The sequence below is a fragment of the Macaca nemestrina genome, chromosome 8, assembly GCF_043159975.1.
Source record: "Macaca nemestrina isolate mMacNem1 chromosome 8, mMacNem.hap1, whole genome shotgun sequence".
Lineage (NCBI taxonomy): Eukaryota > Metazoa > Chordata > Mammalia > Primates > Cercopithecidae > Macaca > Macaca nemestrina.
The window spans coordinates 70,939,069-71,224,410 of NC_092132.1; the positions used below are offsets into that span (position 1 = coordinate 70,939,069).

Consider the following 285,342-nt stretch of genomic DNA (forward strand, 5'->3'; position numbering starts at 1 on the left):
GTCTGACTCCAGAGCCCATGTCTGTAACTCCTACACTGTACTGCCTCTATGAGCATTTGTTAAAACAGAGGAAAGAGCACAAGAGCGTCAGGTACTTAATGTCACAGACAGTGCAGAAAGGAGAAACTAATGGTGATGAAAATCAGACCATTTCACACCAAAGTTCTGTTAAAAGTTGTTTCTACCCAGAATCACAGGCCCAAAGATTTCTGTTTATCTAGTAAGTGTGCCTTTCTCACTTACAATAAGGAAAGGGAGGCTGTCATATGCATGTGTCGCGGAGAAAGAAATCTGGAAATGTTGCTTCCAAATGAGCAACTTCTAAAGGAGGCAAGAAAACAAGCAGTCCAGGTGATACTTTGGGCTGTGTCCATATTTAAGGAATGCCCGATCATCTAAATGTTTTTTGTTTCATTTTTTTCATTTTTTAATCATTTTTATTTATTTATTTTTTTTACCATGCCACATAACACATCTTCTCACACAAGAAGTTGATGCCCTGCCCATCTAGAGACAAAAACATCTAGAATACAATGTGAAAACTAAGTAAATGAAACAAATTCCTAGTAATTCCTCAAGATCAGAAGAGGAAGTAGAGGCGATATACCATATTGGATCCTTGCACAGGGATAATTTGCTGGCATATTCATGGAGGCCAAATACTGAGAAACTATTTTCTTTATCACATGGGACCTTCCACTTTTGCCTGAAGGAATCGTGAACTCCATAAGTTTGATGCTGCCGCTGATAATTACATAAGAATGTAAATGAGGCAAATAGTATCAAATTAAGCTACTTGATTCTGGAAGAAAGATAACCCCACTGCCCACCCCCACCCCCCCGCCCGCTGCCCCAAAAAAACCCTTCAGTTTGGTTTGAGAAGCGTGTGGGAAGTCTAACAGAAAGTCCTTCCACCTTCACCATTGTACTGCTCTTTTGTCCCCATTCCACCTCATTCCACAAAAGGTCTATCTCCATTACACCAGATTTCTCTTTTAGACTCCTCCCGTGCTAAAGACCAACTCCCATGTCTAGATCCCCATTGTTTTATTCCTTTGTCTAGCCTGTTTAAAATAAATGATAGTGAGTTATGTAATCCATTTCCATCATCAACCATAACAAACAAAAAATTGGGTATTTTCCCAGCAGTTTTCAAGCTTTTTACCCCCCTTCTCCTTATTGTGCTCTGGTGTTTTTTATTATTAACAGGAAAATTATTCAAAAGAAGAAAAGCTTATTTTAGTTAATAATACATTGAGGAGCCAATTTTTGGTTTTAGCCTCCAGAGTAATGAGCAAATCTGAACTGGCCTAGCTCCAGTCAGACCAAAACAAAGCCACAGGAGTGAACAACTTATTAGAAAGGGAGTGGTTATTGCCCAAAATGAAGATTTGTTTGGAGAGCAGCAATTCAAAGAAGTGAAATATAAGAAGGTAGAACTTTATTACACTGATGTAGGCAAATAATCCCAGTCTTAATTTTAGTTATAAGAAGAAAAATTTCTACAATAAGGCATGTACTTCACAAAATAAGGCCAACATAGTCAAAGAACAGACTTTAGAACTACAGTGTCAGAAATGATATATTATCTATACACTAGTAACCAGATTTTATAGATGCCAATACTGCAGCTATTCCAAGTGCCATCCTAGAAGGTAAGTAGAACTGACCTGGTTTAGCCCTGCCCTGGCTGAGGGCACTGTTCTGAGAACCATTGCTACTTCTTATTTTTACTAGCATCCAAATGCACTGGGTGTCCCAAAGGCAGCTAGTCTGTGACAGAGCTAAAACCCAAACCCAGGCACTCTGATTTCAATGTTCACTAGCTTGGTAACTTCTCAGTGTTACAGTTTCTTCAACTGTTAAATGAAAATGGTAATATTAGCTCCCTAAATGGATTATTATAAGATTATAAGAATTAAATCATTTAAAATACACAAAGTACTCAGGATACATTGTAAGTACTTGATAAATATCAACTACTAGTTTTTTCCCAAAACAAACTAAGACCCTCCGAAAAATGCTTTATTGCAATCAGGATACAGTCTTAGATTCCCAGGAAGTTCTACTGGATCCAAGATGAATTCCATTACCTGAATGGCTTAAAACAAATGTAGGAGAAAAGGTCTGTTCTGCCAGCTTCCACTCTATTGCCCAAATCTTCTATTCCAAAGTGAAGAATTGGAATAGGTTTAATAAGAAACAGAAGAAAGCTCAAAAGACACAGTGTAATTATCTAGGACAAGATTATTTTTCATAGTTGACATTAAAAGTTGGCCTCTAGAAATGTGACTCAATTTTGTGATTTCAAATTTGACCAACCCATAGATAGAGGAAGACAGTAAGGAAGCTAGGAGCAACAACTTCGTTTTATGACTGACAATGACAATACCATTCACACAGCATCCAAACGAGAAATCAAAGACTAAGGAGTCTTCAATTCCTCATTTCCTCTCACTTGCCAAAAGCAAATGATACTTAATGTTTCTCTGCCTGTGCAACCAATATAGTATCCATTTCCTGAACTTCCGAATAGTCATCCTGGAAGTAATCTCTTTATTCCACAATCCTACTCCTAGAGTGACAGTACAGTTAATGTGTCTGACTGCAAAAATAGCCACAGTACTTTGCAGTGCAGTTCCATCCATCAAGAGACAGAGTCAGCTGGGCGTGGAGGCTCACACCAGTAATCCGCACTTTGGGAGGCTGAGGAGGGCGGATCACAAGGTCAGGAGATCAAGACCATCCTGGCTCACATGGTGAAACCCCATCTCTACCAAAAATACAAAAAATTAGCCGGGTGTGGTGGCATGTGCCTGTAATCCCAGCTACTCGGGAGGCTAAAGCAGGAGAATTGCTTGAACCTGGGAGGCAGAGGTTGCAGTGAGCCAAGATTGCGCCACTGCACTCCAGCCTGGGCAACAGAGCAAGACTCCATCTCAAAAAAAAAAAAAGAGAGAGAGAGAGTCCATTTCTTCACTCACTCAGGGATCACCACGTTGGGAGTAGCCTAGCTAATTCCTCTGGCTACTAGACAGCAACAGAAGTGACATTGTGAGTTCCAAGACTAGGCCTCAAAAAACCCTACAGCCCCTGCTCTTGCTGTTCTTAGAACCTAGTGCCTGCCATATAAAAACCCTAGGCTAGCCTGCTGCATAATGAAGGATTTGTGGCCTAGCAACCCTGACACCCTGACAGGGTCCAGTTATCTTAGAAGCTTCAGCTGCCAACTTAACCTACCAGCTGGCTACACACATAGGAGAGAACCTAGCAGGATTAGCTGAACTGGTCCAGACAAAAAGAATTGGCCAACTGATGCACAGAAAAACTAAATAAATAGTGATTGCTTTAAGCCACTAACTTTTCAAGTAGTTTGCTATTCAGCAAAAAAGATTCCATTTAATACAGATTTCATTAAATCTTTTAAAAATTGCAGGTAAAACTATCATTTAACATAGAAGCAACATTCATAAAAAAGAAATTATAGGAAATAAAGATCAATAGAACACTTTTATAATTAAGAGATTTTAATTTCCACTTCCCAGTCCATGAAAGCTACATGGGAAAAAATATGTGAGGATATAAAATATCTAAATAATATAATTAGAAAGTAGACTTGATTAATATTTATTGAATTCTGCCTTAAAAATAGAGAATACCCTTTTGAAGGCAATAAAAGCAGAAATTAAATACAAAACCAAATAACAGAAAGGTCTTCTACCTGGAAATTTAAAACTAGTAAGCAAAATTTCCAGAAAGTAATAATAACAACACTATTATAAAGTCTGTAAAATGCAGCTGAAACACTGTTTAGAAACAAATGTTGGCATTTAATTTATATCACCAAGATGGCTAACTAGACTCAATCAGGAGGAACATCTTCCACCAAGAGACCAGAACATCAGAAAGACTGGTGCGCTCCTAGCAGATCCTCAGAGGGAAAGCACTGAGGGTGAATGGAGGGAAGACACAGATGCTGGGTTGAAAGGGGAGGAAGCTACCATGCACTGGAATTTGTTCCTGGCCCACAGTGACTCCTGGGGAGGAGGTAAGTTGAACTGGCAAGAGCAACCACTCTCACTGTAGTCCTCTGGCATCCTGGCAGGAGGAAACCCTTGGCCACCACAGACACTTGAGTTGTCAGGGAGAACTGCTTAGACAAGTGGTAGGGGCAGAACTCCAGCTGGTGCAGAGCCCAGAGGGTCTGGTGTGGGAGCGGCTACAGTGGAGCACAGCCAGGGACACCCATTCCCCTAGGCTGGACTTGTGCCCACAGGAGACTTTTAATCTTAGGGGAAAAGTTAAATCTTAACTCTGCAGGATGGTACTGCCTGCAAGATGGGGCCAGTCAGACCTGAGCACCCCTCAGTCTGCTGTCATCTCCCGGGGCCCCAGCTTGGCCATGCCTGCTTGCGGTGCAGCCTTCGGGTACCTCCTGGGGGGCCCACATCATAGCATCTGTGCTGGCAGACCACACCTGACTGGTAGAGTGTACCAGCAAAGAAGCCCCCATAGACGCACATCAGCCCACCCACGCCCTCCGTGTACTGCAGCCTCCCACTTGCCACTTTGCCTGCACACACTCGACCATGGCCAACCCCAACATCACTTGGCCAGCACGGCTGTGAACCGGTGGACCTTACCTTTCCTTCCCCACCAGCGCATGTGTGCACGTGCACCCAACCATGTCACTGCTGCCAGTGTGAGTACACTCTGCCCCTCTCCCCTTGCCACACTGCCATTGTTGTCAGTGTTGGCAGGCAGGGAACCCACCAGCCCCACCCCCACTAGCCGCTCCCTACCCCCGCCGCCCCACCAGCACCCTGCCCCTGTGCTAACACTGCTGCCAGCGCAAAACTAGGCAAAAAGAACAGGAAAGCCGCCCTGGCTCTGAGCAGTCACTGCCACAGACCCGAATGTGCACATAGGACACACACTGTCCTGCTCCCACTAGCGCCCTGCCTCCATCCTAACACCACCATCAGCAAGAACGCACACACAGTTGCTGGCGAAAGGGAGGGCACCACCCCAACCTGCTGCTAATGTGACCACTGTGAACACCCACATGAAAGCCAGTATCCCAGCACATGCTAGAACCTTGCCACAGCTGATGAGTGTGCAGTCCACTGCACTGCCCTTGCCACTGCTGCTGGAATATGTGAATGAGGACAGATGCCACTGCCACTGCCACTGCCCTATGAAGTGCTTTGGCTGGCACCCCACATTGAAGTGTTGTGACCAGCAGTCTGGGAGCATCTGGGCCCCTCCAACACAGCAGGTTTCTAACCTTAAGGAACCATAGAACAAAGCTCGGCTTGATATCAGTCCCCCAGGTTTAAAGAATGCAGCCTAGGAGTCCTGAGCTGAGCCTTGGTCCACCAAAATCTTCCAATAACAGAGCCAGTCGACTGAGTTCACCTTATACCACAAACCCCCAAGGTCATCAAATAGAATTTAAAAAAGAACATCCAAAGGACAGCAACTTCAAAGATTGAAGGAATATTAGCCCACAAAGATGAGAAAGAACCAGCACAAGAACTGTGACAACTCAAAAAACCAGAGTGCCTTCTTTCCTCCAAACAACTTCACTAGTATTCCAGCAAAGATTCTTAACCAGGCTGAGATGGCTGAAACGATAACAATGGAATCAAGAATGTGGAATATGGTTGGGAATGAAGATCATGTGGTTGGGAATGAAGAAAATGTTGAAACCCAATGTAGGGAAGCTAAGAATCCTAATAAAGTGATACAGGAGCTGACAGAAAAAAAACAGCCAGTAGAGAAAAGAATGTAACTGACCTGATAGAGCTGAAAAACATACTATAAGAACTTCATAATGCAATCAGAAGTATTAACAGAATGATAGACCAAGATGAGGAAACAGTCTCAGAGACTAAAGACTGGCTTTCTGAAATAAGGCAGTCAGACAAAAATAAACAGAACAGAATGAAAAGGAATAAACAGAACCTCTGAGAAATATGGGATTATGTAAAGAGACCAAATTTATGACTCATTGGTATCCCTGAAAGAGATGAGGAGAATGGATGCAACTTGAAAAACATATTTCAGGATATTATCCATGAGAATTTCCCCAACATAGCTAGTGTGGCAAATATTCAAGTTCAGAAAATTCAGAGAACTCTCACAAAATACTTCACAAGAAGATCATCATGAAGACATATAATCGTCAGAATCTCCAAGTTTGAAATGAAAGAAAAAATGTTAAAGGCATCAAGAGAGAAAGAACAAGTCACATACAAAGGGAAGCCTATCAGGCTAACAGTAGACCTCTCAGCAGAAACACTACAAGTCAGAAAAGATTGGGGGCCTATATTCAACATTCTTAAAGAAAAGAAATTCCAACCACAAATTTCATATCCTGCCAGACTAAGCTTCATAAGCAAAGGAGAAATAAAATCTATTTCAGATGAGCAAATTCTGAAGGAATTTGTTACCACCAGACCTGCCTTACAAGAGCTCCTGAAAGAAGTGCTAAATATGAAAAGGAAAGACCATTACCAGCCAAAAACACACAAATACACAGATCATTGACACTATAAAACAACCACACAAACAATATGACATAATAACCAGCTAATGACACAATAACAGGATCAAATCCACACGTATCAATACTAACCTTGAAAGTAAATGGCATAAATATCCCGATTAAAAGGCACATAGTGGCAAGCTGGATAAAGAAGCAATGCCCAATTGTATGTTGTCTTCAAGAGACCCATTTCACATAGGCTCAAAATAAAGGGATGGAGAAAAATTACTAATCAAGAGGAAAACAGAAAAATAAAAAAGGGGTGCAATCCTAATTCCAGACAAAACAGACTTTAAATCAACAAATATCAAAAAAGACAAAGAAGGAGATTACAAATGGTAAAGGTTTCAATTCAACAAGAAGACCTAACCATCCTAAATATATATGCACCCAACACAGAAGCACCCAGATTCATGAAGCAAGTTCTTAGAGACCTTCAAAGAGACTTGGACTCTCACACAATAATAGTGAGAGACTTCAACACCCCACTGACAGTATTAGACAGATCATTGAGTCAGAAAATTAACAAAGATATTCAGGACCTGAACTTAACACTGGACCAAATTGATCTAATAGACATCTACAGAGCTCTTCACCCAAAAACAACAGAATATACATTATTCTCATCACAACATGGTACATACCAAAATCAACCACACAATCAGACAAAAAACAATCCTCAGCAAATGCAAAAGAACCAAGATCATAACAACCAGTCTTTCAGACCACAGGGCAATAAAAACAACATTCAAGCCTAAAAAAGTAGCTCAAAACCATACAATTACATGGAAATTTAAAAACCTGTTCCTGAGTGATTTTTGGATAAATAATGAGATTAAGGCAGGAAACAAGAATTCCTTTGAAACTAATGAGAACAAAGATACAACATACCAAAATTTCTGTGACACAGCTAAGGAAGTGTTAAAAGAAAAATTTATGGCATTAAATGGCTACATCAAAAAGAAAGATCTCAAGTTAACAACCTAATATTACAACTAAAAGAACCAGAGAAGCAAGAGCAAACCAACCCCAAAGCCAGCAGAAGACAAGGAATAACCAAAATCAGAATTTAGCCAAAGGACACTGAGACACGAAAAATCCATTCAAAAGAACAACAAAGCCAGGAGTTGGTTTTTGGAAAAAAATTAATAAGATAGATAAACTGCTAGCTATACTAATAAAGAAGGAAAGAGAGAAGATCAAAATAAACACAATTAGAAATGACAAAGGAGATAATACCACTGACCCCACAGAAATACAAACAACCATGAGAGAATATTATGAACACTTCTGTGCACACAAACTACAAAATCTAGAGGAAACAGATAAACTTCTGGACACATAAACTGTCCCAAGACCGAACCAGGAAGACTGAACAGACCAATAATGAACTCCAAAATTGAATCAGTAATAAATAGCCTACCAACCAAAAAAAGCACAGGACCAGATGGATTCACAGCTGAATTTTACCAGATGTACAAAAGAGCTGGTACCATTTCTACTGAAACTATTCCAAAAAATTGAGAAGGGACCCCTCCACAACACATTCTATAAGGCCATCATCATTCTGCTACAAAAGCCTGGCAGAAACACAACCAAAAAAGAAAACTGAAAGGCCAAAATCCTTGATGAACTTTGATGCAAAAATCCTCAGCATAATACTAGCAAACTGAATTCAGCAACACATCAAAAATCTAATCCACTTTGTTGATCTTTTGAATGGATTTTTTGTGTCTCAGTGCCCTTTGGCTAAACTCTGATTTTGGTTATTCCTTGTCTTCTGCTGGCTTTGGGGTTGGTTTGCTCTTGCTTTTCTGGTTCTTTTAGTGGTGATATTAGGTTGTTAACTTGTTAAAAGGAATAAAGCTAATCAAGTAGGCTTTATTCCTGGGATGCAAGGTTGGTGCAACATACACAAATCAATTAATGTGATTTGTCATATAAACAGAACTAACAACAAAAACCACATGATTATCTCAAAAGATGCAGAAAAGGCTTTCAATAAAATTCAATATCCTGTCATGTTAAAAAAAACTCTCAATAAACTAGGTATTGAAAGGACATGCCTCAAAATAATAAGAACCATATATGACAAACCCACAGCCAACATCATACTGAATGAGCAAAACCTGGAAGCATTCCCCTGAAAAATCGGCACAAGACAAAGATGCCCTCTCTCACCACTCCTATTCCTATGGTGTTGGAAGTCCTGGCCAGAACAATCAGACAAGATAAAGAAATAAAGGGCATCCAAATATGAAGGGAGGAAGTCAAGCTATCACTGTTTCCAGATGACATGATTCTATACCTAGAAAACTCCAAAGTCTCAGACCAAAAGCTCCTAAAGCTGATAAACAACTTCAGCAAAGTCTCAGAACACAAAATCAATGTACAAAAATCACTAGCATTCATATACACCAACAACAGTCAAACTGAGAGCCAAGTCAGGAATGCAATCTCATTCACAATTGCTACAGAGAATAAAATATCTAGGAATACAGCTAACTAAGGAGGTGAAAGATCTCTACAATGAGAACTACAAACTCAAGGAAATCAGAGGTGACACAAACAAATGGAAAAACATTCCATGCGCATGGATAGGAACAATCAATATTATTAAAATGTCCATGCTGCCCAAAGCAATTTACATATTCAATACTATTCCTATGAAACTACCAATGACACTCTTCACAGAACCAGAAAAAAAAAACTATTCTAAAATTCATGTAGAACCAAAAAAGGGCCTGAATAGCCAAGGCTATCCTAAAAAAAAAGAACAAAGCAGGAGGCATCATGTTACCTGACTTCAAACTATACTACAGGACTACAGTAACCAAAACAGCATGGCAGTGGTACAAAAATAGACACAGAGGCCAACGGAACACAACAGAGAGCCCAGAAATAAGGCTGTACACCTACAATCATCTGATCTGTAACAAAGCTGAAAAAATCAAGCAATGAGGAAAGGACTCCCTATTCAATAAACAATGCTGGGATAACTGGCTAGCCACATGCAGAAGATTGAAACTGACCCCCTTCCATACAACATATACAAAAATCAACTCAAGATGGGTTAAAGGCTTAAATGTAAAACCCAAAACTGTAAAAACCCTGGAAGACAACCTAGGCAATGCCATTCTAGACATAGGAATGGGCAAAGATTTCACAATGAAGACATCAAAAACATTTGCAACAAAAGCAAAAATTGACAAATGGGATCTAATTAAACTAAAGAGCTTCTGCACGGCAAAAGGAACTATCAACAGAGTAAACAGACCACCTACAGAATTGGAGAAAGTAGGCCGGGCGCGGTGGCTCAAGCCTGTAATCCCAGCACTTTGGGAGGCCGAGACGGGCGGATCACGAGGTCAGGAGATCGAGACCATCCTGGCTAACACGGTGAAACTCCGTCTCTACTAAAAAATACAAAAAACTAGCCGGGCAAAGTGGCGGGCGCCTGTGGTCCCAGCTACTCGGGAGGCTGAGGCAGGAGAATGGCGTGAACCCGGGAGGCGGAGCTTGCAGTGAGCTGAGATCCGGCCACCGCACTCCAGACTGGGCGACAGAGCCAGACTCAGTCTCAAAAAAAAAAAAAAAAAAAAGAATTGGAGAAAGTATTTGCAAACTGTGCATCTGACAAAGGTCTAATATTCAGCATCTATCAAGAACTTACACAAATTTAGATTTTAAAAAATAACTTCATTAAAAAGTGGGCAAAGAACATAAACAGGCACTTTTCAAAAAAAAAAAAAAATACATGCAGCCAATAAGCATAGGAAAAAAGCTCGGCTGGGCACAGTGGCTCATGCCTGTAATCCCAACACTTTGGGAGCCCAAGGCTAGCAGATTTCTTGAGTCCATGAGTTCACTGTCAGCCTGGGCAACATGGTGAAACCTCATCTCCACAAAAATATACAAAAATTAGCTAGGTGCAGTGGCACGCACCTATAGTCCCAGCCACTGGGGAGGCTGAGGAGGGAGGACTGCTTGAGTTTGGGAGGCAGAAGTTACAATCAAGAGATCGCACCGGCTGGGCATGGTGGCTCAAGCCTGTAATCCCAACACTTTGGCAGGCCGAGGCAGGTGGATCATGAGGTCAGGAGATCGAGACCATCCTGGCTAACACAGTGAAATCTCGTCTCTACTAAAAATACAAAAAAAAAAAAAAAAAAAATTAGCCAGGCGTGGTGGCAGGTGCCTGTAGTCCCAACTACTCAGGAAGCTGAGGCAGGAGAATGGCATGAACCTGGGAGGCAGAGCCTGTAGTGAGCTGAGATCGTGCCACTGCACTCCAACCTAGGCAACAGAGCAAGACTCCTTCTCAAAAACAAGAGATCACACCACTGCCCTGTAGCCTGGGCAACAGAACAAAACCATGTCTCTCAAATAAAAAGGAAAGAAAAGAAAGCTCAATATCAATATCACTGGTCATTAAAGAAATGCAAATCAAAACCACAATGAGATACCATCTCACACCAGTCAGAATGGCTATTACTAAAATGTCAAAAAATAACAGATCCTGGTGAGGTTGCAGAGAAAAGAGAACACTTATACACTGTTGATGGGAGTGTAAATTAGTTTAACCATTGTGGAAAGCAGTGTGGCAATTCCTCAAAAACCTAAAAACAGAACTGTCATTTAACCCAGCAATCCCATTACTGGGAATATACCCAAAGAAATAGAAATTATTCTATCATAAAGACACATGCATCCTTATGTTCATTGCAGCACTATTCACAATAGCAAAGACATGGAATCAACCTAAATGCCCATCAAAGGTAGACTGAATAAAGAAAAATGTGGTACATGTACACCATGGAATACTACATAGTCATAAAAACGAAAAAGATCATGTCCTTTGCAAGGACATAGAGGGGACTGGAAACCATTATCCTCAGCAAACTAATGCAGAAACAGAAAACCAAATATAACATAGTCTTACTTATAAGTGGGAGTTAAATGATGAGAACACATGGACACAAAGAGGAACAACAGACACTAAGGACTATCAGAGAGTGGAGTGTGGGAGGAGGGAGAAGATCAGAAAAAATAACTATTGGGTACTAGGCTTAGTAGCTGGTGACAAAGTAATCTGTACAACAAACCCCCATGACATGAGTTTATGATACAACAAACCTGCATATGTACTCCTGAACCTAAAATAAAAGTTTAAAACAATTAATTTAATTAAGCAAATGGATAACCTCTGGTATAGCTATATAATTGCATACTACTCAGCAATATTAAGGAGCAAATAATTGATATCAACAACAAGAATGTATCTCAAAATCCATATGTCAAGTAAAAGAGGCCAGATGAAAAAGAGTACAGACTGTATGATTACAATGATACAGAATTCTAGAAAGTGCAAACTGACTGATAGGGGCAAGAAGTGTATCCGTGGTTATCTGGGGATGGGGATGGAGAAAGGATGGATTTCAACAGGGTGATGAAAATTAAATGTCATCTTGATTTTGGTAATGGTCTCACAAGTATATGTAGATATATGTTAAAACTCATAAGACTATACTTTTAAAAAAGTCAATGAAAAATAATTGAAATATTTAAAATATGACTCAAAAATTGAGAAAAAGAATATCAAAATAAACCAATAGAAAACAAAAGGAATTTTTTTTTAAAAAAAGGAAAATTTATTCTCATTTAGAAAACAGAAAAAATTGTAAAATTAAATAAATAATCTTATAAGTAAAATAAATAAACCACTAGCAAAACTAATCAGGGAAAAAAGATGAAGTGAAAATACTTTAAATAAAATTATTATAAAAGCTGGCAAAGGAGAGAGGAAACAGAGGAAATTTTTAAAGACTCATAATAAATTACTTTCCTTAACAACAACCAAATAAATTTTAAAACTTGGATGAAACAAATAATTTTCTAAGCATTAGCTACCAAAACTGAAGGGAAAAAAAAACCTAAACAGAGTAATATCAATAGAAGAAATGAAGATAAAAGTTAAGTCCCCCAACTCCCAAATAAACCTCCAGGCTGAAATGGTTTCAGAATACTATTTTTCTATTTTTATTTTTATTGTTTTGAGATGGAGTTTTGCTCTTGTTGCCCAGGCTGGAGTGCAGTGGTGTGATCTCGGTTCACCACAACCTCCGCCTACCAGGTTCAAGCAGTTCTCCTGCCTCAGCCTCCCAACTTGCTGGGATTACAGGCATGCACCACCACGCCTGGCTAATTTTGTATTTTTAGTAGAGACGGTTTCTCCATGTTGGTCAGGATGGTCTCAAACTCCCGACCTCAGGTGATCCGCCCACCTCAGCCTCCCAAAGTGCTGTGATTACAGGCGTGAGCCACCACATCCGGCCTTCAGAATACTTTTAACAAATTTTTACATTTAAAATTTGTAAAGATAAATATCTCTAATTGCATCTATACTGTTTCATGGCATTAAAAAGGAAAAAAAAAATCCTTAAAAAATACCTATGTGTTATATTAGCAGTACATTTAAAACAGTACATTAGAAAAAATGATCCACTAAGACCAAGTGGGGTTTATTACAATAATGCAAGAATAATTCAGGATTATTAATGTAATTCACCTACTATAATTCATCATATGCATATATCTGAGGAGAAAAAAATCATATAATCATCTCCCTGGATGCTAAAAAGACAAAATTCAAAATCATTCCTAATTTTAATAATGAATTATGTAAGTATAGATAAGAAATTTGTTTTGCCCAAAGTCAGCATTATGCATAACTGAGGAATTCCCACTAAGGACAAGAGGAGAAGAAAAATGATCACTATGCCTACTATGATTTAACATCGTACTGGAGTTAGCTGCCAAGGCAATTGAATATAAGAACGAAATTTAAAGATAAAAAATTAGGAAAGAAGACAGTAAATTTTCACTCTTTGCAGATGATATGATTTTATACCTTGGAATATAAGAGCATCAACTAAAAAACTATTACAAACAGTAAGAGAATTGAGTAAATTAGCAGGGTAAAAAATTATTATATAGGAATCAGTGGTTTTCACGTACACAAAAGCCAACAAATTAAAAGATATAATGGGATAAAAGACCCCATTAGCAATTAGCAACATATATATGTGTGTGTGTGTGTGTGTGTGTGTATATACACATTCGTGTGTGTGTGTGTGTGGATGGGGTCTTGCTACATTAATAAATGTAGCAAGAAATTTATTAAATCAATGGAATAATGCACCTTTAAGGGGAACAGATGGACAGGTCTTGAAGAGAAAGACTCCAAATCATAAAGATGTTTATTATTTTTAATTTATATATATATATATAATACAACAATGAAAAATACAAATAGTTTTTTATAGATAAGCAGATTCCAAAGTATATGGACAAATATGCACATAGAATCAGTGAGAAACCACTGAAAAAGAAGAGCAATGAGGATGCATTAGCCCAACAAATACTGAAACATATTAAAACACCACCATAATTTAAAGAGTATGGTGCTAGTATACAAATAACAGACCAAAAACAAAATAGAAAAGTAAGTCCACAGGTACACCCAAATAATTATGTAATTTTAATTTATGACAAAATGTTATCATAAACCAGTGGTAAAAAGACAAAGTATTCAACAGATGATTTTAAGACAACTAGGTACGCATCTGAAAAAAAAAAATCAGGTTATATCAATATCTCAAATCATGTTCCAAGAAAAATGTCCAAGAGATGAAATAATTAAATGTAAAAAAAATGAAACTCTCAAAGTAACAGAAGAAAACATAGAAAAATTATTTTACGGTATGGGTGTGCATAGAGCCTAAGAACAACTCAAAATGCCAGAGATCATAAAAGCAAATACTGGTGAATGTAAATGATCAGTCCAGTCCCCGGGTTCCACACTCCCTCGACCTCCCCTCCTCCCAGTATCTTGTCTAACACCCTGCTTTGGCTATTCACTCTATAGGTACCTCCACAATTTGTAATTATTGGAATTATTGTAATTTCCAATAATTGTAATCTCCAAAATAATTGTAATTTCCAATAATTACAACCTCTGCATAATCTCAATTCCAAGAACCTACTCTCTGGGCAGCAGTGAACCTAGCAGCTTTATTATAACCATCCTTAGAACCCTTCAGGCCCTACAGACTACTGATTGTACTGCCTGTTCATTGACCCTTGCTTCTCATAGCTTCACTGAACTTAACCACTTAAAATCTGGGATCAATCATTATACTCTCTCTCTCAAATAAGCCCTCAAACCCCTTGTCCTCTCTTTCTTCATCACACTTTGAACACATGTTACAGTGGTTAAATCTAGCTGCTTGCCTGTTCCACACTTGAACCAGGGAAGCTGAACCTGGCTCAGAAAACCATATAACCATGCTAAATGTTCTCACTTTAATTCATGACTCATGATCACTAAGTTCTAGTAAGCAATGATGCTCGTCAATGATATGATTAACCTATTCCATTTGATCTTCCACTCTCCAAGACAGCTATTCTATTCCTTCTCCTTTCTCCTCAAGCTTCCAACTCCTTCTCTACTACTGTCCCTCTCAGCTGATGCCTTTGCTTCTATTTCACTGAGAAGACAGAAAAAATAAAAAGAGAACTTTGACAATCTTCTTACATAAATACTTACCTTCATTTATCCCCATATCCTCTACTCTTTTCCCTATTCCTATGTATAAGCTGTCTATGCTCCTAATGCCAGCCCTTAACTAGGGCTATGGATTAGAGTCCATGATTCCTTATTCAGTAATTCTTCCTTTTCAGCAGCACCATCTGTTCCCCTCTATCTTAGTCTCTCCCAGCAATGTGTAAATCTGCTGTCATTTGTCCTGAAAGTCTCCTCTCTATAGCCAACTCCCTTGGAGATGTCACTCAGTCTCCTGCCCACAAATACATAGTGATGATTCACAAATGTATGTGTCTCTAGATCAGAACCCTCCCCTGCAAACCAGACCCTGGCTTCCTATTTAACGTTTTTACTTGGATATCTAATCAGCACCTCAAATTTAACATGTACAAAACTGTTCCTATTTTTCCCCTACCCCATTAAGATTGTTAGTCTATCCTTCCAGTTATCAGGCAAATAAATTTAGAGTTATCCTTGATCTGTCCTCCACAACTGGAATCCAATCCATCAGCAAATCTTGTAAGCTCTAACTTCACCATATCTGTGCTGCACTCCTTCTCATTGCCCAACTATTACCACTCCAGTCTAGGCCACCATTAGCTCCCACCGTTGGCTCTCAATTACTGTGGTAGCCTGTTAACTGATCTTCACACATCTACCTTTGTGCCCTTCAGTTTTTTTCTCCACAGAGTAAATCTGTTAAAATCTAAGCCAAATCAGATCACTTTTCCCTAAAACCCTCCAAAGCTATGGTTCCCAAACTGTGTCCCAATGAACCCTGGGGCCCTGCAGTGAACTTTTGAGATGTCTTAAAATTTTCAGAGAGAAATCCAGAGATATTCAATATCCTTTGGATACAAGGTGAGCTACATCACATTACATTTTTTTATGATGTCATATCTTTGCAAAGCATATTTTAAGCATGATTTAAGCATAGTTTGCTCTGATAAAAAGCACGTCCCACTGAAAAAAACAATGTGGAACAGAAAATGAGTATGGCAGTATCCAATCTGATTCCAAAGTTTGAGAGTCTGTGCTATAAGCAAGGGATGCAGACATCATATTAATAAATAATTGTGATTAGTTAAGAATGAAATTAAAATGTTCTACTCTTTCAATTTATGTGTTTTTTAAAAATAGCTACTAAGTTGTTAGGACAAATAAATACCAAGGTCTCTACTCATAACTATTTAATAAATGACACTGTTAGGTCTCTCTTTTGGCCTAGAAGTATGAAAAATTCCAAACTAAGCGGCCCTAAATTGATTTAAAAAAAAAAAAAAAGAACTGAAAATTATCAGTGTGCCTGAGGCAGGGAAGAGTGACTGACAAGCAGTTTGGAGGGGCAGCAGGGGCCAGATCTTGCAGAATAGCAGAGCATCAGAAGCCATAGTGGGGAATTTTAATGCTATGCTAAGAGCAACTGGAGGCTTGAAGTTATTTTAAGCAGATGAGTAACTTGACCAGACTTACAATTTTAAATGATCAAGCTGCTCCATGGAGACAGTGTTGGGGAAAGATGAGAAGCAGAAGTGGAAAACCTATCCGGCTATCATCTAGTCCAAAGAACCTGGTGGCTTGAACTTGGTGGGGCAGTGGAGGTGGAAGTGAAGGGAGACCAGCAGTACTTTGTAGGTAACATTTACAAGGCTTGGTGAGGGATTGAATGAAAGGGGTAAGGGAAGCAGAAGTATCAAGAATGACTCCTAAACTTCTGGCTTGAGCAAGTAGGTACCCCTACCTGGAAATAAAGATAGGGAAGAACTAGTTTCAGGCAGAATAGCATGGCTTAGGGTTTTTTTGTTTGCTTGCTTGTTTTTATTTATTTTTGGAGAGGAGTCTCACTCCAGGCTGGAGTGCAAGTGGTGCTATCTCAGCTCACTGCAACCTCCACCTCCTGGGTTTAAGCAATTCTCCTGCCTCAGCCGCCCAAGTAACTGGGACTACAGGCCACACACTACCACGCCCAGCTAACTTTCTGTATTTTAGTAGAGATGTGGTTTCACTGTGTTGCCCAGACTGGTCTCGAACTCCTGAGCTCAGGCAATCTACCCCCACTCGGCCTCCCAAAGTGCCAGGATTACAGGCATGAGCCACCACACCCGGCTGACAGCTTAGGTTTAGATGTTTTAAATTTAAGATACTTACAATTAAATTTAAAAGATGGTATCTTAAATTGTAAGTATCTTACAATTTAAGATGACAGTAGGCAGGTATTTAGGTTTGAATATGAAATTAATATCCCTTTCCCTAAATATGGTATGATTGTCCATTCCCCCTCAGTCTTTGTCTTACAGAGTTATTCTTATCTCTAGCAATACTCTTAGCATATACAATCTCATCCAGGCCCAACTCAAATGCATCCTGCCAAGACAGACAGCACATTAGGGGCTCCATCTGGAAGTGTGCACAAAATGTAGTTTTGCTATTATAAAACCAGCATTCAGGGTGTCTAGATGGATGCAGGCACAACCATATGTTTTTCAGTTTCCACACTATTCCTTGAAAACAAACTTGCTTCACCGGGCTGTTGACAGCCTTCCTAGCCCCTTCCAATTGCTCCTCCCTTAGGGTTCCACATTTTTCTTATTTCAATTGCTATTGCTTAGGGTCTTACAGAAAACTAAGCAAACCACTAAAATATGACCCTACTCCCCAATGACTTTGAATTTTACTGCAGCCTGGATCCCTCTGCTATAATGCTACAACTTACCAAGTCACCATGAATTGAAGTAGCTTAAATTAAACCGGAATTTGACACTCCCCTATTGGCACTGTATTTTGGACTGTCTGCCACCTATGAGAGAGAGTTTTTTCTACTTTGACTAATCATTCCACACTTTGGGGTTCTAGCATGCCTCACCCAAGCCTGTTTCGTTGATAAAAGTCTCCAGGTCTTTTCTCTTTCCTTCTGGAAACCCAGATTTGTCCTTTAAAATCCCACTCAAGCACCAGCAGCACCTTCATTTATTCTCTCTTGGGATGGTATTGTTAAATATATTAGAACTAAATATTTCCTCCACGTTGCCTTTAGTTGTTCCATAGCATTTCTCCTGATATAGCAGGGTACGTACATATTTACGGATTTTTTTTCCCTTTATGCTAGATATTTCAGTAATTTGGCCTCTACTAAATAAATCCCACCATCATGTAGTCATTTGTATTGATTTGTGCTTATACACAGCCAATTCTATTTGTATAAATGACTACAATACACAGAAATTTTGATTACTATTATAATTACTGAATTGCTTTCTTGTAATTGTGGTAGTAACCATTTTAAGGTTGATGTTCCAATTTCTACATATGTTTAGTTTCTCTGTATATGTCTTATGCTTATTTCTATTAAATTGGACAGTTTCTATTAAATTAGACAGCTTCTCTCTAAAGCTGTCTTTTTACCTATGTTTTACACTTATTTCTATTAAACTAGATGTATGCTTATTAGACAGTTCAATAAAGCAGAGGAACAACCTCTGCTTTATTAAAACTTTCCATAGCAGAATGTACTTTCCTGCAGCAAGAATCCTTTGATCTACTTTGGGTACATTCCAGTATATTGTGTAGCACCTCTGTTAAAATGCTCTTTTTATTTTTGGAGACAGGGTCTCACTCTGTCATCCAAGCTGGAGTGCAGTGGTGTGATCATAGCTCACTGCAGCCTAGAACTCCCAGGCTCAAGCAGCAATCCTCATATATCAGCCTCTGAGTAGCTGGTACCACAAGTGCACAACACCACATCCTGCTAACTTTTTAAAATTTTTTAATAAAGATGGGGTTTTCCTATGTTCCTAAGGCTGGTCTCAAATTCCTAGGCTCAAGCAATCCTTCTACCTTGGCCTCCCAAACTGCTGGGATTATAGGCATGAGCCACCACACCCATCCTAAAATATTCTTGAAGTCATGCTTACTGTGCTACATCAATTTGTTTCAGCCCACAACTGAGGATCAATCTTAGAAATGTTATTAACTCATTTGCCATAACTTATTGCCTTAATTACATATCACTTGCAATTACTAGTCATCCACCCTAAAGATAAGCTTTCATGTATTGTCTGGTTCTTTTAGTTTATCAGAACACATCAATATCTACAAACTTTTCCCTTTGCACTTGATCTTTTAATAATTTGATCTCTTCTGAATGAAACAATTCATCAGGTTTTGTATTTGTATTGATTTCAACTTATGTCATTGTTATTTCATCACTCAAATGCTTTCTAATCTACTAGATTCTTAGAGTTGTGTAAATGTTAGCATATCCTTTGAAATCATTCAAGTATAAAAGAAATTCTATAATTCTCATTCCCTATTTTTGTTTTGCCCTCTTTTCTTCTTAGTGGTTTCTGTGTCAACCAGAAGCAAGAAGGATTAAGTTCTTTAAATGATTCCTAATTTCTATTCATTTTTTCTAAAGAATATGTTAGCAACCCCTATAGGTCTCAGTGTCTTGAGGTATTGACAGTTGATCATTAATGTCTATTTAGTAGGTACCATTTCTTCCCTACAGTGTATTTTTTATAAAATTGCTTGCTTCTGCCCAGTAGTCTCTAACTTACCATCAGCTGGAATCAACGATTTCCCTGTTCAACTCTACATGTCCCAAGGCACTCAGGTAAACAGGCTCTTCAAATGAAAACAGCTCAGACAATATTTGTTGAATTAAGTCATTAGATGTATTGAAGGAAATGCTCACAGGCCCAAGTCTCTTAAATTAATGGGAACAGCTCTTCTGTGGTAGCTCTCTGGTCCCGAAATTGATCTATTTTCCTACTTTTCTATTATAGTTTTACTTAGAACACACAATCAATACAAAATAAGTAGCCCAGCTCAGCCAGGAAGTACGCGACAAAAAATTAACTCTAGGCAAACAGAACTCAAGGAGTCACTACATGTAGTTAAAATCACCTAGCCATATTCCTAACTCTTTTAAATCTTTACGTGTTAAAATAATAAAGTGTGTTTAGATACCATCTAACTGAAAGTTTCTTTTTATAAAATTCCATCTCTTAGTTCCACCTCTTTAAAAAAATTATTCAAGTTTTGATGTTTATTCTCAGACTTAGTGATACCATGATTTCATATACTTTTTATTGTTCATTTGCTGGAATAAAGAGAGGAAAATTTTATTCCTTGGGATGAAATGCTTTCTGCTGGAACAGAATTGTTTTTCTCATTCAAATCTTTTAGTGCTTTATGAGATTTAATGGCAATAAAATAGCTGCACCTGCATTTTTGTGGGAATGAAAAATACGAGTGAAACTGAACTGAGTCCATGGGGGTCAAACAGGAAAAATTCATTTGACACTATTAGCTTTGGGGTCCCAAGTGAGCACGTAAAACACATCGTACTTCCCTGTCTGAGAGCATAATCAGAATCTATCCATACAAGGCCAAACATGTGGAACATGAACAACCCAATCAATTAGTCACCTAACATTTAGTCTGGATGATGCCAAACATCTGGATACTTGGAAATATCCAAATGAATGGGTGAATTTTTTACTTTTCTTCCGAATTTTTTTGGCAGCATATGAACACAGCCAAATGTGGGCACTTTGGATTGTGTTGTTATTTTCAGGCAACAGGTTCCAAAATCTCTTAAAAGACCTAGCCCCTCAATAGCCAAAGAAAATCTATTTAGAGTGCAGTCTTTCATGATTAATTTTGATAAAGAATTTATGTTAAAAGTCACAATAGCAAAAATCAGGGTCATTAAATAATGTGTATGTTTATTTAATAGGTTTTAGAGAGCAGAGCTAATGTTCTGCTTTCCTGGGAAAATATCTGTATGGGGATAATCTGCTTAAGTTTCTTATGTACCCCATTTTTAACTCAGCATGCTCCTGTGCCTATCCTCTAATCCTTTCCTTGCTTTCTCAGAGGTTTTTCCAAGAGAAATGTGGGACAGATTTATGGCTAAGAGCAGAAAAATGAAGAGGGTAAGGGTGCAACGCCCAAAGGCCAAAGTGGGACAAAGCATTGGCAGTGGCCTCAGATGCAGACTGACATCCAAGTGCTGGCAGAAGATGCTCTGTAGGGAAAGCCCAAGAGGATAGAGAATACCCTCTCTCGATACAAGGACAAAGCCTTCAGGAATGTAGACCAACTCCAAAAAAGCAGGAAGAGAAAGCAAAAAGCCCAGGGTCTGTGACTGAACATTTTAAAACTGCGATTCTAATTCTCTTCCTTTTTGTCTTCTCCTCTTTCTCCTCCACCTGTTTATCTTCCTTCTCCTCCTCTCTCTCATTCCCTCTCTCTCTTTCTCTGTACATTCATGTCTTCAAATACAAAACATCAACTCCACAAATAGAACCTTTTCTTAGGACCCCACCACTCTTCATAATGACCATTCCATAGCTCATTTCTTCCTGGATTAACTCCTCAGGCCCCTGCAGGAACTTCACTGCCTATCCACCAGGCCCTCCTTTACTCCCTGCAGGCCAGTTTCTGTTCTTGCTGTTCAGTATTAGATTTTCCATTAAGCTAAGGAAGCTTACGCTTCAGGGCCCTCCCATAAAGGAGTCTACTAGCTGAGGCCCTGTGAGTGGCCCTGGCAATGTGTTCACATAGACATATATTTTAGTAAAATTTACGGAATGACATGCAGTTGCAGGGTTAGAGGTTGTATTGTAATAGAGCACCTGATACCAGAATTGTGTTGAAATGGAGAAGAATCAAGATTTGGAAGGCTCAGAGCCGGAAACTGATCAGTAGAAAGTTACAGATGGAACATTCCCTTCTCAATGATGCTTAGTCAAAATAAATTTCTCTCTTATCAACAAGTCCTTGATGAACATGACACATACAATTTAAGGAACGTTATATATTTCTTCCTTTTAATGGAGATCATGATGAATGAAATTAATCAGAATCCCCATTCGTGGGGCACACATCTATAGCAGTGCAATGAATAGTAATATGTCTGCTTGAATTAACATGTTTTATGCATCCCAAATTATTGCATAGTATTTCAGGATATCTGATGCATTCTATCCTCATTAAAGACTAGATGTTGTACTCAGTGCTGCCCACAAAATTGCCACCAACACAGAGAAATTGCCTGAAGAAACAAGTATTCCAGTGACAAAGCTCCTGCACATATTGCATTAGGAAGTAATCCAGTGGTGGCATAAGAGTGATTTATTCAGAATTATGTAGCTGAATATAATGTGATTGTAATTTTAAGTACATTTTAATAGCTCCTGTGCATGCCTTAATTTCAAATTAATTTTGCACATTTTCAGAATTATTCATATAAAACATCAAATATATTCTAAAGAAATATCCAAGTGGAAGCCAAACCTGTGAGCCAAAAGAAATAAAATCGGTAGAAACTTCAAAATGTCTTAAAAGTTGAAGATAATTGTACTTTTCAATTTATAATTTGTTATTCCTTTTCTCACTCAAAAAATATTCATTTTATTCCTATTCTTTTGCTTAAAGTCCCTAAATAGTATTAGTTTCTGGTTCCATGAACCCTGATTCACCCTGACCTCACCATTGCAGTAGCGTTTCACAAATTGAAGTACAAGAAGCTTCTGCCTCAGAATCACCTGGAGTGCTTGTCAAAATGCGGAGTCCCAGACAAAACACTAGATCTATAGAATTAGTATCCACAGAGGTCGCTCTGGGACTTGCATTTTTAAAAAGGTCCATGTGTCATTCTTATGTACACTGAAGATTGAGAGATGCTGCTCTTTTAAAACGTTTTCTCAAAACTATATAATCTATATACAGTCTGATAATCTATATCCTGCCAGCTCCCTTTCTCTAGGTCTCATCCTCCTCATTATTTCCATTATATATGACACTGATGAAGCTCTCTTTTTCTTGAAAAGTAGAGCTTGTTTGAGTTATTTCTAGTACTTCTCTGCTTTTGTTCTCTTACCTCTTTTGGGCTTCTACCCACCAAGTGTTGGCACAGCACACCAGGGTCTTATTGTACCCCTCCATTTTTATGAATATTTTCTTGTCCCATTAGTGAACCAATTCACTATCAGACCCAGTTATCACCTGTATAGTTTCCAAAGGCTGCCCAAACTAATTACCAGAAACAGGGTGAGTTAAAACCACCAATATTTTTTCTCTCATAGTCTGGAGGCCAAAAATCTGAAATCGAAATATCAGCTGGGTGTCTGGAGGCTCAACAAAGAGCATGCTGCTGGCCTCTTTTCTATCTTCTGTGGCTGCCCCTCAAGTCCCCACCTCTACCATACCTGGTGTGTGTGCATCAATTTCTCTCTTCTTATAAGGACATGAGTCATATTGGATTGGGGGCCACTCTAATCCAATGTGACCTCACTACAATTGATTCATCTGCAAAGACTCTATCTCCAAATAAGGTTAAATTCACAAGGTCCAGGTAGATAAGAATTTTGAGGGGACACTATTTAACCCAGTATATCATCCCTGTGGAAACAGATCCTTACAACTTGAGAACTAGTCTTGAAAAGCTCCCGTAATCCACTAAACTCAAGAAGAAACAAACACAATTCATCAAAGTGTCTTCTTCTTTCCATTTGCTCTACAAAACCATTCTTGAGTTGTGGATGGACCTTGCACTGCTTCCTCACTTGGACCCCGTTTAACCCAGCAGGGGCAGATCAAACCAGGACATACATTCTACACGACTGAAGAAGTGTATCCATGTAAGTAAACAACTGTAAACATTGTCTTCACTTCACAGGTGTCGTTTATAATGACCTCACAAACTTAGAATGAGTGGTGTAGTCTTGGAACAATCTGGTCACAGTCATTTACTCACAGCTTAAAGAAAATTAATATCTCCATGTTATAAAACAGTCTGCGTTGTGGATTAAGCTGCTGAAGTATAGTTATTCATTCGAATTCACCATCTCAGTAAAGTTTGGAGTGAGATAATAAAATTATTTAAGAATAGGAGCACACCATGTCAATATTGTTATTTATTATATCCCCTCAAAACTGTAGGGATGACTTCAACTCTGTGTTTTAGAGGTAATGATAGCAACTCATTTAGGGACAGTGAACAGTTATTCTTAAAAAATACAAATGGATGCTATCATTTGAAGAAAGAATTATCATAAGTCATATAAGTAGTCTACTACTTCCAAGGACTATGATGGACTTTACTGATAATCTCATGGTAATCATAATTACATGTTTGGAAAAATAAATACTAAGAGACTGACAGTTTAAGAGATTTGCCTCTGATCACTGAGTCATAGTGTCTTGTAGCTTAAACACTACTCAAAGTGAATCTGGATGATTGTGGTCATTCTCTAAACATTTTTGCCAATTGCCAAGTAGCCCAAATTTTCTCTGAGTCTTCTTTGGAAAAAGGACAAAATAAAAATCTTCATGAAATTCTTTAAATGTTCTTCATTTAAAAAAAATAGATGTTTAACATGCTAAACAAGCAGAATATTGTAACTACTTCCTTTACATCTGTTGAAATGAATGTTTATTCTGCCTGAACAAATTGTTTAATGTGATAAATTGTTTGAAACAATCTGATAACATTCTGAAATCATTTTTCCTTCTCTCTATATAAACAGGAGGAAATAATTTTAAAGGGAAACTGGAAGTATCCAAGGTTGCATGGCTGAATTTTAGTTCAAAATGCAAAATACTCTGGCCCTTAATTTTGTGGTTGAATAGGTGTCCCTCATAAAGTATTCCATATCTAAGTAGCAATATTCCAAGCAATTACACAGAGTTACAAGGACATCCATTGCTCACAAGATTAGAAACAGGATATTTGCACAGGTAATTAAAATGGATTGTGGACTCATCAAAGGTTATTTTGAAATGATCTGCGGAAAAGGTACAGTTTTCTGTCACTCACTTAGAAATTATTCCCTCAATCTCCTCAAATACTTGCCAGTTAATTTTTTAAAGGCAATTCAAGAGCCAAAAAGGGGTCTTGAATATAATTTTAAGACATAAAAAGAATTACAGAATGAATTTACAATGAATAAATTTTGCTGGGCTTCCAAACTGTGCTTTTTGTAATTTGAACACAGAAGTAGGGGGTAGCCATATGGCATGGGCCACCCTTCTCCAATACAAAAAGTTATTAAATCTCCTGGAGTTGGCTAAAGGAAACCATAATTATTTTCAAATGGAAAAAAGCCACAAATTTCCTTCTCCTCTCCTTACAGATCATTTTCTTATCCCAAGTTACATATTTTCAACTTCATCACACATCAGAATGTTAGGTCAAACCCCCATCTTAAGCATATTAAAATTCTTTCCTACCCTGAACCTGTGGCACAAAAAAGACTGCTATTTCAGTATCATGATTATTTTATAATTGCATAGTGGGTTTCCTATCAGTTGTTTTTCAGTGTCAACATGCACCTCTGAGAGCACATATACTACCTATTATAACTGTCTTCAAGAAACAGCTAAAACTATGTCTCCTGTCCATATCTACTAGCATTTCCACAGAACATTTTTAGCGTTTCCCTACTGTCTCTGAAGTATCAGCACCATTAAATGGAGATATTTAGACATGAATGGGGCCAAAATGAGTTTTTCTAGTAAGGGGTCATGATCTGATTTTCTCAATCCTGATCTTCATTTTATTTACTTTGAACCACACTGTTTTCCCATGGATACTAAGTAGTAGGAAAACATAAAAATTGATAAGTAGTTGTTCTACATTTCTGGTAAAGAAATTGGGCTAATTTAATAAAAGCTCTATATAATAGACTTTTCTAGAGTAAAGCTTTTCAATACAAGACACACTGTTTTTTACAAAAAATTCCAACATTGCCTCTTTATAAGTCCAGCCCCACCAAATCTCCCCCAATGACAGAACTATAATGAACTTCAGGTTAGTTAGTTTCTCTGTATTTTGCAATGCTAAAAATTGCAATTGTACTAACTAGGGAATTTGAGCATCAACAAAAAATTGTCACTGGGGTACTAGTTAAATACTAATGAGAGGAGTTTAATAATTGATTGTAGGGATGAAATTCCTTTATTTTCTACAAAAATATGACAGAGTAAGTTCAGCAATTCTCTTTGAGAAAGACTTGGACAGATATTTAGGATGAGCAGAAACTTAAATTCATCTTTCTCATTTATAATCACTAAATATATTCTCTGTTACTCTTTAGCTTATCAAGAAGAACAGCATCCTTGGGAATGTGTCTAGCAGCTCACAGTGCCCCTGCCTGCCTTATAGAAGCACATCCTATATATCATGGTGATTATTTAGTCTACTATGCATCCACTGAGCTGAATGTTTGAGGATACAGAATGGTTTGCATAGTCAAGTACTTGCCACACCCAAACATATAGTTATCAAGAGAGAAATATCTAAAAACTGTAACTTGGAGGACTTCAAATTTTGAGAAATGTTACACTGAGGAGAAAAAAATGAAAAATGGAGGACATGATCTAATGTTATCACTCAGAAACTCTTCAAAGCCTGAACTCAAATGCATTGTGTTAATGAACAAATAGTAAGAATATTTCTAATAGTTATGTGTTAAATGAATGGAAATTATTTATGCTAATTATACAGCACATTTTGTAGATTCTTTGGGTCACATTCTTTCACATATTAACAATTCTGATATCAGGATACATCTTACCATTGATGGCACAAATAATTCATCTGCGATTTCTTTCTTGGTTACATCTAAAATAATGGATTATCTCATAACGGATAAAGGTTTAGTTTTGATGTACATTCCCTTTTGTTTTTAAAATGTCCTCAGACTGTTTTGAAGAAATCGTACCTTGAATTTGAATGCTATAGACTCATTGTTTAAATGCAGGGATTTCTATCGGGTTATTTATCAACTTTCATTTTGCGAAGAAAAGTGATTACAAATACGTGTACCAGTACTATTTTTTTAAAAAAGGATATTCTAAAACAAAACTATGTGAAGATCTTCATCTCAGAATTATGATGAATCATTTAATAAAATGTTCTCTATGAAACATTCATATTGTCTTTATTCTTCTCGTATGTGGATTTGTATTAGTCAATAGACTGGCATTGTGGAACCACTCTCTTGGATATTGGGGCACAACTCTCTAATATTCATCAACAGCCCCAATCCTGTAGACAAGGAATCTTAAGAACAAAACACTGCAACCATACTATCTAAAGAAGATGAATGTGTTTTCAAAACATTTTTCTCTTGGTTTCAAATATCTCTATCCCAGCTTCTTTTAAAGAGGCAAAATAAATTAATTTGATCTAAGTAGTATCCCTTGAACTAATTTTTATTTGTATCATTATATTTGGCTTTATAATTATTTGGCGTTATGTTATTACATTGTATTTGGCATTTGTAGTATTATTTGGCATTATATTATTTTAGGGCCCAGAGCAATGTCTGAGCAGAAATGTAAATCCATTTTTCTTATTTGTGATCCCTAAAAAATCCCCTGTTACCCTTAAGTTTTTTCGAAAGAACACCATCCTTGTGAATGTATCCAGCAGCACACAGTAGCCTGTCCCCCATCTTTCAACCATTGGTTAAGGTCAGTTTCATATGCAATCCGCTTTCTGTTCAAATGTATTCTGAACTGGCAGGGAAATGAGTTTGGTAATATAATCCTGTGGATCTTTTCCATCTCTAATGTCTGTAATCTAAAATTAGCTTGTCTCTGGCTTTAAATCCACACATTGGGCTTCTTCCCCTTAACCTGGCCCTTGTCTCCCACATCCAATGGAAGCCAAACCCAAGTTATGCATATTTCTGATCCACAAAGTATACTTCCATTTCTGAGCCACTCACCCCAATCTTATTTCTTCTTTCACTTATCTGAACTCCTCCCACATAAGCACTTTTGGAAAGTGTTCAGACTTATTTCTGTAGTTTATAGTTTGGTGAACATTTTTCCTCATCCAACCCTCATAAAAAAGTTTAACCACAGACCCAAAACTCACTAGACATTTGTTAAATAACAAAACAAAAATAGAATTAGCTGATGAGCTGCAATAATTCTATTTATATACAATACTTAATAGTATCTTGATTCCCAGGTTTGGCTCTAAAATGAATTTTTCCTTGGGTCTTTAGAATACGTGTGTGTGTGTGTGTGTGTGTGTGTGTGTGTGTGTGTGTTTTCTTCAGAATAGTAGATAATAAGGTAGAGAGAATAGAGGGATGAATAAATTACTACCTTTTTGATATAACTTCTCAGTTAACATCTTAGTTGAGCTGCAGGGGTAAAGTTGTTACTGGGCACAGGGCTTCTTCAAGTTTTAAAAACAAATCAGGCTCCATTAACCTAGTGGAATACTTTCATTCTATAGATAGGTAACAGAGAGCTAAAGGGAAGAATTGGCTTGCTCTAATTGATATGAGGAAATAGTAGCAAACCTGGAACTAAAACATCTCCTGATTTCAATTTGGCTTGCTAAGAGAGAATAAATACCAGATCTCGCTTACATATAAAAAAGTTAATACAAATGTATAAAAGTTTCAATGCAAAGGCTTTTACAAATATACCTTTAACTATCACCTTTAACAAAACAAATATTTGCATCTCTAGTGAGTAGCACAGCACCTGGTGCATAATCAGTAATTTAAAAATCTTTGGTAATTGAATGAATGGATACAAGATAGCAAATATACATCAGACTCTTCCAATATGCTAGATTCTGTAAGTGCTTATATATGTATTGCCTTTTAACTTCTCATAGCCTGAGTGAATATAATTAATGTCCCCATTTTACTGATAATGATCCATTTATATTTTAAAATATTCTTTTTTAAGTTTTCCCAATAAAATATCCAATAGAGCTGTGTTTCCATTTACATGTGTAAACCATTAATGTTTTTCAAATCTCTCATGTTTGCCCCTGAAATTAACACTATGTTATAGCTGCTGCTCACCAAAGGGAAAACAATGTTTGAAGGATAGTTTGCATCAAGTTTGAGAGGATAGAAACACCTTAAACTTTCCACTGAAACTCCAGAACTCCAGAACCCACTGTTTATGCATACATAGTCTGTTCCAGAACTAAGTGATTTAGCATGACTAACAACAAAACCAAAGCAAATATGCCCTAATAAAGTGTAAACCCAAGCCTCCACTAACCTAACATGATCAATCCACAATTCAAATGCTTACTAGAACAACAACAAAAAAAGCACCTTTCAAGGAAAATAACAGAATCCAAACCTCTATAACATGTAAGTAATGCCCAAGAACACAATAAAAAATTACAAGATATGTAAAGAAGAATAAAACTGTCACATAAGGTCAAAAGAAAAAACAATCAGTAGAAACAAATCCCAAAACGATTCAAATGGTAGAACTAACAGACACAACTATTATAAACATGTGCAAAAACATATATAAAAAGATAATTATAATGAATATAATAAATGGACAAATGAGGACTATTAGAACATACGAAAACTAAAATAAGGAGCCAAATTGAAATTCTAGAGCTGAAAAATATATGTGAAAAAATGTGTATATTCATTTCTTGGGCTTAACAGAAGACTGAAGGTAACAGAAAAGCAGATCAGCGAACTTGAAGACAGTCAAAAGGAATAACTCAATCTGAGCAACAAAGAGTAATGGTAATAAAATAAAATGGAGTCTCAGTAGTCTGCAGGAAAATATCAAATGGCCCAATTTATGTGTAATTAGAAATCCATGCATTGAAGAAAGAGAAACATGGACCAAAAAAACAATGCTTGAGGAAATAATGGCCAAAATGTTCACGAATGTAGTGTAAAATACTGGCTTAAAGAATAAAGTTCATAGAACTTCAAGGAGTATAAAAATAAAGAACAGCAGCCAGGTGCAGTGGCTCACGCCTGTAATCCCAGCACTTTGGGACACCGAGGCGGGCGGATCACAAGGTCAGGAGACCAAGACCATCTTGGCTAACACGGTGAAACCCCGTCTCTACTAAAATATACAAAAAATTAGCCAGGCGTGGTGGCGGGCGCCTGTAGTTCCAGCTACTCAGGAGGCTGAGGCAGGAGAATGGCGTGAACCCGGAAGGCGGAGCTTGCAGTGAGCCAAGAATGCACCACTGCACTCCAGCGTGGGCGACAGAGCAAGACTCCTCTCAAAAAAATAAAATAAAATAAAATAAAATAAAATAAAATAAAATAAGAACACATACCTAGGCACATTTATATCAACTGCTATAAAACAAAAGCAAAAAGGTAATCTTTTAAAAAGTCAGAAGAAAAAAGACACATGCACATATGGTTACATCAGTAGGAAGCCAAAAAAAAAATCTATCTTTTGCCATTACTGGAAGAAAAGGTTGTCAACATAGAATCCCATACCAGTGAAAGCAACCATCAAAAGAGAATGCGAAATAAGGATATGTTAAGATAAACAAAAAACAGAAGACTTTATGCCAATACATCTAAATTTTTTATAAACTCAAAAGAAGATTCTTTAAGTTAAAAGGATATGACACCAAATGGAAACTCAGGTCTTTAAAAAAAAATCTTTTTAGTGGTAAAAGTGTACTTAAATAAAATAACCTTTGTTCTTCTCTTAATTCCTTTTTTTTTTTCCGAGACAGGGTCTCACTCTGTTGCCCAGCTGGAGTGCAAGGGCACAATCTTGGCTCACTGCCACCTCCACCTCCCAGGTTCAAGCAATTCTCCTGCCTCAGTCTCCCAAGTAACTGGGATTACAGGCATGCACCACCATGCCCAGCTAATTTTTGTATTTTTAGTAGAGACAGGGTTTCACCATGTTGGCTAGGTTGGTCTCAAACTCCTGGCCTCAAGTGATCCACCCACCTCAGCCCGGCAAAGTGCTAGGATTACAGGCATGAGCTACCATGCCCAGTCTCTTAATTTCCTTAAAGGAAAATTTGTTGATTTGCATAAACTTACAACATTTAAGATTTGTGTGTAACAGACGTAGATATAAAATATATGACAAAAGGATGGATGTAGATAGAGCTATATCATTAAAAATGTCTTACATTTTAAATGAAGTCAGTAAAATATTAACTCTAAGCAATCATTAAAGAGGCATTGGTAATCTCTAAAGAAAACAATAAAAAAGTAATGCAAATTTGATAGATAGATATTTTTAAATAGATCTAGCTAAAATAAACTGAATAATTAAATAGAATGCTAAAATAATTTGATTATTCCAAAAGATAAAGAGAACATAAAGAGGAAAAAAATACATTATTCAAATAAACAATAGGAAATGGTAGACATAAATCCAAACATATCAGTAATTGTATTAAGTGTAAATAAACTAAAAGCAGCAATTAAAATAGATTGCCAAACCAAATATTTAAAAAGTACAACTACAAAATATATACTTTATAGATAAAATCGCATAAGTAAAACATAAAAAGATGGAAAGAATATTCCACGCTAATGCTAAGCCAAGGAAACTGAAGTGGTTACATCAATATAAACAAGTAGATTTCAAAATACTACCAGAGAAATATGTATGTGTCAAATATGCATTTAATACATCTAATATACAGTCATTCAAATCCATAAAACAAAAATTAACAGAACTCAAGGGACAAAAAATGATCACATTCAGAATTGAATATTTTAATACATCTCTCTCAGTAATTGATAGATCACCTAGAAAAAAATCGGTAGAAATATAAACTACTTGAACAATACTATAAATGATCTTTATCTAACATTTATAGAACATTAAAACTACATCTCCAAAATAGACACATCATTTTTGAGTGCTTATCAGATGCTCACAAAGATGGACTATATCTTAGGTAATAAATGTAATACATCTTAATAAATGCCCAAAGATTAAAATCTTACAGAACACATTCTGAAACAACAGTGGAATTAAATGGGAAGTCAACAATAAAACATATATTTAAAGTAAATATGTGGAATTGAACAAGACACATATAAATAAACCATGAAAAAAAACCCAAAGGAAATATTTCAAACCGAATAATGATAAGACACAACATATCCATTTTCCAGATGTAGCTAAAGTAGTATTTTAATGGGAATGTATCATTTTTTATTTCTACATCTGAAAAGTAGAAATTTCTAAAGTTGTTTTAATTCATTTATTCACAGAATAAAGCAGAAAACCATATGATCATCTAAAAGATGCAGACAAAACCATATAACACTCGTTTATTATTTAAAATTAAACTCTTGGCAAACTAGAAACTCAAAGAAATTTTACATTCTACTTGAAATTTTAACAAAGCAATAAGATAAGAAAACAAAAAAGGCCAAACTAATTAAAATAGGACAAAAACTGCCCTTATTCACAGATGACATGATTCTGCACATAAAAATACAAAATAGTGACTATAATTAATATATGAGTTTCGTAAAGTTGCAGGATACATTTACCAATACTGTGCCACACTGAAAAATAAAATTTGTGAACAATTACATTTATAACATAAAATTTAATCACATAAAAAAACAAAATACTTGCAAATAAATTTAACAAAGATCTGCAAATTCTCTGAACTAAAAACTACAAAACACTGTTTAGAAAAATCTGAGACCTAAATAAATGAAGATATATACCATGTTCATGAATTTGAAGAGTCAGTATTGTTAAGAAGATAGTTCTTCCCAAATTGATCTATAAATTCAATGTAACTCCTATCAAAATCTAAGGAGGTTTTAAAATATAAACTGACAATAAGAATTATATTTAAACACAGAAGAGCTTGTATATCAAAACAATCACAAAAAAGAATAGCAAAGTTGATTCAACTTTGATTTTTAGAGTTACTTTTCAGTTATAGTAATCAATACAGTGAATTAGGATCATAAATATAGGCAAACAGATCAATAAAACAGAATACATCCCAGAAATAGATTTAAATATATATAGTCAATAGATTTTTGACAAAAATGTTAAGATTATTCACTGGGGAGGAAAGGTTTTTTAATAAAAGATACTGGAAGACCCAGATAAATACATAGAAAAAATTAAACCTTGGAGCCTCCTTCACACCATACACAAAATTAACTTGAAGTTGCTAAATGTAAAAATAAAAACTATAAAACTTTTAGAGGAAAACAAATCAATAACAGGGTAAGCAAATTAGCACTGAACACTTTTTAATTGCTAATTTGGGCTTTATAAAATTAAAATATCTAATAATCAAAAGCCATAATTAAATATATGAAAAGTCCCACACACTGAGAGAAAATATTTGTAATGCCTATATCTAACCAAAAAGCTCCTACAATCAAATAACAGACTACGTAATTGTTAAAATAAATCAGGACATGAAAGACCACATCATATGTGATATTCAAGAGGCCAATAAGCACATGAAAAGGTTCTCAAAATCAGGGAAAGTCATCAGGGAAAGGCCAAGTAAAACCACAATTAGATAACATTTTACATCTACTAGATTGGCTAACAACAGTAAAACGAACAACAATAAAATGTTAGTGAGGACATGGAGCAACTAGAACACTCATTCACTACTGGGGAGAGTCTACACTGGTACAACACTTTGCAAAATTACGTTAGTTTTATTGTAAATACCAAAGATAAAGGAAAACACATGTCCACAAAAAGAACATGCATCACAGTTTTCTTTCAAAACTACCAAAACTAATGTCCAAATGTCCATCAACAGGAGACTAGATAGCAAATTGTGGCATATTCATATAACAAAACTCTTCAGCAATAAAAAGGAATGAACTACTAAAACACAAAACAATATGAGTAAATCTTAAAAATATTATGTGGAGCAAACGAAAAGTCATAAAAATGACATACTCTGTATCTGTTTATGTGAAATTCATAAACATGAAAAACAAATCCATATGACGGAAATCAAAATAGTACTTGTCTGTGGAAGGTAATAATTGGGAAATTTCCAAGGTGAAGGAATGGTTCTATCTGCACATTGCACTGAGGTTAATTTCACCTCCTTTATAAAAATTCAAAAAAGAATATAAATCAACTGATTTTAAAAATTAATGTTTTCCTCCACCAGGTAATTTCTTTAATTTGCTGCAGGTTGAATATCCCTTATCCAAAACACAGTATCAGGACTGTTTCAGATTCCAGAATTGTTTTTATTTAGGAATATTTGCATATACATGATGAAATATCTTGGGGATGGGACCCAAGTCCAAGCATGAAATTCATTTCTGTTTCATGTACACTTTATTAACAAAGCCTAAAGGTAATTTTATACAATATTGTTAAGAATTTCTAGCATGAAACAGAGTTTGCGTTCATTGAACCACTAGAAAGTGAAGGAGTCACTAACTCAGCTACCCATGATGTAGGTCTTGGCCCCATGTGGGCATCGTAGGGAACTTGCCACTTGTGCTTCTGTCCTGAAAATGCCCATTTTATTACCCTTTGTGGGTGTGCTTGGGGGAATCTGGGTGTGTATGGAAAAGACACATCACAAATAAAGGGGGTTGAGAGGGTCTTTTTTCCCTTGGGGACACTAAAGAAACTGTGTGTTATGTGCCTATGTTTTGACTGCAAGCCATCACATGAGGCAAGGTATATTTTCCACTTGTGGAGTCACATCAGCACTCAAAAAGTTTCAGATTCTGAAGCACTTCAGATTTCAGTTTTCTGGATTAAGGATGCTCAAACTGTACTACAGAATTTTTCACCAGATATACAGTAGGAACAATAGAAAAATGGACCCCATTTTCTACTTCCCAGCTTTAATAATTACCAACTTCACACCAATTTCATGAAATAATTTTGTTAATGAGAAAGACATAGTGGCATCTGGAAAAAAATTATTGATTGAATTAAAGATATTAATTGGAAGACACAGGGTAAAAAGAGCATTATAGAATTTTGGTGTGTTTCATTCTCATGGTAATTACCTCTTTCTAACTTATATTTCAGCTACTAATTTATACATGAATTCACCTATAAAATAGAATGTTTTTTCATTCTAATTAATCTTTTATTTAGGAAGGTGAAAGAAGGCCCTTGTGGAAAGACTATATTTGATTAAATGTACAATTTAGTGGTTTTTAGTATGTTCACAAGTTTGCGCTACCATCACCACTAACTCCAGAACGTTTCTATAATTTCCCCCAAAAAAATCAGTACCCATAATAGTCACTCCCCACTCTCTCCTCCCCATAGCCACTTGTAATCAATAATCTACTTTCTGTCTCCATGAAGTTGCCTATTCTGTGCATGTCACATAAATGAAATCACGTGTTATATGATCTTTTATGTCTGGCTTCTTTCACTTAGTATAATGCCCTCAAAGTTCATCTTGTTGTAACATGTATCAGTACTTAATTCATTCTTGTGACTGAACAATATTTCATTGTAAGAATTTACCACATTTTATTTATGTAAATGTGGCACCTAGTAATTGCTCAATAAACACTAGCTTTCATCTTCATTTTTCAACTAAAAGTAATTTTTTAAAACTATTACAAAATTACGAGTTGAAAAATGCCAAATTTTCCTTTGATCTATGAAATGGATACTCAATTTCAGGAGGCTTTGTATTACAAGATAAACCACTTTTTAGAGAAAATTCCTCTTTGTAGTTTCTCTCAAGGTGTGCTTTATGGTCTGAGCAAGGGATGCTTCATGCTCCCTGGCCTGGTCTCCAGCACCCATCACACACAGGTCAGCATTCCTACATTACAAACTCCAGATCTCTAGACTTTCTGAGCAGCCAAAAAGTGCATCATAATAGAGAAAGAAAAGGATTTTTTTCTGTTGCTTTATTATGTCTCCACTAGTCACATTGCCCTCAGAAATTCTGATGAGGGCTTTTTCCATGCTATTTACATGGTGAAGTATGAAGGAAAAAGGAATTACTTTCTTAAAAGACTCCAGAATATTGGTGGTGCAATAATCTCCCTTAATCCACAACTTAGATCACAGTCTTCTGATAGCAACCCAGCTCCCCAGAGTAGAAAAGGCAAGAGATTTTTATTTTAATTAGCTGAGACAAGGAGATGTTTGCTATTTTGTTGGGCAGATTTATTTGAAATGTGAAGTTTTATTGAATCTAAAGGCTAGCATATTTCCTGTAAAGGATAACTGGTTGAAAATCCGTTTAAAAATCTTTCCTAACACACTCTGTTTTACTTCATCCCTCTGCTCCAAATGTTGAGATGCCATGTTGACAATAACCTGATAGCTCAAGACCATCTTTGATTCATGATTGTGTCTGATTTGATGTCTTCTCAAACTGTAATCTGCAGTGACTATAAAGTATTTTAATTTATTTGTATAACAGATTTCCAGGAGTTATATCAAATGATATCTTTTCCTAGGACAACTTTTTTCAATCACTCTAGAACAAGTAAATATAAAAAGGCAACTTTCTATTGTCTAGAATGATAACGTTTTTCTAGTCTTTTTTTTAAGTAGTATACAAATTAGCATGTGTGTACTAAAAGAAACTAGAAATGATCTCAAGGAAAACTGATTGCATATACATAAAGATGTATACTATTCAATCACAGCAGTGATAATATATTTTTTAGGATGCCTTTGGGTATCACAATATTAGGATGTTGTAGAATGAACTGCTAAGAAAATACCAGGCTAAATATGTTAAGTCTTAAATAGAATTATACAATTTGTAAAAGAAGAAAAATAAACAGCTTCTGTTTATACTGATAGATCTCTATCCAGTAGAAAAGACAATCTGCAAAAGAAGCAAAGCAAACAACCTTACCTAAATTTATTTATGGATCTCAGTCCAGTTTAGAAGGTTATAAAAGACGCAATAGTTTCTAACCTCATGGTAAGAATTCAGTCCATATATTCTACATTATTCTATTTCCTTCTTCAGATTTTAGAAACAGAATGAAGCATGATACCGATATGTTTCCTGGACGCAAGGGGTAGCATTAGATTACTTTTAGATGCCCTTCCAACTCCATGATTCTATGATTCATTGCAACTTAATGTAGATCCCCAAAAGACTTGCTTGTTGACTAGGACAACTTGACACCCTCAAAATACAAAGGAAAACAAAGAACAATTTGTTATGACACCAAAGACAAATCTGCCAAAGTATTTGAGTTCTCTGGAAAATCCTGAACCCCAGAATCAAACTAATGGATTTATTTTTCTTTCACTAGAAATAGCACATTATGCTTTCTGATAAATGAGTGAGCATAATAGATGCTTTTTTAAAATAGAAGTAATGGAATATATATTTACCCTTTAAGGATATTCCCAAAGTCACCCAGTCCTTAGCACTAATCTAATTTGTAGTCTGATTTAAGTATTTGCCTACTTTGAATCTTAAAGGAGAAATCCAATTCATTTAGAATAAACTGTTTACCACTTCTAATTTCAAAAATATCTGCAAAACCATAACCCAACATATGTTTTGTTTCATGTTCTTTTTTCCTTCCATTTTGGCCGACTTTTCTCACATTATGTAGAACCGGAAATTTTACAGATCTTTAATTGAAACACATGTGACCAAAATTCAAGTCTGAAGTTACTTAGTTGTATAATCATAATTTTCTAATTCTTCTGTTTAATTCTTACTCCATTAACTGACCACAGCTGTTGGTATTGGCTCACTAGTAACTACTTCTGAACTTTTACTACCCTAGAATTCAAAGCAGGAGTTCAATGAGTACTGACAGCCCAGAGTTTTCATATAGACTTCATCCCTAATCTCAAGAAATTTTCTGGCAATTTTATGTGAAAACTGAACTATGCCAAATGCCACATAGTCTCTCTATGTTTAACATATCTTCGCTTCTGGGTAAAAATAGCCATGTATCAGTAGCAGGGAAAAGGGAAGTGTGTGTGTGTATGCGTGCACATTTGCCTGTCACTATTCTCACCACACTCACCAATCACTGTGGACAGTTGGCTGTTTTCATCTTATTTGACTTTAGGGACCATTTGCAACAATTAATTTTTTTCTATCTAAACTGCTTTACCCTATTATATTATATAATATACAATATTATGATTGATAGATAGATAGATAGATAGATAGATAGATAGATAGATAGAAAGAATAAAGGAAACTTGTTACTGAACCCAAAGAAGGAAACAGGTGTGAATGCAAGGAGGCCAGGAAAGAAAAGCAGCTGGAGAGAAACTGTGCAGAGGGCTGAAATTGGGACACATTTAAATGTGGACAGACAGATTGGGGAGATTTCAAGAGCAAACACGAGTGGCAGAATGGTGAGGAATGAGGATCCAGAATGTGGAAAAAAGAATGAATAAGGAAGCCTCCCAGGCTGCAGGTGTGGTCACTCACGTTCTTGAACCAGTCCCATAGCTGGGGTGCTGGATCAGCAGGTCCTGGATCATGACCATCAATTTTAGATGTCTGGATTTTGGAGAGGAGGTCTCGCTAAGTTGTTCATGCTGCCCTCCAACTCCAGAGCTCAAGCAATCCTCCAACCTCAGCTTCTGAGGACTACAGAAAGTAGTCCTCAGTAGCTGCGATTACAGCTGTGCTCCACCACACCTGGACTCATGTTTGGATTTTATAGACCAACTAATTTTAAAATAAATAAATGATCCAGATAGAATGGTCAACTTTTAAATTTATCGAAGATTTTTTTTTTAACTGCCTATCGCCATCATCTTTTAAAGAAACTGGAAAGGAACTGATTTCAAGAAATGAAAGTTTCTTAAATTTGCAAATTTTACCTTACGAAGCTTTTTCGTACTGGACTAACAGAAAGGCTCTTTACAGTCTGCCATTGGCCTAAACCAGCATTTGGGATCCAGATCGGGCTCCCTGCCTTCCCAACAAAATGCACTTACGGTTCTGGGCTTGTTCTTCACTGGTATACCAGTACTCCAGGCTCACTGGGCACTTCCTTCTTACCACACTACCATGCTTCTTTCTCATCCTTCAGTCCACATAGGGAATAACCCAGTTTTTCTATAAATGCATCAACTACTTCTTTCAAATTTTTAAATTCCCATTGCCCAACTAGTTTCTAATCTCTTTGAGAGGCTGACTCAGTTGTGGGTTCCTTTTGTCCCAAGGCTGCCATCCATTTTAGAGTCTAGTAGAGTGTGCAGCTAAAAGGTGGCGCTCCATTTGCTGTAATCGATGAATGCATTAAGAATGAATGAATGAATGAAATCCTAGAATTTTTATGACTTCCTGTTATTTAGAACTCTCTATAACACTTGTTTCGTTTGTGCTTAGACATTCTGGAAATGTCCAAGCATTTTGAACCTTTGACTCTATGTGTTTGCATGCAACCTTCCTTTGCTACTGCCTCTCCAGTAGCATTGGGCCCTTTCTTTATATATTCAGTCTTCACATTTGCTCTCCTGTGCTGACAGCTGTTCTTTTCCCAAACTTGAAGATTTCAGTCATAATCAGTAGAGAACACACTGTTTCAAGGAAGTCTTTTTCAATTTTTTCTCTAAATGAATAATAATCTCCAAGAGTATGTTTTTAATCTGAATTTCCACTTCTTGAAATTGTGTAAAGACATATTGGAGGCTGATAAATCAAATTATGTTTAATTTCAGAAATCAGTTAGTAAAAGATTTGGGACCTTAATAAAATTGTGGCCTCAGGAATGGAGTGGCAACCCAAACTTAACACACAATGCACAAAACAAGTGTGGAAGTTCAGTGTCAGGCTACTGAGTTGAGGAAGTGACAGAATATCTAAACACTAAGTTTTGCATGACAATAAGCTTTTCAGGAGAGTCCTTACTAAAGTAGGGCAGAAGGTACGGGATCCTCAGGGAAGCCTGGAAGTAAACATGGGTTGCTGTAAGGAAGAATTTAGGCCCGAAAAGGCCAAAGTATCTCCCCACATTGCCACCAGCGTATCTGAAATACCACATTCACAGATTCGGTTATTTGAATTAGCATAGTCATCATCAGGTGTTCTCCTGAAATGTGACTACACAGCATTATGAAAACACACATTTAACTTAGCTCAACAGTTTTTATAATCCGTGAAGACAGTTTTAAATGGTTGCAAGAAAGCCCTGGCCATGAATATGAAGAAAATTGAACAGAAATGATAGACTAAGAAAATTTAATAGAAAAGTATACTTTTACCACTTCATATTTCAGTCTGATAAATCAAGATGTGTGGTATGGGCAGAGGTGGATATGCGTGTGTATCTAAACAGCAGTGAAGTCTATGAATGGAAGTGGCACAAATGAAAGACTGCTACTTTCCAAGGTAAGGAATAAAATGTTCACAGCCGGTCTTAAATACTTTAGGAAGAAGACTGATAATTTCCTACCAATAGAGATACTATATTAGATTATAATTTAATGCCAATTCTTAAATTTTAAGTTATAAATACTAAAAACTGTAATATTAAGGATCATTTCAACTTGGAGTTAGAATAACAAAATTTGGAAGTTGTGAGGACTTGGCTAATTCAATGGGAAACACTTAGAGTGAGAACTCTTACAAAGTTTATGCCAATTTTGTTTTACATAGTAAGCCCCATCTCATTAATCCTTTCAAATCACTTCAACACATGAACACATGGCCATAAAAATTCAAATAGCCTTTTTAATTCACTAAGTCTTCACTCAGTCTTTTTATTTTATGTTCCCCTAGGTCAAAGGTTAGGACAAAAGGAACCCAAAACTGAGTCAGCTTGTTTATTAGCTGCTAAATCCATATGTTCTTCATCCATTTGATGTCCATGGTACACCCTTTTTAAATGAAACTCACAGGGGACCTACGAGTCATCAAACTGTATTGTCATAAATCTGTTACTTACATAGTAAAGTAGTCATAAACAAAAGGCACAATGTCCTGAAGGAAAGTGGCCCAAGTCTTTCTTTCTTTTTAAATCACTACAAATCTAAGGGCTCCTTACATCAAGCACCCTATCCACTGAGCGCAAATCTTGGACTTTTCAGAAAATACAAACTGGTTGAGTTGAAACTCTAATAAAATGTAAATCTGAAGTTAGAAAAGTACTATCAGAATACCTGCAGATTACTGATACTTTAAAGACTAGCTAATTATCGTTTCTAAAGGGCAGATGTTAGCAACACAAATATGCAAGTATTTTGAAGCATCTTCTTAAAAAGCATATTAAAACCTACTATTTCATTACAAGGGAAATACTTATGCTTTTGAAAGATTTAATTCAACAACAATTGCTAGTGACATAAGTTTGCAATATATATTTATAAACAGAGCAACTGTCTGTACTGGTTATAAAAAATAAGTCTTAGTAGGCACTTTAAATATTTTAGGAAATAGTTAATGTCCTAGAGACAAAGATGCTGTTTGAGGTCAAAATTTTATTGAACTCTAATTCACATACTAAAGTTTAGTGTTGAATTTTGCTCCTGCAATGTAGCAGGCATGATTAACTCCCACTACAAAATACCTACAGATGTAACAAACATAGTTTTACATGCAAACCCTAACTCATTAAGAAAAAAAAAAAGACAATTCTAAAGTAACAATAATTCAGCAGAAATAGCTCTGGGTACATGCTGACTCAATAATATGAGAGATAGGTTAGATTACTTAAATAAGCACAAGAAACATACACTTAGAAAATGAGGAATTAGGACTGATATCCTTAGTGCAAATCAGGAACCGACGCTGGAAGAGATATACCTTCAGAGAAAATGTGAGCGGGTGAAAGTATGGACACTGGCACAGGAATACAACAGGATGACTTGTCTCTTTTGGTGTAGGTTTGGGCTGGAGGTTAAAAGAGCTTCTATTAAAATTTATGACCATACCCCTGTCTCAATGAGGACTGAGGTTTAAATTTACACTATTCATGTGTGGCTAATCCTCCAGACTCAGTCACTAATGTAAAAATGGCTCCAAACTCATGCTAACTCTGTGGTGCCTACAAGAAGCAAATGCAAAATTTCTCTAGTGGAAAATGGTCTCAGTCTGGCTCTGAAGAATTCCCATGGGAAAAGTTCAGTGAAAAGGAGTTTACAATAAAAATTTTAAATTAATGAAGAAGAGTCACTAGGTATAATTAATAGCAATATTAAATTTTCTAATAATGCCAAATGCTATAACTATTGACTAGACACCCAAAAGTAGATATATAAAAATAAATAATGTCACTTACAAGATATATGAAGATAAATAATGTCACTTACAAAAAAATTGAAAATATAAAAGAATACAAAACTTACTAAAAAGCATTAGAGAGCTTTTTAAATAACCAAATAAGATTTACTAAATTTTTTTAAAGTCTTTATTACAACAGTTTTGATGCAAAATTTAATTTATGGTTTAAAGAGAGTAATAATGGAAAGAATGGGGAAAGGCACAATTTGAAACATAATAGGTAGAATTTTTCATAATTAATAAAAGATAAATTCTCAGCAAAATATAAGATAGCAAAAAATGAGATGGCATTAATGAAAACAATATTAGAAATGAAAAAAAAAAAAAAAAAGAAAAACCACCTATTGGCCCAGGAACCCAAGACAAGTTTAAAAAACTACAATGTTGCAATGATTTTTCCTACCAGATATAAAGACCTATTATAAAATTACAGTAATTATGTTATTGTAGTATGGGCTCAAGATCGAAAATGAACTGATGGAACAGAGTAGAGAGCCCACAAATAGACCTACACACATACGAACATTTGGCAGATGACAGAGATACGATTGAAAATCAGTAGGGAAAAAATGAACTATAAAATACTGCTAAATTAATTGGTCTTCCACAGGTAAAAAGAAATTAATTTATATCCTTTTTCATCTCTACAGATAAGCAAGAAAGCAATAGATATATATGTAATATGTATATATATACATACACATGTATATATATACATACACACATATATATAATATGTGTATATATATGTAGATTAAAGACTTACTGGTAAAAAATAAAATGTTAAACATTTTGGTGGAGAAGGATATTTTAAATCACAAAAAGCGAGAACCACAAATAAAAAGATGAATACATTTGACTACATTAAAATGGGAGACTTCAAACAAAAAAGTTATATATATATACACACACACATATATATACACACACATACACATACACACATATGCCAGCCATATCAAAAGGCAAAAACAAGCCACATGTTTAAAGAACGTATATACTATCTGGATTACATATGAATACTTATAAACCAATAAGAATAAAAAACTAATTCAGGCTGGACCCAGTGGCTCATGCCTGTAATCCTAGCACTTTGGGAAGCTGAGGCAGGAGCATCACATGAGGCCAGGAGTTCAAGACTAGCCTGGGCAACATAGCAAGATCCCCATTCTACAAAAATAAAAATAATTAGCCAGGTGTGATGGTATGCACCTGTAGTTTCAGCCACTTGGGCAGCTGAGGTGGAAGGATCGCTGGAGCCCAGGAGGTCAAGACTGCAGCGAACTATGATCATGCCACTGCACTCCAACCAAGGTGACAGAGATCCTGTCTCTAAAAAGTAATAATAAAATAATTCAATAGATAAATGGGCAATGAATTTAAGCAAACAATTTACATACAGATCAGGAAAGCCTTATGTCCAATATACATATAAAAAGATGCTCAACTTCATTAGTATTCAGAGAACTACTAAATAAAACCACAGTGAAATATCATTTCACACACATTAGATTAGATTGGCAAACATTTTAAAGTCTGACAGGTCTAACTTGGACAAGGCAAATTCTCATACACAGCTGATGGAAACATAATATGGTGCAACTATTTTGACAAAGTCTAGTTAGATTGGAAATGCATGTACTCATTACTCAGCCCTTCTTTTTGTTGTTGTTGTTGTTTTTTGTTTTTTGAGATGGAGTTTCACTCTGCCATCAGGCTAGAGTGCAGTGGTGTGATCTCGGCTCACTGCAACCTCTGCCTCCCAGGTTCAAGCGATTCTCCTGCCTCAGCTTCCCGAGTAGCTGGGCCTATAGGCACGCACCACTATGCCCAGCTAATTTTTGTATTTTTAGTAGAGACAGGGTTTCACCATGTTGGCCAGGGTGGTCTCAATCTCTTGACCTTGTGATCCTCCCATCTCGGCTTCCCAAAGTGCTAGGATTACAGGCGTGAGCCACCACGCCCGGCCTACTCAGCCCTTCTATTCCTACATACCACAGTGAAATTCTCATACATGTGGACAAGTGGGCATGCGCAAGAATGTTTATTGCAGCACTATGTTAAAAGTGAAAGCCTGGAGACAGTCTATATGTCCATCAGAAGGGGAGTAGGTATATTCGAGTATATTAATACAATGAAAATGAATGAACAAGAATTACATGTACCACGTGCTTAAATCTCTAAAATGTAATGTTGACTTATAAGATTATTTAATCTCTAAAATATGTTGACTTATACTATGATTTACATACATTTCAAACATAAAACAGATACTATATATTTTGCCATTTTATATATATATATATGAATGAAAACATACCAGAACTAATAAACAGGAAAACAGCATGGGAAAGAGAGATGTGAATAAAATTGCGAAGGAGCATGTAGGGGTCTCAAGTATATCTGTAAGGATTTATTTCACTTTAAATGTTCTTAAAAGTATAAAAATAAGCAATAAATTAATATGAATTTAAAACAAAGCACAGTGTGAGTCCTAATTAAAACTAATTTAATTTGATAGTGTGAAAAGCATATAATTCAAGATTAAGTAATTAACAGTACTAGATTCCTGGCTTTACTGAGACTGGTAACTGTAGATCTTCAACAAGCAAGTCACTTAAATTTTAGGGGCCTTACTTGCCTAAACTGTATAATGAAAGAGTTGAACCAGGTAATCTCTAAGATCTCATACAGCTATAAAATTCAACTCAAAGCAATTCACAGGACTTGTAGCAACAAAAGTATGAATAATAACTTGAATTTTAAAATGGAATTTGAAACTCGAGGCATGAACGTATAACATGGATGTTATTCCATGACTTCTTAACACTGTTAAGTTGTTCACCTCTGTTTGTAGCCATTATTGTTGTCAGGCCTCTGAGCCCAAGCTAAGCCATCATATCCCCTGTGACCTGCAGGTATACATCCAGATGGCCTGAAGTAACTGAAGAATCACAAAAGAAGTGAAATTTAAATGGCCTGTTCCTGCCTTAACTGATGACATTCCACCACAAAACAAGTGAAAATGGCCGGTCCCTGCCTTAACTGATGATATTACCTTATGAAATTCCTTCTCCTGGCTCATCCTGGCTCAAAACTTCCCCACTGAGCACTTTTGACCCCCACCCCTGCCTGCCAGAGAACAACCTCCTTTGGCTGTAATTTTCCTTTACCTACCCAAATCCTATAAAACGGCCCCACCCCTGTCTCCCTTCGCTGACTCTCTTTTCGGACTCAGCCCGCCTGCACCCAGATGAAATAAACAGCCATGTTGCTCACACAAAGACTGTTTGATGGTCTCTTCACATGGACATGAGTGAAAATTGTGTTAAGTGTCCTATAAGGCCGTCTTTCCAGCCATTTCTACCTTGTATTCTGAATTGGTCGATAGCAGAAAATGACCTCTCCTTCTGCTGTAGTATCAGTTACTCCAAGCCTAGGCATATCCATCTTCTGCTGCATTGTGAGGGATAGCTGGGTAATCTTTTACTTTTTGTAAAATTTTTGAGTCCTAATTTATTCACTATTTAACCTTCAGGGTTTCTTAGTGCAAGAAATTGATTCTGTCTGGCTTATGGGGGTAAAGGGCTGGGAAAAAGACAATTATTGAAAGGATTGTGAGTATCTCTTGGAATTAAAGGAAGAGATGGTGCCCGGGCGCGGTGGCTCACACCTGTAATCCCAGCACTTTGGGAGGCCAAGGCAGGCAGATTGCCTGAGGTCAGGAGTTCAAGACCAGTCTGGCCAACATGGTGAAAACCTGTCTCTACTGAAAACACAAAAATTAGCCAGGTGTGGTGGCGCACACCTGTAATCCCAGCTACTTGGGAGGCTGAGGCAGGGGAATTGCTTGAACCAGGGAGGTGGAGGTTGCAGAAAGCCGAGATCATACCACTGCACTGGAGCCTGGGTGACAGAGTGAGGCTCCATCTCAAAAAAAAAAAAAAAAAAAAAAAGAGGAAGGGATGGTTTAGGAAGGAAAAGTTTCAAGGATTTCTGCATCAATAGTTGATATTGGCCTTCCTCCAAGAGCTCTACCATTTGCAAAACTCAGCCCCAGATATCCTCAGTTTTCTGGTCACTCTTTTCCAATTCTATAATTCCTAGGATACAGCATTGGTCCAACTTGGGTCAAATATATTCTTTTAACTCAGTTGGCTGTGTGGACAGAGCCATGTATTAAAGACAAAGCCATTGGGAATCTATCTCTGAGTCTTAAGTCCAATTTCCAGAAAGCAATAATTGGGAGCAAACAGGCAACCCAAAAGTAGTCTCCCATGAGCAATCTATGCCATGACATGGGTCAGATGAGGAGAGTATGTTGCCTGCTTTTTATTAACAGCTTAAAGTGTTTCACCCTGGAATCAGCACAACAGGATGCATTTTGAAAATATTTCCAAATATTTCTCTTATTCTTGACACGCTTGGAGTGATTTGTACTCATTAATATTTATGTGCCAATATTGAGCTACAAGTTGGAGTACTTTCTCCCATTGCTCTCATAACACACTGGCACCTCTCAAGGTCTAAAAATATTTGCTGACTACAATAAACTTTTTTATATTCTAGACTAACCAACTGAAGAAAAAGTAAAGAGAAATCAAAGAGTTGATTTATGATATTTGGAGGAAGCAAAGTAGAACTGCTTCTAAACATCTCTTTGTGAGACGCAACATGGAAATCATTGACAACCAAACTCAATGTTTACATGCCATTAAACATTCTTACTCTTCGATTTGAAAGCTGATGAACTTGCTGGTTTTTCTAAAAACTCAGAATCCTTCTACTTTAATACAACCTGCTTTAGTTGCATGATTTAAAATTCAGGTGTGTTTCAGGGATTTTTTACAACCATGCAAATTATCCTCTTTATTATTCAAGCTTCTTACTTGAATGGGATGAAGTAAGAAGCAAAGACAAGCACAGAGGCTCCTTGAAATGATTTCAACTGCTTCATCATTCTGCATGTTGACACTGAATTGCCACTAAATGCGCATACTAGTGTGTTTTCCAATAGGATGTTTCTCTAGCTCTCTGAAAATAGCAGGTATGGCTCTTGAGGGTTAGTCTACCTGTATCAGGATTCATATTTACAATATCTTATATAACTCCTATCTCCTGCTTTAAGGTGTAAGCTTCTCAGGACTAAAGATTGTCTTTTTATTACTTACTATCTCTCAGTATCTTAGGTTCCATGTTATAACCTAATGCTTTGAAAGAGAAGATTTCTAAGAAGTAATTTCTAATAAGTGGTCTGCCCATTTATTTTATGTACAAGTAATATCTATTCAAATTACTTTCATGTTAGTAGAATACAAATAATATCACACAAAAAATGTGACTGCCATTCAATATATTTTTACAGCATCCAATTTTAGGATCAGTTACAAATGGTTGAGCTAAAATATAAAAATAGACAAAAAAGTCATTCTCTGCCAAAGAAAAAACAACCATACTGGAAATTTGGAGGCATTATAGAGAAGATAAGAATTTGGAATATCTATGTTTAAACCCAGCTCTGCTGGAAGATGAGCACTTTTTTTGTATAAAGTCTCCTTAAACTTCTTTTTTTTTTTTTGAGACGGAGTCTTGCTCTGTCACCCAGGCTGGAGTGCAGTGGCCGGATCTCAGCTCACTGCAAGCTCCTCCTCTCGGGTTCACGCCATTCTCCTGCCTCAGCCTCCCGAGTAGCTGGGACTACAGGCACCCGCCACTTCGCCCGGCTAGTTTTTTTTTTTTTTTTTTTTTTGTATTTTTTAGTAGAGACAGGGTTTCACCGTGTTAGCCAGGATGGTCTCGATCTCCTGACCTCGTGATCCGCCTGTCTCGGCCTCCCAAAGTGCTGGGATTACAGGCTTGAGCCACTGCGCCCATCCTGTCTCCTTAAACTTCTATGTAAAGTTACTTAAACATCACTTGCTAACTCAACTGCCACCTGAAGGACTATCGTGAGATGACACTAATTCCTTACAGAAATAAGGATAAAAAGAGCAATTTGTGAAATTATGATTACTCTTGAGAAGGCTGAAGAAAGGGGCATGGTATAAGGCCTGACTCTATCCATGAGCAGAGTTGGCTCAAAAAGTTTTGGACATTTTATTCATGTCTGATAAAGATCAAGTAGAATGAGAACTCATGCCATATTTTGTCTGTTTCTAGAGCCATTCCAATTCCCATCTTCTTTGATATTGATCTCACTCTGGGAATAACAGGTCCTAGCACAGAATTTTCTGTATAGTAGATTTGAGCACTTGATTATGTTCAATTCAGTACCTTCATTTTAAATGTTTAATATATAGTGATGGTCTAATTACTTCATGAGAACAGTTCAGTGGCCTACACCAATCAGCATTTGTACTGACAAATGCAGGAAGAAAGTGTCTAGAGTGTAACTGGCTGACAGTGTCATAGACACTGAGGAATAATGAAATCATCATGGTCTTTATTCTTGAGTAAATAACTATTTAAACATGCAAGAATTTACATGAACTTCACAGTCTGAGGGAACAGTCCCCAGAAGACTGCTGTCACTTCAGAGTGTGAACCCCAATGGGTTCCCAGGGCCACCATCACTTCAGACCAACTGGCTACAAATTCAGACCACCCTCAGGTTTAATAATTTGCTAAAATGATTCAGTGAAAGCTATGAGACTCACTGCCATGTTTACTGTAGACAAGTGTACAAATTAGAACCAGCCTAAGGAAAAAATGCATAGGAGGAAGAATCTGGGAAGTTTCCAAATGCAGAACTACTAGTTACCCCTTCCTTCCCCATGGAGCCACAGATTGCACAATTCTCTCAGTATCAATGTCTAACAGTACACACAGAGTATTGCCAACCCAGAAAGCTCACCAGGCCTTCAGTATCCAGAGTTTTTATTGGGATTGATCACATACATCCTGTGTGGCTGACCTTTACCATACCCTCCTGAAGGTCCGCACTAGTGCCTCTACTCTCTTTGGGATGTGGCACATCCCAAAGCCCTCAGGCAAACGAAGACATTTCTATCTGGCAGGACCTTCCAGGCACCTAGAGATCACCTCCCGATAGCCAAAGGCAAATGCGAGAACTCTCTCTAAGTAAGTTTAATTCTTTGAAAAAAACAGTTCAAGATACCAGGTTGAGCCATAGGCAATTCTCAGTATTTAATCATTTTGACTTTTAAAAAAATGACAATTCCCTATGGTTCAACGTAATAGGATGAAATTGTTCACTCATCAAATATTTACTGTGTGCATACACTATGCAAAAAGTAAGATACTTGATAATGAGCTCCTGTGCCTTTGCAGTACAGATAATCTAGTAAACAGATTAGAAAATGTTCATCTAACAAATATTTATGAAATATTGACCATGTGCTAATCCTTATTCTAGGTCATGGAAATGTAGTATTAAATAAGACCAAATGATCCCTGCCCTCATGGAACTTTAATGTTGTGGAATTAGGAAGGGAAGGGGGCAGAAACAGACATTCAAGGAGTAAACCAGTAAATATGGCAATTTAATACAGTTGTAAGTTTTATAAAGAAAATAATATAAGATAATAGGATAGAGATTGCAGAGGGGCAGTAAGGGCTAATTTAGATAGGATGATCAGGAAAGGCTCCTCTGAGAAAATACCTTAGCCCTAGAGCCTAAATAATGAGCAGGCACCAACCATGGAAGGATCTGGAAGCAGAGCCTTGCAGACAAATGGGACAGCTGATCGGAAAGCTGAGTTTACTGAAGAACATGATTACCTATGTGGCTAGAACCTACTGGACAAGGGGACAATCATGTAATATGATGTCAGAAAAGCTGGAAGGAGCCAGATCACGTGAGGCTCTATACATAATAGTAATACGATTTTATTCCAAGTACAAAAGAACGGATGATCTCATTAAAAATGTCATATCACAATTTTTAAACTAACAATAATATTGGTACCAAAATATCAGTGGCAAGTGCTATAGGAGGAGCAAAACAAAGGGCTAGAGAAGGTAAGATAGTCCCTTTCAGCTCCAATAAAGCAAATTTTTAGAAAGTTGACATTTGCACAAGGTCTTGAAGGATGGTGAGTCCATCTATTAAATGGCCAGGGAAGGCGCTGATGGAAATCCCAGTCCAGATGAGAGGCAGCCATTCATGGAAGCACAGGAGCAGCTCAGTCAAGAACCTGGTCAAGGAACACGCCCTCCAGCCCATCCAGAAGATGGGACGATAGGGATACAGGCAGAGTAGAACATTACACTAGAGAAGTGGATTTGGACTATGCCAAAACCAAACACCAAACTGAGGAAGTTGGATTTTATTTATTAAATACTGGGAAGCTTACACAGAGTTTAAGTGACAAATATTATAAGCGTAAGTATGCTTTAGGTAAAGGGTAACAGAATTATTGCATGTTAGAATGAGTGAATGACCAGAAAAAAATTTTACTTGCTAGTGCTAGACATACAACTCAAACTAGCTTAAAGATTATTGACTCAGCAAGTGAGAAATCCAAGGGTAAAATACCTTGAGGAATGGCTGAATCCAAGAGCCTAAGGGATATTGCAACAGAAATGCCCACCAGGGTCCCTGCTTTCCTGTGAGTTATGCACCGTCCAATGGAAAAATGGCTACCAGTAGTTCCAGCTTATTCTCATAGCTCATGATCTCAGAGGAAGAGAGAGAAACCCTCTATCTTCCAGTATTCGTATATTAAACTTTAGAGAAAATAATAATAGGTATGACAATGACTAAAATTTATTGTCGCTTACCATGTGGCAAAATGTGCTCCAAATACTTCACATGAAACATCTCATTTAACTGCCTCAAGAATCCTATGAGGTAATAATACTATCAGCCCCACTTTTCCGATTATAAAACAGAAAGGTGAATTTATTTTCCCACAATCATTATTTACTAATTGGTGGTACAAAATTCAAACCCAGGTGGATAAACTCTAGAACTAGCATGCTTATTTTACCATTTTTATTATAAAGAATTTTGAACATGTTCACACTAGTCAAACTAGTACAATGAATGCCCATAATACTCATTACTTAAGTCCATATAAGCCAATCCACAGACTAAACCCTCCTCCATGTTATTTTAAAGCAAACCAGATATAGCATCATTATCATCTACATTTAATCCATAAATTCTTCAGTATATATCTCATTTTAATAAGACCACAGTATAGTCTCACCCAAAAAAATAAACAATAATTTCTTAATATCATTAAATAACCAGTCTATGTTCACATTTCCAGTTAGCTCATGAACATCATATATCATTTTTATTTCTATATTATGGTGATGCAACAGCAAAATTCAGACTGTAGGAAAAACTACAGGATAACTAGTTTTCTTCAATAAGCAGAAAAATTTATAGATTAAAAAAAGAAAGAAATAGATGTGGAAATATTGATTATAAGAGACTTAAAAGTTACTTCAAACAATCATTGTATGAACCTCATTTGGATCCTGAATAACGGAAATTGTTTAATTCTTTTTTGTGCACTAGGGATGGAGAGTCAAATAATTGGTCTTCTAAAAGCCCCAGACTTCACTATCACACAATTTATCCATGTAACAATCCTGCACTTGTACCCCCTAAATCTATAAAAACAAAAATGTTTTAAAGATGTTTTTAAAAAGAACAACAATAATTATGCCTTAAAGCCATTTGGAGGAGTTCCTCTCTGTGAAGGTGTGCTCCTAACTGAACACACAAGATTTGTAAAAATTGCTTTTTTATTTTTTGTTTTGTAATTACATAAAATATTTATGCAGCTCAGAAGTCAAGTTTACAAGGCAAATTCGCTTCTGTGCCTATTCTCTTTACCCTACTTTCTCTTTCCCTTTTTACATAGTAGCTGTTTTTTATTTTACAGTTTATTCTTCCTTTGTATATATGTGCACCCTACCTTTCTCCAGTAAATAATAAAATACTCTATACACTTTACATTGCTTTATTTCAGTGGGCAATATATCATAAAGATATTCCTCATTCCTTTAACAGTTGCATAGAACCATGTTGTGTGGAGTATCACAGTTTATTCAACTAGCTTCTTACTCTGGGAATTTGGAGTTGGTTCTAGTCTTATGCTACTCCAATAGATATCCAATGAAAGCCATGTCCACACATCTTTCTGTAATTTTGCCAGTGGAATAAATTTCTAGAAGTGGAGTTGTTTTGTCAAAGAATAAATGCATATGGTGTTTTGTAAAACCATTTTGCAATCACATCAACAATGTATAAAAATGCCCTTTAGGCCGGGCGCGGTGGCTCAAGCCTGTAATCCCAGCACTTTGGGAGGCCGAGACGGGCGGATCACGAGGTCAGGAGATCGAGACCATCCTGGCTAACAAGGTGAAACCCCATCTCAACTAAAAAATACAAAAAATAACTAGCCGGGCGAGGTGGCGGGCGCCTGTAGTCCCAGCTACTCGGGAGGCTGAGGCAGGAGAATGGCGTAAACCCGGGAGGCGGAGCTTGCAGTGAGCTGAGATCCGGCCACTGCATCCCAGCCTGGGCGACAGAGCGAGACTCCCTCTCAAAAAAAAAAAAAAAAAAAATGCCCTTTAGCTTCTCCAACTAAGTACATTGTCACACTTGAAACATTTACCCATCTAATAGTTGAGAAATGGTATTTGTTGTATTTTTAATTTGCATTCCTCTTACAATCAAGGAAGTTGTGCATCTTTTTATATGGCTATAAGCCATATGCTTTTCTTTTTGTCTGAACTATGTTCATTTCTCTCAACCACATCTTTCTATGTGGTTGTTCTTCCCGGTTTTGGGAAACTATATATTAGAAAGGGTAACACTGTCTGTGATGCGCAATGGAAATATGTTTTCCTAGTTTGTTATTTTCTTTTTACTTTGCTTATCATGTTCCTTGATATATAAAGTTATACTTTTTCTAAACGTAATTACAAATATTGTATTCTTTCCTTTATTGATTGTACATACATTCTACAGTACCACATGCTATGGGCTGAATTGCATCCCCTCAAAACTCACGTGTTGGAATCCACACCCCCAGTACTTCAAAGTATGACTGTATTTGAAAATAGGGCCATTAAAGAGTAATTAAGTTAAATGAGGCCTTATAGGTGGGTCCTAACCCAATATGACTGGTATCCTTATAAGAACAGAAAATTAGGACACAGACACTTGCAGAAGGAAGACCATGTGAAGACATCTGAAGATGGCCATCACAAACCAAGAAGAGGGACTCTTCGAAGAAACCAATCCTGTTGACACACTGATTTCAGACTTCTCACCTCCAGACCTGTGAGCACGCAAATATCTGCTCTTTAACCCTCCCCATCTGTAGTATTTTGTTATGGAAGCCTTAACAAATTAATACTATTACATATACTATTTTGAAGGGTGAATTTTTTATTCTTGTTTGTATAAGAATAAATTACTGTAATTAGCCATTTATCTCTTAGATTTTTATTTATTTGTAGCTTTCTTAACAAAACAAACTTCTGGGCCAAACTTCTGGGTGGCTCACGTCTGTAATCCCAGCACTTTGGGAGGCCGAGGTGGGCAGATTACATGAGGTCAGGAGTTCAAACCCAGCCTGGCCAACATGGTGAAACCCCATCTCTACTAAAAAATAATACAAAAAAATTAGCCGGGTGTGGTGGCACGCACCTGTAGTCCCAGCTACTCAGGAGGCTGAACCAGGAGAATCACTTGAACCTGGGAGGCAGAGGTTGCAGTGAGCCAAGATCACGACACTCCTCTCCAGCTTGGGCAACAGAGCAAGACTCTGTCTCAAAATTAAAAAACAAAACAAAACAATCAAAACAAAATTCTGAGATGACATTTCACATAAAATGTGGGCATCCTTTCCACCTACACACTTAAGAGTTACTCTGGTTCTCCCGTGATGGTCAGGGACACCACCATTGTAATTCACTGTTGTTTTAGGGCAACATCTCTTCAAAGATCATGATGATTTTTTCTTTCTTCTTCCTAGGTGACTGTACTTTTGTTGTTGTTATTGTTGTTAGCAATGGGGTCTCACTATGTTGCCCAGGCTGGTCTTGAGCTCCTGGCCTCAAGCAATCCTCCTATGTTGGCCTCCTGAAGTGCTGGGATTACAGGTGTGAGCCATTGCTCCCAACTGCTGGGTGACCATTCTTTAGGAAAACTGAAAGACCATACAACTGAAACGGTGACAAATACTGATCTGATCTTTAGGTGCTGTTACCTCTGGGGATTTAGAAGGCAGCTAAAGTTTCAAGAAAACATTCTTAAAAACATTTCTTAAAAATATTCTTGACATTGGATATTGTCAGGGATAGAGCTTTTAAAATTATTTTATAATGTGAACTAAATTTTAAAATTATTTTTAAAAATTAATAGGTAATAGACACAAAAGGTAATATGCACAAGGCACAAAATTCAAGTTACCTTACAAAAGGATCGTGGAGAGAAAAGTAAGTATCTGTTTACCCATGTTCCACCCAGTTTCTTACTATTTTCTTCTTGATGAACACTGAACAGAAAAAGTGAGTACAGATTGCCTGAGTAACAGTCCACATTTTTATCGCATTTCTTAGCAAATGTGTTTGTTTATTGAATTTTTCAGTAATAACCTATAGTTCAAAAAAGGCCTCTCAGGGTACAAAAACAATAAATCATTGATAAATTGGGTTGGAAAGAGTATCAAAGATTGTTTTAGGATAGAACTGGAATGAATAAAGCATTTTTATAACAAAAGAAACGATTGCCTAAGGAAAACTAATACTTCTGAGACTCATGTATCCACCACTGAGCCATGTGCCATAAGCTTTTATAGGTTCTACCAGTTATCAGTTGTGTATCACAAACTATCCCAATAATTGGCAGCTTAATAAAAAGCAGATTTTATTTTATCACAATTCTATGGGTCAGGAACTTGGGCCAGGTTGAGCTGAGCTGAGCAGTTCCTATGCTGGTTTCACCTGGGATCACATATATGGCTACCATGAGATGTAACTCACACAGGACGTACTGGCACCACATGGCCTCGTTTACTCATCTGGAAGTTGATTCTGGCTGTCAGCTGGATCACATATTTTGATCAGGCCAACACAAGCTTCTTCACAAGGCAACAGAATTCCATGAGGAAAAAGCCTTTTGTACAAGCATTTTTCTGGCCTCTCCATCACATTTGCTGAGTCCCATTGGCCAAACCACATCACATGACCAAGTCCACAGTCCATGTAAGAAGAGGCCACATACAGGTAGAGATGCAAAGAAGTGTGATTTATAAGAGGCCATGGTTTTAACAATCTACCACATAGGTCTAAGCTCAAAGTAAGCCAAGTGCCATTAGGATAGAGTTCTATAATTTCTAGACGGAGTGAGTAACGGCAAAACAGAAAAGACTTAAAATAATGGGGCAGTTATTTTGTATGTATTTCCTATGTAACCAACACGAAAAAGTTAACAATAAAAACAAAGCCCTGAGAACATGACAGCATTTTATGGCAAGCAATCAAGAAGATATCTGTTCAAAAAGAGAAAAACAATGTCATAGAAGTAAAAGAAAGACATCTAAGTATTAGAAAAGGCTCTTCTAGCCAGCATTCAATCTAAAAGACAATATCATTTTACAACTACACTCCCATTCCTGAATCTAAAACTTCTTCCAGGAAAAAAGCAATCACTATTCAAGAAAAGTAATTTGGAACAGTTATACAAGAATGTTACATTTCCAGCTATAACTACAATACACAGAATTGCAAATATTGATAGCAAGAGCATTGAAAACATAGTTGTTCTAAATGCAATGTTGTATCCTGGACTGGATCCTAAAACAGAAACTCTTTACTCAAAGATTCAAATGAATCTCCACTTTTAATCAAATAAAATCCAAAATACTCAACTTTCTTGTTTGATTAGTAGAAAAATGGGTAAAAGATTAGTCTGCACTTTAGTTACCAGTACTATATTGTATGAATGATAACTTCTCCATTTTGATAAATGTTTCAAGGTTATATAAGATATTAACATTCGGAGCAGCCAGGTGAAAGGTATAGGGAAACCCTCTGCACTATCTTCGCACTTTTCTGTGAATCTAATATTATTTCAAAATCTGAAAGTTTAAAAAATACGTATAGTCAGTAAACTAAGTTATGTGTGTGTGCATGTGCATGCATGCCTATATGCAATATTCATGTATATCTAAGCTAGCAGAACTAGGAGCAACTGCAGAGTCTAGGATTTCAATAATTAACATATCAAAGTTTAGAGTAAAAAGTCACCAGTGAGGAAGAACAGTGCAGGATGCAAATCAGACTGCGGCCCTGGAAATGGAGGAAATGGGTTAAAGTCTGGAGTCACTTCTCAGAAAGACATATAATTGAGATAATTAAAGAAGAGGAAAAAAAGAGGAGGATATATATATACCAAGGTAGAAGCAATCCTCTAAACATAAAAATGTTCTACCTACAGCCTTCACCATCATCCTAGAGATAGGAATTGTTAGCTAACACTTGACCAATGATAAGCTTATATCTTCCACATAGTAGAGGTTCTCTTATGTCACTCTTCACTCAAAGGTTCAAAAGGATCTCCACTTTTAATCGAAATCCAAAATACTCAACTTTCTTTTCTGATTCAAAGAAACTGCACTTTAGTTTCTGATATTGCAGTTTCTGATATTCCAACTGCTACGGTTTGACCCGCTTCCTCCCAGTCCTTTCATCAGATAAGGGTAATTGCTTTATTCCTGCCATCCATCAAGTCCCACTTTCTGTCTCCTTCCACTTTGTCCCATACAACCACTGTTAACCTTTTAATGTCTGGTTTTAAAAACTGTATTTGGTGAGTTATGACATGTGGCTATAGAATATTTCTGGTTGATTCCCACTCCAGCTAAATGAACCATCATTTGTCTTCATATTCCAATTTAAACAAGGCTAAGGTTAATCATAAGTACTTTCTGGAACAAGTAAAAAAGGAATAATATTATGTGAGACATTGCAAATGGTTCTCATCAACAGCACCATTCAGAGGCCAGGGCCCCAGGGCAAACAAGGGTATAGTGCAAGCAACGTGTTGTTCAATTTGTTTTCGGGAGGTTAATCTGCAGCATTGCCAAGGTCATCCGCAAAGCATAGAATTCCTCCTGAGGACCCAAACCAAATGTGTGTGCCTGTGATGCCTGTTTGACCCGCTGATGAAGATATTGCAGCTGCTGTGAGTAGAATGCAGTTGACCCCTCAAAAGGAGAAGGATCCAAGAAGTCAGCAGATGCTGACTCTCATCTTATGGGATGAAGAATTCTTAGGAGTATAAAACAATATAAGAGGGAAGTTTAAAGATTTTAAGTGCTAATTCAAAAACCTATAATAACCTGCAAACACAGTGTGTGTTAGTGGGAGGTAGGGTCTTGGATGTGTGAAATAGATATTGATCAATATAATCCACAGACATAATTTCTAATACTTAGAGCAGAGGCTGTTAACTATTTTTGCATCATGGATGCCACTGACAGTCTGGCAAAGCCTATGAACACCCTCTCACAATATTCTTTTAAATTCACAAAATGAAATACATTTGGTTACAAAGGAAACTAGTTATATTGCAATACACTTGTCAAAATATTTTTAAAATAAACATATGCTATAGCAATGTACGTACTCCTTTACAAAATATTAAATAACAAGCTCTGAAGGCAGTATGAATAATCACCACAGTGAAGAGCAAAAACAGTATTAGATGTCTGCAACACTTGTCCAGAAGTCATTATTATCATGTTTTTGCATGGTTTGGGCTTTCTGAGTAAATTTTACTGGAATTTACATTAAAGGACAAATCTTGGAGGCTAAATGATGACAGAATGGATCATGAGCAAACTCAGGAAAGTGATTTGTGTCCATTGAGGTATATACAATCAGCCCTTCATATCCATGGGCTCTACATCTGTGGATTCAATCAACGTGGATTGACAATATTTGGGGAAAAACTGTGTGCAATGAACATATATGGACTCTTTTTCTTGTCATTATTCCCTAAACAATACAGTATAACAATTATTTATATATCATTTATATTGTATTAGGTATTATAAATAAACTAGAAATGACTTAAAGTATACAGGAGTATATACATAGGTTAGATGCTAATATTACACTATAATATATAAAGGGCTTGAGCATCTGCAGATTTTGGTATCCACCAGAGGTCCTGGAACCAATCCACCAGAGGTCCTGGAACCAATCCCCCACAAATACTGAGGAACAATTGTATTTACATTTCAAAAGGAGATAAAACCTGGAACCAAGAAAACATTCCAGGGTTGCAGCCCAGAGGGGTTTATCTTCCCTTTGGTGATTAGGTTAATATTTCAAACGATGAGAACCTAGGGAACTTCCCCTTCTCTTCCCAAGAAGGCTTTTTCTACAACAGAGTAATTAAGTTTCTATTCCTCTCTCAGGAGGGGATGGGCAGTGTGTGCATAAGCTCCCAAACTCATAATTTGGGAGTTCCTCTCTTGTGATGCAAGAAATCCCATTTGTGCATCTACAGAGTCCATCTGGCTCTCATCAGTTGACCCCAGAAGGAAGAAGAACTCAACCACAGATAAGCATATTGCTCTAAACAATAATAGTAAATCTGTTTTACTGAGGATATCCCACATTTGCATCCATGATAATATCAATAAGCATAGACACTAAAAATTATTTAGCTTGTATTAGGTTTATGAAAAGGGGAAGGATTGGAAAAATCGAGAATTAGATCTGTCATCACTAATGATAACATCATCAATTCACCTATCACATATTTTTTGAACACCCAATCTGTGTAAAATAGTATATATCTTACATACACTATTATGTATACAATAAATAGTATATATACTATTATATGTAGTATACATAAAATATATAGTATACATATATACTATTTATCTTATATGAATTTAATTTAATTTATAATTTATTATACTATAATAAATAGTATATATACCATTATATATAGTATACATATCACATATAGTATATATATATATCCTATTTATTATATATATAATAGCATATACATAAGACATACTATTTTACAGAGATTGGGTGTTCAAAAAATATTTGATAGATGAATTGATGATGCTATCATTGGCAATGACAAATCTAATTCTCTATTTTATAGTATATACAGCATATATAATGTTTATTACATATAATAGCATATATATAATAGTATTTATAAAATAGATACTATTTTACATAGATTGGGTCTTCAAAAAATATTCATTAGATGAATTGATGGTGTTATCATTAGTGATGACGAATCTCAGTTTATATATATACATGTCTATATTTCTAGACATATATGCCTGAATAAAACAATTCTAGTCCCTGCCTTTTGTGACACTTGCAAGTTTGGTGATCCCAGGAAGTGACAAGTGAGAAGAAAATGGAAAATAAAAAGTAAACTTTTAAAAACATAGTAGGTACCTAAAAGAGAAACAGTGCCAATTTCTTTTAAAATGAAATAAAGAATAAAGGGGTTTTGCAAAATCATGCCCAGATAGCCAGGAAGGCCTCTTTTCTTCAATGTCATGAAGGTGAATGAGTTAATCATATAAAGACCTTGGGAGAAAGTGCTTCAGCAAAATGGTTCAAAGACTCTGACACAGAAAATATTTTGCATGTATTTGAATTAAGCTCACAGCTGTTTGAGAAGGAAGGAAGGAAGGAAGGAAGGAAGGAAGGAAGGAAGGAAGGAAGGAAGGAAGGAAGGAAGGAAGGAAAAAAGGAAAAGAAAAGAGAAAGGGAAAAGGAAAAGGAAAGGAAGGAAAGGAAGAAAGGAAGGAATGAAGGAAGGAATGGAGGGAAAAAGAAAGAATAAAGAAAGAGAGAGAGAAAGAAAGAACAGAAGGAAAGAAAGAAATAGAGAAAGAAAGAAGGAAAGAAAGAAGGAAAGAAAGAAGGAAAGAAAGAAAGAAAGAAAGAAAGAAAGAAAGAAAGAAAGGAAGGAAGGAAGGAAGGAAGGAAGGAAGGAAGGAAGGAAGGAAGGAAGGAAGGAAGGAAGGAAAGAAAGAAAGAAAATGAAGAAGGAAAGAAAGAAAATGATAAAGCAAGAAAGAAAAGGCTAATTATGTTTTGGTAATCATGTGCTACCATTGCATATATGCTTAAATATATCATTTTTTAACCTGTCTCCTTAAGTGGATTCTACTCTTTCCCTCTCAAAGCTAACTAAGCTGTGGCAAGATGTTAGAACTTCACAGATATTAAGACCAGGTTTAGAAATGTAGTTCAAAGGCAATATATTAATAATAAAAAGAAAAATTCTGTGATCTAATGTCACATGAGTCATATGTATCCAAAAAAACCATGTTTAAGGAAAATAAAATAACAGTGCCTTGTCTGGTAAAAAGCAAACAGCTTTTACCAGTTGCCAAACTGCATTCCAGTTGTCGAATCTCACAGCCAGACCTACTGGCAAAGGTAGGACCAACCGCCCTGCTGTAATGTACCAGCAGAGAGCTAAGAGACGACATAATTTCCCCTTGAGGAATGACACCACTCACCAGATTTCACACAGCGCCCTTTTACAAATTACAGTCCTGAAGGCTATGGTTGAACTGTGCAGCTTGCTCTAAGTGAAATTTGTTCAATATGGTTACCATCACTTTCACCTACTCACTCCCAGGCAAGAATCTTAGCTCTTCAGGTTGTAGGCTTTTGTTTTTAGAAACGGGGAAATCAGACATTCTTGTTATTTATGACAATAGTGACAAGTACTCTTCACCCCAAATACTTGTGTGGGAGTCAACACTAAGTTCTCTGATTGTTTCCTTTTTATTTTCCTTCCAGTTTGCTTAATTTCAGTTCAGAAAAAAGCACATGTAATAAACCCTATAAGGAAAAAAAAAGAACCTACAAAAAGAAGAAATGTTTTGTTACATTGAGTATTGACAACCTGGAGCTTTAAGTTATTTCCAATGTTTTTAACTATTTAACCTAGGAAGTAAAACTATATTTTAGGCCAATGTTTATTACTGCCTCCTTGCCTCTGCACAGATCATAAGCTTGGTCAATGTTTCTGTCCTCATGAGAAGAGCAATTGGAGTTGCTTCACCCAATAGAAGAGCAATCCTTTTAAGGCCACAATAGCAATGTCTGTCTGTCTGTCTGTCTGTCTATCTATCTATCTATCTATCTATCTATCTATCTATCTATCTATCATCTATCTCTTCTGATTATCCCAGAGCTTTGACAAAAGTGAAAGCAGTAAAGATGAGGAAAGAGAAGAGTTTCAGGATGGAAAAGAAAAATACTTATAATAAAAAAGATTCAAGCTCCCATCCAAGTACTAACCAGGCCCCACCACCATGGCACATGTACCCCAGAACTTAAAATAAAATAAAAAACGTCAATCACTAGATTGCTGAAACATTAAAAAAAAAAAATACAGGAATCAGTATACCACAGCATAATTTACAATGAACACACTTTGGTCCCATTTCTACTATCTACTACCTGCATAACCTTGAACACAAAAGACAAAGTGATGTTCGTTGTCTTTATCTGTATAATGGTGATAATAATAACTACTTTAGAGAGTCGTGTTAAGGAATAAATGTAGTAAGTAATGCGAAGCACTCTGCACAGCATCTGACACATTCAAGAGACGGTAGCTGCAGGTGTTGTTATTGCTGCTGTTACTGTTTGTGTTGTTATAGGACAGTGAACCATTAGAATCCTTTATCCTCTGAAATTTCTCTCCAACATTTTACTTGGCTTTATTCTATGCTAACCTACTATTATAGTATATAAGAGTTAAAGGAAGCTTAGAGTTCTCTTTGATACATTCATTTCCTAAATGTAGAAAGTAAGGCCTTGAAAATTAAGCAACTGATCCAGAAACATGAATCTGGATCTATAAATTACAAATGCTAGGGTTTTCCTACTTTATTATGTTGATACTCAACCAGGGCCTGAGCATAAAAGATTGACCACTTCCATTTTTTATGACACTCCACTATATTATAAAAAATGAAGTTCCCACCAAAAGTCCAATGGCCTTTTCTTGAAGAAATAAAAAAAACCAATCTTCAAATTTATATGGAATTGCATGAGATCCCAAACGCCAAAACAATCCAGAAAAAGAACAAAGTTGGAGGCCTCATACTTCCGAATCTCACAACCTACCGCAAAACTACAGTAATTAAAACAGTGTGGTATTGTCACAAGGATAAACATATAGGCCAATGGAATAGAATTGAGAGTTCAGAAATAAATCCGTATGTTTATGGTCAATTTTTTGTCATCAAGAGTCCCAAAAACATTTTAATGGGGAAAATGTTCTCTTCAACAAATGGTGCTGAGAAAACTAGATATCCACATGCAAAAGAATGAAGGTGGACCAGCTACACCACACCATACATAAAAATTAACTGAAAATAGATCAATGCCCTAAATGTAGCAGCTAAAGCCAGAGAACCCCTAGAAGAAAACAGAGTTAATTCTTAATAGCCTCGGCTTTGGCAACAGATTCTTGGATACGACACCAAAAGCATCAGCAAGAAAAGAAAAAATAAATATAATGTCATCAAATTTAAAAATGTTTTCTATTAAAGGACATTATCAAGAAAGTGAAAAGGCAACCTACAGAGTGTAGGAAAGTGTTTTCAAATAATAGCTCTGATGGGTCTAGTGTCCAGAATACATAAGAAACTCTTACAACTCAATGACAAGAAAAGCAAGCATCCCAATGTTAAAATAGGCAAATCCCCAACCCTGAATATGTTCTCCACTGCTACAGTTTTTCCTTTTCAAGAATGTAATATTAACAGAATATAACCTGTTGAGACTGGCCTCTCTTACTCTGAATGCCTTTGAGGTTCCTCCAAGTTGTTGCATGTGTCAGTAGGACATTCGTTTTCATTGTTGAGAACTATTCCATTATATGAATACCCCACAGTTTATCATTCACTTATTGGAGGACATTTGGATGGTTTCTACTTGGAGGCAATTATGAAGAAAACCACCATAAACATTTATATAAGTGTTTTGTGTGAACACAAGTTTTTATTTCTCTACAGTAGACACCTAGAAGTGGAATTTTTGAGTTATATGGTAAGTGCAGGTTTAACTATAAGAAACTGCCAAAGAATGTTTCAGAGTGACTATACCATCTTGTTTTCCCAGGAGCAATGTGTAAGACTTTCACTTGATCTGCATTTTTCCACACTTGGTATTGCCAGTATGTTTAATTTAGCCATTCCAATAAATGTTTTGCAGTATTTCACCATGCTTTTAATTTGAATTTCTTAAACAATTAATGATGCTAAATAACTATGATGTGGTTATTTGCTATCTGTATATCCTCTTTGATGAAATGTCTGTTAAAGTCTTTTGTCCATTTTTTAACTGAATAGTTATAACTGTTGCATTTGATAGTTGTTTATATGTTTTAAATACACGACCTTTGCTGAATATGAGATTTGCCAATATGTTCTACCAGTCTGTATTTTGTCTTTTCCTTGTCTTAACACAGCACTGTTAACACAGAGCAAAAGTTTTATTTTAGAGGAAGTCCATTCTATCAAGATTTCCTTTTATGCACCATGCTTTTAGTGTCATGCATAAGATTCCTTTGCTTAATCCAGGGCACAACAGTCCCTTGTCCTCTTGTAAAATTTTTATAGTTACTTGTCGTTGTTCATCTACATATGTGAAGTAATTTAATTTTTCACAGAGCATTAGATTTAGGTTGAGGTTTTTAATATTGATATCCAGTTGTTCCTACACTACTTGCCAAAAACATTATAGTATCTCTGCTAAATTGCCTTTGCTTCTTTGTCAAAAATCAATTGGCCATATTTGTGTGAGTTTATTTCCTAGACTCTCTGTTTTGTTCCATTGACCCATATGCTTATCCCTTCACCAATGCCACATCAATTTGAATACTGCAGCTTTGTAGTAAATCTTAAAATTGGGTAGCATAATTTCCCCAACTTGGTCTTCTCTTTAGCCAATTGTTTTGGCTATTCTAGTTCCTTTGCTTTTCCATGCAAATTTTAGAACAAGCTTATTTATATCTAGTAAAACATCTGCTGGGATTTTGACTGGAATGGCATTAAATGTATAAATCAATTTCGAAGAATTGAAATCTTTGAAACGTTGAGATTCCCAATCCATGAAAACAGTTTGTCTCTCCACTATTTAGGCCTTCGTAGATTTCTTTCATCAGCAATTTGTCATTTTCAATATATAGATCCAGTACTTGTTTTGCTAGATTTATACCTAAGTATTTCAAAGCTATTGAATTGGTGGTTTTCAAAATTTTCTTTGCAATTGTTCATTCCTAGTATATAAAAGTACGATAGATATTCATGTGTTTATCTTACATTCTTTGACCTTGATAAACTCACTTGTTAATTTACAATATTTGTTTATATTCATCTTGGGATTTTCTTTTTTTTTTTTTTTTTGAGATAGAGTTTTGCTCTTGTTGCTCAGGCTGGAGTGCAATGGCACAATCTCAGCTCACTACAACCTCTGCCTCCCGGGTTCAAGTGATTCTCCTGCCTCGGCCTCCCGAGTAGCTGGGATTATAGGTGTGTGCCACCACGCCCAGCTAATTGTTGTATTTTTAGTAGAGATGGGGTTTTACCATGTTAGCTGGGCGTGGTGGCTCAGGCCTGTAATCCTGGCACTTTGGGAGGCCTAGGCAGGTGGATCACCTGAGGTCAAGAGTTCGGGATTTTCTACACTAACAATCATAGCATCTGTGAATTGGGACACTTTTATTTTTTCTCTATCCAATCTATATATCTTTTAGTTCTTTTCTTGCCATATTACACTAATTGGGAAGTAGAGAACAATGTTGAATAGCATTTGTTGCCTTATTCCTAATCTGAGGGGTAAATCATTCAGTCTTTCACTGTCAATTATGATAGTGGCTCTAAAGTTTTTATAGATTCCCTTTATCAAGTCAAGGAAATTTTCTTCTATGTAAGCTGAGAGTTTTTAGCATGAATAAATCAACATTTAGTCAATTTCTTTTCTGCATCAATTCTTTTGGTTATGTGGATTTTCTTCTCTACACTGTTAATATGTTGGTTTACAAGTGCACCCACTGCAAGCTCCCATGGGAGAAGCCCCAGCTGTGTCTGCAGTGGTGAGTGAGGGGGAGAAGAAGTACCCTTCTCCAAGAACCTTCATGAGCACCAGGGCTGCCTGACTACTGGGGTAGAGCTGCCGACTTCCCCTCCTAAGACCAGCACTGCACTGTGCCTCTGCTAAGAAAAGAAAAAAAAAAAAAAAAAAAAACTTTCCATAAGTGGAAAGTGCTGGGATTCGAGGTCTGCTGTCTGAATTCTTTTGTCCCACAGGGTGCTCCCTTGATGCGGTGCACATCCCTTCCCCCTAGGAGCAGGAGTCCCTGAAGGTGAGAATACTGTGAATGCTTCTACTCCTGTGGGTCTAGCTGCCCAGTGGGACTGCCACACTCCAGGCTGGTGCTAAGGAATGTCTTCAAGGGACCCAATGATGTGACCGGTCCTCAAGTCTCCCAGCTCTGATGGGGGTGGCAGGAGAATGATGTAGACTCTGTGAGGTTCCTTGGTTACAAAAAGCCTGTGTTGGCTTTCTGAAATGCCAGTTGTAGTAGTAATGAACTGGTCATGTGGACAGAACAGACTCAGGACCTCCTGGTTAGCCAGGGAGCTGTAGGCAATGATGATAGCTGAGGTCACGCAAAAGTTTTCTCCTTCCTGGGCAGTGTGTTATTCTGTTTGCAGATGCTGTAATGCACTGTATTTGTTGGCCTCCAGCCAAGAGGTGGCACTTGCAAAAGAGTACCAGCTGCAGTAGTAGTGATGAGATTTGTGCTTGCCTCATGTTACCCAGGGGAGGCTCAATGGTGTCTCAGGCAATGAGCAGAGCCACAGAGCTCCCAAAAGTTTCTGTCCTTTGTGTTAAGCTATCAGGGCAGGTGGAGGGGCAAAGCCAGGTTGGGGCTGGGTCAGGCAAGTCCACACTCTGGCTCTCCATGTGAGGTATAATAAGCAGCCCCAGTGGGATCAGAGGGCAGTTCTCTGGCCACTGGGGTAATGATCCAGGGAAGAGCATAGCTGCCTCTGCTCACAGTGCTCTGCTAGCAGCAGCTAGTTAGGTTCTAGGTAGTCTTGAGCTCAGATCTGAAAACTGCCCCAGGGCCATAAGCCTCCCTGCAGAGACAGAAACCACAGCTTTCCAGCCATGACCCTCCTAGTGCATGACCCATTGGTTCTGGCAAAGGGGGATCATCCCCACTCGAGATTATATTGAGAATCTCAAGTAGGGTTGAAATCCCTACTTGGCCAGAACCTCTCTCACAGTTAGAATCCCCCTTGGCCAGAACTTCTCTCATAGTTAGGGGTTTCTCCCAACCTGTGACTGCCACCTGAGTCAGCTGGTAGACTTCTGTGAGGTCTTCTGTGAAGTAGGGTCAGGAATGGCTTCCCTTTATCCCCACTGGAGACTGGGAGTGCATGCAGAGCTCACCCCAGTGCCTCTCCCTCTCATATGCTTCCCATCACTCACCAAATCAGCCCCAGCTCTGGGCAAGGTTAAGGCTTTTTCCAGAGGCCTGGACTGCCAGGTTGTCCAGTAGGTGTGTGTATCCCAGAGGCAGTTTATCCCCCATTCACACTCTGGGGACTTACAGTTTTCTGCCTGGTTCACAGTGTAGGTGGCAGCCCACCACATGTTTCACCACATGTGGTTTCTTTCAGTTGTCCTGTTAAGTTCCTGTGTTGCTTCTTGGAAAAAGTTCAGTGTGAATCTCTACACACTATTAATATTTTGTCTTTCCAAGTGGGAGGGGCATGCTAACAATGCCTCTAATCCGCCATTTTGATGCTTTTCTTCTATGATTTTCAAATAAATTATTTTAAAATGATATTAAAATTTCTGCTTCAATTTTCAAACTTACTTAGAAGAACCCATTGTCTATTATGTTTACCCAGATATATACATTATTGTTGTTCTATAATTCCTAATATATCAAGTTTTCTTCTGGTATCATTTCTCTTCTAACTAACTCCAAGCAATTCTTTTAAAGCAACTTTGCTTCACCTGAGACTCTTTTTATTACTCTTTCACTCTGGAAGGATATCTTTGCTAGACATAAACTTTGGATTGAGAGTTCTTTTCATTGAGCAATCTAGAAGTGTACCACTCCTTTCTGCCCTCCCTGGTTTTGAATTAGAATCGACCATCACTTTAGTTATTTTCCCAACAAGTAACACATTATTTTCTCTATTTGCTTTGAATATTTTTTTGTCTTTGGTTTTCAAGCAGCTTGATTATTATGTGTATGGACTTGTATTCTTTTGTGTTTATTCTGCTTAGGGTTTATTGAGTTTCTTGAACCTATAGGCTTGGTGTTTCACCAAATTTGGGAGGTTTTCAATCATAATGTTTTTCAAATCTTCACTCAGTTTTGCATTCTCTATCCTCTTTCTGAGACTCTGAAGATATGAGTGTTAGATCTTTTGGTATTGTCCTACAAGTACCTGAGGCTCTGTTCTTTTTGTTTCCTTTTAATTCTCCTTCTTCTTTTAACGTGTTACTCTCTTGTTCAAATTGGATAATTTCTATTGATTTATCTTCAAGTTCAGTGACTCTTTCCTCTGTCATCTCCATTCTGCTATGCAGCTCAGTCAATGACTTTGGGGCGGGTTTTATTTTTCCAGTCATTCAGATGAAATTACTTAAATTTCCATTTGGTTGTTCTTCATCTCTTGTATTAGTTCACCATTACTTTCTATCTTTCCATACATTTCAAGAATGCTTGCTGTTATTCGAGTATTGTTATAATAGTTGCTTGAAAGCCCTTGTCACATAATTCCAACATCTTTATTATGTCAACATAGGCATCTGTCAACTGTATTTTCCCACGTGATTTCTTGATCCTTCATATGCCAAGTAATTTGGATTATATTGTAGACATTTTGAATATTGTGTTAAGGGACTCTGGATTTTGTTCAGGTCCAACAGATAATACCCATTTTTTTTTTATTTGGGCAGGCAATTGACCAGATTAAAGCCAGTCCACCTTCTGGGGGTTGTGGTTCTAATGTCATTTCCATTTCCACAGCATTCACAAACCAGTACTATTCTGATCTGCCTGGCGTACACACTTGCCATTGACTAGTATTGGATTTTGGTAGTAGTCTAGCCAATAGTTTGAATCTCAAAGTCTACATACGCTTTTTTAAAGATCCAGGCTTGCACAACTCAAGAGTGAGCCCAGGAATTCAAAAACAACTTGAAGAGTCACTTTCTCAAAGTTCTCCCTCCCTGAAACCGCTCCAGTACTTTCCTGTTCTCTAGTGCTTCCCTTTTCCAGCCCTCTGTGCTTTCCAGTCTCTGGGGGCATTATTGACCCTGCTCTGTTATGCACTTCCTATGGTTGCACAAACTTTGGGGCCAAATGGTGAGAGGACACAGTGAGAAAAAAAAAAAAAAAGCTTAGTAGTTTATTCCACCCACTTAGGACCACTCCTTCTCTAATCAAAAAGGAAGATCCCCTCCTTCAGAGATTTAGACTCCTACACGCCCTTGTTTCTGCTGCTGCCAAAATCTCTACAGGAATGCTGGGGAGATGGGGCATGAGAAAACACAGGGGGAAGAAATGGGTGATTTTCACAGTCTCTGAATGTTTAAAAGATTCCTTTCTAATTCTCAGTAAAAAAATACTTATACATAACTAGGACTAATCCATAACTAGGACTTCTCCTGGTGCTCATTCTCCCTCTCCCTACATCACCACTGATACCCACTTTGGGGCTGGGCTGTTTTGGATCCAGGCTGAGGGAAATACCAGACCAGGAAGGGGGAATGGTAAATTCACTACCACTTCAGCGGTATTTCCAATTTTTGCCTTCTTCCTGAATCTGCCTGCTACTCTACTTTTCAAAGTCCTCAAATAGCTGCTCTGTGCATTCTGTCCAGATTTTATAGCTGCATTAAATGGAAGCAGCAGGGGAAGCATGCTTACTTCATCTTATCCTGAAACAGAACCCCTCTCCATGACTTTTAGCATACACAGTTGAATTTTAAACATCTATGGTTAATGTATACAGAGGTTTCAAAAATCTGTTTTTTTTTTTTTTTTTTTTTTGGTTTTTTTTTTTGGTTTTTTTTTTTTGAGACGGAGTCGCTCTGTTGCCAGGCCGGAGTGCAGTGACGCGATCTCAGTTCTCTGCAACCTCCGCCTCCCGAATTCAAGGGATTCTCCTGCCTCAGCCTCCTGAGTAGCTGGGACTATAGGTGCATGCCACCATGCCCAGGTAATTTTTTATTTTTTATTTTTTATTTTTATTTTTTGTATTTTTACTAGAGACGGGGTTTCACCATGTTAGCCAGGATGGTCTCGATCTCCTCACCTGTGATCCGCCTGCCTCAGCTTCTCAAAGTGCTGGGATTACAGGCATGAGCCACCATGCCCAGCTGAGGTTTCAGAAATCTTTAAATCACCCTCTGGCATGTTACATAAAATGTTTAAGTGTTTATTTCATCTTGTTATTCACCTTGTTGTTTCTTTGCCCTCAGTTATTGTATTTTTGTTAGTAAAATTTTGCTTTGCCTTTATTACTAAATTCTAGATTGAGAGTAATGTTCTCTTAATACTTTGCGTCTATTATTCTACTAATTTATATTTCTTTTTGTCCACAAATCTGCTGTCAAATTGTAATTTTCCTTATAAGTAACATGACTTTTTCCTTTGATGCTTCTAAAATCATATTCTCTCTTTGATTGACACTTGCTGCACTTCCTAAATCTCAGAATTTGCGTCTTTAGCCATTTCTGGAAGTTCCAAGGCATTATCTTTTCAAATATTCTCTCTCTCTCATCCTCTCTTTGCTCTTTCTGGAACTTCAGCTTGACTTTTATATGTTGGACTTCCTTATCCCGTCTTTCATATCTCTTTAATATTTCTCATCTCTATTTATCTTTGTGTTACACTTTCAAAATTCTTCAAATATATTTTCCATTAATCATTTTCTCTTTGTCTAACTATAATCTGATTTTTAATTCATCCAACGAGTCTGACTCTCATATAGTTTATTGTTTTATTATATAATGAGGATTGTGAACTTGTTTTATAGGGCTTTATCTGTAGGAATCTTGAATTACGTGGCTAAGAAAACGTCCCAACTTTTATCTCAAATTTTTAAAGACACTTTCAAAATAAAATATTACCCTTAATGTTTCCAAATTTCTGACAGATATTTATGTTTGGGACTCAGGAATGAAAAATTGGTATTCCCAGGAATTCTCAAGAATTTGCAAAGTTAATTCTCATAAGTTATAATCTCATAAGTTACTTTTTTTTTTTTTTTTTGAGACAAGGTCTTGCTCTGTTGCCCAGACTGGAGGGTAGTGGTGCAATCACAGCTCACCACAGCCTCGACCTCCCAGGCTGAAGTGATCCTCCTACCTCAGTGTCCCAAGTAGCCAGGACTACAGACATGAGCCACCATGCTTAGCAAAATTTTTTTTTTTTTTTGGTGGAAACATGATCTCACTATGTTACCCAGGCTGGTTTCAAACTCTTGGGGCTCCAGCAATCTTCCCACTTTGGCCTCCCAAAGTACTGTGATTGCAAGCATGAGCCACTGCACCCAGCCATATTTTAAAAAAATATTTCCAACATCCTCACTCTTTATGAATTGTTGTGTGTGTGTGTGTGTATACGTGTGTGTGTATATATATATTTGCTTAATAAATAGTAAATACTAATTTAGTAGTATTTACATGTAACTGTAGACTGTAGCAAACATTAAAAACACTGAAAAATTTCAGCAAATACTACTGGATAGTATTCTCATAACATAACATTCAGATTGCCTAGCAAAGTTAATAGCATTACACAGAATCATGAGTCAAAATTGTCAATTTGAGGACTTATTTTGCTTCCAAAACAAAATGAGTGGTATTTCTTAGGATACCACTCATAGGAGTTGTAATAAAGTATGCTGTATTAGTCTGTTTTCACACTGCTATAAAGGTACTACCCAAGACTGGGCAATTTATAAAGGAAAGAGGTTCAATTGACTCACAGTTCGGCATGGCTGGGGAGGCCTCAGGAAACTTACAAACATGGCAGAAGGAGAAGCAGCAGCAAGTACTTTCTTCACAAGGCGGCAAGAAAGACAGAGCAAAGGAGGAACTTCCAAACATTTCTAAAACCATCAGATTTCATAAGAACTCACTATCATGAGAACAGCATGAGGGAAACCTCCCCCATGATCCAATCACCTCCCTCCCTCAACACCTGGGGATTACAGGTCCCTCCCTTGACACGTGGGGATTACAATTTGAGATGAGATTTGGGTGGGACGCAGCCAAACCATATCATATGCTATGTGTAAAAACATATTAACTTTTATTTAATTGCAAACACAAGTCCTCATTACCAATACAGCGCCATAAGAACACACTTCAACATGGCAACAGCCATAAGCCAGAAAAAATGAGCAGATCCTGACCACTGAGCTGCTTCTTTTCACATGCTTCTGTCCAGGTTCCCAGACTTGTCCACCTTAAAATTTGTCCCCATATCTCCTGTTCTTACTTTAGACTTGATATTAGTGGACTCCTTGGAATCAGTAACTATGATGTTGTTAAGCTTTAACTCATACAAAGAACTACTATACTTTTCTCCCATTTGCGTTTTCTCAATATTTAAAAAAAAAAAAAAAAAAAAAAAAAGCCCATTTTAAATATCCCAAGTAATGCTGGGAAGAAAATTCTACATGAAAACACTAATACTGAACTGTATATGACTATTTTTAATTATGTCTTGTTTAGTATTTCATGTTGATCGACTCTGTTTTCTCAGTAACTGACTCGAATTTAGTTCTGAAGCCTGCATTACTGCTAATGGTAAAAAATGTAACATTGCTAATTCCCAATAGTTTCTGGTTGGAAATGCAGATAAACTCAATGAATTTAAGGTTTCTTCTTGCTGCTATTTTTCTTCTCCCCATGAATGCTCTAATTTTCAGCCGACTTCAGGTCTTGGTGGATGAGTTGGCACCAGAATTGGCATCAGAATGTCCTATGGTGACTTCATTTAACTGATTCAAGAGACAGGTGGAACTTAGGTCATATGTCATATTCTTTTGACAATTCTCTTATATCTCTCTCCATTCTCTTCAGTGATGTGCATGCACTTATACAGAGCTGGGGATACTGTTACTGAAACACCAGTTTCCGTCTAGGTCCTGCTGCTCACTGTGCAGAAAGCCAATCACTGAGACAATGAGTACTGCCAGGGAAGAAGGCCTTAATTGGGTGCCACAGCCAAGGAGATGGGAGATGAGTCTCAAGTCCATCTTTCTGACCAACTAAAATCTGGGGTCTATATAGCAGGGAGAAAATGTAACTACATGCAGGAAAATAGGAATTAGGGAAGGGTAAGGAAGAGGATGTAGTCAACAGGAAGCAAGTGGTTGCTTAGGCAATCATGATGGGTGGGGATCTGGTATCTCATTGTCCAGATGCAATAACCTGGTAAATTTCAATTCCTTGATACTCTCTGGGAGGCCTTATGATTGGTTTCCTGAGAAAGGAACTCAGGGCCAGGTGCAGTGGCTCACGCTTATAATCCCAGAACTTTGAGAGGCTGAAGCAGGTGGATCATTTGAAGTCAGGAGTTCAACACCAGCCTGGCCAACATGGTGAAACCCTGTCTCTATAAAAATACAAAAATTAGCAGGGCAGTAGTAGTGCGTGCCTGTAATCACAGCTGTGCAGGAGGCTGAGGCAGAAGAATCGCTTGAGCCTGGGAGGCAGAGGTTGCGGTGAGCCAAGATCGCACCACTGCACTCCAGTCTGGGCAACAGAGTGAGACTCTGTCTCAAAAAAAAAGAAAGGAACTCAGATAAGAAAAAATGTAACTTTCTCAAGTTTCAAGATCAGAAAGGCTGATTTCTATGTTTATTCAAAAGAAACCATAAACATCAGCTTTATGGGACAATTGGATCAGTTTCAATACTGTGAATATATTAGGTACATCTAATCACAGGCCAAAGGGAAAGAGAACATTAAACGAAACTAGCTAATCATATCTGCTTCTAGTTTGGGGCTTCTATAAAAGTTTTGACATTCTGATTGCACATCAGAATCACCTATAGCGCACTTTTATAAACTTATATTTTTGAAGAATGGGGGCCATAAATCTTTATTTTTACACACACCCCAAATGACTCTGATGCAGGTAGTCTGGGACTACATTGCAAGAAATAGCCTTTGAAGCTCTACGAAGACCCATCCCAGTTCACCCGAGAAAGGGAATGGTGACAAAATTTCCAGCCAATAATAAAGGATATCTTTGTTTAGAGCCTGGGCTATGTCTTCCTCAGGATTTCAGTGGGGAATACTCACTGCCACATTAGAAGGATTCAAGGATTGGGGGTCCAGGATGGCCTTCATCTTAAAAACATCATTAACCAGTAAGTCGAGAATTTAATACAGGGGCTCAGGCAGATAATTCAGAGAATGGTGCCACGTTCTACTCTTCCACTCATGTCTTAGGTTCATTTGGGCCGCTACAAAAATATCATAGACTGAGTTGCTTATAAACAATAGAAATGTATTTCTCACAGTTCTGGAGGCTGACAAGTCCGAGATCAAGGTACTGATAAATCTAATATCTGGTGACGATGTGTTTCCTGGCTTATGGATGGTGCCTTCTCACTAAGTCCTGAAAGACTTGTTGGAAAGGGAAAGGCAGCTCTCTGAAGCCTCTTTTATAAGGACATTAATTCCATTAATGAGGGCTTTGTCCTTTTGACCTAATCACCTCCCAAAGGCCCCACTTCCTCATGCCATCACACTGGGGATTAGTTTTCAATAGATGAATTTTAGAGGAACATAAACATTCAGACCATTTCAAGCCACCTCCACTGGTAAATACCCTGGGAGAACTTGACAATCTCCAGTGGAGAATGCATTCAAACCACGATGGAAATACAAAATAGATGCAGGGAAGAATTTTTTTTAAGTCCGTCTCCAGAGAAGACAATAAAACAGACATACTTTCACTCTTCCTCTTTTCTTATTTTGGAACATACAGGCCTCAAGTGTGACATTTTTGCCTGAGAGATTTTGGTTGTTCAGGAGTGTAAAAGAATTGTAAAGCCTAAAGGATACCTATCAGGATGTATCTTGAGTGAAAAATGTAATTTGGGCTACAGTTATTTTCACTGGGGGAAGTTCATTGGATTCTGAAAAGTTGAGGAAAGAGAAAATTTTAGACTTGCGATTTGGTGTTTTAAGAGAGTTTTTTTCTTAAAAAAAATTTAAGAGAAGTAAAGATCTAGGTTCTTTTCCTGTTGTCTAAGTCAGTTTGCCAGTAGAAAAAAAGGAACAGAGAGTAGGGGCAATTGTCAAGGTATTGCCAGAGCACTTGCCCTCTAAACTAATACTGCTCCCTAAGAACCACAATTTCATTCATTAATTCATTTATAAAGACAGTTATATTAGTCAGGGTTTTCTAGAGGGACAGAACTAATAGAATATACAGATACATGAATGGAAGTTTAGTAAGGAGAACTGACTCACACGATGACAAGGCGAAGTCTCACGATAGGCTGTCAGCAAGCTAAGGAGCAAGGAAGCCAGTAGTGACTCAGTCCGAGTCCCAAAACTTGGAGTCTGATGTTCAAGGGCAGGAAGCATCCAGCATGGGAGAAAGGTGGAGGCCAGAAGACTCAGCAAGTCAGTTCATTCCATCTTCTTCCACCTGCTTTTTCTAGCCACGCTGGCAGCCAGTTAGAAGGTACCCACCCAGATTGAGGGTGGGTCTGCCTCTCCCAGTAAACTGACTCAAATGTTTATTTCCTCTGGCAACACTCTCAGAGACATAGCCAGAAACAATACTTTGATTCAATCAAGTTGACACTTAACATTAACCATCACAATAGGGTTCTCATTAAATTGTCCAGGCTGGTTTCAAACTCCTGGTCTCAAGACGTCCTCCTGTCTGAGCCTCCCAAGTCTCTGGGATCACAGAGGTGAGCCACTGCACCCAGATCACAATTTTTCTGATTAATGGAATACATTTACTTTTCTTTTGTACTTCCTCCTGTTAACTGAAGCCTAAACATTATATAACATAAGGGTGATTACAGAATATTTTTTCAAGTATGCCAACTCCAATGAAGAATTATGTCAGCAGACAAAATTATATTCTGGTGATTCTAAGAATAAGCAGCTAAGAAACACTTGGTGGGCCTGATTAACAGCCATTCTAAGTAAACCTTCCCTTGTGAGTTAACTGCACTCAGCTACCAACAGGTATTCTATGGAAGCCCTCCTCTAGCTTTGGAAGATGAATTATTTCATGTTAATTTTTTAAGTTAATTTCTGGGACTTCCCTAGCACCAACCTAAACAATTATTTGTCAAAATCTGCAGTCCACTATGGAAATCCATGGTAGATGTAAAGAATGAAGTGGTGCTGAATTATTAATACTATGCAAACTTCACCATTTATAAATGTCACCAAGTAGAAAAACAAGTAAGAGAGAGAGACAACATGATATCCCTCATCCGTTGGTCTCAAATTAAGCAATAACAATTGCAGGATTTCTTAAGTGACCTTAAAATTGTACCCAGTATAGAAGCCTATTAAATAAGACTGCTGCTGTAAATGCAATTTCTCCACAGTTTCTTGTAATAAGTAAAGGGAGCTGTTCATCCAGGCAGAGCTGATGTTTCAGACCAGATTTTCTTGGTATCACAGAGTTTTATGTTAATGCCGGTCCTGTTAGAAGTGCATGTGTGTTTATAGGGCTCAGTCCAAAGTAAAGTCTCAAGCACAGAAAACAAACAGTGTTGCTGAGTCAATGTTTATTATCATTGCTAGCCTAGAATTCATTAAATGGCACTGAGTGTCTTAAACTTTAATTTGAACCACAAATATTCTCAACGTATTGCCATGCTCTTGAAAAGACATGTGTACCACACATTTTTACCTCATCTGCCTTTCAGCATCTAAGAACTATAACTCAGCAGTGATTAAAAACAGGATTTAAACTAAGACAAGGTCAGGTGAATATCTTAGATGATCCAAGGCATGTGGATCTGGCTGAAGAGTTAGCTTTTGTTTATGCCAAGGCCTTTATATTCCTACATTAAAATGGTTTAAAAGCCTATGCAAGCGACTGACATTTATTGATTCCAATATATTTTTGGTTCCTTGGAAAATCTCCCATGTGGAAACTTTCACAATTCAGAAGGTCTCCTCGGATATCTATTCTCTGCCAGAATACACCATTCCGTACCCCAGTGGCTCCCCTTCATGGTCTCAATGTCATATTAATGACTGGCCTCCAATGCTCAAATATTGAAATTCTACTCCTTTGGACAGATTTTTGCCCTCTAAACATTCACTCATGTTTTAGTTCCTCAATATCTCCCCTTGCTCAATGTCAGGAGTTACTGTGATGCTTCAACTCTGCTATTCAAGATAGGTTTAACAATTTTGAAAATAATAGGACTATCTATTCACTCAAAATATTATTTTTAAATTCAAGAAAAAATTAAGCCCACATACATTCAATAGCAAATTTTCAGTAAGTGCAGTAACGAAGATATGAAGATGACACTAGCAAAGCATGAAAGAGGGTCCTTAGCCCAGCATGGGCAATGGTAAACTTTAGTTTGCTTCAGTTTAACAAACATAGTTGGCCTTCCCTATCTGTGGGTTCTTCACCCACTGATGCAACCACCTTCAGATAAAAAATGTCTGAAAAATGAATTTTGTCTATACTGAACATGGAAAGACTTTTTTTCTTAACATTATTCCCTAAACAATACAGTATAATAACTATTTACATAATGATACTGTTTGATTGTGTGTCCCCACCCAAATCTCACCTTGAATTGTAATAATCCCCATGTGTCAAGGGCCAGACCGGGTGGAAATAACTGAATCACAGGGGTGGTTCCCTATATTGTGTTAGTGATAACTCTCACGACATCTGATGGTTTTATAAATGGGAGATCCCCCTGCACAAGCTCTCTTACCTGCCACCGTGTACAATGTCCCTTTGCTCTTCCTTTCTCTTCTGCCATGATTGTGAGGCCTTCTCAGTGATTTGGAACTGTGAGTCCATTAAACCTCTTTTGCTTTATAAATTACTCAGTCTCAGGTATATCTTTATTAGCAGCATGAGAACAGACTAATATACATAATATAATTTACATTGTATTAGGTATTATAAGTAATCTAGAAGGAATTTAAAGTATACAGGAGGATATACATGGATTTTAAGCAAATACTACACCATTTTATATGAGGAACTTGAGCATCTTTGAATTATGGTATCAGTGGTTGAGGGAGGGTCTTGGAAACAATCCCCCATGGACACTAAGAGATTACTTACTCTGCACCCTCAGTGTCTCAAGAATATCCTCAAAGGGTGAGAGAAGAGGATGGGGAGGAGAGATAACACTGATATAGGTTCAAAAGTCATGGAGGAAAGAGAACGGTCTCCCTAGAGATCAGCTGACAATATTAATAACCATAGACTAGTAAGGAACAGAGCTCTGAGAGGTATTACAGAAGAATGCAATCTGTGAGGCCAGACAGACTTGCTTGTGGAGTCTTCACTCCACACTGAGTAGCCATGTGACCTTAGGTGAGTGACTCAGCTTTTCTTCATCTCAGTATGTTCACTTCTTAAAATGAGAATAACTTAATAACTTATATTAAATATATTTATATAATATAATATATGCCTTGGAGAGTTTTGTCATGATTGATTCTGTTAATTCATGTAAATGGCCCAGCACATAGTAATCATCTAGAAAATGATATTACTATTACTAGTAATGATATTACTAAATACTAACTACTAAAGGTTGGTGAAAAAGTAATTGTGGTTTTGCCATTTAAAAGTAAGAGTCAAAACTGTCATTGCTTTTGCACCGATCTAATACTATTATTACAGTGATGTAATTAATAAGCCTAAGACGGATTTTTTTTAAGTTAATGCACAAACTAAATAATTCTCACTTAGCAATCAAATGAGAGTATGCAGGTAGCACTTAACATATTCCTGGTACATTGTAAATACTCAAGAAATAGCCATTATCATTATTTTTATTAATCACAAATTAATTTGTCTTATGATCTTTTTATTATCATAGAGATTTCTAACATTCTCAATTATTTGTACTGGATAAACTCAAAATACTCACTATCCTATGATATTTCTTGTTTACAAGCTCATATTTAAAGACTGGTTACTCATACATTTTTCTCAATAAAGAGAATAAAACACAAAACTTTGCAGATATAGACTGTCAAAGCCTTATACATAACACCAACTTAGTTTGAGTATTGAGTTTTTAAATCTCAACTGAGTCTTAACAAAAAAAAAGCAGCTCCATCAAGGTTCACGTTTAAACACAGGCAGATAGGCAGTGCGCTTCAAATGATTACAGTTCATCCTCACTGTTCTATCAAGTGATCTGTAAAAGTTACTAATTTATACACTACAGAGACCCCGCAAGGTCAGAAATCTGCCCAAATGTCTTACCCAAATGCTGCTGACCATAATTCGTATACTTTTACTGGAACTTATGGTGAAATTTAGTAGATATGCTTCACCAGCAAAAGCTAAAACGTAAGTGTGTAAAACTTATAAACATTTGGCCAGTTTGTTTAGAAAGGAAAATTCCACCATCTGGGTTCATCTGCAATTCTAGTCATCTCCTATGTGGAATGGGTAAACTGAGATATTCACCCAAATAAAACATGTAAACATGCCCTGTGCTTTTCTCTGAGAGGATAGAAAAAATAATCATAACTAAACTTTTAAATCTGTTTGCAATACCCTCTTCTTCTATTTCTTCCTTTTAGATTTTATTCAAATAAAACAATAAAATGCAGTCAATACTGTAATGAAATTGGTAGGATGGAGCTGGCAATACTAATACACCTTAAACAGTTAAGATAAAGCATCTATATCATTTTTAAAAGCTCAATGTAATCAAACTAAATGAAATAGTTAAATGTTTTTAATAGGCCCAATACACCCAGTGAATGACTCTCCTATCACTGCGAGGTATAAAATTAGCTTATTTTAACATTAGATTGTTTGGGCACTATTATCATGTATGTGTTTGTAAAGAAAATGTCCATTTTCATATTAAAGAAGTATTTCTATCCGGGTACTATAAATTCCTATATATCCATTAATTTTTTTCTCATTAAATTTTGAAAAACATCATACATTGAAACTTGAATTGTCTTTACTTAGAACAACTCAACAACAACAACAAAAACCACAACAAGAGAATAAGAATAATCAATTATATATCTGTTCAGATATGTCTCGACAAATAATTTTATGGAGGAGTAACTTCCATTAAATTGGAAATTTTACAGGTTAACTTTAAGATGTTTTGTATGTGCAAAAAAGTCATTTGTTTATATTTAAAGTAAAAGTATTTTTGCTTTTAGTGCAAAAAATTAAAAGTTTTTTATTTTTATAAAATAAAATGACATTGGAATTGTGGAAACCCAATAAATTTCATGAGTTTTTTAAAACATTTTTCTGATGTTAAAAAAACAATCTTTTTTAGACATTTCAAAACCAACTGTAAAAGAGAGGAGGTGTTTCTAGTTCCCAAAAAATTATTATGTAAATTCCAGTGTTTATATAGTAGAACTCCTTAAAGTAGTGGTTCTCAAACTCTTTTGATTGTGATACACAGTAAGGAATTTGTGCACATATATATGGGAAAAAATGTTTCTGTCCAGTAATACTTCTCCTTACTACACATGTGAGACACTCTGACATTTACTCTCTTATTCTATGGTTTTCCTTTTTAACTTCACCATACATTAATGTGTTGTTACCACTAGCTTGTAAACCCTGCCTTACATCTTGATCTTTTAGTTCTTTTAACCCATTTTTCCATCTTACTGTAAAGTCAAACAATGTGGTACATCTATTAGAGGGTAAAATAAATGTGAGTAGGGGTAGATTCTAATAAACTTCCATTAAGCCTAAAACCAAATGACTAGAGATACAGATACAGGTGTTTTGATGGTTGGCTTTATTTAGATATGACTGAAGATGCAATTAAACTCACTCCCATGTTAGAGGTGTCCACAGCATTGCAGACACAGCCACATACATTAGGACATCAGGACTAAATGGCAATGTGCTAGTGTCATTCATATGAAAGCAGGCTTGTGTGACCCTATGTTTAACCTCAGCATACTGTATTGCACGCATACTCACGGCAACATAGCTTAGGACAGCTATACAGTGAAGCTGTCTTTTATATAAAAGGGATTGATTATTTCTCTTCATCCAATTTACTATTGTTCTTCAAGAAGAGAAAGGACTTGAAATTAAGATTCCTGTATTCTGGGTGTTTAATACCCAGACTGTTTAATATCCCGGTGTTTAATATCCACCCCTGACACATACTGGAGCCTTTACATGTAAGTCAGATACAGTACTTGGACAGGACCAGGTCCCTGAACTTAAAAGTAAGATTGGTAAACACTAAATTACACCACATTTGAAATATGTTATTGAAGTGGTGTCCATACTCATTAACATGCTTAAAAATTCTGATCAAACCCCAGGTTTATCATCTATAAAATAAGATGAACAATATCTTCCACAGTTTGTTCATTCATTTAACATTCATTGTTTTGGCATCAGAAACTGAAATAAGCACTGTGGATTCAAGTGAATAAAATATAGAAAATGCCCATGAGAAGTTTACAGGCTAGCAAAGAAGATCAAAAGACACTCCAAAGGGATGAAACAAGATGAAAAGTCCAGTTAAGGCAGCAATTTCTGGGCCCCTGGCATGCATTTAATTTGCAATTGATGCAACTTCAGGTATTTGCTCCACTTTGGGTTTCACAATTTTACTTCCTGACATGACCTGGTTCCCATGATGGCCCTCTCCAGGTATGAGTCTTCTTTGAGCTGCCATTTCCAGGTCCCTGTTTCTTGGCTCCTGACTCCTTCTGTCACCAGCAGTATCATTCCTAATCCCCAGCTTAGCTTAACTCCACCTACTTAATGCAGTGCCCTCTCTGAGTCAGCACCTCATCATGACTTTATGTTCAGTCCTCTGGTCAATATTGACAGATATAGTGTGAATGGGTGTGAAGAGCCAAGTTACAAATCAAATACTTTAAAAACAGAGGAATGACTAACTCTGCCTGGGGAAGCTAAAGAGTGACCATTAAAGTTAGGAAGAAAAGGAAGGTATTCTAGAGAGAGGATAGCAAGTGAAAAGCACAGAGATGTGAATATGTGTCTCCTTCAGGGGCCTGTCAGATGACTGGAGTGACAACCACTAGAAGGTTCTACCCAAAGTGATTGATTACCTCTCCTATCTTGAGACAAACACTCACCTGAGAATTTTACTAGAGTTTGTGATATGCTTTGGCTGTGTCCCCACCCAAATCTCATCTTGAATTATAACTCCCACAATTTCCACGTGTCATGGGAGGTACCCAGTGGGAGGTAATTGAATCATGGGGGTGGATCTTTCTCCTACTGTTCTCATGATAGTGAATAAGTCTCATGAGATCTGATAGTTTTAAAAAGGGGAGTTTCCCTGCACAAGCTCTCTCTCTTTGCCTGCAACCATCCACGTAAGACATGACTTGCTCCTCCTTGCCTTCCGCCATGATTGTGAAGCCTCCCCAGCCATGTGGAACTTTAAGTCCATTAAACCTCTTTCTTTTGTAAATTGTCCAATCTTGGGTATGTCTTTATTAACAGTGTAAAAAGTGGACTAATACATTTTTCCATAGAAAGTCATATAAGAATGGAGTTATATAAGCACAGTTATGTAAGAATGAGGGGAAAAAGGGCATGAAACAGGGGAAAATAGAAGTCTCAAAAATTATCCAAACAGTGCCTACCACCTTCAGCGTTCTAGTTATCTCTCAGAAGCTAGAGTTATTTAGCTCTTAAAAGTATTCATAGATACATGTGTCCTACTGAAAGGTATTTACCCTCATTTAATTACACTTGATTATTGCAAAACTTATAGGTTTACAGTAGTTTTTTTTCATAATTAGTTATAGCAGTATTCAATGATCTACTTTTTGCTGGAAGGAGTTTAGTTTTTTAATTAAACATCCAATATATTTTGTTATTCTCCCAGGTCAACAAGAAACACGGATAGTCCAAGTCCACAGAAGTTTCTTTTTAAATTTCTGCCCCTATGTTTTCTTTCCTTGGTCACAATAAAAAGACTCCAAATAGTCATTATCATTTTTCTAGCCTGTTCAGAACATTTTGATCCAGGATACCTCACATAGTTTATGCACATTAAACAAAAATTTGGGGCCAAGTTTTTACATCTAAACTTCTCTGAGGGTTTTTATTCATATCTTATACCATCATTCCTTATCCTAAACTTACTGAGCTTACCCAGCAAAAGAAGGGGAAAACAGTGAGACAATTTTAAAGCCAGTAATCTAGAAGGTGAAAAGAGGAAATTGAAAAATAGTTTTTTCTCATTTTTTGTCCATACCAGAAATTATCAGGTTCTTTTTGTGTTTTTGTCAACCACTTTACTAGAAAAAAATAATTATTTAAATTAGATAAACTTAACCAGGAAAATGAAAAGTATGTGTTATAATAAATTCTCATTGTTTTTAAGAATATTACCCCATATGATGCAATTTCCAGACACTGATGAATATATGAAACATGCTCCTTATAAATGTAAAGTTCACTTAATATTTTGGATATTGATAACTCACACAAAATATTAGCATAAAATGCAATCTGTATTAGTAAAGTGTATATTTTATTAGGATTGTGTATAGTGCTAGCTTCTGTAACAAACTCCCAAAAGTCCATGTCTTGACCCTGTATATTTTTCTTGCTAATGTAAACTCAGTATGGGTGTTCTTCATCTGCAGCACGTTCCTTCCATACACAGCTCCTTGTGTCCTTTGGCTCTGCCATTCCCTAAGCCTTGACATCTGTATCTATTCTAGTGAAAGGAAAAAGTGTTTGGGGAAAATTGAGATTTGTGTTGCCCTCTTTATGGCATAAATCATTCTGCTGTCATTGGGTTGGCAAGAACTCATCATAAGAAAATGCCTACTTCCAAAGGATGCTGGGAAATGTAGTTCGTGGCTCCACATCCATTTCCAGGAACTGCTCTGCTTTATCAAAGGGGGAACATGAATGTTAGTGGGTTACTACTTCTCACTACTATATAATATGTGGTAAAAGTAAATACTACAAGCTAAAATGTAAATGATATTACACCACAGATAAAAGCGTGCAACCATAGCAATCAGGAAAACATTTTCCACTGAGATCAGCATAGGCCTTAACCACTGTTATATGGGCCATACAAATTGTCAATTTAGATTTTATATTTTTCTCTCATTTTCTTTGTTTTTGAAATTACTGACATCAAAAATTGTTACAATTCTTGCTAAAATCCCAAAGTAGGATGTGTTTGATGATATGGAATATTTTAAATATCACATTGATAAAACTGCGAAGTACTTTCATGATCATTTAATCTAAATCTTCACTTTATGGGTAGAGTAAGGTTACACAGTGGTAGGAGATAAGTCAAATAAACTAAATAACTGGATCTGATTTTATTATGTCCTGTATCTGAAATCAATATGTATTATTAAATAAAAAATAATTGGCTGGGCATGGTGACTCACGCTTGTAATCCCAGCACTTTGGGAGGCCGAGGCACACAGATCACCTGAGGTCGGGAGTTCGAGACCAGCCAGACCAACACGGAGAAACCCCATCTCTACTAAAAATACAAAAATACACTGGGCATGGTGGTGCATGCCTGTAATCCCAGTTACTTGGGAGGCCAATGCAGGAGAATTGCTTGAACCCAGGAGGCAGAGGTTGTGGTGAGCCAAGATCGGGCCATTGCACTCCAGCCTGGGCAACAAGAGCGAAACTCCATCTCAAAAAAAAAATTGTATATTCTTATATCTGAAGTCAATAATAAATGTGAATGTAACAGATGTACCTTTATATATTTTGCTATATCCTAATATTCTTAAGTCCATATCACAAGTGATGCAAAAATTAACCAGTAATGTCAATTTTGACCATAATTGATTGATATTCTACTCTGTCAGCAAGAAAAGATGTGGGTGTGGCTGGCAAGATAGCCGAATAGGAACATCTCCGGTCTGCAGCTCCCAGCAAGATCAACTCAGAAGGTGGGTGATTTCTGCATTTCCAACTGAGGTAGCCAGGTCATCTCATTGGGACTGGTGAGACAGTGGGTGCAGCCCACAGAGGGCAAGCAGAAGCAGGGTGGGGCATCGCCTCACCCAGAAGCAGAAGGGTTCAAGGAACTCCCTCCCCTAGCCAAGGGAAGCTGTGAGGGACTGTGCCGTGAGGAACAATGCATTCTGGCCCAGATACTATGCTTTTCCCATGGTCTTTGTAACCTGCAGATGAGGAGATTCCCTCGGATGCCTATACCACCAGAGCCCTGGGTCTCAAGCACAAAACTGGGTGGCCGTTTGGGCAGACACCGAGCTAGCTGCAGGAGTTTTTTTTCATACCCCAGTAATGCCTGGAATGCCAGCAAGACTGAACCGCTCACTCTCCTGGAAAGGGGGCTGAAGTCAGGGAGCCAAGTGGTCTCGTTCAGCAGATCCCACCCCCATAGAGCCGAGCAAGCTAAGATTCACTGGCTTGAAATTCTTCCTGCCAGCACAACAGTCTAAAGTCAACCTGAAATGATAGAGCTTGGTGGGACGAGGGGTGTCCACCATTACTGAGGCTTGAGTAGGCAGTTTTCCCCTCACAGTGTAAACAAAGCCACCGGGAAGTTCAAACTGGGCAGACCCCACCACAGTTCAGAAAAGCCACTGTAGCCACACTGCCTCTCTAGATTCCTCCTCTCTAGGTAAGGCATCTCTGAAAGGAAGGCAGCAGCCCCAGTCAGGGGAAAATAGATCAAACTCTCATCCCCCTGGGACAGAGTACCTGGGGAAGAGGCAGCGTTGGGCACAGTCTCAGCAGACTTAAACGTTCCTGCCTGCCGGCTTTCAAGACAGCAGCAGATCTCCCTGCACAGCACTCAAGCTCTGCTAAGAGACAGACTGCCTCCTCAAGTGGGTCCCTGATCCCTATGCCTCCTGACCGGGAGACACCTCCCAGCAAGGGTCGACAGACATCTCATACTGGGGACCTCTGGCTGGCATCTGGAGGGTGCCCCTCTGGCATGAAGCTTCCAGAAAAAGGAACAGGGAGCAATCTTTGCTGTTCTGCAGCCTCTGCTGGTGATACCCAGGCAAACAGGGTGTGGAGAGGACCTCCAGCAAACTCCAGCAGATCTGCAGCAGAGGGTCCTGACTGTTAGAAGGAAAACTAACAGAAAGGAATAGCATCAAAATCAACAAAAAGGACATCCACACAAAAACCCCATACAAAGGTCACCAGCATCAAATACCAAAGGTAAATAAATCCATGAAGATGAGGAAAAACCAGCACAAAAAGGCTGAAAATTCCAAAAACCAGAATGCCTCTACTCCTCCTCCAAAGGATCACAACTCCTCGCCAGCAAGGGAACAAAACTGGACGGAGGATGAGTTTGATGAATTGACAGAAGTAGACTTCAGAAGGTGAGTAATGACAAACTCCTCTGAGCTAAAGGAGTGTGTTCTAACCCAATGCAAGGAAGCTAAGAAGCTTGAAAAAAGGTTAGAGGAATTGCTAACCAGAATAACCAGTTTAGAGAAGAACATAAATGACATGATAGAGCTGAAAAACACAGCAGGAGAACTTCGTGAAGCATACACAAGTATTAGTCAAGCAGAAGAAAAGATATCAGAGATTGAACATATCAGAGATTGAAGATCAACTTAATGAAATAAAGCTTGAAGACAAGATTAGAGAAAAAAGAATAAAAAGGAATGAACAAAGACTCCAAGAAATATGGGACTATGTGAAAAGACCAAACCTACAATTGATTGGTGTACCTGAAAGTGACGGGGAGTATTGAACCAAGTTGGAAAACACACTTCAGGATATTATCCAGGAGAACTTCCCCAATCTAGCAAGGCAGGCCAACATTCAAATTCAGGAAATACAGAGAACACCACAAAGATACTCCTCAAGAAGGGCAACCCCAAGACACCAATCATCAGATTCACCAAGGTTGAAATGAAGGGAAAAATGTTAAGGGCAGCCAGAGAGAAAGGACAGGTTACCTACAAAGGCAAGCCCTAACATCAGACTAACAGCAGATGTCTCTGCAGAAACACTACAAGCCAGGAGAAAGTGGGGGCCAATATTCAACACTCCTAAAGAAAAGAATTTTCACCCCAGAATTTCATATCCAGCCAAATTAAGCTTCATAAGCAAAGGAGAAATAAAATCCTTTACAAACAAGCAAATGCTTAGGGATTTTGACACCACTAGGCCTGCCTTACAAGAGCTCCTGAAGAAAGCATTAAATATGGAAAGGAAAAACTGGTACCAGCCACTGCAAAAACATACCAAAATATAAAGACCAACAATACTACGAAGAAACTGCATCAACTAATGTGCAAAATAACCAGCTGGCATCATGACAGGATCAAATTCACACATAACAATATTATCCTTAAATGTAAAAGGGCTAAATGCCTCAATTAAAAGACATAGACTGGCACATTAGATAAAGAGTCAAGACCCATCAGTGTGCTGTATTCAGGAGACCCATCTCACAAGAAAAGACACAGATAGGCTCAAAATAGAGAGATGGAGGAATATTTGCCAAGCAAATGTAAAGCAAAAAAACAGCAGGGGTTGCAATCCTAATCTCTGATAAAACAGACTTTAAACCAACAAAGATCAAAAAAGACAAAGAAGGGCATTACATAATAATAGAGGGATCAATGCAACAAGAAGAGCTAAATATGCTAAATATATATGTACCCAATACAGGAGCACCCAGATTCATAAAGCAATTTCTTAGAGACCTACAAAGAGACTTAGACTCCCACACAATAATAATGAGAGACTTTAGCACCTCACTGTCAAAGTAGACAGATCAACAAGACAGAAAATTAACAAGGATAGTCAGGACTTGAACTCAACTCTGGACCAAGTGGACTTAACAGACATCAACGGAACTCTCCACCCCACATCAACAGAATATACATTCTTCTCAGCACCACATGGTCCTTATTATAAAATCAACCACGTAATTGGAAGTAAAAAACTCCTCAGCAAAGGCAAAAGAACAGAAGTCATAACAAACAGTCTCTCAGACCACAGTGCAATGAAATTAGAACTCAGGATTAAGAAACTCACTCGAAACCACACCAACTACATGGAAACTGAACAACCTTCTCCTGAATGGATTACTGGGTAAGTAATGAAATTAAGACAGAAATAAATAAGTTCTTTGAAATCACTGAGAACAAAAACACAGCATACTAGAATTTCTGGGACACAGCTAAAGCAGTGTTTAGAGAGAAATGTATAGCACCAAACGCCCATATCAGATAGTGGGAAAGATCTAAAATCAATACCCTAACATCACAATTAAAAGAACTAGAGAAGCAAGAGCAAACAAATTAAAAAGGTAGCAGAAGACAAGAAATAACTAAGATCAGAGCAGAACTGAAGGAGATAGAGACACGAAAAACCCTTCAAAGAATCAATGAATCCAGCAGCTGGTTTTTTGAAGAGATTAACAAAATAGATAGACTTCTAGCCAGAATAATAAACAAGAAAAGAGAGAAGAATCAAACAGACACAATAAAAAATGATAAAGGGGATATCACCACTGATCCCACAGAAATACAAACCACCATCAGAGAATACTATAAACATCTCTACGCAAATAAACTAAAAAACCTAGAAGAAATGGATAAATTCCTGGACACATACACCCTCCCAAGACTAAACCAGGAAGAAGTCTAGTCCCTGAAAAGACCAATAACAAGTTCTGAAATTGAGGCAGTAATTAATAGCCTGCCTACCAACCAAAAAAAGCCCAGGACCAGATGGTTGATTCAAAGCCGAATTCTACCAGAGGTAAAAAGGAGCTGGTACCATTCCTTCTGAAACTATTCCAAACAATCAAAAAAGAGGGACTCCTCCCTAAATAATTTTATGAGGCCAGCATCATCCTGCTACCAAAACCTGGCAGAGACACAACAAGAAAAGAAAATTTCAGGCTAATATCACTGATGAACATTGATGCAAAAATCCTCAATAAACCAGAAAACCAAATCCAGCAGTACATCAAAAAGCTTATCCACCATGATCAAGTCGGTTTCATCCCTGGGATGCAAGACTGATTCAACAAACACATTATCAATAAACATAATCCATCACATAAACAGAACCAATGACAAAAACCACATAATTATCTCAATAGATGCAGAGAAGGCCTTTGATAAAATTCAACACCCTTCATGCTAAAAACACTCAATAAATTATGTATTGATGGAACCTATCTCAAAATAATAAGAGCTATTTATGACAAACCCATGGCCAATATCATACTGAATGGGAAAAAGCTAGAAGCATTCCCTTTGAAAACCGGCACAAGACAAGGATGCCCTCTCTTGTCACTCCTATTCAACACAGTGTTGGAGGTTCTGGCCAGGGCAATTAGGCAAGAGAAAGAAATAAAGCGTATTCGAATAGGAAGAGAGAAAGTCAGGTTGCTTCTTTTTGCAGATGATATGATTGTATATTTAGAAAATCCCATCGTCTCAGCCCAAAATCTCCTTAAGCTGATAAGCAACTTCACCAAAGTCTCAGGATACAAAATCCATGAGCAAAAATCACAAGCATTCCTATACACTAATAAAAGACAGAGAGCCAAATCACGAGTGAACTCCCATTTGCAATTGCTACAAAGAGAATAAAATACCTAGGAATCCAACTTACAAGGGACATGAAGGACCTCTTCAAGGAGAACTACAAACCACTGCCCAAGGAAATAAGAGAGGACACAAACAAATGGAAAAAGATTCCATGTTCATGGATACAAAGAATCAATATTGTGAAAATAGCCATACTGCCCAAAGGAATTTATAGATTCAATGCTATCCCCATCAAGCTACCATTGACTTTCTTCACAGAATTAGAGAAAACTACTTTAAATTTCATATGGAACCAAAAAAGAGCCCGTATAGCCAAGACAATCACAAGCATAAAGAACAAACCTGGAGGCATCATGCTACCTGACTTCAAACTATACTACAAGGCTACAGTAAAAAAAAATAGCATGGTACTGGTACCAAAACAGATATCTAGACCAATGGAACAGAACAAAGGCCTCAGGAATAATGCCACACATCTACAACTGTCTGATTTTTGCAATCTGACGAAAGCAATGAGGAAATGATTCCCTATCTAATAAATGGTGTTGGGAAAACTGGCTAGCCATATGCAGAAAGCTGAAACTGTACCCCTTCCTTACACCTTATACAAAAATTAATACAAGATAGATTAAAGGCTTAAACGTAAGACCTAAAACCACAAAAACCCTGCAGGAAAACCTAGGCAATACTGTTCAGGACATAGGCATGAGCAAAAACTTCATGATGAAAACACCCAAAGCAATGGCATCAAAGGCCAAAATTGACAAATGGAATCTAATTAAATTAAAGAGCTTCTGCACAGCAAAAGAAACTATCATCAGAGTGAACAGGCAACCTACAGAATGGGAGAAAATGTTTGCAGTCTATCTGTTTGACAAAGGGCTAATATCCAGAATCTACAAGAAACTTAAACAAATTTACAAGAAAAACACAAACAACCCCATCAAAAAGTGGGCAAAGGATATGAAACAGACACTTCTCAAAATAAGACATTTACACGGCCAACAAACATGAGAAAAAAAGCTCATCATCACTGTTCATTAGAGAAATGCAAATCAAAACGACAATGAGATACCATCTCATGCCAGTTAGAATGGCGATCATTAAAAAGTCAGGAAACAACAGATGCTGGAGAGGATGTGGAGAAATAGGAATGCTTTTACACTGTTGGTGGGAGTGTAAATTAGTTCAACCATTGTGGAAGACAGTGTGGCGATTCCTCAAGGATCTAGAGCTAGAAATACCATTTGACCCAGCAATCCCATTACTGGGTATATACCCAAAGGATTATATATCATTCTACTATAAAGACACACGCATGCGTGTGTTTATTGCAGCACTGTTCACAATAGCAAAGACTTGGAACCAGTCCACATGTCCATCAATGATAGACTGGGTAAAGAAAATGTGGCACATATACACCATGGAATACTATGTAGCCACAAAAAAGGATGAGTTTGTGTCCTTTGCAGGGCCATGGATAAAGCTGGAAATCATCATTCTCAGCAAACTAATACAGGAACAGAAAGCCAAACACTGCATGTTCTCACTCGTAAGTGGGGGTTGAACAATGAGAACACATGGACACAGGAAGAGGAACATCACACACTGGGGCCTGTTGGTGGGTGGGGGGCTAGGGGAGGGATAGCATTAGGAGAGATACTTAATGCAGATGACAGGTTGATGGGTGCAGCAAACCACCATGGAACTTGTATACCTATGTAACAAACCTGTACGTTCTGCACATGTATCCCAGAACTTAAAGTATAATAATAATTTTAAAAAGATGTATGTACCACCTAATTCTTCATTCATAAAATAAGCAACTTGGGTTTGGTAATATCTAATTCCTACTGCAGAAGATGTACCATGATTTTTAAAAAATTCCTTAAAGTCCCCTTCCAGTTCTGTGATTCTAGGTCTTTTAGTAGAAGTTAATAGATTAGTGTTCAGCTATTTAGCATCCATATTATTTGCTTTGCTAGCAAAGTATTCAACTGTGGTTTGGAATAGATTCATATCCATATAATATTGTTCCTTAGTATACTCTTTAGTGTAATGTCAACATGTAAAGTCAGTATTGCGACTTCAGCTATAAATAAAATGGGCATAGTTGTAGTAAATGCAAAATATAAAGTGGATTTTACTCAAGACATAAAGATGTAAGTCGGTGCAGCTACACAATGATGCACAAGAATGGCATTTCACTGGCGACAGAGACCAACTTCTTCCAGTGTTGCTTAATGCTTTTTTAATGAAGTTATATTGAATTTTTGTAGTGAAACCTGAAACCAAATGAAACCTTCTTGATGTGGGGTTTATTTCTAGAGGTTTGGGGTTTCTCTATAAACTTGAAATCCATGTGTGGCTCATAGAAAATGTTGGTAAGACTCAATCAACTTTTGGAAAACCTGGAAAGAATTTAGAGCAATTAGAAACAAGAGAATGAATGCGTTTTGTTTACTTTAGGCCAAATTTTGTGGGTTTTAAATTTAGAGTTGAACATTTGGGGTTTGAGTTCCATTCACAGGGAAAGCATGACTTCCGAGTGGAAAGAAAAGACCTGGAGAAAACAATTTTTACTTTGAAAAATATAAAAATTGTTCATGCATGGGCTCTGGAAACAAAACAGTGGTTGAAAAGAGGTTGCCTGAGAAGAATTTTTAAAAATTGTATAATACAGTTTGTTACTGCCAGTTGTTATTTCCTCCATTGAAGTGAATTACCAGGAGCTACAAGAGGTGTGAACACACACAATCTTCTCAGAGAAGAAAGTGTTAACTTACATTATATATTAATGGACTAAATTTAACAAATTGTTTTTAAAATAAACAACAGAATGTTTTAAAAAGCAAGCAGTTATCAGTGCATTGTCTGAATTGAGCTGATTGTATTCCAAATAAGAAGTTCCTGTGAGGTAAATAATAAAATCATTATTCTCATCATTTCAGAGGCAGGAAATCTGTACCTTGGAGTTAAGAGTTGAATTCATGTGTGTTATATGACAACATGAGACTTAAACAACCTTACTTCTTAGACACCTACAACCACCATCACAGGTTGGAAAAATATCTGTTATATTTGTGAGTGTATGCATTTCCTTTCTGGCATTTCGTAGATTTTGATTGGAAGGCTTCATGGAAGAAGTGAATCGGCAAGAGGTGCAGCTAAAAACCAAACCTGATAAACTGGCAAGCTAAGAGAAAAATAACTTCTTCCAACCCTATGGAGAGAGTGTGGAAAAGAGTTATAGCTCATTAATGTCAGAGGATGTAGATAAGTGATTAAGCTTCTGACTGGAGGAAGATGAAAAGAAAGATTTGGAAATGAGATTTCTGTCAAAGCTTATATATAGTGTCGGATTCTCTTTTGCTAGAGAAACACATTTTTTAATTAAGGATGGAAATATTTGTAGAAATTGAAAAACAGATTATTAAATCTAAAACTTTTGAAATCAGTTCTACTACTCAAAATGCAGCCAGCTCCTTCTCTCTCAAGAGAAGAAATGGGATTTGTAGAGATGAGCTTTTAACTAACCTGGGATACAATTTCAGTGGAATGCATTTGGAACAAGTCCAGGTCAATTTAAAGCCAATACCATCTGGTTTTTAAACAAACCTGAACTGAGTTAAATGTTGAGCTGAAAGGCATCAGAAACCTGCAAACAGGTGAAATTTTGCAGAGAAGCTAATTTGAATTGAGTTTAAGATTTCTCCCAAACCCAATTTTGGAAGGGCTAACTAAGGTACTGAAAGGTCAATCTGGATTTGGATGTGCTTAAATAAGTTTGTATGCAAACACCCAGGGAAACAAAATGTCATGTTTCGTGGAACTTTGGTTAACTTGAATGTTACATCTTGAAAAGATCCAGACTTAACCCAGGTCTATAAAAAGTGTTGGAAAGTTTTACCAACATTTTATAAGCTGATGGATTTGTAAGCAAATTGAGGAAGAAGTTTGTGTTTGGTACTTAGCTTAAATTGTATTCAAATGCCATGAATTCTAAAATTTTAATTTAACAAATAAGAGTAAAAAGCTTAGAACTCCTGACAGGAAGAGATTCCAAACAGAGAGTAATTGAAATAAAAGATAAGATAGACAAAATTAGTAATCCAAAAATTATCCATCTGAATAGCTCAAAATTCCAAGCTGATACATACTCAGGGGGAAAAAAGTGAAATTCTGTACAGAAAAAAAAGTTGTTATAATCTCATCCGGATTATAGATGAGAACAAAAGCTCTATCCTTCCGTTTGTTTTTCATTAATTATTTGTCTAGGTATTATTTTAAGATCCAAGTCATGTATTCAGTATAATCATTTAACACAGATAAAGAGAATTTAGTAGTAGTATTTGCCAATGAAAAAAAGGATGATAAATTCAGGAATTAATTCAAAGCATGTTACTCAATATTTTTTTGTTATTAGGCAAAATCAGTAAACTATAATTAGTATATGATGATCAGTAACAGTGATCAGTGATAGTATTTTCTATATTCTTTTTTAATACCCATGTTATCTAACAATATGAGAGCTAGAGAATAGAATCCTATTATGACTTCATGCTTGTGAATATTTAGAACATACCAAGTTGGAGCCACTGAAAAGATATAGAAAAAAAAAACCCAATAGCAATGAGGAAACTTCCTATAATTTCCCACTAACAGGAACTAGGGCTCTTTAGAAAAACAGCTGATTCCAAGTCTGGGGCAAAAAATGTAAAACATGAGCTTGAAGTACCTTATCATATCAGAAATCAAGGAAGCTATCAAATTATATTATAAGCACAAGAAAAGAACTCAGGAGCCAACCTGAATAGCTTAGAGTGGCCAAAGATAGGACAATTTGCGCATCCATAAAATAATAAAGGCAACATATTGAAATATGTGAAATAAGTTTAAATCATAATAGTACCAAGAAAACCCTCATTGGCCATCCCATCTTTGAAGGATACTAGGGAATCAACCCACTATTTTGAAAACTAGAAAATAGTAGGAAAAAAACAAAGTTTTAGTTGGTACTCTACCCCAGCATAGTGGCCAATATTAGAGGAAATGAAGGAGAAAGCAGAGGACTGACCTCCCAAAAATTAACCAACTACTGATATAAAACACAGAATACAAAGTAAAAAGTTTAAGACCTCCCTCACACATATCCCTGCACAATTCCAATTGCCTCTCCAGAATCAACCACTATCAGGAGTTTCAGTGTTAAATGTTTTCATATGTACTTACTTTTTTAAAAAAAATTTGAGATGTATTCTCACTCTGTCACCCAGGCTGGAGTGCAGTGGTGTGATCTCAGCTCACTGCAACCTCCACCTCCTGGGTTCAAGCGATTCTCCTGCCTCGGCCTCCCGAGTCGCTGGGACTACAGGCACCTGGCATCACATCCAACTAATTTTTGTATTTTTAGTAGAGGCACAGTTTCAACATGTTGGCCAAGCTGGTCTTGAACTCCTGGCCCCAGATGATCTACCCACCTCGGCCTTCCAAAGTGCTGGGATTACAGGCGTGAGCCACCACGCCTGGCCCTACTTACTTTTTTTTACATAAATAAAATCACACATAATAATATACATATCTATGAATCTTCAGTTTGCTTGTGGTGATCTTTCCACTCACTCTTAATAGCTGCATAATATTATGGATGTACCATAACTTGTTTAATACTTTTCTTATTGATAAACAAGATTGTTTCCAGTTTTTTTGTTACAAAGTCTACTACCATGAATATCTTTGTTCATATATCTCTGTACATGTATGTAATTACTTTAATTAAAAAGTCTTTAAACTCAAATTATTGGGTCAGATAATATAAACAGCTTTATTGAGGTATTATTGACATAAATAAACAATCTGATACATTTTGACTGTGAATACACTTATGTATCATCACTATGCACACACACACTCAAATAACATTCCTCACTCCCACATTTCTTCATCCCCCTTTGTAATCCCTTTCTCCCTCACCTACTCCAATCCCCAGGCAATCACTGATGTGCTTTCTGTCACTCGTCAAGGAAAACCGCACTGGACAGAGTTAAACAGGATTAGGAATACTTTATTTAAGACTACCAATAGGGAAGAGATTGAATTTAACTCCACTGAAATAAAAGGCAGGAGCATTTTTAAATACTGGGGTGAGCTGGTGGAAAAGTCTCAGAGAAAAATCATGGTTCGTATTTTATGTTGATTAGACGAAATTATACACCTGGGCCTTAACTGCAATATTGTCTGTTCCATAGACTTAAACTGAAGATGGTTAAAGAAAAATTATTTTTATCTTTTAAATGGGGCCCAAAGTCTTTAAACTTACATGCCTAAACTACCAGAAAACACTCAGAGAATGATTATTTTATTTTACAAAGCATTCTAAATATTTTATCCTTAGAATTGCTTTTAAATCTCTCTCTAAATATAAATTTATTTTGTATATATAAAAGAATTTTAAAGTGGAGAAATACACTGAACATTTGGTGGGAAAAACAAAAAAAAAGACTCTGGGCCGGGCGCGGTGGCTCAAGCCTGTAATCCCAGCACTTTGGGAGGCCGAGACGGGCGGATCACGAGGTCAGGAGATCGAGACCATCCTGGCGAACACGGTGAAACCCCGTCTCTACTAAAAAGAAAAATACAAAAAACTAGCCGGGCGAGGTGGCGGGCGCCTGTAGTCCCAGCTACACAGGAGGCTGAGGCAGGAGAATGGCGTAAACCCGGGAGGCGGAGCTTGCAGTGAGCTGAGATCCGGCCACCGCGCTCCAGCCCCGGTGACAGAGCGAGACTCCGTCTCAAAAAAAAAAAAAAAAAAAAAAAAAAAAAAAGACTCTGTAGGGTGACCTATGTCTTTAAATGTGCAAGCATAAATTTTTAAAAATCATTCTAGGCAAATTTTGCTGCACAGTGTTATCAAGGATTTAGGAGACTTGAGTTCTAGAATCATCCATCAATTAGAAAAGCCTGTGTTTGGGGGCAAGTTACTTTTCCTATATCTCAGATTACTCATCTGTAAACTAAGAATAGAATATTAGATGAAAGACTAGTCACTAATCATGTCAATGCAATATTTTTATACCGTGAATCTCACACAATATTCATTCTAATTGCTAGTGTATTTGTGGGCTTTGTTTCTGATGACTAAAACTTCTTTGTTAAAGAAGAAAAATATTTTCACCTCACAAGCATCATCAGTTGGCTTCATAAAGCCCATGAAGCAAAGCCATTTATACCACAGCCTGATCCTGTTACAGATCCACCTCTTGTTCTGACCCCACTCAAAACTGTGGTCAATCCACAAGTGAATCAGAGCGCTACTCCAAGTCCAGTATATTCTGCTTTCAAAATTCAAAACTGGCCACCCAAGTGTTGTGCCTCTTTCTCAGGAATAGAGGGTTTAAAGCACAACTGGCTTTTTATGTTGGGGGTGAAGTCCCCGCATGCATATAGATCACTTGACCCCTAAAATCTTTACCATTGAGGCAGGTCTCTGCTCCTATTTAGGATGTTTTTCTCCTCTGACACATGTCATTCTTGGGCAAGTAGAGTACTTCCTACCAACCTCTATTCAAGTCCAATTAACCTGTCACCACAAAAGAGGACCAGCTTGACATTCAACAGAATGTTGAACTGATCCAGATCCCTGCTATGTTAAGATGCAGAGCAAGAACATTAACATAGCCCTGGAGCGAGACAGGAAAGGCATACTTTTGTCTTTCCCACATAAAAGACACTGCTTTCTATCATTTTCACATGTGGGAATTGCAACTTAATAGCTGCATTTCAAATGCCAGAAGAAGTTTTCATATGTCTCAATGAAGATACCACAGCTGGCATAGCTGCTAAAAGTAGGGCTCCTATGTAATAATACAATCATCCACCATGAACCATTCGGTTTGGGAAGGTCAAAACAGGTGATGTGAACAGGGAACCACTATCCTCTAAGTCTTTGATGCCAACACTCATCTCTGGAATTCCTCTGAGGATGTAAGATGGTTTCTAGTTTGCCATTTTGATTTGCAGTGTTGCAGGACACTTTTACAACATTGTCGGCCTCTACTTGGCCCTTCCTACACAGTGGCTCTTACTCCACATGCCAGGAAATTAATATGAGGATTCCATATCCCTTTCCTCATGTACACTATCACCCTGAAAGTCAGACAAACATGACCCTTGCCTTAGATTTCTCTGTGACTCACATTTAATGAAAGACTGCTCCAGCCTCCAACCAAAACCCTCCCTGTAAGAGTCCATAGAGCCAACAGGACACGCCCTCCCAGGCTCACACTCATACTCCAAGGACCAGGGACTATGAAATTCCCTGCCCAATTAGCCCTGAGTCCACTTCTATAACCTACATGCAACTCTTCCCTAAGTCTTTCCTGTCAAGGGTAGATCATGCTGCTAGTATGCATTCCTCTAGACCCAAGAGGTGGCCCAGAGGAAGTGGGTTGTGTGGTTGTACAGTATGAAATGTGCATATTGGAATATATACGTATGTGTGAGTGAGGCCCCCAGGTGGAAAGAGAAATGAGATAGTTATGTATGGGCCAAGGGCTCCCATTTGTATACTTGCCTGAGATCCTCCTCATTTTGGTAATTATGTACAACTTTCCTCTGTTAGTTATGTGCTGCCACCTGGCCTCTGCTGGTTCAGAATCCTTTGGCAGTGATACTAAGTTAAGGATAATTGATGCTAGTTTAATGGCAGTATCATATACTGTTAATCCTTGTCAATCAAGGGTAGCCCTTTGAACCAATCAAACATTCCTCTCTTAGTACTGCCCTTAGACTCAAGCAAGAAGTGTGGGTTCCACACCCCAGGGAGGCCACCACTTTAGAGTGTTTCCCAATATTTTCTCAATCCACCTCTGGTCACGGTGGGACTGGCTGGGGCCAGCAACGTCATCCAGGTAAAGAACGCTGAGCTCAGACCAGGAGTTGCATGGACTCTGGCCCTCTTTCTCCCATTTTGGATGCTCTCCATCTAACCTTCATGTGGGGTTACCAGATGCCCTGAGGAACACTAAAATGTGCTCCTAGGAGAGTGTCTTGGAGTCCCACAGTCAGGTCCAGTTCCAGGAGAGTGGCCTGGTAGGCAAATCACTCCCACTGACCAACACAGTTTTTCTTTCACATAATCACATGAGATTAGTTTGCCAAAATGGCACTGATACACTGATTTTGGGAGACCCTCACTCATGTCAGACATAGGACAAGTTCAGGGCTCTGGGCCACTGATGGTCATCCTTGGGTTTCAGTAAGATGTGTGAGCCCATTACCTCCTCACATAGCATGTTTTTTGAAATTTATCTATATTAGTGTACATATTAATGGTTTGTTCTTTTTATCTATGAATTGTATTCCACTGTATGAATAGAGCGGTTTGTTCATTCATCCACAATGTACCTTTGGAAAAGTTTCCAATTATTGGCTACTAGTAATAAAGCAGCTATAAACAGTGAAGTGAAAGCCTGCATAAACATGTGGATATTGGTTGTCATTTCTTTGGGATAAATACCTAACAGGGAGATTGTTAGGTCATATATTAACTGAATTTTTAATTTGTAAGAAACTGCCAAACTGTTTTCCAAAGCAGATGTGAATTTTATCTTCTTTGAGTAATTTATAAAAGTTCCAGTTGCTCTATATCCTTGTCAACAAATAGTATTGTCAGCCTTTTTAATTTTGCCCAGTCTAGTAGATATAAAGTAGTATCTTATTGTGATTTTAATTTGGATTTGGTTTAGACTGTATATTAATAGTTTCTATGTTAGTATAATGATTGGCATATTTGATTTTCAACAGAATTCAATTGTTACATGAGATCTGATAACAATGTTCAGCATCTTTGTGTATGCTTACTGACCATTCACATATCTTCTTTGTGAAGCATCTATTCAAGCATTTACCCATTTTTATTGAGTTGTTTGTTGTGTTATTATTGAATTGGAGGTACACTTTATATATTTTGACTATACATCTTTTGTTAGGCATGTATATTGTGAATATTCTCATAGATTCTGTGGTTTGGCTTTTCATTTTCTTAATGGTGTCTTTTAGAAAACAGGCAGTTGTAACTTCGATAACATCTAATTTATCATTTTTTATGGTGAATACTTTTCTGTGTCCTTTCTAGTAATTTTTTCAGTCTCAAAATGGAAAAGCTTTTTTTATTTTCTTGTAGAAGTTTTATAGTTTTAGCTTTTCTGTTTAGGTCCATTACAGATTTCAAAGTAATTTTGTGTACAGTTTAAGATTAATATTGAGGTATATGTTTTTAATGTGGATATCTACTTATTCCAGTGTCATTTTTTGAAAAGACTCTCTTTTCCCAATAAAACAGAATTGACTTCTATGCTTTAAAAAGAAAAAAAGTTGACCACACATGGAAGGTCTACTCTGAATTCTCTATTCTGTGCGATTGATCTGTATGTCAACTTTTATGCCAATACCATACTAGGTTGAATGCTATAGATTTCTTGTCTTTTTTTTTTTTTTTAAGACTAGTCAAGTGAAGCAGTGGAAGTGGAGAAGAAACAAATTAAAAAATCTGTAACTGGTTGTGATCAATTAGTTGTAAACACCACTGCACTCAGAGCCAGCCTATTGTGAGTCTTAAGATGATGAAAGTCCCTCTGGCCTGGTGCGGTGGCTCACGCCTGTAATCCCAGCACTTTGGGAGGCTGAGGTGGGCAGATCACGAGGTCAGGAGATCGAGACCATGCTGGCTAATACAGTGAAACCCCGTCTCTACTAAAAATCACAAAAAATTAGCCGGTCATGGTGGCGGGCGTCTGCAGTCCCAGCTACTCAGGAGGCTGAATGGCGTGAACCCAGGAGGCGGAGCTTGCAGTGAGCTGAGATTGCGCCACTGCACTCCAGCCTGGGTGACGGAACGAGACTGTCTAAAAAAAAAAAGTCCCTCTAACTCCGGTGTGTCTCAAAATAGTTTTAGCTATCTATTAATATGTCCTTCACATTTTCACATAAATTTTAGAATAAAGTTGTCGATTTAATTTTAAAAGAAGAGGGGACTGCTGTAATGGTGACTGGCACGTCATTCAATCTACGGATACATTTGCCGAGAATGGACTTCTTAACAATATTTAATTTTCCAAACCATGCATATGGTATATCTATTTATTTCAGTCTTCTTTAATTTCTCTTATCAATTATTTGAAGATATCAATGTGGCTGTATTATACATCTGTTAGATTCTAAGTGTTTAGTGTTTTACCTTTTTTGGTGTACTACGAAAGGAATTTTTTACTTCATTCTTCAATTGTATGTTGTTAGTGCAAATAAAACAATTGAGTTTTATATGGTGATCTTGCATTCTGAGAACTTGCTAACTTCATTTAATATTTCTAAGTGTTTTTTAGAAGATTTCTTAGGAATAATCATATCAATTAAAAATAGAAAAAAAAATTCTTATTCCTTTAAAATTTTACACCTTTTATTTCTTTTAGTTGCCTTATTGCACTGGCTATTACTCCATGGGATAACAAGTAGAAGTGATCACAGTAGATACCTTTGCCTTATTCCTGATCTACAAAAAGGAAAAACTTCAGTCTTTCACCATTAAGCATAATATTAACTTTGGATTTTTCATGGATGTCTTTATCAGGGTGAGGAAGTTTCCTTCTATTTCTAGTATCCTGAATGTCTTTACCTTGAATATGTGCTGAATTTTATCAAATCTTTTTCTGCATTTACTGAGATGGCTATATGATGTTTCATCTTTATTTGGTTAATGTGGTTAATAACACTGTGTAATTTTCAAACATTAAGCCAAGTTTGCAACCATTAAATGAACTCTACTAACTCTACTGGCTATAATGTATGACGTATACTTTTTAAATATATTAATGAATTTGATTTGCCAATACTTTATTGAGGAGTTTTGAATCTACAGTCATGAGGAACAGTTGATCTCTGATTTTTATTTTATTTTTTTTGAGACAGAGTCTTGCTCTGTGGCCCAGGCTGTAATGCAGTGGCACAATCTCACTGCAACCTCCGCCTCCTGGGTTCAAGAGATTCTCTTGCCTCAGCTTCCCAAGTAGCTCGGATTACAGGCGCACACCACCATGCATGGCTAATTTTTGTATTTTTAGTAGAGACAGGGTTTCACCATGTTGGCCAGGCTGGTCTTGAACTCCTAACCTCAAGTGACATCCCCCTCGGCATCCCAAAGTTCTGGGATTACAGGTGTGAGCCACCACATCTGGCCCCATTTTTTTCTTATTTAAGTCAGATATTGGTATCAGGGTTATACTGGTCTCATAAGATAATTTTGTTAAGCACTCCCTTATCTATGTTCTAAAAAAGCTTATGTATAGTTGGCATTATTTCTCATTTCATACATGATAGAATTTACTAATAAAACCACTTGGGCCTTGAGTCTTCTTTGTAGAATGGTTATTTTTTATTACAAATTCAATTTGTTTAGTGGACATATGGCTATTCCAAATGTCCATTTCTTATTGGGTCACTTTCGAGAAGTTGTATTTTTCAAGAAATTTGTCAATTTTATCTAGTTGCCAAATCAGCAACATTTGTTCCTAATATTTTTAATTTTCTTATTAAACTCTGCGGGATATGTAGTGACATCCCTTCTATTTGTATTACATGATATTGGTAATTTATATTTCTCTGTGTATTTCTTGATTCATCCTTTTGGGGTTTATCAATTTTATTAATCTTTCCAATGATGAATTTTGAGCTTTGTTAATTTTTGTTTCTATATCATAGATTTCTGCACTGATTTTTTTCTCCCTTCTACTTATTTTGGGTTTAAACTTGTTTTGGGTTTAATTTACTCCTCTTTCTGTAGCTCTTTAAGTGAAAATTTACATGAAAAATTGTAAACTTTCCTTCTCTTCTAAAACAGGCATTTAAAGCTACAAATTTCTCTCTACGCCCTGCCTTTGCTGTATCTCACAAATTCTGAAGTGTCTTTTTATTATCATTCAACTCAAAATATTTTCTTATTGCCTTATGATTTCTTCTTTCAGCCATGGGTTACACAGGTGCTACTTATTTCCAAATATTTGAAAATGTTTAAAATAGTTTAGTTGTTGATTTTTCATTTAATTCCACTATGGTCATAGAATATACTCTGCAACATAAAAATCTTTGAATCTTTAGTGAGATTTGTTTTATGGCCTAGAATATGTCTACTTTGATGAGCATTCCATACACACATGAAAAGAACGTTTATTCCACAGTTGTTGAGTATGTCTAGTAAATGTGAATGAGCTCAACTTGGCTGACAGTGTGCTCAGATCTTCCATATCCCAACTGAATTTCTGTCTACTTGATCTATTCATTACTGAGAGAATAGTGATAAAATCTCCAACTAACTTTTTCCATTGGTTGTCAGATTTTGCCACATAAATTTTGAAGCTCTTGGATGAATATGTATGTGATTATGTCTTCCTAATTCTTTTGTGATTCATAAATGTCCCTCTGTCTCTTATGAAACTCTTTGTCTTAAACTCCACTTTTTCTGAAATTAATATAGCCATACCACCTTTCTTGCTATACACCTGGTATATCGCTTTCCATACTTTTATGTTCAGTTTATACATGTTTAAAGTACATCTCATAGATAGCGCATACTTGTGTCTTCCATTCTTATCTAATCTGATCTCTGACCTTCAATTGGAACATTTTACATTTAATGCTATTTGCATTTACATATCATGCAATTACCGCCTTGGTGTGTTTAAGTCTACCACCTTGCTATGTGTTTTCCATTTGTCCTTTCTATTTGTTTTGTTGCTTATTTCATTGGCATTTTATTTCTATGTGTTTCTTAGGGATTTTTAAAATTTGCTTTTAGTGTTCCTCCAGAGCTAACAATGTGTTATCAGAGTTTACTCAGTGTCAAAATTGCACTACTTCACCCTTGACACTACTTCCTTCCTCACACTTCCCACCTGATACTTTTCATTTGGCACATCTGTTCTCACACTTCATTCTTTACATATCACTAACCTAATAGCTTTACAGTAGTATAATTCCATTAATCCACGTCCCCCAACCTTTGTGCTTTTTTTCATATATTTACTTCTACATGTATTATAGAGCCCAGAAATTTACATTTTACATAATAATGCTATTATTCTTGTTCTAAACAGTTACCTTTTTAAGGAAATTACGAGGCAATAAAAGTCTTTATATATACCCATTATTCGACATTGCTGGCACTCCTTTTCTTTCCCCTCTCTGTGGATTTGGTTTCCATTTTGTATCATTCTCCATCAGCCTGAAAAAGGCCTTTAGCATTTTTTGGTTTTGCAGGGGTCTGCTGGATCCAACTTCTCTCGGCTTCAATTTACATGAAATCAAGTGTCTTAAAAACCCAACTTTTTAAGGGGCATTTTCTCTGGATACAAAATTTTGAATTGGCAGGATTCCCTCACCACACCTTCCCACCCCATCAGCACTTTGAAAGACATTTTCATTGTTGTCTGCATTCCATGATTTCTGGTAAGTCAGCACACATTCTTATCATCATTCTCTTGTGTATATCTTTTTTTTCCCCCTGACTGCTTTCAAGGTTTTTTGTTTTCCGTGGTCTGACAATGATATGTCTAGGCGAGACTTTCTTGGCATTTATCTTTCACTGAGTTCAATGATTTTCTTGGATGAGCAAGTAAATGTTTTTTCATCAAATTTGGGAAAATATGGGATGAAATATATATATACACACACGCACATATTTCCTGCCCCATTCTTTATTCTCTTTTTAGAACTCCCATAATACATATATTAGACCAGTTGATATTTTCCACATGTTCCTGAGGTTCTGTTTATCTTTCTTTTGCCATATTCCATCTGCTGTGAAGCCCATCCAGTGAATTTTTCACTTAGATAATTTTCTAAAATTTCCATTTGGTTTCTTTTAATGGTTTTAATTTCTCTCCCATGATTTTCTGTCAATTCAATCAGACATTTTCTTTTAATTATATAAATATATATTGTCTGTTAGCTGCTTTAAAGTATTTGCTAAATCCAACATTTAGGTCATATCTATTTATTACTTTTTTCAACTATAGTCCTGTAACTTAGCTTATCTAGTAATTTTCTACTGTGTCCTGGACATTGTTAGTGATACCTTATAGAGACTCTGGATTCTGTTATCTTCTTTCGGAAGCATGTTGATTCTTGTTCTAGTAGGCAGTCCAGTTACTGGCTAGTCACCTTTAAATTGTGTACGTCTTGTCCTGTGCTTTGTTATGGAGGGCACGTAGAAGTCCAAGATGTTTCCCAAAAACCTCTGACTAGGCCTCTGACTTGGCAGAAATCAACCCCCAGAATATGTCTCCCTTGCAGATCTTGTCATGACTTGGTTTCAGGCTTTTTTAGGATGGGTGCAGAGCTGTGGTCTTCAACTGGAGATGATTTTCCTCCCCTGGTGACATTTGGCAATATCTGAAGACATTTTGAGTTGCCACAAGTGGGGTGGGGGGCACTACAGGTATTTAGGAGGTAAAGGCCAAGGAAGCCGGTAAACATCCTACAACACACAGGATAGCTCCACACAACAAAGAATTATCTGGTTTACAGTATCAATAGGGCCAAGACTGAAAAATGCTGGTAAGCCTTACTCCATGCCATGGTCCTTACTCCTGACTAGGGGATTAACAAGGTGCTAATGAGGCCCTCCTCTCTACCTGAAAGGAACCTCCAGTGATTTTCAGCACTGCTTGATGTCTAACATCTCTCGTAAACTGCTCTCTGATAGGCCTCGTGTAGTCTTGCTCTGCAGATGCTATTTCTTGATGGGAAAGTTTATAACATCACGTTGCAAGGGAATGAGCAGAGCAATAAGAATTTTTACAATGCAGCCACTTCTGCTTTTAGAGCTAATCATTTTTAGTTCATATCATTTTCATAATGCAAACCTTCATTTTCTTTTGAGCACTGAATTTAATGTAGGCTCTTGAAAACCTGTCCTCATTATATTTTTATGACATGTATTTGGCAATGTTTACAAGTAATTTTGTTGAGTATCAGATTCTTAAATTCAAAAGGTAGTTTAATCTGAAGATACCAAAAGCTATACTTATACATGCTGGCCATACATCTGAAATTTTACTTTGTTAAAAATTAACTTACATACATGGATGTGAATATTGTTTCTGGCACGGAAACCTGACCCTTTCATTATGTTTCACTAAGATCTTTATATTTTTACCCATACTATTGGCTCTCCTACTAAGGGATTTTAATGATAGCACTTTGTAAATAAGGAATCAATGCATAAGGAATAAAGTAAAAGACTGAAGACAAAAACTTGTAACTTTCCCAAAGGAGTTTTATGACAAGGTAATGTGAATGAAATAGATACACGACCCTACTTGAATCAAAGAGTATATCAAGGCCCACCGCAGGCATGTTTTGTCTCAAGTGCTACAGAGCTGCTCTACCCCACTGCCTTCTCACCAATGCCAATCTCTCCTCCCTCCTAACAGTCAGGCCCCAACTTAGGTGCAATCAATAAAGGATACTGCTGTCATCCATCCACTGTCTTTCTAATCCATAAACGGAGTTCTTTCATTCCCTCTCTTCATTTTCACAATGTACTACATAATTAAAACTACTATCCTCACACTAGAAATTACACTTCCTCACTTTGTTTGGAATCTACTACCCCACCTAGTAAAACAACTGTTCTGGAGTATTAAAAAATCAAGACATTCTGATATGGGTAAGCAGAGATCAAGTAAACGGACCAATAGGCATAAACAATATGATGGTTATATCTGAATACTAATTTATGTATTGCATTAATTTGACCTTCATGTCTTTACCATATTGTTTTTCTTTTCTGAGCAGACTACGAAGTTAGATATTCGGGTGACTTTCCACAAGTATTCAGTATTGTTTCCCTTTGGTCTTGTTTGTAAATTCAAGGAAAACAATGCCAATTAGATTTGCATTTACTTTGCTTTGTTCAGTGTAAAATGAAAGTACTCAATTTCTACTTGATTAGAATGGCTAAGCCTACCAAGCTAGAAATGTGGAAGGTAATTTGAATATTCATAATCCATACTCAATAAAAGAAAATTAGCTATGTCAAAAATATACATAAATATGAGTAATAATTGAAACCCAGTAAACATGTAAGAAAACTATTTTGCAAAGATAAATACTCAGTGTTCATCATTTTCATGCTCTCCCATGGTAGGTGGCTGCCTGCAAAAGAGCTGTATTAATGAGCAGGATCAATTTGTTTTTGTTTTTGTTTTTTGAGAGATCCATGTTACTCTTTAGGCTGCCATTCATTTTAAGTGTGTATATTTAAATGAAGCAAGAGTCAGCAATTTTGTTATAAGGAAAATATGGCATCCTATAGCTAAGTATATCTTGAATACCTAACCTCTGCTTATTTTACCCTTTTAATTACCACATGATGCTTTGATTTTAAATGAAACAAAATATCTGTTTTCCAAAAAAGATTACAAAATGAGTACTTTGTTTTAGGGTTCATATTTATTTTCCAAATACTTTTATTGATCTTACAGAATAGTGTCTTGGTCTCTCTATTGCATTCAACAACACCAAAAATCTACAACGCTGGTGTCAACAGCAATAATTACTAAAAATTGAGCAAGCAATTTACAACTATCTGCAATTATGGAAAATGGATTCAAAAGGCATCTGTCGCAATAACAATAGTATTTATGTGTGTTAAGACACAAAAAGCCAACATAACTTTAGTACCTCAGGCATTTTTCTAATTGTGATATGTATACAAATTTTGGAAATTGAGGAGTACATTGACCAGTCACCAATAATCATGAAAAAGAAAATACATATAAGTGCCTATTTAGCTAATAATGTGTTTAACTCTAGCTTGACATTGTGTGATACTGTAATCCCTTACAAAGCATTAGAAATCAGTCACATTTGCCTCAAGCTTTTTTTTTTAAACAGAAGAATAATCTGATGAAGATGCCCTTATTCCAGAAACTGAGGTCATTACTATCTTTGCTCGAAACATTTTAGAAGAGTTGGTGAACAAAAAGAACACCCAATCTTAGTCTACTGGATGAACAGCGACATCTAGTGGTCATTGTATCCCTAAACAAACGCCTTAAAAGCATAAACTCAAGTATCCATGAAATACGTGAAATTGCCACTATCTTTAATGTATTTCCAAAGAAACTGTAGAAGGAAATTATAAACACATTCTATAAAGATTCCCTATGATTCAGGAATAATATAAATTGAAGGCAAAGTTAACCATGGACTTCTAATTTTTATTAACAACCTTTTCACAGGTAAATATCCTTCAGAGATTTTTATAAAAATCCAATTTTTATTTCTTCACGACTCAGTTCTTGTTTCTAACAGAGTGACATAAAGAACTCAAACACTATGAACTAATGAATAATAAGTTCTATGGCTCTTATGAGTACATGGATTGGTATGTACCAGCAACAGATTCAGACACTCCATGATGACACACTAATGTGCAAATTTAAAATGTTACTACTTAAAAAGCTGCTACTCAATTATTGTCTGATTGAGTTTACTCTGGAGGTCTTAGTAATCTTTTGTAAATCGGGAACATATAGTTCATCAAGGTTTTCTAATATAACTAGGTCACGAAATGGAATTACAGTCCATCAAAATAGAATTAAAGAATCATTTTACCACCAAAAAGTCATTGCTTCCTAGGCATGCGCCTTTCCTATTAATGATAAAGTTAGTACATTCTTTGGCTACTGTTGTTCACAGGGACCTCGGCACATCATCTCTATGCCTGCTACCCACCAGACACCACAAATGGCTCCTAAGGCCTTCACGGCCAGCTCCAGGGTGCCTTCTTGTGACCATGAAAGACTTTTTCTGAGCACAAACCATTTGCTGCAGTTCCGTGGTTATTCATGGAACACACTGGGACTATCCCTTCCAGATGAACTGAGGTATCCTCCCCAAATCCCTTAAACATACATGAATGAATACAGGTATGCATCACTATCTATCCTTTTAATTCATCTTCCCTAGATTAACTGCCAAGTGCTAAGACTAGACTTTTCTAACAAGTTTTTGTTAATATCATAAACAGATGAAAGATCTGGACAACAATTTTTGTGTTAACACACCAGCCTCCCTAAATGAAGAATGAACATATTTGGTGCTCCCAGGTCATCAAAATACCCACTACCCAGCCATATGACATGCTAGTGATTAGCTGGGACATTCACATAAATGCCACTTACGTGCACGAAGAGGGCTATAGAGGCCACCCTTTCTACCTCCCACTGGACATGACCATCCAGAGGAATGGTATCTCACAGGCACCATCTAAAACAGTAAGGAACCATTACCACTTGGTAATTCAAATTGCGGACCATCTGAAATGGTAAGGAATCATCTTAATATCACTTAAGACTTTTACATAAAAGCTAGGCAGATGTGTTCCAATGAGCATCACATTTCCAAGTATATAAGCACTTAATCTTACTAAAGCAATGTGTGTGATTCATAAGCATTTAAAATTAACGCTGATGTCAAATGAGATGCTATACATATAAAGCCTGGGGTTCTCTCCAGCCCACTATCCCCAGTGATTCCCTAGTCCTCTCCTAAGAGTTCTCAATTACAGGAGTGTATGTGTGGGCAGTGGCCACAAGTAACTAAATGTGAGGTTTACCAATGGGACAGACAGTCATGAATTTTGGAGGCACCCAAAGTTTACTTTCTATTGCTCTACCCTATACAGACTTCATTCTCTCATTTTTCCTTCTCTTATCTCTTTGCCTTCCTATCTCTGCCTGGAGCTGGCAGTCGTTGAATGAAGCAATTTTGTGTCCTATTGCTATCTGAACCCCTGTATTGTGTAACAAAGATGACTTCTGAATTTTAGGAAAAAATACTGTTAACTACTCAATAAGACAGACTCAGAGAGCTATCAGCAATCATAAGGTCTAGCTAAATGCTTGGATGAGCTGCCACCATAAGATCCCAACAAACCTAGAAATAATTTGGTCTGGGTCTAAATGCTAATATCATGCTGCCAAGCCTCTTTCTGAAAAGCATAAAAGCAAAATATCCCACTCCTGCAAGCAAACCAACCACAAGGGTCGTGCCAAGAACTTTTGGGGCCCTTTTCTTGGCCACCCGGAATGCTGTTGGCAGCACTGCAGAGATTAATATATTGTTGACATGTCCTAAAACCTTGTTAAATGTTTTTCTCTTCAAGACACGCTCGTAATAGGTTTCCAAGTTTGGTCGCTTTCCGTTTCCCCAGTTTCTCCTTGCAAACCCCAGGAACTTCAGTCGATGCAATGTGACAGCAAGTGAGACGTCTGCCAGGGTGAAGGATTCACCGCAGAGCCAAGGTTGCTGGCCCTCTTCTAATTAGAGAAAGGGACATAGAGAATTAGAGGCAAGCACTCTACAGACAGACTCCAGCTGGTATCAGTGGTCTCAGCCTTAAGAGTGAGTGTGGGTATACCAAAAGATGAAGGCCATTATGTATTTATTTTCTTGACAGCCACACTCAGAGAGTAATTTCATGCTTTAAAAAAAAAAAAAAAAAAGTCCATGCAAATGTATCCTAGGCCAAAGGAGACTTGCTTGACGTCTGTCAGCCATCCAGGTCCCTATGTAAGACTGCAGCCACTTGAGCTTATCACTTTGTAAAGGACACTAAGGGGATGGGAGCCTCCAAGTTGGTTAAAAGACACTTCCTTCTTGTTTATAAACACAGTTCTGCTTTAGAGAAATTCATAAAGCTGAGTCTGAAACATCACTCAGTGGCTACTGCTCTTAGTCACTTAAAGCAGAAGAGCTTTTGTGACAGGTAACAGTCTTCAACTCTAGTCAGAGTAGCATAAATGGCCCACGTGTATACACCTATGTCTTAACCTTGAAGCCAGTTCACTGGCACGTGCATGCTTACCAGCCAGTTTACAGATGCCCATGTGCTGGCCCCCTTATTACACTTTAGATTGGAGGCTGTTTCCCTGCCTAAGGAAAAAACTAGAGGGAACATTCAAGCAATTACTCAAGTTATTCAACCAAACTAATTACTATAATTACAAATCTGTAAAACAGTTAGATAAAAATCTCCCAAGCATAATTGAAATTATGCAGAAAAATCCTTCATGTAAATGCAGACTACTTCATGTAGGTGAGTTACAATTAGACACCTGGTTTTTTCTGGGTGCAATATCATTGTTGCTATCACAATTAAAACTGCCCATGAATAACAATAATGAAAAGCAGATTACAGAACGTTTTTGGTGAGACCTAAGAATGTTCCCATGAATGATACTGATGTCGAAAAGAGAAAAAGAATACAAATGAGAACCTACCTGGGGTTTCTTCATTTCTTCTTTGCAATTCAGTTTCAACCTGATCCAAGACTTTCTCCAACTCATCAAGAATTTTCTTCAAATACTTGACATTGTCATGATCGAGTAGCTTTGACTAATCAACCACCAAAAAATAAAATAAAATAAAATAAAATAAAATAAAATAAAACAAAACAGATTATTTACACCTTTAAAAAAAATAAATCTAGGTAAAGCAAAGCAGATACAAACTCTTACAGAGTTCAGCCTGTTTATTTTAGACAACAGGAAGAAACAGAAAAACTCAGGAAAAAAAAAAAGAGCTAAGTTGAAAGGAAATATCCCATCTCTGAAAATGCCGCAGGAGCAGACCCACCACTCACTGGCAGCTCCTATGAGGCCAGGTGACCCGAGAAGGCAAAGAATGGGAGGGACATGAAGAGCTGTCTGCCAAGCCCAACTCAGGAAAAGAATTGCAGCAGCTGTAATTGAAAGAGCAGCTGAAAGGTCAGGGATGAGAAAGAAGTCCGAGTAAAGGAGTTAAAGGGTGAGTGGAGAATCAGTCAAGTGACTGTGAGTGCAGGTGTTTCTTCTGAGGAGCTCGTTTAGCTAAGATAGGATAAAGGAAGGTGGGAAGTTGGGGAAGGTTGGGAGTGCTGCCATTTTCTACACTTTTAATATGAGAGAAGCTTGCATGTGTTGCTGGGCTCAGGGAAGGAATCAACAGAAGAAAGGCTGACCATAAAGCATGCTCCTCAGGGGGCAAAGCGAGTCAGTGTGACACATGGAGGGATGTAGGTCTAGTGAGGACTTCCAGTGGTGGAATACCTGAAATGACAGATTCTAGAATATGTTATGAACTTCCTTTGTATTTCATAACTTTTTTGGCAACTAGCATGCTCAATATCTGTTTGTTAAGCACTTGTCATCAAGTTTGAATATCAAGTCTAATAAAAAGTTCTTTCTAATAGGAGAACATAAGCCAAAGGTAACATGTGTACTAGTAAATTGCAATATTTAAAAGACAATATTCTAGAAATAGCGGTACTTTACAAAAAGTAGAACATTTACTCCATGCAGTGTGTGTCAACTGAGGACAGCTGATTGACTTACTTTAAGTCGTTTCTGTTTTGCAATGTATGCTTCTTGTAAATCTGGGTTTTCTTCAGCAAGTTTCTTCAGCTCAGACTCTGTGTTTCCAATTTGGCCTGATAATAAAAACATTTTGGAAACAGAAAATTACTTTCTCCCTTCTACACCAGAAACAAGAAGCAGAGAAACTCAATGGCAAGAGCATGAGCTCTGGGGCTCATGCCCTGCTCCTCTGCCTTGGGCTTACCCTGTCTGTGCCTCAGTTTCCTCATCTTTCAAATGGAACCATAAGAGTATCTGCCATGCAGGGTGAAGACTAAATGAGAAGCTTCATGGGAAGCACTTAGAGCAAGGCCCAGCACTTTAGAATGCTCAGTGCAGGCTTGCTGCTCTGCCTTCCTCTACCTTTCAAGCTTTCTATAATGAACTCCTATATGAAGGGAGGAAAAAGGCTTATTTTAAAAAAATATTGACTGTAGGTCATAGAATTATACTCAAAACTCTTGTTTCACATCCTATAAAGGGTACTTATGAAGAGGAGGAGGAGGAATAAGAGGAAAGAGAAGCAGGAAGAGAGGGCAGTGGAGAAGGAAAAGGAAAAGAAGGGAGAAAAAGGAAGTGGTGACAAGGAAGGAAGGGAGAGAAGAGGAGAGGAAAAGGACGGGTATCAAAAAAGAAAAAAAGAATAATAATAATAATAAAGGTGAGTATCATATAATGGGGAAACATGGTTTCTGGATTTAGAAGATCTGAGTTTGAGTGTTTCTGATCAACATTTCCAAAGTGTGACCACTGCCACCATCTTTTCCCTTCTTATCCCCAATTATCTGTGCTATAAAGCACACCTCCTGCTCCACAGATCATGCACTGACTCTATCCTCATGACAGGAGGAAGGCAGAAAGCTGGATGTCACAACTCAATCCCAATAAATCTCCAATCACTGAACATAGAGACAGAGTAATAGTTAGACACCCTCTAGTCCAGTTTGCTCACATAACGAAACAATTAAGGACCAGAAACATGAACTCAACTGCCCATAATCCTAGGCAGATCCCAGCTTTTCAGATTCTTAGTCCATCTGTTCATGAGAATATGTTATATTCTTTACTTTTCCATAATTCACTCTTTTGAGTTTTACCCAAGCTTGGTCCTAAAAGCCAAGAGTTGATAAATCAGGTCCTATAGACAATAAATGTCCAACTGAGCAAGTGAAGCACAGATTAATGCGACTCGTTCATGGATCGATTCATAACATGCACATCCATGAAGCAAACTCAACAACGCTATTCCCAATTTTCTTTTAGTGACCATGAGACATGCTAGGTCTCAGAATGAATTAAAAGAAAGTGTCAGACAGAATTCCAGGTCTTTAAAATGTTTACATACTACGAATCCTTGTAGTTGCATAAGCCGGGATCATGGAGTCCACAGTTAACTCAGGATGTAAAATGCAGCCATGTGTATAGGCATCCATTGGCAAGGAGTCAAGCAGCTCTCGGTAATGTTGTACCCGTGGGTAATACATGCTTCCTTTATCAGGCATTAATCTGGGTGTTCTTTCTAAAATACGCACATACAAATATTGAAGAAAATGTTACAAATGAGTTGTTACCCTCAAAAGCAAAACAAAAACACTAACCACTCATCATTAACATTTTCAACATATCTGTATATTCAAAGAACGTTGTCTCCTCGCCGCAGACATTCAAAGTTTGAAATGGCCTGATGCACCAGACAAGATCCCAAACTATAATCACACTGGTATTCTCTCATTTCTCCACCTTGCAAACTGCACTCAGCCTTCAAGGCCCAATTATTTATGCCATTTATTCCATGAAGCATTCCCTAACCTCCTACAACTGCCAACATCTGACTGGCTCACATGTGCCTTCTTCTATACATCCATAACACATTATACACACTCTATTACAGCCCTTATCACACTGTAATTCATTGCATCTTTTTACCCCATGACTGTCTTCAGGGAAAGGAACCTGCATTCCAGAGTCTAGCACAGTTCTCCACACACTTAAGGCCCTCAAAGTTTGGTTAATTGAATGAGGACTCATTATGGGAAGATAATCACGGGTTACTCTTTTCTAGGTGCCAACCAACATCAAGAGTGACCCTACTGACACATGTGAATGTGAAATGACAGTCTATATGGAACAGGAAAGGCCTTTGCTCAAATATCACAGGTGCACTTTCCCCAGGAATTTCTAACAATTATCTCTAGAAAGTGGGTTCTACATACATCCTTATTTGCTAGTTAAAATCCAGACTGTAGAGTCCTTGAGGGCAGGGACCATGTACTGCTCTCTGTTAAATCCCCAGTGCCCAGTATAATGTTTGACATGTAGTAGGTGTTTAATAAATTATAATGAATACATTCCAAAATTTCCAGTTATTACATAGATTACTTGAGCTGGAGAAGCGCTGCAGTAGTTAACACGTATACTGTGAAACAAGGGCTGAAAATTTCTCACAAGATCCCACAGCTAATTAGAAGCAGAGCTAGAACTACAGTCATCTGATTCCTAATGTAATGTTCTCTTTGATTATACCATCATAACATCTTCAAAGGATTTTAATTTCAGAGACTATCCAAAAAGAATAAAGTGAAGGATACAACCCAAAGGTCAGGACTATGTCCCTTCAGAATCTCTTCCTACCCTCTGGCTCTCAAACTGTCCCTAAAAAATGTCAGGTCTAATAACTATCACAATTTCAAAGTATTAAGATATCTGCAATAACTTAACCATGAACATATCTGTGATTTCCATTGGATTTCAAAGCCGCAGGCACTCCTGATATTGCCATGGATTGTGCCTACATTGCCAATGGAAGGAAATAATTGCTTTAAATATTAGAGCTACAATTATTCCCCATCCAAGATCTCAAATATCCTGAATTCTATTCATAAACCCCTAAGGGCGACAGTTCTCACACTATGGTCTGAGGATCCCTGGGTTTTCCTAAAACACATTTGGGGGATTTACAAAGTCAAGATGTTTTTATGGAAATACTAAGACATTAATTACTTTTTCACTCTTACTGTCTCTCTCAAGCATACAGTAGAAGTTTCCAGAGGCTACAGGAAACACGACACTATCACTCTGACAGCTAGTGGGATTGTGCTTAAGTAGGCTAATAGTTTAAGTTTTCTCAGTTTTGCTTTCTAAATGGTAAATATTGATAGCCATGATCCACATTAAAAAAATGCTCTCTCATGTCCTCAAAGACAAAGGGGTGTAGAGACCAAGAAGTTTAAGAACTAATGCTTTAGGGGTCCAAGAACCTCAGGCTAATAATCATAAATAGTACATTTTCAAACGCTTCCCAAAAGGTCAAAGTAATGGCTGGTGGCTCTGGCTGCTTTCTGGTGCCAGGCCCTGGGGCTTCTCTCCAGAACAGCATACCATTTCCTTCCTAGAAAAGTGAATGAGAACAGGAAAAACAATGCCTAATTGCTTTCTGGGGAAGATCCATCAGGCCAAGCCCAAATTCTTCAAGGAGGACAAATGTTTAAATCCATGAAAATAATTTTCTTGTACTCAGTGTGCCGTTACTATCTAACCATTTCCTGAAGCACTCTGTCAGAGCACCCACTGAACCCAAGTTATCTTCCCATCTTTCTTTCTTCATTAGTGTCAACCATGCCCTGTCCAGTATCACAGGGGCACTGTGCTGCCATCCTCCTCCTCAAACCGAAGCACAGCAGTATCTACTGCTTCTGATAAAAGAATTTTTCAAAGGACAACTGGGAATTTCCTTTGAATTATAGAGGAGATCTTCCCTCTCAATCCCATCCTATTTTATTTTCCAGTCCTTCCGTAAAGCACCTTTATCAAAATACTAAAAGCAAGAATTTTTTTCTCAGTAATCTACCTCAACCAGGAGTGGGAAAGCAACATAAGGCATACCGGGGCAGAATAGAGAATTACGGAGTTTTAAGAAGCAGGCAATGAGAGGAGGTGCCAGCACTGGGGAGTGGGATTGCAATAGTGGAAATCAGGCTTGGAATTAAGCTGGAAGAACAAATAAGTTGGCACAAGACCCGACTTTCTGGAAGAACTGAGTAGGGGACAAGTTTTATATTACACATAAATTTAGGCAGCAAATTATAAACCAGCAGATAGATATAAAGCAGAAAGATCTGATAAACAGCAGAGGAAACCAAAAGAAGCAAAAAATAAAATTAGAAAGAAACAATAAAAGCATTATGCAGCCATGTAATAGAGACAAACGGGTCTGTACATTCTCAAGTCCCTGTAATGCTGAGTAAAATAACAGTGGCTCTGAGCCTTTTTTTAAAAATTACATTTGGTTTTTCCCAAGAGTAAAAAAAATAAAAAGAAATTGGGGCTTAAAGGCATAAATTTTCATTATTTTACTAAATTCACTACTCTGGTTACCCATGTTTCCTAGCAAAGGCAGGAATGCCTTGTTTTCAAGAAAGACTCCCCTAGGTCTATTTGTATAATTTTCAAGTCTCCCTTACTAGCTCAATGGAAACAGATTATATTTCATTCCTCACTCTAGCCCTTTCCTGTTTATTTTACTTAGACTGTATAGTGATTGCATCAGTATATAATATGCATAACACAGCTGAACAATATTGTACCCTTCAACTAGTCACACACTAGGCTATTAAAAATATATAATAAGGGGCTGGGTGTGGTGGCTCATGCCTGCAATCCCAGCACTTTGGGAGGCCGAGGCGGGCAGATCACGAGCTCAGGAGATCAAGAGACCATCCCGGCCAACATGGTGAAACCCTATCTCTACTAAAATACAAAAAATTAGCCAGGTGTGGTGGTGCATGCCTGTAGTCCCAGCTACTCGGGAGGCTGAGGCAGGGGAATCCTTTGACCCTGCGAGGCAGATGTTGCAGTGAGCAGAGATCATGCCACTGCACTCCAGCCTGGAGACACAGCGAGACTGTCTCAAATATATAGAGATATATAAATATATATCTACATACACACACACACACACACAATAGTGTTAAACAATTAAGTTATGACCTGAGGCAAAAGATATGATTGCAAACTGATTACAATTCAATACTGTCATAACTCTGGAACTAGAAAGAGCAAATCTAAATACAGATGAGGAGGGAAAAAAAAAAAAAGACCTGGTGTCAAATTATATCAGTTCACTGTATGCATCCAGGATTTTGAGACAAATTTATAACATTATTGTCAATAAATTTTACGTTTAACTACTTTTAACTGGTATTATAGTTAAGACTTTTAACAGAAACATTTGTAATAATGGAAGCAAAAACTCCTTTATCAGACAGTTCCAATTCTCAGATACACATAATATAGAAAGAGGGCCTCTGAATTTTAATACCCTCCACTTGTCTGCTAAAATTGGACAAATCACAAAGAGAAAAAAATGTTACTCTTTAAAGCAACTTTTACTGACACAATAAAGACTGATATTCTTTTCCATGCCATATGGTATATTTTCTCCATACTTTGTGCTAATCTGCAATTTCAGTCTACGTGCTAAAAGGCCTATATTCAACTATACACAAGAGCCTTTTCTTGATGAACATAAAGATAAATGTTAATTGGTAATTCCTTAAATAACTATTTTTAATATAACAGTGACACCAGAATTAACATTCTTTTTAAATGTTACATTTGATGAAATTCAAATGTAATATTTAGATATATTTTATAGACAATATTATCTATAAATTTAGATATCCTAATAAGATTTATGTGATTTTAATATCATACTAGAATAGTTTATTTCCAAACTAAATTCTATTTCCTAAGAATAAATTATATACCTAGACATAAGACATGAACGTGATGTTCAAGGAACTGTTGTATTAAATTACAAAAATCCATTATTCTTGATTCCACGTTATCAGAGTTACTTGGTAGTAATACATATGTTCTAGTATTTTATAGTTATTTCATATATTTTTGATTAGTAGCCAAGTTAAATTTTATTTAAAGAGGTTATGAGTACAATAGCTAGATTGAAAAATCCATATTTGTGCATACATTCACCTTGTCCCATCCATTCTTCCTCAGTTTACCTAGTTTGCTTGCTCTCATACCTCATCTAGCTTTATCAGTTGCTTGCTGTAAAATAACTATTCTTCACCACATGCCCAGACTGAAAGAGGTATCATGTACATGAAAGAGTCTATAAAACTGGACAGAAATAGCACATGTATATGTTAAGAACAGATTTGGAATTATCACCAAATTTATAGAAAGACATTATCTTTGAAGACTAGCAAGCTTCTAATGATTTCGGATCTTTAAAATATCTCTGAAGTATCCCGGGACCCTACACCCAATTAATACCCAATAAATGGTTACTGAAAGAATAAATGAAGAGACAGCTCTTGGCCAGCTCTTAGTTTAGCAGCCATAACTGAATACTTCTAAATTTCTCATTTGACCCAAGTTTTGCCCTCAGGAACATCATTCATGTCTACACCATTCTTCCGTATGACTGCTTTCCAATAAAAAAAAAAATAATCAAACATAGCCATTATCCAACAGATATTCACTATTTCAGACTATGACTTGAAAAGGATTGCCTCAGCTATCAAACTACCAATTATTTAATGAACTATCCCAAAAGTACAAGGATATAAATATGTAACTATAAACACAAAAAAGTTGAGAAATGTCTCCAGATCAGCAAGTCATCATTTTTGGCATAATCCCCACTGGATCGATAACAGGGGACAGCAAATAACAGTGAAGGACATACTAGTTCACTACATTCTGTTCTTTAGAGGAATGGTTACACTTACAGTCTCCTGTCATGACCATGGGCAACTGCACACCTCATGAAATCCACCCACTTACTCTATCTCATCAACATTCCTCAAAGTTACATCCATAATTGGACAAAATGCCAACTATTCCAAACAGCTCAGAATGCAGAGAGTTACAACTCACCCTGTTCTCAATAAAATCTATAATTTTCAAAGAACCTGAAATCACACTAGTCATTTAACATTGGTAACTTACTATCTATTAACCAGGTGCCCTATTCTTTTGGAATGCAGTGGGTTTTTTAAATCAAAAGCCTGATACCCATTTTCCTCATACTCATTTTACATTTAGTCTTGTTAAACTTTATCTTATTTTTCCATTTTGTTGTATTTCCGTAAGAAATATTTTATAAGCTAGTCATCATTTTGACTATCTTTTCTGTCATTCACAAATGTAATCTTACTTCTTCTATGTCTTTATTCAAATCATTGACTTGTTAGGCTCAAGTCAAAACAGAAGCCTACAAGAACATTACAAGGGATTCCTGTCCAGGCTAACATCTCTTTCAATAATTCACTCATTTTAATCATTCAAAATATTTATTAAGCACCTATTAAACAGTCACTGTATAAGGCATTGGGGATAGTTTTTAATAAGATACACTGTTCCCAACCTCATGGTACATACAGTGGTGTATAATTCAAACATTTAAAATAAAGTATAAAAACAATTATAAGTAAAATGAGAGTCTACAGTTGAAGAGGTAATCTGGTATAAGAAATCTATAAATTAATATTCTTTAATATGGTACTTTATTCATCTGCAAATGTGCATTACAATCCTCTAGCTATATTTGCTCCTTTATTCCACAAGGGTATATGTAATGTAATCTCAAATGTTCTACTTAAATCAAGATATACTACATCTAGAACCACGCCTGGCACGCAACAGACAGTTTTTTAAAAGTGTTAGGGACATTCTCCAGCAGTGTAAAACTTAAACTGGTTCCTTTCACTGAGATACACAAAAATTTTAAACATATTTAAACAACTTTTCACAATCTATTCTAGATTTCTGCCAGATTTAAAGACAGTAATTTACACCAGTGCTTACTTAACTAAACACTAATTTATAGCAGTACTCTCAAACGTTAATGTACATATGAATCACTTGGGGCTCTTGTTAAAACAAAGATTCTAATTTGATAGATCTGCAGAGAGGCCTAAGGTTCTGCATTTCTAACAAGCTCCCAGGTGATGCCAGTGCTGCTGGTGAATGGGAACATACAGTAAGCAGCAAGGATTGCTAGAATTCACTTTTCCCTGTCTTTGACAATAGGATGTTTGTCTATGTTGTCTTTCATTCCCCATGAGTTCTTAAAGTATCTTAATTTTGATAACACTTTTTAAAACTTCAGTACTCTGAGATAAACTTCTTCTTGACCTTGATTTATATAACAGCCTTGATTTATATAAACTATTGTTCTCTTGCTGTCTTCCTATCTACCATAAGTTTTGGGTCCCTTAATCGTTTTTTCGTCCTTCCCAATTGATTGAAAGATTCAACAAGTTAGTGGCAGCATCAGACTAAAAGCTAGGACTCTTGATTGCTGAGTTACAATAATATTTCAACCAGAATTAAAGTCTGCGGTTTCCGTATTTCCATCCTGTCACAGCCTACAGTGCCTTCTCTTCTAATTCAATAAATAGTAATCAAAAGAATTTAGCATTTCCTTTGTTTGGTTATTTAAATACAACTTAGCAGGACACAGAACATATTTCTGCTTTGTTATGATTCTGTACTAAAAGCAAAAGAGAAAGACTAAGGAAAATTGTAAGAAAACCTAATAATTGGTAACATTACTATGTTGTAAATATAATTTATATCACTGAATTTCTTAGAGGAAAAACAGTGTAAGGAATGGAGGGAGGAGGTAAATGATGATAGTAGAAGCAGTTCAAGCAATGCTACCAAAAAACTTAAATGGGATTTTCCATTTAGAATACCTTTTTAAAGTTTTTTATCATTTAAAATAGATTAACACAATTATTTTGTTTTGTTCAATTATAATTACATCTCCCAAGAAATACAAATTATTAACAGACTTATCCATTTCCAAAAAGCTCAAGATTAAGAAAAATTGTCTTAAATGAACTAGTCGTCATTTTCAGTACAGTCCCCAGCATATTAATTTACAAGGAATAGCAAATAAAGATGAAAAGAAAGTACCTCATTAAATGTTTTGGTTTAGGCCAAAGCTACCTTTAATTAAAACCTCCAATCACAATCCTAGGGGACTAGCACTTAGATTAAGAACAGGGGTAGCCCATTGCTAATCTAATTCCCTGGGCTTCCCCGGCCCCACTGCCCACCATCTAGGCCTCATACTCATTTTCCTTCTAAGTACCTGAGACTTTTTTTTGTCCTAGTAATTTCCTTTGTCAGCTTCCTGTAGTTTGGGGCTAGGCTCTGCTTTCACCCTACCCTATTAACATCAACATAACTGGTAGCAGATGAAAAGTAACAATCTCACACAGCCTTTTTAGAAGAGCATTCAGCTGGAAGCTCTGAGCCCCCTGTTCTGCTCTCAACAATGTCCGTTGTGATCAGCTGTGTAATCTTGGGTAAATCCTTGCAGCTACAGTTCACCTCAAAGGATTACTATTAGGAACAAGCAAGACAATGTGTAAGTGACTAGGACTATGGGAGACAGTCAGTATAGTATGAAGGCTTTGGAGACAAAGATTCTGCCATACAATAGCTATATTACTTTGGGCAACCCTGTTGCTTTCTCCTCATGTACATAATGGGAATAACTTGTCTCAGATTCTTCTGAAGACAACATAGTATAGAAATTATAAAATGTCTGACACATAAGCTGTCAATAAATGATTTACCTAAATGCACTATACAAATTTAAGCCCTACAATTCCTTAGTAAATATATAAAATTCACACAATTCAGAAGTGACTGGGGCAAAGAACTCAGGTATACTAACATCCTATTCTCCTTTAAGATTTGTTGCTCTTTTTCCCCCCTTGTTTTTAAGGTGAAACCATTTGGTTTATTCGATGAAATTGTCATAGTGCACATTTAGAATATTATGAATTTAAGGCTAAGAAATCTCCAACACAAACCATACATCTGCAGTTTTTTGCAAGTGAATTTTTTTTAAGTTTCAACATTAACATTTGTACTTTGAATGAAATTCTTTTAAGTAGCATTATACTAGCTTATACAAAATTTGTTATCGACCTATTTGTGTGCTTATGGAAATGGAAAAGGTTTTTAATCCCAAACCACCATCATGACACAAGAGAAAGAGAGGAGAGAGAGAAAAAGAGAAAGGGAACACATAGTTGTGTTGAAAGTACATCCAAGAAATCACAAGTAGCCTTAACATTACCATCCAGGAAAGTCTGTTCAAGATAATCAATGATCTGAGTGGCCTCACAAATTATGTTTTCCCCGTGGATAAGGACAGGCACTTCTCCAGTTGAGTTCAAACGCATAAACCAAGGCTCATTGTGCTCACTCAAGGGCAGACTTACATCATGTTCCTCGCACTTCAATGCCTTTTCAGCAATTACCAAGCGCACCTGGAAGAGTTCACACTGGTTACTACAACACGTGTAAGCTTTCAATTAAATGACTTCCCTGGACACCGCTAAGCAGCCTTTCTGGGCTCCCCTGTGTTACTGACATTTTCAACAGTCGTTTTAACAATTCCTATTCCTGGAATTAACAAGTACAGAACAATATTCAACAAATTAAGAGAAGAACACAAAATAAGTAATGAAATGATTCTTACTGTATTCATTAAACAGTCACCCTCCTCATCACCACCACTTTCTTGGCGTCCTAAACCTGATTATGCGCCCTCCCCAGACAAGAACCTGACATGTACGTACATCAGCTCTTGCTGAAGAAAGTGAATGCGAGAGAGCAGAAGAGATCGCAGATGATAAGGGTGCACGAAGGCACCTCCCTCTGCCTCTCTCCGAAGCCCAGCAGGCAAGGCCTCCAGGCTAAATACTGAAAATGATGCTTTTTTTGTCGCATTTCGCGAGAGGCAGAGCCTGGGTCATAACCACATAAGATAATCTCAGACCGGTTCTACCCGCTCCCCACCGGGGGGCATCCTGGAGGGAGGGCCTGCCCAGGGTCAGGACGCTGGAGGCGGGTTTCTAGGTGGAACGGATTCTCTGAGCCGTACCCAGCAGGAGCTGTCCCAGTGCTGAAGCCCGATCCGCGCCACCCTCCGCCGCCAAGGCCTGTACCTTTTGAGAGCTGAAGGAATGCGTCCAGTGGTACAGAATAAGCTTAACCTCCGCGTCGGCCTTGCCTTCCGCCTTCAAGGGCGGGCTCCCTCTCTGCTCTTCCTGCCTCCCAGCCATCTCGGGGTAAGCGAGCGCGGGTGGGCCCGGCCTGTCCGCCCTGGGCTTCTGCCTCCCACACTGCCCCGCAAGGCGTTTCCGGGTTTTGAGCCGTGCCTGCCGGAAGGAGGGCGCGCGGCCCGCTGGGAAATGTAGTTCCGCCGGCGGCCGAGTCTGCGAAAACGCTTGGTCTGCGCCCGGAAAGCCCCTGGCAAGCCTGCGAGTGCACCTGAGAGGTGCAATTGAACGGTTGTTTTTTGTTTTTGGCCTTTTTAGAAGAAAAAAATCAAAAATATGAGACCCTGGTTATGAAGGGCCGTAAGGAAAAATGGTGATAGCAAATTACTCTTCGTTTTGGAGGTTGCTCAGGTATAAAAGCAGCAATTTCCCAAGATACTTAGGGTTGCTCTTAGAGCCTGTTCCTTTTTTGGAAAGGAAGTTCCGGTCGACAAAACAACAGGAAAAGGATCTATGAGTTTTCATTAGAAGATGCTACTATGACATTAGTGGACTAATTCCTCAAATTTGACTAACTGCTGTAGATTAGAGAATAGTCTTGTATAAACCGTTAAGTACTTGATTTTGATAACTGTGCTTTGTAAAAGAAAAAAAAAGATGCCACTATGGAGTCATGCAAAAAAACTGTTTTTGTCATAAACAGCTAATAAACAATGGCGATATAAAATAGCCTAGTTGTTAAACACAAAAATTCTAGAACAGTACTGCCTAAGTTCATGTCCTGGTTTTTCCATTTTCTAAGTAAGAATAATAATTTTATTGTTTCTCTCATAAGATTTTTGTGAAAAATTAATAATAAAATGTTAAACACTCAGAACACCCTGTCACGTTGTAGGCACTCAGTCTTAGTCACAGGTTCAGTTGCCTTATAAACATTCTGTTTATAACCATAGAATCATAATTTTATATTAGTCTAGTTATTGTATGTCTCTGAAAATTTGGCATCATATAGTAAGTTGAATTAAAAAATCTCTTACAGTAATATGTATAAATATAACCATGGAATAAATGCCTGTACAATGTATTTGGCAAATATTTTTTGAGCACCTACAATGTTCCAGACATTGTGCTGGCTCCTGGTAATATAAAGATATGTAAGATCTAATATCTAACACTCAAGATATAATCTGGCAGTACAGATGACCAAGGAAATAGACAATCACAATAAAGATGAGAACTGTCTTACGGTGAATGCAGAGAACAATGAGAAAGGAGGGGCAGGCAGTCAACCGAGGTCAGAGAAAGGCCCCTGAAAAAGACAAATCTCATGAGGTTCTTCCTTGCCTTTACAGTACTTCATTTGTTACTCTCTGTAATTCTTTCATAATTTTTAAAGATTTGATAATGTCTTTTTATATCCTTCAGTTAATTCAAGTGCTATGGAAAAAGTGAACTCCTTGCCAAAATTGTTTTTATCAGTTCACACTTAAGAGTAAAAGGGGAAAGAGGAAAACATTGAAATCAGAGTGGGGTTTAAATTCTAGCTCTACTCTAACTTGAGCTTTCTTCAGCTTCGACATCATTGTGTGTAAAAAATGGATACATAAAAATTATATGCCTACTCAGATAGCTGTGGGAATTCAAGAAAGGATGTACATAAAGCACCTAGGGTATTGCCTGGAATGTAGCCATTGATAAAAATATATGTGTAAAAGCCCCTTCACTGTCATTAGGAGGACATCATATTACATTTCATCCTCTCTCTTTTGGTCTCAAAATTTTTAAAACTACCCATATAATCCCCCTCTCCCATTCCTCTTCAGAACTTCATTTTTTAATTATTCACCTTCAGATTCCTAGTTTTCTATTCTATTACTTTCAGTAGCAAACACTGCACTTACTTTTGCACCAACGTTAGTACTAAATCATTCTAAATATTTGAATAAATTCCAATACTAATGATAAGCCATTTGTCACCTGCAGCTGAAAAAGTCCTGACAATAAAGCCCTGGTCCCTCAAACACTGAACACTTTCTCCATCACATCCTGCCCACAGCAAAGCCATAGAAGAAACACTGAATGGCTTGATTACTTGGGGTTTAGTACAAAGTAATCATAGATCTCATTGGGAGTGTAAACATGCACAGAACTTCTGCAGGCAAATGTATCAATATGCTTCAAGAATCTTGAAAATGGGCATAACTTCTAACCTAGCAATTCCTCTATTTGCAATTTAAGGAAATAATTGTGACAAATTCTGACAGTTGATCCTACCTATTTTCCCCTTCTTCCATGGTAACAGAAATTTTAGCTGAGTACATGACTGCTGAGAATAAAGACTGTATTTCCCAGGCTCTACTGCAGCAAAACATGGTCTTCTGACTATCTTCTAACAAGGGGAAGGTCATGGATGTGCCACAGGGCAAGTTCTGGGAATCTTTCTTAAAGAGACAATCAGCCCTGTGCCTCTTGTTCATCCCACCCTCCATGCTGCTTCAGAGAGGATGGATTCTGATCTGGACCATGAAGAATGGAGCCACGCCCTAGGAACAGCTGGGCCATGAGCTTGGGGAAAATTGACCTTCTGAAGACAATGAGGAGCAGAACCCACACCAACTTTAGTCTGCAAACTTCCAAACTTTTACTTGAAAAGGGAACAAAGGATCTTGTGCAAGGCACCGTTATTTGGTGCTTTCTGGATGGTACTCTCTTAACCTATCCTCACTAATACATCAACCTTGTAAAATATAGGTGGCTTTTATTTCTTTATGCTTCTGCATGGTCTAATTGTTCTATAATGAATGTGTGTTGCCTTTAACTGTTAAAGGTGTCAACACTAAAATAGTATCATTAAATAGATGACATAAGGAAAAAGGTGTGTGCGTGTTTGTTTTATCACAATAGAAGAACTGCTACATCTACTTCCAATGATCTATAATCATTTTTTTCCATCCCAATAAAAATATAAAAACCTTATTATCCATTCACATGTTTATTCAGAGCTTCTACTACACTGTGTATTCTGTATCTATGAGTTTTTGTAGATCATAGATATAATTATTGTGGGCTCCTTGAGGACAGGAGCCAGGTCCAGGTAAATTTGTTTTCGATATACACTTGTTGAGCCCTAAGTGCTAGATAGAGAAGATACAGAGTTCAAAGTCAGTCACAGTCACTAGCCTTAAGGAAATCAAGTGTGAAGGCAGAGAAATGAGATCCCAACATGGGGTGGTACTTGCTGTGAAATCTAGAAAGTTATAGTAGGAATATAGAGAAAGGCACCTAACACAGATAAGCTTCCCAGAGGCGGTGATAATCTTTACCATAACTAGTACCATACTAATGCAATTACCCATATATCCAGGGGAGTGTCCCCACTGGCTCATGATAGCTGATTGTTAAATTTCCGGAATTTGCAAAGTGGATGTTCAACTCAGCTATTTGTCAAAATTAAATCAAACTGAGTTGCATTTAAATGAATTATTTTTGCCAGGCGCGGTGGCTCACACCTGTAATCCCAGCACTTTGGGAGGCCAAGGCAGGCGGATCACGAGGTCAGGAGATCGAGACCACCCTGGCTAACATGGTGAAACCCCGTCTCTACTAAAAATACAAAAAATTAGCCAGGCGTGGTGGTGGGTGCCTGTAGTCCCAGCTACTTGGGAGGCTGAGGCAGGAGAATGGTGTGAACCCAGGAGGTGGAGCTTGCAGTGAGCTGAGATCACTCCACTGCACTCCAGCCTGGGTAACAGAGTGAGACTCCTTCTCAAAAATAAATAAATAAATAATTAATTAATTCTTAAAATAAAGCTAACAAATACTTAAAACTCATCATTTCCTAATTATGTGTATTATTATCTATACTCCTGAGTTTGTGTCTATCATATCCATACAAAGGAAACAGTATATAAGGATGTGCTACTTGTATATCTCTTCCTCTCTGTTCAGTGATGTCATGTTAGTGACTTGAAATTGGCCATGGTAGAACTTTTTACAGAAATCAGTAAATGCTATCATGTTTAACTTTTTCCCAGAAAGTTGGTTGTTAAATATTTACTAGTATACCATTGAATGTATCTATCTTATTTAGTATTTAATAAAGTGTTTTGATGAGGAGAAAGAGAACTGGGTAAATTTGTGAATGAGTAAATTTGCATACTAATTTGTTTTCGGTACCTTTTCCTTTCCCTAATCAGCTTTTGCTTCCTTCTCCATTTCCGAGACATCCACTATGCTTATTATCTTTTCATTCTCTTCACTATCCTTAGGAAGAACATGGATATGCACAGGTCAATCTGCCCACTCTCAAACACTGAGCACTTCCTCTAGCACATCTTCCCAGCAGCAAAATCATGAACTAGTAAACACTGAATGAACTGATGACTGCACTGATGTTCAATATTAATACTTTATAAACAAAAGGTATAAAGTAGAATGTCTGCATCTAAAGATCGTAAACAGTTTTCTTACAATCTCATTTGATCTTCACGATAGCCTGTGAGGTAGCTACCATCCGTAAGTTAGAAGAGCTTCCACTACAGTTATAGCTGAAGAAATGAGGTTCAGTAAGTGAAAGACTAGTCCAAAATTGTGGAGCCAGTAAGTGACAGAACTACATCTCAGACACACATTTTCTGATTACTAGTCAAGTATTAGCTTCTACTACACTATGCTAGCCTTAAACCAAAGAGAGAAAGTTGTGGACTTGCAAGTTTTAACCAGCCTGAGGTGGACTTTGGAGAAAAATACAGCCAGCTTATTGAAAATGAGTCCATGCAGATGGATACTGTTCCATTAGAGTCCTTGTCAAACTGCTGTATTATTAAACTACTGTCCATATGTCTTTCTGGTGCATCAGACTCTGAGCCACTGAAGGGCAAAGATCCAATATTATTCATTTTAGTGTCACCAGGAACCCAGAAAGTGCTTGGTACATAAAAGATGAACCCAAACTGCTTATTAATTAATGGAGAAAAATAGCAGGTAACCACTACCAACAAAAAATAACAAATACAATAATAATAAATTGTGACCTAATAGTCTACTGCTCTAGAAATTATATGTGTAAAAGTAACTTCATTTAATAAATTTTCATATTTATAAATCTAGATTATAGATCATGGCTCTGTAAACTGACTTTTATGTTAACATTTATTTCAAGTTCTTTCTTCATTTTGCCTATTTCTGAGTGAATGAAGTTCACATGAATTTGATTGATGTTATAAAACAATGAATCACATAACTTCTGAGCCTGAGTCATCTTACCTATAAAATTATGATAAAAAATCTACCAGATATGCTGGCTACACAGAAATACCCAGTTTAGGAAAATTCCTCAAGCTAGACACTTTTATGTTTTGTGCAATTTCTTGTATGTTTTTGCTTTATGCTTCAATAAAGTTTTACTTTATCCTATAGTACTGTCACGGCTGAGGTGGTATACATTTATGTAAGTCACTGTTATGTAAAAATCCTATTACTGACTTATCATATATATTTTGACAGGTATTAGGTAATTCCTATATTTAAAAAAGAAGAAGAAGAATAATGACAACTAAGCTAGAGAAAACTGATAAATTAGAATACTCTGGATTTCTGGTTTTTTCAGGTACTTTTATGAATGGCCACAAGAGGTCTCTCTGTTTTTAAGAATAACCAATCGCCTGCTATTTTTCCTTCTTGACAAGTTAGAAAACAGAAATGGTTATATTCTCCAGAGAATATATTTATCTAATTAAGCTATTTCAAAACCAAATTTTCCAAAATTAAAAAAGATTTTTTTCTTTTTTTTTCTGAGATGGAGTCTTGCTCTGTCGCCCAGATCTGGAGTGCAATGGTGTGATCTTGGCTCACTGCAACCTGCGCCTCCTGGGTTCAAGCAATTCTCCTGCCTCAGCTTCCTGAGTAGCTGGGATGACAGGCACGTCCCACTCGGCCTGGCTAATTTTTGTATTTTTAGTAGAGACGGGGTTTACCATGTTGGCCAGGCTAGTCTTGAACTCCTGACCTCGTGATCCACCCACCTCAGTCTCCCAGCCAGGCGCGAGCCACTGCGTTCAGCCATTAAAAAATGATCTTTTATACCTGTAGAAAAAAATAGAATTGTCTTCACTTTCTCCTGACAGTAGCAATGTTAATACTATTAATAAACACCCAGAAACTACTTTGTCTGCTCAGCCTTGACCTATGCCAGTAATCAGATCCATGTGAATTACACAAGATTTTTAATTGGGATACACATAAGAATAAAGGGTGGGGGAGGGGTGTTCACCCACATAGACACAGGCTTAAGAAAGCAAGCATACTGTCTGTGGCCAAGACATACTAGAACCACAGCACACTGTGGACAGGTGCTCAGTGATAAAAGTTCAGTGCCATGACAAAGGTATACTGTGTCAAAGGGGCTCTGTGATGCATTGGGGACCAAGAAGCACTGTGGCCACCCCCCCAAAAAAAAGGGGAGTGCTTATTTTAAAATTTTTTTCTTGAGAATTTTTATCTTGAATGTGAACAATTCGTGTTAGCTGATATTTCAAGTGTCTATAAAATTCTAAATATCTAATTAAATGAGATAAAAGATGGTTCATCAAGTATATGGATTTGATAAAGAATTGTGATGGTTCTGGCTAGTTTACTAGAGTTCCAATCAACCTGACTCCAGTACTGTATTTGATTTGTTGCAGTGGCTCACAAAGTATGGGTCCCTGACAAGCAGTGCAACATTACCTAACTTCTTAGAAATGCATATTCTACTGAATCAGAAACTCTGGGGGTGGAGCCTAGAAATCTGTTTTAACAAGCCCTCCAGGGTTTTCTCATGCAGATAAAATTTACAAACTATCAATTTAGTGTATCACTGATGAACTGTCCCAATTCTCAATCCCTAGTTTTCCCTCATCTGTAAAATTTTCAGAGCAGAATAGTGAGAGTCTAAAAGAAAAGGTTAAATAACTTGAAACAACCTCCACAAAATGGTCTGTAAAATCTCATGGTGTCAAGCTACCAGTTAAAGAGTCTCCAGGTTCAAGGTGCTAAGATTCCACCACCTTCCCCTCAAAAACACAGATTACCCTCTGAGGGCTTCTAAGCAAAAGCCTCAACAACCTTAGAACAGCCCAGACTTGATTTTGAAACTCTAAAATGTTTTCTCTGGTCTTTCACTGCATCCCAGAACAAATAATCATGTTTAATAACAAGTGCAACTCGTTAAGTCAGGACACCTTTGCTATGAGGTTACTATGGACTTATAATAGTTTAATATTCTAGTTTCCCAAAGAATGGCTAATAATGCTAATGATGCACTAAATTCTTTTAGTAGGAAATTCACTTTAAGTGGAAATTCACTTTTCTTGTGAAAAAGATTTGACATTATCTATCTATGCTCTTTCATCCAACTCTTCTGTGATGAACGGTGTACATATTCAGAATAAGTACACGAATATAGACCAAAGATGCATTTGCACCACTTGGTTGCTAATACTTCTTGGAGTGTTTTCTGTGTGCCAGGAAATGTCTTAAGGGCTTTATATGTATATTGTACTTAACAGTTGCAAATCCCTCAAAGCAGGGAGAAATATCATCCCTGTTTTACTGATGAGGATACCGAGGAGCAAAAATTTTCCTGAACTCACACTGTTCATGTCAAAATGAGGAATTAAACCCATCAGTCTGGTCCAGAGATTGTGTTCTTACCACTACATGATCTGGCCTTACTATATAAGGCACAACCACAGTCATCACTTTGATTTCACTAGTCCTACATATAAATATCACCTATTCCTTAAGTCACTAATTGTTCTACCTTAGGAAATTTTTGCCCAAGATTGTTTTGAGTTCATAGAAAAAAACTGGGAGAAATAGGGTAGAAAGAATATCCTGCTAAAAGTAAACCGACTTTTAATAATAATATAATTATTATTATATATGCTCTAATAATATCTAATTTCCTTCTAAAAGCTTACAAAGTGCCTTTGTAAACAGTACTTATTTGATTTTTCCAACAACCCTTCCAGTAGAAATAAGACATTAGCACTGAGGTGTGAAGTTCACTACCTCACTAATAACCAGTAGAGCTGGAACTAAAACCCAATTCTTCTAGCTGCAAACTCACTGTACGCTCTAAACGTGTCCCACAGCCTCGGTGTGGCCTACCACTTGCCTCAGCTTGTATGCAGGACCAACTCTAGAGCCCTCTCTTTACCTACTGGCAACACAGCCTGACTTCAGTTCAGTTTCTTGGCTTTTGGACACATTGGTTGGGTCATGGAATCTTCCCAGTGCATGAGGAAGTTTTATTCAAATATTAGATGACAGTGGGAACTGCCTTCTTTTTAAATGCAATTTCTCCACTGTAACATAGCATTACCCTTCACTCCAGAATATGGAGTTGTTAAGAGCTCAAATTCTAAAGCCAGAACTGGATTCAAATCCTGGCTTCACTGCTCACCAGCTATGTGATCATGGGCACGGCTTCCTCATCTACAATCCAGGTAAAGCAATTATACCACCATTATTGGGATATTTTGAGGATTCATTGTAATTTTTAACATGTTAACTATTTAACACAATTTTAGCACATGGCACATAAGAAGTATAATAGATAATAATGACAGAATGGTAAAAATAACTGGTTTTTTTAATACTCTGGGTAAATGTCAGCTAATAATATGTTCTCCAGTGTATCCTGCTAGATTGACTGCACTTTGTAACTTCATTTTTGGCAATTCTCTCTAATGGTTTACAATGAATTTTAGGTACTTACACTTCAAAACTACATGTGAAATAATCACTACTAGCTGGAAATTACAGTTTATAAAGAAGGAAATAATAAATAATAAAAATCCTTAGATATTACTCATATTTCCACAGATTCATTTCTTGACTTCATGCTACGCCTGCTGAAAATCATTAAAAGAACATTTCAATGGTTATATTAATATTCTGCAAAAATCACTTATAATATGAAGGTAAGAAAAATCTAGGAGAAAAAAACGAGGCACTTCCCACTGTCATCTAATATTTGAATAAAACTAATAATATCACAAACATTTGTCTTATTAAGAATAATTAAGAGGTATATTTATAAATGCAACTATAAAAGCCTGTAGGATATGTTAGACACAACCTTAGAAACACACATTGCGAAGAGGATACTTAATGCTTAGGTTTGAAACTGCAGCTTTTATATATTTCCTAAAGTTAAGTGCTTTCTTATTAATTTGAAACATGTTTGTGTACATTTTAACTATCCTCTCAGTGGAGAGTGCCTTTTTCTTGCTATTTCCCAACAAATGATTCAAGTAGTCTTCCTGGACATCTTATTTTATCATTCTCTTTTCATATTTAAAGGAATCTTTCCAGAGATTTAAGATCATTTGGAACATAGCTTTGCCATTCAAATAAAGAGTATTTAAGAATACGTTGGTATTTATTTTTCAAACGTCCTTGCTGTTGTGTTCTTTTTGTCACTAAATAATATATAGGAAAGTTAATTTATGTCTGCACAGTCTCTGGCTACATGAGAAACACGGCATAAAAACTCAGAGACATAAGCTTTAAAGAAAGAAAATGCTAATGTTGCAAAGGTTTCTCTAAGTAAGATTTTGCTTTTTGATGGTATAAATAGGGCAAGTTAAAGTTCTGGGCAGCAGCAGACCCTGAGCAGCAATAATCATTTATGCTCCTTTGGCACCAGCTTCAACACACTGGCATGTTTTTTTTTTTCTTAACCACCCATTACCAAGGACAGTGAGAGCACAAACATGAGAGTGATTACAGTACTATAAAAACATACTTCATTTTATCTTGTTTGTCTTAATAAGATCCTAAAGAAGCATAAGATATCAGTGATCATAGAATACAGTGCTGAATTTTACAGAGACACCAAAGTGTAAAACATTGGCTTTCATTTTTTAAGTACTATATTTTTCAAACAAAAGTAATATTGCAATCCACAGAGAAAAGATCAATTTAAATCCTCAGTATGTAACTGAAACAAATGAAAGCACGGCGTTGAGTCTGTGGTTACTAAAGCTCTATGAGAGAAAGGGGTGGTGTGGCCAAAGTGAATCTGCTTCCAGGGACTCCCTGTGGGGACAGGTTGGAGAAGTCAGTGAACCGCAAATATGGCAGACAGGAAAAGCTTGGCTTTATGAAATTGCATCATTTTAGAGCAAGGAAGTTTAACAGAAAAAGGGAAACTGGTCAAATCCAGGTGATGCTTTGGTTTCCAAAGCACATGGGAAGAACCAGCTACATATGTTAGCTTGAAAACGATTCGGCCTAAGAGACTCCTGCTGTATGCAAGTTATGAAAATGCATAAGCCCCATCCTGCCGGTTTCAAGTGGCAAAAGACGATGGTAAAACCACAACTCCCCAGAGATATGGCCATATAGTATACGAAATTGGAATGTATATGAAAATAGAGAGATGAAGATGAGGCATCTAGAGCCTGAAATGGCTAGAACCCAGCGGCTTGGTCTGGAAGGGAAGCCTTGATGAGTTTTGAGGTAAGGGAGATTTTCCTTCCTGTTAGACTTCCCAGAGAAAGATGCTAATTCTGTGCAAAGAAGTCACTGAAATCTGATGGACCCTCTTTAAATAACTGATGACCAATGAGAGCCCTCTTTTTTACCTTCCTGATAACGCCTGTGCCTTGATGGCTGTGGCAGCTGCAGACAACAACAAGTTCTCAGGCAGACATGCAGAGAAGTTCTCAGCTCTGCTCTCAAGAGCCCTGAGCCAGCTGTCCTGAAAGCTGATTTAGAATGTCCTCCCCTGTGGCCAAGAGGGTGCCAAGTCCCTTCTAGCTCTGAGTTGGGGTCTAGACCCTATGCCCTGTTTCTTTCTGTGCTAAGTCACAGCTCTGAAATCAGCACCAACTTTTGTACACATTCCTTCCAAAGCCCTGAGCCACCCCTTGTGGCCAGTGGGCCTGCTGGGTGCCGTAAATGTGATCCTGTCTGTCGTTTTAGCCTCAGCAGAAGAGCGACATGACCATATTTATTGCTGTTGCTATTCTGGGGGGTGGATGACGTTTTTCTCCCCTTGTGGCTGAGCCCTGCCTGTTCATCTTTCACCACTCCCTCCAAGTCTACAAGACTAAAACCAGTGATACAAATAGATTCTATCAGGAGGAAAGTTAAAATGAGAAGTTCTTAGGCATTTCCAAATCTATCTGCTGTATGTCATCAAAAGCTTCAAAATCTGTTGACCTACATTTTAAACGTGTACTGTTAGCATCCCACTAGTACCATAAACAGCTATTGGTGGTAACTTTGTTAAGCAAAGAAAAGATGGATAAGGGTGGGGTGGGGGAGCGGGAGGGGGGTGAAAAAAACAACTTAACTGATAAGTACAGCTTAGAAATTTGGCAAATGTTGGCTTTTTCACCAACACAATGTTGAGTGTTGGGAGTGTCCAAGATTTTCTACTTGCCCGAGCGTGAGCTCAGTCTCTCCACTCTTCCTAAGACACTCCTCTTTTGTGACATGAAATAAACTAAATGACAAGCCACCAAAACTCCAACTGAGGATAAAATGATACAAGGCACAGGTGACGGCTCCTGGGAAGTAACTATCTACAGGTTTTCTAAATGAAGGACTTAGATACATAAATAACTAATTACAACATGCATTACATGACGCACCAACTGAGAGGGATTCTTCCTGCCTTTCGAGGTTGTAAAAAGGAAAGAAAGAAAGAAAAACAACAAATGAGAGTGACTTTGACTTAACCACTAATCCATACTCATTACCAATTGGTAAAATCTTCTACCATAGCTTATAATCCCTCCGTGTTTGTATGCACCTAGTTCATCATACGCATGTGACATTTTTAACTTTGCTAAAATGACTGTTCAGATTCCTTGTGCTCTTCTGCAAATTTGGCTTGAAATGTACACAGAAGCAGAACAGTATAGCGGAGGCAGCAGGTTGCAGAGGTGATGAGCATGGGCTGTGGGTGTAGAGCCCTGCTTGGCCACAACCCAGGTGTGGAAGTGCTTGAAGACTCCATTTCCTCTGTAAAATTAAGGTCATGAGCGTAGCCACCTTCCAGGCTTGTTGTGAGAATTAAATGAGAGAAATCTCTGTAAAAGCAGTTAGAAAAATTAAAAGGCTGAGAACAAGAGCCTTGTTTGCATTTTAGTGCAGGGGCATTTAACCTCCCTCTAACAAGTTTCCTTTGGATCCACTGTAGTTCATGTTCAACCTGTTCGTTCAGTCTTAAAATGACAATACACAGGAGTTGTGCTCCAGATTCTGATGTTTCTGGCTGTCTGCCGGGGAAATACCTTTTGAACATTCAGGGTATTATTTAAAGTGCACTATCAGCTGAAAGCTTGGCTAATTTTCACCTGAGAAGTCCATAAACTACAGAATTATTTAAATAAAAGCCTTCGAAGAGGACGTGGTTCTTAGTGCCAAGAAAGTGATTTTATATATATATAATATATATAAATAGTATGCAAATATATAATCTTGCAATAAATAAATATATATATCACATATATGGCTTATCTGCACTGTGTTTTTTACTTTCTTCTCTCTTTTCAGTTGCATATTTCTGCACAATTACATCACAGATGTGTACAAATGAAGCCGTCTTATTTCTCTAGGACCAAAATTAGTAATTCTAAAGACCCATTTCTACTTTTTTGTAGAAAAAATTAGCTGTCTGTAGAAAAAAGTAGCTTTTCTGGCTGTCTCCTACTCATCCTCCAGAGCTTGGCTTAAATGTCACAAAAATGAAGCGTGGAAAAACACTTCATTTTGTCCCTTTCAGGGAAACTTAGCCACCTCTAGTATAATATAATCCTTTTGGAGGTAAATATTCAGTCACCCTTCTTTGTCCCTCTGGTGGTGGGAGGAAGGGTGGAGAAAGGATCTAGTTTTCAGGTGGCTTGCCTCAAGGGAAGGGCATCTGGTTTAAGAAACATCCTCTGGTACTCACTGGCCTCCCCTGAAGTGTCTTTTCCAACAGGATCTTTGGCACTTGACCTCTGGCCTTGCTGCATCTGCTGAAAGATTCATATCTGAGGTCACTCATGGTCAAGCCTCCCAGCACAGTCAGCGTGTGGGTGGCCACTCCTCCTCCCTAAGGCTGACTCAATCTTGGCTCTAACTGATCCTGTGAAATACAGCCATGTCTTCCATCCAGGCTGTCCCTTTGTGATGCACACCCAAAGCCTCACCTCTCACTATACCACAGCAACCCACCAGCAGCCCACCAGCTTGCAACTCTTACCCAGGTTACGCCAGGAGAACTCATCTCCAGTTTCTTCCAAACTTCAACTCATGACCCAGAGGACCTACAGAGGCTTGTTGTAGCTACAGCTTCATAGGAAACAGACTTTGAGATTTGCTTACAGAAGGTTTATTGGCAAGAGTTCTCCATACAACATCTATAGAAGTGACGGGAGCCGGGTTGAGCAGAGAGAAGTTAGAACTGCCACACACTTGCAAAAAAGCTGACTGTACAGGGAACTGGAGCTGGGACAGCCTTTGTGAGTTGTTCCAATTGAAGCAAGGAAGCCAGACCTTTATCACTCCGACAGTCTATCAGTTATTCCATGTAGGCTGCCCCCAGCGAGTTCACATGACCTCTCACTAGGAGGCACTCTTTGGCTAAGGGCAATTCTGGGAGAAGGAGTTAGTCACAGGCATCAGCTACCAACACGCACATCAACAGAGCGATTGAATGCTGGATCCCAGAAGAGTGTCTGTGCAGCACTACAAGGTCCACTACAGGACTATCTCAGGCTCTGCCTAAATACCCAAAACCAACCCCTCTACAGTGGCTGTCCTGAGTTGGTTCTGAATATTTGATGAGGCTGCTGCCATACCTTCTCCTAAGACATCTGGGAGGAAGTCTCATTTGAGACACTTGTGCCCTCAGATAATCAAATCTGGAAACTTCTATCCCCACTCCCTCTTGAAGACCTCTCCAAAATGCTCTGATATCATGTCCTACATCCTCTCGCATCTATGTGTCACAGTTAAAATCCTGTATTCAATTCTCCAATTGATAACTTTTGGGAACCCCATAATCATTTTTTCCTCCTTTCAACAAAACCTGAATCTTACAAATATTAGCCTTGATCTCTTGTATATCATTTCTTCCAAAGTTAAAATCCATCTGCAAGTTGAAAGTTTCAAGTTTACACCCTTTGTAATTTGACCTCCTCTGCTCCTGAAGTAATCAACATTGTTGAATGATGAGAAGACTTGTGAAAACAGTGAAACTAGCTTAAGCTGATATTTCAAATATATTAACCTGATCAGCTTACAAATGGAGGCTACACCACTTTCTGCTGTGTCATGAAATGTACATTTCTCTTATTGGCTGCTGTTTGCATTTGGCAAGTTATACAAAGTGTTTTGGAGCTCTCAGTTTTAGAGGGCCTTTACTCAAACTTCCTTGCGAGCTGTTCTTTATGTGCCTGAGAATAGGGCTCAGGTTTTCCAGGGCTCTTATATTTTCTTCCCACACCCCAGTGGATCAGTTTGTGGACTTGACTTTGGAGCCTAGTTCTCTAAGCCTTTTTCAGCCACATGGTCAAGGAGGCAAAGACCTCTCAGTCGCCTTTTTCTAATCCTATCTGTCCTAGATACCATAAGCAGGAATCACGGGGATGTGTGATCTCACCCAAGTTGGTCTCTCCTTAGTCTCAGATCTTAATGATCACCTGATCTTGACCATACCAAACGCTGGGGTTTAACGATCCCTTTTTAGGCTGTTAAAAGGTATAATTTATCCTGTCCCTATGGATCTATGTGAGAAGAAATCGTTTCCTTTTTGTTTTTCCTTTAGGAATAATCCACTCTTAGGATTCCAAGCAGAAGTCCACATACCCATGGGAGTTCACCCAGGTATCCTAAGGGGTCTGCTGATTCCCTCCAGATTTTTCATCTCCATGGGCTGTTACTTGATTTCAGAAGCTGATTTTATGTTTATGTTTAGGCTGACTTTGGCACTAAGTCCTTCTACTCTAATTGATTCTGACTAATGAGAAGAAAAGCAGACCTAATACATAATTGATGCATCTCCACCGAGCAATAGCCAAATGGTACACTGTACAAAGAACGGCTTCCTACTAGATCGCAAAGCAGAGTCCTGAACAGCATCTAGCAAGACGCATGGGCTGAAATTAGGAGTGTGGCTAATTACCCATGGGGTAGTACCGTAACATTTTAAAATGAAAAACATCATCTGTCACATTAAATTCAGGTTGTTAACTTTGATATTATTTGTTTTCAATTATGTTAGCTTTATGTTCTAAATAAACTATAAGCATACAGAGGTATATCTTATATTTTATGTACTGAAGTACACATATACAATGATTGTAAGTTTAAATAAAATAATAAAATTTAAACCACCACAGGAGAAAGGTCTGGACACATTTTTGTTTTCTTTCAAAAGTTATTCCTGGATTTCTCAAGCTTAAAAATAAACACTGTTCAATAGCAGAGGGGTCACATCTTGCTTCAGGATATGTATCAGAACCAATAGAGAGGGGCTAAAATTTAACAACCTTTCATATTTTCTAATATTATACTTCTGCCTCTTTTGCTTTCTCTGCCCCACCTCAGCTATGGGAGGGTAATTAAATAGTCACTGCTTCTTACTGAACTCTTAGAGTAAGATCACAAACAGGCCCTGGTCTCTGCCTTCCTCCCCACCATCATCTCTCACCAAGATCCTCTCCTTTGCTTAATGAGCCTTCTCAGTCCCTTCAATGTGCCACACTCATTGTGCCACACTCTTTTCATAATTATTTTCTCTTCTCCAGCTGATCTACTTACTTTTCTGGCTGTCTTCTACTCATCCTCCAGAGCTTGGCTTAAATGTCACTTTCTTAGAGAAGCATCTAAGCAATATCTATTGAAGAATGGATGGGTGGGTGGATGGATGGGTGGATGGGTGGATGGTGACCAGACAGAGGGATGGGTGTGTAGATGGATGGATGATGGATGGATAGATGATGGGTGGATGATGGATGAAGGATGAATAGGTGGGTAGATAAATGGGTGAATGAATAGATGGTAGACGGATGGATGGATGAATGAGTGGACAGAAGGTGGGTGGATGAATGGGTGAGTGGGTGGGTGGATGGTGAATGGATGATGGACGAATGGGTAGATGGATGGATGGATGGATGGGTGGGTAGGTGGATGGATGGATGGATGGATGATGTATGGATGAATGGGTGGGTGGATAACGGATAAACGGACAGATAGATGGGTTGGTGGATGGATTGTAGATAGATGGTTGGATGGATGGATGCATGGGTAGGTGGACAGACAGATGAATGAATGGTGGATGAATGGACAAATGAATGGATGGATGGGTAGGTGGGTGCAGGGATGGATGGGGAGGCCTTCCCTGATCTTGCAATCTAACTGAAAGTATCCCTTGCCATTCTTTTTTATAGCACTACTTTTTCTTCTGTAGTACAACAGTTGGAAATGATATATTGATTTAATATCTATCCTTTCAGTGGACTGTAAATTCCCTGAGGGTAGGGAGTTAATGACCTTATACCCATTACAAAGCACTCTATTTAGAAGGTACTTGTTACATATATATTGAGTAAATGAACAAAAGGAAATCTTGAAGATTATATTCACATCACTGAAATCGCTGTAAAGAATGGAAAAGCCCTTTTCTAACATTTTTCAATATTTTAATTAATGAATTATGTTAACATGGAATAATCTAAAAGAACAATACGTTTTGAGGGTAAGTAACCTGTGGCCTTTGAGAGGGAGAATCATAAACCAAAACAGCACTTGCAGATGATCCTGCTTGGATATTAATCAGAGACAAAATACACACCATAGTCAGTATGAAAATTACCTCAAAAGTTGTATTTTTAAAGCAAAATTCCACTACTGCTTGGACAGAATAGTTCTTGGGATACATATGATTCAGCAGTCACCACGTGCTTATAGTAATAGAAAAGAAAAATTTGGTTTTTTTTTCATCCAACAATAAAAAGCATCTTGAAAAAAAGTCTGAAAGAGGTGGTCCCAGGATCACTTGGACATACTCTCTTCCTGTATGTTCAACCCTACACCCCTCCTGTCTCAACATTGCTCTTAACCACCAGGAGTGGTGGAGAGGAAATCCAGCTAATCCAGATGCTGATACTCAGAAGCAGGGACAGGCCAGTGTGCCCAGTTGCCACAATGTCCAGCTAGTCCAGGGCCATGTGAAACTCGCAGCTCAATCAAGGGTTCCAGCCATTCTAAAGTGGCTGGAAACCACAAGGGCTGGGGCAGGGAGTACCTTGCTGTGTCATGGCCTAAGAACAGAGCTCTTTGGGGGCTTACTTAGCCTGGATACTGAGCCCACTGCTTCTCCAAGGTGGATAAAAGAGACAGACTTCCCATGGTGCTAGTGCCTAGACACAGCACCTCCTAGTTCAGTCTCCAGATGCTGGACAAGAGAAGATAACTTACAAGTCCACCCACTGGTTTGGCCTAGTTATCAGAGTTTTGTTAAGGTCCTGGTTTCAAGGCCACCTCATAATGGCTAGTTTTGTTTTGTAAATATCAACTATCCATTGTATACTTATCCTTAGAAGACATGTTCTTACATAGTACTTTTGAATTTTGCTTTTAAAATTACAAGGAGAAGGATATTGTTTATAACTATGAAAGCACTTTGAGAGATAATTCATGCAAAAAAAAAGTAAAGTCATGTTGGGATCACTATTTTCAGACAACTTTGAACTTATTTGACTAGCTTAACGAATCTAAGATAGGCCGGGCACCGTGGCTCACACCTGTAATCCCAGCACTTTGGGAGGCTGAGGCAGGTGGATCACAAGGTCAGAAGACTGAGACCATTCTGGCTAACAGGGTGAAACCTCGTCTCCATTAAAAATACAAAAAATTAGCCGGGCATGGTGGCAGGCGCCTGTAGTCCCAGCTACTCAGGAAGGTGAGGCAGGAGAATAGCGTGAACCCAGGGAGGCGGAGCTTGCAGGGAGCCAAGATGGTACCACTGTACTCCAGCCTGGGCGACAGAGCGAGACTCCGTCTCAAAAAAAAAAAAAAAAAAAAAAAAAAGAATTCTGATATTGAATTCATCAGATGAATTCTGATTCTGTGGGCTTGGCATTGGACACCTGGGCATGTGTACACAGACAGTCCCCAACTGAGGATTTTTTTGACTTTACAATGGTGTGAAAGCAATATGCATTCAATAGAAACCATACTTCAAGTACCAATACAGTCATTCTGGTTTTCACTTTCAGTACAGTATTCAATAAATTACATGAGATATTCAACACTTTATTATTATAAAATAGGCTTTTGTGTTAGATGGTTTTGTCCAACTGTAGGCTAATGTAAGTGTTCTGAGCCCTTTTAAGTAGGCGAGGCTCAGCTATGATATTCAGTAGGTTAGGTGTATTAAGTACACTTTTACCTTACAATATTTTCAACTTATGATGGGTTTAATGGGTTTATCAGGATATAATCCCATAGTATGTCAAAGAGCATTTGTATTTAATAAGTTCCCCTTGGTGACTGTCAGCAGGGGAGTTTTGGAAATTGCCCTACGATAATGATTCTCCATCAGATAAGTACACTAGGATTGCTAGGAAAGCTCTCAGAATGTATGAGATGGGGCCACTCTGACATTTTGCTAGAGGAGAGCAGAACCTACACAAGCATCTTTTGAAAATGCTCACCCAATGATTCTTACCTTTGCTTTGATGAAATTATCAGCCCTAAAGGAACATTTAGTATGGAAACGAGGCATGATTTAGCATAGGCTGTTACATTGAAGGAAATGATGGTGTATACTTCTTTCTAGAAACAGCAAAACTTTCAGAACAACCAAAATGGCAGGACTGACACAGCTGGAGGTTTCTAAATGTCCACTTCTGTCACAGACAGGCAAACAGTCTATGAATTTATTCAATCAGTTGGTGAGTTGGAAATCACTCATACCATCTGGATTACCCAGGCAGTCTTTTTCCATTTCAGATGGTAAGTTTTGGAGGGTCCCAAAATTTATCAAGTCTATTTATTGCTTTACACAGGCTATTGCATCATCTACCAAATGGTGGTTCTATCCAGTTACATATACAGAATGGAATTTTCAAATAACTAAAATAATAAAATGCTAAGATGCTGAAGACTGACATTTCAATTTAATTAGTAATAAGTACTATAATTTCAAGTTTCAAATTGTTCTTCAGTGAAGCTTTCCTACTCTCACCCCATTGATTTGTATCTTTATAGGTTTTTACATATGTACAAATATAGCAAACTATAGCACACTACATACACTGTTCAATACCTTGCTTTCTTTTCTATCTAATAGATCTTGGGGTTTTTCCATATCAGTACATAGAAAGCTTCCCCATTCTTTTTTAAGAACCTGGAAATCTGATTTTAAACCCAGTTTTAGTAAGTTCTGATTTAGACTTTCCATCTCTCTCTGACCAAGAACAACCTGTAAATGTAAGCGTATATGTATGCATGTGTGTGTTATCTGTGTGTTCTTTAAAGATCACTGGGTGTATCAGTTCAAGGTCTCCAAGAAGCAGATTCCAGGATAGATTCAGACATATCAGAGATCTACCAGGGGAATACACATGCAGGATAAAGGCTACAGGAAACAGGAGTAGGTGGGAAACCCGTGAAAGCAAAGCAGGGAAGGAAGAATTGCGTAGAAAAGGCTCAGACTGCAGTGTAGCCCTTAAAAGGTTTTAGTCAGCTCAGTGGGGAGCACAGGATATCTCACCCATAAGAGGAGGTCTGTGTTGAGAAGGAATGACCCAGTTCTTGGAATCCCACTGTGCTTGGTTATTGGCTGGAAACAGCTTAGACAGAGTGTGGCCTCAGCATGAATGCTATTGGAATTCAAAGGTGCAGCAGGTACAGGCTGTTCACCAACCTCTTCTCTCACAGCAAGTTCTCCTGAAGGAAGCTCTGAATGGTGCACATCTATGACCACCACAATCTCCCATTGCACTGCAGAGATTGTCTTCACATGTATCTGGGGGCAGTTCCTGGGGGACTTTCTTCCCAATGGGAAGCTCTGATAAAGGAAGTTAGTGGGACAAACAGCAGTCCCTGTTTCTCAACTCAGCCTTGCGGTTGAAAATGGTTCTCATCTTCTCCCTTACCTTTACTTCATTCTCCTCACCATCAGCTATCACATGAGCAGGTTCTAGTGGCTTACCTAGTGGTGTAACCTAATCCTTCATTTCTGGAAGGTCTGAACCCTTTGTAAGTCATATATTCCTCATACCAGGGTTGCCAAATGAGTGCATCCATGGTTACAAGGAATCGGTAGAGTCCCAGGAAGCACCCAAATGGATCACCTGGGTCTGCACGTATTTTCTGTCCCCATTATATAAAAGCCTCCTTCTGCTCATCAAAGTCAACCATTTCTGCCAATTTGGTGATTCCTCTTCTTACCTGCTGATCCCTGGGCACAATCCCTGGATCTACCAGGCAGGAGCCATAGTTTGCAGCTCTGCTTTGTCCCCTGGCAAGAGTGCTTCCCCTCTGGGGACCCTGCAGAGCCCAGAGATGCAGGGATAGGAAAGACACTGAATATGATAGTAAGTGAGGTATTACTGATTCTAACTCTTAGTTCCTAGGCTTATATGTCCTCCCTATTAGAGATAATGCCATAGAAAAATCTGATTCCGTGCATATACCATATCCCCAAAAGTGCCACTCCATCTTCGCAGATTACTACCAGAAACTAGAATTATAGCTGCGCCTTTAGGAGACCGTTCCATTATTCTATGAGGTTAGCCCCTCAAATGTTACAGAGGTATGCAGTAATACAGTGTCTAAGATACAGGGGACCCCACAATCAGGGCTTGTTCTGGCACCTCCTTCACTGTGAAGTGGATTCCCTGGTGGGAGTTTATGTGTGAAATTCCATGCTTGTGAATCAGGTATTCTATAAGCCCCCTGGACAGTGCTGGCACAGGCTGAGGCTCTGTGGGGAGGAAAGGTAAATCCATACCCAGAACGTCTATCCTTAGTAAGGATGAACCACTGGCTCTTCTAGGCCGAAATGAGTCTGATATAATCAACTTACCACCAAGTAGGTGATTGATATTCACAAGGAATACTCTCTGTTACTAACAGATTTGACTTGCAAAGTTAGGAGAAGTTAAACTGACCTCAATAAGCAGCAGCCCTTGCTTTTGATCCCGGGTGCAACTTCTATTTCTGCCACTGAGTCTACTAAGCTCATGTGCCCCTTGCTTCAGATTTGGGATGTCTGTTGAGGAAGGCTGACATTGACTGGCTGAGTCCTGTCATCTAATTGGGTTTTCAGTGCCTCTTCCACTTTGTGTCCATTCCCATATGTTCATCCACATGTCTCTAGCCTAGACCTCCATGTTTTCAGTCTTCCAGTCCTTCTCCGTCCAGCCCCTGACCAGGCAAGGCTGTTAGCCACTGCTCAGAAATCTATATAAATATTCCCACGTGGGGCCACTTTCCCTTCCACACAAAATACATGACTAGTTCAACATTCACAGTTCTGCCCACTGGAAAGATTTTCCCTGTCTACAGAAGTTCAAGACCACTCCTGAGTATAGTTATAATGTAGCCTCCATCCATTTTCAGCTTCATCTACATACTGAGCTCGTGCAACCATAAACCAGACACAGGTTTTTCCTCCCCCTTCAGCTCGTTATTTGAAACCCCAATCTGCTCAGAGGAGCGAACCAGTGGAACCCTGGTGGGGGACATGAGGGTCTGTCCCACTCAGCCCTTAAGAAAGGGCAACCTGTTCTTGCAGCTTTCCATGCCCTCTGGTCCCACTCAGCTTGCTCCTAGAGATCCCGGTCCCAACTCACAATAGACTGCTTCTGGGTCTGTCCAGCTTTGTCTTGTCAGAGTCAAGAAGACTCAGCTCATAATGGGAAATTCTGAATGAACAGGCTACCTTTACTACCAAGGCCAAGTAACTTTCAAAGAAACTGTTCCTAAAAAGATGTGAGACTGACTGTTGCAGATGATATAGATCCTTGCTTTAGATCCCCATAGACCTGCAACTATGATTCTTCCACAGGGGCTTGCCATAATCTTCATATATCTTTTCTCACCACTGATACCTCCAACACCATAGGCCCTGCCTATATGGCCCAAGAGGCAGGGCTGCTTGCATCACAACCTGGCCCTCTGGCAAAACCCCTTCCTGCTCTGAGCCCTCTCAAAGCTGGTGGCCTCCCCTCTGTGTCATCTAGCACATAAGCTGAAGTACTGTCTAAGTGTGTATGTGTTGCTTCCAGAACCAAAGAGTAGGCCTACCGGGTGTTCTGCTTCCTTTTTGCAGCAGAGGATGCAAGACACATCAATTTGCCCTTAACTTGGAGGGGCTGTCAGGGGCAGTGGCCTTGATGCAAAACCCATAGGAGATGTGAAGTTGTGGCAGCTGGAGTCTGTTTGCCAAGTACCCTCCAAACTGTAGGTTCTCTTGAAGGGAGATCTGAGCAGTGAGCCTCCACGGCCACTCTTTGGGTGTTCTGATGTCTCTGTAAGCTTTAAAAAGTGCTTGCCACGTGAAAATGATGTAAAATGCAAGAGATGACAAAAATGCTAGAGTGTGATGAAGGAAAGGAAGAGGAATTTAAGCTTTATTTGGAATGCAATCAGTATCTGAAGAATCCTACAAGGGCTTTGAGGTGTGCATGCTGAGCTGATATGCAGATTGGTACTGCAACGGTTGGCAAAGATACCACATCCCCCCTTGTCATTCAGTTAGAGGAAAGCCTCTTCTATCATTGCCTATTGTTTCAAATCCCATTCCCAAACTCTTGGAACCATTCACTCCTCGATTATAATTTACATTTCTTTTACTGCCTAATAATTGATTTCTTTTTTCTTTCCTTCAGCTATGAGTCATTTAGTAGCTACTTACTCCTTTGCTTTCAACAATATTGTGTACCTCCTTTCTTTATGCAACTGCTTTATGAAAAGGTTATCTCATCAATTTTTACAACTTTTAACAACATCTCAATACTGACTCTCTTCAAAATGCTTTTATATTCCCTTGCTATCTCCAAGTCGTGCAATTTCAAATACCGAGTTGCCTTTCAGCCATAGTTTCAGAACAAAGCATTGTGATTTTAAATGCAGGATGAGAGATGAACTCATCACCACGTCTCCTCAGATTCCTGGGACTTCTTTTTCAGGAAGTCTCTTCTGTTCTTACAATCACAGACTGAAAGACAGACTTGAAAGAGTGGTAAACCTTCCTTCCCTTCATTCCTTCCCTTGGTAGGGTGCCTCTTAATTCAAGAAGATCATTGCATTATAAATATCTGGAAGGGTATGCCTTTACTATATCCATGAACAACGTGCCACTGACTACCCAAAATTGTTTCAACCATAGCAGTCCATTAAATCACTCTGTCCTCTTAACTCTTATGATACTTGGCACTTATTGGCTACTTGTAGTTATCGCCCTTGTATGTTTATTATTTTTCTTTTTCATCTCATGTCTCTTTAGAAATATTTTATATCCTTAAGTGCAAAGGCTGAGCCTTACTTCTCTATGTCTCCAAACCTGATAGTAATCATGTATGCATATATATGATGAATAAACATAAGCACACATATACATACATATAAATATATATTTTGTGGTTTGGTTCAGGCACTACATCTCTAATACAGACCTGCAATCCACTCTGTCTTCAAGTTACCACTCTTTCAATTCTCCCTTTCATCTGAGGTTACCTTTTTTATTGTTAGAACTTTCCTGAAACCCTCTGTGAGTCTCATCATTGGACATGGATGGTGTCCACGTCTATGTGGAGCTTTCCCCATTAGGAAGAGGAGGCAGAGGGCCACAAGAGACACATCATGAGAAGAAACCAAAGCATTGCCCTTGAGAGTTAAATAGGCTCAGCTGGTGTTTTTAGAGCAGAATTAGACTATTTCTAAATCAGACTCTTGGCTTCTAGGGCAGGATTGCCTAGTTATACAAGACAAGCCAACAAGTACCCAGCAACTATACAAAATTCTGCTACCATGAGGCTAATAGTTGGAATACAACAGATAACCTAAAGTTAAGGAGACTAGAAAGGGATAAGAAGAAGAAAAACACACAGGGAATGACAAAGCTGAAGTGGTGGGAGATAAAGATGGAGAGGAGAAGCATGAGATATGGGCATCACAGAAGCCAAGGAGATGAGTGCTCACAAGTATCAAATTCACTGTTGCCACTAGCAGGATAGGAACTGAAGAGATACCATCATATCTGTCAAACAGAAGGTCCCCAATGGCTAGACAAGCTTCACTAGACCGGTGAGAACAGAATCCAAATCAAGTAGTACATAAATCAGAGGTGGGGACGTAAAGACCAGAATACATTCTTTCAAGATCTGCAGTTTCAAGTATGGACATAGAAGACTTAAGGAGATGGCAGACCAGCAAATTAGGACTGTTTTAATACGGAAAACACGAGAGCTCATTTTTTGGCTGAAAGAGAACAAATTAAAGCATATTTAAAAGAAAGAAGGTTGGGAGGCCAAGACGTGTGGATTGCTTGAGGTCAGGAGTTCGAGACCAGCCTGGCCAACATGGTGAAACCCCGTCTCTACTAAAAATACAAAAATTAGCCAGGTGTGGTGGCACACACCTGTAGTTCCAGCTACTTGGGAGACTGAGGCAGGAGAATTGCTTGAACCCAGGAGGCAGCGGAGGTTATGGTGAGCCAAGATCGCACCACTCCACTCCAGCCTGGGGGACAGAGTGAGACTCCATCTTAAGAGAGAGAGAGAGAAGGAACTGACCCAGAACCTGGGGAGGAAAAAGGATATCTTTTCCTCTTGGAGGCAGGTGAATGGGAAGAGGAAGAAAATGGGAACCTATGTAAAGTTTTTGAAGAGAGGAAAGGTGCAAGTGTTCCTAGCTCCTTCTTCCTCTGTAAGACAGAAGACAGTGTCCTCTGCTCAGCAGGAGAAAGCTGGGATGGAGATGGGCTCCAGGATGGCGATAAACATCTGGAAGTTGCCTGGGAAAAGTTGTGCTATGTAGCATGGAGGACTTTGATGAGAACCAACGGTGTATTCAGTGACAGTGGCAATGAGGGAATGCTGTCAGAGTGGAATTATAAAATCCCAGTTTACAATTTTCAGCTGGACCTTTACTCTCAAATTCCAGAGAGTTGGCCTTACCAGACCTTACTTGCTGGATCAAAGTAAGGTCCAGGCTATGTCCGAGGCCTGAGTGAATAGTGTAAGTCTCAAAAGGGGGTGTTACTGAACAACGGCTGTCAGAGGTAGGAGAAAAATGGGCATTATTTACTTATCCACTTATTTTTAATTTTTGACCTCTCCTATCTAATTGCCTATTGATCATCTCTGGGGTATACTTCTGGACCATTCTCTCCTAAATAAATATATCTTCCCCAGCTCCCGTAATTTACTGTCCTTCCTCCTTTAAAAAAAGAAAAAAAAAATCTAGACAGCAACATTATCATTAACCCAGGCAGCTAATCTAAAAAAATAAGAAAGAAAAGTCATCTTTACCACACCTTTTTGTTCTCCGCTGAGCATTTGAAAGCTCTCAATGTGTTCTCTTCCTCTCTCCAATTAAGGACAGGAATAAAGAACCTCCTCTAAAGTCACACAGACCTGGGTTTGAATCCTTCCTCAATCATTTCTACCTTGAATAATTCTGGGCATATGAATAAGCTAAACTTTATTTTCTCCTTCTGTAAAATGGTTGTATGACTAGTACAAATCATCTACAATTATGAGATTTAAGTGAATTCATACCTGTAAAGAAAAGCTTAGTATGGTATCTGTCACACAGTAGTTACCATAAAAGATTTGAAGACCATTAATCTTGGAATTCTCTTCCTCTTCTGATTTCACGCTGCCTGCAAAGTTTCTCACCATATTTCTTAATTTTTATATTTATCATGGACAAATTTCTTGAATGTTTGTGAATGCTATATTGCAAATAGTCAAATTTTGATTATTTGATTTTATAAATCAAGATGTTAATACTTTTTGACTTATCTATCAAGTGATTTTAATTGTATGTGCTTTTCTACACACTTTGAATCATGGTCTTTAGATGATAAACACATACAGATTAGCTTTTAGTCATTTGTAAAGTTTCTATTAACAACTCTCAATAATCAGTCTTTTTTCTTTCTTTCTTTCTTTCTTTTTTTTTTCTTTTTTAGAGAAGGGGGTCTTCCTATTTTGCCCAGGCTGGTCTCAAACTCTTGGGCTTAAATGATCCTCCTGCCTCAGCCTCCCAAAGTGCTGGGATTACAGGCAAGAGTCACCTCATCCAACCAATAATTAATCTAATATGTAAATAAAATGAAGTCACCAATAAATTTTTAAATGCACCTTCGTTTTTTAAAAGACATCATTAAATCCCAGCAAAACATCCTTACTAATATGTTGTTAATTGGTCATAGTCACACTCAAAATAGCTTACAATATGTTATAAAATTTTTTAGAATGGAACTATATAGTAACTAGGTTTTCAACATGGAGGAAAACAAACTGCTAGGGCAGTTGCTGGCCCCTGGATTTTCATGGCCTCTCCCACTCCACCTGTCAAACCAACATTCACATTCTCTTCTTACTAATCCCTTCTTAAAGCTAAATTCAACTCCCCCTTATCCAGGGCAAAGGTTCAGAGGGAGAGGGAAAATAAGGACATATAAGGACATTAACCCTGACTATTAAACTGCAACATTATTCCACTGTCTACTATCTGCTACCCCATCACTCTCAGCACCTCTTCCTCTTCCTAGTTCTCTCTCCCAGTCTTCTCCAACCATTACTATTGACCCTGAACACTTACATGAACACATACGTCTTCGTGACTGGGGAAACATTCCATTGTGATGGCAGCTGGTAAATGGAAGCATGGCCTATATGGTCATTTGCCAAAAATTGTTTAGTAATTTACCAAAAATACTAACTTTCTTTCATAAAGAAAGTCAACATCAGAGCTAGGCTAGGATTAAGATTTGTTAAAATTTAATCATAGATACCTGGTGGTAAAGTCTCATTTTAATTAAGGTTCTTCGCAAGGCATCTATTAGGGATAGCCACAGGAAAAGTAAGCAATAAATGGCCATGTCTTTTTTCCTCCCCAAATCTCCATATTCAAACCAGATGTATGTGCACCTCACACCACAAATGGACTAGATATCCATTACAGAAGCCGGAAACTTATTTCATGCTGTATGTTCCAGAAAATCCCTCATTTACATGACAACTAATTAGAAAGAGTAATAAATAAATACATAAAGGTTTCCCAAATTTATCCCCTTAAAGAACATATATGGGTCCTAACACACCGGGTGGGTCCAACAACAAAAAGAGGTTAAGGGACAAAGACTACTCTGTGACGAAATTTAGTTTAGAAAGAGACTCCCCCATTCAAAATATTGACTTGACCAACCACACCTTTTCTCATATTATACAGAACCTCAAAATATATGGGAACACATATTTCTACATTAGCTCCTGATTCTGGTGTATCCCCTAACAGGGAAGTGGAATTATGGCTCAGCCGCAAAGCCCTGGCCCTCATCTTCCCAGCGGCCTAAATCAATCCCCAGTCCAGGACAAGATGCTTCGAGAGATGCATAATTATTTCAGGCCACTAGGGTAAGCACTATTCCTGGCAACTCTGCCGGCAGTGCCATGGATGAGGGCTTCTAATTCTCTTTGGTGATTTGGTTCCGCATAAACTGAGATTTTTCTTTCAGTTTTTCAGCCAGATAAGCAGGAAAAGTCGGCTTTCATCCTTAGAGAGAGGCAATCAAGGTTAATTGGAGTTCCTTTTCTGTGCAGTTTAGTCTACTTTTTCCCAGGCTGTCTTCCTGACACCTGTCCTTATATCTATATCTGATTATCAAATACTTAGTGAGAGAACCTTTGGCAGCTTCTGATGCTCACATAGTCATCCAAAGGCCTCTCAGTCTAAGAAATAACAGGAATACACTTCAAATCAGTTTCCTTGAGAGGCCAACCTGAGACCCTAGGCTGTGAACGCGGGAAAAGTGTCTCCCATGGGTATTTTGAGGGTGAAGTGAAGAATAATGCTTTTTCTCACCAGAGACAATGCTGATTCAACTTGCCTATTACCAAATCTCTAATTTTTGGTTTGGCACTGAAGCCACAATATACTCAGTTATTACCTAACATAGAAAGAAAAGCAAATCTTGTCATTCCCATTCGGAAGATGGTGAAATTGAGGTTTAAAAGTTTAGAAGAGTTGTCTAAAGTGAATTCGACAAAGCAGTGTTGTAGCTAGAAAGTAGATAAGCTGACATCTGTCCCTGGTTTTGTAGGCCACAGTTTCTTTGCAAGTTTAGAGCAGTGTTTTACTTACCATATTCCTCCTTGCAAACTTCTGTTTACTTTCTCAAACAGTGGATACCACTGGAGAGGTGTGCATTCCAGACATTTATACAATATACACAGACCGAGCCGTCTACCTGTTGGGCACACAGCTCCAAACTCAAGAATCTCTAAGGTTGTTAAGAAGCATAAACGAGACAGGAGAGGGAGCAGGCTCTAATGTAAAAAGAATATCCTGTACCGCTTCAAAGGCCGATTAAAAAATCCTCTTCACCACTATTAATAAAAAACTAACCAATATATTCTGTGCTTTTTCAAACTGTACTGCTCACCCTCGGTGTCTTCATTAAATAAATGCAAACACGTGTGCTTTGAAACGGGTAGGTGTAAAAGAACACTCTGCACAATTATATCTAGGCTGCCGCAGATTTACATCACATGCATACATATATCTAGGAGATATCAATTCACGATGACAGCTGAGCATGACAAATGCAACAGTACACAAGTTGGAACGCTGAAAACAATGCAACTACAAACCCCATGCAGACAAACACGCACACAATGAGTTTTCCCTCAACACACACGTGGCCGCACTCACAGCTTAACCACATTGAAAAACCCCAAACACAAACACCGGAGGCTCCAGCGCGCGCGAGTAGCCCCCACATAGGCAACCGCGCCTTCATCTCCAGGCAGGGATTCTCGTGCGTCCCCGGGTACACTCGCCCTCCCACCGGCATCCCACTGCGAGAACACATGAGCGCCAGCCGGTCCCCGCGCGCGCCCGCCCGCCGGGGAAGCGGCGGCTCCCGCGGCTGGGGGCAGGGCCCGGTGGGGCGGGAGCGCCGCGGGGCCGGGCCTCGGCGCCCGGGGAGGGGACGAGAGGCGGGCGCGGGGCGGCGCCCGGCTCACGTGGGCGGGCGGGAGCAGCTGAAGGTCCGCTCGGGAGCCTGGGCTGTCCTCTCGCGCGCTGCGCTGGCCGGGGCGGCGGCGGCGAAGGAGGAGGAGGAGGAGGAAGGCGGCGGTGGCGGCGGCAAAAGAGGAGGGAGGACGGGGGCGGCGTCGGACTGGAGCCGAGCGGCGGCGCGAGCTGCCCAGGGCGCTGTCGTGAGCTCGCCCGCCGGGCCCCCACCCCCGAGCTACACCCTGCCGTGCCCAGCACTGCCCGCGTCCGTGCCCCTGCGGGGAGCGCGCCGGGGCTGCCCCCCGAATGACGGGCGGAAGGTTCGACTTCGACGATGGCGGCACCTACTGCGGCGGCTGGGAGGAGGGCAAGGCGCACGGGCATGGCATCTGCACGGGGCCCAAAGGCCAGGGCGAGTACTCGGGCTCCTGGTCGCACGGCTTCGAGGTGGTCGGAGGCTACACCTGGCCCAGCGGCAATACCTACCAGGGCTACTGGGCGCAGGGCAAGCGGCACGGGCTGGGGGTGGAGACGAAGGGCAAGTGGATGTACCGGGGGGAGTGGTCACATGGTTTCAAGGGGCGCTACGGGGTCCGGCAGAGCCTGTGCACCCCCGCTCGCTACGAGGGTACCTGGAGTAACGGGCTGCAAGACGGGTACGGCGTGGAGACCTACGGGGACGGAGGTGAGCGGCGTGGCGGGCGGCTCGGCTCCTCCGCGAGCTGGTGCGGTGGGCTCTGCCCTCGCTGTGGGGAAGTGGGGAGGACGCCGGGCGCACGTGTCCGGAAACCCGCCAAAACACCTGGGGGCGCCTCCCGCCCGCGCCCGCCCTTCCCAGAGGCGGCGCTGGGGCCGGACTGGGGCGCCAGGGCTGGATCTGACCCCGTTCTTGGAGCAGACCAGCGGACCGTGTGTCCGCACTCAGGGGAGCTAGGCGTGAATGTACCTGGCCGGCGCCAGCGCTGCGCTGCCACCGGGAGGGAGCGCCGCCCGGGAGGGTTGGACTGGAGAGAGGACGCTGTCACTTGAGCCCGTCACATTACGTTCCTGATCCCTCCCTCTCCCGGCTGGGTTTGAAATCGCCACTCCCGTGGAGTTAGAGCGAACACCCTGAGCGGGTGAGGCTGGAGGTCCGTGCTGACCGCTCCCCGGATTGGTTTCACGTGGAATCGTATTTCGCTTCTGGTCCTCTAGTAGCCTAAAGATAGAAGCCAGAACCCCGTAACTAGGAGGTTGGGGAATTGTACCTTATTTGGGGGTGCATTTGGAAACGTCCGAGTTATGGGAGCAGAAAGGCCACCTGATGCAGGTGGAGTTCAGAGTGTGAAAGTTCCTAGTTTTCATTCCATTCCTTAAAATATTGGTCTTAAAAGAGTAGCAGTCTTTGCTGACCTGGAGATCTTGGACAAATTACTAGCAAGATATTTTAGAAATGGGCAATGAAGTCTACATTGAAAAAAATACAATTGGCAGGTGTGTTCCTATGCTGCTAAGTTAGCAGCTACTTTACTCCTGAGAATGGCAATACTGAAACAGAAATTTGCATTATGTATGACCTAAGCAGTATGCCTGGCTGTGAACAAAGATCCCCTTCTTTTAAGATTTAACAATATTTGCCAAAGGGATTGTGTATATACCAGGACAGAAGTTCCTCTTTTATTAGGAAAAGTATACATTACTGAAACAGGTGTCAAAACCTGATGAATCTCCTTGTGTAATACGCTGAGAAAGATATTCATGAATAGCTTATGCTTTAGCAAAGTGCATTTCCCGATAAACATAATCATATTTAGTTGATAAGGGTTGTAGGAGGCAACATCACTTTTTGGAATTAAGCAGCTCAGAGTTGGAGGATATTAAAGGGATGTAATTAAAAGTTTCTCCAGCCCACTGCAACCCCATTTATACCACTGCTTATATAAAAGCTTACACAATTTGTACACTTCACTTAGTCAGAACACTTGGGCCGTGTTTCAAATGCAAAATGGCAGAATGGTAGAACTTGCTAAAAAGGACATCTTTTCATCCTACAGTATAAATTAAGTGTATGGTTCTCATGGATTAAAAGAAAAAAACGTTCTCTAATACTTTTCTGTGGGGCTGAGTACCGAGTTTCACAATAGTTAATTAGGACCCTTAAATGTTCTGAATGGGCATAAAGTACCTGGTTGACAGCGCTATAAATATATTAGTTTGTGACTGGATTTTGTTGGAGGCCCCAGCTCTACTGTATAACTAAATTCCATGCTCAAAAGTAGAAGGCAAAATTTATTTTTTTAAATCTGTGCATTGTTTTATAATCTTTTAAGAAGGCCAGGGATGGTTCTCTTCAGTTTTGGAAAGTTGGAAAGAGTCTCCTTTTAAAGATGCTATTCATTAAACACACTCTCTTGGTTTAGAGTATTCATTATACCTAGTAATCAAAATATATATAGCACAGTAGAGGTTGTCTGTGTACATGTCGTAGAAGCCCAAATAAGTCTCCAGAATGATTTTATGAATAATCTGCCTTCAGTTTTAAAATAAACTTAAAAAAAAAAAAAACTTAAAACTTGGCATCATGCTAGGTGGTACTGTGGTTTTCTTCTTCTACCAAAAAAAAATCTAATATGCTACAGTTAGGAAGAAAAACCTTAAAAATCACAGCTGAATATCTACTCTGTGCTAATGGATTTTCTGCTGTCTCATATGTAACTTTATTTCATTAGAAAGTCCTCAATCATAAAAGGGGAGTCTAAAGCAAGTGTATTGCTATAACTTATTTCATACAAAGGTTTTGGCCAAAATAGGAATATCACTAAAAAATTAGCTTGTTTTCTGCTGTTCTCACTAAGGAGTTAGCTTGTTTTTGTCTCCACTCTCCCCATCGCCACATGTCCATCCCTGTACACCCTGTATCAGATTCAGGGAAAATCTGATTCCGTGTTTTTTTTGTGGTGACATTAAACTGGAGGAGGAAGGAAGCAGTAATTTCATGTGAGAAGTATCACTTATTTTATTAGTGATTTGTGTATGATATGTTGCTGAAATAGAAACCCCCTGAATATCAACAATACGTTAGTCTCATACTCATGAAATCCAAATCTAGGTGCCCAGAATTTTTTGTGCTAATTCTGATCTGTACTTTGTTTTTTCACTTGCCGTAAAACTATTGAAAATTTCTGGGAAAACATAATGTTTTGTTAACTAGATGCATACTTGCACATACCCATTCGGAGCATATAAACTGAAGTTTGGCATAGTGCAGTGCAGATTTGACTGAAACTCCTAAACTGGATGCCTTCCACTACAAGATTGTGTAGTTAAAACGACTAAATCTTAAAAATTAGCTCCCAAATGAACACAGTTTAAAACTGGTAAAAGTAATTTTTATACTTGTGAAATATGCATCTACATTTTAGGAATCAAGAGGAACTAATTAGAACTTTATTTGAGCAGCAGGGAGAAGTTGGAACCCACCTGCTTCATAAAGAAATAGGCCCTTTTTTTTTCTAGGTTCATTGACTAAACTAAACCTATTTTAAATTTCAGATGAACTGCTAACAGTTTGACTGTAAATTGGTTTCTAGCAATTCGGTGGAGGAATTCTTTCATATACTGTGATTTAACAAAATGGGAGAGGAATGTGGCCAATGCTCTTGTCCCCCCTTCCCTGTTTGACAGTTAAGCAGAGACTTAAACTTTCTAATTATTGCTGTTGCCTTAAACAGCTTGGATTTTCAAGCCATACTTTTTTGGAAATTCTAAATACTGTACTAGTCGTATTTTTGAAGATAACAGTTTAAGGAAACTAGCTGTTAATTTTCCATCAGTGTTAAACATTTACCAAGATGGTATGGTTGTATTTTAAAAGTGTAGATACTTATTGATATCAAACAACATCTCTGCAAATTGTTCTAGCAAAATTAACTTGTCACTGTAGACAAAAGTTAGGAGGATATGATTACAGCTCTCTTTTAACCAACAAAATATTAAAAATAAGGTGGTTTATTTTAGTATGTTCAAGCCAGATTGTGAAACTTTCATTCTAGAATTTACATTTTACCCGTCTAGGCAAAGGAAAAATCAAAGTCAATATTTCCTAAGAATTCCATTCCCATTCCTGTTGAGATGGCAGTATTTGGAGATGGCCAATATTCAGTAGGAATCTTCTTAGCCTGAAATGTTTTACATGACTATCTTATCCTCTTGGGTTAATCTTTCGGAGAAAACTATGGGCCACCCACCTCCTCAGAAGTTCATAGATGTCAGGTTAAGACTTCACATCTGGCCGGGCGCGGTGGCTCAAGCCTGTAATCCCAGCACTTTGGGAGGCCGAGGCGGGCGGATCACAAGGTCAGGAGATCGAGACCACAGTGAAACCCCGTCTCTACTAAAAATACAAAAAAATTAGCCGGGCGCGGTGGCGGGCGCCTGAAGTCCCAGCTACTCAGGAGGCTGAGGCAGGAGAATGGCGGGAACCCGGGAGGCGGAGCTTGCAGTGAGCCGAGATCGCGCCACTGCACTCCAGCCTGGGCAACAGCGTGAGACTCCGTCTCAAAAAAAAAAAAAAAAAAAAAAAAAAAAAAAGACTTCACATCTACCCAGAATATGACAGTTAGAGTACCAGACCCACTTAGTATTTCATTGTATATCTACTATTGCCTATGTCACCTACGTCAGAATGAACAAAAAGAGAAGGTAGTCTTGAAATTGGTCAAAACTGTTGACTTGGGAGTCGTTATGGTTTTAACTTTTAAGTGCAATGAAATAACCAGCCATTGTTGACACAGTTATATAAAACCACTAGCATTTTTGCTCAATGTTTTAAAAATGAATATATGCCATGCAGTGGAAATCTGTACATGGCAATATAAAATGCAAAGTGACTGCAGGGTAGATCTATATAATCAGAAGTGGAAAGAGGTCAAGACAGATTAATCATTATTTGTTTTCTCTGACATTGTGAATTGTTATGAATAACACAGAAGTAATTACATTTAAAATTTTCCAGATAGCTTCTTTTGAGGGATACTGTAAATTAAAATTTACCCTTAATTAAAGGAAATGGCCTTGATTTTGAAAAGAAACTTCTAAATTCCCTAATTTAACATTCATTTCCTCCTAAGATTATTTTAAAACCTGTACCAGGTTATTTTTTAATGTCTTTGTTTATTTAGTAGCAAAATATTCACTACAAATGCTTTAGATTACAGATTATCCTGAAAAAGCATAATATTTGTTGACAGAGTGATCTGGTATCAACATTGTAATAGTGTCAAATATACCTTTTCTCTGAGATGAAGTCCAAAATGGTAACAGTAAAAGATTTCATCTGGCCTTACATCAGTTTCTCCAAGGGTAAAGGGTATACCTTTTAGCCACCATAGCTTTTTAATGTCAACATAGTCATCAAACACCCTCTGTCCACAAACACAGACCACAGGACACATGAGAATTTTGTGTTCTGGTATGAAGTAATTCTGCCCTCAGGGTGCTTCTAGTCTGTGGTGTGATTTACAATGCAGTGGCAGCTAGGAAAATCCATAGAGGATGCAGAGATTTGGCAAATGACATGGCACAAAGCTTTGACCTTTTCACTTAGAAGCACAAAAATGTTAAATTGCTCATTTTTTTTCATAATAGTTCACTGTATTCATAATATATATTGTGGTTGTCAATTCACTCTTAGCTCAAAAAGGTTCACCCAAATTCAAATGATAATCCTGAATATTCAACAGTTTTCTCTACACTAAAAAAAAGAGATGCTGAATGTAGCAGAAAATTTAAGACGTTCATTTGATGACTGTGTCCCAAGTATTCAGATTTAAGCCTCTGTGCTTTTTGGAATGTTATACTGACATAGACCTAAAAGTCATTTTTTAGAGTTTTACAGCTAAATTAGTAATATTAGAATAAAATGTACAAATAGAATTCATTTCATATTCTCCTGTTTCCTTGTCTTCTTCCTAAGAGGAATTTTTGATGCATTAATTTCAGAGGAGAATGTTGTTTTCCAGTGTTCACTTTTTGTATTAGAAAGTACTGGTTTTTCTCTGAAATACTTGCATAAATTTTTTAATGAAAAGCAAAAATTATCTGACTACTGGAAAATTCTGTGCAATGACATTAAAACCTTACCCCCAAAATTACAGGGCGGGGATTCACAAGTGGATGCAAAGTATCCTCCAGGGTTGACTTGGAAATGGTCAGATTTGACCTTGGGCAGGCCTGCGCCAGTGTGCGCTGGATGGTGCAGGTGATTGCGCAGCTTCTGCTGCCGACTCACGGTGCTTTCTTGCGGTCTCTCCAAGGTACCTACCAGGGCCAGTGGGCCGGAGGTATGCGGCATGGCTACGGAGTGCGCCAGAGCGTGCCCTACGGCATGGCCACGGTGATACGCTCACCGCTGCGCACCTCGCTGGCCTCGCTGCGCAGCGAGCAGAGCAACGGCAGCGTGCTCCACGACGCCGCGGCCGCCGCTGACAGCCCGGCTGGTACCCGCGGTGGTTTCGTGCTCAACTTCCACGCAGACGCTGAGCTAGCGGGCAAGAAGAAGGGCGGCCTTTTCCGGAGGGGCTCACTTCTTGGAAGCATGAAACTCCGCAAGTCCGAATCAAAGTCTTCCATCTCGAGCAAGCGCAGCTCTGTCCGCAGTGATGCGGCCATGAGCAGAATCAGTTCCAGCGATGCCAACTCCACGATCAGCTTCGGCGATGTAGATTGTGATTTTTGCCCGGTGGAAGACCACGTGGACGCCACCACCACGGAAACCTACATGGGCGAGTGGAAGAACGACAAGCGCAACGGCTTCGGCGTTAGCGAGCGCTCCAATGGCATGAAGTATGAAGGGGAGTGGGCAAATAACAAGAGGCATGGATATGGCTGTACCGTGTTTCCTGACGGCTCCAAAGAAGAGGGAAAATACAAAAATAATATTCTGGTCCGTGGGATAAGGAAGCAGCTTATTCCAATAAGACATACAAAAACTAGGGAGAAGGTGGACAGAGCAATTGAAGGCGCCCAAAGGGCAGCTGCCATGGCGAGAACCAAAGTGGAAATAGCAAATTCAAGGTAAGTAAATGCAGGGTGGTTGGTTTTGCCGGGTTGGTCAGAACAATGGAGTATCAAATATTATGTTTGTCTGCCGGTGACATTGCTAAATGCGTTCTACAACTGCTAAAAAAAATCAAAGGTGGAAAATGATTACACTCAGTAGAGTCAAAGTCAGAAATGTACCTGCACTGTTCTGCAACTTCCCATTGTCAAAAAATGTTGAAGGCACTTTGAGCTCCCCTTCCCATTCTAAATTACTTCCCTCATATTAAATAGCGTGAGGGAGTTCACTGAGACCTTGTGCTCATCTTCCTGAGCCCGGGAAGTTGCTGTTTTCTTTTCTTTTTTTTTTTTTTTTTTTTTTTTTCTTGTTTTAAGAAGGACCTCTGAAATGCTGCCATAGAAAGCATTGTGTTTTGTGTGCCAAAAGAAAATAGCAATCCACGTAGAAACATACCTAGTATAGATGTGTATCTTTATTCAGATATTTACATTGGAGGTATGCACACTAAGCCTAGCTTATACAATTCAGATTCTATGAAGTCTTATTGGTAAAATTGGTTTTGAGACAGCCACCAAAATCTACATATGGCAAAAGTGGAAAATAACATGAGAAAATCTGGCATGCATTGTTTAAAACAACAGCTATATGGGAAAGGCCAAGAGACCTACGAGACTCGCCACATTCTATGCAGAAGAGATTAGGTCACTGGTGTATTAAAAGGAAAGGGGTGGAGAGAACCTACAACCTGACATGGACAGATGGGACTCTCAATGTGCCAAGGTTGGAAGAAAGAAGAGCAGTAGAGAAGGGCTGGAGTGAGTAGGAGAAAACCGGTGAATAATAGATTGACAAGTGGGGTGTATGTGTGGGCACAGAAGGACTATGTGCTTGAAGTTTTACCATTAATAGCTGGTTTCAGGGATCCAGCAAGAGGGCTGGAGAAATCTGTGGGGAATAAAGTTCTATTAGGGAAGGATATTATAGGTGAGACAAAAAGAAAAAGGTGTGGTTATAAATGGAAAATTTTATTTTTAGTCTTATTTAAGTGGGTACTGACTAGCCACGGCTTTGTAAGACTTGAAGCATAAATTTAGCATAGAATGTTAAAAATCCTGTTTCTGCTTCAATAACACTCTTCCACAGAAGTAAACGCCCTTTTGAAACCACAAAATGTTAGCATGTCTTCAAGTTTTTGTTATTGGCATTGAATTAATGAACCTCCCCTTTTTTTTTTTTTTTTTTTTTTTTTTTTTTGGTGGAGCCATAATGAAATTTCCACTGTTCGAACTTTTTAATGTACAAAAAAAAAAAAAAAAAAAAAATGGTGACATCATATGGTTCAACTTCTAGAGTTCTTTTTTTTAAATGCCCCTACTTGAAAAATAAGTAGGACTACTAAATAAGGTTGCATTTTTTGCATTACTTTTAGATATAATATTATATATTATGTTAAAAGGCTTCAAGGTTTTCATCTTTATCCAAAACTAATTTCATTTCAAAGCTAGTATTTTTTGTTGATCAGCACAAACTTTCGTGAAGGGTCTCTCTCTCTCCTGTCTTCTCTACTAGGCATCTTTTACTTCAGATCACAGTTTTGGATCTACTTTGCTTTTCAGTTTGCTTATGGATCAGATACTCAGCACATCTAATCTTGCTGGCTTACTTTTAGACCTAGTGATATACATGTTGTTAGGCCCTAACCTCTAATTTTAAATGCACACTTGGATTCTTCTATGTTGTTTTCTCGTTACAACTTAGTGATATGCTAAAGGCAGATCAGTCTTGGCAGGTGAAAAATGAACCTGTGCAGAACACTTTAATAAACAACTTGTGATTAGTTTCCATTGGAGGAGTTCATATAACACAAAGTGACTAGCAATGCAGAGATGATCTCTGATTATGCTAGTATCGTAAAACTCTCACCTAAGTCCTAGCCATGTTCTCTCTGTTGAAAGTCTTTTGGGGGTAGTAGTATTTCATTTGGGAATACTGTATTGTGTAGTTATAACCAAGAGATCTTTAGTTTAAGACCTTACACTTTTAGCCAGTTAGTTACTTCATAAAGATTTCACTTAGCTATGTTTAAAATGCTTAATTCATTATGCAAATGAAAGAGGCCAGTTACAGAAAAACAAATACTGCATGGTCTCACTTAATCAAATACTGCAGTGACCTGACTTTATCTAAAATGATCAAACTCATAGAAACCTAGAGTGAAGTGGTGGTTGCCAGGGACTGTAGGGTGGGGAAAATGGAAGGTTGCTGTTCAATGGATACAAAGTTTCAGTTACTCAAGATAAGTAAGTTGTAAAGATCTGCACTACAACATTGTGCCTATACTTAACAATACTGTATTTTGCATTGAAGACTTTGTCAAGGCCCGGTGCTATGGTACATGCCTATAATACTAGCACTTTGGGATGCTGAGGCAGAAGGATCTCTCGAGCCCAGGAGTTCAAGACCAATCTCTGCAACATAGTGAGACCCCCGTCTCTACAAAAAATAAGAAAATTAGCGGGACATGGTGGTGCATACCTGTAGTCCTAGCTATTCGGGAGACTGAGGTGAGAGGATGACTTGAGCCCCAGAGGTCGAGACTGCAGTGAGCCGTGATTGCGCCACTGCACTCCAGCCTGAGTGTCACAGCAAGACCCTGTCTCAAAAAAAAACCAAACAAGAAAAAGAATTTGTTAAGAAGGTAGGTCTCATGTTAAGTTTAGTTCTTACCACAATAAATAAAATACTGTTCGGATGACACAATCAACAGCTTAAAAATATTCAATTAACCTTCTATATTTTACTTACCTTCATTGTTTTAGTCATTTTCCCAGATACCTTACTATTATACAATGAATACTTCTAATTAGAGCTTTGTAACTTGTTTTTGGAGAAAGCAGTTAAAGGAATGACATTTCCCTTATAATAGCTCTGATTTTAGAGTCCTACAGTCTTTTAAAACCCTTAAAAATAAGAAAAGATTCTTTCAAGATTTTCTGCCTGGGAGATAGGACTTTTAGCTACGTTATTGTCATTAACCATGGCTCTTTCTAATGCCAGAATATCTACACAGTATCTGTACAGAACATCTATATGACTCCTCTGTGGTTGCTGTTACCAGTGTTTTTGTTTTTAAAACTACTGAAAATATAAGAACATAAGATGACAATCTTCCCACCTAGCCCAGTGCAGACAGAAGAAAAACTAGAAACTAAGTCTCTTGGCAGCTGCTGCTGTTGAAGTCACAGTTCATCATTAGCAACAAAAGGAGATGATCAATGAATAGTTATCGACTATTCAGTTTGTCCACCCAGTTGGTGTAAATCACTATTCTCGGCAACATAGTGAGACCACGTCTCTACAAAAAATAAGAAAATTAGCCGGGTGTGGTGGCGTACGCCTGTAGTCCCGGCTACTCAGGAGACTGAGGTGGAAGGATGGCTTGGTAGAGAAGACTGAAGGCCCCCAGTTTCAGATCTGGAAAGGCCAAGAGAGAGCATCTCGTCCAAGCCCCTCACATTCAGAGACAGGGACTGAGGCTGTCCCCAAGATCCCAACACTCCCTGTAATGTTTTCATTTCATTTATGTTATTTCTTATGCTTTAGGGACTTTTATTTATTATTTAAGTCCCAGGGAAATGGACGCACCCTTGTACCATCATCCTATTTTATCTTGAAGCAAAGGTTCAAGTTGACTCTAAGGGAAAACAATTATATTCTCCAGTAATGTCTCCAGGAGACACAGAACCTACCATCTTTGGCCCGAAGATTCCTGAAAGCATGGTGGATCTGTGGACCTTTGCTTTGTTTCTCTGAAGAGGGAGTTGTGTTACTCCGCAGTAAACACATACAGGAGGCTTGTTTCAGAAGGCTTATTACGGGCCCCTGTATAATTCCGACAGATCAAGGACTATGCGGATGACATAACAGTAGATAGTAGATATCACATAGTTGATATAGAGTATTTAATAGATTCCAGTGGGTTAACACTTAGAGTCAAGACCATAAGAGATACTTATAATTTACTGACCCCTGGGACTTATTTTTAGTCCTCTGCTCTGCTCCAAAAGGCACTGTGTTTGTAAGATTTACAAAATTTTATTTCCCTTTTGTCATAGTACTGAGGGTACAAATCATCATCTGGGATTGAGAGTGTCAACATTTTTTTTTTTTAAGAAATGTTCAAAAGGTGGAAGAGCAACTCTAAATATCTCAAGAAATGAGTATACCTAGCAGCTACTGAGACCGCTCCATGCCAGTAGCTGACATACCACCTCTAGTTCTGGATCCCAGCTGCTCTGCTCTTAGATGAAGGTGCCACTCTGACAGATAGATGTTAGAACTGGGGAGAGTGGAGCCAGTTCCTAAGCCCAGGCTCCATGGTATTTCCTTTGTGCACCCTTGATGGTAATTTGGCCAACCAGACCCTTTTGAGTAACTGGAGTGCTGTTTTAGAGCCCTAAACTATAACTAGAGCCTTATAACTTAGAATTGGATCCCCCAATATGCGAATTTACTTTCTAGAAACTGTAATAAGCAGAATCTGTTTTGGTAGAGGAGACAGAAGGCCCCCAATTTCAGATCTGGAAAGGGCAAGAGAGAATATCTGGTCCAAGTCCCTCACATTCAGAGGCAGTGACTGAGGCTCTGCCCGAGATCATCCCACCGTCCCTGTTGTTTGCGCTCTATTTCTTAGGCATTCAGTTTTCATTCCCTTAGCTTTTGCCTCCTTAATTCCTTCAGCTGTTCCTGTCATTTTAACTGTATTTCTCATTTCAACTATATTTCTCATTTCGCCAATTTTTACTCCATCGACTCTTATCTCCAATAATTCCTTAAATGAGATGTTCGAAGATGTCACTACTCATTGAGAAAAATACTTTAAGAAAGAATGTTAAGGTAAGACATTTGGTTGAGAAAGCAAATGAGAAGTGACCCTTAGAGAACTCCACATCTGTGGAAATGAACAGATCACTTAGGAAGAGGTGTGAACAGAAGCAGAGCTTGGTGTGATCTGAATATTAGAAAAAATAATTATCTTGCAAGAAGATAGAAGATGTAGGAGGAGTGGGAGAGAGCTGGCCTCAAGCAATTGAGAACCACAAGCCTTTGCTTGTACTGGCTTTGTTATATTAGACAGATAAGAAGAAATACTATAAAGTGAGGAGGTTAGCAAGTTAATAGGTAACTGCTCCATTTTGCAAAATTTGACTAACTCTGACCAGCCTCACTTAAGCTAGTGAAGCTCATTGGTACTCAGCTGAGCAGGCTCCCCGTACTACCAGAAAGTGTCAGTGATGAGGATAGGTGGCCAGTCACATGGGACTCTGCTGCTCCTTTTGCCAACCTCTCCCTGACCATTACTGGCACTTCAGGTGATGATCGGGGCTACCTAGACATGTAATCTTAGGAGGGAGTCTCTTTTGCTCCCTGTTCAGCCCAGAACTAAGGTTGGATGCCATGTTTGCCAGTTTTGGACTTAAACATAAAAATGATACATACTTTTCCTGTAGGATTTTTAAAAAACCATTCCCCATATGTTTGCATGAAAAAGGATATATTGCATTTTCACGCAGATCTCCCCTCCTCCCCCATACTCAGAATGGTTCAACCATGCCAGCTTGCTTTCTGTTGGAAAGAAGGTCTCAGCCCCTGTCCCTGCTCCCTCTGGCTGGATCCTTGGGCTGCTGGGTCCTCACTCTGCTTTAAGCCTAGGTCCCTTAGGTCTAAACTGATACTTAATTTCACGGTATTTGTTGAATCTCCCTCACCCCAACTAGATTGGGAAGGATGGGCTGACTCTGAAGTCAACTTTGCTCACTTTTGTACACCCAGCAGTGAGCTTAGATCAAAACACGTTAGTAAGTGCTCTAGTAAATATTTGGAGAATGAATGAATTAAATGCTCACGACTTAGGGTATGACCACTGCCAGTGCTCCTAATTTTGTTTTGCTAGGTAAAACCACATTTTAAGGATGGAAACTTAGCTCTCATAATTCATGCTATAGTCTGACAATAGTCAAGGAGTGCAGAAAATGCCAAGTGTGTGCTACAGGTACCCTTTTCCTTAATTAGGTCAACATTGTTACAGGACATAACCACGGAACAAGAGCATCAGGTTGAGCCAAACTGTTACCTCCATTCTTTATAAGTATTGAGCTGGTCAGTGATACATATGAGAGATTCCCTTCCAGATGTGGAAACTCCAGGAAGCTAAATTGGCTTAGCTTCCATATTTGACAACACCAAAACATGTAATATGCCAGAATGCAGGAGCTTTTTTTTTGGTTGGGGGGGGGGATTTTTCTTAGGCCTAAAGAAAATCATTTAATTTAACACATAAAGTTGGCTGGGATAGAACAGTTATTCACAAGATCACTTGACTTGATTCACATTTCACTCATAAGTAATTAAAACCCAAAGTCAACTATGAGTCAGTGCACATTATGGATCCAAATTAAACTATTACCAATATCAAAAAAAAAAAAAAGCCCATTCTCTGCTAAGTTATTATAAAGGGCCAGGTCTTTGAAATTCTTAAATTATCCTCAACAGAGGGATCTTTTGCAAGTCAAAGCTGTTTATAAGCTATCTTTATGTCTGTACTGTAATGATAGTGGTTGTATTATATTTTTAAACAGAAAGTTTAGATCACCTTTTCTATGGATTTTTTTTTTCTTCTGGTGCTCTGGTTAATTTTCAGTAATTATCACAAGTGATTTTTACAGAAAGGGGGAAATCCTTCTGATGCCTTCTGAGTCATTTTAATGAATAGATTGTTAAATAGTTAAAGAAATTTTAGAACAAAATCACCTAAAATGGATGGTGGTACTGTTTACTCAGAAGGATACCGGACAGGAAGGGACAGATTTAGGGAGGAAGATAAGTTTGGATATTTGCCTTCTTGAATTTCAAGATGCTAGCCCAAAAGATAATGGGGGAAGACGTATCTGGAACTCAGAGATTTGAGCTGTGCTTGCAGAGCTTGGAGCCAAACCTGGGAAAGACTCTTATGGGACATGCAGAGAAAGAGGAAATCTGTGTATGTAATACTAGACACAGCTCTTTTTAAGAAGTACAAGTAAAGCAGTTCTCACATTAAGTGACTAGGAATTTGTTGCCTTATGACAATGCAATTCAGGTATCTGAATTTCTATTCTTGAATTTGTGAAGTTATGCTTTCTAAGGTTTGTGCTCAAGGGACCTAAAAATGTGGCATTTATTGCTAAGGAAAGCATTGGTTATTTTCTTTAGTTCTACTACCTATGTTCTTCCATATCTGCACCTTGACTGCCTGTCACTCTTTGCAGCTGTTGTAACCGGTGCTTCTAGGAGCAAATTCCAGAAGCTTGGTTGAAACACCCAGACTCTGAGGTTCAGAAAAGTTATGGTGAACAGGGAGCAATTATTACCTTACCCTTCATGGCAGGGTTGTTTTGAGAATTGAATGGAAGAGTGGGTATCATGGGTCTTTGTAAACTATAAACCACACATAGCAGTTGTTATTTAGGAAAATGTTGCAATCCTAGAAGTACCATTTTCGTAAGTGAAAGTTGATAGAAGACCAAGAAGCCAAACTGGAATGGAGGTAAAGATGAAGTGAGAAAGAAAACGGTTCTGCAGAGACTTAGTGAAAGCTGGCACTGAAGTCTGGAAGGGAAAACTAAAATTTCAGGATGACAATAAGCCAGGTTTTGGGGACACATGTTGACCCTGTTTTAACTGTAGAAGCCTGAGCTTGCTTAAATAGTACAAACTTCAACAGATTCCAGCTCATTTAGCCCTGAAACATGACCCTTTCTCAATAGTACAAATATGAAGAATTAAAGCAGCAATTTCTTTTTAGTATAGCATCATTTGTAATGAAAACCACCCTACTCCTATGTTTTCTGGAAAGCCCCCCAAAATAGGATTGCATTCCTATTTTATCCTGTATGCTTTGTGTGAGTTTCAGCTTTGACCTGGAGAAACTCTGTTTTTAAGCAAGTGGCAGAGTTCTGCCTGCATGCTGCCATAGCTGGTAGACTTCTCCAAGCAGCAGCTGCCAGGCAGCCGAAGCACCCTGCTCACAACTTTCCATTATGGATTAAGCTGACTCTGCCAATCTCACTTTACTCAAGACACCAAACTGGACGCTTGCAAGACTAGTGCCTTGCAAATCTTTGAGATGCTTTTCTTATTATAGATGAAATATGAACATTGTGTTTAGGAACAGGATCCAACAAATGCCAAAGGTATTTATGTAAGTCATTCAGCTTTAGTACAACAGCCTCTTGAGAATAAAGTCAAATCAGCTTTTAATAATTTCACCTTTCTGTTTTAGTTGCTGTTTCACATTTGTTTGTATAATGTGCTAAATTAAAAATAAGCTGCTTTCACAAAAATTTAATTAATATATAAGGAATCAAGATTGGCTCCCAAATAGTACAACTCTTTGAAGTCAATCTTCTTAGGACTTCCATGTGGGCCAAAAGAAAGTTATTTAAGCCAAGTAAAATACATTAATTCACTTTCTAGCACTTTTAATACAATAGATTGTCAAAGATTAACAAACAATTTTATTATGTTTTGTTAATTTTTAAACTCAAATATGGTAAAAATTTTGGTGACTTTTACTGTATTGAATCAATAGAATTTTGATCTCGGTTGCTTGATCTAGAAATCCCTATCAATGCCATTTTTTAAATTAGTGTGGGAACTTTTTTGAATTATTATTTCAAGATTTCAAACCTTCCATCCATTAGGGAAGCATTTGAGATACACATGGGGATCATGTTTTGACATGTTAAGATAACCCATAGAAGCCAGCAATTTAGGGTTCAAGGATAAGAATGGAAGAGCCTCAGATGATGGGACCTTACTGCCACCTTGTTTCCTCCACCAGCCCCAGACACTTGTTCCCCAGCCCACTTCCTGCTCAGCCCAAATGATTTGAAAATCAGTTGAACTGTGGACTGATAGATTACTTTGTAAAGACTCAAACACCCTGGAAGGGGTGATAGTAGCCCGGCCCATTTTATAAGGTTCAGTTCTTAAGGGAAATACCAACCTTAATCATTCTTAGTTACATTAATCCATTACATACAATGGAAATGTAAAATTATGATTAAGACCTAATCCTTTTCGGCATGGAGTCTGGTTAAGACAGATGAAAAAGTAGTTATTATCCATTGGATTATCAGCACCTTGCTTAGGTAATGCGTAGGAAGGGGTTGATCATAGCCTGCGGCTGGAGGCAAGTGTCTGCAGGCTGCATCCAGAGTGAGAACCAAAGGATGTGTCGGTGTTTTCCAGAAAATAGACGTGGGTGCAAAGGACAGTGGACCATGTGTATTTGGGGTCTGGTAAAATGTGCAATATGGTTGGAAAAGAGTGCTAGGTGTAGGGTGTTGAGAGATGAGCAGGGTCTCTTGAACCTATAAGGGGGAGTTTGGACATTATCCCAAGGGTAGGGGAAGGCTATTGATAGGTGTTAGGCAGAATTACATCATCATCTTTAGAAAGATCACTCTAGCTGCAGGTGGTATAGGGAATGGGGACAGTAAGGGGCAGTGAAACTGGAGACAAATTAAATAGTCACAGGCTGGGCACGGTGGCTCACACCTTTAATCCCAGCACTTTGGGAGGCTGAGGCAGGAGGATCACTTGAGCCCAGGAGTTTGAGGCTGCAGTAAGCTGTGATCATGCCACTGCATTCCAGCCTGGGTGACAGAGCAAGACCCTGTCTCTAAAAATAAAAAAATAGTTATCTGCTAACTAGTAATCTAAGCGATAGCCTATGTGTTGGGCTAAGCCGTGGCAGTGGGATAGAAAGAAGCAAATGATTGAATGAGAGCCTCCCAAGCAGATTCACTAGGACCTGTGGCTGGTTGAGTTAAGCATGGTAAGCCTGGAAAAGGAGTCACCAGAGTGGCTCCAAGTTCCTGGCTTAGCCAACTAATGGATGGTGGTACTGTTTACTCAGAAGGATACCGGACAGGAAGGGACAGATTTAGGGAGGAAGATAAGTTTGGATTTTTGGCTTCTTGAATTTCGAGATGCTAGCCCAAAAGATAATAGGGGAAGATGTATCTGGAACTCAGAGATTTGAGCTGTGCTTGCAGAGCTTGGAGCCAAACCCTGGGAAAGACTCTTATGGGACATGCAGAGAAAGAGGAAATCTGTGTATGTAATACTAGACACAGCTCTTTTTAAGAAGTACAAGTAAAGCAGTTCTCACATTAAGTGACTAGGAATTTGTTGCCTTATGACAATGCAATTCAGGTATCTGAATTTCTATTCTTGAATTTGTGAAGTTATGCTTTCTAAGGTTTGTGCTCAAGGGACCTACCCAGTGAGCAAGCTCTGTTGGACTGATTTTTTTTTTCTTTTCTTGGCAACCTACTGGAACAAAATATCACTCTCACAAATTATTATACTAAAGAAACATCATTTGGCAAACATTTATTTAGTGCCAGCTCTGTCCAAATATGGCACTAGGCCCTGGGAATACAGAGATGAATAAGAAACAAAACCTGTCATTAAAAGCAAATACCCTGCCAGGTTCACAGTACCTTTGTGCAACTGGCAGGTGCTGTGGGGCTGCAGGCTGGAGGGACCTACCGAGAGGCACCCGTGACCCATCCTGGGTAAGCTCATCATAGACACTGTACTGGAGCTCTTCGCACCAGCAGTGCTCCTTGCCTGAATGCCTTCTGCCTTGTCCCCCTCCTTGCCTAAGCCCTTGCCTAGCAATTACACTCAAGGTCCATAGCAGGCGTGGACTGCATTAAGAAACAAAATGTCTCTTCCAGTAAGTAATTGTACACCTGATAACAGGAATGCTATCAATAGAGCATACAAAATATGTGTACAAATGTTATAATGCAAAAGGGAAAATTGCTAGTGGTTTCTTTGAAAAGTTTTAAAAATTATTTCTGCATAGAGTCCATAAGATACAATTTTGGGTGGTAGCAGGATCTTATTAGCAGTATTTGTGTACAGAAACATTACAGTTAGCAATTTGCAGTAAATGAATGTTTTGGCAGTGTTTCCAGATAGAAAAACAATGTAGATGCTACTAGGTTTCCCCTAAGTGTGTTATGCGCTAGTGCACATTGTTCTGTCCTTGTGGTCTGAGGATAGTAATTTGGGTGATACCTTTTGGCTACACATAAACAGACCCAAAAGGTCTTGAGTGGTTACCTGCTGTGAATTTGATATCTGTCATCTCATCTCATCCCCATGGCAACCCTGTGAGTTGGTAGGAAACTGACGCATAGAAAATTCACATGGCAAGCACGCGACAGTGTCAGAGCCCCAAGCCCTTCCCCTCCACTGGGCTTTGAGAATTGGTACAGGAATTTTTTTTGAACCCATGTACCCTCCTTAGGCTCATAAAAGAAGATCTGTCTGGGAACAGCATTATTTAGTCATAGACTTCTTTTGGCCACTGTTTCATTTAACAGACGTTGTTCATTCAACAGCCACAAATCTTGTGAGCCAAACAATCATAAAAAGATAAGGTCAGTATAACATGGTAAATTCCAAAAAAAAAAAAAAAAAAAAAAGACGACAATGCGAAGAGGGAAGAACACTGAGGGCATTTGGGGTTTACAGGGATGAGGCTGAGCCTGTGAACATGAAGAATGAGTGGAAGTTAGGGAGCAAACAGTGGCCAGTGTTGCATGCAGGAGGAAGATCCTGAGCAAGGGTGGAGTGGAATGAAAGTGTACAGTGTGAGTTCCCGCAAGCAGTTAGATAGTGGAAGAACGCTTTCTCCAGGAGCGATCCGTCCACCCACTGCAGCAGATCACAAGGGGTGCTGAAAATTCTCCAGTCCTCCACGCAGTACTGAATTAATGTTTCTTTGCATGAGGTCCAGAAGCTTGCATTTATTACAGACTTCCCAGGTTATTCTTGGGCACACTAAAATTTGGTAAGTGCATTGGGGGGATATGATAGGAAACTAAATTCCCAAGGTTTGGGAGGTGCATTTTCTACTCTTGGCTTTGGGGAGTCTTCAAAGGCATTTGAGAAGGGAGCCATCTGCCTTTGAATGGATGGTCTGCCTGCTTCATGGAGAAAGAATTTAAGTGGCGCCAGGACTGGAGGCCTGGTCTGTGGAGGAGGTGATAAAAGACCCTGGTTGAGGGCAGGGGTAGCAGAACACAAGGGATACAATTAGCAGGACTTGATGGACTGCAGGTAGTGGGTTAGGAACAGAGGCAAGTCTGAGATGTTGTGTGGCTGATACTCTAATACCCCTATTAGGGTTAATGAAAAAGGTTCATTCATTCCCAGTATATGGGTGATAAATTATTCAATTAGTAAATGTAGTGATTCATTCCCAGTATATGGCTGGTGGGGGAAATGGGGGCGCAGTAAGGCCCCATCATTCATATGAAACAAGTACATAGGAAACAAGTAATCTTTCTGGGTCTCTCTTTCTTATCAATAAAACAGGGGTGAGGAAGTGGGAAACTTGACCAGATTGTCACAGAAAACCTGAGTTTGGATCTCTACTCTTTTGTTAATTCCTCTCCTTTCGCCTGTTTTTGAACCTGACTTTACATAACAATACCTATGTTTCTTACAGAAATTAATCAGTTAGTAAATGTAGTGAGACATCATTGACATTTTACTTTTCCAACTCCAAATTTTTCCTCTATCAGAAGATGATATAAAAGGGAAAATGTCCTCCTGTGTACTCTTAGGAATAAGATTATATATAGTTAGGACCCTCTAACCAAAATTAAGTAAACATTCCACATGCACAACTCACCAGTTATTCTTGTTTATATCAGAAGTATTATCAATACTTACACACTTAATACTGTGCTAGATGTGAAGGGAGAAAAAAGCGTGGGCCTGACCCCCACCGCCCCACCCAACACACACAAGCTTAGTCAGAGAAAAATGCATGTACATGGGAGGTAGTTAAAAAATAACACGAAGCAATTCAGTCAGTCCCGTATTTGTTTATTAGTGCTCTGCCACATTCCATGAAGGTTTCATAGTTTATATAAACATCAAAATGGCTAGTCTTCTAGGAATTACAAAAGAGTGGATTGACTTGTTTATAAACCAGTTCCAAAGACTTTTTACTTGGCCTATAGCCTAGTGATATTTTGTTTTTGTTTTCGTTTTTTTCATGGTACTGTGTGAGTTTGACAGTAAAAGCATTTTGAAAAATTATTCTAACTCTTCGCTAGATCAGAATAACTTTCAGTCCATTGTTGGAACTATGAAAATGTGATTCTAGAGTAAGTAGTCACTAATGTTTAATTCCATAAGTGAAAATGAGGGTTCGAGAAGAACACATTGAAGGGGTTTTCTTTTCTTTTTTTCTTTAAACTTTTCAGTAATGAATCACTTTTGTGGTGTTCAAGTTCAGCTACTAAACTTTATGGTTTAAAAGTTTTCTTTAAATTACAGTTGCTATATTTGTAAATAGTTACAGATCTGCCACTGTATTCAGCACCCAGTGGTAACATGTTAAAGATATTTCAAGGGAAATAGAAGGCATACACCAACAAAGGGTAAAAACAAAACAAGCCTCAGACAAGCACCCCGCTCCCCATAAACAATGTCTGTGTAAATATGCATATGTGGCTGTGGTTAAAAGAAAAACTTTAGCCAAATTTAACAGAGTTTAATTGAGCAAAGAACAATTCTCACATCAGGCAGCCACCCGAGCCAGAGTGGGTTCAGAGATTCCAGTGCAGCTGCATAGTTGAAGAAGATTTATAGACAGAAAAAGGAAAGTGAGGTACAGAAACAGCCGATTGGCTGCAGCTCGTCATTTGCCTTATTTGAACACAGCTCGAACCGTTGACCCCCTTTGATTGGCCCAAAACTCAGTGATTGACACAAGAGTAAGCTACAGTCTGTATACAACTCCATTTAGGTTGTAGTTCATGATGTACAGAGAAACGTTTAGGCCGAACGTAAAATATGTGAGGAGGCAGCTTTAGGCTAAACTTAACACCCTAAAGAAATGCTGAATAATGAGAAAAAGGGAGAAATGTTAGAGAGTCGAGGTGAATAAAGAAAGTCTCGGTATGATTAGTGTCTGGTGCCAGGAAGAGTTGGTCTGGAATGACTTTGTAAAGAATTTGGTCCTTCAGCAGCATTTTAAAGGGAAGCCAAGGCAAGATTTGTTCACAGTGGATGGAAATTTTACCAGGTAGGAGAAGACCCCATCTAATGAGGTACAGCCCAAGGAGAAAGAAACCCCCTCAAAGGCAGTAAAGATCACCAGTGTTTATTATTTGTGGGCAGTGTTGTCTTCGTGACTTTTTGTAGCAGGTCTTAATTTTAGCTTCATAGCCTGTTTGATCTTCTCCTCATATTCTGGGTTGATGTTCCATAATGACTCCCACTGCCAGTAGTAGAACCTGAAACCAAGGATCTTTCATATGCACACAGCCCTCTCATGCCCTCATTCTACCACCATCATCCAGAAAAACATCCAGAAAGGTAATAAATTTGGGGAGAACAGCAGTGGTGTGACTACTCATATTTCTGAAAAAGAATGCTGTTGTAGGAAAGTGGTGGAGATATTGGACACAGCCCTGTCAAATTTGTACCTTGTAGCTTCATCCTCTTTTGAAAAGTCTTACAACAAACCCACCTGGATTTCGCGTTGCAGTGCTGTCGAGTACAGCTGAGTCATGGCAAGAGAAGAGGACAATTAGATAAGGGGTGCCTGACTATTAAAGGATCTGAAAAGCACTAACTAGGGTATTATGCAACACACAAGTGGAAACCGTTTCAGAGTGCTGAGGAAGTTATTAACAGGAGCAAAACAGTATCTGAGGAGAGTGATTTTAGCTACAGTGCTCAAGGTAGATTGTAAGCAGCAGAAGTAGGGGATGAGATCATAAAGAACATAAATAAATGCATATAGGCAATAAAGAACTGCACCCTTGAAATTTTTAAAGGAAAACCCATCTTGTATACAACAACCAGCTATGTACAAGAGAGTTAACACTCTTAATGATGTGAGTACAATTAGCTAAGAACATAACTGGCACCATAAAGGCTGATGGAGACATTATGGGGAGAAAAATAGTGAATCTGATGTGTGGATATTCAAGGTGGAAGATAAAAAAGATAACGTGAGTTTCGTGTAAGAACAGTACTTTTTGAAGCTTTGAGCACTTAGCAGCTTCCCGAGGATATGAATAAATCAAAATCGGAGATTGGCACTGTCATTTATAACAGCAATTATTAGAAAAGTGAGTAGAGGGGGCTGGAATAGAGAAATCTCTAAAGAGGAGGCAGAGATGGTGACCTGTGTGTGGAAAGAAGCAGAGAATTATTTTTGTGCTACTATTAAGACAAAATGCTAGACAAGGTTCAATTGTTGTTATAAATGTAATTTCTCTATATAATTTCATCATCTAAAATCAAATTAGCAAATCCTTTTTATTTAAGGTGTAATAAGAGTAGTCATCACATTATCTAGATAGCCACACACTATCAAAGCTTTAACTCTTTGTGCTGACTCTTTGACTACATTTATATAAAAGAGTGAAATTCACATCTCTGACTTTCTTTGCCTTAGAAAAGGCATTTTCCAGTTTTGATTAGTTGTGTGCAAAATGGAGCAAAAGAATGAGCACATGGCTGACATGAAGATACTTGTCTTACCAGTTAAGCAGTGTAGAAAACTTTGCAATGGCTAATTTCAGGCCCCAAACGCTGTGGTCTGGGGCTGTACCTCTGGGAGGACATTACTAGGCATTTTAACTGCATGGAGTTGGTAGGGCAAAGAACAGTGGGTGAGCTAAGAGTCTTGCGAAGCACACTTGGATGCAGCTTGAGAACAAGGGCAAGGGGAGCTGAGGGTCTGTTTTGTGTTACGTTCTGTGGTACCATCTGTGTCTTTACGTTCCTTGGTCCCTGCTGGAACTTCTCACATGTTGACTCTGTTTGACGTCCCTCTCTGGTTTGTAATAGAGAATCTATGTAGTCTCCAAAGCTGGTCTGGAGCACAGTCCAGCTGCAAATCTTTGGTGATGGCAAGTGTCTGCTTGAGAGGACTCCTTGCCCATCCGATTCTGATCCATCCTGCTCCTGCAGAGGAACAGCCAGGTGTTGGGTGCGTTTGATGAAGTACAAGAGTCTCTGTTGAGCAGTCTGATTTTTCTGTTAAGAAAATACTAGTTATGTGAATATTCTGCTCTAGTCCACCAGCAGTTTTTTTTTTTTTACTGTTCATCAAACATGAAAATATGTAAAGAAAAAAATATTTTTACTAAATGATGAACAAATGAGTAAAAATATAAAATTGTTTATGTCCTGAACTCTTCAGGTATCAGTTTCTCCTGCAAAATCATAGCTTGCATTGGATCATGCCTTATGCTTTCTGTCTATATGTGGACCTTGAGTTAGCCAGAGATGTAAAAGTTTTAAGTTTTCAAGCCATGGAGGTTAAGAAGGGATTTCTTGGATATATTAATTAGCTTGATTTAATAATTCTGCACTGTATCCATATATCAAAGCATCACATTATATACTATAAATATATACAATTTTTATTTGTCAATTATATCAAGTTGTAAAATGGGGAAGAGAAGGGATTTCTTGGTAGGAAAAAATGAAATTTTTAGGCAAGTTGATATATTTGCAGGCCCTCCATCAAGCAGCTATAAAGACCTTTAAGAACTTGAAATAGGCTTTGCATAACTGGATTTTCTCATGACATTTTGAAGAATTTTTTTCCTTTGAGTTTTCTGTTCTTCCTTTCCCCATTCATTGCATCTCTATGATTAGTATGAAATTCTGCTCACTTAAATTCTAAATAACTTTTAGAAGGCTGAATAAATACTGAACTATGAACTTTAAAGCCAGATAGAGTTACTATAAAATATTTTTTTCCAATAATTAAACATAAGTCTAAAGCAAGTTAGGATCATTTTTAGTGAGAACTAACTTTGGTTTTGTACCCAGAATAAAATGTTTGCTTATACCACTCTGGGAAAGAAAGTGATAATTATGAATAGGTCATTTTTAGATGTCAGTGACTTACTTTATGCTTATTAGTATATACTATATAGCTAATAAAAATAACTCTGTTTTCTATACCTTGCACGGGACCCAGCACGGATGCCAAGACATTGTAGGCACTCCAAATACTTGGTTTTGATTTATCTCCTTTGAGTTAATATTCTTCCTTGGAGATTTGGAATAGGCAGTATTAGGCTAAGATTTAATCAGGTTTCTGACAGTTCATATATTAGCCCAATACTGCGTGTGTGTGTGTGTGTGTGTGTGTGTGTGTGTGTGTGCGCGCGCGCGCGCGTGCATGTGTGTCCTTACTGAGATTGCTGCATACCAGTTTTTCCATTTAGTGGAGATGGTGATTATTCGTTACTGAAAGTCGTTTGTGGTTAGTGACAATGATTTCACAGGACTTGGGTAAAACACACGCAACGCCTGAGTGGTTTGAGATAAAACCAATGAGTTGCAGTTTTGGAGGTTTTGTTGACTCATGACCTGGGGACTATACCCACTCCTTGAACAGGTTTCAAATCAAGAACCCAAAAGGCCCATCTGCAGTCTAACTGCAAGAGAATATCCTGCTTTTCCTCAGGATACTAGTCCTGCCCTATGTTTAGAGCCAAGAATGCCAGAAAGACTCTGGGACCTTATTAAACTGAGCTAAGGGGGGAAAATTTCATTCAAGTGTCGTCTATGAGATCTGTTAAGCCTTAGATTTCTTACCCAGAAAATGGGATGATTTGGTACTAAGCTCACAGGAGTTTAGGAGAATTAAATGAAATCAAGTATATGTGAGCGCCCTTGACACAGTGAGTAGCACTTAATAGGTGCTAAATAAACTGTTACAGCCAACAATTGTTAAATATTTTCATGCCAAGTATTGTGAAAAGACAGTCTTTGTCCTCAGAGTGTTCTGGGCCAAGAAATTGAAAAAGCCAGCATATAATATATGATGTGATGAGAGCTGTGATGTAGCAAAGAATTATATATACACACATATAGAACTATATACACACACTCATACATATAGTCACATGGGTGACTATATCATCAATGTATACATGAGCCCAGCAGAGGGTCCCTAATCACTTGGAGGAACCAAGAGACTTTCTAGAGACTTGAGTCCTCAGCAGGGCCCAGAGGAAACCAGTAGGAGTTTCTAGAAATAGGGGAAGAAAAGCTTTCCAAGCAGAGGGACCTGCATTGGCAAAAACATGGAGAATTAGGAGCTCTCATTTGTTTCTTCCCTGCTAAAGTGCTATTGTCACTCAAACTTGTGTAGGTCCAGGGCACAGAGAAGCAGCACGTGTGGTTAGTGGTTAAGCACACACTCTGTGCCACTAGACATTCGTTTAGACCTTGGCCCTGCCAATGCTGTGAGTTGGGCAGATGGCTTAACCTTTCCACGTCTCAGGCTCCCTCATCAGCAAAATGGGAAAAGAACAGCAATAGCTACTCAGAGGACCATTGTGAAAATTTAAAGAGTCAATAAATTTGAGGTAGAAAGTGGACACTAAATATTTCATGTTAGAGTAAATGTTGTGATCATTTGAACCAGCATTTTCCACATACCTGCTCTATGTAAAGCATGTATAGTAGGTGCCTTGGGAGAAACCAAAATGAAAAAGATATGGACTGTATCCTCCAGGAAATTTATAACCAAGAAACAGATGAATATGTAAACAACTAGCAATGCAGCTTGAAATTGAACAATAGCTACGTGGAGGTTCAGACAATGTGTGGGAGCATCACCAAAAAAGAAATTTGTTCTGAGGAAGAGGAAGAATTCTTGTGAGAAGAGAGATTGGTGTAGAATTTGTGCCTAGTGCTCATTTTGACTTGCTTTGTCTTGGTCGTACGTGAATCAGGACAGGGACATCTGGGCCTGCTATTGGCCTTGTTTCCTCACCGTGGCCGACTTTGTCTTGGCTTCTCTCTGGTCTACCTGGACAGTGTTCAAATGTTTCACTTAGAGTGAAGCTGGAGAGGTGAATAAGGTAGGTTTGATTTATCAGTTTTATCACTCACCTGCTTGAGGGAGGTGCAGAAAGAGCAGGGGCTGAGGGCAGGCAGCACCTGGGGAACTTTATCTTCAATGAGAAGAAATCAGGCTACAGAGGAGTCCCCAGGCCCTGGCTGTGGAGCACATTCGCGTAATTCCCCTTGTGGCCATTTGTGCTCCTGCCTCCCACGTTCAGATACAGGATTCCCCCCCGCCCCCACCAGCCCCCCAGGACAGACCAGAGTGAGGCCTGCATTGTGTTTTGGAAGTCGGGGCTGAGATGAAGGCAGCCCCTGCAGTGAAGGGGGACCCTGGTCTGTGCCCTACAGAAGACACACCCCATGCCCAACCTAGGAGCTGCTGGCTCTTGAATGCGAGGTTGGTGTCAATTGGCCCCCGGTGTCTTTGTCTTCCAACAATTGGGTCCAGACTACCCTATTTTTGCCAGAACTATCTCACGGGCAGTGGTCCAAGCCTGGCACAGTCTCATAGTTTCAGCTCTGATAAAGTGCCCTCCCCTGTTTATGGTCAGTCTGGTCCTGGAAGGAGAGGTGGTCAGTCAACTCTAATTCAATTATGGTTGCCAGAAATCAAAGAAGTGAATGTGAGTTCCATCACCAAGTGTTACAGAAGGCAGAAAAGCCAAAGCATGCCTATCAAACCTTTAACATGACAGCTTGGTTTTTACTGAGAGAAATTTAGGGAATTATTTTGAAATATTTCTGCAAGATGGGGGTAGTGGTTTGTTCAGCTGTGCACTTGAGATCTTGGTTCTGTTGCTTTAAGTGGCCTTGAGCAACCGGTTTCACCTCTCCAAGCCTTAGTTTCCCCATCTGTAAAATGGGCATGATATTTAGTGGCACCTCCTCACAGGGTTAGAATGAGTGCTTGATGACTTGGTGTGTGTTAAGTGTTTGGAACAGCGCCCAATGCTAGTAAACTCTGTGCAGGTGTGAGCCCTTACTCTTATGGGTCACATCAAGAGATCTTTGGTGAATTTGTTTTCCTGCTGCCACACTGGGCCTATCCGAGGATACAGTAGTGTCTTTGAGGCATTATCCAAGGCTTTTGTGAAGTACAGGTCATAATATATATTTTTTCAGTTACTGGATTAGCAGTAGAAGTTCATTGGCACTCAGGTCTCTGAGAAAGATAACTGTACAGGTTCCTACCCAAATTCTGGGAAAGGGTAAATGATTTTCTCCTAATACTTTGCATACAAATATGAAGAAAACCCCCAGCCTGCGGTTTATATGACCACACCTCTGTTTGACATTCCCAAAGGCTGCTCCAGGGTGTGTGCACACTGTGGCTATAAAGACAGATTTCTTTGATGAAGGGTTCCTCTTTAAAACTCGGACCAGCCCGATTTCACCTCTGCCTGCCATCTGCTATGAAGTTTAAACAGCTATGAGCTGAACACCTGTGTCTTTGTCTTGCTTTTTGCCTTGCTAAACAGGACTTGATTGGACTTCCCTTTTCAACACAATTGCCCACCTACACATCTACATTGCTACGTTGCTGCCTCATATGGCTTTGATCAACCTATTCAGAAAAAATAGAATTTAAAGTATGAGAAAGTAACATTAAAGTTCAGTAGGAAATTCTCCTTACACTACTTCTCTGGGTTTTTTTGTTTGTTTGTTTTTGTTTTTGTTTTGTTTTGTTTTTTAACAGCAATGTGAAATGTCTGTGTTAAGATTATTAAAACATCTTCATTTTACCCATTTGTAAGTGTGTCTGTTTAGGCTTTAAGGAAATAACTGAAGCCATTCTTTTCCCCCATATGCAGTTAGGTAAATTGCAATCTGCAGAATGACATCAGAAGAATTAGGTAAAACACAGGGAGCTTAGAAGTCAGTGCCCACAGACCCCTCCGCCATGTGTATTAGTGGCAGTTCATGGAAGACCTACACCAAGCCCCTTGCTTATTGGCCGTTTGATGTTGCTTCCTCGAGTAGACACTGCTGGGTATTCAGGGGGTTCCAAGTGAGCATGGAATAGTGCCAGCTCTCAAGTGGCGTACTAGTTAGTAGTGGAACATTCCACATCACTGTGATACAAGGTGGAGAGTAAGTGCCATGAGGAAATCAGTTGTGTAGTTGTGTTTTTCAGAACCTTTTTTTTTCCTGTTTAATTTATTATTATTATTATTATTATTATTATTATTATAATACCTTAAGTTCTAGGGTACATGTGCACAACATGCAGGTTTGTTACATATGTATACATGGGCCATGTTAGTATGCTGTACCCATTAACTTGTCATTTACATTAGGTATATCTCCTAATGCTATCCCTCCCCTGTCCCCCCACCCAATGACAGGCCCCAGTGTGTGATGTTCCCCACCCTGTGTCCAAGTGTTCTCATTGTTCAAGTCCCACCTATGAGTGAGAACATGCGGTGTTTGGTTTTCTGTCCTGGCAATAGTAGGCTGAGAATAATGGTTTCCAGCATCATCCATGTCCCTACAAAGGACATAAACTCATCCTTTTTTATGGCTGCATAGTATCCCATGGTGTATATGTGCCACATTTTCTTAATCCAGTCTATCATTGATGGACATTTGGGTTGGTTCCAAGTCTTTGCTATTGTGAATAATGCCACAGTAAACATATGTATGCATGTGTCTTAATAGCAGCATGATTTATAATCCTTCGGGTATATACCCAGTAATGGGATGACTGGGTCAAATGGTATTGCTAGTTCTAGATCCTTAAGGAATCACCACACTGTCTTCCACAATGGTTGAACTAGTTTACAGTCCCACCAACAGTGTAAAAGTGTTCCTATTTCTCCACATCCTCTCCAGCACTTGTTGTTTCCTGACTTTTTAATGATTGCCATTCTAACTGGTGTGAGATGGTATCTCATTGTGGTTTTGATTTGCATTTCTCTGATGGCCAGTGATGATGAGCTTTTTTCATGTGTCTGTTGGCTGCATAAATGTCTTCTTTTGAGAAGTGTCTGTTCATATCCTTTGCCCACTTTTTGATGGGGTTGTTTGATTTTTTTCATGTAAATGTGTTCTTTGTAGGTTCTGGATATTAGCCCTTTGTCAGATGGGTAGATTGCAAAAATTTTCTCCCATTCTGTAGGTTGCCTGTTCACTCTGATGGTAGTTTCTTTTGCTATGCAGAAGCTCTTTAGTTTAATTAGATCTCATTTGTCAATTTTGACTTTTGTTGCCATTGCTTTTGGTGTTTTAGTGATGAAGTCCTTGCCCATGCCTATGTCCTGAATGGTATTGCCTAGATTTTCTTCTAGGGTTTTTATGGTTTTAGGTCTAACGTTAAAGTCTTTAATCCATCTTGAATTATTTTTTGTATAAAGTGTAAGGAAGGGATCCAGTTTCAGCTTTCTACATATGGCTAGCCAGTTTTCCCAGCACCATTTATTAAATAGGGAATCCTTTCCCCATTTCTTGTTTTTGTCAGATTTGTCAAAGATCAGATGGTTGTAGATGTGTGGTATTATTTCTGAGGGCTCTGTTCTGTTCCATTGGTCTATATCTCTGTTTTGGTACCAGTACCATGCTGTTTTGGTTACTATAGCCTTGTAGATGTGTGGTGTTATTTCTGAGGACTCTGTTCTGTTCCATTGGTCTATATCTCTGTTTTGGTACCAGTACCATGCTGTTTTGGTTACTGCAGCCTTGTAGTATAGTTTGAAGTCAGGTAGCGTGATGCCTCCAGCTTTGTTCTTTTGGTTTAGGATTGTCTTGGCAATGTGGGGTCTTTTTTGGTTCCATATGAACTTTAAAGTAGTTTTTTCCAATTCTGTGAAGAAAGTCATTGGTAGCCTGATGGGGATGGCATTGAATCTATAAATTACCTTGGGCAGTATGGCCATTTTCATGATATTGATTCTTCCTATCCATGAGCATGGAATGTTCTTCCATTTGTTTGTGTCCTCTTTTATTTCATTGAGCAGTGGTTTGTAGTTCTCCTTGAAGAGGTCCTTCACATCCCTTGTAAGTTGGATTCCTAGGTATTTTATTCTCTTTGAAGCAATTGTGAATGGGAGTTCACTCATGATTTGACTCTCTGTTTGTCTGTTATTGGTGTATAGGAATGCTTGTGATTTTTGCCATTGATTTTGTATCCTGAGACTTGGCTGAAGTTTCTTATCAGCTTAAGGAGATTTTGGGCTGAGATGATGGGTTTTTCTAAATATACAATCATGTCATCTGCAAACAGGGACAATTTGACCTCCTCTTTTCCTAATCGAATACCTTTATTTCTTTCTCCTGCGTGATTACCCTGGCCAGAACTTCCAACACTGTGTTGAATAGGAATGGTGAGAGAGGGCATCCCTGTCTTGTGCCAGCTTTCAGAGGAAATGCTTCCAGTTTTTGCCCATTCACTATGATATTGGCTGTGAATTTTAGGCCAGTATTCCTGATGAACATCTATGCAAAAATCCTCAATAAAATACTGGCAAACCAAATCCAGCAGCACATCAAAAAGCTTATCCGCCATGATCAAGTTGGCTTCATCCCTGGGATGCAAGGCTGGTTCAACATACGCAAATCAATAAATGTAATCTATCACATAAACAGAACCAAAGACAAAAGCCACATGATTATCTCAATAGATACAGAAAAAGGCCTTAGACAAAATTCAGCAGCCCTTCATGCTAAAAACTCTCCGTAAACTAGGTATTGATGGGACATGTCTCAAAATAATAAGAGCTATTTCAGAACCTTTTAAGTGCTAAGTAATGTTCATAAGGGCAAAGGGCTTATTCATGTGGCAGCATCAGAAAAGGTCACGGGGAAAGGGGAGTTAGAATTGGATCTTGAACTATGACAAGGATTTGGGCAGGAAGAAATGGGGAGAGAGTGTTCTAAGCAGAGCAAAGAGGATGAGAAAAGGGCACCAGTGCAGGTGCTGGGGGTGCCAGCAGCACTGTGGGAACACCAGTTCTTAGTGTGCTACTGCAGGGTTATGTTTATTGCATATTTTTCATTTAAATACTTTTAGGATTATCTCCTCCTTGTTTTTCAATCAAAGCATGAATTACCATTATTAATATGTTAGCCTGTCTGTTCTCGCTAAGATGGTGTTCCTTTCTCTGAAGAAGGCTATGCTGTAGCTAGTGGTGTCAGTGGAATGGACACAGGCATTGCCAGACTGCAGTGGTGTGAAGCCATAGTAGCCATTTCCTATTAATCGTGTAAAGAAATGAAAATCAAATCTGACTGGACTGTTGCTCCATTTTCTCAAAACAGGAAAGTTTCTATAGAAAATGTCCTTTCCCGTTACTGAAGGTTGCTTAGTTTATAGGGTCCTGTGGTTTTAGTATAGATGTGTTTCCTTGGACTAGTTTCTTTCAGAGTTTATGCTGCAGCTTCCCCACTCCCTTCACAGATGGGTGGCCCTACATTGACCCAGCACTAAAGTCTTAGGTAAAGTCTTCACTCCATGCACAGAAGAAGGGCATAGTTTGAGTGTCATTTTTAAGACCAAGTCAGCTCTCTACATACTTAAAATATCTACAAGCTTTTACCTGAAATGTGCAAACAAAAGGTTATTCAAATAACCTAAGACTGTTACAGTTACATAAGTCCGTGATTTCACACCCTCTGTTTATTTAGTATTAGGTTGGTGCAAAAGTAATTGCTATTTTTGCACCAACCTAATTAATTGCAAAAACTGCAATTACTTTTGCACCAACCTGGATATTTACCAAAGATGACATGCATTCTCTTGAGAAATTGTCCATGGGCTTAACTCTGCGTTTCACTTTCCTAGTAAAGCATTTCCTTGACTATTCCTGTGCTCCTTCACTATCCTTTCCTTCTCTCTCTTGCTTTTTCTAGCCTTCTGCCTACGTTTGCCATTCCTGCCCACCCCCATTTTCTTACTCTTCCCACCTCCCTACTTATAGACTACAATCCTCTTTCCTTCTGGATGTCTGGTTCTCCTTTCCCCATTTTCACCCCAAAGTCGTTCATCGATCTAGTTCATTTACTGGGTGTTGATTGAGAGCTTACTCCATGCTCATGACATGCATGCTGTTGAAGAAATGGGTTTTCAGAGGCAGCCCTTGGGTGAGACAAATAAGTACACAGCCAATTGCAAGGCATAAGTGCTAGTGCAGCTGAAATTCTGCTGCAGAGGGCGGCGGAGGCTTAGCAACCCACGGAGGATGGGAAGATGAAACCTGTCCTCCCCAAAGCCCCTCCTGGGGCTGCTCTTCCACCCGCCTCCATCTGCCCTCTTCTCCATGGCATGCAATACAGACCTCTGTTTTGGTGTAATACTTATTAGACAATATTGTACTGAGTCCAGCCAGTTCTCTTTAATAATTGTATACCTTGCAGATAGAACACATCCAATAAACTGTGACTTCCCTGGAGTTAATTTTCTCTGCAGTAAAGTGAGACTGGTGACTTAGAATTGTTGTCAGGAGTTTTCTAGCTGAAAAAAAAATATCGTCACCTAAAACAAGTACATATTTGTATTGAAAATTACATAGATGTTTTCTCTTTAGTTTGTGATTATAGGGACATAGTTTAAAAGTGAATTTCTTCAGTAAGATTAATTTCCAAGGAAAAAAGTTATTTTGTTTCTTTTTTGCTGGTTTTGAATGCAGCTGTTTGTTACCCGTGCCAAAACAGTGGATGTGAATGAAATGTATAGTCAGAGGGAAATTTCACGTCACTGGGTGAAAGTAAATGAAATGTATAGTCAGAGGGAAATTTCACGTCACAGGGTGGAATTTCACCCTTCTTTAAAAGTCTCCGCTTTCTGCCTTAAAAAAAAAAAAAGAAAGAAAGAAAGAAAGAAACTAGACTAATTGTTAAATCGTCTGTGTAAACTAATGCAATTTAGTGACCTTCTCAGAAATCATTTTGAAGTGATTTCAAGAATTCTAGGAAAAAGATCTAGGCTGTTTCTAAATTTAGTAGCCTGTGATTTTTAAAGATTTCAACCCTAGGTACTTGGGACTCAACAATAATCAGTAGATAACCTTTTTCCTTAACACTGCAAGAAAAAAAAAAAGTAATTTTTAACTCACAGTAATTCTTTTTTTTTTTTTTTTTTTTTTTTTTTTGAGACAGAGTCTCGCTCTGTTGTCCAGTCAAGTGCAATGGTGCAATCTCGGCTCAGTGCAACCTCTGCCTCCCAGGTTCAGGCAATTCTTGTGCCTCAGCCTCCCAAGTAGCTGTGATTACAAGCACGCACCACCACAGCTAACTTTTGTATTTGTAGGAGAGAGGGGGTTTCACCATGTTGGCCAGGCTGGTCTCAGACACCTGAAGGTGATCTGCCCACCTCAGTCTCCCAAAGTGCTGGGATTACAGGTGTGAGCCACCGCACCCAGCCAACTCGCAGTAGTTCTTATTAAACCATTTCTTATGCATGCAAGAGCTCCAAAAGCGTTACCGGGTTTTCTCCACCACAAGTGCCTGTTTCAGCACTTGAGAGTTATAAATTCAAAGTAGCTCCCTGTTAGCCCAGGGTTCTATCTCCTATATAGACTCTTGTCATTACAGGTGGTGTATGAGTCTTCAAAAGCCTGCCTTGATTATTTTTTCCATTTTATTTTCTATTTTCCTGGGAAATGATTGTGTTTTATAAGCTTAATTCAGTTTGGCAAATATTTATCACTTACTGTTTGAGCAAGCCCTGGAAGGCTGTTTAGGAAAATCAGACATACACACCATTTAACTAACCATCAATGCAAGAAAAACTGAAATAAGTAAAAATTTTAAAGCCAGATTATTTTATTTCTGCTTTCATGAATTTCCAGTGTAATGGAGAAGATAAGAGAAATAAGTAAGCATGTATCTGGCCAATTACTTATATGTTTTATAGAGTTACAGACATAATTATAACATCAGATAGGTTAGGGAGATACAAGTTTCATTTAAGAAATGAACTGTAGGGGAAGGTAGTGGGGAAGAGGGATCAGGAGAGGTTGGCCAATGGGTACAAAGTTACAGTTAGGAAGAATAAGTCCTGGTGCTTTGTTGCACGGTGGGGTGCCTCTGGCAAACAACACTGTCGTGTAGCCTTTTTTTTTTTTTTTTTTAAATACTTTAAGTTCTAGGGTACATGTGCATAACGTGCAGGTTTGTTATATATGTATACTTGAGCCATGTTGGTGTGCTGCACCCATCAACTCGTCAGCACCCATCAACTCGTCAGCACCCATCAACTCGTCATTTACATCAGGTGTTGTAGTGTAGACTTTTAAGATAGCTAGAAGAGAAGATTTTGAAAGTTATCACCACTAAGAAATGATAAATGTTTAAAGTAATAAATGCAGTAATAACCATGATTTGATCATTATGCAATGTATACACTCATTGAAACATCACACTGTACCCCATAAATGTGTACAATCATTATATCAATTGTAAATATTAAAAATTAATTTTAAGACGAAAAGCAGAAAAAAAAAAAACTGTCGACAGTGTTTTAAAGGAAAGGACAGCTACATTGGAAAGACTTGGTAATGTGTAAGGTGACAATCAAGAGAAATGGGAGTTTATGGTGACCGGCAGGATGTGGATCAAGGTAACCACCAGCAATGGGTGTGAAGCATTGCATGTGAAAGTCTTGTTAACAGGATGTATTTTAAATAGACGAGGTTCTTGCCCTGTATTTACAAGTGATGATTTTAAAACATTTAACTCCGTATTTTTTGAACAAATGATATATGTTCATGGTTCAAAATTTTAAGGTACAAAATGGTATAGACTGAGTGATAAATCTCCTCCTCACTCCAGCTGACTATGTCCTTTCCCTGAAGGCAGTGAAGTATCTTCATAAAACTTTTTCTGATATTTACATATATAGAAATATGTTTTATCCTCTTTGATGCAGATGGTTACATGCTCCAAGTCCATAACTGCTATGCAAAACTTTTTGGGTCCAGATATGTGTTAGAATTCAGAACTGGATTTTAAAAAAGCAACATGTTGCATATAATACAGATTACATAATATCCCCAGGGGGTCTGAGCAGCACTAAGTAATCAGACACATTAATTCTCCAGGGAAACTGAATAGTCACACTAAGTGGGATAAAGAAGAATCATAGATAGCCTCATGTCAGTTGCATTCAGGTGTTACTGTCAAGTTTTGACACTAAATTTATAAAAAGGAAATTTTGGTTTTTAAAGCCTTCAAGATCTTGGAGTTGCAGATAAAGGATTCTAGCTCAGAAAACACTGCATCCTAGTTTGTTTGTTTGTTTTTAATTTAACAATATACTATATATTGGAGTTCATTCCATAAAGAACTTCTTCATTCTAGAAGTAGTACTGGCATACATGCTAGACTTGTAGGAAATATTTTAAATACATATAGTATTTATACATAGCATTTATATAGAAAAATTCATATAGTATTATAATATTTATATGGAAAAATTCATTTGTGTGTGTGTATGTGTGTATGTGCAGTTAATAGCAGAATCAGGTCTAGATCAAGTCAATAACTTTGAGTGTAAGGCTCTTTACAACATCATAATGCCTGCTGGTTTAAAAAAAAAAATCTCCAGTTAGAGATAGTAACCATAGGCTGGGCGCAGGGGCTCACACCTGCACTTTGGGAGGCTGAGGTGGGTGGATTACGAGGTCAGGAGTTCGAGACCAGCCTGACCAACATTGTGAAACCCCATCTCTACTAAAAATACAAAAATCAGCCGGGTGTGGTGGCACCTGCCTGAAATCCCAGCTACTTAGGAGGCTGAGGCAGGAGAATCACTTGAACCCACGGGGCGGAGGTTGCAGTGAGCTGAGATTGCACCACTGCACTCCAGCCTGGGCAACAGAGCAAGACTTTGTCTTAAAAAAAAAAAAAAGAAAGAAAGAAATAGTAACCATTCCGGCGTACCAGTCTATGAAAAAAAAATGTAGTTTAACCAAGCTAATAGAGTAATAATATTCAATATTATAATTTGTTTAGTGTTGGGGGGAAAAGGCCTTAAGAACTAGAACTCAATTTGTATTATTCCTTATGAGAATTCTTTTGCCAGGTAAACATATTCAGATTTATTTATAATATCATTATCTTTATTCTTTGTAGGAAAGTTGCTAGTAGGAAAGGTTGTTTCAATAATGGAGACTCTTTTTTTTAATTGATGTGTCAGCAGATGACTGAAAGGAGAAAGCCTTGTAATAGCATGCACAGTTGTCACCGTGCACCGGTGTTTCAGCAGAGAAGTCTGACTAAATAAGGCAATGCCCAAGTGAGCCTTATCAGCGTTTGACCGGAATACAGGCTAGCTAGCTGATATACACCACCCAGCCACTCTCTCCGCAATCCCTTAACTTCTCAGCAGATGTGCGTTCATCACATCAAAAGTTACTACCTACAGTGCTGGAAGATGTTACACCTGCATTTTATTTTATAAAATGTTCAATAAGAATGAAACATAAGTCTCTAGAGAGGATAAAGGAGAGAGTTCAGTTTACTGTTCCAAAAATGTGTTATGCATGTAAGCATACTTATTTTTAGTGATGTGTCAATAGGGAGTTTGTTTAGGAGTTCATTCACCAGCCCTGGCTCCTGAGGGCTTTTTCCCCAACCACCACAGCCCTCCCCAGCTGGCCTGAGGTTAAGAGACAGGAGGACTCCGGGGTCCAAGGGAAGGAAATTTGCAATCACTGCCACCTCTTGAATCCCCTGGGTGGAGGGGAGGAATGTAAGGAAAAGAAGAACGACTCAGACTTTAAATCCTATCCAAACGCTAGCTTGCCACTGTTCTTTTCATTTCCTCCATTTCTTTGCTCTGTGGTGTTTATATTCTGCCAGTCTATATATTTATAAAAAGAAAAAGGAGCATTTTTATGGGACTAAATCCAAGAGTTCAATTCTAATGCCAACAAGTACCACTTTCAGTGTATGTTAGTATTCAAGCTGCAATCTGGGCTTCTAATCAGGGCTTGGGGAGAGGGAGCTGTGTGTGCACTCGGCACGCTGTTAAAGAAGTTTCTGAAACTGATGATTGTATATTATACCACTATAAAATAAAAATAGAACTAAAAGATAAAAATGAGTGCGTAGAGCCAAAGCTCTGAGTTAGATTCATAACTTGTATTCATCCTCTGCCTACCTATATCTCTGCCCATCTTTCCTCCTTCCCATCTTCCTTTCCCTTTTCTTAACCTTTCAGTGTAGAGAGTTGACATCATCACAACCCTCCATTTCTGGCTTTCTATATGCAACCATCAGTGCAAAGCCCCTCTCTTGTGCTCCCTTTTTCCCATTCCCCTGTATAAGCACTCAGTAATATGTTTATTATATGTCATTTATTATGTAGACATTGAAAAATGTAGTGTTTTCTTTATTTTTTAGTTTATGTAAAGGATACTATGCCACACAGGCCATTTTCTTTTATTTATAATTTAAACATATATATTTAAGATATTAACAACATTTTATATTTTACATGCATTTTAAGTTGTATTTGTATGTACTTTTCGCCACTCAATGCCGTTTTAAGATTTATCCATGCAGCCATATGTACACCTGGTTCGTTCTGACTGCTACATAGTAAAGTCTACATACACTTTTTACTCACTGCTCCCTAATAACCCCTAATGCCCCAGTGTCATAAGTATTGCTACAATAAACATTGTTTAACTGTCTTTTAAAAGTCAAGATGCCCTTCATTAAAATACCTCTAGTAAAATATTGTACCCATTTAAATTCATTGATTATGTTTAAATGACACATATAATTGTACATATTTATAGAGAACAGTGTGATATTTTGATACATGTATACAATGTGTAACGATCTAATCAGGGCAATTAGGAAATTCATCACGTCAAACGTTTATCATTTCTTTGTGTTGGAAACATTCCCAGTCCTCTCTTGTAGCTATTTGAAAATACATAATGAATTGTTAACTATAGTCACCCTGTAGTGCTACAGAACACTAGAATGTGTTTCTCCTACCTAACTGTAATTTTGCCTCCGTTAACCTCCTCTAGCTATCCTCATCTCCCTCCTCACCTTCCTCACCTCTGTTAACCACTATTCTACTCTACGTCTATGAGATTAACTTTTTTAGCTTCCACAAAAGAATGAGACCATGTGGTATTTACCTTTCTGTGCCTGGCTTATTTTCAAATATGTACATTCTAAAACTCTTAATTTAAAATGTTTTCCTACAGTTTAAAAGACTGTTGGTATCCACCTCAGCATGCATGCATATTCATGACATCTCTGTCCTAATGGCGCAGAAAAAAACTTAAACTTTCCAATAGGCTATAGAATACATTCTGTGGTTGGGCAGATCGCCCCGAATGTTCTGTTTTAGAATAAAATATTCACACATCTTTTGAATAATAGCTTTGGGTCTTTGATAGAGAAAACTTGGTGGAAGGTCTAGACTAGTAGGCATGCAAGGGGGACTGATTTTATCCACACTCAGTGAATAACTCAGTGATTTAAGATAGTGGAGTGTGGGAACAATACATGCTTTGGGGTAAGGCAAAGTCTTGACTCCACCTTGGGCAAGTAAATTAGCTTCCCTGAGCCTTGGTGTCTTCATCAATAACCTTAGGATACTGATAGGGAAATCAAAAGGATTAGGTAGGTTCATGTATGAGCTGGATCTTGTGTAATGCCTGATGCGTGGTGATCCTTTCAACACAGGGAACTATGGAACATTTGGAAAGTCTCCTAACCTCAGGCTGAATTAGACAGCTTCTTAAGCATGTTTCCAAGAGCCAGTTTGGGCATTTCTGTGTAGCCTTTCCCCATCTTCCAGTCTGTTATAATGTCAAAGGTGGCTGCCATTCAGCTCTCCTGGGAAGGAAGAGGCTGGCGGTGGGTGGTACCAGTGGTTATAAGAAAAGGGCAGGGTGTGGGAGGGGAAAATCCAAGAAGATTTATCGCATGACCTAAGACCACAGAAGTATGAATGTGAGGGGATAGTTGTGGAATGAGTCAGGTCAGGGTTGGGGTAGCTCCTACTAACCACACAGGACAGATGAGAACGAATCTGGAAGACATCACAGTGATCCTCAGTCTTGGAATTTGGATCCCCTGCAATCAGAACTCTTAGCATCTTTTATAGACTCTCATGAAAACGAAATGTTCGTATCAAACATTAGTTAGAAAGTTGTCCATAGTCACTTGTTTCTAAAGAAGTATGGGGTTATTTCAGTGTGTTGGGTACTAAGGCTAGGTCTGTCCAACTGAAATTATTGGGTAGACACATCTGTCCACTTAATATTTTCATCACTCTTAACCAAACTGGCTCACTGAGGGATCAGTAGGATTTTTGCTCCTACTATATTAAGTGAAGACTTACATGTCCAAGTAACCACTGGTAACATTCTGATCCAGGGAGGATAACAGTAAGCAGAGCTGGTTTAGCAATGCTAGTTAATTTCCAGTTGATTATTCGTTTTAGCTGTAGCTCGCAGAATTGATAAAAATCATCTTTATCTGAAAGATAATTTAGTGAAAGTTCATTTTAAGACTTTAAATAGAAAAGTTTAAGATGTTTAAGACTTAAACACAAGAACCAGTTTAATAAGCAAATAAGCAGCACAAGTTGGCAGATATTTCCCCATAACATTTTAATTATTTCCAGGTGAAAGACAGAATCATGTGGAGGAAAGAAACATGAGCTGAATCATTGAACACAGTTGGGTTTAGTCCTGATTCTGCTGTTTATTGATGTGTACTTTGGACAAACCATTTCCTACTGGAGCATATTTCCTTATACATAAAATAGAGGGAATAATAACCTTGCAGGACTGTTGTGAGAGTCCAGCATGATGATTTGGTTCATAAAGTGTTTAGCAAAATTCCCAAAATATAGATGCTCAGTAATTGCAGGGCAGGCAGTATTATATATGTGTATCATTTGAGTGTATATTTTCATGCATGTTATAGTCTTATATAAATATTAGATTTTTAATTTCCACATTTTTGAGAACTTAAGATGGATTTTTGATGTTAAATTTAACTCTAGAATGTCTTCTGGTTAGTTACCCTCTGGCGTGCTGAATCCACAGTAGACAATGTGTTGCCATCCTTCCTTTCCTCCTCAGTTTCCCTGTTACCCACTTTTCTCTGTGCTGTTCCTTCCCTTCCTGCCTCCCTTCTTCCTTCCCACCTCCATTCATTTCATCACTAATAAGAAAGGTGAATGCGTCAGGAGAATAATCAAAAATTAAAAACCAATATTATGTGAACCATCTGTCTACTTTGCTGAAAAGTAGCCCAGTTCTGGGAAGTCAAATTTAAAATGGCCATTTCTGCAAATAATAAGTTTTTATCCCATGAGGATGGCAAAGCCCCCAAGTTTTCACCACCTCACGGCTGAGGAAGTGATACCTTTTGCCCAATCCATTAAGGATATTTGTACTTTGCACCCTGTATGGTTCTATTATGATGCCTCCTACCATACACTTATAAAAATAATCAACTATTAATCCTCGAGTATTATGTTAATATACATAAACATCTTGCTAGACTTTACAATCTACAGTTGCAAATACATATAGCTTAATTTTTTACTTACTACAGATGATTTCATTGCTGTGCATAAGCCATTATTTAAGATTCTTTATCATTCAAATGATAGGAAAGTTTAGTTAGAAGGTGTATTTGCCTCTCCTTTGTTGAATGTGATACCTCTATGTTTTTTTACCAAAGCAAAAAAAAAATCATATTTAATACGAAGACTATCAACACTAAATAACAATAAAGAGGTCTAGTTTTCATTTATATAAATAAATGAATTTCTCTAAAAATAAAAGTGCAGCTACCACAACTATTGAATATTCAAGTTGAAGGGAACTTTAGAACTCTTTAGTTTTCCAGTGGTTTTCAAACCATGTTCCTCAGAATTCTTAGGTTTTATTGAAGGACTGTTGTTGGAGGCAGGGAAAAGCCAAGGGGTGCAGATGGGTAGCTGTAAGCCAGAACATACACACTTTTATGTGCTTTTATAGCAAGGGGAGAGAATATGTTAGATTTTTATATAAGAAATGAATTAGAATTGCCGTATTTCTCACCCCTTAATTTTAAACGAGGAAATGAATATATCACAGGTAGATAGAAGGGCCATAGGCCTAAGTAGCAAGGAGTCTGTAATAGAAGGAATCCAGTGTCTTAAGCCCCCATGCAGAGCTACTACTCCACCTGTGTTCAGCCCCTAGGAACCTAAGATCCCAGCTGCTGCCAGTGTCAGGAACGCAGAGGGATTAAAGTCTGGCAGCCCTGGTTTTAGGACTAACCTGGTTGTGTTGCTTCTGAGGAAGTAAAAACTGCTAGGAAGTCTTCGGTGTCATCTTCTGCTCCCCTTCCCAATTTACCTCTTGTTTATTTTCAAACCTTAAGCCTAGCATTAGGTAAAAATTACTGTTGATGACATTTTAGCTCAGCTCCCAAAGAAACTGGATCCGTATTGGAAACATTGAACAAAGTTGAGCTAAGTCAGAGTCCACCTCACACCGGGTCTTTGTTTCTCAAGGAATGGTAGAGCCTTGGGACCCTAGACAAGGAATGTCCTCTGGCCAGCCAGTTACTGAGTCAGAAACAGGGACTCCATGTTTCCAGAGTGGGAAGAGTGGCCTTGTGGGTTGTGGCAGCTTCTAACTTAAAATGATGCTGTGTGTGCACGTGTGTGTGTGTGTGTGCCCGTGTGTTTGTGTTTATGTGTGTGTGTCTGTCTTGCTTCATAATTTACAAAACTCTTACACACATCCCTCATTATATTCCCACACAAACATGTTGGCAATACCACTCCTCACATCCAAGACTTTTAAGTGATCTGCCAGAGTCACGCAGCTTACAAATGGTAGAACAGGACCCAAATCCAAGTCTTTGACCAGCACCCCATTAACTCTCTGCTGTCCTGTTTCTCTGTCATCCCTGAAGAAGGGAAAAGGATACAGTAGTTTGGCACAACATATTACCTTAAGCTTGGTTACTGTTTTCTGGTAGCATTTTACAAAGGTACGTAAGTGTATTAGTGTGGGTCAGTCACGCCAGCCAACACTGTAACTCCCTTCTTAGCCTGTTGACTTAAAGGTAGGAGGAGCCCAAAGTGTGCAGGTGGCAATCTTAACTTCCAGTTTAATAGAATTGTTGTGTCTTCCGGTGGCAGCATTCCTCCTTCTGGAACTAAAACCTCTAGGCCAGCAGAATGTAATGTCACAGGAACAGGAAGCAAAACTTTTGCTAGTGGATCACTAGGGGTGATGGTAGGTGGTGCCACTTCCACTTCCACCCCTTGATTTCTGGACCCGTGAATCCTGGCTATGGGAGAAACAGTAGCATATATTGGACTTACAGTTCCCCTGACTGGGGAAGCCTCACAATCATTGTGGAAGGCAAGAAAGAGCAAGTCATGTTTTACATGGATGGCAGCAGGCAAAGAGAGAGAGCTTGTGCAGGGGAACTCCTCTTTTTAAAACCATCAGATCTCATGAGACTTACGATCATGAGAAAAGTAGGAGAAAAATCCGCCCCCATGATTCAATTACCTCCCACCGGATCCCTCCCGCAACACGTGGGAATTCAAGATGAGATTTGTGTGGGGACACAGCCAAGCTATATCAATAAATATCGTATATATTGCCTCTTTTTGTTTAGAAACGGGAAATAGGATTTTATATTCATATTTTCTTGTATATACTTAAACTCTGGGAAAAATCCTTTTGCTTAACAACAACAAAAAAAGCAACACTGTTCAGTTATGGCTGGATTAGTATCAGGGTGAATGGGAGACTCTTCCTTTTTTAAAAAATATATCTTTGAGCCATGTGAATATATTACTTATTTAGAAACGTATTTTTAAGTTATTAATCAAATGGATAAATATTCTCTGCATGCCACTGAATGCTCATTCTTTGCCCAGCACCGTGTGTATTTTTTGTTAGGATTTATGTATATCATCTGTGAGCCTCATCTAGCCCTAAGAGGTGGGTTCTACCACTATTCATGTTTCACAGATAAGAAACTGAGGCACGATGAGGCTAAGTAACTTACCCTGGGTTACAGGCTAGTGAGTGGTGAGAGCTGGTTCACATCCAGGCAGTCTGATTCCAGAACCCATGCTCTTAGCCACCATAGGAATGGATTAGACAAACAGCAAGAAACTCAACTTCGGCTGTGTACAAGTATGATGTAAGAGGTACTTGGAGTTTGGCACTTTTGAAGTCTGTGAATCCTAAATAATGTGTCTACATCTATAGTCCAGGAAGACTAAAATTCCATTATGCTTATCTAATTCAAGGATTGCATTTATGCTGTGGTTGTAACAATATGCTGTAGATTGAGGTAGCTGGCTTTTCAATGCCAAATATTACAGGTGCCAAGACACCTAAGGACATGCCCAGGGCAGTGGGTGGGAAGGGAACAGTGAGGGCCTCCAGATGGCGGAAGCACAGCGGGGACCAGGATGGAATGGCAAGTGTGGCCTCAGGGTGGCCTTGCAGGCAGAGGGCCTCATATGCCACCCCAAGATCACAAAGTGCTTGCTAGAGCGAGTTTGGCCTGCGTCACCTGCTGAAACCTCAGTGAACGAGAACAAACAACAGTGGCAACACCTCAGCATCTTACAAGGGCTTAAGGGAGATGTTGAAACTTGATAAGTTTTTTATCTTAAAGTAACATAATTTGAAGACCTAGTGTAGCTAACAATCACTTATGACATGTTATGGTCGATTATACTCTTATTTATACTAAAAACTCTTCGTCTCTTAAAAAGTCATTATATGCAAGAATCAACTCACACAGTAAGGAGAACTGTATGTTGATTTGAGAAAAATTTTTTAAATCATTTGAAAGAAAATGTTCATCTTTTATTAATTCAGATGATGAGGAAAACCAAGGATTTACAGACAGGATGGACAGAAAGACCACCATAGCAAAAATCTACAGCTCGACTAGGACAGTGGGGTGGGGTGCAGGTGCGCATGTGTAGTTCTTACCTTCAGGCCACCCTAGCTTCCACCACTCACCAGCTGGTGGCCCAAGGTAGATTACAGATGTTATGCAGAAACTCCTCAGATAATGCTAGTTAAATCTGTCGTATAATAAGCACTCGGTGTTAACAGTAATTATCATTATTATCAACACTTACTTGATTAACTTAATATCATCAGTATATCCCAGGTATTTATATTTTTGCAATGGTAGTAATTTATAGGTTGCAAGGCATTGACTAGGAAGAGTCTCTCACTCTCCTTTATATATTGTCCTGTTACTGCCACATAAAGGCGAGAGCCTGGGGCTTGACCTTCATGTTACAGAGGGCAGAGTTCACAGGTCATCTCCCTGCTCCCACCTTCACAGCCTCGGATCAGCCTGTTGTTCAGGATGAGTGGAGCACGAGCCTGTGGCTAGTGTAGACATCTGAGACCTGTCCCATCTGTCACGACTCTTACCTAAAATCTTTGGCCCATGCCCCTTTTTTCCAGCTCCCAGCACCTATGGTTTTATGTGTCTGTTTAATGTTAGTTTCTCTCCTGGCCTCCTTAAAAGAATATACACTTTCTCTTAACTTCTCCTCTACCCTCTCATTCCTAGAAATAATGACCCATAACCCTTTCATTCATTTAAATCTTAGAGCATGTATGAGCTATATGTGTGTTTATAGTTGATAGTATTACAGGGAAGCATACAATATAATCAAATTTGAACCATAATTAGGAATACTTTTTAAAAATATTTTTAAAAGCTCAATAATAACCACTTCGATTGTTTTTTAAGGCCAGAATTGATCTCTTTCCTGATTTGATTCTGATGTAAGAAAGAAGACTCAGAAACCTTTCTCCTCATTCTCAGAGCAGAGGGTGGGGAAGTGCGTCTGCCTCATATCCTTGTTCTGTGAAGAAAAACTGATGACTGTTACATTAAAGGATTGGAAGTTCCTTTAAGGATGTTATGCTCCCATTGTCTGTTGTGTTGTAGACAGAGTGGGCCTCCAACGCAGGTTCTTGATCCAGATCAGTGAATACACAACCTCTTGCTAAGTACAGTTCTGCATAGTTACGGTGGAAGAGTCACTCACATTTTTCGTTGTCATGCTGGCCTTAAGAATGAGCTTGGAGAAACATCTTAGAAAAGGAAAAGAAAAACTAAGAAGACCTTAGATAATTTTCTTACTTAAAAGAATACCAGAGAGCTTGGGAAGGCATTCAGGAAAGAAGATGACATCTTGTTTACTGAAATCTGGAATTTGCTCTTTGAAAGCTCAGAGCACTAAGGGTAACATGGGATTTATTTGGAGTTGTGTTTTCATTATATTCAAACCATAATTATATTCAATAACACTTACGTGCCCTCCAGTAAAAACAGACATCTCTGTTTTGCTACTATGTAGATAAGTTTGAAAGTCTGTATCCCTGACTACATGTAACCAAATAGTCTGTGAATGGTCCCTCCTGTGTTAGGGACATTTAAAAGTGGCTTTGAATTAATTCAAGTCTAAGTGGATGAAAACTTTTTTTAACTTAACATTTTTAAGATGGTTTTCCTGCTTATTCCAGAAAACAAAAGCCCATTCTGTTATTTACTACTTGCTTGGGTAGTAATGTTTATTCAACAAAAAATCAAATAGAAATTTGGCTGACAGTAGGAAAATTCTCATAGCCTAGGGAAGCAAAATAAACATCTTAAAAGTAAATAGGCTGAAACCTTGGTTTCTGTACTAAAATTCCTCTAGATCTGCTAGGTGAATATGATCATATAATTTAAGCTGGATTTTAATTCCACTGCCAGCAAAATGAAGATGTTAATATCGGCATCATGTGTGTTAGGTCTTTAGGCAAAAGTCCTAGACATGTAAAACATTTCCTTAAAAGTTAACTGTCCTCTGATTTTTCATGATAGAGGGATAATTCTGGCTTTAGGTCAACTTTGAACTGTGAAAGTTTACAAGCCCTCAACAGCTGTTCTCTAGAAAGGTGTTTTGTACGTTTTATTTAATTCTTAATGATTCAGGGCATTTCTGACCTATTTTTCTTCTTGAAGCAACAACATAACTCCAGGTAAGAAGTTATACCCTCTGTCTAGCACAGAAATGTCTAAACTAATGGCAGTGGAGGGGGCAAAAGGGAGGCACAGCTTAGAACCAAATGTGCTTAGAATGTCCACATCTAAAAGCTCAGAAACTTGAGAAAGCTGGCTTTTTTGTGTGCATGCAGTTTCTTGTAAGCTTCTCTCGATAAATGTATTACACCTTACAAAATTTATATCTGGAAATTGGTCTTTGAAAAATTATTCTATAAATATTCCAGCAGTGCTCAGCTGGAGCCAGAAAGCATCTTTACTTTTCCTTTCATTATTGTTCATGTTTCTCAATTCAGTCTCTTAAGTTTCTGGTGACTGCGCCACCGGTCCCTGCCATGGCTCATTTCTCCCAGAAAACGCCCACTGCCCCACCTATTGGGTGGTAAACACCTGGGAATCAGGGAGTGGGAGTCAAGCCAGGGTGTGTGGTGCAGAATCTCACAGCTTGATTCAGAGCCAGCGCGCAATTGGATTATGTCAAAAAGGGAAAAGGTGCCACGTGCATTTGCCGTGTTTCTTCGCAGAGCAGGCCAATTTAAATATAGCCTACTACCACAACTTGTCCAGAATTAAAATAGCCTAGAACAAGTGGCAAATGGCAGGGACTGGGGCTCCTTGCCAGGAGATGGCTAAGGGACGGGAAAAATGGGCTTTTGAGAGAGGCTGTAGAGGCTCAAGTAACAACAGAAGATAGGACACCTCCTTCATAACTTAAACTTCAGGTCAACATAAGGTCCCAGGGCATAAAAAAAAAAAGACTGGTTAAATCACTCAAAAGCTTAGAAGGGTATTTCAAAAACTGAATAAAATATGCTGTATTATTTTTAAAATAAAATCTGGTTACTGAATTCCAGTTTAATGATTTCTTACCAAGAGGCAAGGACAGTACCATTCCAATTAGGTTTTCCAGACTTAGGAGACATTTTTAAGCCATGAATTGAATTACATAATAGCTCTGTAATAAAGCCTTATTTGACAGAGGAGCCTGGTACTGTAGATAATGAAATTATAACTTAAAAATATGAGCGATCCTGACTTGTTGTCACGGCAGTGCTAATATAAGAGTTGTATGTAATATTTCGGTTAAATTATTCATTCCTGAAGTGTTTTGTGTGGTTGGGTTTGTCGTCATTGTTGTTGCTTCGTTTTTCTTGTTATTTTTCCTGGGACTCAACAAAACCAAAAAACATTTGATTAAAAGAAGAATTCAGTTAAGTATTTGCCCCAAATGAAAACAAAAATCTTTCAGATACTCCTAAGTTGATGCAGATATATATGTATTTCAATCTAATATAACATATACATATTTAAAATGTGTCTACAGGTTTATATATTCTTCTCTAAAATTCACAATCATATTAAACCCACCGAGCAAACATTCAGTAGTTGAGAGATTTTTCATTATACAAGGGATTCATCGCCTTATAACATTTAAGTTGGTAGTTACAAATGGTGTGGTTAAACTGATAGTTTCTTCTAAGATTACAAAGAAGATTTTAAAAATAATCTAGGTCTTTCCATTATATTTAGAGTAGACAAAGTTTTGGTTTAAAAATTAATTTCATACTTTGACAGCCAAGATACACAAACTGTTTTCTGGAATTATGCCAGCACCCTAGAAAATATATTTCAATAAGTAACTTGCAAGAAGCTATACTTGTGGTATCTCAGAGCTAAGGGTCCAACAGAGGCATCTCTGATCCAATCAGAACCTTTTCATTTCACTCTGCCATACAAGATCATGCTTTGAGCTGTTGTTACTATGACGTCTTGGAAAAACATTACAGAGAAACTTCATATTTATAATTGACTGTTGCCAGCAGTGATCTTTTGCCAGTGAGAGATTTAAGGGAGAAGAAGCTTTCTTTTCACCCCTAGCGTTACAGAGGGGTTGGAGCAGAATGATGTATGCAATGTATGTAATAAGTAGGGAAAGAAGAGTGAACATGATATTTAGAACTAGGCAGAATTACCTGTGTGCCCAGAGTAGCAAATAATGTAAAAGCATTTCTAGACATGTGTAGATCATTAAGTATGTTGAGGTTTTGTTGGAGGTAGAAAATATAGTTGATCAGGAAATGAGGATTTGGACAGCAATGAAAAAATTTCAGGGGAGACAGGCCAGGGTTGATTATTTTAGGGAACACAAATTCAAAAGTTATCTGAAACCTGGAGAAGTGTCACTAGGAAGACAAGGAGCAGCAGGACATGCGTAGCGTTAGTAAAAGCTCCTGACGGCATAGCTGCAAGCAGTGAGCAACCCCCCTTCGAGTTTCTGTGCAGTTGCCTGCATCTTTGTCTTGGATGGGAAGGGGCTTCTTAACTCTCCTTCTTATTCTGTGGAACAAATGCCATTTTCCAGGGTGTTCCAGGTCTTGGAAGAAGCCCTGTCTGCCAGGGCAGTGGGAGCCCCTGCAGGATGTGATTCTTCCAAACAACGTGATGGACCTCACAGGCCTCTCCTTGCCCTGACCGCCCTCATGTTTTCAGGGCTACTGGCCAGCCCACGAGACTCCATATGAAACTATAAAAGGGTTTTCTGTGCCCCTGTTTTCTTCATGCCATAACAAAGCATTGCCTGTGAAGTCCCATCTCCCATTGTGCCTGTTGCAGCAACATTTAGGTCCAAATTTTTAAATGCATTTTAAAAATGTATTTTTAAATGCATTTTTAAAATGTATTTTTAAATGCATTTTTAAAATGTATTTTTAAATCCTAGAGAGCCTCATGGCTACAGGGTTCTCTGCTTTAAATGGAAGGGGATTTTTCACATTTGTGCTTCAGATAGGGCAGAGTCAGCCAGTAAGGTGAGGGCACATCTTTCTGTCACCAAGTCTGTTGTCATGTCAGAAGACGAGTATGATTGTATTGAAAAGGCAGGAAAAACTATTTCCAGTACTCCTATTGCTGGCCAAGACTTAGCACATTGAACAAGTCTAACTTGGCAAGTACAGCCTGATGTCTAGGGCAATTCTGTAGACCCCACTAAAGTAGCTGTCAGATAGCAGCGAAGCAGCAGGCAAGGCCCTGGACCCCAAAACTAATACTAGACAACTTGCAACAAGGGGGAGGGTGGGCCTGGGGTGTTGGTGGGTTACTTTCCCTACTCCTCCCGATTCAGTCAACTTCCCTACAGTTACAAGATGGCAGTCCATAGATTCTGAATTCTTGGGCCTCTAGAAATTCTTGCCTCGGTGGAAATGACGTCCTAAATTTCCCCCTTGTTTAGGGGATGTGCAGCATTCCCATTGTGCCTAGAATAATTCTTGAGATTCTTTGGACTCAGTCTGAACCTCGGATTGGTGAGGAGTAGTTCCATTCAAGTTACTGCATCTGTCACTAAGGAATGGAGTCCAGGAGGGCAGACCCTGCATTCCTCAGTGGCTGTAGCAGGAATCCATCCATTCCACCGACAGCCGTGGCATCCCAGGGCCCAGAATCAATCCCACTACGAAGATAATAAAGGTTAAAAGCTCATCAAAATGTGTGTAGAAGATCTACCCAGGCAGACAGCAGGCTCCTGGTCAAGAATATCCCAAGTCCTATAAGCGTGGTAAGTATGTAAACTTTGAAGCAGTTCACTAACAATCTGTGAGAACCAGAGGAAAAGATTCCTGTTATTTGAGCCAGGGTTTAACATGATTCTTGTACTTAGTTGGCTTGAATCCTGACTTGCATTTCTACCACCATTTTTAATGAAGGAGAATTGAACATTTTTATCTTGATGTACATGCATTCATCTTCAAAACTGACTTTGCTCCCCAAATTGTACCAATGTTACTTTTATTTAAGGGTACTAAACAGAAACGAGTCACCCTGGTTTACATATTTGTTTCTGCTTCCATTTTCTCAATGTCCTCAGATAAGCTATTATTTTATCTCTTGAGCATTGGGATGAAGAATTTGTTTTTGGTGTAACACAGCAAATGCTAAAAATAGGTAAACTCAACAAATTTGAGACTCCCATGAGGAAAAATAAGAAAACTTCTTAAGAATCTCGGAAGAACTAGATGATCTTCTGATATTTCCTTTTAAACTTGGAGGCGTTGATTACTAATTTGGTGATTTGGGGAAGGCAACTATGAGTTGGATGAATCTGTAGTATTTTTAACACCACCTAAAAATGTTCCTGCTAAAGAATAACCTTGATGAAAACCAAATCTGTCCTATAGTCTTTAGTAAGATGTTTCCTAAGCTGTGTTATTTCATTTGAAGGTCAGCTGAAACTGGTTAAAAAAATATATATTGGGAGAAGAAAGTTCAAAATGTGCATTTTTCAATAGGAGGCATAAATGTATTAAAATAAAAGATTGAATAGAGAAGTGAGGAGAGCAGTGACAGATTCACAGAGAACGCATGAATACAAGAAGATGAACTCTAGATATAAATGAATTCCTATAGTAGAAAGAAAAATGTATAACTAGATGATAATAACAAAATGTTTGCTAAAACAAATCTAGAAGATGGTAATAAAGAAATCTCTTTTCACAACGTAGTCTTCATCCTAAAGGTTAGGAGACCTGGGATCTACCCATTGATTCCTCTGGGTAGCCATATGACTTTGCTGTGTGACTTTGAATATATTCCTTAGTCTCTCTGAGTCTCAGGTCTCTACAGAAGGAAAAGTAATTGCCTGGTCACCAGGAGGGATCATGTGGACTCTTAGAGCCCCGTTCAGCTCAGATAGTGTGTTTTAATATGTCTGTTAAAGCAGAAGTTTCAAGAGCAAAACCAGAAGTTTAATATAAATCAAGGCAAATACCCTTGTGCTTGTTGTATTGCTCTCCTCAATATCTGTTGCAGCAAGAAACTGAAGATTTAAAGTAAAAATATGCATGGGCTTCTTAGTTGAACTATAGAATGAATAATTCCTTGTCATCAAACAGATGTGAAATAAATAGTGACAGAGCGACAGTTCCTACAAGGAAACATGAAGTGAATAAAACAAGTTCACTGAGAGAATAACTATACCCCTAATTTTTTAACGTTCCTCACAAAACAGTTCTCTCATAAATTCTGTAACTTCAAAATGTGTGCCTTGACAAGGATAGAGCTTAAGACGCACAATGGTTTTGTACAGCCAGTCCCAAGCAAGTTCATGTTCATACTGTTCAGCATCAAAAGCCTGATAGAGGAATAGATCTTTTTGTTCTTCACTGGTTGGGCATATCTAGACAGAACAAAGTGAGGTGGCAGACTGGTGGATCTGAGATTTCTAGATAACCATTTTAGATAATATAAAACAGGTATAACCTTAGAGAATGTTTTTCAACTGTGAGTTCAAGGAGGAGTTCTAGCAGGCGCATGTCACTTTTAAGGAGTGAATGGTATTTGCTTAATTTTTAAAAATGTAGTTATAAGTATGTATAAAATGGAATCATTTGAGCACCACAGTGTGCATTTAGTGGGCATTTGCAGCTGCTAAGTGGAGGTTAGGTCAGTTTATGATCTGATCACTTGGTCAGTGTGTCATTCAGCTGAATAGCCCTAGCTGCCATCATGTATTTTGCCCATGATGCAGTCTTGAATTGCTCTAATTCCTAGTCATGCTTAAATATGTACCCATAGTGGACCATTGGTAAAGGACAAGAAGCATAACAACACTGATAGGTGAAAAAAAACAGCATTGACGTTGGTAATTCTCATCATTACCCAGAAGGTCTTCTCAGGTTCTGAAGTTCTTATCAAGCGCTTTCAGATGTTTGCTCCAGTGCTAAAAAGAACATGGAGTCAGGGTTATATCTAGTATCATTTTATAGAATATGCATCCATTTTAAAATAATTTGGCCTGCCTGATTTTTTGCTTGATTTTTCACCCTTTCTATTTCCTCTGGTCCAAGGGTCTATACACTTCCTTCCTTCCTACCCAGAACTCTGTCATGGGTTACACCGTGCTCCCCATCCTCCTTGCTCCATGTCTCTGACCCTGCATCAAAGCCACCTTTTCCCTTCTCTTCTTCTCCCAGAAGAGACAGCCCTGCTAGAGAATGATGCAGAATCATATAGATTCTAATGTGCCTTTCTTAACATTTCTGAGAACTTCTGTACAGTGCTGACTCCAAATCTTTACCTCTTTAAGCCCCAGATTTCCCCTGCCAGCTGTTTATTTCAACAGAAGATCAATAATGGGCATTTATCTACTAAGTACCTCTCTGTGTTAGTACTAAGTACTTCATATATATTCGTTCTTATCCCAGACCAACTCTAAGAAGTAATATTCTCCCCATTTTACAGGTGAGGAAATTGAGACTAAGGTGATACAGCCAGCATGTGATAAAATGGGGTGTGCACCGGGGTCTGCCTGGTTCCAAAGCCCACGACACTTTAGGTCTTTTTTGAGCTTAGGCTTCTTCAGGTTTTATGATCCTTAAAATCACTGAATCACCCCTTTCACTGTTCTTACATTCTTTCCTGTTTCCTTTCTTTCACTTATCCAGGACTTAATTCCAGCAATTGTCACCTTTTCAGAGCTGCTTCATTTTCTCCTGTTCTCTGGGCATCCTTCCCACCTTCCAACAGGATCAGCTCTCATTTTCTTAAAATACGAGTAAAATGTCTTTTTCCTTGACCCAGCTAATCCTTCTGGTTACTGTCCAAATTTCCTCCTTCCTTTCTGGGTCAAAAGTCTCCAGCCTGTGGCCCACACCTGCTTCCTCGGCTTCCTCTGCCCACTTCCTCGCCAACTCCCTTCAGTCCGGCTTCTGGGGTGGCCTCCTTGTGAGAACTGCTTTCTGAAAGGTTCTTATCAAATTCAGCAAACTTTCCCTAGCCCTCACCTTCTCTAGTACTGACTCAATTCAGTGACTGCACATAAATCCGCCAGGCAGGCTGAGAAACATGCAGCTGCCCCAGAGATAAGGCAAATTCAGATCTGGCCCGCTTACCTCCTAAAAGAAGCCCAGGATTTGTGCAAGAACAAGAACTGAACAGCTTTATTAGAAGTTCCCCTTCTACCTGTATGCTACTGCTGTTCCATTTACCTTCCTGTTTCGTTCACCCAAGGACACTTTTGTCTCAGTCCTTAGTTCTTTGCTTTTTTGACTCACTTATTTGGTGAGTTCAGTCACCTTTCATTGAACTCATCTTCTGTGACATGACGCTCACAGTTCCGTTTAGAACCTTGACCTTTAATTTGCATAGCAGCCCTGTATCTCCAACTACAGATGCCTGTGTCGTGTAAAATCCTAGTTGTCTAAAACAGAACTTGTCATCACTCTCAGACCATAGTGAGGTCATTTATTCGTACACCAAATTAGAAATCTTGGGGTTATATTTTATGTTTTTCTCTTTTTTACCTATTTATTCATCCACTAATATTTGTTGAAGACAGCCTCCATGCCAGGCTTTATGTTAAAAGCTTGACAAACAGGCATAAGTCTGCCCGCATTTTACAAAGTTCCGATCCCTCTTTCCTTAAAATGCCCATCAGTTATTGCTTTACGTTACAGCTGTTTCCTCTATTAGATTCTTAGCATGCCAGGGCTGAGTTGCATGCAGCAACTTCTCAACAGAGAGCCCAGCCTTGGTTTTTTTTCTCCTCACTTCCTCTGGATATATAAGATGCTCTGTAAATAGTAGTACATTAGGTGACTTCCTTTTCTTTTTAGTTGTTGTAAAATATGTATAACATAAAATTTACCATCTTGACCATTTAAGTATACATTTCAGTAGTAGTAGACCCACATTGTTGTGCAACCAATCTTCAGAACGTTTTCATCTTGCAAAACTAACAATCTGTACCCATTAAACAATAATGCTTTATTCTCCCCCCTCCAACCACCTGGAAATTACTGTACTACTTTCTGTCTCTATGAATTTGACTACTGTAGGTACTGCATGTAATATTTGTCTTTTTGTGACCGGCTTATTTCACTTAGCATAATGACTTCAAGATTCATCCATGTTGGGGCATGTATCAGAATTTCCTTTTTAAGTCTGAATAATATTCCAGTATGTATATAATCGCTGCATCCCACTGAATGGGAGAAAATATTTGCAGATCATCTCTCTGATAAAGAGTATCTAGAATACATACAACACGTTTTGTTTATTCATTCATTGACATTAGGATTGTTTCCACCTTTGGATTATTATAAATAATGCTGCTATGAACATAGGTGTATAAATATCACTTTGAGACCCTGCTTTCAATTTTTTTTTTAGTATATACTGAAAAGTAGAATTGGTGGATTATGTGGTAATTATATTTTTAATGTTTTTAGGAACCACCATCCTGTTTTAACAGTAGCTGCACCATTTTCCATTCCCACTGGCAGTGCGCAGAGCCTTCGGTTTCTCCACATCCTTGCTAACACTTGTTATTATCTGTTTTTTTTTTATAGTAGCCATCCTTATGGGTGTGAAATAGTATCTCATTGTGGTTTTGATTTGCATTCCTTTATGCTTAATGATGCTGAGTGTCTTTTTAAGTGCTCATTGGACATTTGTGTCTCTTTGCAGAAATGTTTATTCAAGTCCTTTGCCCATTTTTCCATCAGATTGTTTTGTTGTTGAAGTGTGGGAGTTCTTTATATGTTCTAGATACTAACCCCTTATCAGATACATGATTTGCAAACATTTTATCCCATTCGGTGGGTTGCAGTGATTATGTTTTAAAGAGGAGTTTTCATCTTATTTAATGGTAATGTTTTTGAACTTTTGAATGACCCTCATTATAAAGGACCTTTCTCCAAAAATTATTCCAAGAAGAAAACATCCCTTAAATATTTCTACATCAGATTTTTCTCAACACATAACATGGGAAGGTAAATCTTAGATAAGTTTTATAAAGCTCAATGAAGTAGAATAACCAATTATTTGGCATATTCCAATCAAGGATTAGAAATGTGCCTTTGATCTGTCCTATCCAGAGAATATAGCCTTTAAGCTTATTAAGCTTTTGATCAAGTGTTAAGGAATAAAGTCTATAAAGTACTTAATTAAGTGCTTATTTTCCAAGCTTAAAAAATGTTCTGGTGATAGACAAAAAGAGATCTTATAAAAGGAGGCTGAATAGTAGACACCGCTATTCTTAAATTATTACATATGTCCCCTGAGCAGGAGCACACTGCAGGGGTCTAGAGTTCAGAAAACTTAGTATTACAAGAGCTTATTAATCCAGGAATGTTTTGTTTCATTTATTTATCCTGCTTTCCAAAAAGTATTTGCAGGACTCTATAATGAGTTACATACATGATAGAATTCCTGATATTGAGGGTATAAAAATAAAGTCATGTGGTTAGAAAGGGTTACTGTGCGCGTACATTGAGGATAGTTTTGCTTCCAGGTAGCCTTAACCAAAAGAGAAACAATCGATCCCATAGTTCATGTTGTATGATACAAGGAAGCACAGCAGTTAAGCATCAGAGACCACATTTTTCCTGGTACCAGACTCTAAGGAGGAGTGTATCACCTAGATCTTTATAAACATGACAACGATTCCCCATAATGGACAGCCTTTTACAAAAGGCATATGAACATTCTTCATGTGAATCTTGGCTCCTCTCCTCTCCCTACGCATCTGTGGATGCATTTGTAGGATGGAGTAATGTGGTTGAACTTTTTATCTCATTGACAAAAATCATTTGTGGCTCAGAATGGCCTCACCTACTCTCTGGCTATTAATACTTTCAAAGCATATATCATAACACCTCTGCAGAAGTTTAGGCCCTTGAAATATCAAATACCAGGCTTCATTAGGAATATTATTCCCTTTAGTATAACACGGGGCATAATAGTTTACATTTTATATTATTTAGAAATAACTGAATAACAATAGTTTACATTTTATATCCAAATAACTTGATATTGCTTTTAGAGAAAAGGAAGACAGGAACTCCTGCCTTGGCAAAGTGGACAACTTTTCACTGGTGATATAACTTGTTTTAAACCGGGACATAAGAATTCTGTCTTAAAGTTATTATTCCAGGTCCTATCTTGTTTTGTTTTTTTTTTAAAAGGAATTTATGGAGAAAATTAACATTCAGTAATGAATAGATGGTGAAGATGGGTTCACATAAGTCATCTTCCCAAATCAAGTTTACTGAGAATGGAGCTGTAGCAGAATTATTGTCTATTCTAGACCAAAATCTTTATCAGCTTTGTCTGTTAGCAGATGTATAAAAGATTGCAAGTTAGAAGTTGGGACAGACATCTCAGGGCCCTATGTGTACCTGTGCTGAGCCTTGCTGAGTCTATCTTATCAGAGACCCAAAACCAGATTGAAAGAGTCATTTCTTACTAGGTGCAGGTAACTCAGAAATCACACCTCTGATTTTAAGCTGACGCCTGTGGAGCCAGTTGGTTATTGTCCCTATCAAGAGTGTTCCTTGCTTAACAGACTGATTTCTTCTTAAGAGCTCCAACTGGCTGCACGGGATAATTGGTTTTCTCAAATCTAGGTCTCTCATAAATGAATAATGTCACAGTCCAAAAGAAAGGCTAACGGCTCCTATTTTTTGCATTTTCTTACCCATGGTGCCATAACCCAGGAATGAATTTTTGGTTATTAGGCATTTTCAAGACCACCTGGAAGGAAATAAAATGGCAGAGAGGAGGATTGAAGTAGGGAGGTCAGTTACCTTTGTACTAACCCTGGTGAGGTGGCAGTGAACCAGAGAACGTGAAATGGCTGGGTGGGGGAATATATTCTGAAGGTGGTGCCAGCTGGATTTGCTGACAGTGGATATGGTGTGTGAGACAACGGGAGGTGTCAAGGATGACCCAAAGGTTTTGGCTTGAGCAGCTGCAAGAATGGTGTTGCCATCAACCAAGACTTGGGTTTTTATGTGCCAATTGCTTTTATTTTTAAATTTTTCTAATAATTTTCTTGAAATACTTGTACATCAAAGCAAATCACAAGGACAGCCCCTGAATCAATTAGGTTATCGCCTCTGCTGTCAAGTTTTAAGAGTCAGATCAGTAAACTAACTTAGACTTAATATGTCACAGATTTTTAAAAACATCAATATCAGCACAATTTTGAAGCAGTTTATTGTTGAGAAAAGGCTATGTAAAAAGTAGAAATAGCGCTTCACCTTTAGCAGACTTGCTCTCCATTCTAGATGAAAATCTTTATCAGCTATGTGAGAGTTCACAGATGTATGAGAGATTGAAAGGAGCTTGGAGATGTCTCAGAGACCCATGTGTACCTTAGCAGGAGGAGAATATGCTCAGCATGTTCCATGTATGATTGAGTACGCTTTTTGTTAAAGCCTTACACGTTTAAGAAAAGGAAACTAGATTATCTTCTCCTAAGCCAACTAGAGAGCTCATAAAGCACTATTTCAGTCATTAAAGAAAAGGAAACCTCACATACTCATCAAATTGCTGGTTAGGAAAATAATTTGTCATTAAGTTTGTAACTACAGGTGATGCCTAGCATTCAGAAATTCCCCATTTATTGTTGTGGCTGGTCACGGTTGACCCCTGCAGAGCTTATGTCCAGGAGGGCGTTCCATAGCTGCTCAGTGAGCATAACCAGCTGCCCAGGTCTCCACAGCCAACATGGCTGTGGCGTCTTCACGCATAAGGTGCAGCTCTTCACAAGTTAAAAATTTGGTTTATTTGTTAAAAATATATAGCCCTAAAAGAAAGTCAACAGCTGATGCTTAACTGAAAGAAGTGGCCTTTCAGTTACTTTTTACTGCATTTGATGGGAGAAAGTATCTGAGATAATGATATTTGGAGGCTCTTGAAGGTCTGAAGATTTGTAAATGTCAGCAGTCTTTTGATACATGAAATGCTTTGGGGCACGTATGCCACTTTGGTGTATGCACGTTTTGCCTGTGACCAGCAACAGCATCAGGGCATGCAGTTTGAGTGGTTTCAGCTTATCTCTCCGGACTGCCTGACCTGAACCCTCCCCCCAACACAAAAACAATCACAATTGACTGATTACAGGGGTCGTGTGTCACTCTGGAGCTGAGCCTGGGATGTGATCACATGAATTCACTAACATGAGCCAGAGGCAAGTCCAGATTATTCCTGGGCAAAATCTAGACATGCCACTGGCCTTAGCTCTACAGCCTGGTGTTAACAGCAAACTAACAGTGGGTTCCTGTTCTTCCTTCTTGTCATCAGTTCCAAAAGCTCTTGAGCAGACTTCAGGATTCAGGTTTGAATGTGGTCTTGACTCATCTGACCAGCTGTACAGTAGCACTGAGCCACAGAGCTAGGCTCGATAGAAAGGTCCTCCTTTGCTGTGTGGTCTTACAGGAAACAGCAAATAAAAAAGTAAAGGGTTAAATGCTAGCAGCCTTCACTGATGCTGTGCTTCCAAAATATATTTGCAGAAAGGTTAAGCTGTATTTGTCTATTCTGCAGTTTAGCATATTATAAAAAGTAGTAGATATACTACTACTGTTTATTTGACTGTATGGTGGTGTGTTGTGATTGGATCAGAGTAAGTTATCTGTACTTGAGTTTTGCAAATTTATTAAAGGGCTAAGAGATTGTATTATAAAGCAGCATAGCTGTACTCTTATGGCTTCATTAATTATGACACCTAGACATAATTAGGCCCTGGCTAAGAATAGCAGACAAAATGGAAAATCATTTGGGGGAAAAAAAAGTTTAGATTCTGAGAAACTGAAAGAACATTAGTAGAGGGCATCCGTTTGATTCTCAGGCACAACACACAGAACTAAGGCATTACCCATCATAGATTAGCAATGGCACCCATGCGGGGTTATCCCGACAGCTGGTTGTTTAAGAATATGTCCCTCCCCTCTTGATATTATTTCCATTTCATATTTCCTGATACCCTGTACACAAATAACCTAAGGCGTCCTCCATGGTTTAGAAATAGCAGTTTTGATGATTCGTTTTTAATTAATAGACTTTATTTTTTTGGAGCAGTTTTAAGTTATCAGAAAAATTGAACAGGAACTACAAAGTTCCCATGTACCTCCTCTCCTCATGCATACACACAGTGTCCCCTATTATTAACGTCTTGCATTTTGAGGTGCATATGGTCTAATTGATGAACCGGTATTAATACATTAGTATTAAAGTCTATAGTTTACATCAGGCTTCATTCATTTTTGTGTTGTACAGTCTATAGATTTTGACAAATAGGTAATGTCCCCCACTACAGTATCATGCAGAATAATTAAACTCCCCCAGATATGCCCTCTGTTCTACCAATTCATTCTTCCCTACTATACCCCGAACTCTTAGCGACTCCGGATCTTTTTATGGTCTCTATGGTTTTGTCCTTCCATTCAGTTTTAAGAACTACCCAGCTTTTCCTAAGGAAGCATCATTTATTCCTTTATTCATAAAGTGGTCCCTCAATAAATAGTGTGTGCCATGTCGTGTTCTGCACTTTGGGATTATGACAGAGGACCAAAAATTAAAAATCCCCATCTTCACAAAGCTTACATTCGAATACATCAAGCCTCCGTGCTTGCTTAGAGCCTAAATAGAAGTGAAAGGGGCCCCATGAGAGCACAGGACGAGAGGAAGTTATTGAAGACAGTAATGTGAAAAGGGAGCCTCCTACCAGTTGGCCCCCTTGTCTCAGGCCAGGCCCGGCTCCCCCCATGTTTTCCCCTGCAGTCTGGTCCCAGGAGTTGCGCCTGCCAGCCTCCTCCAGCTGTGTGTTCTCCCTGAAGACCATCCAAAGTCCATGCCTTTTCCCAACTCCTCCTCTCTCCTGCTGCCTCCAACATAAGTGTAAGCACCTTTCTCAGACTTCCATTAAGTTTTCACTGCTAGTTATCTATAGCCCTACCTAGTGCTAATAAAATATAATAGAAAGTTGACAAAGTCATAAGAAAGAGGTACCCATAAACATCTGAAGACTAACGGGACAAGGCCTTCCCCTCTGCAGAGCAGATAAACCAGAGTTTGTTGTTGTTGTTGTTGTTTTCTTCCCTCCAACCCTCTCTGGGACCAGTAGACATCATTCCCTGGTCCAGCCATAAGAAACCCTATTCTTTTTCCTGCCACCTTCCCCATAACCCTAGTCATCCAGAAAGATGAGAGGTTTCCATGAGTGAGGACAGGCCAGGGAGGTGACAGAAGACTGAAAGATCCATTTCATCCCTGCCAGTTCTGCCTCGCTGTCACCTTTTTGGTTCATACCAGAAACATGCCTAAAAGTCAGCTAAATGGACTCCTCAGGAACCCTTCTGAGCATGTTCTTAGAGCGGGCCCTGTGGTTTGCTCCGGCTGGCGAGCGCCAGTAGTGCATATATCCCCACTACACATCCAGCGGCATCATGCTGGTAGCCTGAAATTGGCCACGGTGAGAGCATTTACACATGGATATGAGTAAACACTACCAATCCCCATTTCGCTAATTTTTTTCTTCAAAGAGCTACTTCACCAACATGCCAGTGGGCAGACCTTTCTTAGTCAAATTCTTACACTGATTGTACCATAGAAATTAATTCGATAAACACTGTATTAATTTATATGTTCTAATTCTACTTTCCATAATTTTAGGGGTGGGGAGAAATGCCAACCAAAGTCAACAGCAGATTTGATCCAGTAAGTTTTGAAAACCACACTTAGCATCAAGCTACACAGACCTTGTGCTTGCTTTTTATTTCCCTTGAGAGAAGGGCTGAGGCAATTCATAGGAAGTTTAGTTTCATCTATGGCATCTTCATTGAAATTTTACGGCAATAGAACTCTAAAATTTTTGCTCTTGTGGGTGTCGGGCCATAATCATAATTAACATTTCTTTTCCCAGATTACGATTTGCTTGTCCCTGTGTAAGTAACAAGGGGCCACCTATGCTGACCCGTCCTTTTGTACCCCATGTAGGACTGCACACGCCAGGGCGAAGGCCGATGCTGCCGACCAGGCCGCGCTGGCCGCTCGCCAGGAGTGCGACATCGCGAGAGCTGTGGCCAGGGAGCTGTCACCTGATTTCTACCAACCAGGTAAAACAGTGCTTTGATGAGCGAGGCAGGAGCACTGGCTTTGGTTTGCTTTTATTTCCTTTTCGTTTCAACCTAAAGGTCTGTGCTTCCTGAATCCCAGCAATACCGTTATACAGAATAAGCAGGGGCGCATGTGGATCCTTCATCTGAAATGCTTGGGACCAGAAGTGTTTCAGATTTCAGATTTCTTGATATTTTTCTATATTTGCATATACATAATGAGATCTCTTGAGCTGGGGACCCAAGTTGAAACATGAAATTCATTTATGTTTCATAGATACCTTATACACATTGCCTGGAGGTAATTGTATACAATATTTTTAATATTTTTGCACATGGAACAAAGTTTTAACTGCATTTTGACTGTGACCATCGATCATGTGGAATTTTCCACTTGTGGCATCATGTTGGTGCCCACAATGTTTTGGATTCTGGAGCATTTCAGATTTTTGGATTAGGAATGTTCAACTTGTAGTAATAAATATCACCTGAAGTCTGAGTGTTAGCCCTGGAAATGGGTTATACCCCAGAGTCTCGCCCTTCCTCCCCTCTACATATGACCAACAAAGTTTGACCTGATAGCAGTAAACCAGACAAGAATCTAAAAGAAATATCTGATTCTAAGAAATTGTGTTAGTGACAGCCACAGATTTTATAACAAATACTCCCAAATTCAGAGGCACTTTTAGCATTAAGAGAAGAGCCAGTCGGTACTGTGACTATTTTTTCAACGTATCTGAACTAAAGTTCAAAGGAGTGTGGTTAGGAAATAAAGCAGCATACCACTTAAAGAGATTCATCTGCCCAGATTAAGAGGAAAATGCATGTCATGATGGAAGAAATAAAAGTGACAACCTCAAAAAAATCGATCTTGGTCATCTGCCCCCCACCCAGATGTTAGTAAATAGCAATCAACAAATATGTGCAATAGGTTTAAATACTTAATTCACTTTCTAGTAGTTTCCCAGTAGACTCTTTCCACCCCCTCTGTAATATACTAGTGTTTTTGTTTTGAATTTCAAAAAGGCAATATTCACCTTTTTATATATATTCCATTATTTTCTAAAGAACATCTGTCTAGTGATTGTTCGAGGCATCAACAGATTTCTAGGTGGAGAAACCAAAATAAATGTTCTCAATTTCTATTAAAAGTTACATTTCTTGGTAAAGAATTTTTCCACCCTGGTTTTTGTGAAATCAAGCTGTATAACTAGCATCCTGTGCCTAGCCCAGCACCCTGCATGAGATAGGTGTTCGATACATGTTTGGTTCTGGTGAGGGGTATACACTGTTGGAACCCACAGGGTATCACTGAGTCCTAACGAACAACATAAGTCAAAGTGAACAAAATAGCAAGATTCGTAGAAAAGCTAGAAACTTGGCGATAATCAAGGATGGAACAATGAGAAATGACCTGGAGAATGGGAGCATGAGGTTCCTGCAAAGAAAGCAGACAGTGAAAGGCCAGGCAAAGAAGATTCGGTTTTTATAAGAGAAAGGCTGAGGAGGGACCCAGGGTGGTTATTGAATGATAGATACCATCATCACAGAGTGACTTGTCTAAGAGTTCAAGTCCAAGGCAACCACTGAGAAGGGTGTTTTCTTTCACATGCACCTCTTTTAAACCTCTGGTTGAGATTTAAATCATTTTATATATATATGCATTTTTTTAAGGAAAAGGAACCTTTCCATTTTTTTGCAGCGACCTCTGGTAGGAATAAACTCTCCTCTGGCATGAAATGAACTCGTACTTCCCTGGTACCTAAGTATATTGGCAAATTAGCTGTTCCAGGGCATGAGAGCTGGGGAAAGACTTCAGCCACCCAGGAGAAATTGTTCTCTCCTCCCCAGCAGTTGTTGCCATTGGAAAGAACCTGACTGATCAGGAGACACTGGGCTTGAGCGGTTCTGAAAGCACACAAACTTACTGTTGTCTGCAGATGGTAATTTCTTGGTTCTGTTAATTCTGTTGGGGAATGGGGTCCCTTTAGATTCCTATTAGGTGTTAACAAGAGGTAAATGATATGAAAGATCATCTCAGTTTCCCAGTCTGAGTGGTTTTAAAAGCCTTTTCTGGTGTAAAAGCATTTGAGGGGAAAAAAAAATATTGTGGGAAAATGTAATTCCACCCTTTCTTAGCTAAAACAGCTTCATATAAGCAAGTTGTCCATCAGGAATGAATACATCACAGTAGCATGGATGACAGCGGGTCTATTTGAGACCAGAGCTTGTGGGGGAGGCTGCAGTCCCCTTTGACCCACAGCCAGCACTTCCTTCAGCAACTGTATAGAAAGCCTTTTCTGTCGCGGGTATTATTGATCTTCTCAAGGGAGCATAACTCATGCTCTCCACTTTGCATTTACAGGGTGAGCGAATCAGATAGACATTTTTGAAAAGGGCTTTCAAGTACTTCTAAATTAGGTTGGCCATTTAATTTACATATCTCAGATATAAAAGTCTCCATTGTTTGGAATGCATGTGTTCGTGCATAGAAGTTGTTAACCCTGTAATAAAGGATGCTTGTCATAGCTTACATGTTGAACGCTTCCATGGCAAATTACCTATTTTCAGGAGCTGGCAGTATTTTTAGATATTTTCCATCTTAATTAAATCTTATGATCTTTAGTTTAAAACTGTATTATTCTACAATTCAGTTAGAAACTAGGGAAAAAAACATAGCCTCTTGATTATAAAAGCGAGAAATGGAAAAAAAAAAAAGGTTGCTAGATCATATGTAGATTAATCAAAAAAATTTTTAAATAAAATAATAACTTTTGTCATTAAAGAAAAAAACACAGCCATGTGGGATGGCTTTCTCCCCCAAAGGGTTAAGCTCTAATAAACAGAAAGCATACAAATGGATGTTTGTGAATGTATATATAGATAATTGTGTACATACACAGAAACCTAAATTGCCATTAGTGGGAGTGACACAGTGAGTCATCCCCCAAGAACTTAGAAGATTGCCCTCTGAGAGTTCAACTTGAAAATGAGTCCCTGAAACTACACAAAGGTAGATCAGGTGATCATAAGTAATAGGATGGCTTTAAGAACCACAGGATTTCCTTGTAACCTGATTGGGCTATAAAAACTTCGAAAGAAAACTTGGTCACCCAAGGAAGTATAGAAAAAAGAGAGTCACAGAGGCAAAAATTGGCAGTGTTCATCCCAACACTATCCAGAGGAGGAGAAGCCTGACCCAGAACCTTGGAGCACTGCTCTCATGTTGGCAAGGACGTTTCTATTATGGGGAAGGATGTGGGGAACTGTGGCTCTGCTGTACGGCTTTACTGGCAAGATCACCCTGACTCAGGAAATGGATGTATCAGGCTAGCCCAGCTTGATGCCATTACATATTTGATTCAGCTCATGCTTCTTGTTCTGATTCCATGTTCACCAGTAACTTTCTAATTTTGGTTGAGCTTTCCATGGAGTTCTGCCAACAGGGAGAGCGTGTACTGGTAGTATCAACATGAGTCCCCTGACCTATGTGACATTTACATTGCTCATTGTAAACTAGTGAATTGGCCTTCTAGGATTGTACATCAGTCTGGTGAGCTTTGGTAATGTGAGTCTGCCCCAAGGGATGGCTCTGCTTCAAAGTGCTGGAAAATCAGGTTTCTATGCCAGCAAGGCTGACATAGGCTTTAGAGCAAGGGTGTCCAATGTTTTGGCTTCCCTGGGCCACATTGGAAGAAGAATTATTGTCTTGGGCCACACATAAAATGCACTAACACTAATGATAGCTGAGGAGCTAAAACAAAATCACAAAAGGATCTCATAATGTTTTAAGAAAAGTTTATGAATTTGTGTTGGGCCACAGGTTGCACAAACTTGCTTTAGAGGGTAACCACTAAGGAAGCAGGAGGGACTGGGGCAGCGACCCTTCCTGGGAAGGAAGATTGGGAGACTAGATTTGTGGCTCTTTCTCCCACTGTTTCAATTTCTTTTTAGGCCAGACACAGTGGCTCATGCCTGTAATCCTAGCAGTTTGGGAGGCCAAGGCGGGCAGATCATGTGAGGCCAGGAGTTCACGACCAACCTGACCAACATGGCAAAACCCCATCTCCACTAAAAATACAAAAATTAGCCGGGGCTGGTAGTACATGCCTGTAATCCCAGCTACTTGGGAGGCTGAGGCATGAGAATCATTTGAACCCAGGAGGCGGAGGTTGCAGTGAGCCAGGATGGTGCCACTGTACTCCAGCCTGGGTGACAGAGCGAGACTCTGTCTCAAAAAAAAAAAAAAAAATCCTTTTAGTCAAGATAATTCATTTTAATTTCAAGTGATATTAAGTAGCATGTAAAATTTTTATATTTATTGATGGGGCAGGGGCTGAGCATGAGTTAAATTAAAACACTGCCCTGGAATGTGGTAAATTTAGTACTTGGAGCCCTCTTGGGAGAGAGCCAGCCTGCTTCCCTGGGTATCATCCCCAACAAGATTTGTCTTCACATGTTTAAGCATAAATGTGCTCATACACACAGTGCATTGACTATTTAGAGTGAAGTCTTTAGCACAGATTTTTATGGACCAGTGTTATCTGAGCTTGCATTTCTGATATGAATTAGAAGACTTCAGAAATCAAAGCATATCTCCATTACATAATTGTCTAGGCCTATCATTAATATGTCATGGATTTGATTAAGAAAAGGGAAGCATCCTGGAATAGATGACTTCTAAGCTCACCTTCCAAACCCAAAATTCTGAATAAATTTTTTCATTAAAAAGGGAAACTGAATAATCCACTAGATGACATGAAATTAATAATTCATGAGTTTGCTGGTTACTCTTACCACATATTCATTCTGGTACATTCAGTTTCACAAATGGGTATTGAGTGCCAGCCAAGTGCAGGGTACTAGAAAGGATGTCCCACAGTTTGTAGACCAGAGCAGTATGACTGTGGTCACAGAAATTGCAGGATTGTTATAGACGGGACTGTGAAGTCCTTTAGGAAAAGAGTGTTCTTTCTATATCGAACACAAAAGTGATCCTGCTATCAGTTACACAATGTTTTTAGATTCTTTCAATCTGGTCCTCATTTCAATGATTGTCGGTCTCCACAGAAAATGTCCAATTTGTACTTAATGACTACTGCTGTTGCTACAAAACTTTTGATATTGGCACTGTCCTCATAGACATTTGTTTTGGGGAATCTTTATGGTGCTGCTGCCCATAGCCAGCCCACCAAGGCTCACCTCTGAAGAACTAGCTGGATACCCTGCTGCCACCATCTGCCATATCTGTTCAGAGCCTTCGTGCCAACTAGAACGAGTAACCTTTGAGTGTTGGTGGATGGCATGCCGAATGTTGTTTGTTTTTTCACGTTGTATGGGAGCCATGTCCGTGAGCGGGTGACCTGTATCTGACTTCTTCCCAATATGAGTCTCCAGGAGGAGAAAATCCTTTGGGATTCATAGATACTGTCTATATAAACAGATGAAAATGCTGACTGCAACGACTATCAACATTTGTCATAATTTCCCTCCCTGGCAATATTCTGACTAGTCTTTTTAATGAACTGCTGCATCTTATCAACTTTATGTTGCTGGCTCTGCAATACTGACACACACATTTACTACACAGAACAAGTAGCAGGCACAACATGTGCCTTCCAAGAGAAAATAGTCCAGGAAAAACTTCTGTCTTCTGCATTATATTAAACGTCTTCTTTTAAAAGCATTTAATCTTCCTCTGGAAAATCTAACCATATATCCTCATTTAGTTGGCTAGGCCTTGTATGACTGTGCCACATCGGAACCATTTCCAATGGGATGTAGTCATGTAAGGCTGGTGCTACGTCCACCTCTGCTCATATTGCTTGCATACTGTCAAATGCCTATAACCCAGAGTGTTAGAATCACTGGGATAGTTTGTTAAACATTAATATATCTAGGCTTCAATTCATACTTATTAAAATCTCTGGACAAAGCACCTCAGATGCTCTGATAAGCAGCAAGCATAGGCACCCCTGCTTGGGAGTCCGTTTTTTTCTCTTACCCAGATATTTTTTGAATGCATAATAAAGCTAGGAATTTTTTAGATGGAAAAGTTGATGCTAAAATATACTTCCACCATTCTAGTAAATTCTTTGAGCTTAACAGATTTTGAGTATCATCAGAAGCCCTGTAGATCAATTTGAGTAAGTATACCTAAACTCATCTTAGCAGAGTGGGCATGAGTAATCATGTAAGACATGCCTTTCTTACTACATTGAGGACCAGAAAACTGTCTAAAGAGGTGACACATCAGATTTCTAAAAGTTAAAGAAGTGATTAGACTAGTATTTGAGAGTTGATACATATTATAATACTTTCAGTGGAATCCAAAATGTAGCTTCGTAAGTTCATTAATACAAATTCTTCCAATGGCCAAATCAGTCTCGCCTTGGCCTCTCCACCTATACTGGTGGTACTGAAGGTCACTAGGATACATCCTAATGTTTTTAATGTATATATTGATAAGTTATAGTTGTATATATTTTTGAAGTACAAAGTGATGTTACAATTTCTTAATAGAATACAGAATGATTAAATCAAACTAGTTAACCTATTTATCACCTCAAAAAAAAAATGACATTTTTTTGTGTGATGAGGGCATCACAAAGATTTAAATCCTAAATTTGTAAGCTACGATCTCACGGTCTCACATCTTCTAAATGAAATGCATGGGCTTTGTGACAGCTGCATTTCTCAGGGTGCAGTGACTCTTTACCTTTTCCCTCCAACTTTGAGAATGTATAATGAATAATGTTTGCCAGAGTCTATTTTTTCACTCTTTTCTGTATATTTAAGTTAAACATTAGCTTTTAATGTGCCTTAATCTTAGTAGATATTGCCAATTTTTCTTGGCAAAAATAACCTGCATTGATCTTTAGATCAAAGATGTTAAAAGTACTTTGTATTTTGTGTAATTGTTTCAGCATTAAGTGGCTGAAATTAAAAGTCCATTGGCTCCAAGGCCCTTGACTATTTTAATTATCTTTGCACAGTACATCCACTACCATACGTAGATGGGTATTTTAGTAATGCTGTGAAGTCGAATATCAGTAAAGCACAAATAAAACCAACTGTAGTGAAATTTTGGGTAGAGAAGTGAGGGGAAACTATGTAAACATCACACTGCATCAAGATCTATTAGAGAATGTACTTTATCACAGAAGAAGAGGGGTTTTGTTAAAATACGCCTGCAGTTGAATCACGAGGGGCTTCTCCATGACTGACTAGTATCAGTGACCTGATGAGTTTTAAAGAGCAGAGGCAGTTCAGCTGATGGAAGACATAACTTTTTTGTGCTCATGCTGCCCTGTTTCCCCTTAATGCTATGTCCAGACACACAGCACCAAGAAAGAATTCAGAAACAGATGGACATCACCTTTTGAATGCTTGCAATTGTCCCTTTTCGTCATTCAAAATACCTTTCGCTGGCCTAAGAATTCACACTGCCATTTTTGATGGAGGAATTAAAAGAAAATTGTCAGTTATATAAAGGGGGAGCTTACCCAGTTTAGAAAGGAAGTCTCAATTGTCGATGTGCGATCTTGACAGATTTGGGAAACTTGAATCCCCAGGAGTGGATGTATCTTCTAGAAGGTGGAAACTGTGATAATACTATTATGTTTTGTGCCCTGAGTATAACTTGCAATGCTGGGTGCTCAGGAATTCTTGTCTCTGGCTTTAAAATATTATGTGTTGCATTATGCTTTTTTCTTAAAAGATACATGGGAGCTATGTGATTTTTTATTTTTCAGCTGCTATAGCTGTTTCCATTTCAGTAAAATGGGGATAATAACACGTACTCCCTAAGATTTTGGTGAGGCTTTAAATTTTGAATAATTCCTTGTATAATTAAATAGCAGTCTCATTACAATAACTAATTACTCAGACCACCATGAGAAGAGCAATTAAAGTATAAGTATGCAGTATGTAGTCTCACAATTAGGGATAATTGCTGTTCAGCCCCTCTGTAAATCTTTTAGTTAGTTAGTGAGTTTGTCTGGGGTGAAGGGTTGCGGGGTGGAAGGCAGGAAGGAAAATGAGCAGATGCAGTGCTGTGGAATTGACAAGAGCCTGTCAACTCTCTATAAGCATGTTGGTGGGGTCAGTGTCTTCCATGTATACTCCAGAGATATCAGCTTCTGCCCATTTGTGAGGAAGAGGGTCAACTGCACTGCATGTGACCTTGACCTCATGAGGCGAAAAGTGGCAGATGGGTGGAATGGTAGCCAAAGTATGCACATGACTTGCTGAGATCTGAAGGCCCTGGAAGTCTAAGGTCTCTGTGTCAGCCCAGAGATGCCCCTTTCCAGACCACAGCCTTCTCGAGTTCCCAGGGCCAGGACATCTTGTGGCACATACCCTGTTTCTTTACAGCTTACTCCCCATAAAATAACAACGCAGCAGGACCACTTTTTTTTTTTTTCATTTTTTTCCTCCTCTGTCAGAGGAATAGCCACTTTTTTGATGAAAATTTGTTCCCATTTATAAAAAATAACAAGATTTTTATAAACAATCCGGAGGTATATAAAAAAGGAAAAAAAAAAATCTTGAAGCTACAGAACCAGAGACAACTGCCTTGTGTTGACTTTGATATCTGCAAAACACTGCTTGTGCAAATCCATGTTTTCCAAAGCTGTGAATGGATTACATGGAAGTGACTTTGTGTCATGCAACCTAAGCCTCAGACTTAGGTTGTTTCAAACTAGGATGTTTTAATGCATGTTTGATGACAGATCATTAAAAATATAGTATCTACAGGTTCTCCTCTTGCAGTATACTTTATTAAATTTTCAGACACATACAGTAATCAGCTTACTTCCTTCTACAAGTATATACTTTCTGTGTCTTAGTTACACCACGTAATTTGAATAAGCAGATTATGATATTGTGACCAGTGTTCCATCAACATGAATTTTACCTCTATATTCTGCAAGTAGGCAGAAAGAATGCAATTATCAGAAAAGTCAGAACTGTTTAGATTCTGTATTATCTTAAAACCTTTCCATAATAAATCAACTTTTCCCCTAGAGAATGAAATGTGTGCTTAGTCAAAACCTTATGAATATATTATTTTTAAAAGAGAAAAGGTTAATCTGATTTAGCAAAAAATATATGTATATATGTATACACACATATATATACACATACATACATATACATACCTCCTTTTTATTTTTTTATTTTTTGGCCAGGCCCTGATTACGTCAAACAGAGATTTCAGGAAGGTGTAGATGCTAAAGAAAATCCAGAAGAAAAGGTACCAGAAAAGCCACCTACACCAAAGGAATCTCCTCATTTTTATCGCAAAGGCACGACACCCCCAAGATCTCCTGAGGCAAGTCCCAAACACAGCCACTCTCCTACTTCCTCCCCAAAGCCCCTGAAGAAGCAAAACCCCAGCTCAGGGGCGAGACTCAACCAAGACAAAAGGAGTGTGGCTGATGAGCAGGTGACAGCCATTGTCAATAAGCCCTTGATGTCAAAGGCTCCCGCGAAGGAGGCAGGAGCGGTTGTGCCCCAGTCCAAGTACTCTGGCCGCCACCACATCCCCAACCCCAGTAACGGGGAGCTGCATTCTCAGTATCACGGCTACTACGTGAAGCTGAACGCCCCCCAGCACCCTCCAGTAGACGTGGAGGACGGCGATGGATCCAGCCAGTCTTCCTCAGCACTGGTGCACAAGCCATCCGCTAACAAGTGGAGTCCCTCCAAATCTGTGACAAAACCAGTTGCCAAAGAAAGCAAAGCTGAGCCAAAAGCTAAGAAGTCTGAACTTGCTATACCAAAGAATCCAGCAAGCAACGATTCATGCCCTGCTTTGGAAAAAGAAGCCAATTCAGTAAGTACTGCAAGTAGCGTTTTCTCTTTCTTTTTTCCCTTTGGTTCTTTCAGTGAGCTGTGTGGTGTGACTATGCGTCTTGATCACAGCCAGGCTAACCAAAGTTCTAGAAGCACAGGGTTGTTTAAAGCAGCACATAACACATCTGTAGTTTGAGACAGCAAAGAGCTCTCCAGACAGAAATTCCCCCCACTACCCCTGTGTTCACCCGGCCCCACTTTAGATGTAATTCAGGTAGGTAAGATCTGACCAGCTTAGCACAGCATCTTAGCACATTTTAGCAAGGCTTTAACAGCGTGTCTTGGTGAGCTTCCTGGTAGCTTGCTCTCTGATTGCTGGAAAGGAAGAAAGGAATCATGACCCCTGCCAAGGGCCAGCCGCTCTCAGAGCTCTAGGAAAAGGACACCACCAAGTTCTTAGCCCTCCTGTTTTCACCACCGCGGTCAGCATCTTTACACAAAAGAACCTCTCCTCTAGCCATTGTGAATTCTTCTCATACACACCTAGCTTGGATTTTAAATAGCCAGGCTTTGCAGCTAGAACATTTTTCTTCCCCAAAAGAGAACTGAAAATTTCCAGTAGTTCAAGAGAATTTCTTTGGTCTTCTGTCTTTTCAAAGTGTGAGAACTCTTACAATTTCAGTTTTCTGGTAGATACAGGTTATTAGTATCAATTAGTCTTAAGCATTTAAGATATTTATTATTCAGTCAGAAAAGCTCTGTATTATTGAAAAATCTTTATACCCTCTTTCAAAGGAAATTTTTTGAATAATGTATGGAATTAGTATTTTATCAAATGCTATAGAATTTGTAAAATCTGAAGCTAATTATTGATTTAAAAATGACCTCTTGACCTGGTCACATCCCTTTAGAACAGAGGTGTTGAATGTTATACACCTAGTATTCACTAGTGATTATAGAGACATATTTGCATAATGGTACGGATTAGTACCTTGACCAACAAGAATATAGTACAGCCATCAGTTTCTTATTTTTGTCTGTTTAATTTACTCACAGGATTAAACAATTAAAATTCCTCTGTTAACTTATGCTTAAAATTTCTTAAGTGTGTTTATTTTGCTAGTATCTATAAAACACTGTCTTCTTTTTTCAAATTTTCAACTTTTTAATTAGCTGAACATAAATTATTCAGATTAACTGGACCAACTTCCTAAAATTGTTTGAAAATTGTTTTCAAAACAGACTAAGATTCTGACTCTTCAGTAGGCATTCATTTTAAAGATTTGAAACCTTAATATGTCAGTATCCTGACATTACAACTGGAATAATCACTGTTGAATTTGTTAAATGTAATAGTTTACTTCTCATTTGACTTTCAGCATGTTTATCCCCAAGTTAATAAGGCCTCGCATATATCAGTATTAGTTTGCCCGATTTACAAGGAGAAAAATTCAAACAATGCAAGGCCATATCTTTTATACTTTTGGGTACCCATTTGTGGGCTTTAGTTGACTTCTAGACCTCTACAAGGAGAAGCGTATGCCCCAGTGTCCTGTTCATTAGGCTGTGGTAGGGGGAAAAGAAGTTGAATTACCCAGCTCTTAGCTGAAGGAGTCTCTCTGTAAAACAGTAGTATACATATGTTTGGTAAATTCACAGCCTCCTCATTTAGAAAAATCATTTGTTTTATTTATTTGCGGAATTCTCAGATTCTTAGAGTTAGCCAAGCATCCTCCATCTCAGTAGTTGGTCCTTGTAGAGGACAGTAGTTGAACCCTGTAGAGGGTTCCCCTCTATACCTCAAGGGAGAAAGGAGGCCCCAGCAGCTCTGCAACCACCCTGAGCTTTAGACTGCCTCTGCAAAAGTCAAGATTGACTTGGCACCTTCATGCAAAGATTCTAAGAATTAACATTGTCTTCCTAATAGTAACAGAAAGCTGCCTTCCCCACTCCTAAGAGTCAGGAAGTGACACAGTCACACAGTCATCATAAATGTTGTCAGTGGATGACCTTTAAGACAATGGAGTACTACATAGTTTTGAGAGAAAGACGCTGTGTAAGTTAGACATAATAATTTTAAAATTCACAGAATTGAACTTTGTTGCCAAACTTCCTCGGTTCACATCCCAGCTCTGTTGCTTACCAGCTGTGTGACGCTGGACAGTTTCCTTACTGCTGTGTGCCTCAGTTTCCTCATCTTTACCTATCACAGGGTTGTTGTGAAGATTAAATGAGTCAATACTTTAAAAGTTCTTAGCATAGTGCCTAGCACAGAGTAAGTGATGAAGAAACCTTAGCTATTATGATGTTTGTTTCAACACAATGCTAGTTGAAGCATAAGCAGTTCAGAAATATTCAAGTAGATTTGATCCATCCTCAGGATCACCCTGGATATTGGTCTCCTAGAAATACAGAAAATCTCCTGGGACACAGACTAACACAGGAAATTAGTTAACTTGAGTATGAGAGGTAGGAGAAGGGAGACTGTGGCTTTGATTACTTTCTTGAGGAAGATTTTCCTCAAGAAACTTCTGTGACCCCTGTGGGCAGTGGTTGCGTATGGACTCATGTCCTAGAGGCACACATTCAATATGATCCTGAAATTTTATAGGATTTCGCAACATGACAACTCTGGTAGGGTCAGAAGAGGCATCTTTAGCATCTTACCATCAAGTGGGGGAATTTTCCAATTAGGCATCTCAGCCCATTCTGAAAAACGACTGCACTTTTTTCTCAGTCATTCCTGTGATTTGCATCCAAGTTTGTTTTGAGGTTTATTTGAATGTGTGTAAAATTTAAAGCATCCCCATCAAATCGGGTTTGAACCTCACCCCAAAAAGAGGTAAATATATATAATTAAACTTTGCTATTAAAACTTAATTAAACTTTGCTCTTCTCACGTGTTTCTAACTAGAGAAGCTTTAGATTTCACATAAACCATAATAACTCTTCTAGCAGAAAATTCCTTACAGTGTTAATATGAATGACAGTCTCTTAAAGGAAAAAAAGATTAATTTTTTGAGTTAGGATTTCTTTCTGTATTTTGATTTCCTGTTTTTTATTTTCTTACTGCCTGAAAATTTCTTCCAATCAAGACTTACCCTGTGCCCTGCTACAGCTTCTTGTATTACACCTGTCCCAGTCAGTCTTGAAAAGCAAGAGAGATTTTTTTTTCATTTTGCTATTTTAAGCTACAACTGGCCACCACAGTCATATTTATGGGACTTTACCTTAAAGCTTTTCACCCTGTATCCTGTGCCTAGGTATATAAAGAACACAGAGGCCAGGGCTTGGTATCTGCCACTGAACATAGCATCCTGGATTTTTTTCCCCCCCTGGTTGTTGTTTGAACCTTTCATGTCTAGTTTTCCCTCATCTTCACTGAGTCACCTTTAAAAATAGCTTTCTAAGTGGAGCCACCCTGGTAGGATAAATATATATGTGTGTGTATATTAGAACATACACAGGAGAAATGTGTATGTGTGTGTGTGTGCAAAAGAAAAAAATATGTATGTATGTATTTTTCATTTTGGATAAAGCGCTCATTCATTATTCATTAAATCTGAATTGCCAGTACAGTGATATGTGGGCTAAAAACTGGAGAAAAGATAGTAAACTAAATTCAAACCAAGAGGATATACAAATTCAAAATACTAATTCAAAGGGGTTAGATAAATTCACAGAATCTTATACGGATTTACGAAATGGGAGTCAAGGTTCAGACACACCTTGGACTTTAGAAGTTGGCTTCATGGAAGGCATGTTCTCTGCAATTTCACTTTCCTGGGTCCGCTGTAAGACACCGAAGTCTACGTTGTATTGTTCTGACCAGGTGTATTTTTCCTCATCTTTCGTATCACTAAATTACCTTTGAAAATTATGAAATAAACCCAGTAGCCCAGAATAGTTGAAATGATCCAAAATTCTTAGAACACTCATGAACAAAATCTAATCCAAGTGTACAGGTGGAACATCCAGAATGTTCCAGCATCTGGTCGTGATGTGAAGTGAAAGAAGCCAGGCACAGAAGGACAACCTTTGCATATTCTCACTTATTTGTGGGAGCTAAAAATTAAAGCGATCAAACTCATGGAGATGGAGAGTAAAAGGATGGTTACCAGAGGCTGGAAGAAAAGTGAAGACATAGGGGAGGGAGAAGTGGGGATGGTTAATGGATACAAGAAAAAAAAAATAGAACAAATAAGATCTAGTATTTGATAGCACAACAGGGTGACTATAGTTAATAATAATTTACTTGTACATTTTAAAATAAAGAGAACTGGGCACGGTGGCCCACACCTGTAATCCCAACACTTTGGGAGGCTGAAGCGGATGGATCACTTGAGGTCAGGAGTTCAGGACCAGCCTGACCAACATGGTGAAACCCCGTCTCTACTAAAAATACAAACATTAGCTGGGCATCGTAGTGAGCACCTGTAGTCCCAGCTTCTCGGGAGGCTAAGGCAGGAACATCACTTGAAGCCAGGAGGCAGAGGTTGCGGTGAGCCAAGATCGCGTCACTGCACTCCAGCCTGGGCGACAGCAAGACTCCACCTCAAAAAAATAAAATAAAAAAATAAGATAACTAAAAAGAGTATAATTGGATTGTTTGAACACAAAGAATAAATGCTTTAGGTGATAGATATCTCATTACCCTGATGTGATTATTACACATTATATGTTGGTATCAAAATATATATACACCCACTATGGACCCACAAAACTTTAAAATTTTTTAAATCTCCAAAATCTGAAACTTTTCGAGCACCAACATGATGCTCAAAGGAAATTCTCATTGCAGCATTTTAGAATTTTGTATTTGGGATGCTGAACCCATACATCTGAAAAAATCTGAAATCCCAAACACTTAGGGTCCCAAGCATTTCAGATAAGGGATGTTCAGCCTGTAATAGCATTTCCTTAATCTCTGTGCTGTTGTGACATTGAAAGATCGTCTCCACTATTTTCTGAGTTATAAGAGTTTCCTGCATTATTTTTATGCTCTAAATTAACCATAATTGAGGAGTTGCACAGGTTAGGACTCTCCTATTAATTTAGAACATAACTATTCTAAAAGAGCAGTTGGTCGTTACCACAATTTGATATTTTTCTGATACTGTGGAAATTATAGGATATAGATAAAAATGTCATTTTAAATAACTAAATGGGAAACTGCCTTTAAACTAAGGCCTGTATCTTTAATAGACATATGGAGAAAAGAGCATGGAGCTCCGAAGTGACTAGACTAAAGCTTAATTCGAGTTCTGATTCTTAATTCGAGTTCTAATTTGTTCAAACTGGCTGAGGAAACTTGAGCAAGACACCTATCCTCTTAAACACTGTCAAATGGAACTAATAATTGCTTGTGAAGAATAAACCAAAAAAAAAATCTACTCAGAGATGCTTAACCCACTGCCCAGCATGATAAAAACCTGCAATAAATGTTTATTTTCCTCCCATTTACTTAAGGTTTAGGAACTGATGCTTTTCTTCTTCTTAATAGTCCCCACTTAAAGAGGACTCATGTTTACTTTCTCTCCCTCCCCCAATTTACTCATCACCCTGTTTGTTCCTCATTTAATGCAAATGATTAATGAAATGATTAATGAAATTAAATCATTTCAGTGATTTAATGCGTTTTGTTTAACAACCCACATTTGGGTCAGGCACTGTGGTTCAGGCACTGTGGTTCATGCTGGAATCCCAGCACTTTGGGAGGCCAAGGTGGCAGGATCACTTGAGGCCGGGAAGTTGAGACCAGCCTGGTCAACATAGTGAAACCTCATCTCTACAAAAAATACAAAAATTAGCCAGGTTTGGTGGCACACACTGTTGGTCTCAGCTACTCAGGAAGCTGAGGTGGTAAGATAGCTTGAACCTGGGAGGTCAAGGCTGCGATGAGCAGAGATCACACCACTGCATTCCAATCTGGGCGACAGAGCAAGAGCCTGTCTCAAAACAACCCACATCCACAGCACTTGGAAATGTGCTGGAAGATAGTGAGGTCTCATTAAATATTGGTTGCCTGAATGAACTGGGCAATGTCACGTGTCTGTGCACTGGGTACGTAGCAGTGAATAAGACAAGGCCTCTGCCACTGTAGAGCTCAGCGTCTTGTGGGGGGAAATAGCAGTTAAACAACAAAGGACAGTCAAGTGTGAAACTCACTGTGATAGAGAGAGCAGGGCACTCTGACCTCTACCACAGAGATGTGGGCTCAGTCAGGGAAAGAGACCTTCTTGAGTAAATGATGTGTGACCCAAACCCTAGACCCGAATTGATGAGTGCTTGACCAATGATAGCTCCAATCTCCCTTATTCACTTACCGCACACCCAAAACACATCAGTACTTTTGAAGCCTCTGTAACATTGTTTCAGTGTAGTCTTACCCAATATCCAAATAGAATACCACTGTTTCCTCATCTGTAAAATAAGGACAATAAAACTACCTACCTCATAAAGCCAGTTTAGAACACTTTTAATGCTATATAAGAATTGGACACTATTTTCACAGTAAATACCACAATCATGGCTTTGTAAAACAAGGTGGCTTCTTCATGGAGTAGATCTGAAAAGATGGGTTATATGAGGTTGGTTGGTTTAAACAAGTAAAATTTGGGGCCCTTGGACTATCTGGTATTTATTATAATGATATTTATCAAAATAGGATCCTGTAGTTTGTAAAATATAACTTGATTTCTGAAATGTTGTGATTGTGATTAGAGAAATTTAAAAAGCTAGGCCTGTAAGATAACTTCTGAAAGTATCCAACTTCTCACTTACAGCTTTTACTTAACGGAAAGGGTGGTGTCCAAACAGAGAACCAGGGAAAAAGCAGGAGATAGAGAACCTCGTTTTGAGTTTTCCCTGAATTGTTCCTTGGAGGCGGCTTTGTCCTACAGATTTGTCCTACAGATTCCTAACTGCCCTGAGGAGGAAGCAGCTCTTCCTCATCTGACCTGCATCCTAACAACAAATGCACCTCTAACTCCCAGCCCTTCGTAGGCCCTGTTATGGTGAGCTGTGTCTCTCAGCCTACGCTGTTGTCCATTGTTTTGAGGTGAATGAAGTAGATGAGTTGTTTAAAACGTTTTTAAACTAATTCAAGCCTGGATTCATTTTTAAGTGAAGGTTCTGAAATGTCTCCATCTAAACATAGCATTGCTGTTTTTAGTCTACACCTTTTGGAACTGCTGTCATCTTTTATGCCTTATTTACTGCAGTCATGTTAACTTTCTTATTTTTTCAGTAATTGGCTTTGGTAATATCTTGATATTAACATGGAAAAGTTAGGATTATTTTGTTCTCTTTCATTTTCAGGGCCCTAATTCGATCATGATTGTCCTTGTCATGCTGTTGAATATCGGGTTGGCCATTCTTTTTGTTCACTTTCTAACTTGATTGGAATTAGGAAAGGTAAGAATCACCTTAATTTCTATCTAAAATCATAGTAAATAACATTCTTTTCTCATATTCAAATTTGCTATTTTTTTAACAATGACATATTGTCCTTCACTTTAATTTTGGCTATGCCTGAATGTGATTCAACATAGTTACTTAATGCTATAACTGTTTTGACCCTTCAGTGAAGTCCTGACAACTAGTGGTGTGTTAGCCCACAGTTCTCTGCAGTGGTGCCGTCAGCCCTTTAAATGGCCCACCCCAGGCAGACTCAGACACAGGGAAGGAGGCTTGGAATTAGGATGGGATCGCAAGAGAGATGAAACTTGGAAAATTCAGCCAGAGGACCTGTTCGGTTCCCCTGGGAGTGCTTTGTGGCTTTGGGGTCCTCTGGGAGCTGAAGCGCACAGCCATGTTGGAGAGCAAAACTTAATAATAATTCTTTTTTAAAATCTGCTGAAGCAGCCCCATCCGGCGAAGTTCTTGGCATTGGCTACTCCATCTGTCCTAGCAGAGTGTGACTAAACTGGAAATGTATGGAGCTGCATTTTTTTTTTTTTTTTTTGATGGAAGTCAACAGCTGCCTTACTATTTTACCATCTGACGTTTTTAGTAGGGAGCTGGGGAAACGACTGCCCGAGGAATGCGGTCGGAGGATTGTGTTGCTGTGGACGTGGTTCCAACATTCACTCCTATCTCATTAGAAGAAATAGGTAGCAGCATCACTCACCAGTCTTATGCCATGACCTGCTGCTTTAACATCTCCTGGAATGTTCTGGGAGAGAATGTTTCGTTTGCTTGTGCACGACTCTGTTCATTTTTGCTGTTTATTTAAATATGATGTATAGTCATCTACCACCTGCGGTCCTGGCCGGACCGAAACACACGTGTTGCATCTCAAGGAAAAGAAACAACAAAATGCTAGTGAAAATGTGCTTATTTTGATAGCAATATACCATCTTTTATGTCATTTATTCTTCCTATACTTGTAAAAGATTATTTATCTTTAAATTTTAGCAATTTGAAGACACTATGCCTTCCTAAGAACTAATTTAATTTTAAATCTTTTTAACATTACTGAGGTGAATTATTTATGCACTTAGGAAGTGCTAAATTTTAAAAACCGAAACACGACAGAATTCTAAGAAGTATAGTCCAAACGTTGCATGGATTGCAGTAATCAGTGTTTAAAGGATTCAGTTTCTTTGCTGACGTACTTTACAACCAAATAAAATCTTGTCAGTGGCTGTGTTAATTCCCATGAAAGTTAAGCAAGATGCTATTAATAAACTGCTTTGCTCTTTCTTGTTTTCTTTTTCCAACTTAAATTTCTGTTGAATACATTCAGGTAGAACATAAAGCCTTGTTCAATCACTGCCTCTCAGTTTTCTGCCTTTCCTGTTTTTCAAAGTCCTTTTGTAATTTCATTTCCCATTTTAAAGGCTTAGACATTTTTATTTTAAATATGTGTCTTTTACAGTCTTTTGTCATTCTGACATTTCTGGGTTTTTGCTGTTTTATAATTTACCCTTTATTATTGAGAAGCATGCTTACTTAGAGAAACTAAATGGTCTTTATAAAAGTAATTAGTTAAAAAGAAATCAGGGGAGGAAAAGTATCTATCTAATCTATTAAATCTTTTTAAAACATTACATTGCAGAGGGGGAGCTACTCCTAAATATTTTCATGATTTGCATGGTTTAATCAGATTTTTTTTTTTTTTTTTTTTTTTTTTTTTACCGTATTAGCTACCTTTTCAATGCAGAAGACAGTTCACACAATTCCCTGGTTAGCACAGATGTGGACTGAGTGCTTTGCCACCTGCAGGGTAGTAACCCAGTGATGTTTCTTACAGAAGCACAATGTGTTGAAAATCCTGGGTGTGACCAATATGGAATAAAGAAGAAGGCAGAAAGAGAGCAAATGAAAAATTTCAACTTGTATATTCATTTTTTATATTTTGCTTTGACTTTTAAATTTAGGAAGTCCGTTTATACCTGAAAACAAATGTTTAAAGTTCCTGTGTCACTCTCAGTATTCTCACCGCCCATCCCAAACCCTGTAGCTCCTTATGCTGGGAAAACTGGTTTTTTAAAAAATAATAATAATAAAATATTTAATCTTATTAAGTGTTTATTTAAAATGTGTAATGCTTTGGAAATCATGGGTAACAGATAGCGAGAGGATATGTTTATAAAGTGAGCATGTTGGTCCCATTTATAAATATATGTATGATTTATAAGCTTTTTTAAAACAAAGCTCAAATTGTTGGTATTTTTCTAAAATGTGCACAGCTGTATTTTACATGAAGGCTCTTTCTAATGGGTTGTTATACTGTACTCAACATTTTGGACAGCACATGAAGTCTGCCAATGTACTTAATAAAACATGACTTTGTTTATTTAAAGTTTCTTGCTGTGAAAAAGAACTCCCTACCTGTGAGTTCCTTTATTTATAATTCTCGAAACCAAAATGTATAATGTACAGTTTTCACAACTGTATCTGCTCTAATAAAAAAAAAAGTTGGTTATTAATAAAGTCGGAGGTGTGTTTTCTTTGTGAGTAAATTACTGTCTTGAGTTATGTGGAATGCTTTGGTGGTGGTGTTGAAAGAGATCTGCTGAAAAATTAACAGCAGAAATAGAAGGAAAAAATGCACAAAGAAGCCATGTGCCAGAAGGTAGTTATACCGCTCCACCAATTGGTTCTACGTTTCTTTCATCCTGGGCCTTTCAAATAATTTTGCAAAATAAGGTTCATTGCTCTGCTTAATGCCTTCATTAATTGGATTAGTGCCTTATCCAGAGTTTAAAGACTGCTCTTATTTTTAAAGAAAACTTGAAGTAAATCTCCCTCCTACATGGGCACTTTTCAATTAATTAGAATTTTTTTTTACCATTGTGCCCCAAATAAATTAATATGTTGCTATGACCCCTGCTGCTTAGGTGCACTCCTGGAAGGTTAAGCACAACATGGGTTGAATAAACCTGCCGCCACCGGGACTTCCAGCCGCTGTGCTCCCTTTGAAGCCATCCAGGGTGCTGGCCTAAGCTGCTGGCTCGACACGTAGGCAAGCCACCTGTGCACTGTGATAAAAGGACCATCTCCAAAACAGCTTTCCAGGGAGGTGCCATGGTGCTTTTAAATTCCCAAATTCATCACACCTGTTGAGGGCTAAGATCTTGGAGCCCCTCATATAAATAATGCACAGAGTTATTGCCTCTGGGGCTAAACAGATTACTCAACTTCAGTAATTAGCCTCCTAGCAAATCCTAGAGGGGAACACAGAACAGACTTTTGAAGCAGGGAAGGAAAGCACAAGGTGCTAGAGAGATTATTGATTCCAGATTCGTGTCCAAGCCACACATTGTGAGCGCTGATGCCAAAGCTAGGGTGAAGCTTGTGTGGTTGGGAAGTCTGGAAAGTATTCTACATGCCCTTTTAATGTAAAAACTGTTTCTCAAGAGTTGTGGCTAGCAGGCTCCCCAGGCATACCCTCCCTGCCATTTGCAGCTCTCCTGCCATGCTTTGGAAAGTAACATAGCCTCATCTTCCCAACTTAATAGGTGGCTGTTGACGTGGCGTATTCTGCCAGTACAGTGTCACGGTTCATCAGACTGCGTTTGATTATTCCAGGTTTAAGAATTATCTGTTCTGACAATTCACTCTCACCCCAAAGGTACTGAAATGCAGTGGCCTCTATAATAGGGGTCTGGTTTATAGGAATAGGGGAAAATAGCAGAGATAGAGAAGACAGTGAATACTGATGAATCTAGTCAATATAGATGAAATTCCGGCTTTGGTCATGATTGATTATGGATCCTTCTCTAATCCATGCCCCTGGTTTCCTTATCAATAAAATGGGTGTAGTCATAGCACTATCTGGCCTCACAGGGTGATGGTGAGAATGAAATGACCTTATTTATGTTAAATGCTTACTATAGTGCCTGGCACATAGTAACTGCTTTGTATGTTTTTTACTGACTGAAAGGGATAAAATAATTAAATTCCTATTAGTGTCTCAGACACATTGAAAAATACAGTGAGATTCCATTCTAAGGGTCTTTTTGTAATGTTTAATTAGGTCGGGGTCATAGGATGTCCTTGCTGCAGTAATGACAAGTCAGTCTTTCTCACCGGGAAAATTAAAGGCCCCACCTACAGAGTTCCTTCTTTATGCTAACATGTGTTTTCCAGTATAGGAGAATATGAGACATTTGCTTCACAAAGAGCTTTCACATCAGTGTCTCACTGGATTCTTACAATCTCCCTGGAAAGTTTTCCTGCAGTTAAATGACTTGCACAAGATCACATAGCCATAAAGTCATAAAAATCTGTATCAGAGTCCCAGATCTGACACTACATCTTGTGCTTTTTCATTTCACATATTGCCTAGCATTATTCCACATTGCCACTCATCAGCCATGAAGATGTGATGGCAAATACCATGAAATCCAAGGTAGTAGTGCGGGTTGAATGAGCCCATTTCTATCTGTCATAAGCTCCTTAATGAGCCACTGAGTTAATAATAACTACAGCAGAGTCTTTTAAAAGTTCTGAATAGCATGTATTTACAATCCTGTTTCATCACTTTTAGCACGATATTTATATAGTAATATATTTGAACCTTATACTAAATATTACTAAAATTTAACATATAAGTAATGGTGTTTTTGAAGAGGCATGTTGTACATGAACTTCGTATCTATGTTTGAACTTAAGCTCAATAATTAACACAGAAGTTGCACATAGTACCTAGAAGACATAAAAAGGTTTGGCCAATGCTGTGGTATTCTTTTGATACCTTATGTCAATATTCCATAAAACTTCCTTGGTATTCCCTTGAATCTGAAGTCTGATTTAGGTAAGCCATAATGGAATTAACACGGAAGCGAGGCCCTGAAATTTGTTCAGCTGGTGGTTGATAAAGCTGTTTGCATACTGTGGTAAAGAGCATATCAATCCTTAAATGGAGGCAGAGATGAACAGAAGATTATAGCACTGACACACACATTCTTCCTTGTCCGCTGCCTCAACCCAAGCAACTCATTCATAAAATGTGAAGAATGATATTGAATATGTGCAGTGGAATTCATGATGATATTTGCTTATGAGAAAACAGTAGAGGTCTTCAGTTTCAGGAATGCATATGCCACATCCTTGCCACTTACAACATATATTTGGAAGAAAAGAGTCATAAATATCACATCATCTGCACAATAAAAGCAGAAGCAAAGGTGAGGATAAGCCAAAGATTAATTATTCTCTGGACATGATTAATTATTTTCTGGACATATTTTAACAACTGTTTCTGACCAGTAGAGTGAGTACCTATCTAGAGGTCATATAGCTGCTTTGGAAGTTGATAAGCCCCAAGGAGGTGCTTAGACATAGGATTGCCGTAAAGCCAGCAGGTGGTGGAATCCATGACCTAAGAACTACAGATGCATCGTAAAAGCAGTTTTACATCAGATAATTGGGCCAAATAAAAAGTCAAGATTGAAAATATTCTAATTCATACATTATCCAAAAGGATAAATATTATGTAAGTGTGCTGTTACTCACTGAAACAAAGCAAGAGTTTACAAAATCTCACACAATAGAGCACCAAAGAATGAGATATTTATGTGCTCAAAATAAGACTTGATGTTATCTACATTCAACTTGTCATGATACAGCAAGTAATGTGAGGAATTCAGCATAATTTTCATGTCTCGGTGTCAGCTTTATTCCATTCAAATTTTTGTGTATAGAAATCGTTTTCCATTTTTGCTAACAATCATGTTCATTTTTTTCTTCACAAAGTAGTATTACTAATCCAAAATGCCATGGCAGGCTATATTTGGGGGTTTTCATTGGTTCACTCAAACTATCAACAGTTCCCCTGGATTTGTTTTGACATTCTAAAGACTACCTGAGTAGGTTATAAAAGAAGCACTCCAAACCTTTCTGCTCTCCTGCTGCTAGCTTTCAGGAATGTTAACATTGCCTGTGTGTTTAGTACACTTTAGTCCCTTAGTCCCGTACAAAACCTGAGCTCTCCCTCTCCCCTGACCATAGCGCCTTGTCAGCATCACCACACCAGTAGCATGCTCAGAGTTCACCAGTGAAGTCTGACAAGCAGATCAGATTAGTTGGTGATATTAATTCGAATAGAGAAGTATAAGAAGAACTGAATTTGGGCATCTGGTCTTCCTTTCTCAGATGCCATTTTTTGAAACCAAGCATACCCTTCCTTTTGAGTCTTCCCCATATTCATTGGGTATGCCAGCACCAAACACCACATGCCCAATTCTGGTAAACTCTAAGGATTGTTTTGGTGTCTATAAAATGGGAGCAATAATATCTGCCTCATAGTGTTTTTTATAAGAATCAAATTAGGTAACTTTAGTAAACTCCCCAACACACAGTAGACTCTCAACATGGAGTAGATACTATTACATTAATAGTCTCAGTTTTATTAGCAATTTTTTTTTTTTTTTTTTTTTTTTTTTTTTTTTTTTTTTGAGACAGAGTTTTGCTTTTGTCACCCAGGCTGGAGTGCAGCGGCAGGATCTCAGCTCACTGCAACTTCCGCCTCCCAGGTTCAAGCGATTCTCCTGCCTCAGCCTCCCGTGTAGCTGGGATTACAGATGCCCATCACCACACCTGGCTAATTTTTTGTATTTTTAGTAGAGATGGGATTTCACCATGTTGGCCAGGCTGGTCTCCAACTCCTGACCTCAGGTGATCCGCCCGCCTCGGCCTCCCAAAGTGCTGGGATTACAGGCGTAAGCCACCGCGCCTTATTAGCGATTTTAATTGCCTTATTAGCAATTTTTACTTCATCAAACATTTATTACATGCTTAATTGATACTTCTTTAAATTCATTGAAAAAAAATTCTACCAGCCTTAGGTCATTAAGCATCAGGTCCTGCCCTAAGAAATGTACTCTTCATACAGAATCAATTGTAGTTTATACAATTAAATGGGTTTCTTCTCTAAACCAAAGGGCAGATAAAATCCAAAGCTTTTTAATAGTCATCAGAAGGTACACTGGTGATTACTGATGCATCCCTCGTAAAAGGCTTAGGAATATTCAGTAACACAGAGCACTCATTATATGCACTAGGTACAACTGCATTCATGTCTATTACAAAGACTGCATGATAAAAAGATACAATTAAGGTGTATAAGAAATGATCCTGACAAAGACTTGCCACGATGATTATACTCTTGGTTGTAGGAATGAACTTCCTGGTGCGTGTAGAGCCTCAGGATTTTCACTGATATGCAGAAATGTGTTAATGGGCCTAGCTCTTATGTTTAATCACTGTGGTTATGAACACGAGCAAATGGTTTTGGCTTTAAATAACATTAATATATTTAATCAGAAATAATAGCATGGCAAAGTATCATGTCAGATCTTCCATAGCTGAGTAGTCAGGATAGCAACCATTAGTTTATAAGTTCGATGATTCATTGTATAAAGAACAGAAAAGATAAAAACATGTATCTATTCCAGTTCAGTGCAGACATCCAGATAGCTTATCTCAAATCTGGTGTTAAGCTTAAACTCTTGTGCTTTTCTTCAATAAGTAACAAGAAACAATTATACTTTAAACATGTCATTTATATTTTAAGGAAAATATGACATTAGATGAAAGTCACCTCCTAGGACTTTAAATATTAGCCTTTATGTCATTAAAACATTCTTTTTTTTTTTTTTTTGGAAATGGAGTTTCGCTCTGTTGCCCAGGCTGAAGTGCAATAGCACACTCTCAGCTAACTGTAACCTCTGCCTCCTGAGTTCAAGCAATTCTTCTGCCTCACCCTCCCGAGTAGCTGGGATTACAGGCGCCTGCCACCATGCCCGGCTAATTTTTGTATTTTTAGTAGAGACAGGGTTTCACCATGTTGGACAGGCTGGTCTCCAACTCCTGACCTCAGGTGATCCGCCTGCTTCGACCTCCCAAAGTGCTGGGACCACGCCTGGCCCATTAAAACATTATTTCACCGGCTGGGCGCAGTGGCTCACGCCTGTAATCCCAGCACGTAGTCCCAGCTATGCCTGAGGCTGAGGCAGGAGAATGGCGTGAACACGGGAGGCGGAGCTTGCAGTGAGCCAAGATTGCGCCACTGCACTCCAGCCTGGACAACAGAGCGAGACTCTGTCTCAAAAAAAAAAGACAAAAAATTATTTTACTAAATCTCATTCTGTATTGACCACAATAGAAAGGAGACTATTTCAGTGGTTCTTGAACTTTAGCAAGCATTAGAATTGCCTAGAAGTGAAAACAGCTTGTTGAGTTTTTGATCAAGTAGGTGTAGGAATTTATACTTCTAATATGTTCCTGGGTGATGCCAATGCTGCAAATCAGGTGGCCACATCAAAGTGGTCCCCAAAGGAACCGCTGTAGTATTTAGTCAAGCAATGAACAAGTATTAGGCATCAACTACACACTCAAGGCCTTCTGCTTGGCTGTGTGTGTGATATAGTAAAGAAAAGAAAGAGTGGAAAAGAATATGTACACACATCTAACATCTGTATAACAATTTATTATCATGTTATTTAATCCTTATAATAACTCAGGAAGCTAAGAGGTGTTTCATTTACTTTACATTTGAGAAAACCAAGGCACAAAGAGGTAGAGAGAAATGCTTAACAGAACACAGCTGATAAGTAACAGAGCCAAGAGTCCTACCCAGGTACTTTTGGCTCTAAGTCCTGAGTGTTGCTTCCCCTACATTTCAGGCAGCTTTAATTCTGTCCTCTGGCCACCAGGCATTTAAAACACAAAGCACAGTTGGAGAGTCCTTCTGCCTGCCATCAGGCAAGAGACCAGGAATGTTGAGTCCTTGTGTTAATTGGGACATTGATAACTGGTTGAAGGCATTGTATTTTCTGTTACATGAATGAGAGTCATTCTCAAATCCATGTAGTAGTTTATAGACATTTCTCTCACACCACATATGAAATTGGACCTCATTCTTTAACATTTGCACACTCAAATACTTCGATTTATCAGACAGTTCTCACATTTGCAAACCTACACATAACTCCCTCTGTCCATCTGGGTAGACTTTCTTGCTTACTTTTGAAAGAAAAAAACTGTTAAAAATGACGATGGTGTCTGCACATACAGATTCCATCATGTCCTGCTGACCTCCCTTAGGAAGCCAGATTACTGGCAAGAAGGCAGGGACTGGCAGGAAGCAAGGGGGCTTTTAGAGAAACATCCTGATTCTTATTTTGTCCGTAGATGTGTGTAGGACTTAGGAAATCAATCCTTCAAAGAGCAAAAGACAAGCTCCCTATCTGCCTCAGAGAGTTTATTCTCAATACTAAGATTTTCCACAAATGATAAAACTAAATGATACACAGAAGAGAAAACGCGGAGGGTCAATAAACATGAGAAGATGCTCAGCCTGACTGGTAGGCAGGAAGTACGAAGTGAAATAATACTGAGACTATTAAAGTCCAGCGCCTTGTCACATTGATTACATTCTTAGCTGAAATGGGAAAAAGGCCAGATGTGAGATCAGGACTGGATCTTAAATTCAGATCTTCTTTACTTTCCAGCTCTGGAAAGCTTTCCCCGACCATCCCTGGCTGTGAGAAATGCCCTTCCCCATGACTCCAGACCACCTTGCTCTATTCTCAGCACTCCACCCTGCAAAGCAATAGTCTGCTTTTCCATCCGTCTCCACCCTAGGCTGTGTGCTTTCTGCAGGTAGAGACTGTCCCATCTCTCTATTCCTAACAGTGCTCCATACATATAGATATTGAATAAATGTTAATTAACTGATGAGTAAATTGATGAAACTAAAATAAACTTGTCCTGGACAACTCACATATTAATGTAAGATACCCATTTTCCATAACACTCCCTGAGCACCTGATCCCCAGTTCTTTTGTCTCACACTATCAGTGTTACTATGCTAAGTGGGGAGTGGGGTTGAATATTTTGTGGAAGAGTAAGAAGTTTTAAGTATATGCAAAAGTCCTGCTGAGAGATCACTAATTTCCATTCTTCAAAAATTATGGCTGAGTACCTTTGTAAAATTGGTTTGCTAAGCAACTTGATAGTATCTCCAAGAAGGCCAGCAGATCATCTACCTTGACTAAGAAAATGATTTCTTACTTCCTTGGAAAGATTCCTATTAAGATCAGTGCATGGCAAAATGGATGCGAGGAGCTTAGAGAAAGAATTCCTGATTCCTTATTTACCTTAGCATGGCAACTGTGAAGGTAAGAGAAGTGGACAGATTAGAGCAACGTTGAGAAGATAAGAATTAACCCTACATGGTGATCAGTTGGTGTGGAAGATAAAGGAAAAGTTGGATTCAAGAATGGCATCCAGATTTCTGGCTTGGGCAGTTGGCTGCACGGATAGAGAATGGAAGAGGAGGAGCAGGTGTCTGCAGGTGAACCGAAGACACTGAATTCACTTTTAGACATGGTGGACCTGACGTGTCTATGAGACGTGCCAAGTAGATTGAATGTACAGGTCCAAGGTTCAAGAGAATACTGTGACCAAGATATGTACTGAGTGTAGAGAGACAAGAAAACACTTAAATGCAATTGTTTGTTCTTCTCTTTACAAATTATTTATCCATTCATTGAAGCAGACCTCTCAACAAGGCTACATTCAGTAATGAAATACACATGACATAAAATTTTACCATTTGATGTGGTTTGGCTGTGTCCCCACCCAAATCTCAACTTGAACTGTATCTCCCACAATTCCCACATATTGTGGGAGGGACCCACAGGGAGGTAATTGAATCATGGGGGCCCATCTTTCCCATGCTTATTCTCATGATAGTGAATAAGTCTCACAAGATCTGATGGGTTTATCAGGAGTTTCCGCCTTTGCTTCTTTCTCATTTTCTCTTGCTACCACCTTGTAAGAAATGCATTTCACCTCCCGCCACGATTCTGAGGCCTCCCCAGACATGTGGAAGTGTAAGTAAAATTAAACCTCTTTTTCTTCCCTGTCTAAGGTAAGTCTTTATCAGCAGCATGAAAACAAACTAATACAGTAAATTGGTACCAGCAGAGTGGGGCATTGCTGAAAACATACCCGAAAATGTGCAAGCAACTTTGGAACTGGGAAACAGGCAGAGACTGGAACAGTTTGAAGGGCTCAGAAGAAGACAGGAAATTGTGGGAAATTTTGGAACTTCCTAGAGACTTGTTAAATGGCTTTGCCCAAAATGCTGATAGCAATATGGACAATGAAATCCAGGCTGAGGTGGTCTCAGATGGAGATGAGAAACTTGTTGGTAACTGGAGCAAAAGTGACACTTGTTATGTTTTAACAAAGAGACTGGTGGCATTTTGCCCCTGCCCTAGAGATTTGTGGAACTTTGAACTTGAGAGAGATGATTTATGGTATCTGGCAGAAGAAATTTCTAAGCAGCAAAGCATTCAAGGGGTGACTTGGATACTGTTAAAGGCATTGAGTTTTATAAAGGAAGCAGAGCATAAAAGTTCAGAAAAATTGCAGCCTGACAATGTGATAGAAAAGAAAAACCCATATTCTGGGGAGAAATTCAAGCTGGCTGCAGAAATTTGCATAAGTACCAAGGAGCTTAATGTTAATCCCCAAGACCATGGGGAAATTGTCTCCAGACCATGTCAAAGACCCTCACAGCAGCCCCTCCCATTACAGGCCCAGAGGCCCAGGAGGAAAAAGTGGTTTCGTGAGCCAGGCCCAGGGTCCCCATGTTGTATGCACCCTAGGGACTTGGTGCCCTCTGCCCCAGCCACTCCAGCTGTGACTGAAAGGGGCCAACATACAGTTCAGGCTGTGACGTCAGAGAGTGGAAGCCCCAAGACTTGGCAGCTTCCATCTAGTGTTGAGCCTGTGGGTACACAGAAGTCAAGAACTGAAGGTTGGGGACCTCTGCCTAGATTTCAGAAGATGTTGGAAACGCCTGCATGCCCAAGCAAAAGTTTGCTGCAGGGGCAGAGCCCTCATGGAGAACCTATGCTAGGTCAGTGCGGAAGGGAAATGTGGGGTCAGAGCCCCCACAGAGAGTCCCTACTGGGACACTGCCTAGTGGAGCTGTGAGAAGAGTGCCACCATCCTCTAGACCCCAGAATGGTAGATCCACCAACAACTTGCACCACACACCTGGAAAAGCTGCAAATGCTCAATGCCAGCCCATGAAAGCAGCCAGGAGGGAGGCTGTACCCTGCAAAGCCACAGGGGCAGAGCTGTCCAAGACCATGGAAACCTACCTCTTGCATCAGCATGACCTGGATATGAGACCTGGAGTCAAAGAAGATCATTTTGGAGCTTTAGGATTTGACTGCCCCACTGGATTTCAGACTTGCATGGGTCCCGTAACCCCTTTGTTTCGACCAATTTCTCCCATTTGGAATGGCTGTGTTTACCCAATACCTGTACCCCCATTGTATCTAGGACGTAACTAGCTTGCTTTTGATTTTACAGGCTCATAGGCAGAAGGGACTTGCCTTGTCTCAGATGAGACTTTGGACTGTGGACTTTTAGGTTAGTGCTGAAATGAGTTAAGACTTTGGGTAACTGTTGGGAAGGCATGATTGGTTTTGAAATGTGAGGATGTGAGCTTTGGAAGGGCCGGGGGCAGAATGATATGGTTTGGCTGTGTCCCCACTCAAATCTCAACTTGAATTATTTCTCCCAGATTTCCCATGTGTTGTGGGAAGGATCCAGGGGGAGGTCATTGAATCATGGGGGCAGGTCTTTCCTGTGCTATTCTTATGATAGTGAATAACTCTCACAAGATCTGATGGGTTTATCAGGGGTTTCCACTTTTGCTTCTTTCTCATTTTGTCTTGCTGCCATCATATAAGAAGTGCCTTTCACCTCCCACTATGATTTTGAGGCCTCCCCAGCCATGTGGAACTATAAGTCCAATTAAATCTCTTTTTCTTCCCAGTGTCAGGTATGTCTTTATCAGCAGCATGAAAAAGGTCTAATACACCATTCTAATGATTTTTAAGTGTACAGTTTAGTGGTATTAAGTGCTTTCACATTTTTGTGCAACCATCATCACTACCCATCTTCAGTAGATTTTTTAAATTAAGATTTATTAAAATTGCCTTTCAAAAAATAACTACTTTGTAATTAATGTCACTATTAGAAGCTCTTTTTTTACTACAGAGGCATTTGAAGTTATTACATATCTTGTTGAAGTGATCGAATACCAAATCAAATATACAACTTTTCTCATTCATTTTAGAACAAGACATTTGATAATTAAACTACTGTTAAGTATCTGTAGATGCTTAAGCTATCTTCAGCTTAATCATGAAGGATGAGGAGGGTTTTTCTTTACCAGAAGGAACCTGGGCCTTGCCATCAGGACAAGAGGAGCAGCTGCTGATGACTACTGCACAGGCCCCTTCCTGCACGAGGTGACATGGGCATCTTTTTCCTCCTTCCTGTAGTTTCAGCTTCCAGTGCAACTCAGTCTACTGCTGAACTCAGAAATAAATTTAAAAACCAACCACAAAGTTTAAGCTTGAAGTCCACCAATATTTTTCAGTTATCTAATTGAAGAGTCTTCTATTTACTTACTGAAATATGAAAAGAAAAGAAAAAAAAAGAATAAAAAAAAAGGAAGCAGAATTAAAGCTTCTGTAGGCCCTGGAAAACCAAAAAGGCAAAAATATCTCTTCTTCTCAAATGCCCTTTCAGTTCTCTTATCCTTTGGAAAACAGTTGTCATCTATTAAAATGTTATTGATCTACAGTTAAATGGTAAATCACCGGATAAACCAAAATTCTAAGTTGCCAAAATCTCAGCTGCTTAAAAATCTTTCACTAACATACCAAATCATTATCAGGCAATCCTATTCCTCTTTGCCAGATATTTGCTTTCCCAGACATTTTTAATCCTTGGTCATGACGATGTGACCTAATTCAGGCCAATGAAACTCTTCTAGAAAACGTTTGCTTTGCTGATAAGAGGGCTAGGTATCAGCAAGCTCAATGGTGTTGCACCTTCCTTTTTTTTTTTTTTTTTTTGTCTTGAACATAAATGCGATCCCTTCTGCTATGGCAGCCATCTTGCAACCATGAAGCAACAGGTATAAGATGAAAAACCCAACAAGAATTGGGAAAGAGGCTGGATCCTTAATAACATTGTTGAATGTTTCATTTTAAGGAAAAAATAAATGTCATTATGGTTTAATTCCCTTTTTTAAAAATCTCAGCTGCTATTAAAATTGCAAAAAAGAGGAAGAAAATTATTTCTATCTTATGTATGAGAGAGATTATCAACAGTATTCATGCTTGTCATTTACGTCTAACTCTGAAAAATAAGAGACCATTTTATAAATTGATTCATTTCTGTGCTTAGAAGAGTTGGCCTTCTAAGAACCTCAAAAACCCTAAAGAGACACTAGCACAATCTCTGGCTCCTCCATGAGCCTTCCGTGCGCCGCTCAGCTGGAACATTCACTCTCCTCTGAGGGTCTGACTTCCTCTACAACCTCATAAATTGCACTAATCAGACTCTACTTCAGTCACTTCCATTTATTGAGTGCCAACTGTGTGCTGTCCTCTTGAAAATGTTTTGTGATGTTTTCTTTTATTCTTTGCAATAAGTAACTATGAAATCTTCGTCATCATCATCTCCAATTTTACAAATTAAAAAAAACAACAAGGGCTGGGCGCCGTGGCTCACGCCTGTAATCCCAGCACTTTGGGAGGCCGAGGTAGGCGGATCACAAGGCAGGAGTTCAAGACCAGTCTGGCCAATATGGTGAAACCTCATCTTTAATAAAAATACAAAAATTAGCCGGGCATAGTGGCATGCATCTATAATCTCAGCTACTCGGGAGGCTGAGGCAGGAGAATTGCTTGAACCCAGGAGGCAGAGGTTGCAGTGAGCCAATATCGCACCACTGCACTTCAGCCTGGGTGACAAAGCGAGACTTCATCTAAAAACACACACACACACACACACACACACACACAATTGGACTCCATAAGGTGACTTGTATATCCAGTGGCACCCACACAGCTGGTAGTAATAGGGCTAGAATTTGAAACCAGATCTATTTTTGAAGCCTGTCTCACAGGGTTTGTGAGAATTGACTTCCCAGTTTCTTTTAATGGCATTATCAGCTACCATTCCCTCGGGGCTGAAACCAGACTTCTCTGTGTCTGAGCCATTGTTGCTGCCCACACATTCTGCCTCCAGTACGCCTCAGATGATCCCCTTTTCCATTCCCACAGCCACCATTCCAGTGCAGCTCCTCCTTACCACCAGCTGGAGGGTCACAGGCACATCCAGACTGGCCTCCCTGCCCCCGATCTGCCCTCTCTACTGCTGCAGCTAGGACTTGCCAGAGACACAAAGCCGAATCTTTCCAAAAGTCAGCTCTGAGCCTCATGCTTCCTTATTCAAAAATGTGTACCAGCTTCTTTGCTGTCGCACACATTGGAAGAAACAGGGAAACGGGCCTCTGTGTATTCCCAGGATCAGGTCCAACTCTTTCTGATTAAGGGTCTCGGTGCCTGAAAAATGTCAGAGGTTACCCCCGCCATGGGGTCCAGGGCCCCTGCTGGGGCTCAGCTTTTCAATGGCCAGCGCTTGGCCATGAGAAATCAGACAGGCGAGGGGCAGAGAGCAGGCTCTGGTCACTCAGAAAACTCACTGGAAACTTGAGGGCTGCACCTGTGCACCCACACGCAAGCCAGGCAGGCCTGAGATACTTTGTCAGGCCTGTGCCCTCCTGTTGTTGGAGTGCAAGAGGGATTCTGAAAGACCCCCAAGTTCCCCAAGGAGCTGCTCAACACTAAGGGGACCCCCCACAGACTGGGCCAGCCAGATTTTCCAGCTTCACATACATATAGCCTCAAGTTGCTGTGCTTCCAAAGGGGAGTCTCTGATTTACAAATCATAATTTTACATTCACTAAGTCGAATGAAGAATAACTTGCTTCTTGATCCAAACTACAGAAAATAAATCCCAATGGAACCATCTCTCCTGAGGGGATTTACAGAAGTTGGGCTCTCCACTCGGCACATCTGTGATCCTTTCAAGCATGACTGTTTTTTCCTTATGATGTGTTATTTATTTATGCCTGTTTAATTATTTTAACCCAATGAATATGTTCTTTTATTTTACTATAGTAACCATTTTATTACACTATATATACATTTCATAACACCACGTTATATGTGTATAGAATATATAATATATACAGTGTGTGTGTATTTAAAGTAACACAATGTTATGAAATATATATATATATATATAAAAGTGTGTGTGTGTGTGTGTGTGTGTGTGTGTGTGTGTGTGTGTGTGTGGCTTCACTATGTTGCCCAAACTCCCGGCCTCAAATAATCCTCCTGCCCCAGATGTGATTACAGGCATGAGCCACCATGTTCAGACCAAAGAATATTTAAAATATATATCTTAGGGGTAAAAAATCACTTAAATGAAAGTACTCTCAAATTAATATTTATAACTGAGCATGATATTTTCATATTTTCATTGCATCGAAAGTGAGCCCAAGTTTTTATAAGATTGAGACCACCTAGGGGTCCTTCTTGAACTCTGATTCTCCTTCCTGCTCAACACTGGGCCTCATTCTCAGCCGGTCCCTCCCCAGTTTCCTTTCCCACATTCTGCTCCTCTCTCCACTGAGTGAGGGCTACAGACCCCTGTGGAAGACAGTGCCTGAACTTTGGAGTCCTCCCTCGCCCTGACCACCACCCTACCGCACCACACACATACCCTCAGCTCTGACCCGTCAGGTGGAAAAGAATGTGTCCCTCCCAGAAAAGAATGTTAAGGGGGTGGGTGGGAGGTGGGGGATGGTAGGCCGCAGGTCCTGTGTGAAAACACACTAGCAGGCTCTGGGGTATCCATCAGTCATCTATGTTGATCCCCCTCTCTCACCACCCGGCACCCGGGAGTGGGCTGCATCCTGCAGACTCAGCTGCAGCCCAAAGCTACAAGCTTTGATCCAGATCTGGATTCACAGGTTGGGTTCCCTGGGAAGATAAAACAGAGATTGACAGACATGCAGATGCCTATTAGTGCTCTTGGGCCAGCATCCGTGGTGGGGACAGAGCAGGAGAGGGAGAGGTCGCCCCAGGTGCAGCCCCGAAGAGGACCTCAGCTGACTCCATGAGGACCTTGAGCTCTGAGAGAGCCTTCAAAGTTGGCACAAGTTGGGCAAAAGACCCAAGCCTCAGTTCCTGGGTGTGGAAGGAGGTGGGACTGTGGGCGAGGCAGTCTCTTCAGGAGAGGCAGTCCCCAAAGGACTGGCAGCTGAGGGCCATCTTCCTGCAGCACGTCTTACAGCCAGGGGAGTAAGTCCTTCATTCCTAAGAAGGACACTGGGGCCTTTACAGCAGCCACCACTCTGGGGTTCCCTCTCTGCTTACTGTCTTCAGCCACTCCAGGGGAGAGTTCCACTTCCTCCAGGAAGTCCCCACCACCACTGCCCCTCACTGGGACTACGCCTCCTCTAAGCCCCTCTAGCACGGCCACTCTGTGGCCCCTTCTGTTTTGCAGTCCAACCTTCATGTTTAACAAGCCAGACTGCACGCTCTGAAGGAAGCCACACACGTTGTTTATACTGCCCCTCCGCACATCGTGCCTTCTTCCCATGCAACAGTGTATTTTAAGGGGCAGAAGGTAGATTCAAATCTGGACCGGAATTCTTACTGTTGAAACAGCTTAAACAAGCTATTTCAACTCTTTCCATCTCGAATAGCCCAACTATAAAAATGGAGATAACATACCCATGCCTCTCTCTGGTTTGTTTATTCAGATCGCAAACCTACCCCAAGAGACCACGATGTACCTTACACCCTGTGCATGTATTATTCCCAGTTCTTACAGCATTCCTCTTTTCATGGTAACAATGCCATTGCAGAAGGGCACACAGCTGTGAGTGATAGAATGAGCCTTGAAAACTATATGTGCCTGATGCCAGTCTTAGGTCCCTGATGCTGATTCTACACCTGTGGAATGAATCCTCTTTCCAGCTGCATCTCCTGTGACCTCTCTCCAGTCTCACAGTCCTGCACACACTGTTCCCCAAGCCCAGCACTCCTCACAGCCCTGTTTGTCCTTCCACTCATCCTCCCACTGCTGAGACCTTTCTCGTCTCTCAGAACTGAGCTGCAACAACACTTCCTCTGCAAACATTCCATTATCTGCCATTTAGAATTAATAGCTCCTGCTTCTATATGCAAAACACTTTCTTCCTACTTTACATAAGCTCTGATGTCATCCTCCTTTGTACCATGTCTAGTTATCCATAAGTCTGTCTTCCTCAATAGATTGTAAAGTCCTCGAGAGAAGGGACAGTCCCAGTCATCACTGTATTCGTTGCACTTAGCATAGGGTTTTTTTAAATACTAAGTGCTCAAAATGCATCTGCTGAATTTCTTTAAAAATTATAGTTCTTTTGTTTCAGAAAGATTTTCTAATGCTGTGATTTCAGTGCCTTAAGACTTTTTGTGATATATTTTGTTCAAGTTCCTTTTTACCTTGTTTATGGAAAGAGCTTAGCTTTGAGAGAGTCACCTGGGCCAGATGTCCCACTTGGCTTTCATATCCAGGGGCTGTTGTTTTTTGTTCATGATTTTGTGTCCACCCCAGCCCTGCAAGCAACCAAGTTAGGCTGTTGGGGGCTTTGGCACATTGGCAAACCAGTGATGGATGGAAGTGGACCATCATGAGCAGGTGGACCCACAAGCCAGTCAGCACACCAGGACTACACGACTGAGGCTCAGGGAAGGGGCCATCAGGATCACCAGACGAAAGTAACATAGGCAGTAATTCTCCAACTTCAGCCTCCACGGGGAACCAGGAAAGGTCAGTGTTGGCTAGACCTCAAGGTGAGGCAAGTTCTCCTCTTCTGCTTGTCCCTCAGCCCTCTCCAGATACCAGGGAGAAGAAAATCCTGTGCCTGCTCTCTCTAGACATCTGGTGTCATAGCTCAAATACCCACTCCAAGCCCCATTAGCTCACCTGAGAATGAGCCAAGAAAGAGAAGGAATCAAAGATGAAGTCAATCTGCCACATTCTTGGAGCAAGGGTACTTAGGTGAATCAATGTAAACTAACTTTTCTCCTGGAAGAACACCATGCTAGGTGCTATGGGAAATACGAAAATAAATTCTACTCCCCTGTCCTCAAGCAGCTTACACTCTAGAGAAGGAGACACATACACACTGCCTCTCTGGCTCCCCTTGGGTCTCCTGGCCCTGTCATAAGGATGCTTATTACCTTGCCATTGAAATGCTGGGTCACGGGAAAGGAGAAACAGAAGCAAAGAGCTGGCTCACTCACCACCCGGACAGCCCCACTGACCGAACAGTGCATTCATTAGTTAGAGCCTCTTAGACAACTTATGCAATTGAACTGTCTTTAGCCATCAGCTTTTACAGCTCAGATCAATGTGTTTCTAATCCCCAAAGAACAGACATTGAGTGCTGGGAGCCACAGCTGCACTGAGGAAAAGCTGCACTCAATGATGGCTTGTTTTCAGGCCAGTGTTGGCAGACAGGAAAGGAAGCATGCCAATTATCTGCATTTCCTATGCTAACAAGCAGTGTTTTCTCCTTGTGAGGCATCTGCTAGTTCCATGCAATGCTTTTACGAAGGGAACAAATAGAAAAGCAAATTCTTTTGCATCCATTATCTGGCAAGTTCTTCAATATGGAGACAAAACTCCACACAGGGAAACAGTGGGGAAAAGCAGTGCTGGGAGTCAGAACTTCTCTGCTCTTTCTTTCCCCAGCCTGCAATAGGCTAGTTCAACACAAATTTTAAAAAGAGTATTGAAAAGGGGAAAAAAAATTTGAAGGCAGAACAGCGGTAGGGAAAGGAAATATAAGCCTAATTCAGAGATGTGTTAGCAATATTATAAGAAACTCTTCTATTTTAATAATTCAAATGTAAAAGAACTGAATTGGACTTTGAAGAGTAAAGCACTTAAATGACATTATTGGGAACTCTTGAAAGCTTTGGATCTGGTCCAGGGTTACTTAAAATGTGGTAGGTAAGTTTAGAAACCATAGTTAGGTCCCAAACTGAATTCATCATCTCAGTGAACTGCGCTCCAATCCCTCCGTACTGCAAAGCTGTGTCCTAGGCATCTCCTTTTCACAGTCCAAATCTGATCAATTACCAGCTCCCATCAATTCAACTTTCCTAAATATTCCTTGAATCTACATTCCCCCTTCATTTTCACTAACTCTGATTCAGTTAAGCCTTTAATAACTTCTAATCTGCATTATAGCAAAGGACTTCCTGAACAAGGTCTGTTCCCCTATGTTTTTCTTGTTTGTTTTTATTTTGTTTTGCTTTTGCTACCAGAACTGTACTACAACTTCCCAGTATGATGCCCTGAAAAATAACAACCACATGTTCATGTCTGCAAATGTACCATGCTTCCTCACGGGCTCTGTGACTTTCTTACATGTGCTTTCGCCTTCCTGGAATATCATCTTTCTCCCACCACACTCATGCACCTGATAAATTTTACTCCATTCTCCAATGCTTAAGTCAGTCATTATTTCTCCAGAGAAACACTCTCCCTTGACCTCCTCAAGCAGAATTAAGCACCCCTCCTATTGTTGTAGTATGCAGTAATTGTTGATTTCCTTCTCTTTTTCTCTTCCAATGTTAGTTCACTGGAAATAGATACTACTCCTTATTCTCCTTCACACTGTGTGCTTGAGCCTGGCACCAAGCAGTTGCTCAACAAATCATTGCTGAGTAAATGAATGAACAAATCTTTCCTGAAGGAAAATGAGCTAAACCTAAGGGAGGAGGTATACTGCTTAGATATAATAAAAACCTCCTTGTTTTATAAAAATGGTTTTATAAATGTTTCACCTTAAGCTCATAACATATACAAAAACTAACTCAAAATGAATCACAGGACTAAATGTAAGAGCTAAGACTATAAAACTCTTAGCAAAAAAATATAAGAATAAATTTTCATGATCTTGGATTAAGCAATGGTTTCTTTTTTTTTTTTTTTTTTTTGAGACAGAGTCTTGCTTTGTCGCCCAGACTGGAGTGCAGTGGCCGGATCTCAGCTCACTGCAAGCTCCGCCTCCCGGGTTCACACCATTCTCCTGCCTCAGCCTCCCGAGTAGCTGGGACTACAGATGCCCGCCACCTCGCCCAGCTAGGTTTTTGTATTTTTTAGTAGAGACGGGGTTTCACCGTGTTAGCCAGGATGGTCTCGATCTCCTGACCTTGTGATCTGCCCGTCTCGGCCTCCCAAAGTGCTGGGATTACAGGCTTGAGCCACCGCGCCCGGCCTAGGCAATGGTTTCTTAGATATGACACCAAAAGTACAAATAGAAACAAAAACAAAAACCAAATCCTAAATACTTGGACTTTATCAAAATTTAAAACTGTTGTCCTCAAAGAACACCAACAAGGAATCAAAAAGAGCCCAAATAAACAAAGCAATCCTAAGCAAAAAGAACAAAGCCAGAAGCATCACTTTACCTGACTTCAAGCAAAGCTATAGTAACCAAAAGAACATGGTACTGGTACAAAAACAGACACTTAGATCAATGGAACAGAATAGAGAACCCAGAAATAAAGCCACATACCTAAAACCAACTGATCTTTGACAAAGTTGACAAAAATAACAGTGGGGAAAGGACACCCTATCCAACAACTGATTTTGGGATAACTGGCTAGACATATGCAGAAAAATGAAACTGGACCTCTACCTTTCAAAATATACAAAAATCAATTCAAGATGGATTAAAGACTTAAATGCAAGACCTCACATTAAAAAATGCTACAAGGAAACCTAAGACAAACTCTTCTGGACATTGGCCTAGGCAAATAGTTTATGACTAAGACCGCAAGGACAAACGCAACAAAAACAAACATTGACAAATTGGACTTAATTAGAGAGCTTTGCACAGCAAAAGAAACAATTAACAGAGTAAACAGACAACCTACAGAATGTGAGAAAATGTGCAAACTATGCATCCGTTAAAGGACTAGTATCCAGAATCTATAAGAAACTCAAACTAACAATAACAAAAAACAAATAATCCCATTAAAAAGTGGGTAAAAGACATGAACAGACACTTTTCAAAAGAAGACATACATGTGGCCAACAAACATATGAAAAAATGCTAATCATCAGAGAAATGCAAATTAAAACCACAATGAAATACCATCTCACACCAGTCAGAATGGCTATGATTAAAACATAAAGAGTAAGAGATGTTGGTGAGGATGCAGAGAAAAGGGAATGCTTATACACTGTTGATGGAGATGAAAATTAGTTTAACTCCTATGCAAAACAGGATAGAGATTTCTTAAAGAACTAAAAATAGAACTACCATTTAACCCAGCAATCCCACTACTGGGTATACACCCAAAGGAAAAGAAATCATTCTATTAAAAAGACACCTGCACTCCTATGTTTATCATAGTACTATTCACAATAACAAATTCATGGAATCAATGTAAGTGCCCATCAATGGTGGATTAGATAAAGAAAATGTGGAACATATTACACCATGGAATACTACTTAGCCATAAGTAACAATTAAATCATATACTTTGCAACAATGGATGAAGCTGGAGGTCATTATTCTTAGTGAATTAATGCAGAAACATAAAGTCAAATGCCACATGTTCTCACTTGTAAGTGGGAGCTAAACAGTAAGTACACGTGGACATAAAAATGGGAACAATAGGCACTGGGGACTCCAATGGGAGGAGACAAGGAAGGGGTGAAAAAATACCTATTGTGTACCATGTTCACTATTTGAGTGATGAGTTCAGTAGAAGCCCAAACCCCAGCATTATGCAATATACCCATGTAACAAACCTTGATATGAACTCCCTGAATCTACAATTTTAAAAAAGAAAAAAGAATACCATCAAGAAAGTGAATAGATGGCCTACAGAATGACAGAAAATATTTGCAAGTCATATATCTTATAAAGGACATGTATTTAGAGCATATAAAGAACATTTATACTCAAAAATATATAAAGACAAATAACCCTATTTGAAAATAGGCAACAGATCTGAATAGGCATTTCTCCAAAGAAGATATACAAATAAGCATGCAAAAAGATGTTCAGCATCATCTGTTATTAGGAGAATGCAAATCAAAACCATATTGAAATACCAATTCAAAATTCACATCTACCAAGATAACTAACCGAAAATGACAAACAAAAAAATGAAAATAAATTTTCCAGTGGCCATTCATTTGGGCTTTATGCCTCTTTAACCAGCACACAACTGGTTAAGAGGGAACAGGACAAAGACAATGTGAACAAAATGATCATATACATTAATTTTAGATACATCAAATTGACTACAAATTTAACATCAGGGCACATATTGATTCAGGATTATCTTACATAAAAAGTAAGTCCTGAGGTCATAAAAGTTTGAAAATTAAATCATAAGAGTAACCTGGAATGATTAGGGTATATGGAGAATAAAAATAAGGCAGTGGAGAGCTATGCATGACTCTGATCAAAGGATCTTCTATAAAGAGCAGACACATCTAAGAGGTGGATGATCGCGGAGCATCAAAGCAAGATGCTAGAGTCTAAATATGTTGAGGAAACTCGTATGTTGAAACTTGATCACCCTGGGGGGCCTTGGCCAGGCACGGTGGCTCACATCTATAATCCCAGCACTTTCAGAGGCCAAGGCAGGCAGATCACCTAAGGTCAGGAGTTCGAGAACAGCCTGATCAACATGGAGAAATCCCGTCTCTACTAAAAATACAAAATTAGCCAGGCGTGGTGGTGCATGCCTGTAATCCCATTTACTCAGGAGGCTGAGGCAGGAGAATGGCTTGAACCCGGGAGTTGGAAGTTCTGGTGAGCCAAGATCATGCCATTGCACTCTAGCCTGGGCAACAAGAGCAAAACTCCATCACAAAAAAGTAAATAAATAAAAAAGAAGTGCAGCCTTTAGGAGGTGATTAAGCTATGTGGGCAGAGCCCTCATGAATGGGTTTAGTGACCTTACAAAAGAAGTACAAGGGAAATGTTCACCTCTTCTTACAAAAGAAGTACAAGGGAAATGTTAGAGGACTTAGCAACAAGGCACCATTTTAAAAGCTGAGAGGAAGCCTTCACCAGACACCAAATCTTGGAATTCCCAGACTCCAGAACTGTAAGTAATAAATTTTCATTGCTTATAAAGTTCCCAGTCTATGTGTTTTATGATACCACAGCTGCATGAACTAAGACACAGGAGGATAATGGGAGGAAAAAGGAAACTGACAAATAAGTAGTCAGGACAAGACAATGAACAATATGGAAATGCAGATTGTTTAAAGTATTGTTTTAACTCAACAACAAAAACAAGTCAATTTTAAAAATGAGCAAAGGACTCGAGTAGACATTTCTCTGAGGAAAAAAATGCAAATAGTCAATAATTACATGAAAAGATGCTTAACATCATTTGTCATTAGGGAAATGCAAATTAAAACCACAATGAGATACTGCTTCACACCCATTAAGTTATATGAAAAAGAATTGAAAGCAATGACTCAAACAGATATCTGTATATCACTGTTCATAGCAATATTATTCACAATAGTTAAAAGATAGAAACAACCCAAGTGTCCATCAACATATTAATGGATAAACAAAATGTGATATACATGTAAAATGGCATACTACTGAGCCATTAAAAGGAAGGAAATTTGGATATATGCTGCAATATGAATGGTCTATAAAGCATTATGCCATTACATTAAGTGAAATAAGCCAGACACATAAGGACAAATATTGTATGATTCCATTTATATGAGGTACACAGAGTAGTCAAGTTCATAGACACAGAGAGGAGAACAGGAAGTTAGTGTTTAATGGGTACAAAGTGTCAGTTTGGAAAGATGAAAAAGATCGGAGTTGGATGGTGGTAATAGGTACACAACACTGTCAATGTATTTAATGCTACTAAACTGTATATTTATTGCTTGAAATAATAAACATTATGTTATATACAGTTTACCACAATGAAAAATGAAATAAAAGAATGAAGTATTAGTACATCCTACAACATGGATGAATCTTGACAAACGTTATGCTAAGTGAAAGAAGTTAGACACTAACGGTCACATATTGTATAATTCCATTTATATTTAAATGTTCAGAATAGGCAGACCCACAGAAAGAGGAAGTCAATTATTGATTTCCAAGGAACATAAGAAGGGAAGAGGAATGGGAGTGACTGTTAACAGATACAAGATTTATTTTGCGATGATGAAAACGTCCTGAAATTATATAATGGCAGTGGTTGCACAACTCTATGAATATACTAAAAACCTGTGAATTGTACACCAAATTGTACACTTTATGATATGTAAATTACACCTCAATAAAGCTGTTCTTTTTAAAAAATGTTTCATGACTAGAATGGATTACACATTGAGAATCTAAATATCCCTCTCTATAAAATTGTGAAGAGTAATATAAACACCCATTGATCCAAACTGGTTTGGGCTAGGAAATGGGTGGAACTGACCACTTCTATGATCACTTAGAAGGTTAATAAGACAATTAATGAAAACCAAATTGATAAGATGCCATTTTTACTGATTGTATTGGAAAATGCCGAAACGTTTAATAACTCACATTGCTATCTGGGGTGGAAGGCAGTAAGTACTTTTATATACCGTTGGTGAGAATACAAATTAATGCCAGCAGTTTGGAAGGCTATTTGACAATATATAGTAAAATTCAAAATGCAGTTATCCTTTCAATCTAGTGATTCCTCATCTGTAAATTTATCCTAGAAATATATATTCAAATAATGAGTAAATATATATGTCTAACAATGTTAATTGTGGTGCTGTTTATAATAGCCAAAAGATCAGAAATAATTTAAATATCTACCCGTAGAGAATATGTTAAGTAAATTTTAGTATTTTCACACAATAGAATACAATGAATGTATTCAAATTAATGAAGTACGTCTACATGCGTTACTCTTGAACAATATCCAAAACACATTACATTTATAAGAAGCAAGGTGTTGAATTTGTGTAAAACGAACCTGCTAGTTGTCTACCTAATATTCATTCTTTCCTTCATTTTTGCTAAATAAACACTGATTTTATTTTGCTGCAAAATACCTGTCTAAAAGGTTCTATTTCTCAGCCTCCCAGCCTCCCTTGCTGCTAGGGCTGGCCAATGAAAGTGAAGTGAAAATTATTGGGTAGGGCCTTTGAGAAAAATGCTTAAATGAGACTAACACAGCTAGGAGACACAATCTTTTATCCTTTCTTTTTCTTTTTTCTTTTTCTCTTTTTTTTTTTTTTTTTTTTTTTTTTTGCTCTGATGAAGTAGCTTTGAGGATAGAAGCTAAAGGGACATGCTAAACATGATGAAGCAGAATGATCACCAGGGAGCTGCCATTAGTCTGCCTTCCTGCCCTCCTCTGACTTTTACATGACAAAGAACAATAAATTTCTTTCTTGTTTTAGCCATGTTTGTGGGGTTTCTGTTACAAGCAGCAAAATCTTGTAACATATGATCTTATAAACATAGACGAATGTTTGGTATACACAAGATGTTAGGGCAAACCACTGACAGTGACTTGGTGGTCTGAGCTGGAAGGAAAACGTATTTATTGTATTTTCTTTGGTATTGCTGAAATTTTTACTGTGTCTGTAGGGAACCCATCTTATAGGCTACCAGAGATTCTCTAGCTTCAGCCCTCTCCTTGACCTCTTTTGCTTGCCCCATCCACCTGGTCCACCCCAGTGAGATCAATGGTCAAAGTCTCCAGTTCTTCCCACTGCTTCAGATGAAGTGACACCCTGTGGAGTCCGACTTCTACAACAGCTGCCAAGCGGTCAGGGGTTGCAACCTGAGGGTACAGGGTCAATAACAGCCCATAGGGTGAACTTTAACTTATGGAAGTACAGAAAATGGGAAAGAACCAACAAATAAATGTCTTCATCATTCATCCCTCCATGGACTGTTGCAGGATATAGTGTTTCTGCATATCTTGTCCAGAGCCATTCCAAGGGGCTGACGCACTTGTGAACAGCAGCCACCTTGTATGTATATGTGCAGTAACACACCACCTGGTGTTTGCTTCCATCCTTCCCTGCCTCAACACCCCCTTGCTCCCGCTGCCTTGGCATTGTACCCACCAATTAAGCAGTAGCACTTCAGTTTTCTTCAGCTGGCTTCCCAGACTAAGGCATGTATTTCTTTTTCAATTAAAAAAACTAGTTAATTCTTCTTTTTTCTTTTAGAAACCTAGTGAGCAGAGCACAAATGAGGGCATTGGACCCCAGCCAGAGGATTGGGAGCTATTCCATTCCATAAACTCTTTTATTTCTGCAGTTAACCAAAACATGAAATGTAAGTCCTTTGTTTTTCTAGCACAGCCCAACATCCTTACTTTTCTTAGTATATCTCATTAGGTCTTTTACACAGCCTAAGAAGCAGTAAACAATCAAAAATATTTTAAACCACAATACATAAAAGGATATGAATTTGTACTGAATGACTGAAACTCAAAGGGACAGAGCTAAAATCAGGGATGTATGAGAACACCTGCCTGTGGTGTCCTCATCTGACTTTGCTGAAATTTAGAGACAGTCAAAATCCCATCATCCCGGAATCTGATCTGTCAGACTGCAGGATCAACATCAGAGACTCCAAGGCCACGCAGTGCTTTCTATGTTGACACCAATTCTAAAATTGACTGGCAGCCAGTATAAAAACTGCAGGCCTAGGGAGCCATGTCTTTGGAGCTAAACAACCTAAGTGAGAATCCTCATGACTGCATTTTGCAGAAGCTGGAGTAATGGTCACATTCTTCAGGCAATCTTCTGCTATAACGCAGCTTCAAAGTCATCAGCTTCTGCCTCTACAACAGAGAGCCAACACTGAGAGATGGAAGGATTATCGGACAAACACATACACAGCGTTTACAGTACCGGGTATGGAAGGCCTGACCTGCAGCTCCCATCTCCCACTCTGACTCTGTTCAGTAAATTGAAGCACCCCTGCATCCAGTCTGGAAGTATCAGGTGTGACACATTATACCCAGGAACAGAGAGAAATTCATTTGCACAAACTCTTGTTGTGCCCGTATACCCTGATGTCACCCTCTCCATGTTCTCTTTGTGACTTAGAGTCTTTCTGTGCAAAGTGACATGGCCTCACACTATGAACATTCTCACAGCTCTGCCAGGGATAGTTTTTGTGTCTAGGCACCAATGAAACACTCAATATTCCAAGCATCGTGCTAACCACAGGGGTGCCCAATCTTTTGGCGTCCCTGGGCCACAACGGAAGAAGAAGAATTGTCTTGGGCCACATATAAAATACACTAACACTAACGACAACTGATGAGAAAAAAAAAAAAAAAACCTCAGAAAAAGCTCCAATGTTTAAGAAAGTTTACGAATTTGTGTTGGGCTACATTCAAACCCATCCTGGGTCACATGCAGCTCATGGGCCATGGGTTGGACCAGCTTGTTCTAACAGAAACAGAAACAAAGCAAGCAGGTTCCAGTGTGCTGCACCACCCCAGAGAAACATCAGTGTCAACTCCTGCAATGAAGTCAAATTGCTGCTTTAACAACAAATCAAGAATGTGTACACCCTTGTTCATAGCTGCATTGTTCGATGGCCAAAAGGTAGAAACAATCCGAGTCCATTGATGGATGAATAGATGAACAAGATATGGCATACACCTACAATAAAATATTATTGAGCTTTAAAAATGGATGAAATTCTAATCATGGGTTGATAGGTGCAACAAATCACCATGGCACATGTATACCTATGTAACAAACCTGCACATTCTGCACATGTATCCCAGAACTTAAAAGTAAAATAAATTTTAAAACAAATGAAATTCTAACACGTGCTGTGCTATAACATGATGAACCTTGAAAACATTATCTCAAGTGAAATAAGTCAAACACAAAAAGGCCAACAGTGAATGAATCCACTTATATGGAGTACCCAGAATAGGCAAATGCATAGAGACAGGAAGTAGAAAAGAGTTTACCAATGGCTGAGGGAAGGAAGAATGGAGAGTTATTATTCAATGAATATGGAGTTTCTATTTGGAATGATGAAAAATTCTGGAAATGGATAGTGGTGATGGTTCATAGCAATGTAAATGTATTTAATGCCATTGAATTGCACACTTAACATGGCTAAAATAGTGAATTTTATGTTATGTATATAATGCAATTAATTTTTTAATCAAGAGAGAAACATTCTGTGAATAGAGGTATCCACTTAAAAATAAGCTATGCCCTCATTAAATATGTATTATGTGCTAAATTTTGGACCAGATCTTTTAGGGGTTATGGATGTAAAATCTCAGGAGTGGTCAATGCCTAGAATCAGTTAAGTAAATAAGAAGTCAGGATGAGAAAACTCAAATAATAATATTCACATATATAATAAAGTTTAAAAATAATTTACATTTGGGTTATATTTACTCAGGACTCTCTTGTTCTACTTTAATTCAAATAATGTATGGCACTGAGCCAAGCTACATATTCAGTAAAATGTTGGACACTAGTACCATCGTGTCTGTTATTGCTATTCTACCAGTGAGGGAACTGAGACACAGGTTAGTAACTTGCCCAACAATTACTATGTGGCAATTCCGAACTAGTCATTTGACATTAATATTTGATATTATTCTACTAAATTATAATTACCTCATCAAATGGTTCTCATTATATAGAGATATCCATCTTTACCAGGGCACAAAATATTCTTTCTCATTAGTTACTTAGTATACAACTGCTACAACACATACTGCAATAACAGAGGCTTAAACATAGTATGGTATATTTCTTTCTTTTTTTTTTTTTTTGAGACGGAGTCTCGCTCTGTCACCCAGGCTGGAGTGCAGTGGCCGGATCTCAGCTCACTGCAAGCTCCGCCTCCCGGGTTCACGCCATTCTCCTGCCTCAGCCTCCCAAGTAGCTGGGACTATAGGCGCCCGCCAGCTCACCCGGCTAGTTTTTTGTATTTTTTAGTAGAGACGGGGTTTCACCGTGTTAGCCAGGATGGTCTCGATCTCCTGACCTCGTGATCCGCCCGTCTCAGCCTCCCAAAGTTACGTCTATTTCCGACAGCTCTGCAGCGCTGGGAACACAGGTTCTTTTGATCTTGTCATTCTGTCATTTGTAGCATGCAGCTTCCATTTTGTAGTTGAAGATGGCTGTTACAGTTCCAACCATCATGCCAACATTCCAGCCTGCAGAAAGAAAAGAAGGCTGAGTAAAAACCCCTTCCCCTGAGGACACAACCCGGGGGTTGCACATATCAATCGTGTTCACATCACAGAACTTAGCCTCCCAAGCACACATACGTGTCACGGAGGGTGGCAGTCACATACCAAGCTTAAACTGGGGGATATCTGAATAGAGGAAGAAAGGAGGTTGTTATGAGCGGACAGTGGCAGCCTCTGCAATACTCACCCTTTACATCTGGACAAAGTTAGTCAAGGTCCCTGGTTCCCAATCGCTGGGCCAGGTCACTCCGGATGGCTTCTCCTCCTTACCCCATGCCAGCAATCCACTCTGCATGGAGCTTCTCTGTTGTGCTATCAGTCACTGACAAACGAATGCAGGTATTAGGAAAGCAATCTGACAGGAAAATCTAAGGTAGAAGATTGGAGGTTTGCATGGCAGGAAATGAGATGCTCCCTTAAATCAACTCAGTTTGCTCCATGGGTAACATAAATCAAAGGAATGAGAGGACTAGGAAACTATATGACCTGCAGCAACTAGAACACACAAGTCAAAGGCAGTCCTGCCCACAAGGGCCTCAAGAAAACAGCATTTAAAGGTCATCAAAAAGCCAAGTACTTGAGGAGTGTCTCCAGATACCCTGGCTTGTTAAGAGGGCTGTGTCTTCTTCATTTTTATATCCCCAGCAACTGGATAGCGCAAGAGCTAGCACAAAATAAAAATGAACATTTGTTTGGCACTTTACAAAATTGTTTTCATGACATGATGTAGTCTTTACCAAAGCCCTCCAAAATAGTTACTATTGTTGTCCCCATTTTCTAGATGATGAAACTACGTATCAGTGGGCGCAGTGAACCACTGCCCAAGAATACACGATCAGGTAAGGCCAGAGCTGGTACTCAAATCATTTAGGGGAAAAGTTGAATGTGAAGAATTTTCTATCTCAGCTAAGACTTTTCTTCTAAAACTAACAGCACTCGGCTTAACTTTTAAAATCTAATATTTATCATACTTACATAAACTACTATTGATTCTTAAAAACTATAGAATATAATAGCTATTGTGCACATCATTGAACATGCATTTGGTTAGTCTCCAGCACTAAATTCTGTGTGTTTTTGCCCAGCGCCTTACCTGGGGCTCTCTCTCCCAGCGATGCTACTGCCTCGCTGCCCCAGCATGGATGGATGTGTGGAGACAGGGATTTAAAGCAGGTTGGCAGTAAGAGTGTCATAGCCAATCCAGATGGGATTCGTCCATTTCTTTTCTCCCCACCAAATCCACCTTGCACTCCCTGTCAGTGGCAGGCTCTGGAGTGAAGGGAGAAGCAGATGTTATGATGAAGCATAGCACTGGACATGAGTTCAGGTCTAATGGGTCTAATCCTGACTCTGACACTGACTTGCTAAGTGGCTGTGGGAAGGTAACTCAATGTCTCTAGCATCAGTTTCCTCATCTATAAATCAAGGAGGACAGCAGCTCCACTGATAATTCAATGAGAAAATGGGATCTCATGAGATACCACGAAGGTGCCCAGCACATAGTAGACCCACAGTAAATGTTTCCCTAGAATTCTGCAAATGGAGAATATGTATTCCAACACTTTTGTTTTATAAATGAAGACACTCGGGCTCAGAGACATGAGGTATAGTTCTTAATGTGACCCAGCTGGTTAATATAGAGCTAAGAATGGAGCCTTTTCACTCCTGGCCTAGTGCTCTGTTCCATATACCAAGCTGCTCTGATGTGTGGAAGGAGAGGCTATGGAAATTCAGAAGAGTATGCATGTTACAGGAGCAGATTTAGACAGCTGCAAACCTCAGGATTGGATTTATGCATGAATACACACATGCACGCACACACACATACACACACACACACATACACACACACTCTGGAATTCTCCTTGAAGGACGGGACCTTGTCATCTCATTGTCTCCTATATTCCCAGTACCTAGAACACAGCTTGCCAAATAGTAGACCCCAGACAATATTTTTGACTGACTAATTAAAAAACACACAAAGCCAAGTGCGGTGGCTCATGCCTGTAATCCCAGCACTTTGGGAGGCCGAGGTGGGCAGATCACCTGAGGTCGGGAGTTCAAAGACTAGCCTGACCAACATGGAGAAATCCCCTCTCTACTAAAAATACAAAAAGTTAGCCAGGCATGATGGCGCATGCCTGTAATCCCAGCTACTCAGGAAGGCTGAGGCAGGAAAATCACTTGAACCCGGAGGTGGAGGTTGTGGTGAGCTGAGATGGTGCCATTGCACTTCAGCCTGAGCAACAAGAGCGAAACTCCATCTCAAAACAACAACAACAACAACACAAAAATACACACATACACATATTTTGTTAAGGCAGAGCACAATTGGAACTCCACTGCCTAATCCAATAGAGTCATTCGTAGAATGGAAGCCAGACTAGTTGTGCCTCAGAACCTTCTATCACCCATTAGAACACTCTCTGTACCCAATGCCCAGTATCCTGAACATTCTAAAAGCATTTAGGTTCCAAACAGCTTCTCAACCATCAACACTTAGCCTTCTCTCGTCCCATTGCTTCTGGACCCTGACCCCTCAACAATCTATATGACAACAGGTGGGATTTGGCTGATTTAATGAGCCAATAGATAGATTAGCAAGAATGAATAAAAATCCTCAGCACTCTAAATAGTATAAAGCAGGGTAGTAGGATACAGCAAAAGGTCAGCGGAAAGTTAGCCACGAAAATCTCCAGGAGAAGAAAAATGACTGTAATTCACCACTGTTTCCCCGACACCCAGAAAGAGACACTGAAAGAACAGAAAAGAACCTTATCTAAAGGATATCTGCTGTTGGTCTTTTTCCTTGAGGCCTTTAGGAATTATGAGTTGTTACAAAGGCAGGCTGAGCCCCATTCTTGAGAACAAGCACTTGATAAATGTCTCTAGACACCCTGGCTTGTTAACAACCAGGATATAGGATTCCTAGACAGGATGGAAAATGTAATTCAAGGAAGCCAGAAAGGAAAAGATTCTGTAAGACACAAGAGAATTGAAAGTGTCCAAAAGCTGGTAAGTAGAAAAAGAGATATGGACATAAAAGAGACTGTTATCGTCTATAAGAGAAAGTAGACTTCAATCATTTATCTATTGATCTATTTATTCACTCAACCAGTCCTTGCTGAACACCAACTATCTACAAGCCCTGTGCTTGGCACTGTGGAAACTGTACAAGCAAAGACATTGATTGACTGGCTTAATGACTGTGGGAAAGTAACTCAACGAGACTCAGGTTCTGGCCACAAGGAGATTATGCTCCAATGGAAGGGTCAGGTTTCAATCGAATAACCATGCGCAGAAATGTAAAAGTCTTACTTGGGCAAGTTCCATGAAGGAGAGGCTGTGATTGTAGCACACACTGCTGGTGTCCCACTCAGAACTCTGGGATGCCCTTCGCTTGTTTAGTGAGCAAGCCCATGCCTGGCTGCTGCAGCTACTGCCAGTCTTTACCTAATGGCTGATGCCTGCAGCCTTTCCAGAGCATTGCCCATGACATTTCCTGCAGGAAGTGCTTGGAAATTCACCCATCCATGGCGGGCCACGGCCAATCACTGACCGGGTTGGGAATGCAAGAGCCCCCGACATTTGCCTCAAGGCGGGGCAGATTCAGTTTACCCTCCTGCGCTCCTTTCCAAATCAGGCTGAACCAGACTCACCTGAAACCTCATTCTTGTGTGGCTCTTACTCCCTCGCAGTTTTTTTTAGGGGGGCGTGCTCCCTCAATAAATCATGAGAACACACATCCCCTACCCCAGGTTCTGCTTTTAGAGAACATGATCTAAGACAATGATATTCTGAAAGTATATAATTAGGAGATCTGACCAAGTCAGGGAGGCCAGGGAAAGCTTTCTGAGGAAATGACTGCATTGAAGTGAAAGGACAAGTCAAAGTTAACGAAATGGGTTGGAAGGGAGGAGCTAGACTTCCAGGCATAGGAAATAGCATGAGCAGAGGTCTTGCAGAAGCAGAGAACACAGCTTTCTTGATTGCCTGAGAGGGACCTGATTCATGCAGCCTCTGGAGGGTAGAAATGGAAGTTCCAGGAGGAGAGATTACAGTTCAATAATTTGACCACCATAGCGAGCTCTAACAAAGGAATGGTTGCCCTGAGAAAGACAAGTTCTTGTAAATGAGAATGCTGGTACCTGTCAGGGAGATTACATGTGGCATTGGGTGGGATGTTGAAATAGAAGATCCTTAACCTTTTTTGTTTTAAAGTTCAGTGATAGAATGTTAGGCCTGGTAGGTAAGGCTTTAGTAAATAAAGCCATATCTTCAATTCTGAGCCGGACGGTGGGCAGAGTCAGCCCCAGATGGAACTGAGGGGTAAAAAGCGTTATTTCCATGTGTCCCAAGTCCTCTTTTCCCCAGGAGTGCCACAGAGCCCTTGGACTGACCTTCCCCACAAGGCCTGCTCTCCCACTGACAAACTGGGTGTGGCAGCTCCCAAGTGTCTGGTCTCACCCAATTGTACATCACAATTGAAGGTAGCTGTTGGATGTGTGGATTTTGGAGTTAAACTGCCTGATTTCAAATCCTGTTTCCATATTTCCCGCTTATATGACCTCAAGTTAATTCTTTTTCTGCCCTAAGCTTTATTTTTCTCATCTGTAAAATGCTAATAACAGTACCTAGTCTATGGGTTTTATTAACAATGAATTAAATAATAAACACCACTTGGTGCAGTGTCAGGCACACCATAAATGCTCATTAAATATTAGCTGCTGTAGTTTAAACTAAGGAACTAATTGCTAATAAGGCTCAATGCTGCTCTTTCTAGAAAAGCATAGTGTTTAATAGCAAGAATTTGGAGCCAGTCTGCCTGGATTCAGATCTCGCCTCTATTACTTCCCTGTGTGACTTGCTTCGGAAAAGTTCCTTCATAGCTCTGCATTTCCATTTCCTCATGTGTAAAATGTGGATAATGATAACACCTGCCTCATTAGGTTGTTGTGGGAATTAAATGAGCTAATAACAGTAAAGCACTCAGAGGCTATCATAAAGAAAATATCAGTAGGTACTAAGTATCATTAGTATTTGCAGAATTATTCCTATTTTTAAATGTCATTCATTGATAGTTTGAAGCAATGAATCTGTATTAGTGAAAGGTCAGGCAATACAGGCTTCTGGGGAAGTTATTTCTAAGTGGGAGGGCTTTTTGTGCCTACCAAGTAGAACCATGTGTGTGAATGATAGCTCTGCCCGGCTGCTCACACCCCAAACCACACCCACGGTTCAGCATCTGAACCTTTGGGAGGTCCCCTGACCACCATGGTATAGAGATGGGAGAACAGGTACCTGTCACTCATGCAGTTATTGGGAGGGGACTGCACAAGTGGGGACCAAGCTGGGCTTCCTCCCACACCCTTGGTCCCTGTGTCCCTGAGGCACTCTGGTAGTCAGTCATTGGGGGAAGGGCCACATCTCCTTGTGGCAATCCTTTCCTCCAGACCCTGATGATATCAAACCCTTCTCTAACTTCTACTATAGCTGCAAACCATTTCTTATTCATCTTTGCCTTCCCAGAGCTTGACAGTGGACCTGACTCATACCAGTTGCTCACGAAGTCTTATCGAATTAACTGGTTTATCCACAGACAGCCTCCATCCCTGGCTGTGGTCTCATGACCAGGTCTTTTTTGTAGCCATGACGCCAGATAGCTTCTGGGGCTCTGTGTTTGAAACATTCTTCAAGGATTTCCTGGATTTCTAAATCACAGCAGTGACCTCTTTATCCATGATTGTCAGTGCTCTCAGAAGAAGACATCAGCAGAACATTCCAGGGCACCACCTGGATAGAGCTCAGAAAGATCCAGCAAGGTGGACATCACCCCAGTCTTCATAGCTTCACCCCAGGGGATTCCATTTCAGCTCATCTAGGTTTCAGAAGAGAGGTTCTTAGACCACTTCTCTAAGACAGTCTTCTGGTATGTTCTGAATGCTCTGAGTTATTTGAGGACTGCATTATCTCCTCACGACTTCACCCGAAGTTCTTGATATGGCCTCTCCTGATCCAAAATAGCATGACCAGGCAGCTATGTGACATTTGTCCCTCTTTATTTCAAGATGCATAAAGTGTAAAAATATGGGGTATAACACCCTGAAAATATTGCCTTGCATTTGATGCTTTCACATACTTTAAGTTCATCCCCACAAACATTTAGAAGAATATTCCTTCAATTTTATAAAGAGGAAGTGGAAGCTCAAGAAGGCTAAGTGACTTGTGCAAGGTCCTACAGCTGTTTGATGACAGGGCTGGGACATTCCTTTGGGGCTGTTAGTTTCTATTCTCACTAGAAGTCATCATGGTATATCAGAGTGGGAAGGGAGCCTACAGATGAACTAGTCCAATGTACTCCTTCAGATTTGATGAAGAAGGAAAACTGAACTTGTTCTAAAAAGAACAAAAAAGAAGCTGAAGGCAAGTCTCCAATGAATTCACATGCAATATATGATGGGGAACAATGGTGGAGGGAGGTAAAGCTGAATTTATCAACAGCTTCGATGCCCTACAGGGTGAGCTAGGCCATTACCAGTTTGTTCTACTAAAACAAACACTAACCCCACTCTTCATTCAGCCAACCATTATCTATTGAAGGCCAGATGTGCTAAATACTGGGGAATCAGAGGTGAGCGGCTCCGTGACATTCCCGCCTGTGGGACTGCACATGAAACAGGAAAATCAATGGGTTACAGTGGAGTGAGGTGAGTCATATAATGGGAATACAAAGGATGCGGAAGGCAGGCACTTGCCCCAGCTTAGAAAGTGCAGCAAAGATTCAAAGAGGAGGTGATGTTGAAACTGAGTACTGCAAGGCTTAACCAGAGATTGCCAAATAGACAAGAGGAAGAGGAGGGTGTTCCAGGCACCAGGAACAGCTTGGGCAAAGTCGGGGGCTTGTAATAGCTCAGCATGTTGGGGGGACTACAAGTGTAGCTGAGAACGGGGCCAGTTCATGAAAAGTCTTGTTTGTTAGGCTAAAGAGTTTTAACTCAATCCTGAAGATAACAGGCAACCACTGAATTATCTCGTTTTTTAAGTGGAAGTGATATAATCATATTTCCAGTTTACTCTGGAAGATTATTTAAGAGAGAACACATTGAATGGGGAGAACAGTTAAAAACAACAGCAGTCAAGTAGGTGAGAAAAGATTAGAGATTGAATTAAGGAAGCAGCAGATAAGGTGAAAATGTTTAAAGTATATTTGGCAATTACAAATTATTGGGCTTTGTGATATGAGACACAGGAGAGAGAACAGTAAAAACGGACTCAAATTTCCAATGAGCAACTGGGAAGATGGGACCATGCTCTAGGACAGAGGAGAGGTTGGAGGGAAGTGAATGAGTTGAGTCGGGACACACTGAGGTGGAGCAGCCCATGGGACATGTGGATAGAGATGTCAGCACTGGGAAGTATGAGCTGGAAGCCCAGGAGAGAGGCCGGGGATGGGCCTGCGGACTTTGGAATCATTGATAGATGCTAATTGGAGTCACAGGTGTGAACGAGATAACCCAGGGAGCACACATTAGCAGAAAAAGAGCAAGACTGAGGACAGATTTGGGGAAACATAACAGTTTTCAGAAGGTGGGAGAAGGAAAAAAGAAAAGTGTGCAAGGGACACAAAGAAGTGACAAGAGAGAGGAAACATAATAGAGAAGAAAGTGGAGTCACAAAAAAGTGGAGTCACAAAAAAGTGGAGTAGAAAAGGGAAGAAAGCAATGGAGCTAACATTTATTGAACTCTGATTATGTACTCAGTCTTGTACCAGGAGTTTTACCTGTGTCTCTCACTTCATGTTCCTGGGAAAATCTCATGAAGGAGACATTAGTATCCTGATGTAACTAACATGGAAATGGTAGCCAAGAAAGGTGAAATAACATGCCCAGATTCACATAGCTACTAAGAGGTGAAACAGAATTCAAAGCCAGACCTTTCTGGCTCCAAAGCCCATAGTAGTCTTTCCACAGCATAAATTGCTTCAGAAAGGTGAAGTCAAATAGGAACTATAAAGAACTGTAAGAGCGTAAGAGGACGTGGTCCTGCCAAGGAAGAAGCTTCACTGCCATGAATTACAAAATGAATCAAAGGTAAACAAGCAGAGACAGTGAAGGTTACAGGAAGAGGACTCTTTTTGGGAAAACAGCCCTTACCCACTCAGCAAACATTCCAAAATACCTTTGACTATACTCATCAGTTGCCACGTACTGTTCCAGGCATTGGGGATGCCACGTCGCTGCTCTCAAGGAACTTGCATTTGGGTGATGGGAGACATACACTCAGCATGTCACATCAAACGCACAACATAAGTCAGTTGGTGGGAAGTGCTAAGAAAAGAAACAAAGCCAGGAAAGGGGTAGAGACTCAGCAGGGAGGAAGGGGAGGCAGGAAGGTAGTATTTTAAATAGGGTGGGCTCTGATAAGACAACAGTTGAGCAGATACTTCCAAGAAGCCCTTGAATGGGCAAGGCATGAAAACGACCCCAGGCAGAGGGAAAGGCAGGCACAAATGCCTACTGGCAGGATTCTGCCTGTGTGTTCTAGGATCAGCCCAGGGACCAGCAGGGCTGGCATGAATTAAGCAAAGAGAAGAGGGATCAGCAGGGAATACAGTGTGTTGGGACCTCAGAGAAGTCAGCAGGAGATAGTGTGTAGACAAGAAATCTGGGTTTTGTTCTCAAGAATCCTTTGGAGGCAAGAGGTACTGTCCTCCATTATTCATCCCAAAGAGAGAGATGACTGGGTCAGGGATCTCCAGCAAATGCGCCCATCCTCACCTCTCTTCTGACTGGAGCAGTCCAGAGGGGGCCTGGAATGACAGCATAGCGGTGGTTAACAGAAGAGCTGGTGGGCCAGGCTCAAGCCTGCAGCAGGACACTAAGTGGCCTCCCCAGCCACTGTTTCAGCCATCATGCCCCTCCCTGGCCTTGGTTGTGTGGCATTCATCATAACCACCAGGTGGAGAATAACCTTGAATATTCCTATTTGCAAGTCTGTCTCTGCCCAACGCACCACCGAGACCACCCACCTCCAAGCACATCTACTTAATTAGACAACAGGAACCACAAAAGGAATGGAACTCCTCAATAACCAGAACCTTGAACAATCTCAGAGAGATACTATGTGCCGATGTGGCCTCAGGGAATTAAAGGCTGCTCTTCTGCTCAGAGAAGGTTTACTGGGTGTATGAGTACCAGCCCTGCCCAGTCCTGTCTGCTCCTAATGCGAAGAGTTAGTTATAGACACGGACCCCATGGTACAGGGATTCCCAAGGGTATCCTGCCCCAGGCCTCTGCAGCTGACCAGATTCAGCCTTCTCCACATCCCAGGAAGATTCCATGTGAGTGCAACAACAGACACAGGTAGCCTCAGCCCCAAGGGCATATTAGCCCTAGAAAAAAGTTCTGGGTTTTGTTTAGTTTTAGTTTTTGTTTTTGTGACAGGGTCTTGCTCTGTTGCCTAGGCTGGAGTGCAGTGGCTCAATCACAGCTTACTGCAGCCTTGACCTCCTGGGCTTGGTGATCCTCCCCACCTCAACCGCCTGAGTAGCTGGGACTACAGATGCATGCCACCATGCTGGGCTAACCTAGAAAAAAGTTTTGGAGCCAGTCATCCAGCAAAGGACCATTTACCATGACTTTGCTGTCACCTTGATGTTCTTTCTTCTAAGCCTATTGGTAGTATGGGAATATCAATTGATGTCATTAATAGTGGATGCAGCCTCCCTTCCATTTCCTTAAGGGTAGTAGAGGCACAGCTGAACAGGAAGCTCCTCCCTCTGGGGGATTTTCATAGCAACTGGCTCATGGGGAAGGGCTTTGGCACACAGATCATGCACGAGGAGCAGCAGAGGCCCTTGTAACTGTGTGACTGTGATTAGCAGACATTGCCATGCACCTCTTCCCTTCCTAATTATGTCTTAAGTTGAGGATCTGATTTTTTTCACCCCAGTCTAAGGGTTTCACCCAAATCAGAAGGAACTATTTCAGAGACTGTGTTTCTTTGCTTGGTTTTCTACCACCTAGGGTACTATTTTGCCTCTCTAATGTGCAATTCTGGAGCACATCCTCAAAGCACAGCTCCATGGAGGTAACATGATCTGCAGCAGGGCTGTTTAATAATTTAGGCCATCAGCTATCTTGTCTTGTCAAAAATCTTCCAATGATTTTAGTTTTAAATAGAAATTTTAAAATATAACCATTATGTATGATAAATATTTCAAATTTTCATTTTCTTCATTCTGCTAAGTTTGAATTAATTCCATCTTAGCCAAATAGCTATTACAGTATGTTCCCAGAGCACTACGACATTGGTGGCTCTGGCCTGCTTACTTGTTGGTATCTCTTACTAAACTATTTAGATACCATAAAGCGCATAATATAAATGAATGAGTGGATGGATGGACGGACGGATGCATACTTCACATTGAAGATATCGTATTAGCAAAATGAAGTATCTAATATTATGGGTCTAACATTATCCTAAGACCTACAGATGTCCTGTGTTTGACGAGGGAATGTTTTTAAAAAGAATGCAGTTCGCTCAGCAATAGTGTCTGTCAATCATTCTAGGAACGGAAAAGTGTTAAAAGAGCAGAAAGCCTTAAAATGTTCTCAGCCTTAAAACTGAAGGGAAATGGATTCTGACCCAACAACTAAAAAAGTCAGGGAGCAGATGAAAAACTCACATTTTCCCAGGAAACAGAAACAGGACTTTCTATAATATCTTTATAAAAATCAATGCAGTATCATTTATTACACAAGCATATACTCACTTTTTTCTTTTTGCATCTTTATTCTTCTTATAATTACTAAGGCAACAAAGTGTGCAAAATTAAAGCATACAGAAATAAATTATTACAATATAAATATCTCCAGGTATCCAGAAGTAACCATGGTTATCTTTTAATTACTGTATGTCCAATTCATATTTCCTATGCAGTTGTAGTAAGGGAGCTGCACAACAAATTGAATTCTTTCTGCGTGTCCATTTCCATTCATTTGTTTAAATTTTATTTTTTAATTGAATATTGACCACCTATAATTGTATATATGGGGTACAAGGTGATGTTATGATTTATGAATACAACTAAATCAAGCTAGTTAACATATTCATCACCTCAAATACTTAAAATATTTTGTGGTGAGAACATTTGAAATGTACTCTTTTGGCAATTTTGAAATGTTCAATACTCTATTATTAACTATTTGCACCATGCTGTGCCCCATCCATTCCTTTTAAATATTTTTTTATAGGTTTAGGGGGTATAAGTGCATTTTTATTACCTGGATATGTTGTGTAGTTGAAGTCTGGGCTTTTAGTGTAACCATAACCTGAATTAATTTTACCTCATAGGTACTCATTCATTCTTTAAACAAGAGTGTTAGCTCGGCCAGTTATGATGGCTAACGCCCGTAATCCCAACACTTTGGGAGACCGAGGTGGGAGTATTGCCTGAGCCCAGGAGTTTAAGACCAGCAAGGGCAACACAGGGAGACCACATCTCTACAAAAAAATAAAAATAAATTAAAAATAGTTGGGCATGGTGACACACGCCTGTAGTCCCGTCTACTCAGGAGGCTGAGGTGGTAGGATAGGATCATTTGAGCCTGGGAGGTGGAGGCTGCAGTAAACCATGACCATGCCACTGCACTCCAGCCTAAACAATAGATCAAGACCCTGTCTCAAAAAAAAAAAGACATCAGCTCCATGAGGGGAGGAATCAGGGTGTGTCACATTCACTGCAGTATCCCTAGCACATAACAGGTGATCTATAAATACTTGTCACTTATATGCACAAATATTGCTATCCAGGGTGTACCACACTCTATCCTCAGTAAGATTCAGCAGTGGAAACACTGGGTAAGGTCTTCTTTAATGGAACTAGAGGATAGACATGATTACCCCACTCTCCCCTGTTTGTGAGAAGCCCTGAGACCCATGCTCTGGACTCCGTTCCTCTCTTCCCACCCTTACCTGTCCTCCATCCCTCCAGGAATATTACCTGGATCTACTCCAACCATACTCCAACCTGGGTTGGGTCCCCATCTCTTGTACTCTTGTACTTATTGGAAGTTATCCCCATCAAATCACCTGTCACACTAAAATGTCACTTATTTTCCTTTCTCTACTCTACCAGACTATGAACTCATTGAGACAGGAACTATAGAGTTTTCTTATGTTTCTGTTTTATCTTTGTATTTGTAGCCCAATGCATTATTCATAGATGTTTAATCAATGAGTGAAAGACTAAGTCGATGAATACATAGTCACACACAGGAATGGGATCATTCCACTGAAAGGGATTTAATCAGAATGTGTGGCTCTCATGGTGGGAATTTCAGGAATGGGGCAAGTGAGAATCTCTGGGCTCCTCATATCCTGGGAAAGCAGCTGCTTCTTTGGCTATGCCGGGGTGAGCCCTAAAAATACTGGTTCTCTTTTCTACTCCTCTCTTCACTCCCTCTTATCTAGGCCTTAAACTGAGTATCTGGTTTATGCTTCACCCAAATCTGTGGGCTCATGAAATTTTATCCATGTAGACATGTCATTTCCTTTTTTACTTTTCTACTCTGTGCTTTATTCTTTCTATACCTGATACGCAGTTTTGAAGAAAACCACCAAATACTCAGATCTTGCAGGCAAAGATCATTTGTTATAAAATTATTTGGGGCAACATAGGGTTTCCTTATTTAAACTCTCTTCAAATTGTCTAAGCTTTTGCAAATAGAAACTCTATATTCTATGATGTAGAAAATCCTGTTTTCTTCATTCACTTAAAGCTAAGTGAAATCTACATCTCTAAGTCAGTTAGAAATTTTGTTTTCTTTTGTCCTCTACATTTTGTTTCCAGAAGAGAAACTTCACTCACTTTTTTAGCCACCTTGTAGAGTCATACTGGAAACTGAGATGAATCATCAAGTTTCCACTGCAGCTATAGGGAAACCTGAGCTGGGCAGCTGGACACTGGTATATAGAGGACATAGAATACCCATTTTACCCAGACGGTGCTCATTTATTTTCCATAGCATTTTAAAATTGAGCCTGGTACCACTATTCATCCTATTTATAGTTTTACATGCAACATAATATTTACTCCAGACTCTAATAGGAATGCTTCTTATAAATGTCAGTGGATTATTTACTATGGAACACTAATTAGTTACATAAATGCTTCCCTTTTCAGGGTGGCTAAGGAGAAGACTGTTAATGCTTCTTGGATTAACCTCACATTATTGTCTTTTGAAGTTCTTTTTCATTTAAGACAGTTATCACAAGACTGCACAACTTTGCATGTATCGTACATCTGTTACTTAAGTAATGTGAAGCTTTTTCATTTTAACTCACATGGTGCAATAAAACAGAATGTGAATGCCATATATCCTGAGTTAAGAGAAAATCACTGCAACTTGACATGAAAAAAAAAAAAAAAAAACAGCTTTCCATGTTAGTGTTCTTGATTGGTGGTTTTAATTCATACTATTTTTATAGCAATTAGATCAACTATGCAAAATGGTTGTGAATGAAAGAAGCATTGAAAAGTCAGTGGTCTCAAAGGAATTATTACAGTGGTTGAAGTCTTGGACTTTCAGGAATTCAGATCCACAGCAACAGTAAATAGCAAATGAGATCTATGTTTGGAGAGCTGTCATACATGGGCATGTTTCAACTTGAGGAGTGGAAGAACATGTTTTTCCCAGTTCTGATCACAAAGAGATTATCAATATGAAAAAAATGTAATGACATTTTTAAAAGATTATAAGTTTTAAAAAGATTATATTGCATTCCTGACCAAGGAAGTAGCATAAAATTAAATCCTGTATGTGAACAATACTCTATCACAGATCAGAAATTGTCATAATCGACTTCTGTGCTTGTTGAAACATTGTACTGATGACTGCGGAGTTTTCTCTGTACTAGGCTTAGCTCTAAATGCCTCACATGAATTGTCCTTTGATCCTCACATGAACCCTAGGAGGTAAGGACTGTTTTTCTTCCCATTTTAAAGAGGAAGAAGTTAAGACACAGAAGACTAAATAATGTCCCCAAGGTGGCATACTGAAGCTGGAATTCACAGGGCCAGGTTCTCAAACTGTGCCTCAGGGACCCCTGGAGCTACACAAGACCCTTGAGGGTGTCCCAGAGGTCAAAACTATTTTTGTAATAACACTAAACTCTTATTTGCCCTTTTTACTGTCATGCTTTCACAAGTATATCATAGAGTTTTCCAGATGCTGCATGACAATGTCAGAGATTGAGTGCAGAAGCAGATACGGGAGTCCAGCCGGCTTCTATTAAGGCAGGCATCCAAAAGATGTGCTAAAATGCAACAGTGCCATTCTTTTCACCAAATTTTGTTTTTGTTTTGAAAAATAGACTTATTTTCATAAAAACTGTGCTGTTTATGTTAATATATAATACCTTTCTTTTTTAATGAATTAACAAACAAATGCTTAAATTTTCCTAGTTTTACTTTCTATGTACTAAATATCTATAGATGTAACCCACATAAACAAAAGTTCTTTGGGGCCCTCAATAATTTTTAAGGGTGAAAAAGGGTCTTGAGATAAAAAATCTTGAGAATGACTATAGTACAGTCTTTTATATCCCATAAAGTGAGCACCACTACATAACATACATTGATGACAAAAGTGGTTGCAATAACATAGCAGGATCTATATCTTGTCAAAAATCTAGATGGGGGAAAAAGAAAATATCAGTCCAGGATCCAAAAGGCTTTGACACCTGGATATTTGGACACCTGGCTTTGGAGCTGAGAATTAAACTTGTAATCAAAATGTGTTTCTTTGGCTTTGAAGAGAACCACTGGTATAGTGTCCCCTCTGCCTGGAATGTTTTCAGATAAGGACAGGTTTCACATGTTCACCTTATTCAAATCCCTTCTTAGATGACCTAATCAAACAGGCCCTTGCTGGCCATCCTACCTAAATCATCAACCTGCCCCCAACCCCTCCAGTACTGTCTACCCCTTGACCTGCCTTATTTTTTTTACAACAGTCATCACATTTAACATATACATACTTTTTCTGTGCCCACCCATATGAATTGTAAACTCTGTGAAGGTAGGAATGTTTATATTTGTGTTCACTGTTGCATCCCCAGTACTCAGAACAGTACCAGAAACACAGCAGTGACTTGATAAATGATATGGTTTGGTTCTGTGTCCCCAACCAAATCTCATCTTGAATCGTAATCCCCACATGTCAAGGGAGGGACCTGTAATCCCCACAAGGAAGGAAGGTGATTGGATCATGGGGGCAGTTTACCCCATGCTATTCTCATGGTAATGAGTGAGTTCTCACAAGATCTGAGTGTTTGGTAAGTGTGGGGCTCGTCCCGCTTCATGCACTCTTTCTTTCTCTCTCTCCGACCACCTTGTGAAGAAGGTGCCTGCTTCCCCTTCTGCCATGACTATAAGTTTCCTGAGGCTTCCCCAGCCATGTGGAACTGTGAGTCAATTAAACCTCTTTCCTTTATAAATTACCCAATCTCAGACAAGTTCTTTATAGCAGTGTGAAAACAGACTAATACAATGAATAATTATTTAAATAAATGAATGAATATTTTATGTAAAAAATAATATAATGAAAGAGCAGGAACAAAAATAAAACAGGTGTTTTAAGCATAAGTTATCTAAACAAATCAGCAATTGTCAGCAAACACTCGAGGGCATAGTTGTGGCAGAGACAACACCATATGCCCTCCACATTATTTCCTCTTTCTGAGCACACATTTCTAGGTTTCCTAGTAGTTGGAGGACTAAGTTCCAGCCAGTGCTTCTCAAATTTGAATGTCCATGCAAATCACCTGGAAATTTTGTTAAAATGTAGATCTTAATCCAGTAGGTCTGGGGCCAAAAAGTATATATTTCTAACAATCTCTCAAATGAGGATGACGCTTTTGTGGGTTTGGTACAGAAATAGCTTCAAAGTATGGTACACTTTCAAGTCCCAAAAATGTCCCAGATAGAACCAATAATACCCCAGTAGCAATGAGCACACTAACACCCAAATCTTGGTTTCTAATACCATTCTCCAACAGAAGGAACTACGGCTCTTTGGAGAAATGGCTAATTCTAAAGCTGGAGCAGAAAATACGAACTTGAAGGGTTCTTTCGTGCCAAAAAGTATGGCAGTACTTACTTATGTCAAAGAAGCACAGGAGCCAGCTAAAAGAGTCCCTGTGGCCAAAGCTAAACAACTCAAGCCCCAAAATAAGGTACTGAATTATAATCCAAAGTATAAAGTAAATATCCAAGAGCCCATACTAATATAAATGAATTAATAAATGGGATATTTTCAAACCATACATCAGATAAAGGGGCTAATGTCCAAAATATACAAGGAATTCATACTGCTTTCATAATTGGAAAATAAATAACCCTATTTAAAAATGGACAAAGGACTTGAGACATTTCTCAAAAGAAGACATACATAATATAAACAATGCTGAAGATTTTAAATATCAGATAAATGCAAATTAAAACTGCAGTGAGACTTGTGAGAATGGCTATTATCAAAAAGTTGAAAGATCAGTGTTGCAGAGGCTGTGCAGAAAACGGACCCCTTCAACACTGTTGGTGGGAATATAAATTAGTATAGCAATTTTGGAAAACAGTATGGATGTTCCTCAAAAAACTAAAAGTGGAACCACTATATGACTCAGCAATTCCACTGTGGGGCACATACCCAAAGGAATGTGTGCCAAAGAGATATCTGCATGCCCATGTTCACTGCAGCATTATTCACAATGGCCAAGAAGTGGAAACAAACTCAGTGTCCATCAACAGATGAATTCTTTAATGTGATATCTATACACAATGGAATACTACCGCCTTAAAATACACAGAAAAGTTTGCCATTTGTGACGACATGAATGAACCTAAAGGATATTACATTGAATAAAATAAGCCCAGTATAAAGAGACAAATATCATATGGTCTCACTTATACATGGAATCTACAAAAGTCATACTCATGGAAGTAGAGAGTAGAATGGTGGTTACCAGAGTCTGGTGAGTGCAGGGGTGTACAGGGAAAGGGGAGACATTGATCAATGGGTACAAAGTTACAGTTAGGAGGAATCAGTTCTGCTGTTCTGTTGCACAGCGAGAGGATTACAGTTAATAAGAATGTATTGTATATTTCTAAATTTCTAAAAGAGGATTTTAAATGTTCTCACAACAAAGAAATGATAGTTGAGGTAAGGGATATGCTAATTACCCAGATTTAATCATTTTACAATGTATCCATGTATTGAAACATCACATTGTGCTTCATAAATATATACCATTATTCTTTGTCAATTTAAAATAAAATAAAACAAAAAAAATAAGAAAGTAAATGGGAAAGAAGAATCAAAAGAATTCCAAATAATTTACGTAGCTATTCCCTACTACCTAGGTGCAAGTTTACACTTAATTACTCTTTCCAAAGAGTCCAGTATGGGAAGACAGGAAGAGGGTAATGAATACTACTTCAGCTCAGGGATCAAGGTCAACATCAACAGCAATAAATCATGTTGATGATGTGCATGCTTGATATGATGTGAGGAAAATAGCACCTCACCTCTGTGGTCTTCCTCCCCAAAACACACAAAAATGGTTGAACTGTAAGAAAAACCCCAGACAAGTTCCAATAGAAGGGGATCCTGCAAAATGCCTGACCAGTACTCCTCAAAACTGTCAAGGTCATCCAACACGAGGAAACTCTGAGAAACTGTCACAGCCAAGAGGAGCCTAAGGAAACACGGCGGCTAAATGTCATATGGTGTCCCAGATGCGACCCTGGAATTTTTTTTTTAAAAAAAGACACTTTGTAAAAACTAAGGAAATCTGAATAAAGTATAGACTTTGGCTAATGTTAATGTAGCAATATTCATTCATTAATGGTAATAAATGCACCAAACCAGTATAAGATGTTAATAATAGAGGAACCTAGATGCAGATATATGGGAATTCTATGTACTGTCTCCTCAACTTTTCTGTAATTCTAAAACGGTTCTAAAAATATTTCTTTAAAGAATGCCTCGCGATCCCCCAGCTCTCTCTTCCCCTTCAGAGGCAGACCCTGGTGAACCTAACAGTCAGGACCTCCTTGGATTCCATGCCCTAAAGAGCTCACTTGCCTCACCCTGGTGCCAATCCTGTTCTGCAGGAAGCTTGAGGATGGCTAATGAGGATCTAGTAGGTCTATAAGATGGGGGAGGGCCACCTGACCTGCATACGTGTAAAATAAATAATAAACGTATTAAGCCACAGAGACTTCAGAGTTTTAGAGTTGTTATTGTTGTCACCCTGCTCCGACTAATATAATAATCTACCTCAGGGGTCAGCAAACTGTGCCCTGCAGACTAGATTCAGTCTGCAGACTGTTTTTCTAGACAAAGAATTGGTTTGTTCCTTTTTAATGGACTGAAAGAGGAAAAAGAGGAAGAGGAATGGGGGTGCAGGGAGGGAGAGGGAAGTGGGAGAAGAAGGAAAGGGAAAGAAAGGAGGAGGAAGATGAGAAGGAGGAGGACAGAGAGGAGAAGGAAGAGGAACAGAGACCATAGGTGTCTGCGAAGCCTAAAATATTTACTATCTAGCCTTTTGTAGAAAAAATTTGCCAACTCCTCATCTACATCAAATAGATCAAATACTTAAATAAAGGTTGTATCTACATGAACTCTTCAAAGAAGTTTCAGTTATAACATAGATCCCACCATGAGAGCTCCCAACTCCACTATGAAATGGCTTCTTTCATTTCTGAAATTTATTCAGAAAGTAGACCTTAAGATGTTTCCAGTGATAACAAATTCGTATCAGTTATACCTCTATAGAACATATGCCTTAAAAAATGAAACACATGCACTTTGGGAGGCCGAGGTGGGCAGATCACGAGGTCAGGAGATTGAGACCATCCTGGCTAACACAGTGTAATCCCGTTTCTATTAAAAATATATATATATATATATATATAAAATTAGCTGGGCATTGTGGTGGGTGCCTGTAGCCCCAGCTACTCAGGAGGTTGAGGCAGGAGAATGGCATGAACCCGGGAGGCGGAGCTTGCAGTGAGTGGAGATCACGCCACTGCACTCCAGCCTGGGCGACAGAGCGAGTCTCGGTCTCAAAGAAAAAAAAAAAAAAGAAAGAAAAAAAAGAAACACATTATTAAGCATCCAAAAACACATTTGTTCATCAAACCACACTTACCTAATTCTATTTTTATAGCAGTTAAAGGTATTTCATTTCCCTTGTTATGTAGAAATGGGACCTCTAAACAATGATACACCATACTAATTTCAAAAGATAAAATTTTAGGCTGGCTGTGGTTGCTCACACCTGTAATCCCAGTATTTTAGGAGGCCAAGGTGGGAGGATCTTGTGAGACCAGAAGTTTGAGACTTGTCTGGGCAACCCCATCGGAAGAAGGAGCGGAAGCGGAAGCAGAAGCGGAAGAGGAGGAGGAGGAGGAGGAAGTGTGGCCAGTTATTTGCCTTTAGTTAAGCTTTCCTTCTAAAGAGTATAACATTTAAGAGAGATGCAACAATTTAAACATGTTTTCTTCACCCTGGGATACTTTTTTTGGAGATATAAACTCTTGACAAGTTTGGAGTCAAACCAAGTTAGGAAGAAATTCAATCCATGAGGAAAATAAAATCTGTTGCATTATGAATCTGAGGAATCAGAGATTATTAGCGCCTATGTCTTGATTCAGCAAATTATTGATAACAAAATTACTGGTTAAAGGCTTACAATGCATCTTGCATCTTACACTATGCTAAGTAGAAATGTGCACTTGAGTTAAAAGGTATTTATACATAGTAAAAGGTAAAGCTCAATGAGTTTACACATACAACTATTTGTGTGCATGTTTGTGTGTGTACGCATGCACCCACACACAGTCAGGAACAAACAGCCTATGTTTCAAAGCTGTGTTTGTAAATGATTTGGAGGTTTAAAGCACATTTACTCATGAAAAAATAATATTGAAGTTGTTTGGTAGATGCTCAGCTGGTTCACAAAAGATAAATGTTGTGGTGTTGGTAGAATCTCAGGTGTTGTGATAGAAATTCTTAACTAATCAATGGCATGATTTCCTATAAGACACAGTGCTGGCTGTGCTGAGCCATGAGCACTGCTTATCATTCTAGTTGTCTGTCCTTCTGATTATACCAGCCAGAGAGCATCTTCTTGTCCTGAGTCCCACTCAAAGCTGGCAGCTATTCTACTGGTAAGTTAGGTTGAGGGGGTGAGGGTGGCAGATGGCTAAGACCTGAGAAGAACTGGCTTCACATAGCAAGGGAGTTGCAGTGACAAAAGTAAGTCCTCTTCCCCCAAGACTTAGGAAACAGCCAAAGGTTGAATTAATATATTTGGGCCTATCATTTTCTTTCTTCAGATTTTCTAGTGCCATTAAAAGAATCCACCTTACCCACTACTCTTTAATTTCTCATACTATTATTAAATTAAACAATTTCTCATACTACTTTTTTATTTCTTCATACTATTCTGTGTCAGCAGTAAAGTGGTCCCTGAAATCTTGCCTTCAATGAGTGCTTCATTACAAGTGACCATGGGCGGTCATTGAATTAGTGTTCACCACTTCATGTCATGGTTGCCAGAATCCCATAACCAATACTAATGCAAGTTTCACAGATCCCCTCCCAATTTTAGTTTTTCCCATCCCTAAGGATCTGTTGTCTGCATTGCACTCCCCATTATTAATTTTTGTATCAAAGATTTTGATTTCAAGCAAGAAAAACAACACACACACATACTTCTGAATAATTTAAGAAGAAGATAAATATATTGGAATATACGGAGTGCCTGGAAGTCTAGAGTACATTGGTAAATGTACAGAAACCAAATGTAGTTTCTGGATTCAGTGCTGGGGCCACAATCTTTAAAACATTTCTCTGCCCGGCACCATGGCTCACGCCTGTAATCCCAGCACTTTGGGAGGCTAAGGCCGTGCAGATCATGAGGTCAAGAGATCAAGACCATCCTCGCCAACATGGTGAAACCCTATCTCTAAAAATACAAAATTTAGCTGGGTGTGTTGGCACACACTTGTAGTCCCAATTACTTGGGAGGCTGAGGCAGGAGAATCACTTGAACCTGAGAGGCAGAGGCTGCAGTGAGCCGAGATTGCGCCATTGCACTCCAGCCTGATGACAGAGCGAGACTCCATCTCAAAAAATGGAAAATAAATAAAACATTTCTCAATAGTAGTCCCTGTATCTTTATTTCTCTCCATCTGGATTCAAAATCCTTGACAGAGCCAGGCGCGGTGTCTCATGCCTGTAATCTTAACACTTTGGGAGGCCGAGGTGGGCAGTTTGCCTAAGCTCAGGAGTTTGAGACCAGCCTGGGCAACAGGGTGAAATCCCATCTCTACTAAAAATACAAAAAATTAGCCAGGCATGGTGGTGCATGCCTGTAATCTTAGCTACTCAGGAGGCTAAGGCTTGAGAATTGCTTAAACCCATGAGGCAGAGGTTGCAGTGAGCTGAGACAGCACTACTGCACTCTAGCCTGAGTGACAGAGTGAGGCTCTGTCTCAAAAAAAAAAAAAAAAATCCTTGGAAGGAGCATTAAATTAGCTGAGCATGGTCACATCCTGGTATCTTTATTGCTGGAGATATGAAAGAACAAATTCCTATAGTTTGTACAAAGTGAAAGAAAGCCTGGCCTAGCACAAATCTGCAATCTCTGCCAGCACCCCAGGAATAGAAAGAAGGCCTGGTTGTACTCAAAAAAATTCAGATGTTTACCAAAGTTTTGGCCCCATTCTACCGCAATTTTATGGGTATTGTCTCTCTTTCTCACTAAGCTCTGAACTACTCCACCCAGACATTTGCTTTTCTTTGTATTCTCCATATCATATGGCACATTGTCTGGCTCAAAGTAGGTGATCAACAAACGTGTTGGGTGGTTGTTGTTTGTTTTGTTTTAATACAAGAGCTCATAGAGCTCTTGAGAACCATAGATCAGAGGGTTAAACTAAGTAACTAAACATATAAAATATATACGTAAAAGCAAGATCAAGAATAGTGAAAACACCCTGGACCCAGCAGCAGGGTCATCCTCAATTCACAGGGGATGAAAGGCCAGGTAGCTAAGACTAGCAGTCATTCTGACCTGGGTTGCACAAAGGAAAGGGATCCAGGAAGAGGTCCCCAGAAACTGCTGACCAAGAAAACCTGTGAATAAGTTGGGATCAAAATCTAGACTCTATAAATTAAAGCTTTTTTTTTAAACCTCATCCTATTTTTTTAAATAAAAATGCCCACTAAAATATTGGATTTTTTCAAATGTGCCCAAAGGAGTCTAGGCTATCGTAGCTGGGAGGCAAGGCGAAGCTGAGTTGATAGGCTGGCTGTCTGAAGGGCTTATGGTAAGGGTAATAGTAGGTGGAGATCCCAGGGTGAGACAGATCGAGAGGGCAGATGGGGTGTGGAGAAGCCCAAGGCAAGAAACTAGGGAATTCCTTTCTCCTTGATCACTCACCTAAAGGAGGAAGGAGAAAAAAGAGTCAGGGAGGGAGGCAAAAGAAGTGAAGTTCGTGTGTGTGTGCGTGTGTGTGTGTATTAGGAGTGGGGTGCAGGGGGTGGAGGAGAACCAGAAGGACAGATACCAGGACATCCATCTCCAGGAGAAAGACAGCAGCACTCAGTGAAGTCTCTCTGTTCTGAATTGCACTGAGGGAAACAGACCAAATATGTACAGCAGAGTGAAAGACCCCTGATACCTGGGATTCCACAACTGGAAGACAAACATCTGCAAATTCCCTTCATATGGTTAAACATTTATGTTCCCTTTTAAATAAGTAGGAATTGGATTTACTAATAATTAGAACACTTCCTCTGTCCCACCTCCTCTCAGTTCTTAATGCTCCCATAAAGTAGATAATACTAGTAGAATTATTGCAGAGAGAGTGATTTGGGATATGAGAAGGTGTCACTTGCCATCACTTACATTCACACCTTGGGCCTCCAAGTTCAGAACTCAGGCTGCTGTGGCTGCTTCCTGGTTTGATTAAGATACATAAATGATAGCTTTTTTTATTATTATTAAATTTTCTGATTCCTTTGTTAAGTACCAGTCATTATGTTGATTAAGATACATAAATGAGACCGGGCATGGTGGCTCCTGCCTGTAATCCCAGTACTGTGGGAGGCCGAGGCAGGTGGATCACAAGGTCAGGAATTCGAGAACAGCCTGGCCAACATGGTGAAACCCCGTCTCTACTAAAAATACAAAAATTAGCCAGGCTTGGTGGCACACACTTGTAATCCCAGCTACTCAGGAGGCTGAGGCAGGAGACTTGCTTGAACCCAGGAGGTGGAGGCTGCAGTGAGCCATACGATTCCTTGTTAAGTACCGGTCATTTTAAATTCAAAGGACCTTTCTAATTTCAGTGTTCAGCTGGGTGCCTTGGACATTCTTGCCAGGTAAGTAGTATCTTTTGGTTCAGGCATCTATTTATATTCATTCATGGATCTTTTTCTGGCCTGAAGCAAGTAAATGCTCCATCCAGGTTTAATTTGCAATATGGAGAAATGGGTGTCTGCTTATCTTGACACTAAAATATTTTTGGTATTTTATGTCTTACACTTTTATCCAAATAAGATAATTTAGAAGTTTTCCAGTGATCTACTATTTCTTATCCTTTAGATTTCATTGTAAACAATTTCATTTATTCCTAGAAAAGAGCCCCTAAATAAGTTGGATGATTAGAGATATCAGAGTATGAGTTAGCATCAAAGAAATTTTGACTTGCAGTACGATTTGTTATTCATTGAGTTCTTCAGAGAAGCTTAGAAGCTTCTGAGAATTGTGGCATATTTTGAAGAGAAGTGACTTAAATCAATGTACATGGTGTCTCTTAGTGTGTGTTAATTTAGTCCTCTGAACTACCAATATTTTGTAAATAGGCTCTTCTTCATGATTATGTTATATGCCCAATGTTGTTTTATATAATTGACATTTCCCATGCCTATTTCAACCTGACACATCTCTCCTAAAGAGATTACAAACGTCTAAAGGGCAGAGCCTGTGACTGAAACTTCTTTTTGTTTCTCTACAATATCTAGTCTGATGCCTTGCCTCAAGTACATGCTCAATAAATATCTGATCATTGACTGAACCAGCATAACCTGGAAATGGTGATGATGGTGACCAATCTAAAAGAATAGCAAGAGTAGCCTTGAGCCCAGCACCCACCCAGAGGCTTCCTGCACATCAGTCACAGCAGAGGGTGACCCCACCTGCCCACTTGAAGAGAGGTGACATGGGCCTCGCTGTTTGGGGCTTGTCTCTCATCCCTTTTACTTTCAGCTGAGAGATCTGATCAGCCATAATACTGAAATGAAAGTTAAAAAGAAAGTATCTAGGCAGATAGTGAGGGTATGGAATTCCACCGTAAGGTTTTCCTTTTAATGAAAACCAGCCCCCAAATCATTTCTTTTCTAATAAAAGCAGCCTGTAAAGTCGAGCTGCAAACACAGATAAGCAAGCTTTCCAAAGCTTGCACGGAGGAATGCTGGCAGCTGCGCCAATAGGAAGAGGCTACCTGGGGGCTAGGCATGTTCAAAATGGAGCCTCCATCTTCCCTTTTCTTTGTCAACCATGTGTACAGTAAGGAGCAGACAACATGGAGCCGGCGGAGTAGCAAATCCATTTGCATAATAAAAGATTAGGGTGAAGTGGCCAGCTTCTTCCTGCACTATGTTAATGTCACACCTGGTCCAACCAATCCTTGGGCCCATGTAAATCAGACATCGCCTACTCAAGCTCATCTATAAAACCCTGTGCATTTCACCACAGAAACAGAAGACCCACTGGGGTGCCCCTCTCTCTCTGCAGGAAGGCGAGCTGTTCTCTTTTCTCTTTCTTCCACCTGTTAAACCTCTGCTCTTAACCTCACTCCACATGTGCCCGTGTCCTTGATTTTCTTGACATGAGATGACGAACCTTGGGTATTTCCCCAGATTAATGAGGTCACTTCAATACTACGTGTGCTACTGTACCCACTCCTGCCTCTTTGGTCCCATTCCTGGACTAACAGGGTGGCAAAGTCACATAAAATAAATACTCCAAAAACAGTAGTCATGTATGCAAAAGGCATTACTATCAGAAAGGATGTGCTTAATCAAAAGGGGCGGTCCCCTGAGACCCCAGACTGACTTGAGTCATTGAGGCTACTTTCTGAATTTGAGCTTGGACAAG

General features: G+C 39.0%; 2 protein-coding genes across 11 annotated transcripts; one reads left to right on the forward strand and one right to left on the reverse strand.

Moving 5' to 3' along the window:
- Positions 1-106,442: 106,442 nt before the first annotated feature.
- On the reverse strand, positions 106,443-151,433 carry LOC105483571 (ganglioside induced differentiation associated protein 1). Of its 5 annotated transcripts, none has more exons than XM_011744461.3 (6): positions 122,411-122,607; positions 121,537-121,729; positions 112,759-112,932; positions 111,393-111,487; positions 110,301-110,415; positions 106,443-109,337 (listed from the first exon to the last, which is right to left on the reverse strand). In XM_011744461.3, the coding sequence occupies exons 1-6, from the start codon at positions 122,525-122,527 to the stop codon at positions 108,955-108,957; spliced, it is 1,077 nt and encodes a 358-aa protein (XP_011742763.1). In that variant the 5' UTR covers positions 122,528-122,607; the 3' UTR covers positions 106,443-108,954. The 5 variants fall into 5 exon arrangements, with proteins under 5 accessions (XP_011742763.1, XP_070924190.1, XP_070924191.1 ...); XM_071068089.1 differs by having other exon boundaries at positions 121,682-121,729; positions 122,411-122,600; XM_071068090.1 differs by lacking the exon at positions 122,411-122,607 and adding an exon at positions 122,042-122,347 and having other exon boundaries at positions 121,682-121,729.
- Positions 151,434-151,769: 336 nt separating this feature from the next.
- Positions 151,770-232,381, forward strand: LOC105483572 (junctophilin 1). Of its 6 annotated transcripts, none has more exons than XM_011744465.2 (6): positions 151,770-152,399; positions 158,008-158,767; positions 212,526-212,644; positions 221,839-222,485; positions 229,766-229,861; positions 230,032-232,381. In XM_011744465.2, the coding sequence occupies exons 1-5, from the start codon at positions 152,021-152,023 to the stop codon at positions 229,844-229,846; spliced, it is 1,986 nt and encodes a 661-aa protein (XP_011742767.1). In that variant the 5' UTR covers positions 151,770-152,020; the 3' UTR covers positions 229,847-229,861; positions 230,032-232,381. The 6 variants fall into 6 exon arrangements, with proteins under 6 accessions (XP_011742767.1, XP_011742766.1, XP_011742769.1 ...); XM_011744464.2 differs by having other exon boundaries at positions 230,312-232,381; XM_011744467.2 differs by having other exon boundaries at positions 151,866-152,399; positions 230,309-232,381.
- Positions 232,382-285,342: the final 52,961 nt, after the last annotated feature.

What these genes read in the sequence shown, in the direction of transcription:
- LOC105483572 (XM_011744465.2), top strand. Translation starts at nt 152,021, where the DNA reads ATGACGGGCGGAAGGTTCGACTTCGACGATGGCGGCACCTACTGCGGC. An exon ending in GGAGACCTACGGGGACGGAG is followed by an intron (nt 152,400 to 158,007) that starts GTGAGCGGCGTG and finishes GGTCTCTCCAAG; the next exon opens with GTACCTACCAGGGCCAGTGG. An exon ending in GTGGAAATAGCAAATTCAAG is followed by an intron (nt 158,768 to 212,525) that starts GTAAGTAAATGC and finishes TACCCCATGTAG; the next exon opens with GACTGCACACGCCAGGGCGA.
- LOC105483571 (XM_011744461.3), bottom strand. Translation starts at nt 122,527, where the DNA reads ATGGCTGGGAGGCAGGAAGAGCAGAGAGGGAGCCCGCCCTTGAAGGCG. An exon ending in TGCAACTACAAGGATTCGTA is followed by an intron (nt 111,488 to 112,758) that starts GTATGTAAACAT and finishes TTTTATTATCAG; the next exon opens with GCCAAATTGGAAACACAGAG. An exon ending in CAAAACAGAAACGACTTAAA is followed by an intron (nt 110,416 to 111,392) that starts GTAAGTCAATCA and finishes GTGGTTGATTAG; the next exon opens with TCAAAGCTACTCGATCATGA.